Source organism: Poeciliopsis prolifica, unplaced genomic scaffold (assembly GCF_027474105.1).
Source record: "Poeciliopsis prolifica strain line A6 unplaced genomic scaffold, Auburn_PproV2 SCAFFOLD026, whole genome shotgun sequence".
Classification (NCBI taxonomy): domain Eukaryota; kingdom Metazoa; phylum Chordata; class Actinopteri; order Cyprinodontiformes; family Poeciliidae; genus Poeciliopsis; species Poeciliopsis prolifica.
In genome coordinates this window covers 3,731,906-3,998,131 of record NW_026562401.1, presented here as the reverse complement: position 1 = coordinate 3,998,131, position 266,226 = coordinate 3,731,906, and the positions used below count along the sequence as shown (strand labels likewise).

Genomic DNA, 266,226 nt, shown 5'->3' with positions numbered 1-266,226 from the left:
ATCCAGTCTGACTGGGAGTGAATGCAGAGAACAAAAGAAAATACCTCAAAACGTGTGTAAAGATTGTAGAGACATTTAGAGGAAGACTTTATGTAACTGCTCTTAAAGGTATTTCCACAAAGTATTAAGAATGTGCAAATACTTAAAGCTCTTAGTTAAATGTTTGCTTTTTAAAAATATATGTATATTTATAAGGCATTTCTGCCACATTATCACTTTCTTTTATGGTATATTTTGTTTAGCTTTATTTTTTTTTTAGAAAAACAAAATGTAGAAAAAAAATGAATGGTGGTAAACAATTTCGGCGCCGTAAAACATTTCTGTTGGCTTTGAAAGCACCTTAAACCTTGACCTTTCTATTCCATTTAAGATCAAATAATAAACTATATTTTACACAATATGTACAAGAACGTAATCACATTTCATGATGAAGCAATTAAAAACAATCACAACCAGGAGCACATTTATAGTAGTTGACTTTTATTAATAAAGAATAGGGTCTGTAAAGGCCTTACAATGGCAGATGCAAAACAATAAAAGTGTAACAAATATGACAATTTTTTTGCAAATAAAAATCTGGTTTTCAAGAGCTCTGGTCTGTAAGCAGAAAACAAAGCTGCCATGATTAACACCTGCAGTGGGAATGAGTTTCAGCATTTGAAAAACTGCATGAGCTCGGAGACAGTCACGTCTGATGAAGCTAATGTGCGGTAAGGTTCAGGCACTTCAGATAAAAGGCAAGCCCAATTCAATCAATTCAGTGCGAGAGGCATGCATGCTCTGCTGTTTCCTCATCTCTCACATCCCGTCCTTTTACTTACGAACACCCATCCTTCCTCCATCTCTTCCCTCAGCTTCTCAGATTGCACTTCTGGATCTCTGCTTGATGTTGTCTACATTCCTCATCCAGCTGGTAAATCAAGGATTGTTTGACAAATGGCTTGTTTAGATCCCATTTGTGGGATTCATTATTATAGAGAGATATTTAAAAAATTCTCTAGAGGAGGAAAACAGGACGTCATCAGGAGCTTTAACATTTAATGACACACTCTTGTTGACTGTTAAATGGAGCAGATGACTTGTCCTGTCATCTACTTTTCAGGGAGTAAACAATGCCAACTTGGGAATCCTTAATAGTTATACAATGTATTTGCATGACACATTTATAGAAAACAAAATGTCAGAATGTCAAGAATTTCCTAGTTATCTCTGGGACTTCAATGACAAATTTAAGACATTTTTCCTCCTCACGTTGGAATGATTACAACCCACATTTTAAAACAAGAACAGGAGACCTCATATATATATATGAATGTAAACTTTTCCCATGATTCTTGTTCTTAGAAATTATGAAATTTTTGGGGTGTTTTTTTTCCACCCCGTCCCCCAAAAAATGAATGATTTCAATAAATCGCTGAAAGTCAAATGTACAGCCATTTATAAGCATTATTTATATATTTATGTAAAATCTGACCAAAAACTAAACCAATAACTAAAGACATTTCTATTCTAATCATCTGCTCCAACATTTAAAATACCTAAACATATTTGACTGGAATTTGGGCACTTGGACCTTAACATAAAATGGTAGAAAATCATTTTAAAAAGTCTTTGATCTGAAATGTTTTAATTTTCAGGAAATATAAACTCCTGAAAGCTGCTACAGCATGTGCTCAGATGAATAAATGATAATATTACAACAGTGCCAGTGCAGGAATTATAATGAGTGTGGAAATAAGCTACCAAGAATTAGATTGGACACATGGAACATGTTGAGTTCAGGCATTTGGACACTTTCAGCATGTTTTTGAGGCAACAATCACAAAAACAAAATGTCTCGGAATAATAAATTAATCTGGGCACGCTAAAATTCTTGTGGACTAAACAACAGTTTGGATATAAAAACAGACAAACTCTCAGCACTTGAACGTATTGGACCAGTTTTGGCCAGCAGATGGAGACAGAAAGCCTTTGCATTTTTCCACGGTGCTCTTAAACGTCTGTGGCATATATATGTCACTTCTAGAGAATGGCACACTTTGAGGGCGGTTTCTCTGTACTGCTGGTGATTTTCACCTCTTTTCCCGCTGAACCCTGTTCACCAACGACAAAAGGGGCAAAATGTCACAAACACGTTCTCTTACTTATTCTTAGGAAATACATTTATAAACAACAACAAGAAAGAACGGACATACCGGCTTCTTGGTGGATTTATGCAGTATGTCTCGTGCCAAAGCTAGAAAAGACTGCATCGCAGACGAATTGGATCACAGAAGCAGAGAAAATAAGATTGAACCTTTGTAGCACATTAACAGCATTTACACAGAACAAGCCCAAAGGTTCAGTGAGGTGTCCAGTTATGGTGGATTCATTGTGGCTCACCTCTTCCACATTAATGCTGGACTTTGCACTGGTCTCGAAGAACCTGATGCCGTGACTCTTTGCCAGCTGTCAACATTGGAGTAAAGAATATGACTCACAACCTGAAACATCCTGGTTCTTATCTAAAGCAACTTTAAAGCCGTTAGACAAGCTTGGTCAACAGTTCTTTACGTACATCGTGCTTGACATGTTTAGTCTGGTCCAATTTTTTTTTTTTTTTGTACAAAATACTGAAAATGTATCATCTTATGCGTGTTGCTTTGAGTCACATACAATCCCAACAACAAACAAATGCTTTAAGAGTTGAAATACACATACAAACCAACTGACAAACATCAAAATTTATGTAGTAGACATTCATTATATAGTGACATCAGTTTCTTCACCTGCTCTCCCGTCTCTTTGGACACTTTCCGTTTTGGCTCAATGTCGCATTTATTTCCTATAAGCATCTGACTGACCCCAGCAGATGCATTCTGTGAAACAGGGGATGCGGTTATCGGATTAGAAGAGGTCAGCTGAAAATAAACAATTAATCACAACAACATGGCAATAAAAAAATTAAAAAAAAAGCGAGAATGATGTGATTTAACATCAGATTATCTGCTGCAGAGTAAACTCAGAGCATGCTCAGTTCTCCTGTTAAATGCCAGCTGTAAAGTTATTCTTTTTATGAAATACAAATGTATCATTTTAATCCAAACAAGCAACAGCGTTGGTTGTTGTAACCAATACCTTTTATTGCAACTTCATAAATCAGCATGACTTGTTCCCTAACTGTTTGGACAATCTTTTGTTTGGCTCCAGTATTAAATTTTGTGGTGAGGGTGGAGGAAAGAGTCTCTTCTGATAGTACAGTACGCACAGTGCATTGTTGTGTAAGTAAATGCCACTCAGACCTATAAATCTTCTTGAGGTTTACAAAGCAAGACTTTTGATTTTGATTTTCTTGAATTTTAATTAAGAAGACTTTGCGTCGTCTTCTCAGTTTAAGTCAACCCCCGTCCCAGTTACAGTCACCTTTTCACTTATTTTGAAAAAAACTATTAACTTTCAAGTGCACTGTGATAACTGCTCAGAGAAGCTACTTTAAGTTGACTATTGTGACAAGATTTGAAGCTTCAGGCCAAAATTTGCAAACAAGTATCTGGTTTACCAAACAAATTAAAGAGATAGTTCAGTTTTTTTTTTTTTTTTTTGGAAGATTGTTTTTGTTTTTGTGTTTTAAGCAGTGAACATTTTGTCTGGAATAACTCTCCTTCAAATTTCACAGAGTGTGAAAAAAATTCTAAGTTATAAAAATATATTTGCCAGGCATTGTAGCTTACACTGAAATGTTTATCACACATATGTACTGTATAGTATGTAGTTCGTCTGGCTGGATATTGTTCAATATATGCTTGGTTTTTGTGCACGCTTTAAATAAGATGGTCATTGTTACCGCCTACAGATCCACCATTTCTTCTATGTAAAGAGTCTTTAGTGTAAATTTGGAGGCAGCAAAAAAAGACTAAAACATTATTTTAGAATAAACTGCTATACAATTTTTGGAACTAGACTTTAACATGCAAAAGTTTGGTTTATTTTGGCCTCACTGTTATATTAAGTCAGACTATGTTTTAAGTATCATCTTTAACTGTAACTTTCTACTTGCAACATGCTGATGAATTCCCACTCTAAATTTTGTAATGAAAAATACAGGAATTATTACCCTAAATTTATAGTAACAGAGTTTTTCTGTGCAGAAATTAAAACGTTGTTTTCAATGAAGCTGGTTTGTGGTGAATTTACTTCCTTATTCTTTACTGCAATTTGGCCATGAATTAGAAACTTACATGCCATAAAAAAGAAGTTAATAATGCACAGTGTACTTTTCTCTGTAGTTTTAAAGGTTTTGAAAGTCTGTTTTCCTGTAATAATAAATTTGTTGGAATCAGAATAATTTCTGATAATAAAAAGTTATGAAGGAGCAACAGTTACAACATCTAGTCTCATGGAAATGGAAACAGCCTCACTTCCTTGATGCTCTTCATCCAGTTTTGGATGTTTTCAAAGGATTTCTCATCAGTGATGTCGTAAACCAAGATGATGCCCTGGCAGAAGAGTGACATTTCAAGTGTTTAACCACAACATACAAAATGAGCACAAAGAGAAGACGTGCAGCACGTTATCAAGCTGCAGCTTCTATAGGTGTGCGGTCCTCACCATGGCTCCCCTGTAGTAGGCAGTAGTGATGGTCTTGAACCTCTCCTGTCCTGCTGTGTCCCTGCACCAATTAATCGAAGCATTTCAAGTCAGAAACATACATGTGCAGGACTCATAAAAATATATATTTTTTAAAAAGTTGCATTCAAAGTGAGTCGTACATCTTAACAATGTATATTTTTATTGACTTCAACACATCGCAAAACAAATAAACACCTGAGTGACACCTCTTACCAGACCTGTAGTTTCACTTTCTTTCCATCCACTTCAATTGTTTTTACTTTAAAGTCAATGCCTGGGGGATAAAGGAAAAGAGGACAGGAAAAGGCAAAATGAGCAATATACCCCTGATAGCGAGTCAAACATGCACACACTGCACACAATATTGGTCATTTCCACCGTGTGCACTCCCATCCACAAGCAAGCATGAATTGTTCTTTTCCTTTGAGGATGGACAAGCTGACAGACAGCAGGGAGGGGGCTGTCCAGCACTAAACTCTGCATGCCAGAAATCCAGCAGCTCTTTCGGGAATGCAGCGATGGTAAAAGAGATAGGAATGAGGGTGGGTGGACCTTCAGAGACAGCAGTGAGATCAGAAAAGGGAGAGATAGAGGGGAAAAAGGAGGCTGCTCATTAAGTAAGAACATGAAAAAAAAGTAGTTCCACAGAATAAACACTGGAATTCATTTTAGGTTTCTATATAAAAGTAATATTTAACTAACTAGTTCCATTAAAGGACATCATAAGTTTCATTAAAGCTATCAGAAAGTTCTTTATCCTTTTAAATTAAAGTTAAATGAAAATATCTGGTCGGTTCCATGAAGGTTACATCAGAGTTAAGTTCCCTAGAAGTTTAATGAAAATGCCTAATGAGCACCATTAAATTTCCATATAAAAAACCCCCAACAACATGACAAGTCCTTTTAAAGTTTAGGTTGGTTCTATGACAGTTCTGTGAAGTACCTGGTAAAATCCATGAAGGATTTTACCAGGTATTTGTTAAGTTCATTGTCAGTACCTGGTAAGGTCTATGGATATTCAACAAAGTTCCTGCTAAGGAAGGTTTGTTCCAACTTACCAAGTCATGAAAGTGACTTGGTAAGTTGTCAATGCTCACTTAACTCTATATGATGATTCAATGCAAGTACCTGATGAGTTCATTGAAAGTCCTATTAAGGTTTCAGGTATGTTTCATACAACCACCAAGTAGGTTTCACTACAGTTCAATAAAACCAACTGGTAAGTTCTGTGAAAATTCAATGACAGTACCTAGCAAGTTTCATGGATGTTACAGATTACATGGTAAACTACTTGTGTTCCAGATTCCAGAAAAAGTACTGGGTATGTTCCATGAGGGTACCGAGCAAGTTCTATGCAATACAGCTCAAGGAAAGTTCAATTAAAGTGCCAAATAACAGACAGAACCTGCAGAGTTGAAAGAAGTTTTATGAATGCAGCTGGTATATTTCAAGGTTCCAGGAAGGTTCCATTGAACCCTGAGCAAGTTCTGGAAAGTAACACATGCAGGTCCTGAAAAGTGAGCTCTAAGCTCAGATATGGGATGCAACATGGAGTGGTATAAAAAAAAAAGGAAGAAAAAAAAAAACTGAAGAAAAGAAGAAGAAAATATGAGAAAGAAAATAGAGACTAGTTGAGACATGAAAAGTAGTCTGAGAAACCCGTTTGCACAGTGTTCGGAATCAAACAACGGATCATGAAATGTCAGCAAACATTTATTCAGCTCATAACTCAAGTTTCAGAGCGCTGGCGCAGATAGGCTGCAGTTAAGTAAACATTATTCTCACGTACCGATGGTGGAGATGTATGTGGAGTTGAAATTGTCCTCAGCAAAACGGATGATGAGGCACGTTTTACCCACTCCGCTGTCCCCGATCAACAGCAGTTTAAAGAGGAAATCGTATTTTTTCGCCATGTCTGAAGCCCAGATAGAAGGAAGAAAAGGAGGAGGAGGTTTAAGGAGTCTCTAAAAAAAAGTTTAAAAACGTCCTTTTTTGTTGTTGTTCTTTGAGTTTTGCCAATCGTTTTTCCCCTCCCAGCCTGTTCACCGGTAAATTCCGATCCCCCCCTCAGTGCCTCGGTGCTTAGTTTGGACCGGGCGACGCAACAAACTCCATCCAAAGTTTACAACGCAGGTTTAAGCTCGAACCTTCATCGCCTGCGCTCTCAAAACTCCATTCTTCTGCACTAAAAGTATCAAAAATCCTGCCGTTTACAAACACACTGGAAACTCTGCGTGGTTTTCAGGCTGTTGGGGGGGAGAAGAAAACTCGGCCCAAATTCCACTTTGGCTGGGAGAATTACGTAGAGTGGGAGTGATTTATGGGAGTGACCAACTTTCACTGGCCGGACGGTAGATGGCGCCACTTGAATAGAACTTCTGTTTGTTCCTGGAATAACAAGGCAGATAATGACAACGTTACAAGTTTCACACTGCGAGGTTTTCCAGTCAAAGATAAACCATTAGAAACATGAAATTGTTTCGCAAAAAAAAATATTTTTTTAACATTGCGAGGAATGGTGATAAAATATGTCCAATTGTCCACTGACAACATTTGTACCGTGTCCTAATTTTTTTCATGAGAGTTTGCTGCTCGGGTCTGACAGCAAAACTTCAATGTAGGACTCACAAATGATTTAGGCTATTACATGGACAGCAGCAGGTTAACATGTTGAGAAAGTTTCAAGAAAGACTTTTCCCAGAGAGAGTCATAGAGAATGTATGACAACAAAAATAAATGAACTAATACAAAAAGGAAAAACAAACTTAAAAGGCTTGTAGGCAGAAACATCATATCCAAGTACTTAATCCTATTTTCCTGAAGACAAGAAAATACTTATTCTGCAGAAAGACATTTTTCCAGGGCTCATAAAACTTGTTCTATACAGTCTTTATATTCACTGGAATTAAACATCTGAAGTCCTCAATAACACAGCGCCCCCTGCAGGTAACAAGAACCGACTCGCTTTCTGCTGAAACCTTGTTGTGAATTATATTTATTTTACTAAATGAAATAAATCAAGAATGATAAAGAATAATAATTTTTTCTTTTCTACTTAATACTATAAATTGCTTATTGTTTAATTTTTTTCTGTCGCTTCTTTTTCGGGAAAATCTTACTAGATAGTAAAAAAAAAAAAAAAAAAAAAAAAAAAACTTTCGTAACATAGACTATTATTAACATTAATGTTCCCAATTTTCTATACCTGTTTGACGTAATAAATAAATAAATAAATAAAATGTTAGGTTGACTGTAATCATGTTCTCTTTTTCCTCCCATCAGCCAGCAGCTTCCGGTACGTGACCAACGTGAGTTTTTCTCTTTTCCTCTCAGCAGAGAGAAACACGCAGACATGCCCGTAAGTAAAAAATACGGTTTGTAAAGTTATTTTCACGATACAAAGAGCCGTCTTACCGTGTAGGAAGACGGCGCTGGGGTTGACATTTGTGCTTTTTCGTGATTTGGTTGGTTGTTTCGTGTTGCTTTAATGTAAATGTGGAAACGTGAAGCGAGGCAATATGGCGAGAACACGTGTCGGAGGGAGAAACAACACGATGGGTTAAAACACGTCTAAAACTCTAATCCAATGCGTTTTAACTCAAATTTAGGCAGAAAAGGGTTAAACTGGTTCTGTGGTTTAATACGAAAGCCCCATCATGGTTTGTTTGGTCACATATATATATTTAAAAAAAACATGTTTTTACATTTTAGAAATAAAAACTGAGATAGCTATAGGTTTATTTTTATTCAAAGTTATTTACTGCTGTAACCTTTATTTATTTCTGCTTTACTTCTCTCATGGTTCCTTAAAGTGAAACCTATATTCTGGTCACAGTCTTTGCCTTTGTGTAATCATGTTATGAAAGCTATTTCCTGTACTTTTCAACTTGTTATCAAATCATTTAAGAAATATCAGGATTGCTGTTGCTTTGTAAGTAATTTCTGGTGTGAATTTTTAACAATTTCTCCTGTCTTTTTCCCAGCTTGCAAAAGATTTGTTGCACCCCACTCCTGAGGAGGAAAAGAGGAGACACAAGAAGAAACGGCTTGTGCAGAGTCCCAACTCCTACTTCATGGATGTCAAATGTCCAGGTGTGCATCAATCTGTTGTCTAAAATAAATGTATTTAATAATACAAATACATTTTGCCTTTATGTGTTGCCCTTTCTCTGAACCTGTAGTGATCGGGGTGTCAAAAAAGGCAGAAAGTGACTTTTGCGGTTGTTTACGAACGAGATTTCACTTGACTCGTTTGCACAAACAGCTGCATGGACACTAGTAGTCAGCCATTACCTTCTTTCTGTTATGTGTTTCTTAGTGGTTTTACTTTTCGTGCATTTTGCAGGTTGCTACAAGATCACCACAGTATTCAGCCACGCTCAGACGGTAGTGCTTTGTGTCGGCTGCTCCACAGTTCTTTGCCAGCCGACGGGAGGAAAAGCTCGCCTGACAGAAGGTAGAGAAACCACCAGAAGCTCTGCTTCTGGGAAATCCCCTTCATGTTACAGTCAACTTATTTGAGACTCACAGAAAATGACAGTTTTAAGTGTAGCAAGGTATTTATTTCAGTTTGATCGAATCACTTGCACTTGTTTATTTAACTTGTCACAGGTTGTTTCTGAAATCCTTGAGTGCTGTGTGTTCACAACAAAGCAGATTTTGTTCTCGCATGTGCTTCATGCGAATATTACTCTTGAGTTCACTCTCAGTGATGAGCGGTATTGATCATAAACTTGACTCTGGTTGCAATATTTATTATAATGGCGATGAAAGTATTTTTTTAAGTCGTGACGTTTCCAGTAAGGAAGTTTTACTCGTTTTCGTAACTCACATTTCACTCCATTAACTTTAAATGCTGTGATTTAACACCGTGATCTCATGTCTCGGGTTGCTTAAAATCAACCTTTTGACTTCCAAGTTAAGAATTTACTTGAATAATACGCTATGTGTATTAAGTAATGTGTATAATCCGAAGCTCAAACAGTTATTTCTCTAATCACGTAACCCATGAGAGGATTTAAAAAGCAAACACTAACAGCATCTGCTACACAGACTCATCCCTCATCTTGCTTCTTTGCCTTTCTTTTGTTTGCCTGAGATGCAAAGTAAAATTGTGACATTTTCCAATGAATAAGTTATCTCTAACCCGTCCGCTGTGTTCAGTTGGATTTATACATAGTTAGTGAACTCCTGTTATGAATGAAGAGACTCTTGAGGGCAATTGGCTGCACTGGATTTGTATGAATGGGCAAAACAGTAAAAGTAGGAAAATACCAGGGATTTATGTCTCACTTTTTAGATTTTTATTAGAAAAATTAAGATTATCCGCCTCCATTTTTCAGGATGTGTTGTGGTTAACTTTTCCACCTTTGCCTTTGTGTTGCCCTTTCATGATGTTCTCCGTGAACAGGGTGTCTAACGAGGCAAACAGTAACTGTTGGTGCTTGGTGTGAGGAATTTATCACTATTGATCCATTTCTGCACAATCAACTGCAAGCACAAACAAATTACTCCTGTTTTCATTCTGCTGTAGCTTTGAGCTCACCACTGGATAGTTTAATTTGTGAGGGGGAAAAAAGAGCGGATTAACTGCTGCGTGACTCTTGAGCCAGCAGAAGAAGTTTATTTAGTGAATGAGCCGAGCCGAAGGTCGAGGTTTGTTTTTATTGACGCTCTCTCCCGCGCTATCATGCGTTCTGCTGCCCTGGTAACTAACAGCCTCTTTCTGATCTGCATGGGTGCAGCCTCAACCTTTGACAGCAGAGTCATACTTGTTTTGCAGTTTTTCAGTCCATGAAAAGCAGATCATTACAGCCAGTACCTGTTACAACTCACTTTGACTGGGTTTTATATATATTTTTTGCACACTTCTTTTGTCCTTATGTAACTATGGCTCTTTGTTTCAAACTGAAATGGATTATTTGACTAATTTCCTCCCCTTTCCGTTTCATCCAGGATGCTCTTTCAGGAGAAAACAGCACTAGTGTTACCAAACCTGGTTGCACTGGTGAGAAGGAGAACTTGATGGACGTCAGGTTGACGCTGCTAAAGATGCAACGTGGGAAAAAGGAAAGGAGACAACGGGAATAAATCATGTTAAACCGTTTGTGTAAAAGAAGTAATGGGCCCAGCTGGAATCCCTCAAACACCTAATATCTTCTAATTGTTCTCTCTAAATAAACCTGGGATTCATAAGTTGAAATAATTTCACGTTTGTCATCCAGTTTACTGCTTTTCATCCTTTGACGGGTCTTGATCCCACTGTCAGCTTACATGATGAGAGATGCTGTTAATTTGTAGTTCTGGGTCTGAATTTATCGCTTTAAGCCACACATTCATGGGAAATTGATCTTAATGATACTGGGCTACCTAACAAAATGGATTCCCGCAGATCTTGTTCGAAAACACTAAAGCTGTTTTGAAGAAGTGGAGAGTCTGCAGATGACGCAACAGATTATCTTTGCTGCAGTTTTATGTAAAGGCCTCGAGAAATACCGGCATTAATATCTCAATGCTGCCATCACTCTTGAGGGGTTGATAATGGGGAAAGCCTTGCTTTGTGAAATGCAGCGCCCCGAGGTGATATGTTAAATAAAACCGAGGAATGTAGTTGTACTTTTGAGCCTTCAACTTCCTGTGGAAATTAAGGGAATTGAGTTCAGCAGGAATGTGAATATTTGAAGCACCTTTCTGTTAAGGTTTGGGGGGAATTATTCAATGATAAGTTCATTGTTGCCTATGCTTATTTGTTTGTGTTTTGTGGACACAACTTGTTAATAAAATCATGGGAAAGGTGACTGGTGTTCTTTATTGAGTGAATAACAGGATTTGTATCCAATACATTTGTCAACATCCTCTCATCTTTTGCCTGATTGCCCATCTAACAAATTGCTATAAAGTACATTTAATAGTCAGAAGGACTAGATAAGTACAGGTGCATCAGCTATTCAAAAAGCTAATTTATTTCAGTAATTCAATTAAAAAGAGGAAACTACAGTATGCAGATTTATTATACTTTGTGGCATTTCAAGCATGTCGTTATTTGTGGATTTTAACTCATATAAGATCAAAAATAAGGATTTTTAAACAGATTTTACCTCCACAATCACTGAAATGCTTTCTTTGTGGATACCCGTGAGACGCTGTGAGGTCTGAGCACACCGTCATCACATTACAGGAGGCCTGATCTGGTCTTCGCTGACACCAGGCGGCCTGCAGGCATGGCAGCGTCTCCTGGACATGGGAGAACAGCTGTGAAAGGAGAGGAAGCTGACCCCAGACAGTATCAGATGGAGAGTGCAGCTGAAGCAGCTGGCCCAACCTTCCTGAGAAGAGACTCAACATCTGTATCCAGCTGCCGGCGATAAAAGGCAGAGGGGACAAAATAATGAGATCTTCTCAAAGCACAGATTAAAAGAAGATGGTGATGGTGCTGAGTACATATGTCTGTCACCAGAGGGCGATAAACTGTAGCGATTGCATGAAGCGCAGAAGACAAATAGGCCAAATAAACATAGAATTGCTTTGGTTTGTTCTCATTAAGTTTGAAATGAATGTCCTTTTTTTTTTTGCATTATTGTTGAATAAAATATTTATTGATATTACAATTTAACCCTGAATGTAATTTTTTGTTGGTGACATTTATAAATGTTGTATTCTGTTTTCTGGTCGTTCAGCAGAGCAAGCTGGTGGTGATAATCTGAAGTCAAGTGTGCCAGGCTCTGTGTGCGTTGGAAGCCAAGGAGAAAATGGGATGAAAGGATCAATAGTGAAGGGCAGAGAAATCTGAAAAAGCAAGGATTGAGGTTTTTTTCTTTTCCAGTGCTGAGGCAAGCTGCACGCATTCTTCTCCTTGAATCAAATCTAGCAAAATGGAAAAGGTTAAAATTAAAATTTGTCATGAAAGAGAGCTATTGAGAGAGAAAAATCAAGAAGCAGAAACGACAAGGCCGTCCAAAATGCTGTAGAGCATAGGTTCTTTGAGTGCAGCTAGAATTGATCAAGGTTAGAGCTAAATAGCTCCCCTCCCACTGAGTCCAACTGGGCAAACTCCCACGCTGAGTGGGGGGTAAACCCTGTATAGAACCACAGTGGGCAGTGATTTCATCTGAGTGCACAGTTTGAGCCTCCTCTCACCGAGGACAGAGTCATTATACATTATAAATAACTGTGGTAAATGCTGGTGGGGAGAGTCTGCTTGACCCCCATCAGGTCTCCGTCAGATCACAGAAGAGACACCTGTCAGCTTTGACACTGGTCATATTTTTTTTAATCAAAATATTTAGGGAGTAATAATTGTGGTGGTGCAAATTTACAAAAATATTTAAAGTGTTTCTTCTAACATATTTTTTTACTCAAATTAAAGGCTGGAGTTTTCTACTTTTTAGTGTGATGGTGTAAATTTATTTGAAAGCTTTTTACGCATCCTCACAATATATTTGGAGGTTGCTGCAAAAATGATTTAGATGCTTGAAACAACACATTTTTGTAGTAGTGAAAACAAAATATTGGTGTTTAAAATTCAAATGAGCAGCTTAAATTTAATATAGAGTGAAAACACTTTTATTTACCACCTGATCTTTTTTTTTTGTTTTGTTCAAGAAAAGATGGATAATCAATTTGACTGTCTACCAAATATATTCTCGATTCATTCTAATTCTTTGCTTACATTTTTTAAAAACAGCATGAGATTTACAAAATGTATTTTCTTTCGATCATTCATAGCATCTACAAGGTGAAAAGATCCTTTTAACTGTAACTATAAAAAAGAAAATATAAATCTCCCACTGTCACACAGTCTTCAACATAGAGATTGAAGACAGTCAGAAAGAAAACAGATGGACAATTATAAAAAAGAGAAGACAAGCATGATGAAACATATGCGTAACAATAAGGCTGCGGAAGGTTCGACTTGTCACAGAGCCCTGGGAGGAGGAGTATGTTCTGCTGAATATAATCTTACAAAGTAGCTGTCCCTTTTGCGCCAACATCACACAGTTGATAAATTAATAAACATAAGCTTAACAAGTCACATACACGCACCCTTTTGGTGGACTGAGGGTCACTGTGATGGATGCTTTCCATGAACGGCAGTGAGCATTAAAAGTCAGGTGGCCCGGTGAACATAATCAGTCATGTCAGTTTGCCAGAGCCTGAAATTAATCATTCCTGCCTGTGGCCATTTCCTGCATTAATTATTCTGACTATGTGGATTAAATAGCATGGATGCTGTTAATGTCGCTGGACACAGAATAGCAGATGTAGCGCTTCACACCATGCGAACCTTTTCTAATTTTTAGGCAAAACTTCAGTTCTTCTCAGAATAAGCTTGCAATGTGCTCTGGACCAACATAAAGGAATGACTGGTAGTACGTTTTGAGGTGAGGCTGCGTGCACTGACAAGAAAAGCATAGTCAATGGATAGCTGGATTAACAATAAATAGTTTCCAAAACAACATTTTTTATGTGCTGACTTTTGTCTTAACAGGGCATTACTTTACTAATTTAAACTGTTTCATTGTAACTCAGACAGCATGTTTAGAGTCATTGTCCTGCTGGAAGCTGGACCTCCACCCCAGCTTCAAATGTTTTGTAACTCTTATTAGATTTCCTTTCAACATTACCCAGAGTTTAACTCCATGCAACATTCTATCAACTATCACCAGCATCCCTGTTAGTGCTGAAGAAAAGCATCTCAACAGCAAGACGCAGCCATCGCAGTACTTCAAAATAGGGATAGCATGCTCTAGGTACGGTTTATATACATCAAATATGTTATGTTCTGTAACACAGTTGTTACATCTGTGACTAAAAGCTAGAATTTGGTCTGACCTGGTTAGAGAACCCTCTTCCATAGGTGCGCTGTGACCCTACAGGGCTGGCGAAGAACAAGAAAAGGGACTTCTTTTGTTTCTTTCAGTTGATTTCTTCTTGAAAGTCTGTATTTATATCTACATTTGTGGAAAGCAAGGCGATTAGTATAACCAATAAATTCTTCCACCTGAGATATGAATCTCCCCTGGTCTCTCGGAGTTACTGCTGGCCTCTTGGCTGCTGCTTCTTCTAAGTACTGTCCTTGCTCAGTGGGTTCTGGTAGATGACTATATCTTTATAGTTTTACATCTGTGTCATACTCAGTTGTACATTTCCTCAGGAAATGTTCAAAGGTTTAGATATTATTTCTGATCATGCTGTAAATACTCTACAGCACTCTTCCTGACCTGTCTATTATGAGGATGTTTGTCCAGTAATGTTCTGTAATAAACCTCTGAGGCTTTCACTGAACAGAAGGCTTTTTATAGATTCATTTATTTCTGATTAAATTACACCTACCTCCCATTAGGTAGCTTATTCAAACAGTATGAGTTTGCACTACAAAATCACACTTGAATAAGAGAAAATTCAAGATTTTCTCATATTTTAACATTTGCAAGCCTCACTTTTCAGATGTTATTCAATTACTTTACAGTTACCTGCTGTTGATCTATTGTCATGGAAGAAATTCTGGATGAGAAGAAATAAGACATTTATTAAAACCTTGCAAGGTGAGAACAGAAATACAGAGCCAAAGGAGTGTGTCAAGTCTGCGCTGACAAACACTGGACATGGCTTCCTTCTATAAGTTCTGGTCAGAGAAGAGAGACTTGATTGGATCAAGTGAATCCCTGATTGTTAGCCCAACACAGATGGGCTAACATTTGTCATTTGTCTATTGTTAAGGAAATGGAGTTGTTCTTTAATGCTAAAGAGGGCAGATGAGTTCTAGGTTGGGGAAGTTACACTTAGATAGTCTCCAGGATCTGTTATATGACACTGCAGAGGTCTGGAGAGCAGCTTGACCAATCTCACAATAAGAGGAGGAGCACATTATAAAATTTTCCATTACACTATTACCAGAAAACATTCCTGATTGAGGTTGTGAAAAAGGAGTATGAATCCCTGTGCAAAGCATTGTGGTAAACCAAATGAGAAGGAGAAAGCTGATCAGACTGACTTGAATAAAAACAGCCTGTTCTTTCTCCTGACTCTCCTGACTCCTGACTCAGCGTTTGAGCATCTTATTAATTGCAGGCAAGCTTGTCCTGGTGATTTGGTTTTGGCAAAGAGGAACTTCTGAGATAAAAAAAAAGCCATATTTATCAGAAGTGTATAAAAATAGCTGTTTTGGACAGAAAGATAATCATAAAAATATATAGTCATCTTTATGAGAAGGTCACAGTGTTTCTTGGTTATCGAAGAGGACAGACATAACTTAATGATCGATCAGATCCAGACAGTTGAAATAGCGAGAGGTCAGGACAACCTCAGCCAAAACTGCATTACAGAATGTGGAGAAGAGATTGGGTGCTGTCATCCAGGACAAGTTTCCACCTGTTCTCACACACACACACACAAAAAAATTAAATCTGAAACCTGTTTCTTAAGTTGTGAATCAGATTTTGCAATGTGAATAAATGCAGACAGAATGACAACAAATAGCTTGTTCATTGCAGCAGACTTTATTGCACTGACACAAACTGTTTCCTCCGTTTCTTCATTTGTTTTCTATTTCACTAAAGCATCACCCACCCTCTTGCTCCAATAAAGTCCCATATCAGGTCAGGCAGGTCTGGGCTCTTTCCCTGAAGGCATACAGGTGGAAGGCATGGGACACAGACAAAAAAAATACACAACAGCAGGCAATTTACAGTCTCTGGTGCATCTGACCTACATTTCAGTGGAGAGCGAGGCACCACCACAGGAGAAGCAGCTCGTTATGCATGTGAACACCACAAAAACACCTTATCAGCCCAGCAGTGTTGTTAGACGCTGCCTAACAAATAACAGAAGGTCTTTAATCAAAAGAAGATGCTCTAAATGCAAGTGTATGTTTTCTTGTCTTTGAAATAGAACAATGGGGGTTTGCAAGGTAATTAAAACCAGTGAGGTGTCTATTTTGCTTGTTTTTGCTGAATTCAACTGTCACTATGATGATATGCTAATTAGAAATAAATGTGTTAGGACGTAACTCAGCATCCCTTTTCAGTCAGCGTCCAAATCCTTTTGTAAGGAAGGTAAAAGGAGAGAAAAAATGGGCAGAGGGAGGAGAAGATGGAAGAGAAGAGTTCAAGTGAATACAAAATCGTAATTTAATCCTATTTGTGTGTGTGTGTGTGTGTGTGTGTAGTTGCCTGGTTGTGCATTCACCTGAGCATCTATGAATGGGTGCAAGCGCATGATAAGCAGAGGGAGCTATAGCTCTGGAACCGGTTAGGTATGAAAAAAAAGAGAGCAGAGGAGATAAAAAATATTTGGACCTACAGGTGTGGACAGAAGTTTGCATCAGAGGAAATAGGAATAAGAAGTAAGCAAGGAAATAGTCTGCTGGACATGCAGGGAGTTAACATGAAGTTTAACCTTTCTCTTCAACTGGCCAGAATATTTTTCTGCAACAGACCTGAACCTACTGTCTGCAGTGAACTTAAAGTGGCTACAGGTGCATCTCAATAAATTACAGAATTATCAACTAGTTATTTAAAATCAAACTTTCATTTGCAATGGGACACTTATATAATATTTACATGTAATAGATAGATCTATTAGAAACTTATTGCACATTGAATGGCTAGTCCAAATATTTATTTCTTTTATTAAATTAATCTGGCATATACAGCTAATTACCCTGAAAATAAAAAAATGACTCAGCATCTGTTAAAAAGACTATGGACTTGGCAGTTGCCTTCTCAACATGAATGATAACCTTGACATTTGTTTTTCAGCTTTAAACAATTAGCAGCTAGATTATTGCATGTAATAAATGATTATAAAATACGAGCTTCTCTTTGTGAGCGATTAACCTTTCAATAATATTCAAATCTTTTAAGATGCCTCTGTGCAATGCTTGAAAATCAAATGTAAAAACATCATTAATAACAGATGGAAATCGCTTTTGCAACATGGTTAAGCCACTAAGTAAGTTGGCTCATTGGTTGATCCATTTGTCTTGTTATTAAAAATCTGCTATAAAAAAATCAGGAAGAAGGACATCTTCAGAGGAAAAGATAAAAATGCAAGAAAGTGGTTATACCAAAAGGAAGAGGAAAATAAACTTAATGCAGAAATGAAACTATGTCCTGACTTCAAGTTCGATATCCAGAGGAGTTCCTGGTAGCCCATTGATGTCATTTATGTCAGTGGAAGTCTCGTCCGGGGAGGAAGAGAACCTCGGGTCCCCGGAGGTATCATTAAGAATCTCCCTTTATCTTGATTCAAGCTAAAAGCATGAAAAATAGGTTAATGTACAACCTCTACTTGTTCTAACGTAGCCCGTAGGGAGTGTGGGTTGCTATGGAGGCCATTATGTATGGTTTGCTTCGAGGTGACCATGATGAGGATGCTTTTTACTGTAAAATGTGGTCACAAACATGTAATTATTAAATTTAAGATGGAGACTGATTGCATTCAGCTTAATGTAGAAGTTGTTAAATAGCATTTTAACAGTGCTGTGTTTATAAATGCATTATTTGCTCAAATTTTTATAAAATGCACAAAAAGAGATTAATAGATGTTCAATATCTCTTTATTCTGTCTGAATGTTGTCAAGCCTTCTGTTGCATTCTTGGTAAAACTAAAGAGACTTTCATGGAGTTCTGCAGGGTTGCATGATTGGACCAATACTTTTTACATAATTTATCCTTATTTTGAGTAATAACATTAGCGTTAAAATACTCCTTGTATTGACACACACTTCACAGTGTAAGTGTGAGTAAACGTGCGTGTAAGTAATTTAAAATGTGAGAAACAAACATTTATTTATGCCAAAATATTAGACACCCACTAAAGCAGTGGCCAAGAAATTAATTTAAGATGAAGAACATTTACTGAAATGTATCACACTCGCAAGTGTTACAGAAAAAATAATCTATAGGAGTTTAGTTCTTCAAGATTTAGTCCCGTGACAAATGCACCCATATTTCTCATATTAAATCCCCATTGATGTCCCCATGTTAAATCCACTTATATGTCCCATATTAAGAAATAGAGACAGAGAAATACAAGAAGGGGAAAATGCACAAGATACTTTTTTAAGAGAATAATAAATAATCTAAGTTTTATTTCTAAACTTGAGTCAGACAATGGAAACATTGTATCAAACACAGATGAAAAGAAAAAAGAGATCGAAAAGTTTTATGTTGAATTATTTACAGAAAAAAACAGTAAATGAAGAAAATATAGAAGAAACCTTGAATTTCCTTGAAAAGAGTACAAAAGAAACAAGTTTTTTAGAGCAGGATTTTACCCTTTAAGAGGTTTTACAGTCACTGAGGAGTTTTAAAAGAGGAAAATCTCCAGGCTTGGGTTCAAAAATACACAAAGAAAAACAAAAGGTCAATTTTATGGACCATGGAAAATAGCAAAAAAAAAAATAAAAAATACGACTGCAGTTTCAGGTAGCACAGGAAGAACTAAAAATACTGGGTGTAAAATTTGCCAAGAATGGGGGAGGAGAGGAAAAACGGACAGAGAAAATCAGGAGAGTAAATCAACGAGGTTTCAGGTCTAATCTGTACATTAAACTGAGACTTTGACTAGACTTTTAAAAGCCTGAAAGTAGATCTGTTTCAATCTGCAAATGCATATTCACCTACGTCCCCATTACATAAATTACTAATGCAGTCAGATCACTAATGGATCCATAGTGGGAAAAGTTAATTAAAAAAAGGCTCAAAGTGTTTTGCCACAACCTTCTTTTGTCTTTTTTATGGCTCATCTATTTGAGTTTTAAGTGTCGACGTTCAGTGGGAACATTTAGCAAAGTGTGAGGCACTGACTTGTTTTATGATGTAAAGCTCTTCAAGATCTTACAAATGCTCGACATTAAAGTGGAGAGGTTAGGAAAAGTACAGAAGGGGTGGAAGTGTTGAGAAGACTGCAGCTGAGGCATGAAAACAATTAGTCCTAATGATGTAATTATTGACAGGCTTGTTGAAGGAAGAAGACAGTTTTTGGAGGACAATGAACTTCTATACTTTTCTAATGGGGGATGATAGGTTCCCCAATGGTAGGTTGTTAGATATTTCATCTATATCATCTATACATTAGTGTGCAGGAATATCCATACAACCCTTTTCATTATTTTTGCACTATTTACTGCAAATTTCTGTGTATTTTATCTAGAATTTAATGTGAGAGAGTAAAATAGTTGGCGCTAGTTCTGAGGTGTGAGGAAAAATAAGACATTTTTTAACAAGCAAACAAAAAATGTGAGGCATAAATTTGCCTTCAGTTCTTTCTTCGCTGTTCTTTTGACTATAGTCCTTTTGAGATGCGTCTCTGTCAGCATCTAGAGACTAAATTTATTGCCTATTTTCAATGCAAAAAAGTGGAAGATCTTTAAGATTGGAAGAAGAGCATCTATTCAAGTCTTTCCTCATCTTCCCAATTTAATTTACATTTGGTTTTTGACTGGGCCATCCTACGACATGAATATGTTTCAATCTAAATCCCATTGTAACTGTGGGTGTTTATAGAGAGTTGTAGTTCTGCTGAAAGGTGCAACCGTAGACATGTTTTCTGTCAGAGTCCCAGATTTTTGGTTCCTTTTGTTTTCCCATTGATATTGACCAGCTTCTCTATCCTATCGCATGATGCCGCCACCACCATATGACGCATGATGTGTTCAATGCAATGAGCAGAGCTACCTGCTCGGTTTACAACTTTGCTTTAAATGTCTGCACATCTTTATGTGTTTGGTCTTCGTTAGACTTTCACAGAACAGCTGGATTTACACAGAGAACAAACTACAGGCAAGTTCAGAGTGTTGTAACGGAACGTGTGCATACAGCGCTTTACAGATTCTCCATAGAAATAAAAAAAAAAAAAAATTTAATCATTTACTTTATATGGGCAGATATACGTTGTAAGAGAAATTCTTCAATCTGCTAGATAATGTGTGTTGTGATGTTTCACGGGTTGAATGAACGTCAGCTTCTTTCCTTACTATTACTATTACTGTGGCAATATTGCCACAGCAACCTCACAGTTTAGCTCACAACGAAGACTCCACACTTGTAGCTTTTATCATAGACTCATCTGTACCTACAGAACTGTAAATGGGAGCATGTGGTCTCTGCGAGTTCAGCATAAACACAGATTGTCCGTGCTTTAACGAGGGAGGATATGATTGGGTCTGTGCTGTCAAACTGCTCAGATGTACAGTAACGGCGTCTGCATCAGCTCGGTGCTGTGAACTCCAAAACAGGGGCTGCAAGCGTGATCCGGTCTCCCGCTGACAGAATCTGGTGACATTTGGGATGATTGTTAAAGTGATGAGATTACAGCTGACAGCTAAGCTACATGATCACAGGCCAGTACAGACAACTGAAAATGGCAGCCTACCTTAAGCACCAGCAGGTCGGGCTTCTTCTCCACTTGCATGTCATGAACACACACACACTCACACACACACACACACACGCATAAAAACCCATTAGTCATCCTCACCAATGAAGGAGGCAAGTTGGTGTTAGGTCTCTGCTTTTAGTTCTAATGAGACAGGCGGTCTCCTCTGACCAGACAGAAGAACAGTGGGACACCGACAGTTCAGTAAGAAAAAAGGCCTGCAAATAAATCTCACCACTGAGTGCAGATGACTTATGTACTTTTCATAAGAGTTCACAGCACTTTTAAGTTCTCCTTCCGAAGTCTATTCTATGCTCATCAGCTTTATGATCTATTATTCACCAAACAATTTAACGGTAACCATAAATTACCAATTAGATTTAAACCAGCAGTTTAAAATCTGGTTTAAATCTAATTTAAATTGCACTTGAGCATTTTTTTTTAAGCTATGAAGTTACAAAAGCAGTATAGTCGCATGTGAAAAGTGGAGGAAAACATTAGTACTTTTGGAGACTGCTTTGAGCGCCTTGCAGTTTGCCTTCAAGGGGAACTTGCTTGGACAGAGACATAGGCGTATTAGCAGCTGTTTTGAACGTACTCTACTTAAATACTATATGTACATTGCTGATGTCAGATGGTTGAGAGGTTTTTAAATCCCTTATCGGACCAGTAAACCACTGCAGTCTTCTGTCTGAAGGCCATGTGAGATTTTAACTATTTTCAGTGGGCAGGAGAAATGATGTCCCAAAATGAGTTAAAAAATGTTTTTTTCTGCTATTATATCATACTTAGAAAATATTTTCTAAATATGTTAGTTGTTAAAACTGATTTTAAGGCGTCATTTGAACCCCCCCACCGCATTAAGTTGGTGATTCTTACAATTAGCCAAACCGAGGTCACAAAATTCAGATGCCTAATGATTAACTTTCTTGAATATTTTACCATTTTCTTTTTACACTTACTCATTAAAAAGAGTTTATATCTGTTTGAAACATATTTGCTTCAGTTCTGCACACAAAACTCTGCATCTTCTTAAATTGTAATTGTTGGGAAAACTACCATACAAGCTCAGTGTTGGGATTTAAATTTTCCGGAAGCTTTGCTCTGTGTAGTTTTCCCACAAGGTCAGGGAATGCTGTGAATTCTGCCATGTTGTCAACTCTGGCTGACTTGACAAGTGTTTATTTTACACTTCACCTCCAATATTACCACCTGTTCTTGATGGCCATTAATTTGACAGCTGAACTCTGTGAAATTTCACAGTTTGACACCAAGAAAAGAGAAAAAGGCTAATCGACTTCTTACCAGAAACGAGAGGAAAGGATTCAGAATCAGTTTAAATAGTAAGTATTTCTATCAACTACTTACTAGAAGTAGTCAGCAAGTTGATGGTATGCAATATATAATATATGTTTGTGTGTTTTTCTTTGAAAAAAAAAAATCTTGATTCCTGGATGAGATTATTCAGAAGCGATGTTTGGTGTTGGTAAACCAGGCCAGCCAAGCCAAATGCAAAATGCTCTATATGAAGTATATGCATTCAAGTATTTATTCAAAGATTTCACTTTATTTGCCTATTTAGTGTTTTGCAAAAGTATTCTGAGAAAAAGATAAAGATATTGGAACAATCACACATTTTTCTTTTGAAAGCCCTTTGAATGGGAGTCAGCCACATCTTGTCTAGACATTGTAATCACTGTAGCAACATTATCTTTGTCAGCCTCAATGTCTGACGTTCATGTTCAGAGTGACTTGAGATGATTTTAAATGGATTGTGCTTTTATCCAAAGAGCTCCACACACCGACTTTTATACCGACTGACAGCACATTTGTAGCAATAAGCCACTTGAAATCCATCGTCTTACTCAGCATGTTGATCGAAGAGCAAACTTTGTTATTAGTGTCCAACTTGCTGAGCCACAGCAGCCAAGAATGCAAAGGTTAAGCAAGCACTTCATGCAGAAAATTGATCATAGCCATTATTGCTTTTTTCCTGTATTACTAAAGTTGAAAATGTGTGCTTTTAACACTGTTAATGTTTTTTGGTGTCACTTTCTTGGGCATTTCTTGCTCTTGCTTTCAGTATTTTTTGATGACATTTTTTCCAGACATATTATCATCTTTCTGGCTGGAATATGAGGAAAAACATCTCACAGTTTCCATTACATCTATAACCGGTACTCCCCTTGGCACAGTAATCTGCAGAGAGTAAAAGTGTTTACTGAAAAATGGAGAGAGGTCGACAGACCTCCTCTATGGACATTACCTTGGCCCTAAAATTATAGGACTCGATCATAAAAATTCACAAAGACCAATAGAAGATGATGAAAACCCCCCACAGATAGGAGGCCCCGCCAGCAAACAGCACAGATGACAAACACATCACATCAGGGAAGATACGTTGGATTGGCCCTCAGCAGAAAAACGCCTCGGGCCTTTTGGCTTTCACTGCTTGGTCCCTCTGTTTTATCTCTGGGCAAAAAACTCAACAGGCCAGGTTTATACGAAGCGGCATTTATGAAAAAGTAATCAGTTTCATCTGTCGAGGAGATATAGGCCCCTCGCGGCAAACTGAGCTTATTTCATATTGTATGATATCAGGTTGATGTGTGATCACCGATTAAGCAAGTAGTCAAAAGTAGGATAATATTAATGCCAACAATTACAAGTCATACAGAGCTTTTTTGAAAAGGGGGTTTTGCCTCCATCTGTAAACAAAGTGAGGCTTAGAAATGAGAGGTAGAAAGACGCCTACATAACGATGTTTATCGATGTCTGGCTGTGGTTGAAAGGTGGTTGGGATTGATCGGATGGCCCACCAAGCCTGAATGTTAACATGTGTTTCAGCAAAATTTGGATAGGATGGATTGGCTGGAAATGTTCCATTTTCAGTGTTTCATGGGCAAAATAAAGACTGGTGACAGGACGGCGCTTTATGTGATCCGATTTCAACACATACAGAACGGAGGAGAAAACGTTCCCTCTTTCAAACCAGGATTGTTTATTATTTAATTTTTTTTAATATACTTACAATTTAAGAAATCTGTAGTTTGTCCAATATTTGGGTATTTTTCAGCCATATGTCCAAAATTGGTCATATAGAAAATGAATTATTTTTTTGTAGATTTGTTGTACTGAAGTAAATTATGTTGGAAAATACAAAGATCTTTAAACTGTGTATGTTTATTCAAGTGTTTTGGAGTGCAATTGTGAGTATGCACCACACTGGATCAAAATAAATGTACACACTGATTGTAGCAGAATACCTAGCAGGAAGAAGTGTTTCCAGAAATAAATCACTTAGACCACTCTTCCGGTATCCATCTTTGTAATGCTTAGATTTTAAGTTTTGCTGACAAGCATTCTCCTTCCTTTATGTACAGTAGATGCCCTAATACACAACCTCTGTAGATGCTGAACAAGCTTTGCACTGATGGCAAAGCGACTCCACAGCCCAAGTCTCAGGACAAAAAAAAACTCTTCCTGGAGTCTCCTGGTGTTAGGTTTTTGACAAAAAAAAAACTCCTTTCTTGGCAGAAAAACATTGAACATGTGAGTACATTTTGATGCAGACTCTTTGGATTGCACACTATTAATTTACAGTTATTTCACATTTCCTGTACTGGAAAAGTGCAAAGCAGTCCTGCAGCAGAACTCAATGGGCCGCCTGGACTGCAATTCATTTTTGACAGTTATGCTGCATTTGTTTGGAGATACAATCTCCAATGCAAGCACAACATGCTACGCTTCCTCCTACCTGAGCTGTGTTGTTGTTCTGCAAAGAAAATATTTGGCAGGTTATCTGATTTGATTTCTTTACCAACACATTCATCCTGCATCATGTTATTTCATGTTTGCCATTGTTGCACAAATAGAGTTGCAACAAGATTAGCTTCATCTTTATCATAAAACTTTTTTAGCAGATGTGCAAGTAAAAGAAAAATAAAAACTTAGAAACTATAATTTAAATACAATAGGGAATTATTTTGAGAAATGAAACAAGTGTTATAAAATGTCTTGCTTTATGTTAGGTTTTACATGAATTACTGTTGAATGATTTTTACAAAATTGATTAATCTTATATTCTTGACAGACAAAACTAAACCTATAAATGCCAAAACATCACTAACACACACCTAATTATAATGAGAAAAGCCAACTCTTCTGATCTGATAGAACTACTATTTCCATAATGTACTAATGAATGTGGAGAACTATAGGCACCAGAGATCACCTCATTATTACTCTACTCAGCCTGCAGCAAAACATGGTAATGACTGGCTCCTTGTGAGCGTATGGTTTCTTTCTGAGACATAAGCTGATATAAAGGAAGATGGCTGTAGAAACACACAGAGTAGACCAGAATGAAAGTCCTTTGCAGGCAGATGAAGGTCTGGATTTTCACAACAAAACATACAGATATAGTTGCAAAAATACACACACAAATAAATGGGAAGAACTATGTTGTAGTCCAAGTATTGTATCTCTGGGTCATTGTAAAGTGCTTCTCACCTTTCCTGGTTCACACTATGGCTATTTCAGCCAAATTTAATAGGAAACAATCCAAATAAAGTCAATAAATGTAAGACTCTGTTTCCAAAAACTGTTCCAAGTTTGTCATTAAGGAGAACATTTTTTATAAAATAATTTATTTAAGTGTTTACGATTTATGATATATCACTGTATTATGAGCCTGGTGGGCCACTAGACTTTACATGTACCCCCACTAGGCTTAGCATTGCTTATTTAATCTTTTTTTTTTTTTATGTTTGAATTTTTTAAGACTTTATAGTTGGTGTTAAGATATTAATTCTCGTTTTCCAATAACACATAATTATCAAGTGATATTTTCAGAATGTCTGTCAACTTTTAACACTTTTTAATTCATCAACATGGTGGGTTGCTGGATGAATGACTGCTGAGCGTCCCAACCAGGCTTAGCAGGTTTTCTGGGGGAAACCTTGGAGGCAATCGTGATGGTTATTCCTAAACACTGAGTTTGTTGTCTGTAAGATACCGTAGCTAATTTGGTGGCCTGGTAAAGGTCACTGTTGACTTTGTTTCCCAAATGTCCTGGTTAATGCCTTTCCTCAGGTTGACATCCGGTTTGTGAATTGCACTAGTCCATCAGCAGAAAAATACCTTAACAACATCACACTAACACCCACATACTTCACAGCTGAGGTGGTGTTCTCAGGCTTTCCCCATTTTAATGAAATGTAACAATAGCCATTATGACCAAGTCAGTGTCGGATCAAAGGGAAGGTCTCCAAAAAAGTAAGCCTTTGTCCCTCAGTGCATTTGCAAATGATTATCTGAAGGTTTTTTTCTCCATTTTCTTTTGAGGGGTAGGTGGATAATGTCTTCTTCATCTCTTTCTTTCAGCTCACGGATAATAACACTTTCTTCTCAGCTTCAACCAACAACTTCAGAAGGTATTTTGGTTTTACTCTGGAAGGACATTTCACATCAAAACATGTTCATTTCAGGATCACAGAACATGCGATCTTCTTCCTGAACAATGTAATGGCTGGATGTCCCATACTTTTTATACTGGAATATAATTGTTTAAACCGATTAAATTAATTAAAAAATGTTGTCTTTTTGTGAAATGTATGAAATTATGTCGATAAAGATGTACTTGTGAAGCATGTGATGAACGAAAACCTAACTTTTTGATGTTTTTTTCTTTTTAGAATATCACGCTAAAGTGTATGCTGCTAACCGTCTAGATTTATGCTTAGTACTGTAGACCCACCTGCCTTACATTGCATGTCTCTTTACATATCAAAAAATAAATACATTAAAAGCATGGAATAATAAAAATAAGACACCTCTCAAAAGCAATATAGATAAAAAGTGTTATGCATGACATACCACAACCAAAAAACTCATGAGCTGTAATGTTATAGATATATACTTTATTAATTCTCTCTGATAAAATAAAATTACAAAATAATTTCAACCTCAAACGGCACTTTCCTTGTTCATAATTATTTAATGCATTAATGGTACATTTATTATAATTGTCATGACGAATGAGAAGAATACTATGATTTTATAATGTAAGATATCAGCTGTAACTGTATTTAATCATAATGGTAGAAAAGACTAAGCAATAGAAAGCTAGTATTCGTTAAGAGCATACTGTACAATACTCCAAGCGCATGTAATTCAGTATTCCGGCCACAGCATGTCGCTATAAGATAGTTTTCAGTGTTATCTCCAAAAGCAAAGGTAGGCTTGTCTCTTCTTCCCATCTTACCAGCATAATTCCTCTCTCAGATATAAATTTCACCAACAGATGTTCCTTCATGGCCATTGATCCTTTGTAAGGTTTATTTGTGATCCCTTATGTTCATCCACAGTCCTCCTCCCTCAAGAGAAGTCCACTTCAACAAGTCCATTTTCATTTTTTTCACAGTTATTCCCTCAGAAATAGAGTCAGGATTTCTGCCTGTTCCTGCTATCTTTTGTCCCAAGTGACAGCAGCTTTCCCTGCCTCTTTGAAGTCCATTTAAGAGAGAGCACTTTGGTTGTTAAGGTGTGTGTATGTGTGAACATTTATATATAGATATGTGTAGATATCTATATAAATATATGCGTGTGTGTGTGTGTGTGTGTGTGTGTGTGTGCGTTTGCAATATAAGTGGCAATTTAAATGACAAAGCAAGCGAACAAAGATGTATTTCCGAGTGTTTTGTCTTTTAACAGAATACATTCATAATAACAGTGAGCTGTTTTGGTACCGGAAAAAAGAACGGACAATCATGGACAGAGCCATTCACGGAAATTACTATAAAGATGCCAAGTTAGAATTATATAGATAAATCAGTTTTGCATTGGTAAAAGTGAGCACAATTATCAATGTAAAGGCAACATTTAGATAACTCTAGGTATGTTTTTTTCTGGATGATAAAAATAAAGAAAATAAACAGAATGCACTCCAGTGTCACATTTGGTTGGGAACTTAAAATAATAATTCCTGGTGGCGTAAGAACTGGAAGCTAAATTATTCAAATGAGATCTGGCACCAATATTCAGTTAGCTAAGTAAATAAATAAACTACACTTAAAATAACTGGTTTAAATTCTGATTCGATAAAGATTTGGTTCCTTCTTCCAACAACAATCAGAAAAATTAATGCACTTGTTAAAACTCATCATTAATCTTCTCTTTTCTGTGGCTTGTCTACAAAAAACAATCGTGTTACAAATGTTCACTCAGTCACTATCTTGTGTTCACTATTGAGACGACAAAGCGACGGACTGCGAGGAAAATTTTGACAATTGTCAAATGTGCTGGTACATGGCACCATTTGTAACCATCAGGTACAAAACAACCAAAACCGCAAAGATATGAAATGGCAGAGGGGGCAAAATGGACAGCACTCAATTTTTAGTCTTCTGGTTAACGTTTTAGAAACTCTGAGTAGAAACTGTCTTTGGCAAACTGTGAGTAACAAAGTGGTTCTAATGGGGCTTAAGGTGACAACAGAGGAACCTTTACCAACAGAGCAGGCTGGTGGAGGGGAAAAATGTTAATATTGTGTTAGAAAAACCTTTGAACTACCACAGCACCATGGCAGACTTTACATATAGTGCACCACATAGCAAATGAGTGAACAGTCTCATTTTAGGGCAGCAAGCCCACAATTACTCCTAAACATTAAGTGTCTCGCTCACCATGCACTCCAGTGAATGCGGTGATAAAGCCCTGTTGTAGTTATTTTATCTCATTTTACCATCTGCCACTGTCTCAAGCATCACAAATAGACTCCATGATGACTAACGTCTCTATCCGTTTACTTCAGCCTCGCCTGTAAATTCGTGCGGCTCAGTGACCGGTTACAATTCTCCCAGCCAAGCGGTTGAAAGTCACAACTATGCGTGTAGTAAGTCTAACCTGCTGCGCGCTCTCAGACCCACAGAAGATGAATCGGTTTCCATTCACAATTTTCTCTCTTTTGCTGTGTCTACATTGCTTGGCAGTGATCTATGGAGATAAACAGTGCATCGAGTGCTTGGCAGTATAGGCTTTAGTATTATCATGGGCTAGAAGTGCAGTATGAGACATTGTGTAAGTCTGTCTGTGCTGTGTTTCCTTGTATTGTGTGTATGTGTGCGGTGCATTCTGCTATTTTTTTTTTAATATTATGGTTGTATTGATCGAACCTTCTGTTAAAGGGATGCTTGTTAACACATGATAAGCGTTCAGATAGAAAATACATCATAAAGATAAAAAGTCATGGTCATTATTCCTGATGAAGGGAGTGAGAAATTCGGAGAAGAGAAATAAAAAAGGCAGAGAAGGAGATAGAGAGAATAAAAGGCCCTTTGCCGTAATTGGAGTGGATTCCATTTAGAAGTTCATATAATTATTCTTGGTTATTTCTTCCCTTCTGCCCTCCCTCTCCTCCCCTCCTCCTCATTCTCTTTACCTCCATTTCTCACCCTCGTGACATCCTCCCTCCCCCTCACACCTTTAAGAGTCTCCATTTTTCTTTCCCTTCCATCGTCAAGAAAAGTCCTGAACACGTCTCATTTCTCAAACTGGCCCTCCGTCTTAGTCCCATTACTGTTCCTCTTCATCCTGTTATCTTGGAGCAAAAATATTCAGAGGATCTCCAAAAATGTATCTCCTCTGCCTTCATTTTTCTCCCTTAGTCTGATGTGAGAGGACTATCAGAGCCTCCCCGTCTTTCCTCCTCTGTGCTTTGCGTCCACATTTGTCCCCGTCTGCTCCTCAGAGCGGTATTCAGCAGCTTGAGCTGCAAGTATTGGGATTGGGACTAGCCTCCAGGCTCCCCTCTGGGCTCACAGGTGGGGGCGACAGCGGGGTCTCCAAGGATAAACTAGAAATCTGTGCTAAGGTTGACGGAGGAGCTGCAACCTGAACTGGGGAGGCAGGAACCGTTGCGGCGGTCAGTGAGGCAGTTGGAGACAGGGGAACCACAGCGCAGCCACTTCCTGTTCCTCCCACTCTGCCGTCCCGTGCGTCCCTCTCTCGGAGCAGGTGGACCAGGGCGGCATGCTGGGCGCTGAGGGTTGCAGAGAGGTGTGCAGGCAGGGCGTTGAAGCCCGCTGTGAGCTGCTCCACCCGCTGCTCTAGGGACAGCATCTGTCGCTCCAAGTCCTCGCTGCGGTCGTTGAGCTCTGACATGAGCTCGTACATGACACTCTGCATCTGCAGGAGGAGAGGTGAAGAAGTGTTTTTCTTTGAGCTGCTCTGAACAGGTTTTGAATTTACTGTGGGGTTTGCCAGTAAATTCAAAGTGGAAAGCCTCTTAAATTACTATTACTAGGTTATAAAGACTTTTAAAATTATGAATAGGCATGTTTCACACACTGATCAAGGTTCACTGCTTGGCTGACAAGATAAAGACCTCCAATTTCCAATTCCAGCCAAATTCATTCCAGAAATAATCAAATCAATATGATATGACCCAATCATACATACAGATTCAAAAATTAATTACATATATTCCAGTTTGATCCTAGTTATAATTTAATGCTAGTTGCCATGCTCTGCAGAAGGTTTACAAAGTCTTAAGATTTTGCAGCAATCTCTTGTCACGAGCAAACCTGTGCCAACAGTGGTCCAATGTAACCAAAATGATATCTTGAAGAATTAATATAAAGAAATAGACTCAAAAGTTCAGATGAAAATGGAGCAATTGCAGTAAAGCTATTGCACTTTACAGCTAAAATAATAAAATATTATACTATAGAATAAGTTTTCTCCAAATTTCTCAAATAATCTCAAAACGTCAAAGCAGAATGACAAAATTAATTTAGATTGTGTATGAAAAGCAATATGATTCTCATGACAATTGAACAATTCTGCAGTATTTTTTCTGATGTGACCCTTTATCACTCCGTTTAGATCTCGTTCTCTTCTTACAAACGGATGCAATGCACCTTGCCATTTAGTGAAGTGATCCCAATTTAATACTCGGACGGCCCATTCTGGCTCTTTTCCGCAGACAAAATGTTGGTACAAAGATGTTTATCGCTCTCTCCCTGGATTTTCTCCCTGTACTGGTGTCTTCATTTCAGAAAAAAAGATCTGAACACTTTCTCTTCACTTGAGTTAAGCAGTGGGGATGATGAGGAAGATGCAAAAGAAAATGAATCCAAGGGGGAGTAGAAGATGGAATGATGAAGAGGCTGGGTGTTATAACATTGTGTGTGGAGTTAGAAGAGAGATAGATAATAAAAGGAAGGCTGCACAGTGTCCCTGCCGTGCTTCTCCTGGTCTCTGTAACCATGGTAAAGACGTAAGTGGCCAATTGAGATGGAGTCATTGAGATGGCGTAATTGCAAAATATTTGGTGCTAAAGGCACTGCTTCTTGGAAAGACACACGCGCACACATTCTCAATCTTTGTCTGCCTCTTATTCAAGTCTGAATCTCCGTCGCTCTGCTCCGAGTTTCTCTCTCTTTCACAAACACACGCATACATGTTCGCTCACATTCTCAAACACCCACACAGTTAACAGAAAAAAAAAACACACACACAAGCTCTCCCCTCCCTCTCATTTCCTCCTCACCCTCTCGCTCAGTCATCCCTGTTTTAACACTTTGCTGTGGTTGCCAGGAGATGAAAAGCCACAGAAACAGGCGGGTCAGCATGGAAACAGAGGAATGCCGTGGTATTTTCTCCGGGGACCGAAGGATAGCTACGCGTGACGTATCACCCTGCTCAAGGCTTAGGTCGTTTCCAGCATCACAGATTTGATAAGTTGCGGTTTAAAAACCAGTAAAATATTCCAGCATGGTGTTCATGAGGCTTACACTTCTTTTATTGTTGAGAGCAGTCTGTCAACTATATGTGATGCCTGAAGGGGGAGGAGATCCCAAAGAACTGTTCCCTCATTAAAGAAAGAGGATATTAGCAGCAAAAAAAAAGACATACAGTCAGCGGTTGACTAGCAGCTCTTCTCACATCTCGGTACTTGAACAAGTCGTAGCTGTTTCTGAATTCAAGGTATCCCACATTTTAAAACATGTATTCCTGATGTTTCTCTGGTCTGTGTTGTTACAAGCTGCCAGTCAGCTGTGCAGGGTGCCAGAAGAAGAGGAACTCCCTCCATAAGCCGGCAGCAAGAAAAACAATGACTGTTTTAAGGTAGCATTTTAAAAAGGACAACAAAAAAAAGCCTTTGATATAAGCTATGAGACTAACTGAACTAATCTGCTTCCAAGTCAAGCAGATGACCCATCGAGTTAACAGAGCGACTTTAAACTTCATGTCAGTCACTGAAACTAAAACAGGCTGCTAACTATATTTCTAAAGGTCACACCAGGCATGATAGACAACTTTTACAATGGAGAACGGGAGCAACTTCATTAATATAACTACCAGAATAGTTAATCATTGGTCTCTGTAACCATTATGGATACATTTGCATAACACACTGACAGCACGTAATTTTATTGATTAGGGTTTGTATGCTTATAACAAGTACCTGTGCTTGATTTACTAAATATGTATTATGTAAAATCAATAAAATGGTCAAAGCTGTTGGAGTAAGTTGAGATCACTAGTTCATTCCTTGCTCACACTCTGATACTAATCCAAGACATTCACCACATTTTATTTTGACATTAGCAAAGAAAAAAAGAATTGAACAAATTCTCAGCATAAATACGACTTCCCTTCACATTTTCCCTTCACTTTCTCTCTGTTTCACTGTCTACTCTCTGGCTGCCAGCTATAGATTGCTTTATAGCAGAACTGACAGGTATAGTCTCAAATTACCCAGAATGCATGACAACTGGCCCTCCCAATGTGACACGCCTTCCTTATTTCTTATTGGCTTGTGCGTCAGTGGTAATCAGCTCATAATACCTGATCTCATGCAGATTCAACTCTAAATTTTTCAATGTTAGATTCACTGACAGATCAGACTTGTTCTCCTCCTGTCCCTGTAGATTCATGTTTTTACGCTTTACGTGCTAACAGATTTGTGCGGCAACTCGACTTTGCCCAGCTGGGAATCCGAGGCAAAATCCGACAAAACAAATTGTTGTATATTGAAGTGACTGCAGGGGACTGTAGTAATATTTTTCCACAAGGTTCCAGTACTGCTAGAATGCTAAATGTCGTGTACAGTTTGTGCATCTCACCTTGGAGAGGTCTACTAGTGTGTTGGCCTGATCACTGAGTTTCCTCTGCTCCATTTTGACGCTGCGTAATCTGCAAACAGACGTACACACAGATAAAGCTCACAAACAGAGGTGAAACCCAGTAAATACACAGTGGTCAGCCCACAGAGATAATCCCTCTGGATCCACACAACAGCTCTCCGAAGCCACGGTCACCTTGCTTGGATTGGGTTCATTTTTACCTGCAGTGCCTCTCTGAAAAATTTGAATGTATAAACACAGCAAGTGCAGGCTAAAAAAATGTAGCTGTCTGCATGAGCTAACAGCAGTCATAAAAGAGAGTAGGACCAGGGTTAATATGAAGGAAAGCTAGTGGGAATAAAGCCTTCAGGGAAATAAGCTGCAGGGGATGAAAATTAAATAAATCATCTTACCTCAGTCCAATTATAATCAGAACCTGTTTAACTCTCAAAACACAGCACAATAATTAGTGGTTCAATCTGTGTTTTCATCAAGCCCTGTGGCAGCCTCCATTATAATGCAGTGAAGAGTGATTTTATGAGACTGTTTCCCAGTTACACTGTCAGGTTCTAACCTGGAAAAATCACTTACTTTAATGTGTTCACCCAAAAACAATTGCCCTGGTTCATCACTCGTTGACTTCCCATCCCCTTTTCAGCTCTTGCATGTCAGGATTATCTTGTACGTTACAATTAAGAGTCTTATAACTTGTCTCTGGCTTTTGATGGCAACTCACAATATTTTTAACCATTAGAGAAGCAAACAAAAAAATGATTTGAATTTAATTAGAGAACAGAACCGGTTGTGCTGTATGTTCATGTTTCATCAGCCCCTACTGTTGAGATGATAAAATGAACAGAGAGCCTCTAATGGTACAGAACACACTGATTGTGTTTGCCTGGACTGAACTTGCCCTTTAGCAGATAATGAATATTTGTATGTTTGCGTGCGTGCGTGCGTGTGTGTGTGTGTGTGCAGAGATTAGTGCATCTCATCTGATCATCAAACTGTATTCAAGCTGTGGGCAGATAGAAAGTGCGGCTGATTCAGCCACAGTGGTGTGCATGTTTGTTTGCACCCTTTGCATGGATGCAGGGGAAAACGAAGTGTCGTCTCACTGATGTATGGCCTGCAGGAACTTCCGCTGGTGTTTGCGGACCCTGGAGTGGTCGATCTTCTTCATCAGCTTGGTGTGCTTGTAGATGAGCCAAGTCTCCCTCAGCACATTAGCTGCTGCGTTCTTTATCTGTCTCCAGACAATAAACACACATATGTAGACATTTATTAGCAACAGGCAGCCCTTGGCAACTGCAGGAGGCAACAGGTTCATCATCTCTATGCAAAGAAAAGAAGAAGCACTAAGCCATCTTTTTGTCTTCTCAAAGGCTGCCCCCATTCTCTGGCAGGCTTGCCGATGCTTTTTTATGTGCGCTTTCATAACTCTGTCCTTCGGGAGATTGGCAATGAGAGCCAACAGGAGTCTTTCCTTCACACTCCTCTACTGGCTTCCAAAGCCTACAGTGCCTTGCAATATTATTCATACCCCTTTAGGTTTTAACATGTTACAAACACAAACTTTAATTTGTTTTATTCATACTACAGATGTTTGGGTTGAGAGTCTGTTTAGCACTTTGATGAGGCAATTTTAAGGTTGTAACGTTCTTGAAACACATCAGCTAATAGATAATGTGTCTGTGAGGTATTTGTTGACTCACATTGGTATCCATCAAGTTAACATAGTGCAAAATAGAACAACATGTTGGACTTTGGCTAAATATGTTCAACCGAAGCTGGAGTAAAACATTTCCTTAAAGTTTGGTATCTCACAGAACCGTCATTACAAACTGAGTTCATATGTCTAAATTCATCTAACATGATTCAGGATTTCCCCGAATTTTGCTTCATCCACCTTCTTGCCAACTCAGAAACGGTTCTATTTGTAAAAAATAAAAGGTATAATTGTCAACCCACTTCACAGTTATGCACTACTTTATGTCTATGATATATACATTTCAAATAAAATGCATGGACATTTGTACCATTAAGATAACACAATGTGTTAAAAGCCAATGCATGTGTGTATCACATTTAATAAAATAAAAAAAAGACTGAATTATGCTAGCTGGGTTAAAAAAAATCACCTCTGTATCATTGGTGTTTATTTAAACCAGGGATCTTCCTTTTAATTATGACAACAACCGTAGAAAACAATCACAGCTGAAGTAGCTGCTCTTAAACTAGCTGTCAAAGACATTCCTCATCAGAGGAGAAGAGGAACATTGGTCTGATATAATGATGCTGTTGCATGGAAGGCTAATGAAAGACGACAATTTTTCTCAGTTGTTCAGGATTTGGTAAAACGGCGATTCAAAATGTCAGTCCAAGGCCTAAGGTTTGCCCTGCGATCAATAATATTTAACATGAATATCTGATTCATCTGTCGCTATAGGTTGCTACATAATTACAAGACAAGGGTCTGACATCCAGAGGATAAAAAACAAGGGAGCGGGAGAATACAATAGTGAGGAGAGACGACACAAAGAAAATGTAAGCGTGTAAATTGAATGAGAGACTTCAAAGAGATGGAGAAGACTGAACAAAGAACAATTATACCCCCGCCTGAAGAGAACAAAAGAACCCCGCAGCCTGGCTAATCAGCACCCATCCACTGTAAGGAGAGGCCCCTTGCAGACACCCACTACATGTTCACACAGCGTCGGCTGCAGATGAGGAGGGTGGAAGGCCATCGCCTTGTGAAAGTGTTTACACTGATACAGAGGAAGTTGAGCCAAGACACACAAACTCCAACATATCCGATGTTTGAGTGTCAGAACATTTCCGGTTCAAAATGTACTTTTCTTTGCTCAAGTTCAATTCAATATTTTGAATATTCAAGTCCAAATCATTTTTGAAGTTTATGAAGTTTTATTATCTGTGGGTTTCACAACTTGCAAAACAACTAAGTGCTACTTTTTAAAATTTATTTATTTATTTACAAACTTAGATTAACACTGTTTAAAATGGCAGCAGAATTTTTCAGTCCTGGACCGTAAGCTGCGTGGTGGCTCAGTTGGAAACACTCCTGCCTTGCAACAAAAAGGTCCCGAGTTCCAGTCTCAGCTTGGAGACTTGCTGCTTGAAGTTTGCACGTTTTCCCTGTGCATACATGAGTTCTCTCAAGGTACTTTGTCTTCCTCCCTTATTTCAATAACATGATTGTTAGGTTAATTGGTCTTTCTAAATTGTCAATCATGGCTTTGGTGGCAATCTATATAAGACCCAGCGCATGAATCTCAGGTCCAACCTAAAACCTATCTAGAGCAGAAGTAAACAACCTTTGCCTCCAGAGTGGCTCTTCAAAAAACTTTTTTCAAAATCAATAAAGAACTGTGCAGTGTATTTAAATATAAGAGTAACATAAACAACTTCTGCAGTTTGTTAATTTGCAAATAGAAGATCTGTGTAGATAGTGGAAAGAAAGAATAATTATAAACCAGAAATTGCAATGCTATTTATAAAAACGATAACTTTCTCAAATCACATTTGAATGCAGCAGATTTATATCTAAATCTTTAGCCAGGTCACTAAATAGCACAATTAGCACTGCTTTCATCTGTAAACCTTTTGGCAGTCGGATATGTCAAGTCATATTCATAAACTGATCAATCAGGGCAGCAGGATTACATTATGATGAATCATGACATGCCCCTCGTGCAAATAACATTGACTGATTGCTGCAGACTGTTTGTAGTTTCCAGATTTCCTGCAACCACAATTACTGTCCACCCCCACCACTGCAGTCTTCATTTTCTCTCTCCTGGGGGAAATGAATGTGGGCAAAGATGGCAGCTCCATTTGCAAGAATAAAAGACTCGACGTGAACCGCTAAGAACACTCTGCAAGAAACCAAACGACGGCAGCGACAGCCGTTCCTTCACCATATGGACTGTATTTGGGAAACCGTGTTGGGGCCATACGGTCGTATTGGGTCAAAGATGCATTCTGGCTGCCCCCCTACATGGCTCACCTTATGGCAGGTACATGCGAAATCTGTTGATTCAAAGGGTTTCCCACACTGCAGCATGCTAGGATGACATATTGTTGCGTGTAATCAGTATAAATAGAAATACTGAAAAGATGTCATTATATACTGTAGTATAATTAGCAATATTATATGAAGAACTGTAAGAGCTAAAATTAATCACAGTAATTGTATTTGCTGTTCTTTCTTGTTATGTGTTAAGACATCATTTGTATTGAATACAATTAAATTAATAATATATTTAGTTATACTAATTTAAATGTTCCAACAATGTATCAAATATACGATAAAAGTAATTAAAATCCATGTAATTATTTGAGTATTTATATTATTATTTCAAATTTTTTGCACTAAATTCTAACATGAAATAACGTAATTTATTAGTATTGCTTACAGAAAGACCCTTTTCTCACTAAACTTTAAAAGATAAAGTTATTGTATGCTGTTTATTTATTTAGTGCATGTATATACAATTTTCTTAAAGACATCTTGATGTGGAAAATTGTACACCGTTATTTACTTATAATAATAATAATTAACTTATGTTGGAATGAAATTAAATTATATTTCTTTACAACATAGTTTCTATTTAAATAAAAACAGTATGAATAAGAAGTATCTGTCAACTTTAAAACATTTAAAAAGTCACTCTTAACCTCTAATGACCCTCAAATGCAAGTGAATAGATAAACAGTGCAACTACCACTGAAAGCCCCCATCCATGTGCCACAGCGACACGTGGCTTTACCTGCTGTGACCTTCCCCTCAAAGACATGGCGACAAAGGGAAGAGACAGCTCTCACAGACCTTTAGGCAACCTAATCAGATTATATCTTCACAAACTCAAAAGACACAAACATCCGAATACATGAGCTAAAAAGCAGAATGATTCACTAATTTCACTAAAATATGAACGATATAATACATTCATGCAGTGCTTCTATAAAATGAAAGTAAAAATTTGGAGCATAATGCACCCATGGTGTGTCACCATGCGTCTGTTTCTCCAGTGATCCATCTGGTTTAAAAGGGAATTAAAAGGCTTTTGAAAAGCAAGTTATTTTTACAGTGCAGAGTGGAAGCTAGCTTTGGAGAAGTCTTCAAATGCATCACCTCCTCTCTGGCCAAGGCCCAGAGTGCTCTGTGAAAAAATCTCAGAGAGGGGCAAAGCTCTGGACTCACCACAGGGAAGTGCAAAAGTGCTCTGAGTTTTCAAAATTCACATTTTTCAAAATTAATCACATAACTTAATTAAAATATTTGACTTTTGAGCTTGTATGTAAATATTACTAAAATGTTTTGCAAAGTTGCAATAATTTCTACAGTATTATCTACGGTATGTTTCAGTTTAAATATCCATCAAGCCTGTTGTGGAGGTGAAACTTAAACAAATATTAGTAGGGGTGTATGCTATTACTGTACTCCAGATGTAAATTCAATCATTTTGACTTGAAATTTGTGCATCTAGTCCATGCTTTTAACATTTGCAGGGCAATCAAATGACTAGTATTCAGATTTTTCTGATTATTTGCAAAAAGGTTTTTTTTGGTGTGTGTGTGTGTTTTGCACAATGTACAAAAATGTCTAAAATGTCTAACATACCAAGGCAAAATGCTACTTGTCATGCTACTGACTGGCATTTGCAAAGCTGTCAATCTATTCACATATTTTAAGATTGTGGCTCCTAATCCCCATGAACAATAGGGTTCCACTGTAGATTTACAGGTTTCACTGGAACTGTAAGTAGTCAGTTTCATCTAAAACATTTTTGTTCTGTCAAAAGGAAAAGATCACATTTTGCCTCTTCCGCAAAATCTGCAGAGTGTGTCCACCTTTTTTAACATTCGGATTGAATGTCGAGACATTCCTAGGAATAAAACAACCTGTTAAATTTTAAGACATAAATCCACCTCAAGATGAGAGCTCTACTTTTATGTGCACCTTGAATGCGCCACATGAAAAAAGCTGAACTCTTCAAACATGAGCACTTCTCACCTCACAGACAGCAGGGCTGCATTAACTGTTGTTTAATTAACATTATTTTAATCCTATCAAAAGGAGAGCCTTTGCTTCACTGAGTGCTGAATGCAAATTAATGCTGCGCACTGAACTGATAAGGTTATTATATCTTTCCTTCATCATCAGCAACACACCGAAAAAGATGTTCAGATTGCACCGTCGCTTCTTGATGCCTGGGTCTAAAAATCTGATCCTACAGATAAAAGAGCAGAACTCAAATCATTTTGAAGTGCCACGTCGGGTGAGATCAACAAACACACGCTTCATCTAAAAAGAACATGTTTGTAAAGCAGATGTCTAAGAAAAAGTTGCCTTCCTGCCAAAGGTGACAGGCTAGAGACTATTTCAGGCTGCGCTACAGAGCCACACCCAGGACTCATTACACAGCGACCCCTCGTTCAGATCAGCTGAGCTCTTCCCTCTTTGGCATTTAACTGACATTCTTGTTAATCCTTCAAAGGGAACGAGACTTTCACTGAGGTAGAAAGTCAGTGTGTGCGACATTCAGCCATTTTTGTGTGTCGGAACATGTACAATTATGGCCGGTTGTAGAATCTATTGTTACATTATTCATTACAAAGCTCTGACTGATTGTGTTCTCGGCGATAATATGACAGACAAAAGCGCCTGTTGCATAAATCCACCAGAACGCAATAGCTTTGTTCGCTGGTCTGTAAGCGGTAAAGGGCAGGAGATAATTACAGGTGCGTATGTAAGTTGAACCTTTGACAGAAATATCAAGAAGGAGCACGCTGCCTGCATGACATCTCCCTTACTCAATTGGCAGCTTCACAAATATTGAGATGATCTACAGCAAGAATATTATCTTTATAAACCAACAGCACCATAGTGCCTGAGAGACCAGTATAAAGCGATTACTTTGAGAACTTTGGCATTTTGGGTCATTTCTTTTGTCTTAATGTTGGAAGCTCAACACAAGGTCCACCACAATGTGTGTGAAACTGCCAAGGGAAAGTTTTGATTCAATATGATAAACTAAATGCTTCTGCTGCTTGAACTTCAACTCTTAACTGCAGATTAAATCTTAGACCTGGACTTCAAAAGTTTTCCAAATCTAATAAATGAAAAAAAAAAAAAAAGAAATTCAGAAAATCCAGATGTTTGGGTGGAAACCCAGATATTTTTTGCCTCCTACTACTGGGGAATCCCCAGGCATTACTGGGATCCGTGGGTCGTGTAACTCCTCCATACAACAGTGTGATAACCAGACGCTGCCACAGGAGCAGTGTGCAATGGGATTGTTTGTTGTACACTGAGGCAATCAGAGACAAAGACATGAGATGAAACATTTAATTAATTACGCACCCCTATCATACATGAAGAAGAGTAAACGAAGGAATTATCAAGACGAAAGGGTTTAGCTGATGTAAAATAGCCCAGGATACTTTGTGTTATGCAACACTACCTCATTTTACCACATTTTATTTAAGGTTAATATCTGTCACAGTTACTGTCGTATTTCCTGGAGGATAGAGGGTTTATGGTTTGTTGAACTGTATCCTACAAATACTGTTACAGAAGTGAGTGAATATTAAGGTTTTTATTTTTGCAAATAATGACTTAGCACATTCACATAGAGTATTTGTCCCAGGAAGAGTGTATCTGAAGCCACCTAAAGTGATCACCGTTGAAAAGAAGAACGCCATTCTGCGTATTTGAAAGGTTCATTTTTACTGAAATTAAACTTGTTTCTGGCTTTTACATTGCTATAACAGTTTACATTAAGCAAACTGAGCTATCATCTTGTTAATGTTAATCTGTGTGGTTAAGAAGATTTAGCATACATAATATATCTAATTACAGTCTTAAATTGAATATTAAAACATTTTGACATACAGGGCACAGCAGACATTGTAACAACATGGCATTCTCCAGACAGTTTGGTCTTCTTTCAGAAGAGCAGTACGAAAGTGAACCAAGCCAAATAAAGATGTGAAATCTTTCACTATTCCACACCAATCAAGCTGAAACTCCGGGACTGGTTATTCCTCTCCTATGTTATCTCTTGGTCAACCTGTTCAGCTGGGAGACACCCTGAGTTTAAATAACCTGATAACCTAGCACGAAAAGAATAAACGCTTTCAGCTAAAGTGAGATAAACAGAGGGACAACAACAAGATGGAAAATCAGTTTCTGAAGATAACACAACACATCAATCAAAGACACAAGGTGCACAAGATTTACTGTCTCTCCTTTCAAACATAAGGTCTTCTATTTCTGCCTTATCAGTCAGAACCATGAACTCCGTCAAGTGTTTCCAAGATTAATGGTGGCTAAATGAGTCCTTATTTACTTTTGAATAATCAGTGACATTTTAAGATGAAAGTGCAATGTCTCGTCACACAGAGAAATATTCAATATATATAAGAGAACATTCAAAGCATAAAGGTTTATACTGGGACAGATCAAACAAGGACAGTTTGATCCAGATAGTTGCACAATAAGGAGACTGTCGACGCCTGAAGTTGGAAAGGACCACACGTGAAAAGTGACTAACATGACTGTGTTGATATTATTGCAAAGCACTTAATTTCTAAATGTTTTCCAACAACCACAAAAAAAAAAAAAAAAACACTAATGAGTTTTTTATGGAGGGATACATCCTGCTAGGTCGAGTGAAAAGACCAACAAGTAACACAAGGAGCTTTGCATAGGAGGGGATATGTTTTATTTTCCCTTCACAGTTTAATACCTCTGGCTGTATAAACATTGACAGGCAGATGGTTCAGCCAATCACCTGACAAATATTGCCAAAAGACTGCCCTATTCCAAACAGTCTGCAGACAGATGGTTCTGCACAACAAACCATCTGGCCGAGCAGATATAGACAATTCCAACATGCTGGTTTTTACTGCTTTAACTCCAATAAGTGCAGATGAGTCTAATGCTTGCTAAAAACTTCAGCAATTTGAATTACATTTAAACCAAAGAGAGAGAAAATCACGGGCAGCTTCAGAGTTACTGAGAACCAGCTTAAAAGATCAAACATTAGAGGGCAAAATTCAAGATTGAGATATCTCCTAGAAGTTTTGGATTAAAGGATAGAAAGACACAAAACAGTAAAGAATAAGCATTTACGTTTTCACGAAGCAATCATAGTAGTTTCTTTCACGTGGATTTTGTCAATATAATCTTTAAGGGTTGTTTTATTGTGTTACACCTTGTAAATTTTTGAAATTCTGTCCTTTGCATTTCTATGAAACGTTCAACATAATTTTAGTTATTTGAGTTCAGGACCCTTGACTTTATTAACATCTATTCTTGATTTCATAGATCCCAGTTATGTGGCTTCGGAAACCAGTACCTGCTAAGCTCAAATTAACTGGGCTCAACTCAAGTCTACACAGTTTGGTCATTTTCCATTACAAGTGAGTACATCATGGTATGGCGGCTGAAAAGGCTGTAGCAAAATTTATATGTGACAACACAAGACAATAGAGGACTTGTAACAGAGTGGCTCTCGGGACTCAACCAGTGTTGGCACCTGTGGAAAAGCATTGGCTGGCACTCTCCTGAACTTGCATTTTCAGCTTGAGATACTTAATAAGGGACTCAAATAGTTTCAGAATCTAATGGAGAATCCTAAAAGCTGAACTGAAAGCTGAGTCAGTACTAGTCGATCTCTGTCCCCAGAAAATAAGTGACATGCAGCAAAATCTCATAAAATCCTTTGGAATAACCTCAGAAATCCCAGAGAAATGTTTATCACTTTGTAAGGTTACAAGAAAGTCTTTATGGAAACTGTAAAGAAAAGGAGAATGACTCAGGACTTTTGTATATGTAAACATTGACAGAAAACCAATCATGTGCATCATAATTAAATGTCAAATGTCTTGTGAAAACAGATTTGGATGAACTGAAGGGAGACGGCAGGAGGGCGAGGTGAAAGTCAATAGCTCTGAAGCCTGTTTGTTTCTTTGTTGATATGTTATTCATGTTCAAATTATTGATCACTCAACCCCGTTCAGACACCCAGATAACCCTGCTGCCATAATGTACCCTACATATTTGATATGGGAGCTATTTTTAAAACTTGGGTCTTTCAGCTGTATGAAAAATTGAAAAGGACTGGAGGAAGGAGGGAGTGAGAGATGAAGGGAAGGAGGCGAGGAGGGGGCAAGAAAAGGAGAGGGTGTAGGGTGGCAGAAAGAGAAAGGGAGAGAAAGGGATTTACTGTAAGAGAGACAAATGTCAAAGGAAAGGGGAGGTGGAGGGATGGCCATGTGGGAGGAAAAGGAACGGTGATGGAAAGAAAAAGGGAGGCAGTAACAGAGGGAGCAGAGCAGGCTGAGCTGGATAGATGACCTTTTATCGCTCAAATAACACGGCTCTCCGTCACAACAATGCAGGTTGATGGTGTGATGTGGTACTTTAGGCAGGTGAAAGATGCAACAGTTTTACCAGATATTAAAATTCAGTTAAATCCTGCAACACCAAATCCACAGGAAAACCGAAATGTGTGCTTTTCTTATGCAAGCACGAACTGGGTTTTTATGAAATAAACTACAAAGTAGTGCAAACATGCCAAGTGCAAAAAAAAAAAGAAAAAATTGTTTCATTTTTCATTGGTACACAACTAATGGACTGGACTTCATGTTGCTGTTTGTTCACTGATGTTCTCTAACAAACCTCTGAGGCTTGGATTGATACTAAGATCCAATTAATCATAGATGAAATTTACTTGCCTATTTATCCCTTAATCCCTGTATTTTGGTCACAATGGTGCATTAAAAGTATTTGTGTTTTTCTGTCAAGATTATAAACTGAACGTTGATTGTTAAATTAGGCATTTAGAATGCTGTTATTTTGTAAAATAAAGCGTAGCTGGGCATAGCTCCACCAACTAGATGGAGTCAGTCCTTTCAATACGATATTTGAAATGTGTTGAATATGCATCAATAGGCATTCGTGGAAAACAAATGTGACCTTGCCTGTGAGGTGACAACACTGGACCAGTTATGAATGGTGAGGTTGGAAGAAAACAGTTTACACTGGGGATCATTTAGGATTCAAAAGTAAAAAGGGTTAACTAGATATGCAAAGACTAGAGTTTCATTTGCAAAAAGAAAAATGCAAACTATGAGTTATGGTTCATTCAGAGCACCAGTATGCACTCTATTAGCTAGTCTATCATCAAAAACGCAGAGAAAATATCTTTTTATTTACAGTACAGAAACATCTGAAAAACTTGCAGGGTTTGAATACTTTTGCAAGGCATTGTTTGTGTTCTCTGCAATAGCCCACTGCCAAGTAAAGCCAAGCATATACACACCCTCTTGGTGAGCTGTGTATCCATCATGAAGTTGTGCACGTGTTTCTCAGCCTTGGTCAGCTCCAGCTTCCTGGCTACCACAGCGACCACCAGAGCTGTGCATCCCGCACCCTGAGAGAGACAGAGGGAGAGAGAGAAGAGAGGAACAGAAAACAAACACTCAGTCAGGGTACAGACGCATTAATATGAGAGATTTCTGGATGGGGAGCTACCCCAGACAATTGGAGGTTTGCAAGGGCAAATACAAGGAGCTGAATGACAGAAGGAGAAGTGAATAGGGGGAGAGGAGAGGATTAGGAATAACAGCTCTGCTCCAAATCCACATTTCTTCACGGTGAGAAGCAAGCCAAATCTATTTTCACTTCCACTCCATCTGGTGTAAGATGCTTTCTATATATTCCCTACATATGCAGCTGAAAAATGTACCTCCTTTTGGACAAAAAAACAAACAAAAAAACCCCTAAAAAAATCAAGAATCGACACCACCTACTTTCATTTAATTATATGCTGTCAATTTGAATTACATGGTGTCAGTCTTCTCCTCTCACTGGAGTCTTGGAGGCCTTCAGGACGTGTGAAAGTGTAAAACACAAACCAGTTTGTCTGTATTCCAACTCAACCCATGTGGGACACACGACAAAATTCATTTGGGAGAGAGTGACAGCAGCCTCTCAACCAGAAAGACATGCTTGAGAGGAAAAGAGAAGGAACACAGAGGAAAGGCAGACTTAATTAACTTTCAGATTAGACGCTGTTTTGAATGGGGCTGCCGAGTGCTCACAGGTTCCTCTGAAGGGGGCACACACACAGAGAGGAAAGAAAGGGAGAAAGGAAGAAGAGATATGGTGAAGCAAGGAATCATGGAGGGAGGGATGAATGAGGAGACGAGGGTGTGTGCATGTAAAATAGCAGGGGAGGAAAATGGAGAAGAAGGCAGTGTTAATGAGGTCACATATCTCTTGATAGGCAATGAATTAAGATTAAGAGTGGTTAATGAAAGTGTACAAGTGTCTTCCTTCCTGCTTGTTAGTGTGTGCATCTCAGAGGGGATGTGGGGGGCAGAGGTGGAGAATAAGGGAGATGTAGAAGAAGACAAACACAAGTTTAGAGAGCGAGTTGAGATAGGGTGCAGCATTCCTGAAACGTGTAGGAAGGACAGAGCCAAGAATTCGTGCACACTCTTAAAAGACAAGAAAGGTTTGCCAAAAATAAGTTTGGCTTCAGTGAGATGTAACGCACAAGCCGGCATTAGTGCCCACGTCTATGCTCTCATCCACTCTATTTGCGCTCATACAACAGCTATGAATAAAATATGATGAGAGCCAAAGGAAAACCCTTAGAGCATTCATACATGTGCTCAATGAATGAGCGTCACAGTACGTGCAAATACCGCGCTGTTTGCACGGGGGTCCGTCCTGGTCAGGATCAGTAGGGAAGCGACTGGTTCACCAGGGCAGCCCAGTTGTGTGTATGTGAATGAACTTGTTATTGGGAGTGTGTGCATGCTCTTCTGTGTGTATATGGGAGTTTATTTATGTATGCGCCCGCATACATTTGATTCCAGCAGGGTTCCCTCTGCAATCTCCGCAGAGTGACACGACTGATGATGGCTGTGCTGCTGTGATTTGTTTTATACGCCTGTCAGGGTGTTTCCCTTTGCTTCCTCCAGTACGGCACAGCAATCAGAAAGAGGGGAAGCTCCATCTGTGCTTGTACAGTCAAAGCAAAAAGGGTCTTCATGAATGTTGAGGAGTCTTGCGATAAAATGGGTAGAAACTCAAGCTGCACAGTATGTCGAGTCACAAGTGTCATCGCAATATTAATGTTTATAATATCGCAACAACAAAAGATTGCTTAGAAGGAATATTTGATGTTGTATTTTGTTGCCACACATTCAAATTGTGTTTACCAGTAATAAATTCGAATAGAGACCTTCACTAACCCCAGCGCTGATAACTGATGTGCATTTTTAGTGAATAAGAGTTCAGAAATAGTGGCAGGGAAATCACAATGACAGAAAAGTGTCAGAAAATGGTTTAGTATTGATATTGCCTTTGCAATTTTCAAAATTAGTATCCAAATCAGGTTCTTTAAAATCATGCATCCCAAGTGCACACTACTATTAAACAGCTTGTAGCAAAGTTATAGTCATGTCTTCATGACTATAATGATGCAACCATCAGAGACGCCTCACGTCATTGATGGTTGCAGGAATTTGTTTTTGGCAGCTCTCTTAAGCTTCCACCAAGGGATTTTCCTTCATAGTTGGCCCAGTGCAAAACCCTAATTCCTTGTATTCCTCCATTGTGTTGTGCTGTAGATCCTTCATCTATCTGTTGACGACCCAGATTAAGTCAAACTTGAGCAGCGGAACAAAAAGCCTCACATTCAACACTATAATACCTTGGTGTTATCATGGTTGTCTTAGCAACTCCTAGGTGCCTGGATCATTATCCCTCCATTACCATATTTAAGAGTTTTAAATATATGGTTTTTAATATATTGTTTTTCATTAAATATAGCAGTAATGGCCAGAGAAACTATCTCAGTCTCATCTCTTCAAAGAACATGGTTCGTCTTGATGGTCCTAAAGATAATTCAGCTCCAACTTTCCAAACCCATTTTTTTTCTCACCATATTCTTCTTAGAAAGAGGATCCTTTCTACTAGCAACCCTTCCAAGCCAGAACTGGTAAATATCTTTCTAATAAGACTATTATGAACTTTAACTCTTAAAATACTTTTAGAAATGACCTTTAAGAACTGTGAGGCCCAAAATTGTTTGTTGAAATATCCCCAGTTTTTTTTCTGTCTTTATTCCCACTGACCTGATTTTGAAACTATTTCCAGTTGCTTTTTTGCTTAAACAATAAAGTAGTATGTAAATAAACTTGACTTTCCTCGTAACAAACCTGTATGCTCCAAAGACGGAAACCGCTATACATCATCCCTTTATAAAGGGATGATCTATACCATCGATGACATATAGGTCAAATGCACTTGCACCACATAGCATCCATGCCTTCTACATACACATCTATTGTTTTTGAATTGCAAAAAAATCCCATTCATTTAACTGCTCAGATTCACAAGGGAGAACATGTCTGCTTTTGTTTTTATTCCCACTAAACTACAACTTTAAATCCCATTGCAACTATGTGAGTAGTCAAAGCTTCCTCAGTTCATGTCCTATGTAATCTGGGTATCGTTGGGCATCTTTATGAATTGTTTGGAAAAAGGTGGGAAATCTAGAATGGGACATGACAGCACACAGCAGTGGTTGTTGTGATTTAAAGTCATCAGGCTACAGAAAGATTGTTTAGTAAATTCACACCACGCATAGAGAAACAAACCAAAAGAGAAGCTTGACATTTAAAGAGCCTGTCTATTATAGATTTGTAATGCAATATCAAAATATCACTACTAGACTGTTTTTGAGTTGAACTATTTCAGTATTTCTCTTTGCTGTTCATGCTTTCCAGTGTGTCATCAACTGTCGAGCCTTCTTTGAGGGATTATCTCGTGCAATTTGTATGCACTCTACTTAGTCCGAAACAGACAAACAGGTTTAAGCAAAAACACAACTGGAAATAGTTTCAAAACCAGGTCAGTGGGAATAAAAACAGAAAAAAAACTGGGGATATTTCAACTATTTTGAATGCAAAATGCATGCACTTAGAGGATGAAAGAGCACAAAGCCGTTTGAAAAGTAGTTATTCTCTTAAACCTGACAAAGAAGAGTTTATACAAAAATAAAGCTGCAACTGAGGCCAAGAAAACAGACTGCATTTAAAAAAGGCATAACTCCAGGGTATAAAAATTGGAGTCAATGCAGGAATACAGAGTGTCAGACGTGGGAATAAATACGTTTACATGCTCAAGTCCATAAAAATGCTAAAACTTTGTACATAATTCACTTATGATCTTAATTATTTCAGTAAATAAATTGCTCCTTATATACCGTCATTGCAAATTTTGTGGAAATCCAGATAATTCAGTAGTTTGTGAATTTGGACAGGGCTCTGTGGAAATCAACTTTTTGTAATTTAGGAATGACACTTAAGTCAGAGTAAGTCTGTCACACCCTGATAATTTAGAGAACATCACAATTTTAAATCTGTGGTTTGGGTCCCAGCTCCTCGTTGGCTGGTATCCTGAAATCGCTACAAATGCTTACGATAAAATACACTTGAATCAAATGCCTGAAGGCTGCCTCAGCATGGAATCAGAGTCACAACAATTATACAGAGTTCTACAATTAATGACATAACTTTTTGATTCATGTGTGTTGAAGTAGAGACCTATGCAAAAGTTGCAGGACACTGGATTTGGAGGCCTGGAGTTTAACACCTATGATCTTTATGGTGTAAGTGCTCAGTGACTAATTTAATTGTCACCCTTTATGTAGAAGGAGCATAAATAGGTCTAGATCTTAGGGTTGATCAATATAGATATATATAATAATAGGTTAAGGTCAGGGCCAGAAAAAAGGTACCAGAGAGTCTAAATATAGCAAGTCACTTAACTCAAACATTGTAACAAAAAAAACACCTTCAAAATGTTTGGTGGACCAAACATTGTGTTTACTTGGTAGTGGTTTTGATTCTACAGGCCTTGATCTGGCTTGTAAAGTTTAACCAATAAAGGTGGTTAACCACAGTTAGTGTAGTGTAATTAATTTTCCTATCAGGTTCGGGCTAACTTGACATTTTGCAAAAGGGCATTTCGCATTTACACAGATTATCTTTGGATCATTTAAAAATTTGCTTGATGATTTGTGACTAAAACAATAAAAAACAGATTGTGGGCAAATCTGCAAATCATGCAGTCAGTTGTCAATGTGATCCTGCATTCTCATAATTTGATTCATTGAGGAAAGAGTCCCTGGTTGTATTTTAATTTAAGACAAATATCTCACATTGTTCACAGCATTTTAAAGCTTTTTACCCTCCCACCATCCACCCGGTGACAACAAACACACAACCGCCCACATGTGCTCACTAACACCTGGAACACCCCCAGATAGCCTCGATACGATGGTATAGTCCTTCATGTGTTGTCATAGTAACATCAGTGAAAATTTCTCTCGTTCAAACTCATTACATTAACTCTCAACCACACATCCACGCATGCAGGCATAGGCAAACAATAATAAAACATATCCTCTTTATGCTGCGTTTTTCTCCCCGACTGAAACTCCACTGGATGTTTTCCTGTGAAGCAACATAACCATCTGATGTTCAACAAAAATAAAACACTCTGACCGCTCTGAGGAGCACTTGTTTACGTGTGTGTGTTTGTCAGAAAAATGTGTGTGTGGGCACCACGCTGAGAGTGCATGTCAAGTTCTCTGACAGTGTGTGTGTGTGTGTGTGTGTATGTGGAGGGGGTATTCAGTCCAGTCTGTAGCAGTGGGCTTGGGACTATCTGTATCCACCCCTCTGTTTTATGTCTGTCTCTTTCTATGTGTGTGTTGTGGTGAGAGTTTCACTCTATCTTAAACATCTATTGGATGATTCACCCAACAAAAGGGGTCCGTGTGTGTCTATCTTGCGTGAAACGGTGTGTTTGCTCACACATTTAATGGACTGCAAAGTGAGGAAGGTAGGTGAGTTGGCAAACACACAGAGAGGTTGGATACGGTGAGGATAAAAGAATACACATGCTGTTTTTGGGAGAACACTGAATCATCTATCTGAATATTTTCAAAGAGCAGTGTACACACAGCTCAAGGAAGTTTCTAAGTGTTATTTTTTGTGAACGAGTCATTTCAAGCATTTTTGAGCTGTGCTCTTGTTTTCATTGAGCAGTCATTAAACCGTGTCTTGGGGAACTTCTGAAGTGGCTTAAATACTGTTACTCAATTTTCAGTGCCCTCATACTAAACACGCACATTATGTTAAAATAAGGTTGAAAATGGATTATAAAAATTCCTGCAGTGATGGTAATAGAAGGAAAATGTCATAATATCGAGCCATATCCCATTTTTCTTGAGTTAGTGGAGTGTAAAAATGAGAGGTTGTTGTGGTTCTGACTTTTTGTGCTGTTATGCACTCCTGTCCCCACCATGCAGTAATGTCACCAACCTTGCCTCTGCTCTCATTACATTATTAATAGAGGTGCCGCTAGGATATTTAAAAAAAAGAAAAAACAAAGAGGCTGTAAAAGTGAGGTGAAGTGTAACAGCTTGGTGACCTTAGACAGGAGCTCACAGTGGGAATTATGAGACGAGCTACAGAGAAAGAAAGCGAGAATAAAAGGGCTTCTTTATCACTGTGGATAACTTTATTAAAGATAAGTTAAGTAAGAGTCATGTCAAACTGAACTCCTAGGATATTTATTAGCATGTCATTTAGCACTGGACAAAATATCAAACTGCAATCATCTCATTTTAACATTTAGTTTAAAATTTAACTAAATATTTACCGAGATAGTTTTTTACACTCAGAACTGTTTGCAAAAAGCCTGAATGAAAATGAGACTGTTTGACAAATAGGAAATATGACAAAGAGAGAGAATCAAACAAGAAAATGAGAATGAAAATAAGTTGGAGAAAGACAGATCACCTCACTGGCAGTGTAGAAGTTGTCTGCTTAAAAACTACTGCTAGCAGATGGACGATAAAAATAAACATGTGGCCTTGGAGAAGAAGAGACAGAACAAAAGAAGAGAAGAAAAAAGAGAAAAAAACAAAAGGATTTGATGAAATGTAAGGGGCAGAGAGTGGCAAAGAAAGAAAATGAAGGAATGATGGAGGTAGTGAGAAAGTGAGAGTGGGAGGACATGGCACATTGAAAGGTAGGACCTTCATTATGCAATGAGGACAGAAACACGAATAACACACAAAAACACACACAAACCGCTAATGTGCTCTTGTTTGGACGCCTACGCGACCAAAACACACAGAAGCACAGATGCAGCTAATTCAGAGAGGATTGCCCAAATCACACAAGGCAGCATTTCTCTCGCAAATGACAGCATGTTCTCCAATCTGCTGACCTTTGAACATGGTGAGGACAGCGCCTTGGGGAGACTGTGAGGGACACAGGAGGAGGAGGGACAGAAAATACACTGACCATGATGCCTGTGAGCAGACAGACTCCTTTGCCACAGTAGGTGTGAGGAACCATGTCTCCGTAGCCGATGGAAAGGAAAGTGATAGAGATAAGCCACATCGCCCCCAGGAAGTTACTGGTCACATCCTGAGCATCGTGATACCTGAAGAAAAATAAAACCCAGTTTATATCAGATAGTTAGTGGTATAAGACGAATAGTGGATACGACACCTTCTAAAAATATAAACATCTCCTGAACATTTTCAGATTTTGTATTATTACACTGACAAACACCAATGTTTTATTGAGGTTTTAAGTGTTAAGTGCTTCTCAGTTCCAGTCCTGCAGAAGGTCCAGCTCCACCTCAGTGTCAAACCTTTTGGGGACTCTAACAGGTTTTTCTTTCAGTGTTGTCCAATACTTTGCTCCATTTATCATCCCATCAACTCACATGCAGTTGGCATGTGAGGATGGATTCTTCAGGGTGTTGTGCAGTGTTAATGTTTCACTAAATGCATATTGCTGTAAGAGGCTGTCGATCAGTAAAACAATGGATCTCCATTCATTTCATGTGGAACTTGTGCGATGCAGCGACCGTCTCTTGTCCTCATCCAGCTAAGCATCTGTTGCTGTCTGCTGTCGCTGAAAACTTTCACCTTTCGCTGTTTGTTTCTCGTCATGTAGGTAGTTTGATTAGTTTGCGTTATGTAATATCAACGCGTTAAATTTTCAGATTGACCACATGAATAAAAGATGACAGCACTAATCGATATTAGGACAGTTATAGTGGTACTTTTTACAGATTCTTCAAACTGAGTTGTGAATTTTGTCAGCTCCTCTAGAGCTACCATTGCCTTTTTAGTTGTTTAGATGGATGGCTGTGTCTTGGCACATTTGTTGTTTTGACAAACTCATGCTTCATGAAATGTTCACCGCTAAAGGCAGTTATAACCTATCGCTTTTCTCAGCTTCTCTGCAACTTTTCAGCATTTCAGATTTTTATTCCTTAAGTTTTGAAAACCTGGTCCGTCACAATAAGGTACAGTGAATTTTGTAGTTGCGAAGTGATGAAACGTGGAAAAACGTTTAAGGTGAGCAACCACTTTTGCAAAACACTGCAGTAATAGTAAAACATAACAGGCTTACTGACTCAGTCTGTAAATGTGGGCGTCAAAACTAAAACACGTGTCCTGCAATTTTTCCCAGCACCGAATAAAACGCATTACTGCAACTCCATCATTCTAGTTCCCATAGTTACCAAACCCAGTACAGATCAGAAAAATAATCTCCTCTTTCAAAAACCTATTCAACAGAAAAATAATTAAAAAAAAAACAACTTAACCTTGAAAATTTGTCTTTCACACTAAGACACCGAGCAAGAAAGTTTTTAATGGACACATTCTTTACTTTGAAAATAAACTTTATTTCTGAATGCAATTTGCAGGGAGTGGAGAGGAAATGTCAATTAAAGATGAATGTGAAACTTGGCCGCCCAGCAGCCAGTCAATGATGTTTTTAATCAAGCTTATTAACCAAGTGACATTTCCCGTTATCTCTGAGATTATCTCCAAAAGCATCAGGACTCATCAAAGCAGTCAGTCACATTTGGCATTATACGCATTAGAAACATTACACAACTGATGAAATTAAATTATCCTTCAAATGTAACGAGTCATGCGATTACCACTTTACAACACCTCTCAGCTACAACTGAGTAGCTTGTCGGTGTTTTTTCCTGCATCAGTAGCCAGCATGGCTGTAGATTTGTTGGTGCATTAAGTAAAGTTATTCTCTTTTAGAATGCATATTAAAAAACATCATTTATTTCTTGAAAATTTATTTGTATAAATTTTCAAGAAATAAATTGGTGGATGAGAACAGCCGGTCGTGTTAGGTTTGTTTTCAGTGTGAAAGTGATTGGAGAGATCTAAACATGAAATTGGCAGAAAGCCTAACATCTGAACCATTTTAGGATAATCGTCTGCAAAATGCAACTTCTGGCTGCAATATTAATAAGAATCAGACTTTGGCTAGTCTTTCAGAAGAAAATAATAAGCCACACCCTTCCTTATTTATCTATCCTAGTTAAATATTTGCAAATATTAAACACTTTGTATGAATAAATACACCATAAAGTACAACAAAGAATGAAGTTGTGAAGTTCCTACATCTTCACCATTTAGCTGAAAAATAGTTGAATTTGAATCTTGAAGAATTATAACTACACAGACATTCCTCATATATACATTTTCCAAATGCAATTGGTTATTTAAATTTCCTAATATTATCACATAATTACTAAAACCAGAAATACACTCAGATGCATTAAGTCCCATGCTGACCTCTCACACACTCGTACAGTCCAGGCAGCGATGATCCACAGAGAGATGCTGAAGACCAGCAGCACCGTCCCAGGGCAGATGGTCATGAGGGTTTTCATTACAAACCTTGTGTTAAAATGGACCTGAAATAAGAACACAAACTGAGCACAATGGAGCTGATAAAGGACAGTACATTGAATCTAAAACAATCTTCTTGTAAACCTCTAAATCCCCATTCAGACTGGAAATTTTCCTAATTAGTCTTTACAGTAGCGGTTGACAGAAGTGGGACTCTGAGATACTGACACTAATAGGAGCAGAGAGCAGGTCCTGACCTCCGCTTTGGGTCAAGCTTTACTGTGTCTCTGAGTAATTGGCCCGTTTCTGAGTAGCTGTTAAACGTGACTCATTTGTCAATAAGAGGCAGACGGGGAGCTCCTGGCAGATGGATCATTTGATGTTTGGGCCCTGGAAGGATAAAGCGAACGATAAATGAGTTGTCATTTCAGAGCAGCACTTCAGTGGCAACTTGACCTCCTCTCCTTGTCACTGTGAGCGAGACGGCCAGAGGAATGTCGTCATATTTATGGCAGCAAACATTTAAATTACTCGACTGAAGTCCAGTTCGTCTCTATTGCTGTCCTTCTTTTACACCTAATTCACAGATTACAACAGTGTGTCACAGCTTAACATCCTGATATTATTCTCCTGTTTATTGTTAAATGGAAGAATAAACGTACCTCATTCCCTCTATTTTTTAATAACCAGTTCCACCTCAGTAAATATCAAGTTTCCAAACAACAGCATAGCAACATTTTCAAACAGCAGCACAACTGAAGATATTAAATTATAGCATAATAGGAGAAAGAACCAAGACAGGAAGGGAAAAAAGACAAATGAAAAGGTAGGAGAGATGAATGGATGCAACATTGAGTGAATAGAAGAAGGAGTAAAGTTCAGGAAATGCAGAACTTTATAAATAAAAACTGGACTTAAGGTTGGAGGATTTCCATTCATCCTGATCTTAAAAACCAACATGGCTGGCTTGCATTTAAAACTTAGCCAACTTAACACAGAAAACACACAGCTCACAAATTGTATCTCATAAAATGCTTCATTCAGCACCTTAATGCAAATTATACTCGCATGCTTAAATGTACAAAATGGAGAGAAAGACATTGTTGTTAGGTTGTTTTGCAAATGGTAGACTCAGTGTTTCCCAGAGGGATTTGGTCTTGGCCATTGCTGTCTTATAATAACAGCAAATCCTCTGAAGAGCAACTTACTGCTTTAATCAATCTTAATTTCTATGTCTTTTTTATCTGCCTCTCTCCATCTTTCTGTCTCTCTCTTTATCTCATATTTTATTTGTCCCTGTCTCGCTCCAGTTTTATCTGCTGTCTCTCTCTCTCTCTAACTATCATGTACGTATTTCCTTACCAAGCTCAGCCTCACACAGCTGGAGGGAGTGTTTCCCCTATGATAGTCAGGCCAGGTCAAAACCATTTGCTCAGTGATGGCTGAGTTTTTGCTGCATATCAGGTGAAGGACATGAAACACTTTGCCTATTTTGGTACTTGTACCTTCACTTTACGTACCAGGAAAAGAGTTACTTCTGCAGGAGAATGAATGCAGCCATCAAAATGACATTTTGTGCAGATATCCTTCCCTTCATTGCAGGTTTTTGCAACATGTCTTCCTGCCTGTGGCAGGTAATGCGCGTTTACCCAACTGCTAGAGCATGTGACTCAATGCCAGTGACACAGAGTATGAATGCACGTTTTGTAAAGTTTGCCATTTCGTGCCATTTCGTGAGAGAGAACTGAAACTAGAGGCGCAAACATGTAGGGACAAAAACAGCTCATGACGAGATCTGGTGTTATTTAGATAGGGTACTTACTTTGATCACAATTACTATGTGATGTGATCTTCTTAGGGGGATCACAACACCTGCATTACTCTTTAGATAATGGTCAGCTGTAGCTTAAGCTTGGTAACTTGGTAAGTTACAGGAGCATCATTAGGTACGGTATCATGTCACTCCCAGATCCAGTTTTTTAGCTTGGAAATACCGGGAACATCATTTATTGTCACTGAATTTATCCCCGACTGGGAGTTCTTGAAATTTTCTCTACTCCACATTTCCTACTGAGTTCCTCTGTCCTACTGACTGAGTTGTTTATTTATATTTACCATACAAATCAGGCTTAGCTTGATAAAACCATCAAATTACTATTACGGTACCAGTAAAGGCAGCCCAGCAGTTTGAGAACCATGGGTCTGCTAAGTTGTTCTTCAATCCTCATTTCCTAACTTCATTCTTCTCCTGTTTTTTACGACCCTTTTGAGCCATGTGCAATATGTTGTTCCCACTAGGCACTCTCATCTCATACTGTATTATGAAAGCAAATCTCTAAGCACAACAACAAACCAGGAGAGTAAGCTGATGAAAAGAAGATCTGATTTGGAGCAGAGAACGAAAGAAGGAACTCTTATATTGAGAGACGGAAGTTCTTGACATCTGTAGCTTAGGATTTTCACCACTTCAGTCCAGTTAAATCTTGAAGAATATCACTCTCTTGAAGCCATACACTGAGCACCTGCAAGCAATAAAGTTTTCTGACCTTATTTAGGGCACCTATACTCCTAGAGGAGGCGTCAGTGAAGAGCTTGCTGTGCAGAAGCATGACTCTGGCGATGAGGTAGAGGCGCAGGAACATGGGCACGCTCAGAACCATGTCCAGGTCTGCCTCAGCCTGTGAAGGCGCATACGAGAAGGCCAGCCGCGCCCGCCACTGGAACTTAAAGTCCCCAGGCACAGGATGCACAGCAGACACCAGCAGCTCCAGGGCTATTAGCAGAACCCTCTCCATGGTCATGGCGATGCGCCAGTCGTCTGCCCCGTTGTCTATGACGAACAGCTGTGGGGGACAGTCAAGAGGCAAGTCAGTGAAAAGAATGAGATGTCTTTTAATAGCTCTATGGGACAAAAAAACTTCATGATCTTTTGGCAGAGTCCCCTCAACACTACAGCAGACTGATTTGATGACTGTAGATACCAGCAGCAAATCAAAGTAAATGTCTTTCCTGCGATGTAAAACAAAATCCATTTAATCAGCAGTTCAGCCCCCTTGCAGTCCTCTGGCTCGTTTTCATATAACCTGCAAGGCTCGTCTTTCTAAAATTAAACCAGAGAGTCGTGGAGTACCGGCTCTAATGCAAAATAGGATTGTAATTACTGAATTACTGCTATTTCGTTGTTTTACACAGAAAGGGCATTGTTTTATGACTCCATGTAACTCTGCAGGCTACGAGTGAAAATAAAGGGTAAAAGGGGGTCAAGGAGGCCAAACATCCACTTTTGGAAAAAACCTGAAGTCAGAGGAAGTCTATCACCTTGTGTTAAAATGAAAAAAGTTCCAAATCTTTTCTGTATGCTCCATATATGGCCAATGCACTGTATTGTATGATGTTTAAAGACTTAAAAAATATTGAAAACTGTGAGTGAAGAACTGAGGACTGCTTGCTGAATATACAGGCAATTGAAGAAAAGATGGTAAATTAAATTTGCACATATTTGCTACCCATTTGTCAACCCATTTGTTGCACTCTGTGAACAAAGTGCAACTGAAGTGCACTTTGTTCATTTCTTCTGATAAATATTAGAAGAAATAACCTTCTTCTCATGGTTGGGGATGACACAAGGCTGATGTATAGCTGTGAATTTATGTTTTTTCAGGTTTTCACCTGAAAAATGACAAAAACCTGGACATTGTCATCAATCAATGAATGCTCACAAGACGTCCAGGATAGAACGAGAAAGGTGGACATGTTTCAGGAAAAGAGAATGTTTGATCACCCAAACTTGTTTCCCGGTCTTCATCCGAAATATACACATAGGAATTCAAACACACTAAAGAGTTTTCTTAAAGCAAATTTTCAATGTTACTGGAATATTAATTCATCTGCCAGAACACCAGAAACAATGAGTGAAGAGGAAATGAAGAATTATTTTGGACCTGAGTATCCTTCTTCTGGATCATTTCATTTCTGCAGAAGATGTTGGTTAGAGCCATTGATCTTGCTGGCCTGATCGATCCTCTCAATCAATTTCTTCTGATGCTTAACTGAGAGGTTAACGTACAACGATGTTATATAAAGAAATAATAAAGCTTCTACTGACTTCCAGCTCACACAAACATTTTAAAGCACAGATGCAATGTGGAAAGAGGAATATAGGAGGATGACTCCTATATTCCCCCATTTCCCTCTCAAAAGTCACATTTGGTTCAAACACAATGTTGCACTATTTTAACAGGATAAAATTTATGCACAAGGACCAAGAGGAAAACGGCTGGTCAAGCTGAAGCCTGTTTTCCTTCAGGGTGCCGAGGAGCTCATCAAATGTTTCTTGCTAAAGTGTGATTGGTCCATCCAGCTGACACTCCATCTGGTTGTAGAGAGCGCCTGGAAGTGTTCAGGAGTCTGTGTTCATCTGCCTGCAAGATGTTAACATGCTCTGGGTCACATGACTCAGCTGGATTTTAATGTCAGGGCTTTTATTGACATTAACATTTGGTAATTATGTGACAGGATGTCTAAAAAACATAGATGGACATAAGAGATTTCTTTACAAGTTAAAGTGTGAGTTAGTCCAAGTAACACATTAAACCTCAACACTGGACATCCTTCCCCTCGTCTTTTAGAAACCCAGATTCTTGTCAAACTGAGCCCCACAAAACTTTTTATTTTTACTAGTTTTATTTATTTATTCATTTTACTGGAGCTTTTCAATGTAATTTTGTTCCATAGATACATTACAAACATGCTGTTGAATGACAATAACGCCTGTATGTGACAAAGTCTGTGTAATTGCTTTATTCTTGCAAAGTGTCTGGGGTTTATTAAAAGCTCAGACAAATAAAAATGTGCTATTGTTGTTGTTAAAACTGCAGAGCAGAGCAACAACACAGATATGTTTAAAAAGCTTATTTTCTCTCATTCATTGTTTTTTGTTTTTTATGTATTGCTTGTGTGTTGAGAGGCATCGACTGTTTAAAAAACACCAACAATGAACGTTTGAGGGAAAAGTAGAATAAAACTTTGGATTTCAAATGTTATTTTATTCATCTGTATTTTTTTTCTATTCATTGTGAAACTGATTTTTTTTTTTATCCCAGAAGACTGTACCGTCAAATTGTCCCACTCTTCATTTGTCATGCATATAAACATATGAACATGCAATATATTTTTGTTAGGTGATGGATAGTAGAAGTGGAGAGTTTTGTATAACAATATTTCATCCATGGGACCTCTGAAATAAAAAAAAATGTGCTGCATGGGGATGAATTGTATCATAAGCAGATGACAAGTCTATAATTGTCGGTGTTTTAAATGGTTAGCAAACTTTGCGGAGTTATTTGTATGACAGTAACACCTCACCAGCAGAAGAACAAATTACTTAAAACACAACACATTAAGCATTTCAAAATCACTGGAGTACATTTACTTTAAATCCAATGTAGAATAAGCCAATTGCCAAGTACTCAGTTATAATCTTTCCTTTAGCCAAGTAAATCTCCTGGCTCTTTTATTTGACAAATAAATTTGTGTCAAGGGAACACGGTGGCTCGCAGCCAGCAGGAAAGCTTTACCCTGCTACTTTTCTTGGAAAACAGATATTAGCTTTATTTTTTTCCAGTGTGGGTGAATATCAAGCTTTACTTCTGTAGATGACCCAGATTTTGTGCACATATGTTTCTACCTTCCCTGTAAATTAAAGGCTAATATAGTTGTCTCATTTGCTAAATGAACACAGTCGCATGTTTAACACACACTTACATCACACGCTCACCCATTACGTTTACCACAACTTTCATTTAGACTTTCCCTGCAGGAATAGCTTCAGATAGTATTTCTTGTTCACTGTCGTCCTCCAGAGTGAAATCAAATTTCCGGCTTCACTACAAGCGTTCCTTTAATTGCGGTTTTCCCTCCATGTTTGTGGATATTTCGTGTTCGTAATTGCTGTGGTTACTCTTGATATTGTCACCAAAGCTGCTGTTATAAGGAGGTGGTAAGAGCAGGTTTTCAGCGAGGGGGCCCTCCTTCCAGGAGGAGCTGACAGGATCCGGGGCGAGGAGAGGGAGCGGCGGGAGAGGGGCTGATGAGCAGAGTGCAGTGGAAGTAGATGAGTGAGGAGGAGAGGAAATAGAGAGATAAAGATAGGTACAAGGGGATATCAGGGAAAGGGGGACATTTTGGTTTGCTTCTGCACTTAGAGGCAAATGAATCACAAAAATTCAAACTCGTTGGACTGAGTCCTATTTCATCCTTTCCAAACACTCCATGCCAGGGGGTAGGCATATCACAACCTTTTGTAATTTAATGGCGGGGGGCGGAGAATGAGAAAACTGTCTCCAAAGTGGAATATTTCAAACAAAGCTATTTTTAGGAATAGACTTGAAACTAATGTCTTCCGGTTGTGCTTGCAACTGCTTTGAAAAAAGTCGTATCAGATGCTGAGAAAAAAATAAAAACAAAACATATAAACAGTAAAAGCATGGTGGTGGCAGCATCATGCTGGAGAATAACTATTCCTCAAATGGAATCACAGTGTTTGTGAAGGGGGATGAGATTACAAGAAGCTCAATTTACCAGTTACTTGTGACCCAGAACCTTTATGTGCCAGCTAGAAAAATTATGATAAAGAGGATTTTATTTTTCAAGAATCAAAGTCAGTCAAGCATAACCAATAACAGAACACATTAATGGCGTCAGCCACGCTCCATACTGGAGTAATTTCTGTAGATATGTTTGTCTTTTATCTGATCTGCACAAAATACACTGACGTAAATGTTCAACATTTCAGATCGATCGAAATGTTATAATCGTAAACCACAATGTTTCAGAGATTATTGTTGTGGATGGAAGGGGTGCAGAGCAAGTCGGAGAAGGAAAACAGAAAGCTGGAGCGCCGTGAGAGAAACAATAAACTCCCCGACTGTAAATCAGCTGAGTTTACCAGCTGCCGTCCAGCCCGGAGAAACTGCCTGGGCTCAAACAATTGCACTTTACCTCATGATTCATCTCAGGGGCTTTGAGGGCCCACAAACATTTATTTAGGAAAACAAAACAAGTCCAACAGCAGGTCAAGCAAAGCAGCAAGCAGACGTGACGCCTCATGTGTCCAAGCTGACTGATCGGTGTCATGATGAGGCTGAAGCTCCTTTAAATCGTCTGTGGATACGAACGCTTGCAGAATTCATGATCTTGCAAAACCTCAAGTGTTTTGTTCAGTGTTCCCTGTGTGCACACACATGTAGCACAGCCTTAAGCAGGAGTCGGTGTGTCAGCCGTCATTTGAACCAAGGGTCAAATGCTGGCTGTATTCCTTAATGATGGCAGAGAGCGTGCATTTGCATGTTTTTGTTTGTGTGTGCTCTACTCTGTGTGCCCGAGTGAGTGTGAGACGTGTGTTATAATGTGTGTGTGTGTGTGTGCAAACCCAACCTCGTCATGGTGACTGTTGCCAAGGCGACAACATCAAAGAGCAGCCAAGCTTAATTAGGATCCCCAGTGAGAAAGAGGGAGTCAAAAAGAGAGAGAAGCGCAAGAAAAGGTGCGGAAAGCGGAGCGAAAACGGAGAAGTAAGAACAAACGCTGAGGTGTGTGTTTGTGAATGAAGAGGGGACACAACTGGCAGGTTGTCTAATACTTATGGTGGAGATTCGCAAATGAATTTGTACTGTCACATTCGAAGATAAAATACTTCAACTTTTACAGGTAAATTTTTCCTTATGTTAAAACAGTTTGTCATAAGGCATTGACTGGATTGCAATGCTGACAGTATGACAGTCTGGAAAGTATTAAAACTTAAGACGCAGACAAAAAAAAAACATCTGAACTTCTTGTTTTTATCTTTTCATCAAGATATCCACATCAATAAAACTGTAATTACTATCCTTGCTGAATTGTTATTACATCTCCCTAAAAGGTGTGGCACATGTGTATTCACCTTGCTTGAGTCGATACTTCATGGAACTGCTCTGCATTTTACCACAATTAAAGCTGTGAACATCAATTTTCAAGTCTTGTCACAGATTCCCAAATGGATTTAAGTCTGAGGTGTGTATGGCTATTGTCGCGGGCTTGTGTGTTTTGCAGCCTCTCACATGTTTTCTTCCACCACTGACCTTCATTGAACTCCGTCCATCTTTCAATGAACTCTGACCAGCCTCCCTGTCTCCGGTGAGAAAAAAGCCTCGCCACAGCATGATGCCTTCACTACCAGATTCAACAGTGAAGTTTTTAATGACACAGTTTTCCACCAGTAGTTCATTTTGCAAGTTTCTGCCAAAAAGTTGATGAAAGCTGACTGGACGCACCTTCTTCCTCATGTGCGCTGTTACAATTCCTCTCTTCGTCTTACTCCTCTACAATGGCCAGGTTTTAGGAGACATTAAATGTACTTGCGCCAGATACAAATGTCTGAATTATTATTTCCGTAGATACTTTTGTTTGATTTCCTTTCAGTTCATAGTGAAACAAAGTGCAAGAAACTGATGCACCCAAAGGTTACACAATGAGGGTGAAGTTTCCAAGAACAAAAACCGTTACAAAGCAGGTGTGGTTAGAACTGTATCTCTATAGGCTCAGCTGTGTTTCTTTTACTGAGGTAGTTTTTTTTCCTTTGTTCTTCTTATACTTGTGTGTTGTGAGAGCAGGATGTGGTGAAGAGTATAAAACACTGTGGGTAACTTGTGTTGGGCTCTGGTCTGACTAGTTCAGTGGCAGAGCCTTCAAAATAAAGCCTTTAAAAGACAAAGATTGATCTTCTCCCTTTTGATAATCAATTTCCACCACATTTGTTTATTTCAAATATATCCCCATTCATGCACCATGTTACATATTTACATGATCATTCCTTTTAAAATAAATAGGCAGAAGTATGAGCTTATTACCCCTCACACTTTTGAGATGTTCTTTGGTAAAAAAAAAAATTGAAAACCATGTTTTATTGGTTTTGTCCAGTTATAACTATGTGTTGTTTTGTGTTGGTCTATCCCATAAGATCCCAGTGAAGTACATTGACGTTTGTGGTTGTGAAATGCAAATGTTAAAAGTAGATTACAAAAATCTTTGCTGTGCTTAAAGTATTATTTATAAAATGTTTTTCTTGTTAATTTTTTTTTTGATCCAGAAATAAAGGGCATGAGAATATCAAGGTTGAAATGTCAGCAACAATACCAGATTTGTTTATTAGCTAAAAACAGAGGCGGAAGACTGAAAAGAAATACTTGAAAAACACTTAATCTATATTTAGTTTCAGATCCACAACACATTTGTTTACACTGACACTAGCAATTTATGATAAGAAGTTTAAAGCCACTGTAATATTAAAAGGGAAAGCTTAAGTTGTTTTGAAACCAGAATATTACACATAGATATTGATATGTCATATAAAAAAATAAGTTTCTGCGCAAACTGGCTATGAATTAAATTCATTTGCATATAAATTTGCAGCTTTTTTTGTCTTCCACAATATGACATTTCTCTGAATCAGAAGTAAAGCGAGCCTCCTTCCAGCACCGCTAGAGGAAATAAGTGCTTCTCCCTTCCCTTTTCCCTGCGTCCTCCCCTCCTGTCCTGTCCTGCCGTAGAGTCACGCGGTTGGTCCTTTCCGGGCGAAATCGCCACGAGGAAGGGATAAATAATTAAATTCCATTAGGAGAGTAATCTGTCACTGGGAGTGAGTGAGTGCCACTGCCCCTACATGGAGAGGGCAGAGGCAGGGGATGACGGAGGACTGCGTAGCAAAATTAGTCTCCAAATGGTTGCAAATGGTTATTAGTCTTCATCATCTGCTGATGAAAAATAGGATTTTTTTTTGCATATGAGCAGGAACTAGAGGAAAATGCTGGGCACATCTTTAAAAAACTGCATAAATCTAAACATACAACATTCATGAACCGCACAGATTAAACGCGTATTATGTAAACATATTTAAAAATTGTCACAGAAATGATGATTGTTAACCCCTAAAGTGCATACACAGAACATCCAATGACACAGACTCTTCTCAAAGTCCCACTAAAGCAGGATCTTTGCCAATCAAAGGCTTTTCTACCAACTCTCACTCTCACCTTCTCATTAATTTTCTGCAACCTGTCCAAGCAGTCAGCGTGGCAAGGCATCGCGAGGACAACACAAGGGCAACAACAATCCACACATTCAGTCCTGAGGAAAAAAAGTGTCACTAATTAACCTAAAGTAGATGTTTTTTAAACTTTCAAAGAAAGTTGCCGCAGCTGGGAAAATCCGCCTTCAAGATCGGGACCAGTGAACTTCCAGCTGTGGGCTAATCACCACTAAACTGGAGGGAAGCTTGGCTACCCATTTAAAGCATGGTGAGCATGCTTTGCAGCATAAATATGTTTATTAAGAAGGTTTCTTCCTGTAACACCGCTTTTTAAATCATGTTATGTTACGTTTATCTCCTTTGTCAGAACAAGTTAATAAATAAATAAATCCAAAAATCAGTTCCACAGCATACATGCAGCTTTCACAAATTACTTGGGTATTTAAAGCTTTTGGAAAGATAAAAAGCCAATGTACTTAACAAAACCACTAAAAACTGAGTTTATTTGGCAATAAACAGTGAATATACAACTTTAACGCCAATAAGGTACAGCTCATTCTGCCCTGTTTCTTTGAGTTAAAATGTTATTAAAAATTTATAAGCGACTAAAGCTGCAATAATTGAAAGCAGTAAGAAGCACAGAATGAATGCTGACTGCTTTATTTTACTAGAAAGACTGCATTGTTAAGAGGGCTAATTTTTCATTTTATGCAAAAGTAGAGGAAAGTAAAAAAAGGGTTATTTTTTTAAGCTCTCAAAGATACATTATGTCTGCATAGTGGTGGAGTCGGCAGCAATGTTCTCTTGCAGAAAGAAGGTCGTGGAGTTTGAACCCTGCCTGTTCTCCCTGTTCATTTTCAATTGGTCTCTCTAAATTGTCTTTTGGTACAAGTGTGTGTACATGATTGTTTGTCCTGTGTATCTTTGTGTTGTCCTCTGATGGACAGTTGAACGCCCACCCCGGCTCTCATCCAATGACCACTGGAGATCGGCACTGACCGCACGAGGATAATTGGGTGTGGAAGATATTTAGCTGGATGGTCTGAATTCTTTAAAAGTTAAATGTTGATACAGGACCTCTAAATACATCTGGATAAAAATGCAGTGAATGACTTGACAGAAAATATTTTTTAAGTAGTTTGCATTTTTTCCTTGATTGATTTCTAGTCGCCTAAGTGTTCTAATGGTTGTACTTTTATTTATGCAATTTTACAAGGAGTTTCAGTCGATGAGGATGGACTGAGGTTGGATAACAGTTAAATCAACTTGGAAATAAAGAACAAACCCACAGGGGAAGAGAACAGAGATTGTGAAAAGAAGATGTGTCCACTTAATTTTAACAGGCTGTGACATCACAGGGCAGAAGTTTAGGGACAGGAAACAAAACGGGAAGTGGGTGAGACAGAAAGAGGACACAGTAAGGAAAAAAAGAGACGTCAGCTAGAGAAAAGCGGACAAAATAAAAATGGAGAAAAAATGTGTGAAAATGATCGGCATTAAAAATAAGCTGAGGTGTCTACAGAGGTGAAGGTGTGAAGTCTGACAGGCCACTCTCCACCCACGGCATTTCCCCGTCTGCTCCTGCTGCCTGCGAGAGGAATCTGTGACCTCTCAGTCTTTCCCTCTCAACAAACCAGCCAGCCATGCACTTCCTCAGAGAGCCTTCATGTTTCTCATTCCAGATGCCTCAAATCATGAAGCCAGACTGAATGTTCTACCTCTGCAAAGCCAGCAACAAAGAATATTTTGCATACGATGACATGTGTACATGCACATATGCGTCCAAGCACCTTACGAAACGGTGTGCGTGTGCAAGAAAAATAAATATCAAATCTCCACTTCCCACAGGAGGCAGTGGGGCTAACGCATGCTAAAGGAAATACTTACTAAAGGAGACAGTGTCGAAGCATGAAAAGCTAGCACACACACCTTTACCCACACAGAGGGAACTCCAGGGAATGTCTGGGTCCTGTAGCATCGAAAGCCCAGAAAGAGGAAGGCAAAATAAGTGGGGCGAACCGAACACCCACACGCGGTCTCGACACACAAACCCAGATTCCCGCACGGTGATACATATGAATATTCAAGGAGAATAACACACTTTTCCCTCGCTGTATTTGCAGTTGTGAGGGAACACCCCGGTGGCTGTTTCCACGCAAGCAGGAGTACAGGAAGCGGGGACGTGAAGTGAAAAGGAAGTGTTAGAAAGTGTGACGGATGAGGAAAAGATCACAAGTCAGGCGTGTGCATGTGCTATGCAGGCTTGTTTTCAGGCAGGTCTAAAAACAGCAAGTGGAAGGGAGTGAAGAGAGTTTTCCACCAGTGGTGTCTGGAGACAAGGAATTCCTTTCATTCAGAGCAGATATGAAAGATGCTGTAATCCCAAAAATGTCCTGGGGTAAATAAGACACACGTGGCTTTTGATAAATTAGCATTTCATGGAAATAAGCAGATGAATTGCTTCTTTCAAGATTCTGTTATGTTCTGCTGTTACATTTTGTCATCTATCATTCACAGACCAAACTAAGCATGCATGCATGATACAAAATCTGCAGACTACGATATTGTTAAGTGACCGTCTAAGTACAGGCGTCTTCCTCAATGAGAAAAGACATCTCTCTTGCAAGACAACAGCTCACTTTGTTTTCTAATGCCATCTTGCCTTCCTCTGAGTGTCCATGAGTGCCAAGCTGCTGTCTTCTTGATCAATGGAATGCCTCTGAAACTCTCCAAAAGTAACCGAATAACACGAGTCAGTAATGCTTAAAGTGCACTAATGGACTGGAGAAACATCCCTTTCTTGCACACTCTCTTTAAAAGTTTCTATTTGATTAATTTCAACATCAATTCAATTTTTGCCTTTCAAGTGCAGATTTCTTTCAAGTGCATGAACTACAATGAATCATTTTCCATCAGAGCAGGATTTTTTTTTCTGTTGTTGCTGAGTTTGTTTCCACCTGTGAAGAAAACAAGAGAGGTTGAGGTTGAGATGGTGGATTAGGGATTCATGCGAAACGCAGCAGTAGAACTTCTTGGGCACGTACAAAACACTTTTAGCAATAATTAAACATTTTGGTTCTGAAAATACTTGCAAAAAGCTTTTTCAAACAATGATGATCATTTATTAAATACAGAAAAGTGACTAATTTGATCTCTTTGAAAAAAATGACCAATCTTAGACGATTCACTAACTCTGATTAGTCAGAATTTTTAGGAAGCTGAGTTCAGTTTTACAAACCACATCCCAGTCTGATTATTGCAAGAACTGTTGAGACAAGACTTAATTTAACATCTTTGACAACATTAAGTAGACTAGAAGATCTCAAAAAGCAACAAATCACATTCTGAAATAAACTGAAAACAATTATCAACAAATGGAGAAAACATGGAGCAGTAATGAACGTCCTCAGGACTGGCTGACATACCAAAACGACTCCAGAACAGCATCAATGAGTGATCCAGCAGGTAAGAAAAACACAGAAGAGCATCTGAAGCACTGCCTCAATTACCTCAGCGTAGCTTATTGTTCAGGAATCAACAAAGAAGAAAACTGGGCAAAACTGACATCAATGGAAAAGACCACTGCTGACCAAAAAGAACAAAAAAGCCGGAGTGATGATCACCAAGTAGCTCCAGTAAAATCCCTGTTTGGATATATTTTTGGGGATAAAATGGGAGAGATTATAAGATTTTTTTTCTTCTTTCTGTTGCCTTTCATTTTATGTATATGCATATTTTCTCTATTATACATCAGTGTTTTGTTTTTAATGAAAATGAATACAGAAAAAAAGAGAAAATACGATGTTAGCTGTGTGATGGTCTGGGGCTGTGATGCTGCTTCAGCACCTGAAGGACTTGTTGTACTAGAAGGCAAAGTTTCAGACATCCTTCTAACCTTATGCTAAAGCGGGTCAATGATATAAAACACTACATGTCCAAACTTTAATCTTCTTTACAGCTTTTCATGCAAACTTATGTGATTCATGCTCAAAATATTTTCCATGTTGCTAAATAAAAACAATTCTGCAAAGAAGAGCAACATTGTTCTTCTTTTGTTTGCTTTTGTTTTAAATGCATTTTCTTTGTACACAACTTTGTTCATTCGTTTATTACACTTCGCCCAATAAAGACCAACTCACAGTTTTCTACGGAAAAGTAAGAGTTATTACCAATTATTGCAAATGTTTGATAGCAGCTGCTGCTATCGAGGTTGGCACCACCAGATAGTAGGTTTCATAGAGTGACAGTGAATTGTTTTTATTCCTGAATCAATGATCTTATAATTTGAAAGCTGCATTTTGAATTTACTCTGTTTGATATTAAAATCCGTTTGATGATTTGAAATGAGAGAAGAAAAAAATACAGAAACAGGACATCTGTTGAAGAACAAACGATTTTTCACAGCAAAACACTTCTCTGGTTTTTCTTTTTCTCTTAAATCAAGCCTTTGAACACTGGCTGGATTAAGGCCTTAAAATTATCTCTCTGATTAGCCACTTGAATCACAACTGATTCATGACGTTTCACTATTCCGTCTGCTGCCACCCTAATGCGTTTTGTCCTGATTTACCATTGACTGGACCCATATATTTTCCTTCTCAGTCTCCATTAAGCCTAAACAATGGCAGTCCATTGGTCTTGTAGTTAACTCACTCTAATGGAAAGCGGTTGTTCAGATAAGGCCGTGAATCACAACACCCAGACGATAAGTTAATGCTGGTTCCAACCATCACCACATGAATTCCAATAAATACACAAACGCAGACAATTACTGAACCCAAACGAGTCACAAGTGCTTCAGTGGCGCCTCCCAACAATATGAATGCGCTGCGTTGCACAAGCAATCATCAAACTTTTTCTTTCAGTACAAAGCAGTTTGCTAAAACAGTGACTGAGAAACTCTGCAGAGCTTGAATGTTTCAAAACACAGGCAATCCAAAAATGATTTCAGCATTTCAAAGTGAAACATTCAAGGCTTTAAATCACAAAGTAAGGCTGGATCTTTGATCTTATTCATAATACAAACTTCACAGACAAAAGCAAAAATAGGTTCGGGAAATTAAGAGGAAGGACTTTAATCTCAGCAATGACTAAGATAAATATGTATAATTATTTCCTACACAAGGCAGAAATTACCCCTAAACATTCTTAAGAAGCACAAGTATAAGCTGATTGCAGTAGATATTTGTCTGAACATTTTTAGGCAGCAGGAACAAGTGAGATTTGATGGCTGCTAACAGTCCAATTTTGTGCATTCGTGTATATATTAACAGCAGAGCAATAGCCACAAATAACCCCCTGAATAAGCATTTCAGAACGTGTAAACGTCTGCAAGAAGACAGTATTCAGATAAGCCAGTAAAGGAAAAGAAAAAAAAGATCTATATTTAAGTTTGTAGTTATATACATGATTTATTTATGATTTTATACCATTATGTCCTCAACAGCTTACGAAAATCTATCTTTTTCACTCTCTACTAGCCCTCTCTGAGATCAGTATAATCTGTTGAAGTTCTGCTCAAGTTCTAATTTCTGAATTTTGACTTTGTTCTGATCTAAATTATACCTCTACTTCTCTTAATGTTCGGCTTTGGATATAGAATGTAGGAACCTTAAACAGCAGCAAGTCTTGCTTATAGAGATCAGCATTTTATTTGAAATGCTAGGCTGTAAACAAAAATAGCTTACAAATTCAGACAAATCTTGTTAGGTCGATGATAAAAAGGACACAGAAAAAATAAAGCACTTTTCTCCTATACTATATTTGTAACCCTGTTCTACTGTTCCTTATTTGTGTCTCAATTCAACAATATAGAACAAAATAAGGCCATGTGAAAATAATGCTACCGCTTCCTCTTACTATAAAGAGGAGAATTCAGAACTTGATCACTGCATAAGCAAGGCAACAATAGCTATTTCTGGACTTAAACAAGTTTGCAAAGTGAGCACTACTGCTCAAACAGAATGACTACATTATCAAGACAGCTTCCTCATTTGATAGATCTGAAACTAAAGATAAAACTGATGCCATTAAATGTTGTTCTGTGATGGTCAGATGATCCCGTATAAAACAATAAACAAAAATGTTTGCTGTCGTAAAACGAAAATCCAAATTGTAAAGGTGGCTGAGCAAAAAAGCCCAGGAAAACAACCAGATTTGTTGAGTAATAAGAAAGAAGTCAGGTCATAAGTTCTGTCATAACAAGTTTAGGTTTTCCATCTTTGTGTTGATTGAACATTGTTGGACATCCTGGGAAGTGCAAGGCAGCTTGATTCTGGTGCACATGTAGATAGATTAACAGGTTAATCTGTTTACATTTCTAACAAGATTAAAATTCACAGACATTAATGAGGAAGCATCCTTTTTCTTTTGTGATGTTAAAAAGACAAATAAAGCCATCATAGTCAGTGAAGATAACCATTAACTGCTCACATTAGGCTTACAACTTAAGAGTTTGGTTTGCTCCCCACCAGATTACACAAGAGCTTAAAATGTTAAAACCTACAGCCTGACAAGGAGGCAATTAAGTAAGCAAAAGATACAGATTGACTCAAAGAGAAAACAGACACAATCAAACTACTTTCATGGTCTTTTACTTCTTCATGACACAGGAGTAAAAAAGAGAGTGAGAGAAATTCATATGAGTGTTAAAGTGCAACAGGGGCAAAGAAGAGGAGCAAGTGAGAAGCTGAATGCCGCGTAACGAGGGAGTCGAGCAGTCTAGAGAAAATGATGTGGGATTCTACAACAAAATTGAATTGAAGTCTGTTGGAGGAAAAGAGAGAAGAAATCTAATCTGATAATGTCGGCGGAGCAGCAGGCAAAAGAAAGAGGGAAGAAAGACGGAGAAGCATACTTCTGGTGGTAAACAAACCGTACTGAGATAAAAGAGGTGAGAAGAGGGAAACCAGAGAGGACTTTAGAGGTAGAATGAACCGGAGTGAGAGAGGAAATGTAAATGCCAGCTAAACTCGATAACATCATTCAGATCCCAGCAACTGCTAAATGAATGTCTCATAAAAATACATACATGCGGTTTGTGTGTAATATCCTGCAACTTGGGGGTCAAAATGTTCAATGGAGTCTGTCCGATCTCTGCATGAGATATTTACTGAATGATGCCTTTCATTTTGTATGACAATGTTTCTCACAATGTGCTTCATTTTGTGCTTGATGAATCCAACAGTAACCCATGCAACACACACATGCTGTTCAGCCATGAAGGTAAACAAGGGTGGAGTCAGGAGGGCAGGTTCACAAATGTCATAAAAAATGCATTGGTCTGAATTAGTCTTCTGGGATGAATATAGTTTCAAATTAGCAAAGAAGTAATGAATAAATCTCAGGGACACCCCACTCTGTCACCGTCAGGAAGCAGCTGCAGCATGTAATTACGTAGCTTTTCTATAGCTGTGATTATGAGAGGGTTGAGGGAACAAACAATATGTTGAAGTAATATGCATTATGATTTTGATATGGTGTAGCTTTCAATTACAGTGAGCAAAAGCAGTGGATTAAAATTGTTACACCTCATTGCACCCTGATCGCCATTAAAGACCTTATAAACTAAAGAAAATGCTTGTAAAGTAGAAGCTTATTTGTGTTCACAATGCATGTACAACAGATATATATATATTTTTTAATGTTTTGTAGATTGAGGGTAGGTTTTCCCCCATAAATGTATTTATTTTTTCTCTCCACTCATTTCCTATAAATGCATCAGCGGGTGAAAGACAGTGCATCAAACCACAGGAGATCAAGCCAGTTCATCACAAGGTCAATACAAACCAAAAACACCAGAGAGCGCAACAGAGACAACCAAATCACCATTTTAGACCTTCTACTAACCACTAGCTTTTCAATTAATTTTTTGAAAAATTAGAACACAAAATGTGTAAAAATTGATTAAGTCGCAAAAAATATGATCTATTCATAAAAAGCACAATTTTGTGGCAAAGTAAATGTTTCAAATTTCTAATGTCTAAATGAATCCAAAATAAATTCAAGATTGCATTATAGCAGATAGACCTTTGTTAGAAAATAAAAGCCGTTATTCAGATACAGACACCGAAAACACACTGAATGCAAATATTTCAGGATAGTATATAAAGGAAATAATACAATGTTGCTTTTTATTCTTTAATGGACTACATTTTTTAAATCTGCATCATCAACCATACACTTATGATATTATTAAAACATATCATTCATTGAAACCCAGCTGTTTTAGTGATAAAATCTTCCTAATACCAGAATTAAAAAAGAAAGGAAAAAAAAAAGCAGTCAAAGCTAAAACTGTAAACAAGAATTACCCTGTCGAGCTGACATCTGCTGTTCTGTAGAAATCTGCACATACTATCACCTTCCTCACTCAAATGATTATCCAAAGTGATTTTAGGCTCAATTCCAACATCACCTCCCCCAACTTGCAGGGATTCCCACCATTACGCTGGCAGCGTCCTCCCAAAGTCCTGCCTTTATTTAATCAAAAGGAATTACTTATCAAATAGATTAACAAAAGACCATTTTATATCTCTCTTGCCAGCTCAACATGCTCCCAATCTCCTGCCGGTATTAGCATCCCCATCACGTGCAGCAACCACAGCGGGCGTGGATGGATAATGGACGTTTTGTGTTAAAGTGACTTCGAACTTCGTGAGCAGAAATGAGATATATTTCTAATTAATGAATTTCAGGCAGTTATTTTGTGTCAGCAGCTGTCAACACCAGGATGGTTGTCAGTTCATTAGTTTTTGACAGTAGATAACAATGATTGCGTTTTGTTTTTTTTTTACCTCCAGATTCATCACAAACATTTTAACTGGTGAGTTGAGTTAAAATGTTCAAATCAAATTTCAACATGTAGACCTTATTTCTAGATTTCTAGATTAGGTCAAAGGTCAGGAGCAACTGGTTACAGACGAATCCTTTTTCATTAAATTTGTTTGCAACTTAGAAGCACAAGAAACTGCATTTTTTTTTTTTTGCCTGCAATGTTGTGTTTTCTTCCCTGAGGGGCTTTAACGTTGACAACACCGGATGATAAGTGCTTTAATTTTACAAAACACTTTAATCCAAACTTGATGAACTTAATTACTTTTTCTGCCTCAAGAAATAAGGAGTCGTTCACAAGAGTAAGGAAAGTAAATAATCTGAATTTGAGGTGTAACATGAGGCTGTCGCATGCACATACAGACACCTGGGAATTTATAAAACAGCAACTTATTGTGGGACTTCTATTATCAATAAGTTGTTTTAACTTACAACATGTGTTTAATTATCTTCCTAATTACACTTTATGTTATTCCAAATTCACTTTTTCAGAGTTTTTTTTTACCAGAGTAACAAGTGCTACAAAGTTAAAACATTTTAGAATAAAGTATGTAATAATATGGATTGATATATAATACTAATATACTTCAAATTAACTTAAGGTCTTTGATATGTAGCGCTAATTCATTCACCTCGATCATTCTCAGCCATATGTATTTTGTCTTTTCCTGTGGCCATTTTGTGCCTGTAAGCCAACCATTTTGCACGTTTTTACTAAAACCAGATCTAACATATACCAAGTGCAACATACACATTTCTCATGGCCAAAAGATACTTAACCTTACGGCAGATTTGAGGCCACAAGTAAAGAAAGAGAGTTAGAACCACACAGACAGGAGTAGGAAATATGTGAATTGCAATCAATGTCATATTTTCCAATTATACCATCATTGGAATATTTTGTAATATTGTGCAGCCCTTGGTAACACTATGGTATATCAATTTGTTTTCCTTGTAAGAGTGTTTGTTTCAATTATTTTCTGATTTGCCAAGGCAAATGTAAGTTTACTTACTGTGTTTTTATGTGACTTGTTGATAATGTGGGATGTTTTCTTTGCAGATTGAATTAATCATGTGAAGTAAAAACAAAGAGAGCTATTTTCCTTCATCATCAAATATGCATTTGCTCGGCACATTATTAATTACTTTTATAACAGTGGACCAGGCTGTGGTGGTTTCTCCCACACTTCTCTTGGTTGAACCTCAGCTGAGTGTGCCCTAAAAATTAGGACTGAATAAAGTTAATTCTGGATCAAGATCAAGAATAATTGTCCAAAACTTTTTTAGGGACGTCTACAAGCGAGAAGAAATAAAGGGGAAATAATCAGAGCACTGAAATATTATGTAGTTCTAAAGATTAGCAAGGCACCATGGTCTTCCTGTGGGGAATAATAACCACTCGGCGAACCCTCACTGGATCCCACAAGGCTCCCACATTAGTCAATAAATTGTCTATGTGCATCAGCTGGAAATGGTTTCAGATGAGAACCCCAGCTAAATGACTGCGGTAGCATTGTATCAGTGAAATGACAAACACCACAATGAATATAATGAAGCATGAAAGCATTTCTGATTGATTCTTTCAGCCTTACAAGAGGTGAAGGCTGTGTGTGATGTGTGTGTTTTATTAGTTTCTGTGTGTTAAATTGTGCTCTCTGTGGATACGTTGAATGGCACATTTATTATTGGCTCTAAATGTATTTAACGTACAGTGTGTATCTATTGGCTGCAAGGCCATGGAGTCAGCTTTGTCGATCCCACCAAGACTCTCATTAATGTCATTAATTGAGTGGCGTCGACTCGCACCTGGGTACTCGGGTCTATCTCTGCAACCTGAGGGAAAACAGCATGATGTGAACAATATGGACACAGCTCAGATGAGCCTCAGATGGGCTTTGTATTTAAAATATTGTTTTTTACAAAACAAAATAACCAGCTGCAGCACTGAAAAATTAGTAATGAACAGCTAATAAATCCCTAATAAAGAGAATTTCTTTTAACAATCCAAGGAAATGCCAAGTCTTATTTTGCAACCGCAAGTAAAGTTCCTCATCTTTGGCCTCAGTCTAAGAGAGGTTTCCAGTCTTTTATTCCAAATCCAATTCAATTTTCAGTTTTTACAAGTACAAGACAAGTTTCCAGTTTTTTTTTTATTATTATTATTATTATTATTGTTGTTATTATTATTATTATTATTATTATTATTATTATTATTATTATTATTATTATTATTATTATCTCAAGCTCAGTTGGAGGGATAAGATTCTGGTCTGCTGTTCATATGTCAAGACTAAAAGACTTTTATCCTTTTTTTTATCTTTTTATTCGATTTTTACACCAAAATACAAAATATGCAAAAGACTTTTATCCTAACTCAAATCCACTTCTCTAGCATTTTTCCTCAAATCCAAGTTGCTTCCCTCGACTGCGGGTCAAGTTTGAAGTATTTTGCACAAAATCCATGTTAGGTTTGAGGTATTTTGCCCAAGGTACAATTCAGCTTATTTTATCTCTAGTCCAATTTAATTCTGAGGAATTTCATTTGGAGTCCAAATCAGGGATCCTGTCTTATATACTGAGATCAAGAAAAAGCTCCAGTCTTCGCTTTCAAGTCCAAATCAAGGTTCTAGTTTTTGATCCCAAATCCAAATAAAGTTTTCTGTCTTTCATATCAACTTCAATGTAAGTCTTAAATCTTTCATCTCAAGCCCAAATCATGTCTAATGGTTTCATCCTGGTGAGCTTTCGCTTGTTGGATGCATGTCATCTAGTCCGCCTGTAGCACTGCACTGCTGTAAGCTATACATTTAAATAGCAGACTTCTGTAAACTGCATTTTGCATATTCAGAAGATGGATCCTTTACCTCATCAGTAAAACAAATCCAGATAATGCTACGTTCATAACTGTACAAGCCAGTTTGAAGTCAACCAAGTATCGCAGTGATGCATCAAAATTAAGCAGCATGTGATCATAAACTGCTCTTTGTGTAGACTTTTCATATCCCACTTTGCAGTAATGTGCTAAATCTATGGGCACAAACACTGGCTTGGGTAGAAAGAAAAAATGTTTGCAAAAATATATAATTGGACACTGAGACAAATATTGCCTGAAAGGCCTGGAAATTTTTGCACTTGCTTTAAATTTGGACAATATTTATTGAGTAAAATTAAATTTACTCTGAAAATAAAATGTGTTAGGTTTTGCAGTCCAGGTAGCTCTGATGCTGAAAGGAATTTGCAGGAAGCACAGGGGAAGAAATAAAATGAGCTTTTTGTCAACCCAGTGTTGCCCAATATGTTATCCATTTTCATTTTCTTTCTTTGCTTTTTTTTATCTACCATGAATTACATAGCTGGGATTTATTTCATGCATTTTAGTTGCACATTCCCTTCCAAAACAACAACAAATGTCTCTTCAAGCACTGAAGCAAAAGGAGAAAATGATACATATTCCTTTATGTTTTTTAAAAGGTTTTTTTTCAGCTTTCAGAGGTAGAAAAATAATTAGTTTCATTATAATTTCTTCAGTGCTACTTGCTAATGGAACAGAGTTACTTAAAGCAGACTCCCTCACAAGGTGATTATTACACTTGCACTGCCACACTGTTAATGCATGCAGCACAGTCGACTCCTAAGTTAAAGTAAAGTTACTTACATTTGGAGTCAGTTTAATTTATAGCTGGACAGAATAATAGAGAAGGTCTGATTGTGCTTAAGCAAAAGCTTCTCTAAGCTCTTTCATGAGGTTCTTGCAAAGACTGAAAGAGAGTAACAACCACTTCTGAAATATTGTCACTGATTTTTAACAACTGTGAAACCTGATCTGTGTTTATTTGACTGGTTTAATCTATGCTCATAAATAAGTATCATCTTCATAGCAAAAGAAATGTAAGCTGTCACTGAGTGACCATTTCCACAGATTTAATCTATTTCAGGAGTCAATTAGTTATACTGCTATATTTGTATGCTGATTGGAGACATCTGAGAATGCAATCATCGTCGCTTTTTATTGACTCTATTAAACTGGAGTGAAATTAGAGTTTAATTGAAACTATATGTCATTGTTTCCCAATCCTAGTGCTGAGGGTACACCACATCAAGAGGAAAATGCTGCAGTAGTAGTTAGTCAAGAGGTTTTGCAACAATTGGTTAATTGTGCAATAATTTAAAGTGGCTATTGTTAAGCAAGGGAGTCTTCAAAACCTGGAGAACTGGCTGCCTTATGGACTGGCATTGGGAAACACAACTGCATGTGAATTTAAGTCTGTAGTGAATTTAAATAGAAATATCCCACTTAACTGATCTGTGATCTTCTCACTAAACAATAAAAAAGCTTCAGTAAAATAAAATTTTATAGTTTTAATTATAAAATTAAAACTAATACCCCCATTATATTGTGTGTATCTGCCATATGTCTCAGTAGTGAATGAGGATAAGCTGCCTTCTTACACATTTATGAATGTATAATGAGATAATCAGCAAAGGTAAATGAACATGATTTTTTTTAGCATTACTTAACCTCATGCAACGCTATGAAAATGTGAGCTCCACACTGTTGATCTCAATGCCCATGCACTATTCAGAACAAGGCTGCACTAAAAGCAGAACACATTCATTCTCTTACTTTAAGACATTTTTAAACAGAACGGCACGCCTGGCCGACAGTTCAACAACAGCTTTAGAAGATCATCAACCAACGACATATTTCTTGATAACTGTTAGGGAGTTATACTTTGATACATAAATTTAGATTCATCACATCCCTCAAAATACTATCAACAAATCATTTTATGTGTTATATCTTTGCAGAAAAGCATAAAACAAGTAAAATAGGAATTGGCGCATCAGAAATCAAAGGAAATCAGAAAATGCCTCAGACAGGAAAAGTGAAACTGAATAAAAACTAAAATGTCTTATCAGAGTAACCAGGACTTTGTCACAGCTGATTGAAAGAGGAAGTAAACAGCTTTACTGTAGAGTTCTACAATAAGATATTTGTTGTAATTTTATGTAATGTTAATACATTTGTATAAATTAATCAAATCTGCTAGTTTGGTACATGGCAAAGATCATCATTTTGGTTTGATTTCTTTTCAGCTGAGCATTGTTTAGAGCTCATCAACAGATGTCATAATTATAATCACTGCAATCTCCCCAGGCTTATTAAAAACGGCATCTGGTTTTCACGTTCTGTACATCTGCACATGGACATACAGTTGACCTACCTGAACCTCACGTGCGTGGTAGGCTATGATGAGGCCCAGCAGGATGACTGTGGAAAGGCTGATCAAACACTTCAGGGCCAGAGAATACATGGAGCTCTGCAGACAGACAAAATACCGCAACATTAACATCATTAAGGACATAAAAACAAATGGACACTGGAGAAGGAATTTGTTCTGGTAGAAAAAAAAAAAACGGAAAACTTAAAAAAAAACAACTCAAATTAACATTCAGCCTCATGTAATCATTCATATATTAAAACAGGAAGCTGAAGTAAAGTGGAACTGTAGTGTTTGACCCATCAATATCTGTCTGGAGTCAAGCTTTAAATCCTCTGCTTGTCTGGTTTGATAGTGCTTATAATCAATGCTGTGGGGAACTTCCAATCAATACACCTCATAGCACTTCAGTGGTTTCTTCTAGGCCCACCAACCGCTCACTGAGAGCAAAGTAAAACTTAATGTGGATATCACACCGATGCACACAGAAACCCTCACTGGAGTATTTGTGCAACACACAGCAAAAGAAAGAAAAACATCATAGACTTATATGCTGAGAATGAATGAATTAATTAATGAAGCCAAATCCTACAATGCTAATAACAAATTCAGTTTTGAATTAATTAGATGCTACAAGATGCCCAATGAATAACCTGTAGTTGTTGGTTTACTGACTATATTTACAGAGAACAAGAAAAATTCCAATGTAACAGCAAAGATCAGTTCAGCAAATTTACTTATAAAACTCACTATAAACTCTGTGAGTTACTATTTAAACATTTTTTTAAAAAACCCTGATTCTTCAGATTTTAACCATTCAAATACATATGTAAGTAAAAATAGGGATCTGGTGGAGCTGATTTAGTCTGGCCACTGCACTTCCCCTCGGTTACTCCTTCCTCCTCTCATCCATTTTCGTCATGCACCATGAGATCTACAGAAAGGCATGAGGGATTACCATTCGGAGCGCTGCTCTCTGTCATTGGACTCACATTTCATCAACAGCTCAAAATAATTTTTTCTATTCGTTTGCTGTGATAGGTTACATAAACATTTTTATTTCTGAGATGTGGCATACTTATGACAGATAGACAAAAAAAATGTTGCACTTTTATCTGTTTATGGTTTTAAGTTTTACCTACTACAGACATGTTTACTGGCTGGACTGGTTTCAAATTTGACGTGCATAACTAATGGTGCATTTTGTCTTTAAATGAGATAGTCCAGGTCTGCATGGCAGTGCTGATGTCTTACCTCCGCTGCTCAAATTTCAACCTGGGTTTTGAATGCTCTCCAGGTGCTGGTAGAGGGTTTCTCTGGATACTCCAGCGTCTTTCCACAGTCAAAAAATGTTTCAGCTGTTAAGTGTCTCTAGGTTGCACTTAGGTGTGAGTGTATGTGAGCTGTTTGACCTGTACGTGTTTTTGTGTTGCCCTGTGATCGACTAGAAATCTGTACAGGGTGTGTCCCGCCTCTTGCCCAATGATGGCTGGAGAGAGACAAGCAAACCTCCCAACACCTATTTTTTATCTGATTGGATATAGATTTAAACTACATTGTAATTGTTGTTAATTATTGCTACAGACATGCCACAAATATACATATTTTATAAATGGTAAATTTAGACCTGCCTTGTGTGTATTCATCAAATTACAATATGCATTCTGATAAGGTTTGTTTTTTAGCTTTAAAGTACTTTGAAAAAATCATAACTTTTAATATGTTATTAAAAATACTTTCCATTAATCCTACATTTCTGTATCAATGTTTCTAATTGGTCTGATGTAATATTCTAATCTTGAAAGTGTTTTCATTACCTTTAAGTGAAAAATCCTCATAATGAACAGAAATAAAGCCTTTGAAACATCAGTCTGTGGGTAATGAAAGGATTTAATGTTTCACTTTGAGATTTAAGTTACTGAAATAAATTAACGTTTAAGTAATATTCTAATTTATTGAATATTACTGAATGTGACTCTAAAGTAATTAAGTTGGAGCTTCTCTATTCATTTAAAACCTGGCTAGGAGACAGAATTTAATTTAAAAGTCCATTTTTGATGTTAAAAAGCTTTATTTGTTGTGTCTGATACAAACAAAAATGGCTTTAAGAAGAAACCCAACCCATTTTTTGTTGTGATTCTGATCCCACTTGGAAATGTTACTAAGTTTTATATTACTATATTGTGCAAAGTAACAACATTTAATGGGTGCAATCCAGAAATGTATTTAAAGCACATGCCAACAGATGCCAATGATTTTTAAGGTCCAAATGTTAATATTTAAGAATACTTCAACAAAGTGATTTTATTTGGTGTCATAAATATGAATACCTTTTTTAGTTAGAAGGTCACTCTTCGATTTAGCTCACATTAGTGATACGGCAGTTAAGATTAATTTCTTGGCCGCTATTCTTAGCTGCATATTAATATGCATGTGGTGCTCGGGTCAACAGGACAGGCGCCTGAGAATATCACGCTACACTCACACAGACACTTCAGATTCATCTCTGGGTCTGATCTTTTAGTTGAATTATTGGCATTAATAAAACCCTTCAAAATACTTTTAACTTTAGATCTTTTTTTTTTTCAACAGAGGAAAATTCATTTTCACAGCACAGCACTGTTTAAATAAACACACTATAATTGGAAGGTAAAGATAAATAATCTAAGCCCAGAAACAGTTTTCTTAAGTTCTTTCTTCTCATTTGGTCTAAGTAGTTTTGAATAATTCCTCATTCTCATGAATGCCTTTTCCACTAGTTTGGTGGAACATTTGGAGAAACGTGGTCATGCTTAGGAGGGCTTCGAACTCTTCCAGAAAAGCCTGTAGTTTTAGTCTCTACTTCTGGTTACAATAAGATGAAATAGCTGTTTTTGTAATAGTAAAGAAGAGGGCGATATCTGCAGTGTTGTCAGAGTATTTTAGGGAGGAAGTGGTTGGTGAAGAAGTGAAACAGTCAGTAAGTAGTGCACAGAAAAGAGTTTAGCACACACCTGTGTGGTGCTCCACAGTTGGTTGTGAGTGCAGATGAGTTGGGCTACATTTACGTTCAGAGGAAGCAAAGATGAAAATCAAGAATAAATTGTAGTCGCTAAAGTGCCACGTATGAAGGTGTAGGGTACTTTTAGGGAGATGAAACCGTTAGATCTTTACTGGGTCGTTCAGATTGCCTTGAAAAAGTCAAATATGGGTGATGCAAATGAGCATATGGGGTGCATTTGAACATTTCCATAGTTATGCTATGACAAAGCTTTCAGAAATTGTTTAAAAATTAATGGATATTGTAAGAGAAACTAGAGAAAACATTCAGTTGCAAATTTTCAATCATCACAGCATAAACTCACTAAGGATCCGGATACCCTGGGTGTTTAATTGCTCATGGAAGATTGATACGAGGCCACATACGTTCTCCTATTATCGTTTTAGGCAAAAGCTGAAGGGATGCAGTTACGCGGCGCCAACAGGTAGGTTTGGATTCAATAGTAGTTAAATAAAAACCCACCTGGATTGAACATGATTGCACGTCATGCAGTCATGTTCCAGTCCATGAATTCAATGTAACAGTAACGGGTTACACTGAAATCAGGGCCTTAGTTTCTTTAAGACCGCAACAATGGCAACTGTTTTCCAGACGGTTGATGTTGTGGCAGCTCAAAGAGTGCAGGAGAGCTGTGAGTTCCTGAGACTTTTAGTGTTTATGGCATAACTGCTATTAGCCGCTGTAAAATTAATAATACAAACCATCTTAGATGACAGATAAAATGTATTAGTGTGCCACTATTTTTGATCAACGCTCTGCTTTTTAACAAAAAGAAATTGCATAAATAAGCTTGTTAATGATATTGAAGTTGTCAAAATGTTTCAAATGGTTCTGCTGATGAACCTTGTAGCAGTCAATATTGCAGTTTCTTCAGCCCATACCTGCTAAAATGATTCATTTGTCCACATCAGCTCAAGGACTAGGTTTAGAATTGCAAAACGAAACATGTGCAGGCACAAACAACCTCCAAAGTGTATTCATCATTACCTTGAACAAGGTCAGGTTGAGTGCTGCAGCCAGATAACCCCGTGAAGATGAGATCCACGCCACCTTAAGACTGCTACTCTTCAGATCAGATATGTCTGCGGGTTTTTGAGGGGAATGCTGCTAAGCATTCATCACGGAACGCTCCTCACAGCATTTTGAATTCATAACAATATACTCTGCGTCAGCGTTGTGGAAAATAGGAGTGTGTTGCTGTATTTATTCTGAGTCTCTCTGGACTCTTCTTGGCCTTAATAGCATTAATTCAACATCAAACAAACACTTAAACATACAAAGAGTCATGTTTGCTAATCCTCACCGCGACTGCTTTGAATTTATTTTCTCCCATAATTATTCAAAACAAAGAACGCACTCCACAAAATATTACACAATTTTCATTATTCATATGATTCAAAAAAAGCTAACAAAAACAACTTGACACCTCACATTTGTTGCTATTAGAGTGTGGTTCTGGGCTAGCGAACAACGCTGCAAAAGCCCCGTCTTGTTTGTCCTGCATCAATCTCCCTCTCCGCTGCTAAAATCTCATTTGTACTCTCCGAAGCAAACTAGGTGCAAGGGAAGCCAACGCTGTTGTGCTAATGAGAAAAATGCAGCTTTTCAGCTTTGGCTCCCAGCAGCAGCATGTCTGTTCAAACATGGTCACACTGGCTGAGCTGAAGTGTAGCTGACTTGGAGTTCACGTCATTTCTCTCCCTTGTCTCATTCTTCAACCACCTGTCGTCTACGTGCTGTTCCCTCTTTCATTTATTTTCAAATCTGCCCATTATATTGTCACTAATGTCAAGCTTCTGTTCTTTTATGCCACAATGACAGTAAATGCTTAATTCCATCAAACAAGACAACGCTCCTTTGCATTTAAGAGGCACCTTGCAAAAGTACTCATATCTAATGAGCGTTTTCAGATTTTGTTGTTACAACAAGAAACTAAAATGTCTTTTAGTTGTATCTTAAGGTTTGTTGTCATGCAGAAAGGTGAACCTCATCTCTTGTATCAAGTCTCAGGCGTCCTGTTGACAGACCAGTTTGTTGTGTTCTCATCTCCATGATGCTGTTCATTTATCTTCTCTTTCCAACCTCTCAGGCATTCACAGAAAAGTTGTATTTATATTGAGATTCAATTACACTCAAGTAGACTTTACTTACTATAGGGCCTTGATGGGTTGTGACACAGGAGTAGCGCAGTAAAAGTAGTGAAAGTGCACATAACATTTCCAAATATGCTTGAAAGCATACAGTTTTTTCCACTTCACAATTATTCATCACTTGATTGAGCTGGCATATAAAACCCAGAAATGTTTGTGCTTGCGAAGTGAAAAAAAAGAAAACACAAGCGATATTAACACTTGTAACGCTCTGTAACCAATTATATGGTCGAGCAGAGTAAATGAATGTCAGTGCGAATCTGTTTGCGTGATTGAATTGAATTGACTTTTTGTTTAAGAGCCTTGAGATGATATTTGTTTTGAAATGTCTCTATATAAATAAGCTGAATCGAATGTTGACAGTTCTAGACAACACGCATGCTTTTACGCACAATGAAATCTAGTTATCCACCTTTCATATCTGAGAATTACTAATTTATTATTTTTTTTCTGCATCTGCTAGCACTGTCACATTTCTGTACCCAGTAAATGTTTTATACCATTTGAAATGCGTTTATTTGTGGTCTCGCTGAGAGAACAGGGGATTAGGTTAGCATAAAGAGGAGAACCAGCTGTTCTGCTGTGTGCAAAGTTCAAAAGCTTGTCATCTACCAGCGGCTCCAAAAGCCACTAATTAATGACAGGTTGTGGTTTCACAGACAGATTTAATGCCAGAATTTTTTCAAGGGAGCTTTCCATTACATTTTTTTCTTCTTCAAATGTATACCTTGTGACAGGATATTACCAAGTCTAAAATAGCAATGGTGCTATTTCAAAACCTATTTCTAGTATGGTCACAGTTTAAAGCTGCATTATGGTAGTTAGTGCTAACTGTAAAAACCTGGTAGTCAAGAGATTTACAGAGAAGTGGTTTCTGTCAGACTGCATAGAGGCTAGAGTAAAAGCCTAAATAGGCCAGGTTGTCATATGACAACATGTAACCAACAGTCGTGCATGCTTACACCTGCTTACAGCCAATTCAGAAACGCCAATCAGTCTGACATGCATGTCTTTGGGTTGTGGGAGGTAACTAGTGCACCTGGAGAAAACCCACGCAGGACTAAAGAGAACATGCAAACCCCACATGAAAAGGAAAAATGGCCCCAGCTGGTTGCCGAGCTTAAACCAAGACCTACTTGCTGCCTCGACATTCATACTGATTGGACAAATCACCCTGTTTCTGCCTGCTATTACTCAAGTTTGAAACCACAAGGCTGCACCACATTTTGATGAAAAAGAAAACCAAGAATGAAAGCTTTAAATTCAATCATAGATATGAAGCCTAGCCTCTTTTTCATAAAGCAAAAATGTGTAAATAGTTGGTTAGTAATGGCATTACATGTATTTTCACATACTGCGTCTGCTGACCTAGTTTGTTCACGGGGTGGCAGAATATGGTGCACTGACCCAGCTGTACTGAGACATTTTACCCTGGATCTCTAGAGGTGAAACGTTTTCATAATTTATTTCCTTTTGTCAATAAAACTGCAAGTAAAATGTCATTAAACGGGAAAGGCTTGACAATATATAATGGTGTAAGTACAAATTTTATTTAGTTAATTCTAACTTATTATGTTTTCAATCAAGCAAGATTAAAACTGTGTATATCTTAACACTTTTCTAATTGATAGTTAACTATTTTGTATGTTTTCTTTTGTATTTTGACCATTTATCTTTGGTTCTAAGCTCCAGGTCTGTGAAGACTCTTTGCCATCACCTTAATCTTTACCTCATGACTGTATATTCACATAACAGCATAAAAACATCAACCTGTATCAACCTTGTTGTTTTAATTTTTTAATCAGTACTATGACTGTAGAGATATGCAAGTTTAGGTAAGTTTAGATTGACTCAGATCAACACACATCTGACTTAATTGAATAATGTGTACTCTTGTTTTATTCCATTTTGAGGAGTGGCTAAGAGAAATTGGCCTCTGTGTGTCATGTTCCATTTACACTCAAAGGGACACACAAAGTCATCAATTACTCATTGAAAGTTCCCAAAATGTCTGAGAAAATTATCAATAATAAAATGTTTTCCTGTTATTTAGTTTGTTTATTTTTTTATTGCCTTTTATTGATGCCAAAATGTTTATTTTTTTATTATGGGATTTTTAAAAATTCCTAAAATAGTGATTTATATTGAAACTTTATAAACATATTTTCATAAATGGTAAAGCAAACTGTGTCGCCGACAGGAATCTCAAAATCAATATTACATCCAAAAGGAAATGTCTTATTTATAAAATGAAAAAAGAGGCTTAATTTCACTTTCTTTGCTTAGAGTAAAAGTCTTGACACTCCAAGCTCATAATCACGCTCTCTCTATGAAAGTCCCGAATACAGCTAAATCATTGCTAATTCTTTGACTCGCATGTGCTGGAGTGTCTGTGGTGAATAAACGATGAGACTGATGAAATGTTGTTCATCAAGATAATGGACCACTACTCCCTTTAATCTTGCAAATTGCAATTGTAACCTTTCTGGTTGCACACAGATTAAGCAAAGATGCTATGTGTTAGTTAGCTTCAGCAGTTCTTGTGATTACGATTTCCTGCTTGGTGTAAGAGGGTACAGTCTTGTCCTGATTCTAATCTAACTGTAGGGATGTAAGATAAAATGATCAAAATACAGATATAAATATAAATCTCAAACTAAACATACATTCATTGTTTTCCAATTTGTTTCGATTTTGCATTAGCTCCTGCTAACGGTGCTAACTGATAAAGTAAACAGCCAATCACAAGCAGGGCACGTTTGTTTCAACAGACATTTTGAATATAACAGCACACAAACGTTTTTAAGGTGGTTTGCCTTTATCCAAGCTCAGATTTTCTGTTGAACTAACACTGACTTCCTTGTTTCCATTTCAGGAATTTTCCCCCAAAGTGGTTTTGTATGTGCAGCAGTAACTTGGGTGATGAGACTGAACCACACAGGAACTTTAACAGAGCACAAGAATAATTAATAAGCAAAACACAGAGTGAGATCGTCATACATTTCATTCATGCATGCATCCACAATCAGAATATTGCAACAATCAAATGTAGAAAAGGTTGACTTCACAAGTACCAACTTAACTTCCAATGAAAGCTGTTTGTTAATTCTGTACATAGGAAAGATTTCAAAAGTGAAGTGAAAAGAAAAGAAGATGCAGAACTACAGAGTCATCGTGGAATTAAAAGAGATGTGTTTGAAACACTACTTTGCGAACGATTTATGCATAAAACAAACTATTGGGTAATCTTCTGGGATTACATTTTGGAGTTACAATCAGTCCATGTTAAAGCTTATATTGCAACTTCCCAGCTTGTATCTATACAACAACATGCAACTTAAAACTTACAAGCTATTTATTTACTTGTTCATAAACCTTAGTCAAGTAAAATATAGAAACAAAAGAATTTGGAAAAATCTGTTTTACAATAAATAAAAAACAAATTTTTTTTTTTTTACTTTAATGTACTGATATTATGTGTTTGAAGTTTTGTTTTAAACCATACTGATTGTGCTTCTTGAAAATCAACTGAGAATCCTAAATACTACAAAGCAGATAAAGACTGTTGTAAGGGTTTAGCTCGTCCAGCAATTATCACAAAAAACATTTTCATCTTATTATCTCATAGCTCTAGAACAAAGATTGGTAAAACATGAGGTTCTACTCTGAATAAAAACATATTTTCTTCTTAAGTTTTGGAGTGATTGTGAACATGCAGATTAATAAGCTGTTTGAGGAGGAACAAAGAAAGCCTTCAACAAAAATCTTTAATATATTTACCAGGCACAATAACAAATGTAACAGACCAAATAAATATATATATATATTTTTTAAAGATGAAATACTTTGAATCTGATTCAGACGCAGGCAAGAGATGGGACAGAAGAATGTTTACCACTGTGTTGCATCACCTTGAATCTCACCTCATCTTTAGGGGCACACTTCTTTAACACGTGCTGTACAGTTTTGGCTGATTTAAAAAACAAAACTGGGATGATGCTTCGGTTTCTTGGATGTCCTGATCTCGCTTGGCATTAATAGATACACCAACTGTGTTTTCTGAGCTTGTGCATTTATTTCCATAAGTGAGTTTGTCTGTTGTTGCTCTGCAAAATGCAATGATGCCAGAAGAGTTGGAGATCACAGCCATTCAATGAAGGCTTCAAATCCTGTGCCTTTTGAATATTAAACTCTTTCAAATTCTTATTATTTATGACATTAAATTCAAAGTTTCGGCACATTTTCACATCAAGATTGAATATTTTTCTAGACTCAAATATCTGCAGTTCTTACTCATTTAAAATGTACTAAAAAAAAGAAAATACAGCCTTTACAGTTTGTATCAATTGCATTGGTATACATCTCTGGTGAGAATTAAAATTTTCATCACTATTACGTAGATCAACCTCCACAACATTCAGTCCTTTGTGAATGTCAGTAGCAGATTGTCTTCCCTTCCACAAACATTACAGATAATTTTCGACATGCATCCATTGCTTCCATTTATTTTTCTGCTGTTTCATGACATTATAATTTGCTTATGTAGTGCCAGTCAAAGTGAAATGTACTTATGAATGCTGCATAGTCATTCCTAATTGAACTAAAAGTTTTATTGATTAAGTCATGGTATAGAAACATGTGGAACTAGTTGTCAAATCTGTCATTATTATTCTTTCCTGAAGATGTCTCCTAGATTGAACAATTTCTCTCAGGTGAAGTTTTCACATGCGTGATTGTTAACAGTAGTGGAAACAGTGTATGGTACGGTCGTGTGATTTTCAGGTGTCTCCAAAATCTGACGGCTTTTAATTGGAAAAAAAAAGTGAACTGTCACAATGAAAATATAACAAAGCCATTTGGTTATCTTCTTCATAAACAGTGGTATCAGGACACGTTTATTAACATGACTACATTTTTTTTTTTCAGAATAAAATATCCATTTTGATCAAATGACACGCTTTGCATTTTATCAGGTGTAGTTTGACCGAATTGTTTCGAGAAATAAATTGGTTGTTCTGTAGATGTTGATGGATTGATGGTAATAGAAAACATTTGCATTTCCAGAGGAAAGCATGGAAAGACAAACATTGTTCCATACTCCATACTCCATTTCATTCCACACCTGCAGAAATTGTTCGGACTGTTCCTGATTGGGTAGGAACCCAGTAAATTATTATTATTGTTATTATTTTTTACACTGTCCAATCTTATTCCAGTGTCCCTTTCACTGCCAACATTTAAATAACAAAAATATTTAAAATAACAATTAAAATTCTGTTGTGCTCTTTTAAAATGTCCTTCAATTTGATAGGTACTCTCTAGTTTTTGAAGAGATTTTATGCATCCGCCCAACATTTAAAAACATCATAGTACATATTCCCAAGCATGTGCATTTGTTGTTGTAACCATGTGGATTTTCTTTTTTCTTACCCCAGTTGTGCGTAAGTGTGCGATTAGCGTGCATTGATCACTGACTTGGTGGACAGCATGCAGAGATAATGAGCTTTTTCAGCTTCTTTAGTTTGGCTGGAAGGCAGCCACGCATCCGCCTACACCGACACAACCACACACACACACGCACACGCACAGGTAGGATCTGAAGGGCTTTCCCCAGCCGTCCACATAACAGCACTGACACAAATGCAAAAGGCAATGCACTGCACATGTTGGTTACAACACATGACTAGCAGAGATAAGTCGCCTGGTACACATGTTTATAATGAATATCAATGACCATGTGTGTGCATGCTAATGACTTAGCCTTGGGATTCTCTCCTGTCAGAGTGATGCCTTCTTGCAATCAGTCTCCAGGGAAACAGGCAGTGGGCAGAAAAGCGATTGCACCTCACCAGAATAAATGCTCACACACACAGACAGACACACACACACACAGACCACATACACACACTTGACTTCACTTTGGAATAAGCTATTACACCCATACACACTCAATTAAATCCAGACAAAGAGCAATGTGAGCGCTCACACATCAGCAGGTGCATTCGTAGGTTTTACTTTTGACAGAGCTGAATGCAAAATAACACGAAGACAAACACACTTCACACATGTGTATACACACTGTGACATGAGTGTTTATGTTATTGCCGGATGATGCAAGTTCTAGCACACCCATGTGTACCAACAGGCTCACACATACAGACGGAGGAAGCTTTGTTATGTTGGAAGAAATGGCGATATTTATACCTGCTGGTGGTGAGACTTGAGGGATCTGAAGTTCCTAAGAAGCAAGCGAGGAGGGGAGCGGAGACGGAGGAGAGGTAAAAGGACAGAGAAGTGCTGAGATGGCTGATAGCCCCTTTAAAGAATATGATGGCGGTTCAATTCCCCGATCATCATCATCATGTAACGCCTGAAAGCAGCACACAGCCTCAGTAAGTGGTCAAGCAGAGAAAGGTCCAGGGAGGTCCACCAGTAAATGCCTGCCAGAAATGTCACAGATAGAACAGCGAAGGCGCTGATGGAGGGATGGCGTACGAGCAGAAGAGGGGCATGTGAAGGAGATGTAAGACGACTGAGATGGCAATGACCCCCTTGGGGAAATGGAGACATATTTAAGAAATACCAGAGGGAGGGAACATAAACACTCACTTTAAGAGACATGAAAAAGGAGAGGGAGAGAAGAGAGAACGGGGAAGAGCACCGCCGTAAATGAATAAGACAACTGCACTGTTTTAGTTTTAAACTAATTTATGACTGGATAACTTTTTTCCTGTCAAACAGTTTTTATCAAATGAGTTGCCATTCAGAAACACAGAGGAAAACACAGATAACAGCAATTATACCATCAGTTTTAATGCAGAGTGTCCAAAGTCAGTCCTCATGTTTCGGTATTTCCCTGCTTCAACACACCGAATGAACGACTCGAATGAATGAGCCATTAATGTGCTTACAGCACCTGAATCAAATAAATTGGCCATTAGCAGGTTGATAACATGCTGGGGATCTGCTGGTTTGGAGCCGGTACACATCTAAAATCTGCAGGACATCAGTCTCTGAAGACTGCAGCTAAACACTCCTGATGTATAATAGAGCTGAAGCTCCGAGAACTGAAGGGTAAAAATGTATCCTCCATGTACTGAATGTGTCTTTTTCTTCCTCATCGTCTTCTCTTTAAGACTAGATTTTAACCCAATCGTCCTCCTTGTGTTGCTCCAGGTCACCTTTTCATTGTATGTATCTTCTTCATCTGTCATTTGCTTAACTATTACACTTTTTTGTCCCTCTTTATGGTCCATTTTCATACCAACTAACATCCTCATCCTTCTTTGCACCCACTGTTAACTTCACTGGTCATCCTAATTTCTCTTAACAATCCTTTTTCATCCAAATCATCAATCTGTATGACACCATCTCAACCCTCTAAATGACCGTTCATTCCATTACTGTCCCACACATCCTCCTCATCCCTCCTTATGTCTCATGTCTCTGTGTCCATTTTATTCTCTTCATCCCTTCAGTCCTTCATCTTCCTCTACTGCCTCATTCTCAATCAAATTTAATGCCACACCCTCATCATCAATCTGCACATTCCTTCTTCTATCATTTCATGCTCATCGTCCTTTTTTTGCCCTCCTAATCTTCTCATCCCTCTTTGTGAGGCCTGTTAATTGTACTTATTGTCCTCGTTTCTCTTTATGACACCTTCTAATCCCACTTTTTCTCCTCAACTCTTTTTACAACCGCTTTTCTTGGCACTCATCAATCCTCATGTCTGCTCTTCAACCATCTCATCGGCTTCATCCCTATTTAGTGAAGCTGTTTTATGATTCATATTCCCATATTCTCTCCTTTGCTCCTCATCACCCTCTGTATGACCCTCTCCATCCACTCATCTCTCTCTTTATAACTTATTTTCATCCCTTCTTTCTCCTTATCCCCTTTTGAGACCCCTCACCATCCCTATTCTCCTCATCTACCTTTAAAACAACTTTACACCTTGCTCATCCCTGTTTATCACCACTTTTCTTTCTCCTGGATGAAGATCAACCTTTTGCTTCGTCTATCGCCTCGTCCTCCCTCCGCTTTGATTAAACCAGTGAACTCCCATCGTTGTGCCGTGTCGCTTTCTGGTGATCTGAAATCGGTAGACGGAGCTGTGCTCGTCGCTTGCAGCAGCTCCTGTATCTGTTTATTAAAGAGTCTCTTCCCTGTTTGTACTAAATATTTTAGCTGTGTCTCCAGTGAGAGAATGAAAGACATTTGCATTTAGAAACATATCATAATGTAGCAGCTACATTAAATATTAAAAACTACTCAGTGTTATCACTGAGACAGAGACAGGACAAGTCAGGTTATAAAGGCAGAGGATATTATGTACTTTATTTCATACAAGCGCAGTCACACACAACACTTAGTTGCTGTTTACTGACTCTCAGTAAATGCTCTGGCGGGTTCCTGAGCATAACAGCGAGTTTTTTTCATATTAAACTCTGAAGTCTTCGCCTTCATTAACAAAAACTCAGTATTTTATCTCATTCAATATAGACACATTCCCTTAACTATATCTGGACCTTGACCTTTTGAGTTGTTAAATTTATTGCCAACATGCACTATCAGGTAGCCAAGCAACAAAAGAAGAAACATTTAACCGGAAAATAAGTTGCCGTAGGTGTATAAATCATCATTACATTGATTTTCATTTTGTTTGGTTTTGTTCTCAGGGCGCACAATAATTTAATGCTTTCTTGGCTTGGTCAAGTAGAAGAAAATCTGCTATAGCTGGGCGTGATGCAATTATTCATTCATGTCAGCTGCCGATGGCTTGTCCTCTTCCTCAGAAGCAGAAATAGCCAATCAGTCACTTCGAGGGAAACATGTACTGCTTCATACCAGCTGTTTGCATATCATGTTACGTTCATGAGACATTAAACTTATTCTCCAAATAAAAAATATTATTTTTTGAAAAAAAAAATTCCCCTCAAAAACACAGTGTACCGAATGCAACAGTTTGTGATGCGTGTGCTGAGCAACATCAAGTACAGCTCATACTCCCACTTGTTAGCCCGTCCTGTGCGTCACACGTGTGCAAAGTGAGTGCGCTGACGATGTGACAGGTGTGGTTGACAACAGCTGTGCATTCTCTCAGAATAGCCCGCGTTGCATCGCAGGCCTGGAACGGGGTGTGGAGCCGGTCGGCTGAACTGACACCGGCAGGCAACCGGTCCAAAGTCTGCGAGATTCTTGGTTGCTCTCACACAGATTCCCTCATATTCTTAAAATCAATAATGGATGCCCTACGTGAAAAAATGTCCTCACATAGCTGTTAAATACCCACAGAAATGTGCAGGAGAGGTAGCAGGAGATGCAAACGCAAAAGAGCCTGGAACTCTTAACATGTACAGTGCAGAAGAGAACTTATAGAGAGAATATAAAAGGCTTTGCGCTGCTCTTTCATCTTTCAGGCTTTGTAAGTGAAAAGTCACCATTTTGCCTGACAGCAAGTTCAATTATTCATGCTGCCTGCCGTACATGAGAACAATTTTTTAACCTGCGACCAGGACTCATCGAGCGGATCTCACATCTCAGTGCTCAGGCTTGAAGACAACCGAAAGGAACGGAAAGGCAATGAAAGACAGAGGCCACAAAGCAACAAGTTGGACGCTGTGACTTCAGATTGTGCTGATGGAGTAGGAAAGGCTGGTGATGCACTCACTTGCAACATTCGCAGTCACGAAGAAGGTGTCTTCCAAAGTTAACCTCGCTCGCTTTATCCATCCAAATATTCGCTCTGCAAAATGCAGCCCACCCCACTCGGGTCCAGTCTTATTCTTCGTCTCTATTTTAGGGAGCTAAATCGAGCAGCTGGACCTCCTGAAGAGAGCTCTGAGAGATATGTACACACTGGCTGGAGACTGCACACAGACCCTGTTATCAGAATATGCTGTATGTACAGGTGCAACTCAGCGCATCAAACTATCATCCACAAGTTATTATTCAATAACTCAATTATAAAGTTGCATCTGGTACATTAGATAGTAGTATTTTTAATTATTATTATTATTAGTAGTAGTAGTAGTAATGGCTTACAGCCAAAAGCAACAACAAAACAGTTTCATTAAGCCTGAATATCACGTAAGATCAACAACAAAAACAATTTTCAAAAAAGCTATGAAATGGCAAACAATTATGGGGGAAAACTACAGAGTGTAGTCAAGCAAATAGACATTGACATTCTTCAGCAGGAGGGTAAGCCACCAGACTTCATTGTAAAGAAGCTGGATGTTTACAGAGTGCTGTATGCGAGCATGTTTTCATAAAGTTAAGTTAAAAATGTGGTTACAAAAAATCTAAGTCTAACAAAATTAAAATTAGAGCACTAATTTGTCTTCTGCCAACAAACTGATTTCCAGCTGGATTTTTGCCTGAACTAACATTGGTACCAATACATGCTGACCATAGTGATATTGTGCTGGATAACAAAGTATTAAGAGGAAAATGAGAAAAAAATGGGCTTCCTGAGAACCTCAGCAGAGCCACAGCCTCAAGCGTTGTGTTCATAAAATGTACAATACATGATAAGCTGATATTTTTTGTGTTAAAAATGCTCAATGATTGTTGTAGAGATTAAAATTCGCAGAAGTAAAAGGTTTACACATATCACTGTGTAAAATAAACATGTGGAACATATGAATTTCACTTGGTAATTAAATAGTGAATGAAAATAAGATTTCTAGTTCACTGAGATGGACCTGAAGGGGTTTTTGTGATGAAACCAGGTACTAGTGATTGGACTTTTCCACACCACCTAAAGAAGTCAATATGAAACACAACATGCAGCACAAATACAATCAAATAAAATCAGCAACAATTGTGAGTTCATGCTCCTGGGGGTGGACAGTCCTTGTGTGGGTGAGTGATTTTCAGAAATCAATAGAAGAAATCATTCAAAGCTTCCACCCTCAGACGAGTTTCAGCTGAACGAACGTCTCTCTACCTTTCTCTGGGCTCCCTTCCCATTCGTCTCTCTTTCCCATCTCGCTTTCATCCACATGATTGCCATCCATTTTTCACCACAACAACCGGTGGGCCTCTGTCCTTCTCAGATATCTAAGTGAGTGTTTGAGCTGTTTGATGGTCCTCCAGTTTCTGCTGGACTGAAACCAAATCAAACTAAAACTAATTGCCAGAACACATTTAGATGTCTGGGTGCTATCCTGGAGAAAGCTTTCCTGAAAAGTTTGAGGTTTTTTTTTTTTTTTAATCCTGCTTTCCTTGAACTCCACTCCTAACAAGAGTGATTATAGATTATTCATTAAGGTGACGGAGCTGGCATTACCCTGCTCAAACACATGGGATCTCCATTCATTTGTTTTGATAGACAATACTGCCAGTTTAAGATGGGCCGCATTGATTGTAGCTTAAGAACCTAAATCAGGCTTTTCATTATCGCCTTTCCTTTCTTCCATCCTTCCACAGACTTTCATTCTCACTCAGCCGCTTCTCTCTTCCGATCACACTCCCCCAGCTTGACGCCCACTGCGAGAGCAGGGAAGCAGAGGAGTGAGAAAAGTGAAGCGAAGAAGAGGAAGAAAAAAAAGAATAATGAAAGAAACACAGGAATAAAAGGAAGCCCGGATAAAGAAACGGACAGGGATTTCAAAATAAAACAGAGGGGACAGATGGAGGAAGAGGACATGAAAGTGCCGGCCATCTCCTCTGAGAGCGATGACTGCCGGACGAGAAGCGAGGAGGAAAAAGACAAAGAGGAGTTGAAAGACAAATTCAGACCCATACATTTTCATGAATAGGAAGACACTGCTTTTGCAAAGGTGTTTTTAATACAGCAGTTGGAAGAAGAAAAGAAAGAAAGTTGGCAGCACAGAGCAGGCAGATCCCATCCCAGAGTGACCTGTACGATAAACTGGAGGCCACACACATTGAGAAAGGGATGCAAAGCATCTAACCGGCTACCTGTAAATCAGAGTGCCACCAAATCTTTTACATGATCAATGATCCTACTGTGACAAGATGTGGAAGTAATGTTTCCGCCTCATTAGATAAAGAGAACCAGCCCTCTGTAATGTGTCAGACCAAAAAAGAAGGATGGGATGAGGGCAGGGATAGCAGGAAGGTGACCACAAGACACTGGGAGGCTAACTAACACACATACACACCCAATATAAACACACAAAAACAGCCAGGGGCCAGTTCAGCTTATTACACTGGCCATTACACAGACAAATGAGATCCTGGCCTCCTACTGATAATCTGCCCTGCATGTCCTTTGTGTCGTTGCATCACATCACCCGGAAGCAGCTACTGTCAAGCTCAGTCGTTACAGTGCACAACGTTTCTCCAACACGTGTGTACAGAGCTGGTCTGACTGTGTGAAGAGTTACAAGAAGCTACAAAGTGGTAAATATGGCTGCTCACTAGGGTGTGTTAAATTGGCATTTTTCTTGTCAAACTGAAGTGTGTCCAGCAAAGTCATTGTGATCTTGTGACTTTGACTGGTCAGGTTAAGTCTAAGCTAATATTCTGGGCTCTGGATGTCGAGGTAAAAGCTTTAAATTGGACACCCCCTGCCTATCAAACACAAAAATGAAAGTCATTTGTATTTGGTTGATTTTTTTTGTGTGTAATAATGATTTTGACAATGAATCTTATGGTGTTGGAAAGCTTGTTGACTGCTTACAACTGTAAGTCGAGTTGAGAATAAGGACTGCACTCATGCAACCATTGCAATTCCACATCATCACAAACTGCGAACTAATGCATCATCCAAAATAACAACATTTCCCACAACACAGCAGCGTTTATCAAACACAACATCCACAATTTGGAAGAGGAGAAGACGGAACAACCTGTTGCAATCTTGACCTCAACACCACTGAATGTTTGTGGGAGCATTCTGTCTTTATGCCAGAGTGACAGATAAAGCCACAGTGGCAAACTTGCAGCAAATGCTGCTCAAGGAATGGAATGCCATTCCACAACAGTGTGTGACCGCGCTGTTGACGACCATGAGGAGGGACAAGCCACTACTTAGAATTGGTAAACGAATAAACTGCAAATGCATACTTTTTTCTTTACATTTCAATCACGCAAAGCAATAAACAACACCAAGAATGAGCTGTTTCACATTAGCGGAGAGGACAATCAACCAGACTCAACTCAGCTGCTCCACCCACAAGATTTCCTGAATTTTGTTTTGATTTTATTTTTGAGGCTCCTGGTTTGAAGGAAGAAGGAAAGCAGTTCTTGTTGACCCAGTGAGCTACTGAAGAACCCTTATAGAGTTGAAACAATCTACACTCATTACAGATTTGTGAAACCTTTGCTCCATTTGTGAAGACAGAAACTTGGGCATGCTGAATTTCTTTTAAAATGTGGCTAAAAGCCTCATATTGTCAGCTAAATGTGTCTTTATAACTTGGTTGTTAACCTTTATGGTGACTTTCTCTACAAGCTCCAGCTCAGTTCACCCATTTGCCAATTCACACCTCTAGTTATACAAAGACTTAATAATTATTATTTGTCTCATTTTACTTTCATTTTATGCTTCTGAAACAACTATAATGATTAAACGGTACCATATTACTTCAGTTCATTTGTTTAGCTGTTTAAGTTTCTTAGATGCATTGCGGACACAATTTATTATGTCAACTCTCAAATGCCCTATAAAACATGTCTTGTACTCCACTTTAAATGGCAGATAGGAAATTTTTCCACAGAAAAGTTGAATATGAAATAACCAAAGCTCAAAATGTTCAAAGAATTGAAATGACAAGATTACGACACAATACTTACAATATAAAAGGAAAATAGATTTAAAAAAAAAACAATACACAAGAAAATATACAAGAAAAGTTAACATAAGAGATTTTTAATAGACCTTGGCAAATGCAACTACAAACATGATGTGGTGGTTCAGTGGTATATTTCCAGTGTTGATTCAGACATTAGAGAATATTTCAAAAGTTTTGCATCATGCTTCCAGAAAGCAAAATATGTAGGAAGGAACTTAGAAGGAAACCACATTTTTATCATATCAGCTGTTCATAAAGAATCTGGGCTTCTGCAGGTTTTATGTATTTTATTCTTCACCACTTCATGTTTTTGCAGTTTTGTACCAGATTCTTTATTTTTTATTTTTTTCAGATACAAAAAGGAGCCATCTGCCACAAAATATTAATTCAGTTGGGAACAATTTGTCAAATTGGCAAAGCAGTGAATTAACACGGAGCTGGTTTCAGCAGATACCAGGAAGGCTGAATGTCTACTGCATCTTAGATCTCTGTCTGTTGAGAAACAAGCTGGGTTTGGGCATTTCTGTGACCTTTAAGAAATGTAAAGAGTTTGAGGGTAGGGTCTACATCCTCTAAGGAAAACATATGTTGGACTTTTCCCCCTACAACATTCTTAACTCGAACCTCTTCTTAATCTTTGTTTGGCGTTTCCAACACCTGAGAGTCAAGTGGGAGCCAAATCGTTATAAATATCTCATTTGTTATTTCTCTGATCCTCCCTTTGTTTCATTCTTTGTTGTTATGAATTAGTGTAGTCTACTGAGACAATTTAAATAAATGAATATATTATCATTCGTCCAATAAGCAGGTCTTCATTCTTTATCCATTCGGATGCTGATCTCTCATCTGAACCCTGGGCTGAAAAATGGAAACTCAGCTAAACAAAACTTTTATAGCGTCATTTATTAACCAACTGGATACATTAAAAGAGTCACAGTGGTACAAGACTGAGTCAGAAATTAAAATTATGGACTCAGTGTAAATTCAGGTGATTTCAAAAGAAACTGTTGCACGGTAAGTAATGGTCATCATTTCTTATTCTCATGCTAATCCAAGATTCAGCGAAATGTTTTCAGGGTTTTGTATTTTTAAATTTGATTGTTAAAAAACTAAACTGAGAGGAATTTAGCTTTGCTAAGCAGGGAACTGGGGCTGGAATAGATCCGGATTTACGGGACTTGAGCCAGGGTTCATCTCTGTGGAAAAACAAAGAACTGGTGCTAAGTAAGCACTGGAACCAGTTTGATGGGGAAGGCCCCATAGAGGCTGATGTTTATGCTCAACAATGCTAATCATGCTAATTGCACTAAGTGTTGACAAAAAAATGCTGCAGATCGTTTACAATAATAAATCAGTCATGAAACCCTGATTTCACGCACTGTTTTTCTACACACACACACAGTGTGACATTGTCTCTGCTCCTAATATTAACGATGAACGAGCTGTTAGGGGAGAAAGACTAGAAAAGAAGGTTATAATGCTCTTATAATAGTCTTCAAACATAAATTGTAATTGGCTAAAACTAGTATCAGTGCATTTTTGTAAGATATAATTTTAAAAGCAAATATTAGAGGAGCTTTTTATCTTATCATGCTGGTTGACACTATATTTATGCAAAAGACAATTTTACAGCGAGAGCGTATAATTATTTCGTGTATCAATACTTCCTTTTTGTCTTCAAAACATATGACAAAAAATTTCTGTTGTGTCTCAAAATTTGTGTTGAGGAGCACAATTTTGTTAGCATTGTGGACAATATTTGGCTTGAAAATGTTGAAGGTACTATTTTCAGTCCAAAGTCTACTTTCTGATGTCATGACACTTATCCACAGACATTCAACAATCTCTAATCATTTCTTTTTTACAATAAATTAAAAACATAACAGTACACAAAAAATTATGCTCACTTATCAGTCATCTCATGAGACAATTTTTTCTGATTTTCAATTTCTCAGTGATTATGTTCGCTCACTTATTTGAAGGAAAGAATACCAATCATACCAGCCCACAAAATGAACCTTTTTGATATCACCTTCTAATATTTTGCTGCTACATAATGTGTTGTAACGCTTTTCATATAAATTTCCTCATGTAATCAGCTGTAACCTGACTGACATTTCGTCATCAGGTGAGGATAAATCACACTCACCTTGTTGTACACTCCCCACGACAGCTCGGTCTCGATCACCATGACCACGATGCCAAACATCCCGAAGATGAGGGCGTAGTCGCTCAGCCTCTTCCTCTTCTCGAAAAGCGCCCTGCGATGCCCCAACTTATAGCCGATGTTTTGGTTCTTCCGTTTTGGGGCCTTGGAGGTGCTGCCTCTGGCCCCACTGCCCGTTGCCCCGACCCCTCCCTGCCTGCTGCCCCGCTCAGACTGTCCCCGCCTACTCTCCACCAATGCGTGGTTCTGGTGGTAGATGGACATTTGGTTGGACGTGGAGTCAGTGATGTCATACCCTCGTCTGGGGTACGGCGAGTCTTCTTTGGACGAGATCACAATCTCTGGGGGGCTCTGGATAGGGGGTTGGTGAGTAGATGACTGGGTTTCTGAGTAAGTGGGAGGGGCGTCTCGCTGTCTGTCATGTCCGCCAGTCGCCGTTGCCCCGGCAACAGCCGAAACGCCACCCTCTTTGGTTTCACTGCTGCTGTCCGATTCGATGAGGTTTCTCCTGGAGGCGCTGAGGCGGCTCAGGGGCTTCATGACCCCACCTGTGTACTTGCAGGAACTCATGGCAATTTCCGTGAAGGGGTTACTGTCCCTGCGGTGGACAAGTGGACTGGCCTGTCTGTGCTTGCTGCCCCTGTCCCTCTCCCTGTCACGCTCTCTGTCCCTATCCCGCTCCATGGAGGGCGAGTGGGAGGAGTAAAAGAGGGCATTATAGACTGGGGAGTTGTCTCCACTCAGGCTGTGCTGGGAACCCACGCAGGACGAAAGTGGGGTACTGGTGGGGTGCAGGGCATTGGGAAGAGCCGGAGGCAGAGGCTGGGCTCCAGAGGAGGACAGAGGTAACTTAGAGAGGGGCGCCGGAGGCAAGTTGGGTGTGGCAGAGGACGGCGATGAGGTGCTGCCATTCAGGCGATCGATACTTGAAGCTCCTGTGTGGTTGGAGTGGTTCGATCCTGGCTGGTTGCCAGCCGTGGAGGGATGGGATATGCTGCCCAGAGGAAGGAGGAAGCGCTGGTCCTCATCCTCGCTCCCTCCTAGCAGAGCCATGCTCAGAGAAGGGGGAGGCTCCATTGTCAGAGCTGTGGCCAAGCACCTGACTACAGCTTAACACACAAGGGGGGAAAGAAACACAAACAGAGGATGATCACTCACTTTTTTTCTTCATGCAACACAACAGAACAGGACAGAGATCAAAATGAATGAGGAGCAAGTTTCCAAATGTTGGGTGTGTGTGCCAAAAAAGGGCCAACAGAGTGCAGCGAGGCTGTCATAATTTGGAGGAAATGTTATTCCTTTAGTCACATTTGAGTCAGCTGCCCAGCCAGTCACTCTCTCAACCCTCAGTCCCTCTGATTCCTGGTGTCTCCTTGTTCTCTCACATCCCACAGCTCGCCCAGAAATCTCTTCCATAAAATGTCATCGAGGTTTACGCTGATGTTGTCAGTCAGGAGAGGGGGGTAAAATCCTCTGGCTTTACCCCCATGAAAATCAGATCAAGCTTAGAGACTCTGAGGATAACAATTTCACATCTGTCAATTTGCAGGGGAAGCGTGGCTGCAAGGAAAGGCTCTGTTAACCATAAGTTGGCTGCGATCAGCTGCCGGCGACTGATCAAAATGCAATAACCTACTTTCAGTATGATATAACCAGATACCTTCACCACCCCTCCCCACCTACCTCCGACCTCTTCTCCCTCGATCCTTGCCCCCCAGGTTAGGCGCGTTCAATCACTGGCTGGTTGAAAAAAAGGACCACCACACTTTTTCTTTCTCATGTTGTCAGATCCATCCCCCCCTCGGTCCTTTTTTCCGCTTCGTCTCCTCTCAGTCCCTCCACAGGTCCTCGTCTCACCAAAAGAAAGACACAATTTGCGCGTCGCTTCTTCGCAGAATGAATGAACGTGTCCTCCTCGTTCTCCTCCTCCTCCTCCTCACTTTGAATGTTCAGCTTGTTTCCCCCAAAACGATCATCGCGTGTGACTCGACGGTGTCCATTTCTATCCCGCTTCAGGGAGAAGATGATGAGGAGGAATAATCCACTGGTGACTGGATCAAAATCGGGCCAACCTGTGGCTGCGCGTTAACAAAATGTGCAAAAAAAAAAAAAAAAAAAAAAAGGAGAGAAGCAGAAAAAAGGGGGGGAGAAACTCGCCTGGGTGTGATTTAACAATCCAAAGATGAGCAGTAAAGTCTGTGATTAAATACGTGACAACAGCGACTATAACACTCAACCCCCAGCTCCCCGTCTCTCCGTCTCTGTCTCTCACTCTCTCCTCCAACTTCTCTGCGTCCTTTCTCCGCCTCCAGAGCCGCCGCTCCTTCCTCATTGGCCGCTGAAGCGAGCGCAGAAAACAGGTGGCAGGAAATGCGCGCGATGTGGCCGTTTAATTTACTGTACCCTGGTTAATTCTGGGTAATTATTGCTTTCATTGTAACCTCAGAAAACATTATCCATATGGCGAGGTGGCATGTGTGTCTTTGATTTCATTTCTGATCATTAATCTTATAGAAAGACACGTAATAAAATTCTGTGATTTCATGCCGGTTTAAATCAGTCAACATTAGAACTCAACATCTCTGCCAGTGGGAGGTGGCCCCACTTCTTCTTGGTGACCTCCTGCTGCCCCATGAAGTGGAGACTCTGACATGCCCAGCTCCAGGAGAGAGCCCCAAAAAATCCAGATGAGATTTTGGAGCCCTTTGACTTTGTCCCGTAAGAGGCCATAGTTCACAAAGGGGGGAGTTTTAAGCGCTGGTTTCTGTGTGGGAGATGGTACTTTCCTCAAACAGAGACATGACTCGGGTAATTGTAACTATTATTGCTCTACTCTGTTTATGAGTGACGATACTTGGAGCAAGTGATAAACAGACTCAAGATTTTGTTGCAGTAAAGTAGGAGATGAGCCAGAAAGCACGGTAGGAGTTACTCTACATTACAACCTTTATTTATGATCACAAGATGAATCATGACTGAAAGAGCAAGATCCCTGATGCAAAGAGGTAAAGTTGTCTTCCTCTGTTGTCTTATTGGACTCCAGCACAGACCCACAAATCCACAAGCCACAGCATAAATATTTTCCTTCTGGCATAGGCTTAATTTTGGATCCCCTGAAAAGAAACAGGAAAACAGATGTTGGAATATACCTCCTGGAACTCACTTCCCAATAACAGCTAATGGATGGAAGAAAGACAGAGAAAACAGAAGAACAAAAAAAAAACTGGCTCTTGGAAAGTCATAAATGTATGTATTCATGGTCGCTTATAAATGTCCTAATTAATAGTGTTATATCTTTGATTTCCATCCTTGTTTTTTTATTATCTGTGTTTTAACATCAACCTGCCAAAGAGACGAGAAATAGAAATTAATCTCTTGGCTCTAGTCTTGTGTATTTAATATCCATTGTCCCATTTGAAAAAAAATAAACTTGAAATTAAACTTCTAAGAGATGCTTGTAAGAAAAACTAATTAAATTGTTCTATCCTTTCCAACTCTGCTAAGTTTTAATTACTCCAGACATGATTGCCAGACTTAATAAGTAAGTCAGGAAAATATGCTTGTATTTGAAAATTATTTAGTGCTATTTATTCAAGAGACAATTGGAAGGAGAAACATTCAGTTTTGATTAAATCACTATTAAGTCTTGAGTAAACAAAAAGTACCAGTTTCAGATTTGCAACTCCCAAACTTAAAGCTTATACCACCGTTGGAGTGGATTTATCTGGAAGCGGGAACTAAAAGTAGATTCTATTTAAGGTCGCATGCAAACTTGGTCTCTGCCTTGACAAACAGTGTATTATTTTCTAGTGTAGTTTCTTCAATACGAGACGTTCCCGGCGTCAGTTTCCTGTTGGGGTCTGTAACATGGAGTTCTCATCTTCTCTGTCGTTCCAGTTGCTCTTCATCATCCAAAAGCAATAATATTAGGATGATTGGTGAGTCTACCTTGATATAAGTCGTGATTATCTCTGTGCACATGTTGACCAGGGTTTACCCCGCTGCTCTCCCACTGGCTGTTGGAGATAGGCACAACTCCCGGCGCCACCCTTAACAGGATTAGGCAGTTATAGAAAATGGATGAATGCATTTAATTCCCTTCATTAATCTCCCATTTGTATTATTATTATTAATATGACCTAAAGGCACAATCTATCTTATAGCATTACTGATTTAATATAATCCTGCATAATTACACTACATTATCCAACCTAATTTGTTTCATTTCACATTATATATTTTTTTCTACATGCCTTATGCACTTTAATCGGATAAAGGTGGAGGGGGAAAAGATTAGACCGTTTCAATATAACAGGTTGACCTACCGTGCTACAACCTTATTATGCAACTTGACACACACCAATAAAGATAATAACATTTGAAGATGAAGTGAGGAATCCCACCAAATTGCAACGCCTTGCTTTTAGAGGCAATACCAATGTTGAATCCAGTCAACATTGGTTTCTTGGTATCTGTTGTGTTTTTTTCATAGTGTTTCCTTTTTCTCTGAATCTGAAGTTGGATAACTTCATTTATTTCTTCCTCATGACTTCAAATAAGCATGGTAATCTGATGCATCTGCTCAGGGCACACTCGTGACGGGTCAGCGATGGAGAGAGGCTGGTTCAACAAGCTGGAAATTGTTGGAATCAAGGCCCAAGGAAAGGTCAGAGATCACAAGTGCAAGCCCTCAGATCAAAGCTACTTGTTTATTTAGCCTGCTAAGTGCAAACGATGTAAGGCTTGTGTTATGTAAGGTGATTCATATCTACTTTTTCCTTGGTTTTTAGGAAGCGATGAATGGATGTGCTGTATATCTGGTGTAGGCAACCTCAATTGAATGTAGGAGAAAAAAATTACAAAATAAATTTCCCTTAAATTATATCAGCTTGCACATATTTGGAGGGGAAGCATTCAGTGGATAGATGAACCAGCTGTGGTTGAAAATGTTATTATAGATGTCATGCAATTTGCTGACATATTCCTCCAATCATCATGTTTTAAGACAAAAACATCATCATGTAAAAGAAAAACATCTCTGGTATAATTCAGTGATCTGGCACCAGGGTTGCTCAGGTGAGCAAAAGCAACCCAGACAGAGTTTGACAACACAATGAAGCGCAGTAAATGGAAAAAGGTGTGCCAGAAGCCCAGGGGGAGATTAGAACTGACAGAAAATAGAAGTGGTGTCAGGGCGCACTGTATACTTTTTACAAGTCTTAATATTGTCAAGGTTAGTGGTCAGCAGCAGAGGATGGAGAGTCTGAAGCGGGAGGGTGGCGTGATGATGAGGAGAAATGATCGGCATTCTGGATGAAAAGGCTGGCGAACAGCGCTGCCCTGCTGTGAGAAATATGAATGGGAGGAATAAGTGAAGAATAAAGTGAATAATAAAATCGAAAACAGGAATAAGAAAGAAGGCTGGCAGTTGCTATGCCTACTACTCTGTAGTACACAAACAAGCTCTTGTTCCGGCTGATCTATCTGTCTTTCTAATCTCCCTCTGAGTTTAAAGCCACAGCAGAACTACAGGAAATGACACTGTATAAATCACATCAGACTTCTTTATGAACCAATGGCAGGTTGGTGCAGGTTGGTGGGGGAGGAAATGGAGAAAGAGCACCAAGTAGGATAAAAGTTGTTTTAAAAAGAAAAAAAAGGAATTAATTAAAAAGGCTCAAGAGAAGAAGTGTGATAAAATACAGGAAGGTCTTCTGACAAACGTGAACTAACAAAAACTTTCAATCGCAAAAGCAGTGAATCAAGTCATTTTTCTATTTCTATTCAATATAGCAACCATTACATTAAAAATAAAAACACACCTGGGAAGGGAAGAAATTTAGAAAAAACAAAGTTTTGTAAAACCTACCTGCAACAATACATATGAATGTTCATGACACCCCACAAGGAAATAGACACTGACACCGGATAGAGAGAATAAGCACGAAGGAGTGAGTAGCGTGGTGATCAGCCAGTTTCAGCAAACCCCAGAATGAGCAGTCAATTATCTGGGAAAAATAAAGACATCTTGCTCACTATTCTAGCATCCATTAAACAAGACTAATCTTGGTCTGATTTGAATCAGAAAAAAATATTTTATTTGATTTAATGAGAGACAGTGAAAACCAGAAAGGCTAATGTCTTTCTATGCTGTGTGAAAATCTTTGGTTTCATCTCTGCCACAGAATCACGGTGTGTATTATTTTCAGCCTGTCCTAGTTTATTACATGGTTATGGATGACTCTGGGTCGGGAGATGCATGTTCTGTTCATGTATGATTTTATTGCGAAAACATTATTTTTTTTTTGTCTTTTGAAAAATACAGCTCTGGAACAAATTAAGAGACGCCACTCCACTGAACCCCATTGAAAACCTCCTGGTTATTCCACCAAATATTGATCTCTGAACTATTCCTGAGTTGAAACATCAGTATTGTTGTTATTTGAGGTCTGAAAACACTGCATTTTTACGTTATTTTGACCATTTCTCATTTTCTGCAAATAAATACTACAGTTTTGCTTGTAATTTCGGAGAGTCGTTGTCAGTAGTTCATAGAGTAAAAGAACGATGTTGATTTCATTCAAATATTTACCTATAACAAGTAAAATCAGAGAAAATGGTCATTTTAAGTGGTCTCTTAATTTTTTCCAGTGTTGTTTGTATATTTGATTAAAAACAAGTAAAAAAAATCATAATCACTGCATTTCATCTTCTGATATTTTTATTCTTTCCTTTGTTTTACTCTTGTTTTTTCCTTTTCCTTTCACTGCATGGTTTTATGATGTGATCTCATTTACCACTTACATCCAATGGATGCTCAGGTTTTACATCCACAAAGATCATTGATGAAGAATGAAGATAAGGGATGAAAGGGATGAAAGTTGAAGGTAGATGTCAGAGGAGAAGGACAGAAGGGGGCGGAGGAGCTAGGAGTGAGAGAGTAGATAAGGGATGAGGGATGAAGGAGGTATGATGACAGGCTGAAGGAGTTAAAAGAGGAAATAAGGGAGGAGTGATGAGGAGATCAGGGATGAAAGTAGAAGATAAAACAGAGAAGAAAGAGGTACGGATGAGGAATAAAAGACGCAAAAGGAGGAACGAAATGGTCAAGAATGTAGAGGAGGTGGGGACAAGAAGAAATCGATAAGTAAGAGGGTCTGAACAGCTGAGGGTGGGGTCTGAAGATTATGACAAATTATAAACTGACTGCTGGACCATTAGAGGTGTGACTGAGGCGTGGCCCTGCTCCCAAAACCAAACCAAACACATTAACTCCATCTCTTCACTGTCAGCAAAGTCAAATAACTTTTAAGCAGCATCTTTCTTATTAGCGTACACACTGAGGTTAAGCGTGAAAGCCTGACTTAACAATAAGTAAAGCTGATAGCGAGCATTAAAGGTGGTCTGATGCTGAGTGAAGCCGGTGAGGGAAACTCACTCTGTGGTATTTGCTCTTAAGGCCTCGGGGTATCGGTGTAAAACAGCAGCTTCCATTAGCTTAAAGAGCAAGTTAGAAAGGTGAATGTAAAATATGATCTGTCTTAGCCAATACGAACTCTACAGAGGCTCTCCGGGAGGCAAATAGAAAAATCCAGCCGTAGCCAAAAGTCACTGAAACAACACATGCGTTTTCTAAGAGGATCTGGCAGAGAAACGTTGTTCTCCGGGTGTAAATTCACAGGAGATAACTCGAGAACTGAGAACAGGTGAGACAGCAGCGAGGTAACAGACGGGGAGCTCGGGAGACGTGGGTGTGTGACAGGAAGCACAATGAAACAGGGCAATCTAAACACACCAGACATATTCCGGCTCTTTTCATGAAAGAAAACATAAATAGACGCTGGCTACATTTAATTATACCCCTTTCTAAAACGCTTTGTTCCACGTTCCTTCTCTCCATGGAAAAGTTGAATTGGGAGAAGATACAGATGTTCTGGTTGACGTGAATATAAAGCTGTTGCAGAATCGCTATTTAAAATGATGTTTTGTGGTTGAAGCCTTCCAGACGCATCAGGTTTTATCCCAGAGAAACAGCAGTCAATTAATTACACGTCTTAAACTAATGGCGAGCATAATGATCTAACACAGTGTCATATTTTTCTTCAATAAATATGGTGAAAATCGAATCATATCCGTAAGGAAAAAAGTTAAATATGCTTATATAGATATTCTGAAATACAGTATAATGTGAATGCTAATGAGGAATCTTATAATGAAAATATACAAAAGATACTACACAGTATGACACAATTAAATGGACGTTTTAAGCAATAAGACTTTGATGATGAAATCTAGACTTAATTTAAACTTTCACAATATATAAAATATTTGTTCCAAAAATAGATTACACAACACTGAAAACAGTAGAAACATTTTACGTCATTTCTCATTTTTAATAGTAAATTGACACAAGTTTTTGGTCTTGATTGATTGGCATTTCTTCAGGTATGAAAGTTTGTCTCTTTGATTTGGAAGAATTTATACCTCAATGATTCAATTAAATCACAAACTGAATTGAAATCATCAGGACTTGGAGATGAATGGGGAAATAAATTAAAATGTGGAAAAAAAATTCAAGAAAAAACATTCTTAGGCCTTGTACCTGAAAAAACAAAATACTAGCAAAGACCTTTTTATTAGAAATTCTCAAAACTGCCTGTTATGTCCAAATGGTGCAAACTCTTTGGACTCAGAAAGCTGTATTTGTCACAAATACAACAAAAAACACTCACTGAAGTGTAATTTTCAGGGAAAATTAAATGCAGCATTGATGGAGAGCAGAAAATATAGACAAAGTGTTTTTCTTTCTATCTGTGTTCCTGGTACCTCAGCTGAACACAGGACCATTTAAAGCCATGCCCGGAGCTTTTTCATTTGATTGTGCCGAATGTGAGGCCATTCAAAATGAGCTTACAAAGATTATGGCGCTGATGTTTGGGGTTGATATTCTACAATAAAGAAGGTGTTTTTCCTATTTCTGTGACATACAAACCCTTTCAGAGCCAATAATTAAGCACAATATTTTTAAGAAATAATGTAGTGTGATATTTTAAGAATAAGCAATATGAAAAGTCGTGTAGATTAAGAAACATAAAACAGTGTTGGAAATTTGTTTTATTGACAGAACAACTTGCAATGTAGCTCATTTTCCAGGTCAATTGTTTTCTTTAAAGTTGAATAAATCGAAGCCCCCGAGTCTGTGGTTGTATTTATTATGCCCTAAATTAATGTTTTTGTAAGCAATATAAGGCTTTATGAAGTATGAGGTGCACGTATGCCACCTTTTTAAGATTTTGAGAAAAGAAACATAGAATATGAATTTATTTTTACCTACTCAATGAATGTACCTAGATTTAAGTATTATAAAATTACACTGTTGCAATAAAAGATCAGTTTATTTCGGTGCAAATAAGCATGTACCCAGTTCATGTACTAGTACCACTGAACTTCCAAACTCTTAAATGTTAGTTTTAGACATTTCGCAACACATTTTCAATTAGGAAGGGAATTTCATACACTTAAAATTTGAAAAATGTTTTATCTCAGTATGAGTTTCCCTCATTTCCTGAGGAGGAAAAAATGAAACAGGCAGATTTTTCTCTTTCACCAAACAATTACCGTTTAGTGACTGCATTTATGAAAAATGTCAGAGAAGTGATGAGTAAGTGCATTGTTAAGCTCTCTGGCTCTTCTTAATAGACCACTGGCCAGGCCTCACTCTATCAGACATGCCCTAATTGTTGCCCTACACTGCTCCCTTTGTATCCTAATGGCTCAGACTGTACGCGGGGCTGGGAAGCTATAGAGTCTGAGGCCGACTGCTGCACATGCAGATGGATTTCTGCATGGCGAACAGCACTCCATCTGCCTGAGAGGACTAATCAAATCCGGAGAGCGGGGAGCTGCAGGGGGCGAAAGGTACATGGGAGGAAGAGGAGGTGAGGAGGAGAGGAGGGGGAGTAAATGGTGGAGCTTGCAGAAAGCTGTGGGTAATGCGTCTGCTCTCCCATTTAAGCGGTGAGCAATCAGTGCAGAATATCTCGCCTCCAAACAACTGTGCCCTTTTAATGAAAAGAGCGACACACTTTTTTGGCACTCGAGCCCACACACACACACACACACACACACACACACACACACACACACACACACACACCACACACACACACACACACACACACACACACACACACACACACACACACCCACACACACACACACACACACACACACACGCATGTTCATACTCATACAAGCTTATTGACTCAGGTTTATTGGACTCTGCGTGTGTCTGAAATGGTATCAAACACAGAACCTAATAATAATCACAGTTTTACAGGCTCTTGTATCTGATGTATTGTCGTTTTTGCTGTCAAGTTGCTAATATTTGGTGCTGGACGTGTTCAGATGAAGACCAGAGTCAGCAGTGCTGTGGCTGTGCTGATGGACTGGATGTGAGTTTTGTCAGCTGTCTGAAAATAAACACCTGTCAGCAGACTAGTGGTTTCCTCTCATACAAACTGTTCCTGACAATCCAACACGAGGGGAAGACTGGTGGCCCCTCGTGTGATAAACGGGCGACTTTTTGGGCTGCAAGTTAGGGCAGTCAGTGATTAGCTAGGATTTTCCCATAGAGACTTATCAGTGGGCCAAGGAAAGGATGGAATTCTTATTCCCAATCACACAAGCTTTCCTGATGATGACGTTTTTCAAGAACAACCACTTAAGCCATGAGCTCATTATCCAAGCAAGAATTCCTGCACTTGTATTTTATAAAATCTGGGTCTGGCTTGATGCTCTTAGATGAAGAAAGCTGAAGCACCTTATCTGCTGCCTGTCCAGGTTTTTCAATACTTCCAGATGCTTTCAACGCATCTTTTGAAAAATGCATCTCTGCAAAGGCAGCAGTTACACTCGTAGTAGGAGTGAAAAAAGTCTGAGGCAATTTCCCTGCTATTATGATTGCGGATAAATTACAGAAAGTGTGCAGCTGAGAGGAAAAATTTTGGAAGTTTTTTTCCTCAGAAAGGCATGTTATTACCCAGGAGGTGTGCAAAATAACTGGAATACTAACAATTAGGTAGAAAGACGATTCAAATGACAGCAAAAGCAATCACAATGAAAATAGCATAAATATTATATAACATAACTTCTACTGTTTCTGTGACTTAACCCTATAATCCCACATTTTTCCTAACTTCTGGAAGCTCTAGAACTGTTTTTTTTTTACTTTTGGCAGCTTATTGGAGTTTTAAAATAAAATAATAATGTGTCTACTCTAAGCAATAACAATTTCATGCATTTAGTGTGAAAGGTCTCATGACCAGACCTCTTTACTTCCTGCCTGTGCCTCTCTTTGTGTGCACACTATGTTGGATATGACTCTTCATCTAAGATCCCACTGTGTCAGAGGGTGGCACAAGTGCCCAAGAAAGAGAAAAAATCTCAAAACAGATTTTCTATTCCCATATTTAGTCAGTCAAAATGTAGTGCCTCCATCTATGTGCTGCACAAAAGCAAAGTAAAAAAAAACATACAGAAAACTTAGCTCTACACTTGATGAAGTTCTTATCTGATTCAAGATTCCAAATCATAGCTAAACTAACACTTCACTTCTCAATTATTCAAAAGATATCAGGAATTAAAACCACATCAGTGGAAATAAATTTCTTCAACAACAAACTTGGAGATTTATCAAGTCCAGTTTTAGTTTGTGCCCAAGTAGTGAAAGTAAGTCCTAAATAAGAAGCATGAGCTCAGCTCCACTCAGAAGGTTAGATTGGCCTGTGATTAAATTACTTCAGAGCTTATTCCTCACCCGAGTTCTACTAAGAAATAAATTTTACATTTGCCAATTTAACAGAAAATCACTCATTTATTTTCTATGCTTATCTCCAGCAGTCAACAGGCAAGAGGTGGTCCTGCACTCCAAAGGGTCCTTCAGAGGAATTTAAAGAGGCCACTTAACCTAACCTGCAGGTCTTTGAGCATTTGGTAACCAGAGTATTTAGAGAGAACCCACAAGATGTGCAGGGAGAACGCGCAGACTCCACGCAAAAAGGAGCCAGCTGGGACCTGCACTCAGGATGTTTCTGCAGCAAGGCGGCTGTACAGCCACACAAACAGCCAGGAGGCCAGAAATGATTTCATAGCAGCTTTGACGTCATTATCCTTTAATACATTGTTATGCATAGTGGTTTGTGCATATTTTGCAAGGACTTTAGTATTAAACAGAGGTGCAACATCTTGCGACACAAAATATCACAAAAAACCTAAATATATTTTATTACATTTAAGGGTGTCTCACAAAGTGTCATCTAGCTGCTAATCATCATGAACCAAAAATATTAAAGTGAGTGCTTCAAGCTCCCATTTCCATTTTTGGGATTTATTTTGGCGTCAGACAGGAACATCCTCATTTTTTAGAGGTCTAATGCCACGCTCCACTCAGATGTACACTAACTGGCCAATCTTTTAGTTTTGTTTTGTGTTTTCTTTTAACTCCTAATTCCTGTCCTAAATATTAATGTTTCTTAATTTCAGAGCTCTCCACTATTTCTTGATCCCTTACTTTTTTTAAAATCTGCACGTCAGGGATGTTGTCACAAATCATTTGGATTTCACCTCTCACCTGATTTGTAACACTAAACAACAGCAAATGCACATGTTTTTTACCTCCAGATTTATTGCTGTTGACGCTGCTGAACGATGGCTACAGTTGTTATAATGAAGAGAACAAGGTCGCATGGCAGATTTGTGGCATCTTTAATTGTGCTGCTGGCGGGGACTCAAGGCTGTTTGACAAAAGGAACGCTGCACCAAGTCACCCGTGATTGAAAAGGCAAATGACTAAGATGAAATTACACAACATTTACTTACATTGAGGATGCACTGAGTCATAAAGCTGTCTTATGAGCTGTAATATGAAATTCAGCAGAAATTTTAATGAGCACAGGGATGAAAATTATATTTATAATAATTGAATTTTTAGCATAAAACACACTGTTGATATAACAAACTGGAAGTAAGTTTTATTGAAAGTTCATTTATATCAAGAGTTAAAAATATATTATTACATCCTGAGAATTTTTAAAAAGAGTTTCTGTTCATTTAGATGATTGTGTCATCAAAATGAACCGAAATAAAAACTAGAAACATAGCACAAAACAAGTTTTTCTTTTTGTAATTGAATTATTGAAAAAATGTATAACTTGAATGATATTCCGGTTTATTCACATGTGCTTGTATCTCAGCCTGCAGTTGCTCAGTAGCTTGCTAGATTTGAACAACTTGCACCTCCGGCTCACCCACAGGAGGGATGTGATGAAGGTCCCATATTACAAGACTGGGACTGGTGATTAAACGTCTGAAAACTTCTGAAGGCTTTATAGTGATAACCATATAGTGATCGGGTGATCTGTATCTGACCTTACAGCTTAACGTCACCATGTTTTAAATCTTTAAAGCAACTCAGAAGACAATTGTAACGTGTCAGCTGAAAGAAGTTATGCAAGCTTGGTGCTTCTGTGCCTCAGAGATGACTGCAGCCTCCCTGAGTCAGCTGTGTCTTATCTCCAAGTCAAATACCACAGCCTGTGTGTCATTTTGTGATGTTGTTTCTCAAAGAAAATATTTCATTATGCTGTAAAAACTGAGTCCAAACTACTCTGAGAATTGTGTCCTGACCAAATTAACATTTTATGTTGTTCTAAAAGTAGACTAAGACTTTTGCACTTCACATTATAGAAACACTAGCTGCTGTTCTGCCATACATCTTACACGTGAATATGATTTAGAACATTTAGAACATCCTGTTCTGCCCAATTGTTATAGACCAAGAAGCACAGATGGAGATAAAAGTGAAGAGTAGGTTGCTGACTGCAATTAAATGTCTGCTCTTGCACTTTAATAAAATCTATCTCTATCAGTGAGGGAGGATTTTCCTCATTACCAAACTGTTCTCTTAGGCTTCCTGACATCAGGCTCCACAGAAGCCACTTATTTGGTTCTTCTTGATGAAGAACCAAATATGTATTCCCAATTAACAAAACACTGTGTCTCTCGCACATCACCTGCTCCAGTTGATTTGATGGATCTCCGGATAGCCGTTCGGTCTCACAGACAGCAAAAACAGAAAGTACAATTGATGAAGCGGTCCTAAGTTGCTCGAGCTCAAACTTTAGAACATGTATCAGGCTCCTCATTAGCAGAGTGAGATCACTCATTGCTACAGCAGCAATGAGTGAATTCAATTTGTCAATTTGTCTGCAATTATATAAATAAATGGAATGGGCTGGTCTCTCTCCCCTTAATTTTCCAAGGTTGTTGGTGTTTGTGGTCTCCAGCCAGAAAAGCAGGGAATCACAGTTTGTGCTTTATGAATAAAACCCTTCAAAGGTGCTACATTTTGCTAGATTTAAATATGTTCTTTGGTTGCACATATTTTACTTCTTCATGGGTGCAGAAATGGCTTCCTATGTTGACATCGTTCATATAACATATTAAAATTATATTAATTGATTTTAGATACAAACCTGAGTTCAATACATTGTAATTTCACATGATGCAAAAAGTTGCCACACTTTTGAATTAAAGATAATGTATCAACAGGACATTTCCCTTAGATTACACATCTATGCTGAGATGGTTTATGTTGCATCACTTTTGTACTACAGCAAAAAAAAAAAAAAAAAACCTCACATGTTCCAGATGTGATTACATTAAGTGACAAAATATATCTGTAACAAAGGAAAACATTTTAAATGTAGAGTTTTTGCCATATGTTTCATGTTATATAAAGCATCTATGTGAACTAAAAGGTTTTCTATTACTACATAGCATAGTAGCCAATTGAAACATATGTGACATTTTCCCCACATATTTAATGTGAAGTCATAATTACAACCTGTCATAAGAAAAGTTTTCCTGCATATGATTGATTCCAGACTTGATTTCCACATGGAAAAATCTTCCACGTGTGGAAGCAATGTTTGGGAATTACTTGTGAAAAATGACAAAGAAGCAGAAAAACAGCAGATTGTGAGTGTAATTCCTGATATCAAAGTTTCAAGACAAGTAACTAACTTTGTGAGAGCTGAAGGGGAAAAGAGACTCGTATTGTTAAAGAGCTTTGAGTGACTCGAAAAGTGACATATATCCATTTACAATTTCACTTGCAACTCTCACACTTTATCCCATCAAAGTATCCCTAACCACATGCTTTCCATGTGGAGGACAAGTGTTTTAGGTATCTGGCATTCAAATTTAACATGTAATATTTCACGTCTCATCACAGTGGATTTTGCTCACTCGTGCGGTGTTCTGATGAGAGAAATGAAAGCTGGTGATGCAACTAGTAAACGATTGCTAAGAAACTAACGATGCCTTTAGTAGTTTTTGTTTCACTTTGCCATACATTTATGGTTTATAAATTAAGAATGATAGTCTAACGTTATCTGCCAATATTTCAACACTCTGATGCTCCACACATTTACACCTTTGATTGTCAGTCTTATCTTTTTAATCTGGGTTGTTAAACTCTCCTTCTCCACACTCAGCCTGAGACTATTCCCTGCTTCCCAACTCTCATTTATTTCCATTGGAGAGCATCGATTGGCTTATTTAAGCCCTTCGCTCTGGACTAATATTTCACCTCTCATCGCTTCACTCAACTCATCCATCCTTTTCCTCATCGTTCTTCACTCCCTCTCCCTTCATCATCAGCCCCACCCTTCAAACAATTGACTGCAGAGACAGTATGAGTCCAACTTGATGGGTTGAGTCCCTGATTGGAACGGGCCCTTGGCACAGCATGGATCATCTGAACAGCACAAACATGCATTTATGAGTATTTGACAGCTTTTACTGAGCCAAACTCAGACGAGCCTTTGTGAATGATTGGGTGTAGATTTAAAATGTCTTTTCACGCCAGTTGACAGGACTACATTTATCAGCTCTGGTCTTTGGCAAAAATTGACTAAGTGCTTTCAAACTCGATTGGATTTGCTTCCGCAACAAGCAAATGGAAAGAAAACGTTCCTAAAGAAATCATTATCAAATTTAACTGAGATGCAACAAAAAGCATCCGTGGGAAGAAGATGGAGGAACTTTTGTAATAGGATAACGATTCCAACATAGTAAACGTCTTCACATGACACATAAATTAAAAACCACTGAACACACACATTCAATTATCTACCAAAGCGGTTGCTACATAGCAAATATTAAACAACTCATCATAAACACTCCCACAATGTTCGGAGCAGTGGCTCATGGGAGTTTTAAATTGGTGGAAACCCACTGTCTTGCTTTGAACAAGTGGAGATCCGTTTTCAGCCTTATTTAGTTATTTTTCATTATTTCCATCCCCATCCGTAGCATTAGCCACTTTTGAAATGCTACATTTTTTACTTCCTGAAGCCACTAGCCTCTGCTGCCTAAAAGTAATCACACTGCTTGAAATTTTTCAAACAACAAACAATGCCTGTTTTTTAACATTTGTAACAAATGAATATCAGAAAAGTTATGCATTTGAATTCAGACCCTTGACTCTATTAAGAAAACAGTGCAACCAATTGCCTTGAGATGTTTGGAGAGTGGAAATCCCCAGAAGTCCCTCATTAGTGTATAATATGGATATTCCATTATGTTGGTACTTTACATAACGTTCCCTTTCACTCCAAACCTGTTATGCACTTTTTTGTCAAATGGGTCTTGGTTCTTCTGCTACATTCTTATCAGTACATAACAGATTAAACTTTTCTAAAATACACAAAAAATAAATATATAAATAAATACTCACACACTTTTCTTGAACTCCTGGAGAAACTTTGGGTGAGCCAGAGTTGGTTCTCAGGGCTTTCATGCTTAAGCGAATAATTCTTAAGAGTGCTGTGAAAAAAAAAACACTTGCCCACTTACAGATTTCTTCTTTTATTCCAAATCAAACAAATTTTAATACCAGGCAAAAAATTGCTCAAGTATATGGAAGAAGAATTTTTTGAGATTATTTCACTCATCCAGCCAACCTGGATTTTGAAGTGTTGGATGGTGAAACATCTTCAAGAAACAAAACACAGTCACCTTCTACTTAAGCACTGGTAGAAGTGCTTAAGTAGCACTTCTACCAGTGTAGAAGCATGACAGTCCTTTAGGACTGTCATGCTTTAGGAATTTTGGCACTGTTTTTGGAAAAAACTGAAAGCGTCTTAAATTTAAATCCAGACTTTGACAAGGCCGCACTGAAACCTTTTAGTTTCCTTTAGAAGTCAGTCAGATGTGGAGCTGCTGCTGGGCTTTCAATCACTGTCTGGCTGCATAAGTCAAGTATTCTTGAGGTTAAGCTTCCCCACTCCCTGGATAGCAAAGAACAATGAAACTAAGATCTGAAAGCTGCTTTTTGTGTCTGCTCTGACATCGAAATCTGATTATTCAAAATGTCTGCCTTCAAATAAGTCTTCTAAACCAGTCCAACAGCTTCATGCACTTTAGACATTTCAACAGTTTACATGTCAAAATAAATGAGACTGCCATTTTTATTATCTAACAATGTCCATTGTTCAAAAGATATAATTCACTTGAATCTAAAAAAAAAAAAAAATCATGAAAATAAAATGTAAAAAGCCATTTTATTTTATTTTTAGAAAATATATACATTAAAAACACAAATACATACACACACAGACATACCGTGTGAACAACCATCAAACTCCAGGCATCTATTGCTGCATACAGTGGGATCCAGAGGTCTGAGTCCAATACAAGGACCTACACCATCTGACATCAAATTTCCTTTTTATTCTTGAAATGATCTTATTTTACATAAATAGCATTGCTACATTGTGTTTAATTCACAGGGTATAGTCCATCAGTTACAGCTGAAATATAAGAACCAAATTAAATGTTGCAAAAAAAAAAAAAAAAAGGTGCTCTCTGTTCCAAGACAGCAACTTAAAACTTAAGATAATTAAAAATATAGAGAAGAATCTAATAGTTCTGTAGAGGCAGCAGACCAACACTAAACAGCCTGAAGTATCACTTAGTGCTTGCATAGCTCTTCCTTCCTGGAAAAAAGAAAAACCTCCTAGGCATATATGCATAGGAGTATTAGTTAAAGCAAATACCAAATAATCAGAGTAACACATTAAACAAGATTCTGACACCAGACTCAGGCTTTTGAAACCCACTGCATGTCTGTGTACTCATGTATTTGTGTACAGCTCATGTATATATTGCATCAGCAGTTTTATTTAAGAAAACAGCGCCCCTTACAGACCGCCACGTTTCCCGACTTTGCAGTTCTCCTGAGTCCGAGATCTAACCGCTTCCCATGCAGAAGCTAAAAGCAACATTTGAGGCTTTCAAAAACATTACGAGAACAATAATTACAGATTTAGGAAAAAAATAAAAAGACTTAAACCACATGAGCCATAGAAACAGTGATACTTGTACTTGTTTCAGACTGAGACATGGTAATTTCTCTGCAAATGTTTGAAGGAAAGGACACACGAGACCAATCAAAGGTTTTTACCTAAACGGAGGAAATTAAAACCATGAAGTCAAGATGTCAAAGGATGTGCAGGGAACTAACAAGCTGGTAGATATCATATCAGCGGAAAAAAAAAAAAAATACAGGAGCTTCAACCACAATCTTACAGTGTCTGATAAAACTTGATCCTATGTACAGTTAAAGTTTGGGGACTGTGCTATAAGTATAAAACGATAATTTCTCTCCTTTAAACCAAATTAAGCCGATACATTGTTCAAATCAAATATAAATAAAATAATAAAACACCAGCAACTCAGCCTTAAAGGGAGATTGATGTAAATATATATTTACAAAGAACAATCTTTGTTTCTGCTGGTCAGAGCCAATGCAATGTGTTCAGGTTTAAACAGCAACTGAAAAGATGAAAACACCAAGACGACCCTGCTGTCAGTTTGCGGCGGCTTCTTAGGCCTTTAAAATGAAGAAAAACACTTAACTATAAAATTATCTTTAGAAGTCAAACACTTGACTTTAAAAGTAGGGAATTACATCCTGCAAACCACTATTTTATATTCCCAACACAAAATTATACTTTACCTTCATCTCCATAGTCACTGACTGTCCCATGAATGATCAGTAATGAAGGGAAATCAGTTTTAAAGTAAATCTTCAACTTAATTAGCGTAGCGTGTGCAGCAGGTTGAGACATCAGTACTAAATTGGCACCTGATCTCAACAGAACCACAACTGGGAATGCACCGATAAATTGACTCTTGGACTAAAACCAGTTGAGTCGGGCCTTCCTACTCACACTCTTCTGTGGGCACACCATTACTGAGTGGAAAACACCTACCAACAGTAATGTATTTAAAATAATAAAAATAAAAGATGCAAGGAGCTATTTGAAAGAAATCATTGAGAGGGAGACTTTCAACATGTTCAAAGTTGCTGTTTTATTGTTTAGGTCTCTCACCCTTTCTCAACTGAACATAACCTGGAAACAGCTGGCTTTTGGAAACCTTAAATATGTGGTAAGGACCCACGTTTTCTTGGAAATCTATACGAGAAATATTATTTTTGTTAAGCCAGTCACACTTTGTCTTTTGTGGCAAAATCTACTTGGGAAAGATTCTACTGTATTTGTCTTGATTAACTTTGTTTTTATCTTATGTCGCTATAAAACAGGGTTTTGTCAGGAAAGCCCTGCTTCATAGTGAGTTCTCTCCCTGATTGGTGTGATGTCCCAATAATCATTAACAACCCCTTAAGAGGTTTTTTTTCTTACATCAGATGTTACCAGTCGTAAAACACGTCTGTATCAGTAGGTCAAAGCATTATAAAACTTGCACATCTTAAACTGACACATTCTCATTGCAGATGAGTTGAGAGGATCACTTTTTCCTTAAACCTTTCCCAAAAGCTGCTTCTAAGCAACATTTTTGCCAAACTTCAGCCAGAGCAAATCACTAACTTTAATTTAACTGTCCGTAGAACTTCGGAGACGTGGTCATTTGGACCAAACAGGTGCGCCGGATTGCACTTACCCAGAGTGAACTTTTCTGAGTTTTTTTTTGTTTGGTATCAGGAACTGATGGTCTAACGGGACAACCCCCCACATCCCTCTGCCACCATCACATTTGCCGCGTTCCTCCTGAGCAACGCGCCAAGATCGCGGGGTGGGGGGTTTATGCAAGACCACTATGCTGTTTTCTTTGTTTCTTTTTATACCTTAATTGCAATTATATTCACTACTATAATGCAGAGTGACACTAGGCCAGATTTACTTTGTTTCTTTTGTTGCAAATGATGATAATAAAACAATTTATTAAGCAGAAATAATCTTGGTCCAGATTGTTTTGCAGTTTCCACTTAAAGCAGCAGAAAGCATATTTTACAAACCAGCTCCAACAATACAAAAAGAAAACATAATATGGTCTGCACTCCAACAACAGAACAATTAACATTACAGGTCTGGAACATAATGCAAAGAACTGCACACAAACTGCAGAAGTTGAGCCGTGCAGCGCTGACAGAGATGGAGACTGACTGCAGAAAGTTCCTCTTGCATGTAGTGTTTACAGTGGTCTGTACAGCCCCTGGACCTCTACCCAGCTCCATCCTGACAACTGTGACCTCATTCATACTTCAGGCTTTGCCCTTGACTCGTCCCGTCCCTTCCCATCAATCTCACTGCAGCCTTCAACCATGTTCCGTCAGAAGACACAGTTCTGGCCAGTGGCTTTGTGCTGTTTGATTGTACTTTTACTTTATTATGTCTCCATTCCCCGCCCCCTCTCCCTAATCTACCCTTTCTTTCCATTTCCCCACAGATGAATTAGATTTCTGAAGTTAAGCCCCCTGCATGGATCTACGCCTCCGCCTGCTTGTACTCCACTAGCCCTCCGTTTTTACTGTTCCCAACTCCCAGAGGGAGGCTCCCACCATTGTTTCTGTTTCCCTCTGACACCTCAAAGCTCTTCTCCTCCAGCGGCTTGCCAATCCAGGCTCCGTAGCCGTGGATGCAGAGAGCTTCAAAGAACTGCTGCTTGGCAAGCTGGAAGGGTATGGCCGACGTCTTGGCCTGAGCGTAGGAGGGCAGAGAGAGGAGGTCTGTGCGGCCGCACCTCTGGCACAGAGAGCGAAACAGGCAGAACAGGTTGGACTTGGACACGCGGGACATGGCCTGTTTGTTCCTGAAGGGAGAAACATTTGAGGATTCTTTAGCTTTGTACTGATGAAAAACAAAACAAAAAAAAACAACAACAACAAAAAAAAAAAAAACAGACATGGTGGTTGTGGAAAACACAATTTTTTTTTTTTACAGAAACTACACAATGCTTTCTTACTAGGAGGACTGAAGCTAAGAAAGCCGTACAGGCAGATGACATAAATACCAAAGTAAATAAAAATGTCGCACTGTGCAACTGATTAAAAGGAGTTATTATTTTTAAATGTATGAATCCAGGGTACCTTCTAACAAACTATTGCTCTCTAATAATCATGTAAACAGGAAATGATGAATTTTTGGATGAACTTAAAAAAAAACAAAGTATTGGTTTGCATAAGCAACATTATGTATGAGAAATAAATAAAAATGCATTCCAGCAAAGAACTGCTGGATTCTAATCCCAATAATGTCACACGATGGTGATGGTATCATAATTTGTCTAATTTTTACTGTAAGTGGGCAATGTCGCACAAATATCCATAAAAATCTTAATAATACCAGTGACTTTTACGTGTAAATAAAGAGAACATGTTTGGGACAACAGTATAAGAACACATAATTATTTGTACCATAACAACTATTTAAAGTACAGCGGGGAGGAGCAATGATTATATTATTTCATAGATTATAGACAGTAATCTGTGTTAGCGTCTTATTAGTCATCCCACACTATTTAGTACAATCTTTAAATGAGGTTTGCAAAATCCTAAAACAGACTGGGAATGTAGGATCCCAACTCCACTCCTGAACGATTCTGTTTTCATGATGCTCTGATTGTAAGCTGTGAAACATTTCGCTTTTAGCCAAAGAAGAAAGAACAAGGGAGGCTACGGTACAGTGAAGCCTCAGGTGTGTACTGCAATCGGGAGAGGTAACCGTGTGACACATACCCGTCTAGCTTCCCTTTGGTCCCATCCAGCACCTCCACATTGTGCTGGTCTGGAAAGCTCCAGTTCACACTGGACTCCTTGGTCTTGCCTGTGTGCCTGGTGGAGTCATACACACTCACTCTTCCCACCTTTAATTCAACAGTGAGATAAAAGAGGTCTGGATGTAAATATTTAAAGCAAGTCAGGAATTTCTAATACAAATTCTTAGCCTATTTTGTCGGGATCCACTTCCTTCACTTCCAATAATGATATCTGAGGTTTGGTATCTCTGCTGATATGAGTCCAATACAGAAAAGTAGTGCAGAATTAACTTAATATGCTTCTTTTTTTCCAAAACACAGACATACTTGCTTTGAACTACAACTTTATTTGATAACTCCAAATCAGTATAGCTTAATAAAATACAATTATAGTGGAGTATGTTCATACTCCACTTTTCATTGGTAGTATAAATATGTAACAAAGAGGACCGTTCCTCTAAGCCACTGGCAGTCTGTAGGGAGAAAAAGGAGCTAAAGATCAGTTTGAGAATAGGTGCAACGTTACCAAGTCTCTGAAACAATTGAGACACAATCTAGATGCCAACTGGTTGACTGGGAGTCATAACAGAGAAAACGGTTTTCCATTATACCATCACAAACATAAGAGGAATGGTCAGAAATCCCTCAACGTGCATCTGCCAGCCTTATGAAATGTTACAGGAGAGGATGAAATTTTCTGCTATTGTCAAAAAGCAAAGTAAACTAACACAGAATTTTAAAAAATCCTTCAGAGTTGAACTTTAACTGACCTGAGACATATCCATTGTTTCCAGTTCAGTCTCATATTTGACATTCTGAATACACAGCGTGTTTTTCCTGACCTTTTTGAGAGGCAAGTCAAAATCTGTTTTCATTTCATTCTTAAATCCCATCAAGCTGCACTTCCTTTGGATTATCATATTCGTTTACAATATTTTATGTTTACAACAGAAAAAAATGCTCATAAAGCATTTAATCTTCTTTCTAAAGACTAAGTGTGCTTTATGAAGAGTCGTCTTTCTTTTGAGAAAGAAGTCTGAGTGTATAAATAGATTTTAATTTCTAAAAATGTAATTATATTTATTTTTCGTCACACTGGAAAGAGCACTCTACATATAATTCAGGCTTTAAAAGACAAAATCTTCTTCCCATCTTATTTTGTGGGATCCACAGAATAAAACTATTTTGTATAACTATTAACAGTGAACACTGATGAACAATGTTCATTCAAACATGTAAAAAAAAGAAATGTTTCAATGCATGTTTCCCTCAACTATTGAATAAATGCACTAAATAAATAAAAAAATATTTTTCTTTCTCTCTAGGATTATACCACACCAATAAAATATTCATTTATTTTGCTTTAAAATATTCAGGGGTGCCAATAAATGAGAGGTGATAGTTAATTGTTAATAGTGTTGCCCATTAGATCTTAATTGATATGTATGACAGGCTCAGCAAACAGAAGGATACAAGGATGAGTTTAACTGCCAGCTACTAGATTTTGGACTTTTTTCCTGGCAGCACAACAGGAATCCTTCTGCTTTTTGTTAATTGATGGATGAGTCCCATTTACATTCGACGAACAATAAAAAACAGCTGTGAAGGCACAAATAGGAGTGCTGGCAGCTTAATGAATTAATTTGGCGAGAATGACCTCCATGTTTCTGATTTATGTCTGTGTCTTGACTTTGAGAACAACTTGGATACTCACCTCAGGATGGTTCAGGGTGAAGGGAGGAGGGAGATTCTGAGAGAAGGCTTCGCTGTCCCTGGCCAGCCGGCAGCAGACCGCACGTGTCAGGTGACCATGGCTGTACAGATAGCCTGTCATGATCGAAGACATAAATCTGTCAGAGTGGGAGTAATCTGATTTACTGTTAAATCTTATGAGATGGTGACAATCGCTGTCCAGCAGCTTGATTTACCCAGGGTGATGGACTTTAAGTAGATAGGGTGCAAGAAATGAGAGAGCAGTGCCCCCTGCAGGCCCAGCACGTTCCAGCGCAGAATCTTATCACTGCAGCTCATGGTCCGCAGCCTTTCACCATGCTGGATGCCGTCCCAGGTGGGGACAATGGCACTCGACTCCACCGGGATGGTCCCCTCACCTGCAAAGAGCAAGAGAGAAGCTGTATCTCCTCCAAACAAACCAGAAGCAAGACTTCGATATGAATAAAATGTCATACAGTAGATATAAAAGGGCTATAGCTGCCTGTTAAAACAGCATGTTTTTGTGATGTAAAATATGAGACCTGGATACATTATTCCACCTTTAATTTTTTTTACAAATAACTTGTACAGCTGAAGTAGCCAAATACAAACTGAAATCGTCTAGGGGTAAAACAAAAAGCAAAAAGCTCAGCTTACGTGACAGCATACATTTAAACACTCCCCGTATTCAGAATTATCCAAAATAAACTTCAGCTGTTCTTGAAGGTTTTCCTGATATTTACTTTGTTGGTTCTCTGAGAAAATGCTGTGATCTAGAAAGAGCCTCTGTGAAAAACATGCAACTGTATCCCACAACAATATAGAAGACTTCTTTGAAACAAAAACAGCTGAACAAAGCTAAATTCTGCAGACATATGATCTGATGAAACAAAGATAAAACATTTTGGCCATGATTCTAAAAAAAAAAATGTGTGACACAAAAACCACACTGTTCATCTGAAAAATAGCACACAAGCACAAGTGAATCACGGTAGGGAAAGAATCGTGCTTCATGGCCAATTTTCTCGGAGCCTGCAGTAAAGGTGAAACGAATCATGAAAAGTTTCAAAAACGAACTGAAGGTGCAAACCTTCAGTATTGTGCTTGAAAGCTGAAAATAGACTTCATTCTTCATCAGAAAATCTAATTTAAAAAATGGCTACATCAGAATAACATTGAATATTTGGAACGGACCAGTCCAAGGTGGTCTTATTGCAAGTGAAACCTGTAGAGTAATGAATATTGCAAAACCCAGACATACCACACCAATAGAGGTCTACCCAAACAGGGAGCATTCAGGAATTATTTCTATTGGACTCATTTTAACACCACAAAAACCTGGTAAGTTAACTAGAGCAGACTTTTTCTGTCCACTGCAGCTTCCCACGTAGGCCGTTTGATTTTACATTTTTGTCTCACCATTCTCCACTTTAGTACGAAGCTTGCCCTGCTTTGCGTTCTCAAAAAGCGGCTTGTGGCCCTCGATTTCATCTCCTGCCTCACTACATGACTTGTCGAACAGCGCTCCGTCCCCACAAGGTGCCGTGCTGTGGAAGAAAGGACAGAAAAAACATAAATCAAAGTAAGAGGCATTCAGAATGAAACGCAAATGTGCCAGACTAAAAGGCTTTGGAAGACTTCCCAACCTGATGTAGAGGTGAAAGGTAATGTCAGGTTTGATCTTGAGTTTGTTCTCCTCTGCGGGCTCAAAAATGCTGTCGTCTGCTCCATCATAGTGCTTGAGCAGCTCGCTGTACAGAAACCTGAGAAGAAAGGAGATGGCGGGTTACATCTCAAAATAAAGTCACGCAGGCTGGTTCTGGGAGAGGAGAGCGTATTTTTAGAAATGAGGGAGAAACATCAATGAAGAAGCGTGGTATCAATTTCTACCGAATAAATCCTCTCCTGGAGATGATTTCAGCATGGCAGTCATTTACTGTTTCCCCTTTGAGGCTCAGCTCCTCTCCTTTGACACAACGATTTCCTGATAGACAAAAACAAAAAAACACGTATTCAGTGTCAACCAACACAACAACCAAACGCCTCTCAGTTCTTCTGTGACAGTTCTGCTTTATTTGTTACACTACATTTCTCTAAGCAAGAAGAAACATACAAAACAATGCAGGGGCAACACTTTGTTTACATCCAACCCAATGATTGTTATGGGTCAGGGATTTACCAGTTCCAAGGCTGACAACAGTTCCCAGTCCCTCCCCTCTTCTCATGACGATGGTGGCCAGAATCTTGCGTCCCAGAAGGCTGTGCTGGATGCGGGTGGTCAGGGCGTTGAAACGCTGGTGGCTCAACATGGCTATCTGGTCGTGCAAAGTGCTGCCACTTACTGGCAGCTGGAAGGACAGAAAGAAATTCAGCTATTTAAACTGCAGGTTTTTCTACATACATTTCATTTCTTGTGTATTGAAGACACGCATGCACACACACAGCCCATTAACCTACTTCAGACCAATTATTTTCAGGTTATTTACACATCTTTGCTTCTCCTGTGCATATACCTGTGAATGCGATTCATACAGTTAGTGCAAACAAAGAGAATGAGATCAGGTAGGCTTAAAAAAAGTAGATGCAGCCTTTACTTGAATGGGCCAGATCAGAACATCTATTTACAGTATGTCAACAGGCCTTACATCACTTTGGTAACCTGCTGGAGGTAAAGGTCTGCCGTTTGGTTACTTCTAGTGGTTCCACGTGAAGATGTAACCGCATTCATATGGTACAGTTGTCCAATTAACAGTGATTTATTTTTGCAGATTGTGTGATTTCTGAATGTAACTAAGCAGCACATTATTCATCATTAATGAAGGAAAACAAGATTGATCCTCGCCAAACTTAAAGAGTCACAGTCGTGTTGAGCTACCCATTCTCCAGTGATGACTAATCCTTGGCATCCTTTTGTTATCTGTGTTGTTGGTATGTGCACTAGCACATACGACGAAGAAATAACTGCAGAACCAGATTTGAAATAAGCATTCTGAGTCATCAAAACTATTAGTCTCAACTTGCACGTTCAACCCTAATTAAGCTATCGTGTTTGTTTCTGAAATAACACTGGTGAAAGTCCCTGATGGTGTTCTCAGGGCCTCAGAGATAATGGACGTGTCTGAACTTGTCCTGTTGGATCATCTCAGCACTGCTTTTCATAAAATCAGTCAAAGCATTCAGCTTCAAAGGCTCAAACATGTAGCTGTATCATGGGTGGGAGTGTATTGCCTGGGAGATTCCCGTGTGTTTACAATAACAAGCTTCAGTGTACAGTGAACCCTCGCTATAACGTGGTTCACATTTCACTGCTTCGCCGATTTTTTTGTGCAGCTTTTTTTCACAGTGCATTTTGTTCTGATTGGCTGAACAGTCTCTGTGCTTCTGACGTGCCAATAACATTACTGTATTTAAATATCCATAATACAGCTTGGCAAATTTTGGCTAATATTTTTGCCTGGAAGAAGAAAGAGCAACAACTACCGATAACATGTTCTTATCTCGAAAAAAACACACCTGCACCACAGGCTTCAGAAGAAAAAAACACTGCAGAGCGGAGTCAGGCCGCAGCGTCACAGTCAGAGGTTCAGTGAAATACGCAAGTCACAATTTGTCCTACTTTGTTTTGTATTGATGATTAATGTTATTACTTTACTGTAGTTATTTGTTAGAAAGCTTTACATTTGTAAAAAAAAATGCTTGGGCCTAAAAAGAGGTTTTGTTCTTTGGTTTCAATGTAGAGTATTTAATTATGCTGTATAATACTTGTAAAAAAATAAAGGTAACTACTTTGCGGATTTCGCCTGTTTTAGGTTCTTTTTGGAATGCAACTACTCAGGAAAACGAGGGTTCACTGTAAACCTCTGGAGTAGCACACGGTCCAGTGTTTGGGTCAATTCTCTTTAAATATGCAAAATTATCAAGCCTGTATAAAGTTTAAACTCATCCACATTTATCCATTAAGTGTACTTTTATATCAGATGACAACACTGCACATTTTCATTCTCATAATAACTTCCAAGTTAGACAATTATAAACTATCCATTCAAGAATAAATTAAAAGTTTATCAAGTTTTTCCTCACCCAGGTATTGCGGGTTAATATATTTAATTTTGAAAGAAAGAAATCAAGTTCTGCACAACTTGTTTTTGTTTCTACAATCCAATAAATGATGCTTTAATCCCATGTTGACTCAATAGCAACTCCTACGAAGCTGAAGAATAATTTTTACTTTTGGGTTAAATAATTTATGTGTCTTAATTGTAGATACCTCAGTAGGGATAAGCTCTCCAGTGCGTGCTGCCCTCTCAGCTTCTCCAATCAAAACCCGCAGTGCCGCATCTGCTGCTTCCTGCTTTCCCTGTTTCTTGTTGGAGGCACAAACTGGAGGAAACCATCGGCCGCCCAGCTTCGCCTGATAGGTAAACCTGAGCAGGGAGTAGAGGCAATAAGGAGAATATTTCAAAGTCCTATAAAGAAATACTTATACCTAAACCGAGATCTAGCAAACAAAAAAAAAAAAAAAAACCTTCATTCTCTGATTGAATGGTTTTTAAAGCTTTTAAAAATTGAAAACAAAAAAGTTTGCTCTTACTTAGGATCATGTGGGGGTCCAGACTGGCTCACCAGGCGGATCTCAGCAGCAAAGCCCCGAGCTCGGGCATATTCCAACAGACCTGACACGGCGTTGTTGTTCAGGTGATTGATGAGGTCTCCGACCCCTGCCTCATGGGCAGCTTGCAACTCACTCGCTGTTAGAGGAGGCAAAGAAGGACAGGTCGCTCTGAAAGCACCTCCATCTCCTTCAAAGGACGGGCCAAGGGGCAACTGAGGCTGGAAGAAACCAGAGAGATATGAGGGGCGAGGCAGAGATGTGAAAGAGTCAGCTAGGGGAACAGATTTCATCATATCCTTAATAAATATAGTTTATCACAGTGTTTGGTGCCTTATAAAGCAACTATACCAGTTTTTTATTGTAGCATCTAGAAATTTTAGTGTATTTGACTGTGATTTTATGCAACAGACTCAGAGGAAGCAGTACATAAATGCGAAGTGGAAGGAAATGACACATGAATTTAAAGATCTAAGAAGTGTGGTGTGCATTTATTTTAAGTATATAATGTAGAAGCCACTACTTGTGCCTCCAGGCATTTTAGAGGCAGAGGGAGTAGCAAACAAGAGTCTCTACCCAAACTCCTGTTTGCATAGAGACATATGCATACCTCATATATCTCTATGGGGTATGCATATCTGCAGAATTAAGTTTTGTATCATTATTTCTTTTAAATACCATATGGAAAGTGTCCTATGAAAGATTCTCAGCTTTCCAAAGCAGCTCTGGTTGAATGTTTAGAGATGTTGTCCTGCACAAAGGTGAACTTCAAAACCAGTTTATGGCAACATGTAACTGGTTTTCAAAGGGAATGACGAGATTTATTTTTCCACCACATTTTTTTTTTTTTTACATTTGGCATGAGGCGAAATGTAAACATGAATTTCCAATTGATTTCCTCTTATTACTTCTATAACTCTTCTTGGGTGCTTCTACAAAAGTGCCCCTGTCGGTTTGCAGTTGTTTAATTCCCTTTTTTTATTTTTTGGGGACATACAAAACTTGGAAACTGTTTCATAAACTCACCCTGATTTTAACTTTTCTACAGCTTTATGAGAATAATAATAATAATATGAGCTCCTTAACGTTCTGTATTTGTTACCTTGCTGACTTGCAGTTTTCCGTCAGCCATTAACTCTTTAACTGCCTCCTCTGCTGCCAGCTGACGTGCTGCCTTCTTACTTGGAGCTGAGGCCTCAGCAAACGTCATGTCTCCAACTTTCACTCTGAACATGAACCTGGAAATAGTGCAGAAAGGGTTAAAATGGGGTAATCAAGAACATACAAAACTGTTGTTTGCATCAAAGACTTAAACAAGTGAGTTAGACTCATGGTACCTTTATAGCTTATGATACCTTAGTTTTGTTTTGGGGTTTTTTTTAGAAAGAAAAGGCAGCAAAGAGAGAATGAAATGTGTCATTAAGCTTAAAGGGATGGATTGAACAGAAAAGACAAGATAGATAAAGATGGCATTGTCTTCATCAGATGACTAACGTATTCAGAACAGATTTAACACATAGCTGCTTTTATGAGGCTGAAATGTGTGACTGCAAAAGAAGTTAACCTCCGGACTCGGCAGGAAGATCTACTCCAAATAGAAATGAAGGAGCCAGAACCTTGGGTCATGTGGTGGGCCTGCCTGCCCAGTGTTGATGAATTCGATGGAGTTTCCACTGCGCTGGCTGTACTCCATTAGGACAGACACTGGATTCTTCCCACCAGGCAGAGACCGGGATAGCGGCTGTCGAGGTCCTTCCCCTGGTACTTCGACACTGTTCGACCCGAAGGTTCCCGACATATTTTCAACAGAACCCTGGTGAAGAGACAGGGAAAAAGAACTTCAGACACAACATTTTAAGGACAGCTTTGAAAATATTTAGTGTCCAGAACCCATAGATTTATATACAAGAAATTATTTTAACAAAGTCAAAAATATCTCACGCTTGTTTCTGGAAGTATATCCAACATTTGGTCAACACCGGCAGCATTTCCCTCCTCCAGCGGACCTGGTCCTCCCTGACTCTCTCCGATAAGGATGCGCAGCGCGGCGGCTGCAGCATCCTTCTTAGCGACCTTCTTACTGGAAGCTTCTGCAATGGGAAACAGCTTCCCATTCAACATCACCTGCATGCGAAATCTAACCAGAGCAGAAAACAGAAAATCACAAACACGTTAGACACTCAACCTATCGACATGCAGCGTTACAACCCATACAGCATTTAAATGCTTTTCCAGACTGAAATGTTAATATGTTTTCCAAGATGTTTTCTCAAACTTATGAGATCAAAATGATCACCTTAATCTGCTTACAGAGTAGTCTTATCTATAGCTTCCATAGATCCAAAAACAAGTTGCTGATGTTGGCTTCTGGATTTTTAAACATGGTATAAAATCATTTCACAGTTCTGTTTGTTTGTGGAGTAACTTAAACAAGCTTTGTTTCAAAATCACAACTCTTTTATCTACCGAAATGGACTGGGATATCATGATAGAGGCTAGTTTAAAAGTGCACAATTTTTCTGACCGAAAAGTATAATCGTTTTTCTTTATTTTTCACTCAAAACATGAAGAAAAGGGTTTTTCGTGCAAAAACCCTGAATATATGATTAACTGGCTGCTATGATGAATAACAGTTGAGTTATTTTCATTCTTGGCTGCACTTCTTGGAGGCAGGCTTTCTCTCCAAAGATTTTAAGAGCTACTTCAAAGCAATAAAATAAACATAGGTGCAAACACAAAACTAAAATGATGGATCTCACATTGCTCCTGGCGATAACGAGCATCAATCCAGACTTTATTTTTCCAACTCTACCTCAGGCATATCCAATTAACAAATTATTCTTGTGGAAGGCAATGTGATGACTTAAAAGGTCGACTGACTGACCTTGGGTCATGAGAGGGTCCTGACTGGTCGAGGAGCTGGAACTCGCAGTTTTGGCCCAAATACTGGGCATACTCCATGAGGCCACTGACGGGGTTCTTCAGCCTCACTTCCTGTAATTTGGCCCACAGATTTGGAGGAGGTGGTGCAGCCACCGACACAGCGACGGTTCCCACAGCTCCGCCCTGCTGGTCTGCCATTTTCTTTGCATCGGTTTCTCGCCGGATTGCGTTGAGGTACTCTGGGATTTCATCAGAGGCCCACAGTTGCTCACCAGGAGCTTTGTCCTCACTCAACAATACAGGTAGCTATTGAAATGAGGAACGGAGGGTTAGGTTTTAGTTCAGAAATTTTGTAAAAAAGAACTAAAATCTATTACTAGGCAAAATTAAACAGCTATGACATAATTTGAAACTTGTGTTAAAAGGGAGAGGCAATGTTTTGCTTTGGCCTCTGACTAATTTTCCACAGGATCAACTTATCAACATTTGTTTCAAATGAAAACTCCACAAGAGACCTTAACCTTTCAACAGAACCTCATAATAGAAAGTCTGGAATATTCCTTGAAAGCAAAAACATAATATTAAAAACGATAAATCTTGTAGTACCTCAGTACTTTGACTTTGCTCTGGCAGCAAATCTTCCAGCAGTGGTAAAGGCTCAAGTCCTGGTATAGGAGGTAAGGTCGATAGGAAATCGGCACTTGCAGTATCCTCCTCTTGACAGATTTCCATTCCCATATGACTCCCAAAAACGGAGGCACTCTTTGCAATTTTTAAGCTCCTTTCCATCCTCTCTTTCCGGTGTGCAGAAAGCATCCATTTTGGAGGAGTAACGTCACTATCCCTTTTGACTTCACCTTGCTTCTCCAAAGCATAGAGGGTGGGGTTGATCTGCTTGGCAGTTTTAAGTCCCAGATTTTTGGCTATGACAAGAGCAGTTGCCTCTCCTACATCCAGAAGAAATTGTAAAATCTGCTCTTTACAGTTTGCCATGACGGGACAATTAGCCTCCTGATGGATGGAGCTGGTTGTGTTTGGACGATCTTTTTCGTTCTGACTTTCTGCTGCTGACTGGGCTTTTTCACAGTCAGAAGTCTCTGAAGATGAGCTGTAAGAAGAATTTGATTCTGTATCAGAGTTCTCTTCTTTGACCTGCCCCTTGTTTTCCTTTTCCGGGTCAACCTCTGTTTCAGCTGTTTGTGGATGTTCTGGACCAAAACACAGATAGGAAGCTGGACTTTTGCTGTCAGAGACGTAATCTCCTTCCGCCCTGTACAAACTCCACAGTGGAGGTAGGACTTCTTGCTTATAAGCTCTTTGTGACCGCTCCAAAGAGTAGAGAGCCTTGTTTACTGTCTTTTTGGGTAAATGAATTTTTTTAGCTAATACTTTAGCAGAGATCCTCTCACCTGACTTCAAACCAGCCAAAGTTCTGTGCACCTGCTCCTGTATGTCTGGCGTAAAGGTGATGTGAACTCTTTCTAACCTCGACTCTATTGAGCTGCTGGGGACCTGGTATCTGTCAAACCTCTCTCTACCTCGGCTAGACTGAGCTTGTTGAAAAGACAGATTCTGAAAACGGTCACAGAGAGACTCTCTCTGGGGCCAACATTGTCTGTTGGATGACTGATTACAATTGGTTTTGCCTTGAAACTGGTTTTGAGTTTGTAATCGAGGGCCCAGGGCCCCTCCAGTTGCTCTTGGACCTGAAGAGTATCGAAAAATCTGGTTAGGGCCGTAGCCCCCTCGACCTCTAGGACTGCTGCCTGGGTTTGAATATCTAATATAGCCTGATGGTGACTGGCATGTAGAACTAGATGACCTGTTGAATGGTGCGCCGCCGCCTCGTTGGCTGGATCTGAACTGCGGCGCCTCGGTGCTCTGCCCTCTGAGAAATTCTGCTTGTTTACAAAGGAAGGAATTTGGAGCTGGGCTGCTGCCCTGACTTTGGTTATGTTTGTAGTCAGAACCAGCAACCAATCTAGAGTGGCTTGGTATAAAGGGAGCTGATGGGAGCAGAGGAGGTGGCGGCTGAAGGGCCCCTCCAGGATAGTTGTAGTAATTTTGGTTTTGGATCAGGTCTGGGTTGTCTCCATGAAAAAATTGGGTCTGAACTGATCTGTGGTAGTTCTCCTTGGCCTGTGGGTGGGAAGGTGGGCGTCTGTTGAAATGTTCTTTGTAAGGCCCTCCTCTACCTCTGCTCATAGCGCAGGGGTTGAGCTAAAAAGGGAGGCCGGGGCAGTTCTCTGTTCAGCTTAAGGATCACGCCAAGCACTTAGATTCCAACAGAAAGACAGAAGATGGAGCCTTGGCTCAGGATGGTGACACTGTGGAAGTGACAAACAAAGTCAAAAGAGACATAATAAGTAGACAGGTTAAAAGAAACAGTCACATCAGTGAACAACCTTTCAGCCTGCTTAAGTGTCCTTGGACAAGTTGGACAACCTATACTCCAAGGACACCACTGCTGTCCTGAAATGCAGCACACAACAGAGTGGATAATCTGAGAAGGTTTAAACATAGACAGTCGAAAAGTGTATGCAGAGATTAATCTGTGCTGCATTTATTTTCATATTATAACACACTAAGTCAATAAAGAGACCGCAGAGGGATATGTCATCGTTCTGTGTCATGCTGAAACGTAATCCCGAGGTAAAAGTGAATGGTCTAATCATTCAAAACTGCCTGGAGCAGTTCTTTATTATTTCTAGTATTATAAACTAATGCTGTGGCTTGAAATCTCTCTAATGGAGAGTCAAAGAAACATAACCGATAATCCAGCAACTTCTCAATTTCTGTACAGACATTTCATTTCTCTGCCTCGAAACAAACACCGGGGATTATGATCTGAATTTCAAATTACATGGTTTGGATTTTTATAAATATAGATTCTGGGTCCAGTGTCATACCCAACAACACTCAATGATGTCTGCATCAGCCAGCGACAACAAGAGGACACCCAATACTGAGTCAGGTTTCATCGCTTGTGGTGTGGTCAGCACCGAGCCGAGCAGGCCCATAATAATGGAGCACAATGCAGTATTGGTTCATCAGAGTAACAAGCAGCGACAAGGGGTGGGGGGGCAGCAGCCTGGAAGCCAAACATGGGCTGGAGCTGACTCACTTTGATCCTGATGCAAGGCAACATGTGACAGCCAAAAATACAACTATGTATTTTTCAGACAGAACATGTCTCTATGCTTACAGCCAGGCCAAATTTGTGAACAAAGCGTGCTGAATAAACATCTGCATACTCTGTGCAGCATGGTTGTAGAAGCAGAGCAGTCTATGACCAAGGCCTCCCGCTACTAGTACATGTGATTATGAGTCTCACCTTCAGACGATCAGAGGAAGAAGGTTAAAAAGACAGTTTGGCCACGTGGAGGCTTGCTGATTTAGAAGTCTTCCAATGCGCAAGTTATTTCAATTTTTTGACAAAAAAAATAATAATAATAATAATTACAATACTAAGGTTACAGATAAGGAAAAATAAGCGCAGAACAATCAAATCTCGCCTCTGGACAGCTTAAGAAGAGAGAAACACGCTGGATCATCTCAGTTAGATCAGTAAAGTCCGCAGCCTCCCAAAGCCTTATAAAAACTGCATGGATGACGGTAATGTTGCACCATGCGCTCCTGAGCTGCGACACACAGAACATGAGGAGCAATTGGAAAAAGAAAGAAAGAGGGGCCAACGTGGGAGAAAGTTAAGTTTCGTTTTCTTTTCTTGGTTAAAGTTAGGTTTCTATTGCGGGTCATGTGACTACGCCGGTTTTCCCCCCTACGGATATAAACACTGGAGGGTTTCAAATAAAATTAAGCAAGGGAAAAAAGATCGGCTCTGATCATCAGGAAGCGTATTCTAAATTGCATGTCTCACATTCCGACTTTCATGCCAAGGCGTTTCGCTCCACCCGGCTCTTTTGATGTCCCGAAAGGTCGTGCGGAAAACAACAGAACTTCAACTCCAAGCGCACATCGGAACTCGCTCCTTTTATTGTGAAAATCCAGGTTTTGGTTCGGTCCGGAGAGGTCAGTGACACAGAAAGCTCCGGCTCCATTTCTAACTGCACATCTAATTGTATTACACGTTTTATATCATTACAATAAAATGTGTATTATCTGCTTATTTATCCTTGTAGATGGATTTTGTCGTGAGGTTTTACACTTTAAAAAATGAACGCATCACATCTCTGTTTATTTCGGTTCTGATCCATGTTTGGATCGATCATGTTTGGAGCAGCTGGCCTGATCAAACTTGTCTGTCCATTTGTGAACAAATCATTTCTTGTCTATGTATCTAAACCACTGCATGTCAGGTTAGCTTATGTTGTAGAGAAGTACATATGTATTCAAGTTAGTTGTCAAATACCTGCATGTAACATTTAATTCATGTTAAATTCAAAAACCTTCTCTTTCTTTCCTGGTTCAGTGACATGAAACATGACTGATTGTGACTCCTGATCAAACCAACCAAAAGCTCTGAGCAACAAACTGATGATAGACATTATTAACCAAATTTATTTGCAATCAATCATGAGTAAAAAATAAAACAAAACAACAAAACCCCCCAGAAATATAATCCTCGGCTGTCAAAACCCCCTATATGAATAGACAGTTGGTCTGCAGATATTGTATCACCAAACTATGAGATGATCAAAATAGAAAAGAGTTTAAATGACTGGCACATGCCATGAAAACACTAAATAAAAGTGAGATATCCAGGTATCAGGAATTGTCCAAAGCTGAGACAGATTATGGTGTCTTAAGATATTAGAGGAAGCAGAAATGCAATTCAGATTGCTTTATTTATAATAAAAAATCTGGAGATGTAGTCAAAGACGTTTCAGCTTGTAGCCTACTAAAGCTAACAAGCCAAAGTAAGTTCTGACTGCAAATAAACTGCTTTCTTATTGCTTCAAGAGGTTCTGGAGTCTTTACCTAAACCAGTGTTTCTTAATTTCAGGCCTCAGGAACCACTGCCCTTCATTTTTAAGACATGTCTCTGCTCCAGAGCAACTTATTCAAATGATTGCATAACCTTGTCTGCATGTCATCAAAAGCTGCACAAGTCTATTAATGAAGTACTTATTCAAGTCAGATGTGACTGACTTGAATAAGAGAAACACATAGAACGCAGGGCAGCAAGGCCTAAAAACGATTTTTAATAGATGACTGAGCTCACACACTCTGGACACAGATCAAGCAACGTGGGTGTGTCAAAGACAGTCTTTACACTTAAATACCTTTAAAGCAGGTGCTAGGTTGTTTTAGTCTTGAGCATTTATGACTGTAATTATCAAGAAACATAATTCATTGGGATATTGCACACCAACTTAACTACAATGAATTGAAATGCAATGGTTTTGAACTAAATTGTTAGTTTTAGAATAAGTAAACAAAAGAAGAGAATGCGGGATCATTTACCTGGGAACGATGTAACTTGGTGTAAATAAACACAAATAACTTTTTGCACATGGAACCTGTAAAATATCTGTATAAACTAACTTACAATGGACTTGAGCCGATTTACTAGCTGCTGACAATTTGATCCAAATGCACTGAGAGAGTATTCATGTTGACTTTATTCATGTTGACTTTATTTGTAGTTTGCATGACTTTAAAAATGAATCAAATTTAAACCTGAAATAAAAAAAGAAAAACTAACAATATACACATTATATAACACTAATATTCCCTTTGATGTTTTCGTGTTGTACTAGACGCTTTGAAGCACTAAGTGTGCATAAAGTTTTCAGTTTAATACTTGAAGGTCACACGCACCGACGTTTAAAACTACTGCGACACAATGAACTGTCTGAATAAGAAAGATTAATAGGTTTTAAATCATGGCAAAAGCTCGCAGCTGCTAAATGAACATCGGTCCTTCTCAAAGCTAACGCTAGCCATCCTGCTAGCTCCAAATTCTGCACCATTTCCGTCCCACCGCCTGCTGCCTGTTCTCTCTAAAATGTTTGGAAACCCCCCAAAGAACGAACTACTTCTCAACAAGTCATTTGCAAACACAAACCAGCTTTAAACAATTACCTGAGCTCGCCTCACTCTTCCCACTGCGGCTTGTTGTTTCTGTGAACTCCGTGACAAAAACAATCCAACAAGCGATGCGCGGAGATGCGATGCTCTGCTTTGCAACTGGAGCGAACGGTAACACCGTCGCATGTGAGTGACGTAACTGTGCGGAGCAAGGTTCCAATAATTTTCTGATGCGTCCTCAGCAGGCATCTGATTCTCTCGTGATGCTCCGAGGAATATTAGAAGAATGTGTAGAAATAATAATAATAATAATAATAATAATAATAATAATAATTAATAATAATAATAATAATGATGATAAATCTGCCTTAAGATTGATTGTTTGAGCTGTCTTAAATTTAAACTTGCAGGAAGCACTCTTTGTAAAAAAAAAAAAAAAAAAAAAAAAATATATTATATATATATAAAAAAAAAATTCCCTTCTCACCCACCGCAGGTGGTTCTTATCCTCTGAGCTCGGGTCCTCTACCAGAGGCCTGGGAGCTTGAGGGTTCTGCGCAGTATCTTGGCTGTGCCAAGGACTGCACATTTCTGGACTGAGATGTCTGATGTTGTTCCTGGGATCTGTTGTAGCCACTGCTCCAGTTTGGGGGTTACTGCCCCGAGGGCCCCGATGACCACAGGTACCACTGTGGTCTTCACCTTCCAGGCTCTCTCCAGTTCTTCCCTGAGGCCCTGGTATTTCTCCAGTTTCTCGTGCTCCTTTTTCCTGATGTTGCAATCACTTGGTATTGCTACATCTACCACAACGGCTTTCCTCTGATGTTTTCCACTACGACAATGTCTGGTTGGTTCGCCATTACCATTTTGTCTGTCTGGATCTGGAAGTCCCACAGGATCTTAGCTCTGGCGTTCTCCACCACCTTTGGGGGGTTTTCCCACTTTGATCTCGGGGTTTCCAGTCCATATTCTGCACAGATGTTTCTGTACACTATGCCTGCCACTTGGTTATGTCGCTCCATGTACGCTTTCCCTGCCAGTATCTTGCACCCTGCTGTGATGTGCTGGACTGTCTCAGGGCCTCCTTGCACAACCTACACCTTGGTCTTGTCTGGTGTGGTAGATCTGGGCCTCTATTGCTCTTGTGTTTAGGGCCTGTTCCTGGCGGCCAGGATGAGGGCCTCTGTGCTGTCCTTGAGTCCAGCTTTTTCCAGCCATTGGTAGGATTTACTGATATCAGCCACTTGGGTTATTTGCTGGTGGTACATCCCATGTAGGGGCTTGTCCTCCCATGATGTATCTCTGGCACCTCAAACTCCGTTCCCTGTTGTCTGAGACATTCACTGAGCACATTGTCTGTTGAGGCTTTGTCCCTGATGTATTTATGGATCTTAGTTGTTTCGTCCTGGACAGTGGTTTCTCACACTCACTAGTCCTCGCCTCCTTCCTTGCGGCTCGTGTACAGTCTCAGGGTGCTGGATTGGGATGGAACCCTCCATGCATTGTTAGTAGCTTTCTGGTCTTAATATCTGTGGCTTTTATCTCCTCCTTTGGCCAGCTAATTATCCAGCAGGGTATCTGATTACTGGCAAGGCATAGCTGTTTATCGCACGGATTTTGTTTCTTGCCATTGAGCTGGCTTCTCAGGACTTGCCTTATTCGTTGGAGGTATTTAGCTGTGGCTCCTTTCCTTGTGACCTCATCGAGGTTGCCATTTGCTTGTGGTATACCTAGGTACTTGTAACTGTCCTCTATGTCTGCTATTGTTCCTTCTGGGAGTGAGACCCCTTCTGTGTGGATGACCTTCCCCCTCTTTGTGACCAGCCGACCACATTTCTCTAGTCCGAATGACATCCCAATGTCAGTGCTGTAGATCCTGGTGGTGTGGATCAGTGAGTCGATGTCTCGCTCACACTTGGCGTACAGCTTGATGTCATCCATGTAGAGTAGGTGACTGATATTGGCCCCATTTTTGAGTCTGTATCCGTAGCAGTCTTGTTGATAACTTGGCTGAGGGGTTCAGGCCTATGCAGAACAGTAGCGGGACAGAGCATCTCCTTGGTATATGCCACATTTGATGGACACTTGTGCAAGTGGTTTGCAGTTGGCTTCAAGGGTGGTTTTCCACAGCCTCATCGAGTTTGCAATGAAGGCTCTCAGTCCTGTTGATGTTATACATCTAAGCATTCAATGATCCAAGTATGCGGCATTGAGTCATAGGCTTTCTTGTAATCAATCCAAGCCATGCACAGGTTGGTGTGTCGGGTTTTGCAGTCTCGGGCAACTGTGCGGTCTACGAGGAGTTGGTGTTTGGCTCCTCTGCTATTTACACCGATACCCTTCTGTGCCGTGCTCATGTGTTTATCCATGTGTTTGCTTATCTTGGCCGCTATGATGCCTGACATGAGCTTCCAGGTTGTGAGAGGCAGGTTATTGGTCGGTAGTTGGGTGGGACTGGACCCTTTGATGGATCCTTCTGGATTAGGATTGTCCGCCCTTCAGTTAACCATTCAGGGTGAGTCCCACTTTGTAGCAGCTGGTTCATTTGGGCTGCCATTCGCTCATGGAGCAGTGAGTTTCTTTAGCCAGTAGGCATGGATCATGTCAGGCCCTGGTGCTGTCCAGTTTTTCATACCTGAGACTCTTTCTTGAACATCTGTCACAGTGATGGTTACCGGGCTTGCTCAGGGAGGTTGCTGTGGTCCTCTCGTAGAGAGATCAGCCACTGTGCATTGCTGTTGTGGGACGCCTCCTTTCCCATATGCCTTTCCAGTATTGTTCCGTCTCCAGCCTGGTGGTCTGCTCTGTTGTTATGTTACCCTGCCATTGAGAGACACCTTAGCTGGTTGAGTGGAGAAGAGCCGGTTAATCCTTCTGGATTCATTCTCCCTTGTGTATCTCTTTAGGCGGCTGGACAAGGCTTGGAGCCTCTGTTTGGCAGTCTCGAGTGCTTCAGGTATGGGCATCTGCCTGTACTTTCTGGGTACTGGTCTTTTCATTGCACCCTTGTGGAGCTCTGACAGTTGGCTCACTTCCCTCCTTGTTACCTTGATTTTAGCCTCTAACCGTCTTTTCCATGGTGGGTATCGGGTCTCATGGTTGCTCTTATAGCCAAGTATCTCAAGGATCACTGATGCTGAGTTGTAGATCAGCTCATTGGTTTCTGTTATGGTGTTGGTAGGGATCGTTCTCAATGCTGCATTCACATTCTCAATGAGACTTTCTGATGGTACTTCACTCAGCCGTTGTAATTGGCGCCGGGGAGGCCTGGTTGTCATTCGGGTCATGATTCTCTCTCTCAGGTCAGCAGCTGTCTCGTTCAGCTCTGTTTCGCTCATTGGGGCCGTGTATCCCCTCACTGGGTGGGGACTTGTAGTTTAAGTCCCCACAGTCCTGACATCCGGGTTCCTCCCTTTTGCCGTAGCATTTGTGTTGTATCTCGTCAATCTCAAGTTGTGATAGCAGTTGCCGTTTGCGGATGTTGGAAACACTGACTACTAGTTGTTTGCGCTTAGTGTTGACTGGGGATGTCGAAGTAACCATTCCTTCCCCAGTCTTTGCATGTAACCCCTCTGACTAGGTTACTTGAGTAGTAGCATTCCAACAGATCCACATTTTCATCTCTCGCCATTTCCGTCTTGTTCCAGTAGCCCATTTGTCATCAAGGTGCTCTGGTTCCCCAACACCTGACGCAGACCTTGTTTGGCCGGGCGACGTCTGAGCGGCATGTTATGCAACTTAGTATCTCTCATGGTATGAGGTAGGCAGTAGCTTGAAGGGTCTTGCCTAAGGACCCAGACTGGATTCGAACCCTGCCCTCTCGGGTGATATACTGATGCCTTATGTATTGAGCTATCCAGTCAGCTGTATATATATATATATATAATATATATATATATATATAATATATATATATTATATATATATATATATATATTATATATATATATATATATATATATATATATATATGTATATATATATATATATGTATATATATATATATATATATATATATATATATATAACTTGAACCACTAAATGCTTCGGGAGTAAAAGTGAGAGTGCCATAGATAAAATTCTTTGGAATTACATATGAATTGATAACATCAACCACAATGCTTAATATTTACATGCACACATAAAACATGCAGTGAATCCTTTTGTTTGTTATAATGCAACATCCAAAGTGAAAAGCCACAGACACAACAGGGACATATTTTGTATGCAGCAAAAGAAGTCTGTTGTCCGAGTGAGAAGACTGCTTTTGATGGTTTATTAATCCACTGAGGTAACCCAGAATAACAATACGTTCTCACTTTTTTCTGGTACTGCTGCTCCGGGTTGAATTTAAGCGCAGCCTGGTGTATGCCTGTACTTCACCTGCTTTCGTACTTTTTAAATGTTGAATTATATATTTTTATAATAGATACATACAAAATCAGCATAGAAAGTGTATTCATACTTTTGAAAACCATCTTTTTCACATATTAATATCAGTGTGAAATTTATACTGATTTCTGCATTCCAATAAAATAATTGACCAGTTCAAGAGACATGTACTAACACAATCTATAAGAAGTGGAAAAAAATGAGAGAAAATTATGTTTTTATCAAACTTACATCATTACTGCCAAATACAACATGAATATTACAATTATTTGAAGTACTGTCAGTTACTTAGAAATCCTTACAACAACATACATCTGTCTAATTTCCTGATGGACCCCAACCTTCTCCAAAATCCAGAGAGAGATAGATTTTGTGGAGGCACATTTGGGGAACTGTCATGAGGGGTTCGTTTTTTTTAGCTTGACGCAGGCAATCTTAACTTTTGTTTAAAAGCTCCTTTCATGGATTATGCATTGCAATTAAAAATTGTAGGTGCGTCATGAAATTTAAAGTGCTATTGTTGATCAGTCAGAGCATTTACAGAGAAGATCAAAGATTCCGTGGAAAAGATGAACTTCAAATATTTTAGACTGCACTTACCGCCTTGTCCAGTTGGGGTCAGTGTTGTTTTCTGAATGTAGTAATGTCAATTTACTCTTTTTCAAAAATGATTTTAATTACCACTCACTACTTGCAGTTATTGATTCCTGCAGTAAATTTAAAGCAATGGAACAAACTCAAAATACCATATATCTAAATGTATTTAAGAAGCCTTTAAGTGAAAACAGAAATTCATTATCTGATGGCAAATAAACTGATCTGGATGGTTACTTTAAAAAGTTAAGCAGTCTAGGAGATAGTCAACAAAGAGCTTCAAGATTGAGGATTGCTGCAGATACAGTAACTGCCATGAAGTCTGCAGAAATGAAAGCTCATAGAAGCACAAAGGACGAGTTTGACCACAGGCTAAGGTTTGCCCATCTTTGAATCTGATCGACTCCCACACAGCATCTCCCTCTTTACTGGAGTGTTCATTTCACTGCATGTCTCACCCACTCTGTGTCTGCTGCTCCCTCTTCCTTTTCTCCTCATTTTTTCTTCCTCTGCCACTGCTGACAGTACTACTAATCTCTGCCTATTTTCAGCGGGCTTTCTTTCCCTCACAGATGCCCGTTTTTACACGAGTTTACCATTTATTTCCCTCCATCTCTATTTCTCCTCTGCAAGTCTTTCTGCGCTCACATTGAGGAATGCAGCATGAGGCAAGCGGTGGCTTTTTGGCTGTTGATACTTGCGACTCTGCTCCGAGGTGAGTGACTTCGACGGGTGCTTTTGAGCGGGACTGTGCTTGAACAAGAGTGAGTGGGGCTTTTGAATGTAAATTTTGTATGTTTCTGTATTTGCACGTGAAAAAGTGTATTCTCTGTAAGTTACAAACAAAGCGGGTCTTTATGTGCAGAAAAGAAAATTAATTTCCTTTTATGATGAACCAGCTACACTATCAGATGTTATCATCTCCACTGCAGTTTATAAGATAACACCCTGAGTTATATATATATATATATTCTTTAAAATCGGTGGATATAAATGCTGTTAACAGTTCATATGCTGTGTAAATATATTTTATATTGATTTACCATTATCTTAAAATATTGTTGTAGGTACAACAATTTTATGACATCGGTATTTACTGCAACGATTTTTGTCCCAAGGTTTTACTGTCACATTGTGCTGTCAGCCCATACTTTAGTGGGAAAGATTCTAGTATTATTTTTTCTTAAATTGCACTCACATTTTCAACCATTTTTGCATAGTGATTTTACAGCTTTACTGCCTTTTTTCCCCACTTCTCAGTGCCATTAGAGTCTTTTGAACTTCTCCATGTTTCCCAAAGCCTCAGTGAGGCTAATTAGTGTCATGTATAAAATGCATCTTTACAGATAAAAAGAGAGGCTCAAAAATAATAATAATAAAAAAGAAATGCACTCAAGCTGCTTTGCTGTCACACTTGAAGCCATCTATGATCAACAAGACATTGATGTTTGCATTTGCTGGAAGCTGGAACGAAGACAACATCTTCCTCAATCCTCAAAATTTTAATCAATCTGATTAAAATTTTTGTGTCAATTACATCAGGATAAGACAACAAACACTTTTCGGGGCGACCAACAGCCCTTAAGTCACTTGTTTAGTAGTCCATATGTGTTTAACTTAATCTCGTTGTCAATCCAGTTGATATGCAAAGGACTCATCCTCTTCATTGATGTTTGTGAACATCAATGAAGAGGATGGTGCATCATGAAGATTAAGGAACATAGAAAACAAGTCAGGGATGAAGGTGTGGAAAAACCGACAGCAGTGTTGGACTACAAAATAATTCACAAGCTTAAAACATTTAACAGAGCAATGCTGATTTCATAATCTGAAATTCAAAACTGAACAGCACAATTGCCAACTTTCCAAAATTTGAGTTGATTCTTGCTTATATTGAGAGGTTGAAAGAGAACATTAACCAGAGAAGCAGCTAGAAAGGCCCACATTGACTCTGCAGGAGCTGCAGAGATCCACAGTTCAGGCGGGATGGATCTGTTGACTGTTGTTGAAAATTTCCCAAATTAATTCCCCTTTCCTTTTTTCTGTTTTCACGTCTTACCTATTTTGAACAAAACAGCAGGAAAACATGACTTACTAAGTATAACTAAATATGCTGACTGAATTCAATAGTAATGAATGAACCATTACTTATTTAAGAGGAATTGTTTGCAGTGCCAGTAATTGTGACAGCAATGACAAATATTTCAGTCAAATTTGTTTCCAGTTGAATAAAATTGAAGGTTAAATTATAATTTTTCTAATTTACAGTGTGAGGTTAACCACCGCAAAAAAGATCAATACATTTTAAGGCGTTTGCGCATCATTACAAGGTGTGGTGATAAATGTGAAATGCACTGCGGATGTGAAAGGTAAAAGAAATGGTAATGATGGTGGTAAATTACCTAAGGAGGAACATTATGAACACAGAGAGACTATTAACCTGCGTAAAGGCATTCAATCTGTAAAGTCGGAGTCATATTCAAGGTTCTGTTAGTGAATATAGATTTGACACCCCACAGCGAGAGAATTAATCATACACCGTTTCCAGGAGCCCTCCCACTGTGAAGTCTGGCTACAGAACAGACATTGTACAACTATTCCTTGCTCTCTGCGGTTGTTTTTAGCATATTTAGGGCACCTCTTACGCCCACCTTTAACACATCTCCCCACATCAACTGGGATTACACAGCAGAGTATGAATCGAGAGTGATTTTAGGCTCTTAGCGTAGTTTTGTGGCAAAGAAAGAGCGCTTCCTAAGCCCTCATTGTTGTGAGTGCTGTGTGTGTCTGTCTGGGGTGTTTCAGTGTTTAATGGCCTCACTATTTCCTGAATAAAATGAAGCTGACGTTTTTATGGCAGAGGGAAGACTCCGACTGGGTGCTTGTGATCAATCAAAGACGTAATTGATTAAGAAGAGCGGGACTATTTCTGTCTTCCTACTCGTATTTTTTTCCCCCTGCCTGGGGCACACGCTCACATTTCTATCCTCTAACTTCCTTTTCCAATGATTCTGTAGTGTTGTTTTTTTCCCCCTTCCTTCCTTTATTTTTCTAAATCCATCACTATAATTGCAGTACTTGCCTTCTTTTGTCAATTTTCCTTTATTTTGTGATCTGACAGACATTTTTCTCCCCTCTACTGCCCCCACCCAGGGTCAGTGCAGGGTCCACACCAGCGTTATCTTCTCAAAGAACTGCTGAGGGACTACAACCCTATGGAGAGACCAGTGGCCAACGACTCCCAGGCCCTCACTGTTCACTTCTCCGTCACGCTAATACAGGTCATGGATGTGGTACGCCTCAGTAGTCCTAATTATTATTATTATTATTAACTCAGAAAATACTGTTAACCAAGAAAATTTTAGAATAAAAGTCTGAGCTGTTTATATAGTTACCAAAACATTTTATTTAATTTTATGTTAGACCTTTCAGGTGTTTGATCTATTATTTAAAGGGTTTGCGGGTTTTTGTTTTAGTAGTATTCCATCCATTTGTAAACCACACAGCCTATCCTTTACCTGAAAAACCTTCACACAAACAACTCCAGTGAGACTGCTGGATAAATGTGCCCATAAAAGATATTACCTTTAATTAAAACCTGATTAAGTTTTTCAAATACTTGGACTTCTTCCAAGAATTTGGTGGCAAAGCATGCACTCTTCTTGAATGAAAGATTGAAGCTTCTTGAACTTTAATGCTCTTCTTGTGGATCATGCCATGGCATCTTACTAGGGTATTAGCCCAGACTTTGAGTAGGCCACTTGAAAATCTTTATTTGATATAACTGATCATTGTCTTGCTGGATAACCCAAGTGCTCTTCAGCTTGGGGAGGTTTTCCATCGTGATCTTCTGCCAGAAATGTTCTCTGAGTGAATTGTTGATCCGAGAGGACAGACAGAACTACTAGTGAAAATAAACCCCAAAACGTGGTGAAGAACAGTGTTTCCATTATATAACCAATTCCATTATACAATGTTTAAATTACATAATGAAATGATTAAACTTTTATGTTAACAATAAGACCCACTTAGTTAATAAATCTGCTTCCAAGGGAGGAGACACAGTCAAGACAATGGCAGTACAGATCATAATTATGCAATTAAAAAAACATACATATATATATATATATATATATAATATATATTATATATATATATATATATATATATATATATATATATATATATATATATATATATATATATATATATATATATATATATATATATATAAACTCAGATCTCTTTGTTTGATATTAAAATTTGTTTCAGAACATGAAAAAAAGAGCAAAAATATCCAAATCAGATGAAAAATAAGTCTGTAAAGGTGTGAAGACTTTTAGCATCTCTGTAGCTGTAACGAGGTCACACTTTGTTGAGCCTGGAGGATTTCTCTCCTCATGGTTGGAGAACATTTCAAGTGCCTCTGGAATTTTCTGCACAAGCTGCCATGTGCCTCAGGGCAAGCAACTGCTTTTCACTGGCCACCTTTTGATGAAAGACTGATTGGTGAAGTGTTGCTTTGATTATTGCCCTTATGTAAAGTGCTCCCACCTTGCAGAGCTCTCTTTTGTAGTGGGAATTAGCTTGTGAGCTATGTGTCAATGCAAAAGCTTTTTTTCTATAATCCTTGATTTCTAAGTAAGGCAGCTGTTGGGAAGAATATTTGGAGAAGATTATAGACTTCTTCCAAATACACAATACAGAAAGAAATTGTTTGAACGCCTTAATGATGAAGATATTCTTAGCTTGCTGCCTCAAATTGTGACTTGGATGCAGTCATGCCTCACAAGTCATGGTTTAACCCTAACTGTACAGCACATCAAAGCTCAGCTGGAGGCTTCAGAACAAAGGTTCTAAGACTTTCACAAGCTGGACTTTTCACACATCCATGTCATGAATCTCAAACATTAGGTTAAGGAAAATTGCAGAACCTTAAATACTCATGCTGAAATTGTCTTATTCACTTAGCTGTAACAGAAAGTTATTGTGACTGTGTCTCTGGATGAATGAGCATGAGAGATTCTTTGTTGTTTTGAATGTTTTCTTTTAATTCTTCGCTTTTTAAAATGCAAAGAATAAAGAAGAGCATGTAAATTACCAACACTACTGTATCCTGAAACTAAATGCAAAGTATAGGAAAAACCAACAAACGCAAGTCTTAAAAACGTAGAACAGTTATTTTTTGCAAAGTCCTTTATTATCTTATTTGCTTTGTGTCATGCAAGGATGAGAAGAATCAGATCCTCACCACAAATGCCTGGCTGCAGATGGTGAGTATAATAGATAACATTAATAATGTGGTATTGATCTGTGTTGCAGAAAGCTTTTTTGCAGGCTGCTGCCCATTGCAGTAGTATTCTCAGTGTCATCCCGGATGCTGCTTGGCTTTCATTATCATGATAATGGGTTGCTCACAAGGATGACAGCTTCTTTCTCCTTCCCTAAACATGGCCTTATGCGAGCTCAATGAATTTCTTTTTACTTTAGTCTTATAGCTCAAAAACCTAATGTGCACCATGAGACTTTATAAGCATGAGGTTAAATGAAGACGATGCCCCAGTAGAGTGTGAGCTGACAAGAAACATGTTTCCCTCAGGAAAAAAGAAAACGGTAAAGGCGATGCAGTATGTACATAATTTAGCACTTGTTTATATCATTTCATGCTTGTGCCTCACAGCAGTGGTATGACCACTATCTCCAGTGGAACCAGTCAGAGTATCCGGGAGTCAAGAACCTCCGTTTTACCCCTGACCAGGTCTGGACCCCTGACATATTGCTCTACAACAGGTGTGGGACTCATGCATTCTAAAAAAAACCCATTTAAGGCTCCTGCAGCTTCTAAATATATGGAAATGTATTTTATTGTCATGCAAATTAGAAAAACATAATACTGAGCATGTTTTTTTTTCCCCCCAATACTTGATGCCTTAGTCTTTCACTTTAAAGAAAAACATCTAAACAAAACGAGAGATGTTTGGGGTTTGAATGGGATTTTTTCATAACAAACAGATTAAAGTATGGACGTTAATTTAGCCACTCCGTTATCATCATTATTTGAAAACCCTGTCCTCATCTGATATTAAAATGATCTTGAAGTTCCTCTTGAAATGATGTCATTTATAGATGGAAGGATTTAAAAATTGAAAATGAGAGGATTAATTGTACATACAGAGTCTGGTCTCTGGTGAGGAAGAAAATAGGAGCACCTTCAACAATATCACGCATAGTAAAAATAGCCAAGATCACTGACTTTTTTTCCAAACAAACTGGATAGGGGTTATCAGAGAGATAACACAGAAAGGATTAATAAGAATTAATCAATTATTCATTGGAGAAACTCTTTAGTCATTTAGGCAGTTAAAAGATAAATATGGATTACGCTCAAAAGATTTCTAAAAGTACTTACAATTAAGGGATTACCTTTAATCACAAAGAATGGCCTACCTTGAAACAAAATACATCACCCTTAGAAATATTTCTGATAAACTATGTAGAGGACCATAATAAGAGGAAGATTATATCTAATCAATATAAATTTACAAATGCATTTCGCTGACAATTCTTTAGCTATAAAGCAAAAGTGGAAAATAGAAATGAATATTATTATTGAAGAGGAGGAGTGGGAGGAGATTTGTGAAAAAGGTTTTAAGATCGCCCACAGTCCAGGTTGGAAATTCAAAATGAGATTCTTCAAAACACCTTTCAGTATTTCAATGACAGAAGTGCTGTAAATTTTGCTGGAGGGGCCGTTAGTCAGATTGGGGATGACGCTCACATTTTTTTGGGACTGCCCGGTACTGATCTGGCAGGGGATTCAGACAGAAATCAAAAAAATATTTAAGTTCACGTTACCACTGAACCCACTGCATTATATATCGGGTTTGACCCCAGGAGAAGATATTTGGAAAAATGAAGCCCAGTTATTACAGATTCTGCTACTAGTAGCAAGAAAAATGATAACTCTGTCCTGGCTCAAGCGTTCACCTCCCACCCTTCAACAATGGCAAGAAAGACTAAAAAATGTGTATATAATAGGAATGATAACAGCAAAACTTCATGTAAAAATTGACATTTTTCTGAGTGTATGGACCCCAACTATTTCCCACTTTGGACATATGTTGGAGTCATAACATTCTTAAGGAAAGAATCTTTAAAAAAAAATGTATCTTAAAGTTAGAATTTTTTTTCACATTGGACTTTTCACATTTGTAATTTTTCTTACATTTTTAAGAATTTCTAATATTCAAAATGTCACAAATATAACCAAGTCTAATTATTTGACTCTGAGAAAGTTTGCAATTCAACCCAAAGATCTGCTGCTGCTTAAACCTTCCTCACTTTACTGTCTTTTTTCAGTGCTCATGATAAGTTCGATGCCACATTTAAGACCAACGTGCTGGTTAACTCGAGTGGCTTCTGTGAGTATCTGCCTCCAGGTAGGTCTGCATAGCTGGAACCTCCGAATTTAACTTGTTTACTCAATCACAAAATATACTCATCTGGCAGAAAATTGATTTAGAACAATGTCTGCTGCGTTCAAATATTTTTAATTTTCCCCTTCTTCCACATGACTGCCAGGAGAGTTAATTATTAATCACATCCTCTCTGTGTCACATATAGGGGGGTGAATGTTACTCTGCTGTAAATAATTTTTTTTTTTCTTGTCTCTGAATTTTAAGGGATATTTGTCAGCACATGTAATGTGGATGTGAGATGGTTTCCATTTGACATCCAGCGCTGTGAGCTGAAGTTCGGCTCTTGGACTTTTGATGGCTGGCTGCTGGACATCCAGATGAGGGAGGCAGATGTGTCGGGGTACATGCCCAATGGAGAGTGGGACCTTATGGGTATGAATGCATAGAAACTGGGCTGGAATATAATGCATCTGGAAATATTTACAGACTAATTAAACCTGTCAGAATTCAGAGCATCGTTCCTCAGATTTTTATTAATTACAAAAGGCAGCATTTTAAATCCTGCTGTGTGCACGGCATTTCAATTGAAAATGTATATTTAGCTATTTTGTGATAAATTCTGCTCCTGCGCCACATTTTTTCTCATGCCTCCCCTGTAACTGCACAAAACACAGAAGATTTTATTAGTTGCATCAGTCACGTTCTGCTGCAGAACAATAAAATGTTGTGCCGCATCTTTTTATTTCCCCCGTCTTTTCAGAGGTCCCCGGAGGTCGTAATGAGGTTTTCTATGACTGCTGTGCAGAGCCGTACCCAGATGTGACGTTTGTGGTAACGCTAAGAAGGAGAACCCTCTTCTATGCTCTCAACCTGCTCATCCCATGCGTGCTCCTGTCCTCCATGACCCTGCTGGTCTTCCTGCTCCCCGCCAACTCGGGGGAGAAGATCAGCCTTGGTGAGAAACCACAACTGGAAAGAGGTGGTGGGATGAAATGAAAAGGACACACTGAGACCGTGGATTTAATGTCTAATCTTTTCATGTCTACCTGTGCGTACAGTGCCTTATTAATATATTTATATCCACGAGCTTTATCACAGTAAACCCATAAACTTTATATATTTTACTGGGATTTTATGCGAACAACATAAAGTAATGTAAAATGGTGAAGGTAAAAAATTACTTCTTTTTTCCAAATTTTAATGACTAAGAAATTCAAAAGTCTGGTGTGCATTTATATATAATTCCCTTTACTCCAAAATAAATATTCACTCAGAAGTTAAGATAAAACTGAAAGCAAAATATAGTTTTGTTTCTAGATAATTCTGCTGTAGTATAGAATAACTTCAGACCTACAAAGACATGATCATCGAGCTAGAGTAGCAGGTTGAGCAGAAGGGGGCATGTTGAACTTTTGAAAAAACACAACACACTACTTTGTGTTGGCTTAAGAATAAAAAACCCAAATAAATTACTCATGATTTTGATTGAGTAATCTAATGTGAAAGAATGCAAGGAACATGAATACCTTTGAGCTATTTTAAATTGTTTTTCCTCTAATCTCGGTACTATATTAAAGAGGAATGAACCAAATGGAAGGAAAGTGGGGACAATGACAGAAAGGTTAAAAAGATGAACTAAGTACAACTTTTGGAGTGTCAGGAAGATGGATAATAGAGGTAGATGATCAAATACATCATAAATATTTCACTGTGGCACTTTCCTGTACCTCCATACTTAAAAGACGGTATTTTTTCTCACTGTGACTCCCGGGTGTGCTGTGTCTGCCTTCAGGCATCACCGTTCTGCTTTCTCTAACTGTCTTCATGCTGATGGTTGCAGAGATAATGCCCGCCACTTCCGACTCCGTGCCACTGATCGGTTAGTTGTTTTTGCTTACATGCATACCGGCGCATCACATCTGGATGTTGTTGTCTTTTGTGGTTACTAACGTGTGTGCTTCAGGTCAGTACTTTGCCAGCACCATGGTGATTGTTGGTATGTCGGTGGTAGCCACAGTCATTGTCCTCCAGTTTCATCACCACAGTCTGAACAGTGGACAAATGCCACGCTGGGTGAGTTTTTCACAACATTAGCTCATTAGATGGATGTCTCCAATAACATGGAGGAAATTTCAAGTCAAAAGTTTGAATATTTTTGCAAGGCTTTTGCTTGTTTAGTTGTCACTGCAGAAATAAGACAGTGCACTACATCTGCAAAGTCTGCTAAATCATCAGAAGGACTATTTCCAGTAAACTCTGAGTTTAATTTGCCTTATTCTATAAGAGCAGTTTTCTCATAAAGGCTTTTTGCTCTTTCATTGACCTCAATGGTTCCTGTTAACTGCAATTTCTTAATTACATTAAAAACTCTGAAAATGGCCACTTGAAAACACTTATTATCCTGCTGTGATGGACATCAATTATGTTATTTTACTGTGCCAGCCTGGGAAATGGGTTATAAGGAACCCATAAATGCTGACTGATAAATATTGCTGATGTTGTATTTTGCAGGTTTTAAAATCACGAGCCCTTCTTTGATGGAAATAGTGGACAAATCATATCCAATTACTTAGGTGCCCAACTTTATTTACACAGCTTCTTTCTGTTTTGTAATTTGCAATGGACAAATATAAAAATTCAAAATGTTTCTTATTCAACGAGAGACATAAGCAGCTTTTATATGAATCCCTTTCTAATGACCTAAGGCAACATTAGAAAGGGGTCCAGAAAAAGGAAATATGTTATTTATTTGTCAGTTGTGCATGCAGAAGTTTTCTTTTGCTTTTGTACATAACCCACTATGGAGGGAGCTAGCATTTCTGTATGCTGACTAGGAGTCTCTTGGTTGCAGTGGAAAACAGGAAGGATTTTGCAGAACTGTGCTACAATTTTTCACTCATCCAATTTTTGCATCTTAATTAGTTTTGGGGCAGCAAAAGGATCCACCAAACTAGAGACCATGCAAATTTAAGCCAATTGCAGTTGCTTCAATTTGTGATTGTGCTTGTCAATCGTATATATGTATTTTGATTGTGTCGTGGTGTCATTGACCTTCAGGTGCACTTGGTTCTGCTGCAGTGGGTTCCTTGGTTTCTGCGCATGAAGCGACCAGGAGAGGGAGCAGAACCCACTTTATCCAACAGCCAAGCAGACTCTCACAGCAAGACTCTATCCTCTCCGACGACCACCACCACCACGATCCCCATCCCTATCCCAGCTCCTTCCATCCTGCCACAAAGTCTCGGTGCCCTGCAGGTGAGCTTGGCACAGCTCAGCCACCCTCTGTCCCATCAACTTCCTCAACGCCCCCAGGTTAATATCCAGCCTAACCCTGGTTCCAATCCACCACCTCAGCCCAATGGTCATCTGCCTTACATGGGCTTTCAGACCTTACAGACCACCGCTGAACTAGAACCTGTTCAGAGGTGCCGGACTACCAGCCATGGGCGGGTCAACAGAGGATCCAGTGGAGGAGGAGAAGGAGATGAAGGGGCAGCAGTAGGAGGAGGTGCGGTGGGAACGATTGGAGATATACCGATACATCAGCACCTCCAGTCTTCAAAGTTTGTGAGCCCCCCACTGGAAACTCTAGTATCTCCAGACCCTGAGCATACAGGCGCAGCCACAGGACCCTGTGGCTTAGACCCTGGGGGTGGGAGATCCGCTGCCCTCCAGAGCCACAGTGGGATGATTCGATCTGTTGCTGTGGACAACCAGCTACAGGCTCTTCTAACAGAGGTGCAGTTCTTAGTGGAACGCGTTCGCGAGCAGGACCGTCAGCTGAGTTTAGCAGAGCAGTGGCAGTTCGCTGCTGCCGTCATCGACCGCCTGTGCCTGGTCGGATTCAGTGTTTTCAACATCATCTGCACAATTGCTATCCTCATGGCTGCTCCTAACTTTGGGATAGCGCTATCAAAAGACTTCCTCTGAGAAATAAAGAAGCAAGTCTGATAAAGAGGGTGGTGCAATGAGACGCTGATGGAAGCACAATTTTGATTTTAAAAGCGGGAAAGGACTATTCTCAGTGACTCAGAAACTTTAAAGTTAATTTTCTTATGGAACATATATAGAACTCATTATGCAGCTATATGTGAAAATAATCTGACTTCAATTAAACTTGTATAAAGACTAGCATTCGTAAGATGATGCCCAGTTGAGAGCAGTACAGAGTTACATTTATTTTTGTGTGTCTTCATTTCAACTATAAATTGTGACATTCTGAAATTATGCAATTGGTTTGCCTGCTTCCACTGGGCTTTGCACTGTCTGAAGGTTTTGGTTTAATCTCTATGTTGAGGCCTGCCAACAGCAGCCGTCAGATCTTACTCATTAAGCTAACTAGCTGAACATGGCAATCAGCCACCCATCAGTTAAAGCCAATGCTACATGTGCTAATGAACAGCAAAGCTTTGATCCATCAGGGTGGAAAACCTGAATAACCTGTGTCAAACTGTCGAGATTGAGGAACGTTTCCTTGCATCTGGGAAAATGAAGAAATAAACATATATCCACTGCCTTAATGACTCTTAAGATAATGTTCCAAAAAAGGTGTTGAACTCGTCCATATTTTGTTGCCACTCTCTGATATCGCTGTCCTAGAGTCACAGACCACATACAGAGAAGCTTATAAACACTTGGAATCATGTAGATGTAGCTTTTCTATGAAAATAACAAGTAAAGCCCTCAGCTGCAGTGGTATCTATACATGCTCACTGTACACAATATATATATATATGGTTCTGTTTTTGGGATTACCTGACTGGTAAAGTATCTGTCCCTATTTAATATTATCTGACTTTCTTATTAATAATGTAATAAAAAAAATTAAATTTTTTATTCTTGTAAGTATCTTTTAGTACCATAGGCTGAAAAATAGTCCCACACTATGATTTCATCACCTACCAACTTTAGTGTTGCTGTGGTGTTTTTGAGGGCTAATGTGGAGTGCCATACCTCCCCCAAATTAGGTATATCAGATTTTATCTGACCAGACTATAATTTTCCAGTATTTCAATGACTTATCCAAATATTCTACAGCAAACAAAAATGCTTCAGAATGCTTTTTCTTCGACAGTGGAGTCTTGCACTGAGTGGACATAGAGGGCTATACAGTTATGTGATTTACTTATCTCTGAAGTTCTCAGACGTATGTTTTGATTGCTAGTTGTTTGCTCTGCAACTAAGGTGAAGGGACTAAGAGAGAGCTATTCTTTCAACAAAGCATGACTTTGTTTAATACCTGGGTGACGATGACCTACGAAGCACTCAGTTAAAAATACAAAAGTTTAGATTCAGTAGTTCTGATATAAGCAGGGCTTTCTTCTAAATACTGACATACTTCAGCTTGTTTCTTGACATTCAGTGGTTTCTGCTGTTCATTTTACTTCATGTTTCTAACACCCTGTTTCACTCAATTTTTTTCATAGTCTAATTTATGGCAGTTTTTGTTTTTAGCTATTTGCAGGTGTAGGTAACGCCACTTGTTAATGACATATGGCGAGAACATATCTATAATGAAAAACACTAATGTGTTTCCACATAAGCTAAAAATTTGAATGACTGACCCATGGGTGCATCCATAAATGGCCAGTGAAGCTATTACAGCATTTGAATCTTGGTCAAAAATTTGGTGTCTGAATGCCAAGAATGGATTGTGATGTTGGCTGGCTAGAAAAATGCTCTCTTGCACTATTTTTCACAACCTTTTACATAAAAATGAAAGGTGTAAGCAGACATGGGCAAACATCTTTTCATAAGCTGTGCTTCTAATACCACAAAGTATAATGATCGTCTACATTTTTTTCTATACAAAGAAGTGAAAAATGAGACTACTCTCAGCACTCTGGGTGTGCAATTATAATCTGCTGAAAGCAGGTCCTCTAGTCTAAAGGGGTCTTAGACTAGACTTAGACTAGAGGACCCCTAATTAAATTATTAATTCAAAGTTCATATTTGAATTACTACGTAATACATTAAGATTTATAACCTAGATTTGGCCTTGACTCAATTATAAAAAAAAACAAAAAAAAAACTTTACTGTGGAGTTTATATGTTTAAAGCTTCACAGTGTACATATAAAGTTTTATCAAAACAAATAAAAGTGCTTAAAATTACCATATTGATTTATTGCTGGAACGTGTTTTGGTGCTTTCTTTACTTAAAAACTGATCTAAAGGAAGGGGGAATATGACCAATTTAAGTTTGTCTTGTTGCTTTCAGTTTGTGAATGATCAAAGCAGTACTTCTAACAAATGGGCAACATTTACCAAATACAGTCCAGCCACAGCTCTGTATGTACTGAAATATCATCCAGTCAAGATGCCCACAAACTTTTTGAGTTTGGCTCCATGTTCTGTAAATAATTTTTCAGGATGCGCATCAGATTGTATAAATCCCTGAAGTTATTAATGTTATCAATAAACCCGATCATCGACCGCCCCCAGGTTAACGTGATGCAAAAATTATTCATTTTTGCATCACGTTAGCTGGTTTCAGTGTAAGAGTTTAATTTCTGTGGAGCAAAAAGCAAACAGGTAGTTCATCTAAAATGCTCAGTAAGATGATGTTTATTCTATTTATTAGTGTGATTCAGCACCTGCCACTATTACTGGCATGCCGGGAAAAGATATGTGCAAAGGCCTCAAAGTAAAATAGTGTCATAAAGACTTGGTGAAGCAAATCTTTGCTGCATTGATGTCAGAAGACTTTTATTCTCCACAAAGTGTGTGTCAAACTTCGGTTGTCTCCCAGTCTTATTTTTTACAGTTTTGGATGTTTATAGATTTGATATTGTGGATCTGCAGATAGTAAAGCAAACAGGTACTTGTAACATCATACATCTTAAACAGGAAGTGACCAATGGCCTGTCGAACTTCCCTATCAACTTAATAAAGTTAACAGGAAGTGTGTAACAAACAAAGCCATGGCATCAATTGTAATTATTATATTATCAGTGGTATAAATGTGTGTGGCACTGTCAAGTCAAGTTTATTAGTATAACACCCTTTAGTAACCAGACATTTCAAAGTGCTTTTCACCTGAAAAACATAATTAACACATTATAAAACAACATAATCTGTTATATTTTTGTCAAATACCATCATCAAAATAATCAACGAAATCAAATATGTTGATCAATCGCTGTGGTGGGTGGTAATTTGCTGACCCAAATGTAATATAAAGATTTTAAATATTTCACTCAATGGTAGAAAATTCATGAAATGGAATATTTTATTAATAGAAATAGAATGTTCTATAAATATTTTATTCGTACAATATGTGAATTTCACTTTCTGAAAAGGGAAAATTTATTTTATTTTTTTTTGTACATTTTTTTGGGTATTTTTATTTTTGAGATGTACCTGTAGAGCATATTTAAGTGGCAGAATGGCTCAGAGAAAAGCTTGGCCACAAATCAATTTAAGCTGTCCATTCCATTCGACAGCTTGAGCAGTTTTGGCACAGGGGCATGTGTGTATTTAAAAAACTGGTTGACATTTCTTCCAGTTCACACTTAAGCACCTCTTGGTGCTGGTCTATCGCAGAAGATTGCTATGAAATGCATTGAAGTTTGCAGTTTTAAGGCGATAACCTGTGAAAAAGTTTGGAAAAGATTATTATTTTGGTAAATGCTTAGACATGGTGCAGAAGTATTCAAATACAGACTGAGATGTGAATATTTCAAAGTACTGTCTCCTCAGTTTCTATTTCTAACTTGGCTTCCTCGTGAGCCAAATTTTGAAAGAGGATGCAGCATTGGGAAAGCGGTAGTGAGGGAGAGGAACATGAGCCTGAGAGGAAAGGAAGGATAGAGGAAATGAAGCGCAGCAATAAAGGAAAGGCAGGAGGCAAAAGAGCTTTGCAGAGATGGACAGAGATGATGCAGAATGAAAGGAGGGAACGAGGTGTCTTCATAGGTTGGTTGATAGAAAGAGACGAGGGAGCAAAAAAATGTGCTGAGGGAGCAGGTTGGGACCAATAAAGTTTTTAACTGATTGGTCATTAATGAGAGAGAGAGGAGTGGAGAGGTTGAAAGGAAAAGAAGAGACTCCGCCTTTCCTTTCCCCCCAGTCTCCTCGTAGATGCTGCAGCTGCTAAACTGCGCTTAGACCAGCATTTAAGGGTGACTGGACATATATTCAGAACTGATAGAGGCTGTCTTTAACAAGATTTATGCAATGGATACTGGCAAAAATTCCAGTTTTAAAATGATTGACCATGAAATGATGCAAACACTTTATGATAATAGAATTTGGCTAATTGATGTCTTGGCAGAGCCATATTCATACCTTTGACTTTGATGCCATTAATTTGACTTTAAACCTCTTCATTTCAAGCATGCTGTGTAAGAGACACCCCGGGGGAAGTCAGTGGCCTACTGAACTCCTTTTGTCTGCATACGACGAGTGCGGCTGCTGAGAATTGCACCACAGCAGAGGTAATAAATTTTCAGAGGCTCTCCTCCTCCACAGACTCAGTCATCCACCTGCTCTGTGCCGACAGCTCATGCGGAGCTCTTTGTTCAGAGGAGAAGTGAGCCGAGTCGTGCAACACAGTCCAACAAGCAGGAGGGCGGGATGCAGAACATCTGTCTTTGGTGTCAGTGGCCCACTGCGATCTGTGGCTGCAGATGTCGCACTCATTTGCACAAATAAAAAGCAGAAACTAAATCCCAGAGATGGGAGTGTGGGGACCCGCTGCAGGCTCAATGCGGTAATCACTAAAACTCCTGAAGCCCTCTCCAGATTTCATGCACACAACCTGTTAACACACTGCTGTTGCTGCGGTACAGTTCAGTCAGTTCTGGTGCTGCTGCTGATGTTCGTGTGGAGAAAATAAACACAGGGAGAACATTTAAAAATATACAACAAATGGTCCAAAGTGCAAACTGCACATTTAAAAACACCTTATTTTCTTCATTCCATACAAAATCATTTTGACCACTGTGCATCTGTTTAGCTGTGTCTTTATTCTCGACTGAACCATTTCTTAAAGAAAGCACCTTTTGCTCAGTCTTTGTGTTTAGTTTTGTGTCTTTCCTAGATATAACTTTAGGGTTGGACTATAAATCGCATATAATGTGAGCGATATCAATAGATAACCTATAATAGGTTTTAGCTGATCAACCTCCTACAGCAAGCTAATGAACACAGGTGGCATCAACTAGATCACTAACCTACCAACCTGTTGAGTAACTTGTGCAGCAGCAGGTTTATGTTTCGCCACCATGCCTGCAAACCGCTTAAAAATAAACAGCAGTGGTGTGGAAACTGTAAATGAAACAGGAAAGATCACGCAAACAGCGTGGCAGTATTCTGGATATTTAAAACAAAATACAAATCAATAATTATCAATAGACAATTATCAATAGTCTGGTTTGAAACACATTATGATAAGTTGTTCAGCCATATTGCCCAGCCCTACTTTAGCTATTGCTAACTTGTTTTCTCTTTCTATATAAAATACTCCTGGCTCTGTGCTTTTCTGTTTAACTTTGTCCCATTTAACACCATTGAACTTCTGGCTCGCTGTCTTTTTGTTTCGTTGAGTCCTATTCTTGAATAGTGTCATCAAAGGAACTTATCATTACTTTTGAGGACTTGCTGGTGGTAGTTTAGAAAGTAGCTTCTTTTTAATTGTTTTTATAACCTGCAAAAGGCGTCAGATAGTACAGATGAGGGTAGAGTTCTTCTCCAGGTTCAAGTTCCGTCTTTGTCAAAATTCTAATTAACGAGTTACAATGCTAATGATCCAAGCCAGAAATGTTGGTCCCCAGACTTTTGGTGAGGAACTGCATTTGTCATCTCCTGTTAGGTCTTGAATAATTGATAGGAACGTCTCTTGCTTGGTTAGAACAGACCGTTTTGGTTAAGGTCTTCTCAGGCTCCACTTGTTTGGAAGTAGCACTATGTAAATACACAGAATTAAAACATAATTGAATTTAAGCAATGTTGGATACTCCAACAAGCAATATTAAAATGAGGCACTACAGTAATAATTTATCAGTTTTGTAGTTTAGCCACTTGTCAGTTTGGTTTTTCCTTCCATCTATTAGAGCAAGACACATTCAATTATCAGTTTCCCACTACAGTGAACACGCAGGCTATCACAGTCAAAAGAAGAACCTCCTCGCAGAACTGAAAGAATTATGGCCTCTGAACACAATTCTCAACATCTAGAGTTATTAAATCTTATATAAACCGTTTTATTCATCACGCAAAGCAGTCAAATTTTAGGAATCCAAGTTGGGAGCGAACTCAAATCACTTACATGACACCTCACGGTACAGGACCCACGTATCTGAAATGTTCGCTGATCAATGTTCAGATCTTCAGGGATAATATCCCACACCAACAACAGTCAATAGCTATTAATTACCGGGTGCAGACACTTGATGCAGATCGATGTGGAACAACCATTTTGCGGCCTGCTGGGTAATTGTCTCCCAGATCTCATTAAAAGTCGTCAGGATCGGGAGAAATTAAGGAGGGGCAGTGTGATGAAAGGAAAAGAGAAAACAGATGTGGGCGCACAAAGTAGAGCAGAGAATCTGCATAAAATCAACTAACTGCACGCCAGGCAAAAATTGTGCATAACTTTGGGATTTTGGCAGTGTTTCTTTTCTGGGTCCAACCTACTGGTTTTCTCTTGAGCTTCAGCGCAAAAAAAAAAAAAAAGAATGACATTTGCATCAATAAATCAGTTTATTTAAAAGAATATGTTACAATTTGTTTCAATAACTGATGCCTCTTTTTAAATTTTACATTTCAGCATGTCAAAAGTTTTGCAGGTTGATCTCCATACCTAATCATCTCAATTTAACATTGCTGTAGTAAAATAAATAAAGTAACATTGTTTTGTATACAGAACAACAGAGAGGAGGATGTAGAGAGCACACCTGAAGGTGTCAGACAATTGACTATGTCCGACTTGGTTCAGTGAACAGACAGGAAGCCAACGAAATGTTTTCGGCCTCCAGGGCTGCACATTCAATCTTTCAATTGGAGGAGGCGCACTCTAAATTAAAGCCCCTGTACGAACCCACAGAGGTCTGCTTAAACTCATTAATCACCCAGGATGGCTTCTGTGAACAGTACTATCACTTTAACAAACAAACTTAAGAAAAGCCACTGATGTGGATTGTACAAATGCTTATAGATGACCAAAACAATTCTTATGTCCTGATTAGCTGAAGAAGCCGGGTTTGGGCAGATCATCAACTGTTTATTAGCATTTAACCTTATTTAGTGGATTGAGAATTAGTTTCAACGACATAATTATGAACGACAGAGCGGAAATGGCAATACAAATGTAACCCCGATTGGTGATCAGTGACCAGGGGCGCCATATAGGGGGGGAAAGTTAGAATATAATAAAGTCAAGTTTTCAAAAAAAGAAACAAAAAATAGAGAAATAGAGAGAAAAAAAGACAAGAGTGTAAATTTATAACCCAGTTTTTCTCCAGAAGAGGTGGGTATACTGTGTGAGATTATCAATCATTTAGCATAATTAGCTCAGCTTCAGACTATTGTTTGAATTCTATGAATGAAGGAAAGAAATTACCAACATATCTATACATGTAACGTGTCCCTGTGCCTCTTACCACACTTGACAACAGATGAGTCAGTCAGTCAGCAGCTCTAACCCACGTCCCTCCTAACCTGTCCTCCCCTAAGAGAAATTAAAGCTGCAGTGTGACTTTTATTTTTAAAAAAATTGTTTTTACATATTTGTCAAAACTGTCATTATGACAGTATCGTATAGAAATAATAAGTGAAAAAATGATTTCATTTGCTTTCTCCCAGTGCTTTCTAGAAACAACCAATCAGAGGCAGGAGAGCTTTAGTGCTGTCAATCACAATCTCAATCACAATCTCATGTGGCTGCTCATCCTTCCTCCCCTTGCTCAGTGCTATACTGTAGCTAGCAATAATGATAAGAACCATTGGCACATTTAGTACTGCGTGAATGAGGATGATTGACAGCACTAAGACCCTCCTCCTGGTTCTGATTGTTGCATTACTTTAGCCAGTAATAGTGGTCCAGGGAGCAGGTGGAGGAGATTAATCTTTTCACAGATTATGTGTCTCGTAACAAATTGTCACAACATGACAGCTTTAACAAATATGGAATTTTTTTTTTCTTTATTAAAGTTCTATACTGCAGCTTGAATAAAATGCAACAGCATAGCATTTTTGATAAGTCTGGCTTGCTTTCTGTATATATTTTGCATGTTGCCTATAACTGTTGCTTATGGGGAGAGACTTTTCAGTAATCTAAAACTAATAGAAAAAAATTTAGCAACCTGCTTGCAAACTGTATGCAGATTGTTGGATGTAAAATTCATAAGCAGCAAGTATTGTGCTAGTGTCAGTATTGAACCAAAGAAAGCAATACAGTTGCAAGCCTTTAAAATTGTGATGCTTTTGATGGGTCAGATTGACTTAAAAAATTGTAACAGCAGCTGTGCAGGAGGGCTGGGGAGGCAATTCAATTTTTTGTCATGGGGTCCAAGATTCCTGTCGGCGCCCCTGTTAGTGACCTCTGTATTATTAATATGATCCTCTTAATGATTAATCTAATCGTATACAGCAACAAAGATGCATTAACCAGGCTTTTACTGGTCACTATAAATCTGACCCACCGTTTTTGATTTTTTAAATTATTATTTTAAAGGCTATAACGCATAAAATAGAAAACAATATGTGCTGCAGGTTATTTGGTAGAGGTAGTAGTTTTGAAGCCAACATGAGGGAATAAGACAAAATTATCCCTATTCATTTATTGCAGCATACAGGTCTAAGCTTTTGGACAATGTATTCATAGACTCCTAATGGTGGGATTCATATTTTCAGTATTTAACCTCCCAATCACTGATCAGAGTAGATCTGATCCCAATCTTGGGTCAACTGATTCATCTTTCTTCAGTGATATGCAAAAATTAAATCCATTAATCATATCTTCAGTTCAGTTCAGTTCGATCAGTCAGGCTTTCTTGTAGTTCTCTAACGTCTCTTTAATCAATAATTTCCCAGACTTTCTGAAGCTCATTCAATGTTTTTCTTTGGATTTCGGCTACTTTTTGTCATTTACAGTTTAGCTCTTGTACCCAATCATTGTGCAAAAAGGACGAACAAAGTAAAGTGGACAAACAAATGTCTTGGAAAAACAAAGCTCGAGAAAAGACAAACACGTACTACATCACAAAGTAATGTTTTTTTTTGTTTGTTTTTTTAAAAGCCCAGAAAAAAAAATATCAAAAGATGTTACACAGAACATGAAAGATGCATCCTCTGTCCGTCAATCATTTAGTGAATTAAAAAAACCAAATACTCTCAATAAAGGAGTTTTCCAAACATATCTATGAAAAAAAAAAATCAATAGCTCACCTTTTATTACCTGGTCGATCACTAAGGTAGTATTTGTTCATGAAACATCTATGACTAGGACTATGATTAGAGATGCATTGATCAGAATCTTTTGGCTGATCACCAGTTTTTGTAAAGATTTGAGTTGCAGGCATTCTGGATGATTAAGCACTTGTAATAATACTTAAGAACAGTGTACAAAATGTCTCTTTAGTATTCCTACCATGAATTGTTATTAAGTATTTACATAAGAAGTAAAGAGTTAGGGTTAGAGCAGTCAGTATAACTCAGGCTTTATAGTTTTTAATCATGGACAAAATGACTATGGAATTGATATTTTCTACAGTTTTAAGCATCTCATATCAGCAGTTAGCATGTGTAGCATTACTAAAGCAGAAGTCTTCCTGTTTATTCCTTACAAAATGTTGATCTGGGAAGTTTCCAAAAGACAGCAAGCATTTCCAAATCCAATGTGTAACATTTAAGACAGAGGTAGACATCAAAGCAGAGTATCTTCATTATACTACTTTCGGCCTTCCTGTTATCTGTTTAAACTCTTTCACTTTCTTGCAGCCTGTAAAATGTAAACATTTCTCAACATATAAAACATATAGCTGATTTGGTAATTTTTTTTATTTGGAGATAATTTTCGCACTTAAAGAACCTGGTAGCGGCTGGATGTGTTTAATTAAAAAAAAGCTTTGATTTTTTTAGCTTTTAAAAGTCACCTGAGCAATCACACTGAAAGCCACAAGACACATGTCACATGCTCCGTTCGATGCATCTTAATTTAAAATGTTTACATAATTCCAACAGCTGTCTAAGGTAGAGTTAAAAGACAGAGACAATCAGTGTGAAGATTTCTGGTTGCACATACTTATTTTTGGAAAAATCTGATATTTTGCTAAAAAGTATTGCTAAAAATACAAGTATATTTACTATCCTTGTATTTCTTTTTCCACAGAGTAAATTACAAAAATTACATTCCACAGATTTTGAGAGTGCTTCAGAACCCAGTATATGTTTCAATCTCTTATCTTTGGTATTCAGTTAATTCAGTCACAGAAGGAGGGACAATACTTTACGTACTGTGAAATCAGTTGAAGTTTTATCTGAATTATTCTGAGGTGGAAATTAAGTTGCTTAACTGACTAATAAATATCTGAATGATTGGACACAGGACTGAAAACTTATAAAAAGCAGCCAACATTCAAAGAAAATTTCTTAGGGAGCACCAAAGAATTACACCATCTCTAAAAGACAAACAAAATCTGACTCATTGGAAGTACAATGCAAAGAAATAAGCAATGATGAAAGACTTGCACAAAACTAGTGCCAAATGACTGGGAACTTTTCAAATAAGATGAACATGTCAGAAAGATTTTTAGTTGTAATTAAAGTCAATAAAATGAGATTAAAATGCAACAAACACAAACCGACATTAGACTGGGGAGACAAAACTTAATAGTGAGCAAATACTATCAGCTTTTTATAGAGTTAAAAAAAAAATACATTCCAGTTTAGTTTTCAAATTGTTATCTGTACTGGAGAATCACATTATTAGCTTTTACTTGATATTAAAAATCATATTCCCATTATTAGATTTCAACAATAAGATCAGTTGCAAGAAAGCCTTAATTGATGGAGCCTATTTGCCTTATTGTACAAAGATGAAAAGATTTCCTTCTGATAAGAGACTGTCGCATAACTAAGCCTGAATTCTGCTTTGAATGGTTGGATGACCAATTCGGCAAAGTACCGTCCACAGAGTTCAACACTGTGGTGTGGAAAAGCCGCTTGAATTTCAAGCCTAATATAAATCCTGTGGGAGCGCCCAGAGACAAAGTCATCACTGTGAACCAGAGGGCAGGAAAGAGCAGAAGGACCCCTGCTGCTTGTTCTAGGTAATGCACTCTGAATATATTTTTCTACAGTACCATACCCCTAAAACATATTGGCATGGATGGTTCTCCTAATACTGTAGGTACAGGTTCATCTACATAAAATAGTCTCCTCAGGACGCAACATGTATTTCAGTAATTCACTTGAAAGAATGAAGACTCATTACTTGAAGAGTTATATCTCTCAAGCATTTATTTTAGTTAATTTTGATGATTATGGCTTAGAACTACCAAAAAAACCTTAAAATTCTGTTTCTCAAAACATTTTATTATGCCATAAGACAAATGAACAGGGAGTTTTTAAACACAGAAATGTTATTTAATGTGTTACACTGATATTTCTGAAGAAGCTGAATCACAATCCAAGCATATTAGGAATATTGTGCGGAGTGAAACAGGCGCACAAGCAACAGAAAAGAAACAAACCGACTTCATCTGCTGCTTCATAAGCTAACACACATGTCAAGATAACATCTTCCTTCCACTCAATGATCCTATATGCTCGCACTGCGTTGAAAGTATTAAATCCAACTCTCAGAACAGCCAACGTCATCTATGACTCTGCAGGCCATGATTTAAAATGTCTGATGCAAAAAACTTTCTGAAAAACAGAATTTAGAGTCTTCCAGCCACAGTCATTAGAATTAACAGAAAAATATTTGTTCGATTGAAATACTTTCAGAAAATAACTATTTCAAGATGTTCTACTTTATTGAGAAGAACCTGCACACAAAGGTTTAAGTAATGGCTTTAACACCATTACTTGGGGAATCAGTTTATAATTCAGTCAGTCAAAATATTACATCCAGCCTAGGCTTATTCCAGTATTGAACTCGTGTGTAATGTCTGAGGTTTCAATCTGCACAGCTTGAAGCTGTATGAATAGTTTGATAAAGTGCAACAGTCGTGTAAATCCAAGTTCCAGCTCCATGTGCATCCACAAACAAAACTAACAAATGCATTTATTTTACCTGCTATGTTCAGGCTTTTTGATTTTTTTCTAGAGGCAAATTCAGAGCAAAAATGTGTGAAAATTGTCAACATGTAACCTGATTTAACTGTAAGTTACATCCCAGGATCTTTGACTGTTCTCCACCAGATGTGGATATCATGCACCCACAACGGAAAATAGCAAATTATTCTCGTCTTTGCTCCTTTCTCTGAATACTTGCAGTTGTCCTTGTTTTCACTTCAATAGTTTTTCTTCAGCTCAAAAAAAAAACAAAAAAAAAGTTTAAATTATCCTGCTTACAATCCACTTCTGACCAGGAAGAACACCTTGCATGAATCCTTCACTTTAGATCTGCCAAAGCTTTAGTTTAACACATGGTCATAAAGTTCTGGCTCGTGAGACATGTCGTTTCTTTCTTTTTCTTTTTTTTTAATGCTTGTGTTTTCATGTTTTTCAGCAGATGGTTGTTGGTTAACATGTAGGGAGCAGCAACCTGTGCTGTCGTTAATGGAGTGTAAATGATGACCATGTAAGTTCGTGGCTGAGTGAGACTGCGTCAGGGTAAACACTCAGCTTAGTCGGTGATAATGTTCTCTGCCTACGTGCCCCCATCTCTTCTGTGCCTCAACAGCTGGAAAATATTCTGCAACACAAACATGGGTCAGGACCGAGTCTTGCCAGCTTGTACAACACAAAAATGCTTTTGCTGATTCAAAGCCTTACCTTTCCGCACATACCATCTTTACTGCAGTTCTTGTTGTCCTTGTCTGTGGCCTCCTCTTCCACCTGGAAGCACATGGGAGAAATATGAGTGAAGGACCGTAGAGCAAAGTCTGTATCCGAGGTAGTTACAAGTGGGCTGTGGTTACCTCTTTCCTCCACTTCAGTTCACAGAAGACTCTCTCGAAGCACTCATGCATGTAGTTAAACTGAACATCAACCATGTTGAAAGCAAACACAGAGAGAAACAGATTTAAGTGGAGACGGCTTCAAAAATTGCTTATGTTCTTGGAATTTTCTGACATAGATCAACACAAAGTGTTACCTGATTGCACGGTAGAAAGACATTCAGTTTTCAAACTTTTCAAAGAGTGTAGTACAGATTTGCATTCAGTTATGAAACCACATTTATTTGCAATCATTATTGAAAGTCTTTTGCAGTATGTCTGTTTATTTTGAACATTTACCTACTGAAACTTGGGACAATTCCTCTTTGCCAAATAGTGCAAGTTACGTCTGATCGGATATAATGTCTCTGTGAAAAGCAACTAGTAAGCCTTGCAGCAGGCTTAATTATATATAGGTTTGAACTTTGACTGGGCCATTCCAACACATGAATACTAATTTATAGCATTAAACTGCAGATCGGGTTTTATGTTTAGGGTCATTTTTCTGCAGGAAGGTGAAGTTCAGAGTCTTCCATTGGATTTTCTTCCAGGATTTCCACGTACTTAGCTCAATCTGTCAACTCCGTCCAGCCTTCATCATTTGAAAAATGCATCTCAGCAACAAGGACATTTAAAAAACAAGCTTTCTAAAACTTACATAAGGAGTAAAAATCTTCACCCAGCGTGGCTTCTTCTCTCCCCGTGCATATTCAAAACAGAAAGCCATGCCCTCTTCGTCTGTGTCCCATCTCTGCATCTCCCCCCATTCGAAAGCAATCACCTGGTTCTGTAGTGACAAGGAGTCTTTATTTTGCTTGCCTTCAACACATGAAAAATACGTACACAGAAATAAAGAAACGTGAACTAAGAAGCAGCTGCTCTTACCTCAAGAGTACCTTCTTCTGTACGGGCGTGCAGCTTAAAGTTGTGTATACTGATGGCTGTGATCACATGGCCTTTACGTCGGGAGTCACAGGAACAATGAGGGAATATGATCTCATTGTAGCCCTCACAGCTCCGTAACAAACTCAAGTACTGAGAAGAAAATACACAGCACACAGAAGTAGTGAGATGGATAACATTTACAGACCTCGTTAAGTACAAATGCCTGCAGGTGATTTTTATTTTTAAATTTCAGTGGAGACACAACAATGTTTTTAATCTGTTAAACTTTTAGATGGGATGACAATAACCATATTTTTCCTGCAGAAAAACTAGTAGAGATTGAAGAGATTTAAACTCCACTCCACCCAGTCTTGCCAGATCATAAAACAGAACTACTGAAGACCCATATATTTGCAGCAGAAGTCTTCTGATGCAGTTTCACCTCTGCAGAGCGTGACAGGCAATCAGGAGAACAATGAAGAGAAACTGAGAAGTAAAACATTTTCTCGTTGTTTCACAACAGTTACATTCTCAAGCACAAATCAGAGAGTTCACACCTCAGCAAAATCCTGCGGGGAAATGCCAGTTTCAGTGTGAAAACGGTTGAAGTTAATTCTCCTCCTCCAACTTTGGGCTCACTGCTGTCTCGGCCCTGCAGATCTGACTCGCACCTGCTAAATCTCTGCAAGCACTGGGCCATGAACAACCACACAGCTGAAGAACTTTTTAAATTCCTTAAATTACTGCTTTTTTTTGCTCCCAGTTACAGTCAGGCAACAAGACATTTTTAACACATTTTCAGCAGGATGTTTTGTAGAAAGTGCAGATAGATAGGGTGTCCTGAGTTTTTTGAAGTTGCTCTTCACACATGTCTGTCAGGATATTTTCAGCATAAGATGAGCTCTCACTTCTGGAGATGTGAATAAGAAAGTCCCAGAGTGCCCGTCTCCAGAGTACAAGAGGCAGAATGAACCTAGTTATGCCGAGCTGTTGTCAATACCGCCTGCTTCTGAAGATATTCAGGGAGTGAAATACAACATTGAGTAAGAAGAGAATCCAAAAAAAATAAAAAATTATTAATAAAAACAGCGAAGGGTGCAGTTTGAGCTAATGCAACCTTTATTATGTGAACATGGTTTTAATGTCGCTCACAGCACAGACTTTTCATTAGCCACTTTTTGACATCACAGCATTTGGTACAGACGACCTCAACAAGTAACTTGTTTCTTATCAGATGAGAAACAACTTACCTACATAATCCATATTTCTCAATGTAGAGAGACTGAACATTGAACAGTGATCAATGATTATATTAAGATGTTTTGTGTGGTACTAACCATGGACATCTTCTTCTGCTCTGCCAGTTTTTGGAGCTGATAAGACTTCTGCTCAACTTTGATGAAGCCTTTCTTCACATCATCAGCTGCCTACAAAGGGTCACACACATGGTAATATTAACATAAAAAAAATAAAAAACAGAAAAAACACACCTTATGCAAATATGAACCGACCTGGTGAAAGAAGTAGCTGACAGCAAGTTGGTTGTCATTGAGCAAGATCTCTTCTTCTGTGGTGAAGAGCCACTTTCGCAAAGTGAGGCAGGTTCCTGGGATGGCTGAGGTATAGTTCTGTACATAAAGTTTGTGGGGGAACTCGTTGGGCGCCAGTTTACGCACTGAAGAATAAGGTCCGATGAAAGAAAGAGGGAAAAACAAAACCTGTTACTACAATGCAACCAAACCTGATTTTTATTAAATCAATACCTCCTAATTCCAATTTCCTAAAGGAAAGCCAAAAACATAAGGGCAATGGAGCCGCTAAATTATTTTGTCATTCACTAAACTGTAACAAGGTTTCTCTGGGAAAATTTGACTCTTGAATATTTGAGAATCAAGGTAAAAGTCCATAAACAAGCTCTGACTCTACCGTTCCATAAAACTCCACAATATGTGGTAAACTTTCACACTGATTTCAGCCACCTTCAATCTGTGAAAACACACCACTTACGTTTTGAGTTTGCGCCACATAAATGGCAGAGAACTCAACTGAAGGTATACTAAAAAATAGATAGAAATAGATTTTTTAGTAGCAACATTTCATGGTTGATCATGTTTTTCAATGCATGCCTCATTTAGCACTGAAACATGCATAGTTTCATGTTTTTATTGTGCAAGTACTTTTAACTGACGTTTTGCTGAAATGTGCTATACAAATCAACTGGATTTGACGTACACCACTGTTTGACATAAAAAAAGATTGCATACTGTGTGCCCGACAGCAACAAGTCTGAACTTTGTGATCTATATATTACATTAAACGAAACACTACAGATTTCTTTGCTGAAATAGACATCACATAACCATGCTGAGTACATTTTTAAAGCTGCAGAAATACACATCTACTGTCTAGTACAATCTGAAATCTGACTCATTTTAAAGCAGTTGTGGAAGTGAAAACAGCCAGAGTGACTCCTTTCAAGGAGGGAGTTTTTCTCCTTTAAAATAAGCAGAAGTGGAAAAACTGTCATCGACATTTTAATTAAAAGTCAACATGCCAGTGTCAGGAAAGAAAGGCACGACTGCAGTTTGTTTGAGTCCTTACTCACCAAAGGTATGGTTGATGACCTCAAACAGAGCAAAGTAGCTAGCAGTTATACTGTCCATGCCAAGCTTCATGACTACGGCCTGGAAAAGGAAGAGCAGATGGAAAGGAGTGTAACAAGGAACAGGAACACATGGATGAACACATGTGTGTGTTTACCTGATAAACCTGGTCTGTAGTGGAGTTTTTACGAACTCTAACAGTGAGGGTAGTATTATCTGGCATGGCTATTCTCAACTCCACGTCTGAAACACCGTTATAGTTCTAGGTTGCAAGAAGGAGACAGAGACTGTCACAAATGGGAGCAGTGAATATTTGTTGGAACGTGAGTTTTAACTTGCTTTATTCTTTTTACCTCATCCGATTCAGACAAGAACTCCTGCATGATGTCGCTTTCTCCAATTACCCGTACCGAACAGACTGCAGATAAGAGGCACAGACGTCAAGAGTTAGGTTTTGTGTGAAAGTAAAGCATAATAGCACATTTTGATAAACACAGTGTCTCTGCTCAGCTTTCCCACACATCATGTTCTCAGGCTTGTTGTAGGAGGACAAAAAAAAAGTTAGATTTGCCCGCAGGACTTTTGGCGCTGGCAGATGAGCAACCAAGTAAGTAGTCATTATAAATATATGTGACTCTGCCCGACATGAAAGAAAATTTACAACCACAAGATATTAAACTCCCAACTGCTTTACAGCTGTGTGGAGGTGAGAAGAAAACTTTTCTGGATGCAGAAAACACTGCAGAACTTGATCTGTCCTTCACCTTTTTCGAGGTATTCCTCCAGGCCTCGGCGCCGTGCATCTAGCTGCTGCTCAGAGAGTGAAAAAGGCCACTTCCCAGGAAGTTTGGGGAACGTAAAGTTGGCAAATTCCCTCTTAAGGTTTTGGTGCAAAATCACAAACTCCCGATAACGCTTGGAGCACAGCTGCCTACCCGCCATATGCACATTATATACCTGGAAAGACAGGGAACCAAAAAGAGGACATGTTAACTTTCTAAAACATAAATTATTGAAACTTTAGTTATTGAGAACTGATTATATTTTTTAAAGTTTGAGTTCATTTCTTTATCTGTAATTCCTTTATTCTAGTTAACAATTTAAGTTTAATCAATCATTAGAATGCGTGCAGTTCCTTGCAAAGGTGGACATGACCCTTTAACTTTTTCTCCTTTTGCTGTACAGGGCACACACTGCACAGCTTGGAGGAGTGCAAATATGAGTTTAATCACAAGCAGTGCCAGGAACAAACACGTTAACTTTTGGAGCAGCATGACCGTGATCTCACAGACCTGCCAGGAGAACGTCTCTCTGAAGAACAGGCAGCAACGAAGAAGACAGATCTAATTTTGTTTTCATTATGTTTGGGCCGGTAATTAAATCCGATAAGACAAAATGAAATATCTTGGTTTGAGTCCATCAAAGTCATCTAGGTTGAAAGTCAAATCCAGGTGGTGACCTTTTTTGGGGCAGGCAGTGTTCTTTGGGGATTTTATGTGTTAAAGAGAAACCATTAATAAAATGTTGGAAATTGTGGCCTGTATACATATTCCCCCTATTGATACTTTGCAGAACCACCATTTGTCTCCCAGTTTTGTACATTTAGAGATGGATAGTTTTGCTTATTCTTCTTAATAAAATACTTCCAATGTAGACCGACTAATTCACAAGCATAAATAAACATCAGTTTTCAACTCTTATGATAAATTAACTGGATTATGACCTTGTTTTGTGCCATTTTCATTAATGACTATATTTTAACGTAAATGATTCCCTATATCTCTAGCTGCATGTTGAGATTTTCCACTTCTCCATGAAGGCCAGATGAGACCGAAAGGCATTAATTTGTTTGCGAGGCTCTGCACCTACCACAAACTTTTCACTATTGAGTTCAGTGTGTTTGTAGCTCGGAATGGAGATCGGGACGGCCTGCTTGTCAGAGTAGTCGTAACAGGACAGGGCCGACACGTCGTCACCAGGATCCAGGCAGTCAGCTTCCTGCGGAGGGACGGACAGAACTGCCAGCACCAGTTCCTTCTCGCCAGCCCGGATCAGGTCAACCACCTGCTTGTGTGTGGCTCCCTCTACATTTACACCATTGCTGTAGGGAGAAGAAAGGCATGTTGTCTTTGGGGAACTGGTGCTGTTGTGAGTGCTGCATCTTCCTAAAGATCTGAAGAGACATGCAAAATCCAGCTCAAACTAGAAGTTTCAGTTTCTCACTATTTGGAGCCAACGCACATCGCAAGCAGCAAGTGAACCACAAAATGAGTCCAGAATTAATAGTAAAATGAATGATAATAAAGTAAACAGAAGAAAGTTTCTCATTTTGATATAAAAACATTGTTATTCTCTTCAGTAAGTCTTTGTTGTTTGCATTTAGCCCTCAAGTAGTAACTGCCTGTATCTGCTGAGTACAGCTGAACAAAAGCAACATTGGGTGTGCACTCTTTAGCAGTAATGTGTAAGAGGAGAAGCAATTCTAATGACAGAGCTGCAGCAACTTCTCCTATAGTTAGGTTAGCTGAGAGCAGCCAAAGTGTCTCCTCTACAATGTCTCAGCATCACCTGCAGCTATTTCTGACACTTTTAAAACCGAGTCCAGATTTTAAAGACAGCCTGACAGTGAAAACGTCCTGAGTAACATTCACTGTATTTATTCAGCACTTTAAAAAATATCTTTGTGCAAAAGGTTGAGGTCATCTGAGTCATAACTTGCATAAATTAGCAAAACATACGTTCTGAGCACTTTTTCAAAGTTTACAGAAGCAACTACTGCTCCTGTAAAACTGCTGAGCAAAATATTATCTCATGTATTACTTATTTAACCTGGGTTTCTACAAATTTCAGCATGCTAAATGTAAGACTTTAAAATATAATTAAAATTTAAACATGAGACCAATGAAATTACAAAAAAGGAACTAAATATCTAACACCAACTCAGCCCTATGTTGTTCTCTTAAAAAATGTTATTGTAAACTTTATGACAGTGTTTGTGGTTACTGGCTGGCATGAGGAAGTCAAATATAACTTTGGAAACTTAAACTGGTGGGTTTTCTTTAGTTCCTGCATGTGATTCCTGTAAAACATTGGTTACTGCAGTTCAATGCTTATTTGTAAGGCATTGAACCCAAATTTATACCAGCAAGTCAGACTCAAAAGTAGACATCAAGGAATAAACTACTTTAACCTCTAAATGTTTCCCTCCATCGTGGAGTTTGCAGGTTTCTCACTGCATGATGACACTACCTGGGATATAATCATAAACCACAGAAAAATTTGCCTTCAAGAACAAAAGGTTGACAGAAGAAATTAATATGTAGAATTATTAAAATTTTCCACATTTAAGTCTACGGCCTAAAACTGAGATAATTAAATGTAACACTATTTCATTATAAGTTGTTGCTTAACAACTCCATCTGCATGAAATCAAGTTATTTCAAGTTAAAAACTATACTTCACATATTACATAAGATCAATAATAGTTTTAATTGGTGATATTGGAATTGGCTGTTTTATTATTTTATTGTCTGATTGATTATCAGCAGATTAATTTTTTTTTTCTTTATTTAAATTAGACAAAAATTAAAACTATTTTTTTTATTTCTTAGCACATAAACCAGTAATGTTTACTTTGATGTACTTTATCAGAGTTTAAGAAAACTAAGATAAAGGTTTTTTTCAACAACTTTTTTTCAATGTCATAATTGGCACGTGACACAGCAGAGAAAACTGGAAATCAATTTGTGAATCACGTGACTAGTGCAGCTCTAATTATTTAGGCAGTGATAAATAAAACTTTATGAGGATGTGATACATTTAATATAGTACTTTTAATAAAAAATATTCCCAGAGATCTTTAAATGTTTTACCTCATCGTCATGATAACTGCTGATGTTCTGAAAGCAGGAAAAACCATAAAATTCCTAATTTTTAGATAATATGCGACTGATAGGATCACAACTGCCAGGCTTGCTGTTCTCTATGATAGGACTTTGACAGGGGAGAGGACATTTTTAAGAAAGTTGTAGATTAGGAGAAAAGTATAAATACTTGACTGTAAACTGTCAGAAAACTGACTGACAGCTACACACAGAAATATAGTCAAGTAATGCTCCTCTAACAGCCCGAAGACACATAGAAAGCTCTGACTTTATAAGCTAGATAAGATAAAACATGTGTGGGAATGAGTAAGCAGAAGATTAACAGGCCTGAACCATATGCAAACACCTTCAAGGTGTGCTGGGAGCAGTCTCCAACAACACAAAAATGCAGACTGAGCATTTTGGCATCGCTTTCTTTACTGCAGCTCTATGATGATATAGTAAGCATCAGTGTGGCCTTTGCACTCACACTGTCAGCACTTTTGATAGTGATGGAACAAGCTGTAAAACACACTTTATGTGTGTCTCACCTTCCTTTGTTTTGATCTAATGAGTAAATATGTTATTTATTCATTTGAGTAGCGAAATGCATGATTATAACCAATCAAAAAGTAACAGGATCACAAAAAGAGTACAAAGAATACAATTGAAGCTGTGAGTGCAGCTTACAGTGTTTTGCCTGCAAAGTAAATCCATTAACAATTGCAGTCATAAACACTAAAAACAATCATAGAGCAATATTTTTTTTAAAATAAATATCAGTTATCTTGTAAAAGAAAAAAATCTTTAAAATATATAATTCTATACAAAATGTGCACATAACAGCATAAAGAGTAACAATAATTTCCTGATTATCTGCAAGCAAGCTTGGCGCACACACCGTTTTGACAGGGAGGTTATACACTGCACAGGAGCAAACTTTAAATCAAGGAGTGGAAGCTATATAAGCTTGAGGGTACAGTGAGGGAGAATAATCAATGAGAAGCAATCAAAGGCTGATGTTGACCTAAGTAACAGCCACACAGATGAGTTAGAAGGGTATGCCAGGATGTCTAATGGCAAATCAGACCGCATGTCTGCACACAGCAATAATGGGGTCAACCAACTGCCAGGTTACCGCAGGCCACCCTTTCACAAAGCAGCGTGCAAAAACAAGAAAGAAATAACCAATCAGACTGAGCATTTTTGAGAGGCAAGCCTATCACAGCTGAAGGGAGAGCATCTTGTCTCTGCATCTCCTTACACCATACACAGAAACTCTGAAGAGACTTAGCTGATGCTGTGATGTGTGCTCTTCTCCATAGCAACAGAGTCTAACATCAGCATGCAGACATGCCATTGAGGATGTCTGCGTGCTACTTTTTCTATCCAAAAAGTAGCAGAAGCCTCACTGCACTAAACTTAAAAACAGGAACAAGTGGTCAATGGAGCCAATACTGCAACGGTGCTGGTACTTAATATTGTTAGAATCTTTTGAATTAACTGGGAGTTGCTTTGCATTTCCCAGTTAAAGGGATTATTCAAGGAATATCTGTCTGACATCAGTGTGAGAGGAATTTCTAATGATTTCTGACGCACACAAAGACTCCTTTCATTGGGATAACTCTGCATTCAAGATCAGCCAGGTTAGTGGTGATCCCCTGCCAAAGGGCAAGGAAAAGGGCTTAAATAGAGAGCGTGGTTTGCCCTAATTACAATGCAAGGCAATTACAGTTCAAAACATTTTTTCACTTACGTAGAAACATTTTTCCACTTACACTTCCAGGATCCGATCCCCCTTTGAGATACCGGCTCTGTCTGCAGCTCCCCCGGGGAGGACAGCGCTCACATGCTGCAGAGGAGCGTAAAGCTCCCCGTTGATGCTCCGCAGCTGCCCGCCTTCGCTTACTTGCCCCCGAACGTTGAAGCCGTAGCCCGAGTCAGACTTCACTATCCGCACCAGCCTGGGGCCTGAAGTAACGGTGGTTGGCGTCTGCCAGCTGCCGCCGGTGTCTGGCGTAACGCTGCCGCTACCGGAGCCGTTACGGGAGGAAGGGCGAGGCAACGGAGGGACCGAGGAGCAAACTCCTTGTCCCTTTACGTCCGCCATCTTTCTACACAGTTTGTATCATTCAGTCCAATTCCCCGAACGTTAAATTTCCTACAAACATTAGCGGTAGTAGCCCGGCTAATCAGCTTGGCTAGCTAAATGACTGGTACACGCCGGAAAAAGGCGAGTAATGCCGATGATTGCCGAAACCAAAGACTGGGGAGCGTTCCATTTCTAACTCCTGTTTATCCCTGAGCTCGACAAAACAATTTGTTTCCTGAACTCGTTTGAACCTTAGATTAAATTATAATGCTAATTAGAATTTAAGAAATATTTGAAGAATATTTCCTAAATTCTCTTTTTTTGTTTGTCATACCATCTTGAGAGTTTGTGGTACAAAATTTGTACTCAGATCGCAGATAAAGAAATCCTCTACATAAAAAATGTAATAAATAAATAAGTAATGAAATAAAGTAAATAAAGAAAGAAATGAACAATAACATAATTTACGTGATATTACTTGCTCATGCAGCTATAAAGCACCTCATAGCTGCATGAGCTATGCACAACCTGCTTAACCTCATGCAGCTATGAGGTGAAGCTGCATTTAGTGCAACTTTAGTTCAGCAGTTTGATGGCTGAAGGGAAGAAACTGTTCCTCAGCCTGGTGGTTTTGCTCTGGATGCTCCTCAGCCTCCTGAGGGGAGCGGCTCAAACAGTCTGTGTGCAGGATGGGTGGAGTCCGTCATGAGGTGGAGGGCCCTCCTCCTGCATTGTGCTGTGTCGAGGTCCGAGGTGATGGAAAGGATGCTCCCTGTACATAGTCCTCTGTGCAGCCTTAACCAACTTCTGCAGAGCCATCCTCTCAGCAGTGCAGCTGTTGTGCCACACGGTGGTGCCGTGTGACACAGCACAGCGATAAAAGCTCCTCAGGACCGAGTTCCTGCAGCTTCCTGAGGAAGTAGAGATGCTGGTGGGCTTCCCAGGAGGTGTTGATATTCCAGGTGAGGTCACTGGATATATGCACACCCAGGTACCTGTAGCTGGAGACCACCTCGACAGATGCTCCTCCGATGTACAGGGGCTGAAGAGGATCTTCCCCCTTTGGAAATCCAACATCATCTCCTTGGTGCACCAGTGCACCAGTTGTTTCACCTCCTTTCTATATTTGGACTCATCACTGTTCATGATGCCTCCCACTACTGCTGTGTTGTCGGCAAACTTCACAATATGACAGCTGGGGTGTCCTGCCAAGCAGTCATATGTCAGCAGAGTGAAGAGGAGGGGGCTCAGTGAGCAGCCAATGCTGGAGGAGGAGACAGTGTTGTGGATCCTTACAGTCTGAGCCCTGTTGGTCAGAAAGTCCAGGATCCAGTTCCCTAGTGTGGAACTCAGTCCAAGAGAGGAGAGCTTCTGTACCAGGGTCTGTGGGATGATGGTGTTGAAGGCTGAGGAGAAATACAGGAAGTGCAGATGGATGTAAGAGTTCCTGCTCTCCAGGTGGGTGAGGGCTGTGTTGATCACAGATGAAATGGCATCAGCAGTGGAGTGGTTCTTCCTGTACGTGTACTGTTGGGGGTCCACAGTGACGTCGATGGAGTCCTTGATGTGATTCATGACTAGCCTCTCAAAGCACTTCATGATGACTGGTGTTAAGGCTATAGTCATTCAGGTAGTCATTCAGGCTTGTCACTGTGGAGCACTTGGTAACAGGAATGACAGTGGCGGTCTTTAATCAGGTGGGCACAGATGACAGTGACAGTGAGGTGTTGAAGATGTCTGCCAACACCTCAGACAGCTGATGTACACAGTCCCTTAGTACTCACCCTGGAATGTTTTCGGGGCCTGCAGCCTTATAGGGGTTGATTTCCTGGAGGGTCTTCTTCACATTGTGGTGACACAGAGAGATGTGTCACCAGGTGGAGGTATTACTCTGGTGCTGAGGGAGGTGTTATGATCCTCAAAGCAGGCGCAGAACTTATCGAGTGCATCTGGCACTGAGGGGTCCCTTGGACATTGTGCAGCTCTGATGTTGTGGTTGCTGATGCACTCGATGCCCTTCTACATGCACCAGAATGGCACTTCGTTGGTGGTCACTTTGTTGTTGGTGAAGGTGACCTTGAATTTTATGGGCATATGTGGCTTTGGCAGCAGTTCTTTCCTCGCTTCTCGGAGTGCTGATGTCTCACCTGTCCTGAATGCAGTATCCCTCGCTTTCAGCAGAGCTCTCACCTCAGCATTCAGCCAGGGTTTCTGGTTCAGGTAACAGGTTACTGTCTTGGTGGTGGTGACATCATCAGCACACTTGGAGATGAAAAGCCAAAAACAGAGGAGGTGTATTCCTCCTGGTCCACCTCTCCCTCATATGTTGCTGCCTCTCTGAAGAACTGCCAATCTGTGAAACAGATTGCATCTCTGTGCAGCCTTTGTGCTCAATCTCTGTCTTCTTTGCTGGCTTTATGCATCTCACCAGCGGACGATGATATGGTGGCGCGAGCAAGAAGCCAAATGACATAAATACATGGAGTCTACCCTTGCCTATATTTTTAGATAAACGAATACATTTTATGCAGAATCTTTTAAATTGCATAGCAAAACGGCAGCTCTAAAGTATCAAACTGAATTTTGATGGATTTTGAGAAATTAGTCAAACATTTTTTTAATTACAGAAATTAACTCCTGGTTATTATTTCCAAGCCCGTTATTTGGTAAATGAGTTTTAACATTCTCTATTTTACCCCTGTATTTATCTTTTCATATCCATGGAGAAGTATAATTTCATTTCACCATAAAAATTTTTTTGGTTATGTGTTTAGTTTGATGTATACAACTTTTTTCTTTTTTTTTTTAACCATATTTGTTGTATACTTGCTTTCACTGAGTTACATTTTTAAGAAAGTTTTTAACTTCAATGTTTCAAAAAATTTGTTTAATTAGATTAATACATTTCTACCCAAAAATAATATCATGCTGCAATACAAACTATAAGCAGGAAGTGTTTCCTCTGTTTGCTCAGTTGTATTATTTAGTACAGAAAAGATTTTATGTACTGAAAAATGTTCACCAGGTGGCAGTATTGAAGAAGCTGCATGGAAAATCTGAGCATCTTAAACGCTTAAGTTCCCAACTCACATCTGCAAATACTTTTAAAAACTGTCCTCATTTGATAAAGGTTTACAAAAAACAATAAATTAAATAAAAATAAAAGCTTGTAGTCCTACCATTCCATTTTTTAAGTTTATGTCCAGGCAGTCTCATAAAAAAAAACACCCTCTCCCCAAACAAAGTTCATTCAGCAAGAATATTTGTATTTTTGTATTATGAAACTAAACTAGAATACTTTCCTTAGATACAATATCTCTGATTCTTATGTGTAGAATTATCCAAGTAACCAGTCTTGGCTTTTTACAGTGTTGAGCATTTTCCTCTGCTAGCCCACAAATCTCCATTTACTTTCAGGCAATCCAATTGAGATGTGACTAGTTTAAAATTCTGAGTTATGTGAGATTCAGACTTAAAATCTGAAGAAAACATTTGTGGCAAATCATAGGATACATATTAGCCGGCCAAAGCAATATTTTTCTCTTCAGCGCCTTCACCTTTTAACAGTTCTGTCATGTGGTTCCCACCCAGTTCTGCCATCCTGGGCAAAGAGCCACATTGCCCAGTTATCTTGAGAGATTTATAGTTTCTTGCAACATTTCCAAAAATTCTTGATTTCATATGTAGCCAGTTCAGAGCCCAATTCTCTGAAGTCAGAACACAGTTGTGTTCCAGAGGTTTAGAAAAGGCAGTCATATGCAGCCATTTCCTCTTGTCCCAGGCATATAAACAGAAACTTGCTAGTAAAGGGTTGAACTTGTTTTATAAGCATGAGGTATTTCAGGCAGAAATGTTTGGTTTTATAATTTCTACTTGGTTCAAAAATGGACAAGACATTTTAGGTGTGAAAAAAGGCTTTATTTTCCGTGTTTTAACACATTTGACATCATATTCACTCAGATTTGCTCAAGCTCTTTTTTTTTTCCTTTTCCCGACCAGAGACAGTGTGATTGGACAAGTAGATTTCAGAATTTTATGATTCAAATAACAGAACAGCAAGGGTGGATACAAAAATGATGTATTCTTTGAAATCAACTACACCATCACCATCATCATCCAGCGCCTTGAAAAACTCTGCAGTGTCCGCTTCTTTACCCTGTGGAAAAAAAGGCTGATTTTAGAGAAACCTGAAGAATTCACAGCATTTCCTGAAAAGCAATGTGTGCTTTACTTACTCCCAATTCAGGAATCTCAGTTTTTAGCATGACTGTGAGTTCCTTCTTGGATAGGGTGCCCTTGTCACCATCTGATCCAGCATACTTGTCGAAAGTCTTCTTAAGAATTCCAATTGCGGCGAATATCCCTCCAGACATGGTGACTGAAACGAAGGAGACATTGCTTAGGTGTTTGAAGTACGTTTTTATATTGTAGAAATAGAAACAGCATATTATAGGCCAGTTTGCACTAAACATGGTCCTAAAGGCACATGTTTAAGAAGTTTCCCTTGAATACATCTAATCTAGCACAAGCCTGGTAGTCAATTGAAATGTGTGCTGCAGCACAAGAACACCTAAAAACATACTGGACACTGTGCCTTGCACACCAGGGTAGAACAGCGCTCTAAGGGCGTTGGCTGTTATAAAAAAAAACACACACCCACAAAAGCTGTATGAGTCAGAGCAAGAAAAGAATTACACTGGAGTACACAACTCCCTTGTTTAGTGTGCCATGCTTCCTTCCTGCAGGGGCAGTATTGACTAAGCCACACAACTGTTGGTTTTAATCTGGGCACAAACTCATTAGTGGAATAGCAAACTTCAAACTCTCCCCAGCAATAAATAAATAGAAATAAAAATAAAAAAGTAATAAGCTTTGTTGCATTTATAACCCTCGTTTCAAGATGGCATCGCAAACAGTCCTTACACCATATGAACTTCTCTCGTTGCCTGGTTGTTTTACAAGCAAACTGTGCAGCTCTCTGTTAATACATCACCTTAAAGGACTTGAGCTGCACTAAACTCACTTATAGAATTCATTAAGTTATACAAGCGTTTTGGAGACACACACAGGAAAGGCATACAAATTTGCGTAAGACTTAAAATCCCCAGATGCAACTTGCAATATGAACGAGGTCTAAGACGCAATCATTCCTCTTACCGGTTCGTGCGAAGGAGTTGTGCTTGAGGAAGAAAAAAAGAGACGGGTGTGAGATCACGACATGGACACAGCCCTTTTTAAACAAAGCCCGACACACCCATCTTCAAAGTACCAACCCCCGTGATATATGCTGTTGCTTTTTTTCTTCTTCTTCGTCTCGTTGTGTGCAAAGACACGAGGCCTATTTTTTTTTTTTTTTTTTTGTACCAGTAAGATCAGTTCAGAGAATATTTTAGTCACTTCAGGGAAAGTAATGGCCCTGAATGTAGTGACACGTTGTTGTTAGGAAACCCGGTGCTTCATTGGTGGAGTAGGAGGTGATGTGAACATCAACAGAGCCTCAGGTGGAGCCAAGCAGGGTGATGACAGTCAGGCGCGAGAGGGGTTTAATTGGCTCCTTAAAAAGAAGGGGGAAAAGAAAAGAAAGATAAGAAAATAAGTGCATGAAACAAGAGTGGGCTTCAGATTTTCTGCGGATGATCGGGAGCACGCAGGCAGAGCGCGCAGCTCACGCAGCTCACCACACCCTCAGTCTATTGGACTTTGGAGACTCTGGCGGTGGCAGCTGACTGAAACTGCCATACACATCCAACAGAAGGGTTATAATCATCAGCACACTCTGTGGAAGCTCTCTGCACCTGTTTTATAGTTGTTGTAAAGTGTGTTCACGTGTGAAGAATAATGAATGCAGCGTAAATGTACACTAAAAACTTGGGAGATCAATTTGGTGTCCCTAATCAAACAAATTCCTAAACATCAGTGCTTTTTTATGTGGAAAAAATATATATTTTATTTTATTCATACACAGATTTCTTGCTATATTGTTCTGCCAGTGTTCGAGTTTCTTATGTGCCATTTGTGCAGCTCCAAGTACAATCTTATTGTAATGATCTGTCAGTGCACTACGCTAGTAGTCGTCTTTATGGAACCGCTGGTATGCAAGTCTTTCATCATTTTTTATGTGTTGTTATTTGTCATGTCTTCTTTTTTATGTCGATTGATGATTGATTTATTCGTCAATTATTCTTAAATGCATTTCTCTTGGTCTTTTCTATCACTCTGATAGTTACAAGCTGGTGAATCGGTATTACATGCAGCACCATTCATTTCATTGCATGTAATGCTCAAAATACCACTACATTTGCCACATGCAATTTGCAACAACTATTTGTTGCAAATTGGCACTGAAATAAAAATGAGTGCTTCAAAATAACAAAATTACCTTTAATCCGTGGAGGGTTGGTCAGCCTACCACATGACAGTAGCTCATTGTGTATAAGTAGGGCAGATGACTTGCTGAAGTTCAAATCTTGTATCAGAATGGAGAAGGAGAGGATGGAAGCTGTGCAAATTGTACCAAGATTAAGTTTGTGTGATGGAGTTCATTGTATTTTAAGAATAGCGTGTCTCATGATGGATCTCTCTGCATTTTCCAACTAGACAGGAGACAAGAACAAAGCAGTCAGTCAAAGCATTTTAATCTGCAATATTTAGTAATCACGAACCAAAGACTAAAGAAACAATGTATTCTTTCACAACAAAAACATCATATTCCCCATCAAAAGAGGAATGCTGTCTTCAAACAGTGGGTGAAAAGTGTATTTTAGTTTTTATTAAAGAAGAGATACCAAACATACATTTATTAGGTTGTATGTTTGGTGCATACTTGTGTAGGCGAGTGATTTCCTTCTTGAGTTTTCTCAAATCCCTCATCTTGATTACGTTCAAAAAGGCAACGCAAGAAGTAAAATTGTTGTCAACAGACAAGACACGGTGTCTGAAAATGAGGAGTGGTTACATTTCAGTCACTATCCTTGATCTTGGAGGCATAGTTTTCTGGCCTTCATAAAAGGCACATGGGTGTTGGCTGTTGCTCTCTATTCTGGCCTCAAGCCCAAATAGGCTTTAAAAAAAATATGTACACCTACTTCAAGACTGAGTCACAACAGTCAATATTTTTACTGACCTCCAAGCCATCTTGTTTGTTTAGCAAGCTATCTATCTCCAAGGCCAAATATGACTTAGCCGTCCTTGCGACAGCTGGTTTTAATCAGGAGACAGAATGGAGAAGGATGGTACACTAGACCAGGAACTTGTTTTACTGTTGCAGGCATGTACCATTATTATCATTAAGAGAATGTGGTTTGAGCAGGAGGAGAGTAAGGGGAAACATTCAAATACCAAGGATGCTTAAAGCAGAATGAAGATTCTTGCCTTGTGCAATGACTGAGTCTGAGTCCTGAAACACAAGTAATCAGATTTGTTGTGGAAAACTACTTGAACGAAGCTGTTTAATACAGGACAGGACCAGCATTCAAGAATCAACGCTGTTTTGTGCCAAAAATTCCTCCAAGACGATATGCAAGGCTGATCCACAATTACTGGAAACTATTCAGCTGCGGTTAATCTTGCCCATGGGTGGAACATCAAATGCAGTGAACAACATTTCCACAGAGATGACTCACACACATGTGCAACTATTATTTATCAATATCTAATTGAACAAGTTTACTTTTTATGTGTTGTTAAATAAGCAAGCTCCCCTTTTTTCTGCTTTTGGATTTGTGCAAATAAATGTAAGATGCAACAGAAAAAATATTTGTGGTTTTCTGCAACAAGCTTGAACATGCAACGGCCCTCAAAGGCATTCAGAGATAATTGTACAATGTTGACAATTCACTTTATTATATGGTGCTCTGCACAACTCTGTCCAGACTTGGTGAATAAAAACTGCTTTAACAGAAGCCTAACCCACAGAAAAAAACACACGAGAATCCAAGATTTTGATTCTAGCAGTGCTAAAGGAAGTCTAGAAGATTAACATGGAGTGGGGAAACTGTACTAAAACTTTTTTACTCCTATGCACGTTATGTTTTATTGGTAGATAGAATGGTTATAGAATGTGGATCCTGATAGATTTTGATTGAGCATTTTTCCTGCTTTTAGCCTTCTTTCAATGAATTTAGGCCAGTTTCCCTCTCATACCCAGAGCGTCGAACTGCCACAATATCTCATTTTTGCAATGCACTTTAAAACAAACAATTTTTTGCCTTCCATAAAAGCCAGATTTTTTAAATGCTGCCAACAGATTCTCCACCTGAAACCTTCAAAGTTGGCTCTTAATTTATGGTCTCCTTATCTAAACTGTCAATTTAGTCAGACAGCCACAGCAACATAGGTAGAGTTTAGGCATGCTACTTCTTTTCTTTGGATGATGGATTAAATTGAGCTCTATAAAATCTTATAATACAGTCTGACTTATTAAAATTACATTTTTGATTCCCTTACTCCCTCCTGTCAATCTCTTCTATAAGATCCTTTGATCACAAAATCAATTTTTTAAAACCATGTTTCCTGAACATAAATAATTTCTGGTTGTTCTTTAAGACTATCAATATAACCTTGATGTTCCTGTCTGTTAGCAATTAAACTTATTGCATTCCATTGCAATATTAACATGAACTACTTTCACCCAATTTGTCTGGTGTCACATCCCCCTCCAACTTTTTCTTTGACCCCATGACCCTGCATTAAACCCCAAAAACTTTTCAGCTCCTCTCATTTTAATCTTTTCAGTTTTATGCTTGGCTTGGTCAGTGCAGTTGATGACATATGCTATGAATAATATTGTTTTTTCTACTGATATTGTAATAATTTCTTCTGACTACTTTGCTTTGTTGTGGAATTTGACTCTGTTTGTTCAACCTAGCTTATGGTTTTATTCATTTTAATCTGTATGATTTCTTTAGCCCTCTTCCTTACTTCACAACTTTTTCCTTGTACTTCTTTACAGTCTTTTAACTTGTGATCTTCACAACATTTTGGACATCTGTGCTTCCTTTTACAAACTACTGCTATGTGTCCATACCTTTGACATTTGAAACAACGAAGTGTTGGAAGGAAATAAGGTCTGACCTGAAAACTGAGATGATCAATTTTGATGTTTTGTGGCAACTTTTTTTCTTCAAATTCAGTGGGGATTGACAAACTTTCTTCTTTTTCTACCTTTACTGACATTCTCTTTAAGTTATTCACTTTTGCACCTTCAATACTTCTCTTAATTTCATCAAGATCATCTAGGGATCGCATAAATCACTCCCTCTAATTTTTTATTTTCTTCTCCAACAAAGTTATTTTTTCAGATATTTTCCACATTTAAAGCTTTGTTCTTTTGTTCTTCATTTTTATAAACTACAAATAGGTTTTCATTTCTCAAAATCTTTACCATTTCAACATCTCCAATTTTCTATTTTATTTCTCTTGACACTGATATGTTTCTATGCGTTTTGTTTTTCCTGCACCGCTCTGAAAAAACTTCCATTCTCGTGACCCACCAAAGACAAACCTCTGAGGTCTTCACTGAACAGCTGTGTATATACTGATATTAAAGTACACACAGGTGGACTTCATTTAATAATTAGGTGACTTCTTTTTGAAAGGGTTCTGAATTCAAAAGTGCCATATACTTTTCAAATTTTTATTTGGAAAAATAATTTGAGGACTTGTCTTTTAGTTTGTGTTGACCCAGTGGACAATATCTCAGGTAAAACACTGAACTTTGAAGTTTTAATTTGACAGAACATTAAAAAGTTGGATAAGTACGCCATATTTGAACAGACATTATATTAGTCATCACTGGTATTGAACAAAAGACTTGTGGGAGAATGAGTGCTCAACAAACAAAAACTGGTGTCATAGGTGACAGACGAGTAAAACACAATTTTTCAATTGACCAAACCAATAAAAGAAAACATGTTTTTATGTATTTGTTGAAACTGTTCTCATGACTTTATGGTATGAGATCTGAGAAGAAAAAAAATCAAGCTGCTTATCCTTATCTTCCTCCCGGAGGTACAATTGCCGGTCAAAAATAACCATGAGTGACTAACAGCGCGAACCCTCCTCCTGGCTCTGATTAGTTGTTTCTGACTAAGTGGTGTATTTCTGAAGTTAATCCTGGGAGCACTGGGAAGAAGTTTATAGATTATTTGTCTTATATGGTCATGACATAATGACAACTTTAACAAATATGTAAAAAAAAAAAAAAAAAAAAAGAAACCTGTTGTTCGACAGCCCTAAGAACAGACTCCACTTGGAGTCTGTTTACCTCTGGTAGCAAATGCTTCAGCTGGTTTTATCCATTTACATAGATTTAAATTTACAAAACAAATACTGGCCAAAACATTTGCAAAGTAAAAGAACTGTATGCGGCAAGACTGAGGAATAGCTCCTACTTAACTGAAGAGGCATAATTTTGTTGTTGCCTACAATGTAATTATAGTTTGCAGGCAAGTAATTACAGCAATATCCACACTTCCTCTGATGCTCAGTAATTTAAAAGTGAGGTTTAATTTTTGGCGTCAAGCAGCAAAAAGTTAGATGATGATAATGCCTAGTGAAGTAGCCCTAAATGTATTCATATCTCAGTCAATAGGGGTAAAAGCTTCAATTTCCTCACACCAATGCCTTTTTTAAAAATATATAATATATAGTTTGGCGTGGAGTTTCGAATGAAATTTGAAAAAGTGCAAATGATTCACTGGGATGTGCATTTTTAGACTTAAAATAGTAAAACTTTTACAACTGTGAGCATTGCGAGTTGTTTTCCGAGGGAACACAAAATAATTTTTTTTCCCCCATGTTCCCTCAGGGCTCCATACTACAGGGCTGTGCAGTTACTTCTACTGCCTGGAACAGGCAGCCTGTTGATTAGTTTGAACGCTGCTGCCACTTAGTGACTGGAGGATTGTTTATCAGTTAAACATGCTTCTCGCGCCCCCCTGACACTTTGTCACGCGCCCTCCTATTTGAGAAGTGCTGGGCGAGGGAGAGCGAGCAGAAAGAGGAGGAAGAAGGAAGAAGACTTGAAACTCAACACATACAATTCTCCTTTTTATATCTTATCAGTCACACACATGGTGCTTTCTACCCAACTCTCTCCTGTGTGGAGTTTCTCTCAGTTCCTCCCATCTCTGGTTGGTACCTCTGTCCCTAAATCAAACCTGGTTCAAAGAAGTTTCGGTAGAGAGGAGAAGAAAAACATCTCCTCTGACACCTCTGTTATCAGATCCATAAGAAAAGCACCTGCTCACAAGCCTTCATTATCAGTCCATTCTTCCAGTAAATAAGCCAAAGTTATATTTTCCAAGACAGTACACTTTGGTTTAAAATATAAAATACCAAAGTATTATCAACCTGAATTGAATAACTTTGCATTAAACCACAAAAAGGTTGCTCATAATATGTATGAGGAATATACTGAGAAGCTAAACATGAACTTATATTTTCATTTTTATTTTGGGAGAACAAATATAAATGGAAGGAGTCATGGGCTGTGGGGTGTGGTTCTGTGAACAAAAACTAGTCATTTTGCCATTTTACCATTTCGTACAGGTTTAACCATTTAATGCCAAACTGGCCAAAATCTTTCAGATACAAAATGGTGCCACCTGCCACTGAACGGTTCTATTTTGTCTGTCAGTGAAGGTGCACTGCACCTCTATGAACTCATTTTCAATTCTTGTTCAACATGTGCTCTCATCTTTTTATGTTCAGAATTACAAAAAAGTAAATACATGTTTGCCTTTCACTGGATCCCAAATATCACTGATGTCAATGCAAGATCAAGAGAGCCTGAAATGTGCATGTAAAGCAATAAGCAGCGATTTGTGCACTAGAGTGTAGCCCAGTGCACTTTCTGCGTACCACTATTTAAACACTGTATGTGTTTTTATGTCATAAAACAAGGTTTTTGTTTACTTGGTGCACGTTTCTCTGAGACAGCACAGAGACAAACAGAATAGGGAAATTCCTTTTGCCAGGGAGAAGCTTTAAGGTGGGGCCAGTTGTAAAGAAAACCCTGGGTGAGTCACTGGGATCCAGTGACTCACACAGTCACACATTGCTGTGCTTATGCAAAGCTTAACTCTGTAAATGACATCTGTGGCATAGAAGCAAAATGTGGGTAATTCTCTGCAAGCATGTTGTTTAAAATTATTTGTTCGTTTTTTAATAAAACCAAGAATGTTGCTAATTAAGAAAATCAAAAGCTAAACTCCCAAACTGCTGGCATGATGGCAATGAAACAGACCTGAACAAATGCACAGAGAAACAAAACACAGGAAGCTGAATCGGTTTGCAGTAAGCAGAGTGAACTGATTCGATTACTCATGGATTTTCACACGCTGAAAATCGGTGGTAAACTCCAACTACTTGTTGCGACCGAGATTGTAAGAAATTTATTTTCCGATTTGTCTGTAAAGCTATGCAAAACATGAGCTACAGCAGCTCGCTGTGTTCCAACAAACTGTATGAGTCTCTGCTCCACCTGCATGCATACATCTGCCACGCATATCGCCCCATTTGCTATGATTCAGCCACTATTCAGCAGCAGCTTGTGGAGAAAGACTGTTGTGTTCTATGCATCGTGGCAGTTATTTTAAGGATGTTTATTGATCCGCAGAAAAACAATGCAAATCATTGACAGATTGTCATCTGTCAATGAAATTCCCCTTCCGAATTTGAAAATTGGACGGGCTTTGTTGATAGCACTTAGCATTTGTGAACAACAGGTAGGCAGAAGTGAATGTAATGCGCAACATAAATAACCACATTATTGGAACACGGTGAACTAAGCAGTAAATCATAACACAAAGAAGCTTTTCGGCAGATAATTTGCCTCAGAGAAGTTAAATAATTGAGGTAGTTCAGTCATTCAAGGAAAAGCCTTAGAATCACATTTAAATGTTCTGCTAAGGTGGAGTCACAAAGATGGTTTGATTGTCTGCCAGCAAAAACAGCTCAAATATAATCGGACTAAACCACATATTGTGAGCCTGTGAAGTGTAGGAGCAATGACAAAGGGAGATCCTGATGAATTTGTGTGCCATCAAAAAAAAAGGACACTGGAAGATTTAGCACATAAAAGCCCAAAATTCTCTATCAAAAATAAAAATGTGCAGGAGTAAAATCAAACACTGTTTTCAATAACAACAATGGGTATTATAACCATATTGCTATGGTTATCACTGTTGCTTGTGTATCTTTTGCTATTTTTCCTTCCACTTAATTTTCCAACAAAATGCTGGGACCTAGCCTTCTCTGAGAAGTCAAATCTTTAGCAATCCCATTTTGAGTCTTACGTTTCAGTGGCTGTCTATTAGTCGAATGTTAGGTCAGCAGACTTTGAGATTTCTGTAATAAAAATCCACATTTGTTTGAATTTATGGAGTATTCTAAAATACAAAAGTATTAGGGTTAAGGTTAGGGTTTTGAATAACAGAAAAAACAAAACAAAACAACAAACATTATTACAAATATATTCCATCTAACTATTGTCTGAAGCTTCTTATCATTGCAGGGACACAGGAAGTCTGGGACTTATTCCCAGCAGTTACTGGGAGAGAAAGTGAGTATCGGGTCACAGATCCATCACAGAGATGAACTGGACAAACAGACATGTCCACACATACTCAGACTGAAGAGCCATTTGGAATAACCTATAAATCCAACAGCATTTTTTTCTGGACCGTGATAGGAAGCCTGGTGCAAACCTGCATTCAAACTACAGGTAAACTCCATACACAAAGAAAAAGCAGTGGTTCTCCCAGTTGAGCCTCTCTTCAGCCCATCAAACTACTTGTCTTTTCAGAGATATTTTTATTTATTGAGACTCGCCTGGTTGTTGTTTTTTTTTTCCTTTTCTTCTTTCAGGTTTTTGTTTTAAAAAATGTTTGTGTTCCCAGTTAATTGATTATTTTTGCTTTCTGCTTTCTGCTTCCTATTATCTGCCTTGCTCACATGAAAATTCCTCCTCCCCTGACAAGAAACAGCAAATTCGAAACAAGACACAAACAGCTCCATAACAACAAGACAGAAATGCATTCATTTACAAATGCCAGTGGGAAACATAGTTTTGTCATTTGATTAACTGCTTATAACTGTCAGCAACTTTATGTTAAGCAGTCTGTTTCTGCAATTGCCAGAAACAAAAGAAACATAAGAAACAAATTTATGTTTATCCCAAGAAATAAAAACTTCTACTGGATAATGTTCATTTTGTTGTGTATGAAAAACCTTGTGCCTAGTGGTGCCTCCATGTTTACCAGAGTTGCTTACCGAAGGCAGCAAGCACATTTACCATAGTCATATCTTCACCTCAAAATAGTCTAGAATGCCAAGCAAGCATGTAGAGACAGGGGAGAGGAATGGCTCAACCTGCAGAACCTGCAACCAATGATTGCCACATGCCCAAACTGGCTGGAAATCAGGAGGACAGAAAGAAAACAAAACATTGATGCCGTTGACATAGAATATTTCCCAAGAAAAATTCACACAAAAACAACCTCTTGTGTGGCAATGACTTTGGATTTACGTTTAGATGTGCTGTAAATGGGATGAGAGGAGACGTTTGTCACTTTGAAGGTGGTATGGTTGTTGCATTCTACTGTCAAGTAAAGTTTATTTGTGTAGCGCATTTCAGCACAAAGGCAGCTCAAAGTGCTTTTATAACAATATACAATTACCAATTCTGAAACAAGCAGCAAACATTACGATTAAACAAGTGTCATCAAGTAAATACACAAATATGTCGATCAATGTTCCACTTACTTCTCATAAAAGTCAAGTCTAGTGGGATTTTAATGCACAACAGTCTCTCAGGTTTATGAAAATATTTCTCTAAGATAAAAATATTCAGTGAGTTATTAATCCCAGAAGTCAGAGGAGAATAGGCGGACATTTGGTGAAAATGTTGCTTGATCAAACAAATCTCATTGGGTGATATTTGGCAAAAACAACATGAGAGCATGGATCCACCAAATACTGTAATGTTTTGTCGCTTTTGTGCTGTCTTTAAATATAGTTTTTTAACAAAACAAATATGGTAAGCCTGATCTTAAAAGTAGACAGGAAGTTTGTTTCACAAACAAAATGTAGCAGTTGGGTGTGCTGCGGAGGAACTTGATACCCAAAATCTCTTCATCTTTCTGGCAAATTCTTAGCAGTAAATCAAAACTTTTGACTCATGCTTTTATTATTTGTTTCCTTCCAGCTAAACTGTAAAACAAGTGTACAGTTTTACAGTTGATGCAGTTATTCTCATTAACAAACAAACCAAAAACAAAAGCACTTTCAATTAAGCATAACTGAAAAAAGAAGAGCACTCCCACGATAGTGGCAGAAGAGGGCCTACCCGAGGCCTGCTGTTCCTCTGCTGGTTGCTAAAGGAACAGACACTCACCCTTGACAGAAACTCTGTTTTTAAAATTAATTTCAAGTCTATTTGAATTTCTTTGGTATTGCTGAAATTTTCTACTCTAATTTTTCCGCCTGAGAGACAAATTGAGAGAGTACATCGAGCACATCCAAAATGAATCTCTGTTTGATGTTGCTGCTTACTATTATTAAGCTAGAGTTGGCACTGCAGCAAAGCTATCTGCTGCAGGAAGTTACAAGGATAAGACAACTGCATCAGACTGAGACTTATGGTAAAGCGTAATGATTATTGGTTTTTGCCATGTGGAAAAACCCTACATTTATATAATGTAGGGTTTATGTTTTCTGCTTACCATATACCACTCACTAACAGGTGCCATGACAATAAGATAATTATTCATTTTATAATGCCACGCCTTGGTAATATAGTAGAATAGAGTGTAAGTTATTAAAATTAGATGGTTTTGTCTGGTGAATTCAGTTTTCAAAGGTGAAAATGAATGAACAAGTCATTGTTTCCTCTTCTGATTCCTTTTTCTTTACATGTGCTCAAGCTTTTATAAATGTTTTCAGTGGAGCTTTTCCACGGGACAAAATTGGTCTAATAAAAGCCAGTGACTTATTTTATTACATGACTTCACTTGCTCCGGAGCAAGTGAAGTCACATTACAGAGAAGCTGACCTGATTGAAATTATTATAATCTACTGTTTTTGATTTTTGGTTTTAACTACATGACAATTATTCATATGGATACATTTATTTTTCACTTGGCATTAGGTGAGATTAATGGCTCTGGTTGCATTTCATTTTGAATAAGATGTCTGTGTTGTAGTTTTTCTTTTCCATTTAAATTTGAACACTATATATATTATTTGTGATGAATACTTCTTACATTTATTTTTTATTATGTAAACGATCTTTTGGTTGCCCAAACACACTGCAGTAAGCACATGACTATTCTTTAAAAAGGTTGTTGACTTGGGGTTAACCTGCCAAACTTGCCAGACCTGTATTCATACAATGGGTTTCCGTGGAACCACAAACGGCTGTTCAAACGTTAAATGCCTTTTGATTTCATTTTAAAACCTGCAAAGAAATGCCTCCCAGTTTGTGGAGCTCAAAACCTGTTTCTGGATTCCCTGGTTTCTTTCTCTTGAAGAAGAATAGAATGTATTAATCTTTCACTCGCAATTTGCTCTTGCTTCAGGGGATGGTGGTTGAAATTGCACACCTGATGGGAGAGCAATCATTAATCCAGGTGTAGCTTATCTGTACAGCTTCTGCATTTTCTTTAAGCTCAAGCAATTAAATGCAAACTTTGCAGCAAAAGTTGCATTGTATTTCCACAAATGAATGGACTGAGTTGTCGTTTTATGTATTCCTTGGATTAAATACCTAAATAAAATGAAATAGGTTGGAAATGTACAAAAGTTGGCAATGATTTAAGAAACAATAAGTATATGCTTGAAATCAGTTTTTTAAATCAGCTTTTGTTTTTTCTTGTAATTTTATCATGAGATTTAGTTGTAGACATGTCTCACATTTCTGACACCACAAGTAGATCGTTTATAGTATTTGCAGAGGTTTAGTGTAGCAGAAGCTTGAAGACACTATTCTACTAAATACTGTCCTATATTATTCTGATAAGTACCCAGATTGTATAGGTTACATTTTGTACTTATTTATAAAGGATCTTAAACATGTTTCACTATGTTATACATTAAATACAAATTTCAACTAAATAGATACAAACTTTACAAGAATTAAATGAATCTTTTACACATGAGTGAACAAAGAAAGAGGGAGAAAGAGTAAATGTGTTGCTATATTTGCTTTCAGATCTTACCCACTTAAATGCAGCTCACACCCACAACAACACTGTGGTTGTAAAATCCCCACTCGCACTCTGCTGTTTACCAGCTTGGTGTAAAAATGTGGCCTTTCAGAGGCAGGAAGCATACAGACCTTGTGGGATTTATAAACTGACCAATATTAATTCCTTTATCATGATCAATTTAGACTAAATTTAGACTAAAACTCTTATTCTACAATAAGATGTCTACTCTTGGGGCCTTATTGTGTAAGTCTCTTACTTTTAAAGAACGCAATGCATTTAATGCAGCTTAGGGTTGTGCATTGGAGTAGCCATTTTGAACCTGTGTTCTTCATACAGTTTGCAGGAAACTTCAAGTTTTCCTGCAACAAATGTTGATTTTTAACTAATAACAATTTTAGATAACCAACAAAAGACATCAGTAGTACCTGGACATGTTTTATTATATCACTACCAACTGTTAAAGCTGTGAAACCAGTATTTTTGTTAGATTAGTTTTTAATTGCATTAAAATGGTAGTTCCATTGCCTAAACTACTGCGTAGAATGGCAAAACCAGCTACGCATAGAACACTGTCTCCACCTGGCAGGCAGGATGGAAAATGCAGTTACCAACCAGGGAAAATCCTTTCTATAGATGATGGTAGTGGACTTCTCATGTTCTGTGCAAGTCTACATAAAATACCCAAAATGCAGATACATAGTTTTACATGATGTTTCAAAAGTGTAAAAAATATGTAAAAACAAAAACAAAAATAGCAAGATTAACAATTACAATAACATTAAAAATAGTCTTTACAGGATTATAACAGAAAATTCTGCACATTTATCAGAAATAGAAATGTATTAAAGACCCAAAGATGCAGCTGAGCATGATGACTTGTTTTAATGTAAATAATGTGCATTAATATTTCACATTAAAAGGACAACAGACTCTTTCAAACACAGTGTATCACTGTAGTGTGGAAAACAGATAAGCAATAGCAGCAGAAATGTTACTTAAAAGTAAGTAAGACTAGTTTGGATGAATGTGTGAATATCATCAGGGGTATAAAGATCTACATTTATTTGGGAGCAGTGATGGTTATAAAGTCTTATCGTCACTGTGAGGAAATCTCTCCTTTAATGTTCCTTTGTGCATCAAGGAACTTGTACAGTATATCTATCTATATGTAGCAGTCTGTCAGTGATGGAGTTCTCTAGCTGAGCAACAGCTTCATGCATGAAGTAGGAGACACTGTCCAATCTCAGCCAGAGTTCTTCTGTCTTCCTCATGAGTTAGCCTTCCTCAGGAAGGCTAACTAACATGAGGAAGGCTAACTAACTTAGCCTTCCTCATGAGCTTAGATAACTATAAAGTAGGAGACATATTATGAAGCTGGACTAGATTTGGAACCAACTGGAACGGACACCAAAAGACAGTGATGTCTGGACAACACCTTTGCTCTGCAAAGTATCCATACCAATTCAAAGGTACAACCTGTATCTTATTGGTTTCTTTTATGAAAGACAAACACAACATAGCCTTTGATTGAAAAGTAGAAATAAAAACATACAAAGTTTTAATCTTATTTTTATTCACAGAATTCATTTGGTGTATTAAGCAATTATAATCATCTCATGAGCCATCTAATTAGTCAGCATCTATCTATCTATCTATCTATCTATCTATCTATCTATCTATCTATCTATCTATCTATCTATCTATCTATCTATCTATCTATCTATCTATCTATCTATCTATCTATCTATCTATCTATCTATCTATCTATCTATCTATCTATCTATCTATCTATCTATCTATCTATCTATCTATCTATCTATCTATCTATCTATCTATCTATCTATCTATCTATCTATCTATCTATCTATCTATCTATCTATCTATCTATCTATCTATCTATCTATCTATCTATCTATCTATCTATCTATCTATCTATCTATCTATCTATCTATCTATCTATCTATCTATCTATCTATCTATCTATCTATCTATCTATCTATCTATCTATCTGTCTATCTGTCTGTCTGTCTGTAGTTGCTAATTACCTACAACAAAACATGTATAAACATATGAAAACAGTCTTTGATCATCTTCACTCCTAATAACCTGCAGCACAAATACCTGCTCAACCGTTCAGGTTTTACCTTTCATTTGTTTTCCTCTATTCAAACGGATGATAAAAGTTTTTAGTCTTTGAAAAGACTGAACCCAAGATTCCTTGCTCAAACGTTCACTCGCAACTTTGAAAAACACATTGAACCGGTTCCAAAACAAGCATTATGTCAAGGCATTTTTCTGGACAAAGTCTTTCCAGAGATTTGAAAGAAATAAGAGCAGATCCAGCATAGGCCTGTGAGGAGGGACAGACAGTGATGTGTGCACAACAAAGTTATGTCAAGGTGTCCTGTTCAATGCTGGATGAGCTTCTCTTTAAACACGACAGAGTCAGACTTCATAGCTATAATTTATTTTCACACATTATGCATTTTACTTTGGAAACCAGTACACAAGGAAAGTTGTTTTTTTTTTTCAGCAGCTTGAAGAGTCAGCAGTACCACTTTTGAAGAAAACATCACATCTACACAACATTTTTCTCTTATTTGGTTGGACTTTTTAGTTTCTTCAGCCTTCTCCCTCCTCCCCCTCCTGGCCTTTCCCCTTGCCTCGCTTCCCTCCCTTTCCTATCTTCTTTTGGTAGTAGCATTTAGCGAGGTCGCTCACACACCGACAGAACTCGCGGAAGTTCACCTCTCCATCGTGGTTTTTGTCCAACATCTCCATTGCTTCCTCAATGTCACCTGCGCTGATTTTATCCTGGAGAACATGCAAAAGTAATGGTGTTAACAGCTGCAGGAACAATAAAAACAACGATGTGCACAAATGGTTGCACATATTTTCTTAATTAAGCTGCTTCACCTTTAAGTCGGGACTCTGGATTTCCTGTTCTAAGAGCTTTTTGAGCTCCTCCTTATTCAGCTGACGTTTCTTGCCACCATCATCAGCATACTCCATAAAAATGTCCACAATGTTTGTGATGACCTGATCCAGGCGGGCCATGGTTGAGACTGGACAAAAACAAACACTTAAGGTTGCAAGAAATGTAAGGAAAAGAGTGAAATAACTTTAATCATATTCTAGGAATGTTTGATCAGACATGCAAGCATGGGAATAATAATAGATACTTAAATGCTACAAGATTTTAACTTTTATAATCAGCATTAAATAATTTTCATGCTTTTGTTTTGTTGTTTTCTTTTCTTCTTCATAAAGCTTACTCTGAGTACTCACCTGTTTGTCCACCAGGTGAAGAGTGTGTTTGTCAGCAGCTTGGTCCCAACCTAGACTGCCGCAGGCTTGAAAGGAAAGACGTTCTGTTAAACAGTGGATCCGCTGTGTGTGACTCACACAAACACATGAATGGAAAGAGCCATACACACACCATGAGTGATTCATGCATATGAAATGTGCCTCACTCCACCCATGCCAGCCTCACAAGCTGGGTCTTTTATGTGTATAGCACACCCTAGCAGAAGCAGGCAAATATTTATGTCTGTGTACCAAAATAACTTACAAGCTTTTTTATTCCTTTTCGGCAGATCATTTTGAGTATATTGCTCATAAACTGCTGCATGAGTTCTGCTACAAACTGAGTTGATCAGTTAAGGCTGGAAAACTCCACTTTTAATGAAAACCAGCTCAGTGTAATCTTGAAGAAAGGAATGGAAGCTTGTTGTTGGGAGTTTATGTCAAACACAGAACCTATTTGTGTGCATGCATGTGATGAGTACATTTCTATCTTATTTAGACAGGAGATTTACAAATAAATCAGGGTTGTGTTTTATTTCAGGTTTGCTGCGTCCAAGAAATTGTAGTTCTGACTGTGTTTCTTTGTGCATTGGTCTCTGGTGGTTTTTATTCATTTCCTCGTGATCATTTTCACAAGAATTGGATTGTTGTAATAAGTGGCACATCCAGACCTCAAAAAAGGATCTGAAACTTAAGGTAGGCTGATTGTGCAAGGTTATTTTTTTACAGTGATTAAGAAGAGTATGCATATCCTTGTAATTTTTCTACTGTTTATTATTACAAAAATTATGAAAACAATGTGCAATTTTTTATGGAATGCGTTATCCTCTGCATACACATAGTTAAATTTGAGAAAAGCAAAGCTGTATCCATTTTGACTATTTTTTTTTAAATCCAGCTGATTGGAAGCATACAATAAAGAAAAGGAGAATGGTTTAATACCTTTTTCACCAAACTGTAACTCAGAAGTACTAATAAAAGAAATCAAGTTTTCTGTTACTGTGGTACAAAATCGACCATACATGAGCGTCTTGACTATATGCCCTTGTGCATGTATGAATCTGATCTCTTTACTTTATTCTGCTTGGTGTGACTCATTCTTGTTTTTCCACTCCTCTGTTCCAAGGCAGTGGGCTGGAAGCACTTTTCACTTCAATTTAACCCCCACCAAGTTCCCTCTCTGGATCAGTTCACTCTTTAACCAGGCCGTATTACCTTCACCTATTGTGGACTGATCACATTTCCTATGCAGGAGAGGAAAGGAAACTAAGCCTTCATATCACATGTTGCTGAAGACAAAAACATTAAACTTTAGCACCATCTTGTCCAGGAGATGCCTTACAGTTTCACTGCTGGAGAGGGACTCCTGCACCTCCTCAGGCTTAAATCCACAAGCTGAACATCTAAGAGCTTTTGTGTTTATGCGATTCAGAATCTAGGACTTAACAGGGTAGTAATTTATTTATTTATTTATTTCATTTTTAATTTTTTCAAAAAGTGATGCTATTGTTATGCTAGCACAAATGCATCATGTTTGACTACATACTCATTTCTCCTCAGTGATCCACAGGTTAAAGCTCATTTCTCTGTTGATGAGTTCTGGCTGCAGCCAAAAGAGCAGGTCTATTTTAAATGAGCTAAAGCCTGATTTCATTGGTTTGGGCTTTAGTTTGGGTTGAAGTCATGCAATGGAGAGAATCGCTTTTTTTGTTCAGTGCTCGCTTTATTTAACAGCATTGGCAACGTATCAGACTTCTCTGCTGTTTTAAAAGCCCCTGAACCAAATGCAAGCGATGCAGGAGAGCTGGAACATAAACCTATTTTTATATGTGGATTACTCAGTTATTACCAGGAAAGGCATCGGGTTTATATCGAGAGCTGGACCCAGGGTGCATAGGGTCCTGAAACAAATTCAATTCAGGACCTCACTTCCTGCTCAGCCTACAACCCTCCTATCATAACACAACCTCTGACATCACTGTTCAAGATTGATTATTGCAACAGGATTCTATAGATAAATATTATTGAGTGTTGCTAAATAATTACTTCATAATTGGCTTTAAAAAATGTATGGAGGCAAAACTTAAATGAAACTGTAATAAACTCATGAAATGAATGAGAAAAAAATATCCACTTCGATTCAGATGAGCCAAATGTAAATTTGGCTCATCTGATAATTAGTGATCAAAACTCCAATTCAATAAATGCTAAAATCATATTGAATTAAATGTATTTAAGTATTTAATATCCCCTGTTATGAATCTACCTAAAACCCACCAACTTTTTAATACATATTTTATTTGTAGTTTTAAAAATGACAATACTGTTGTCTGGCAAACTAAATACGATTTTAATTTGCAGGAGTTTTCCTAGTTGATCTTGAAATACATTAAAACTGTTTATGTGAATATTTAACAAGATATTATTAAAGCATAATGTGTTTACTTGTATCTAAAATCTTTTTGTTTCATAAAGCTAGTTTTACTTGGGTATGAGTTTAAAGCCCCTCAGCCTCCAGTTTCTGTTTTGCTATTTTATTGAGGTCAGGGGGTTTGGTGTCTCAGTGACCCTAAGAACAATACAGCAGGAGCATCAGCTTCAAATGCGACTCCCAGGCTGGAAAGATGTTGGGGAAGAGGCCTGATAAAACGCAATCAACTTTTGTGTTGTTAGACATAGTTTACCAATCCCAGGAAGACCTCCCATGAATAAAACACTACTCAACAATAACAATAGCAATACATATGCCAGAGCAATACATAATGTGTAGGCCTATGCATGTTCTTCTTGCCCCCATGGAACTTGCTGGAGGGATAATTTTGTTTGAAGATTACACAATCAGTTGTAAACCCACTCCCACAGAGGGTGAGTCAGCAGGAAACACCTCAGGGAAAATCATCATCCTGCCTGTACATGAATTACATCCATGTCTGAAACTGAACAACATAGAAGCATTACATGACAGCAAATCGCACACTAATTTGATTCAAATTCAAGTATACTTTTTTGATCCAGAGGGACATAAAATATAATAATAACTTCCTGTTATAATTTTGTCTGCCCTCAGGACTACCATACCTAACTCTTACATGTTTCAAACTGTTGCTTCTTTGGTATTTCCTGGAGAACATTGGTCTGTAAAGTGAAGTTTCAGGAGCAAAAACAGACATCAAAGGTGTAGAGGTTGTTACCAGGACAAAATGGTAAGTGAAAAAAGGTTCTCCAGTCACATTCAGACCTAAACCGTAACACCAAAACAAAAATTAGAAGCAGGCACTAAAGCACAAATATTTCTGAAGTCCCTCCATGTAAAGACTGAAGAGCAACTTACATAATAAAGTGAAAGGCATTTTAATGTAACTTCTCACTTGAAGCTTAGAGGTTGATAAAGATAATTGTAAATCAAAATTTGAGATGATGCAAATCTGATAGACTCTTTTTTGGCAGGTAAAGACTTCAGCAACACTTGAAGTGCTAGAAAACACCTTATTAGTCGACCACATGTTTCAGCTTGTTGCCTTCACCAGGGATCTGTTAGATATGTCACAATTTAAAAAGAAATAAAAGCAATAAAGTGAGCACAGTCTGTCCTTGAAGTGAAATTGAAGTTGCTTAAGTTGGTGCACAAAAAAAATTGCCTCAACAACTTTTAGGAATTACCTGCCATCTAGTGGAGAAAATTAGGTACAAAACATCGTGCTAGCAAGGATTAATGCTTTTATTAACTAACATCTGAATTGTTTAGTTTCCACAAAGCCTGTTTGAAGGCTCACATAGTAGAGTCAGACGTTTTCCAACTTCTTAGAAAATAAATTAATATTAAGTTTTGCAAACAGAAGCTAATTTTATTGTATCATAACAAAAGCAGGAGCAGAAAAGCTCTAGATAAATGCAGCAGAAGTGGCTAAAAAAACTTATTACTATTATTATAAAAAGAAAAACTAATATATTAGTGTATACTTTATCTTTCCTTCTGCTGATAAACTTTTTAGATTTGCTGATTTCATTTTTCTGCAGGACTTGGCACCTGCCCATACTGCAAAGGCTGACTTAAAGATCTTGGTGTTCCTATTTTTGGTTGTCCAGCAAACCTCCCTGACCTGAACGCCATGGAGAACCTACAGAGGATTGTCAAGAGGAATCTGACAGACACCAGACCCAACATTGCAGATGACCTGAAGGCAGCTGTCAATGTCAAAGCAGCCTGGGCTTCCGTCACACCTCTGCAAAACCACAGCCTTATGCTCTCTGTTTCCCTGCCGAATGAAACCAACCAATGATTGATTGCATAGGAATGAACCTTCTTTTCAGAAGACTGACATGTCGATTGAAAATATATATTTTTAATGATTTCATGTAACATTCACATTATTTTTGAAACACTGAATTTTGGGGTTTTGCAATTGGCATTCAAAAAGCCTAATCATGAACATTACAAAAAAAAAAAAAAAAAAAGGGTTTGAAATATTTCACTTTATTTGTAATGAGCTTATCAAAATAAAAGTTTCACCTTCTAAAATGAGTGGCAGGAAACATTTAACTTTTTGATACATTTTTGAGCTGCACTCAAGATTAAGCATTTCATCTCTGTGCTTTTTACCTTCATTTTGAAAATCCCACCCTCATCACTGTATGGTTCTATTGACATAAAAACATTTCTTTATTTTTACAGCTTCGTTGTCTAAGTTTTCTTTTGCATGTTTGGACACACCTGTGGATAAGCGCCAGGTTGTTTAAACCTTTGACCAAACATTTTCTTTGAACATGCAAGTTATTTGAGACATGCACAAACTTGCCAAAGAAATATTTTTCTTATGTGTTAATATAATCTTTATTTATGTTACTTCTTAAATTGAAAACATAGCACATAGTACAATACATCTTCATATTTCCTTCTGTACTTTTTTGGGGGAAGGGGGGTTTTCATTTTCGTTGTTATGAATTTGACTGATTCATGCCAATGAAATCAGTCAAATTCAAAAGCAAAGGTTTATTTGCCTTTTTTTTCAATTGAATGTACTTTTGTGTGTTACAATTTCCTTTGCTCAGACTATGTTAACAAGCACAAAATTAACTGTTCTGTTGAAATAAGGAAAGTTGTTATAAAGCTGACACCCAATCAGATTGGGTGTCATTCTTTGCAGATTTTCTGCAAAGAATGAACAGGGTTTCCTGTTCAGCAAATCTAACAATTTCTTTAAAAGGTATTTTTACTCGCACAATCAAACAAATCAAAAGCCATTGCCCCTGAAAGACTGATTAGTTCACGTTTTTTTTTAATTTAACCTTTATTCTATCAGGATAAAAACGCCTGCTGAGATTAAAAATCTATTTTTCAAGGGAGTCCTGACCAAGACGCAGCAACAAACATAACAGAAATTTATACCATTTCATCAGGTGTCTGTTTCCTTCTCCAAGTCTTGTGGCACCATCTTCTGGCCAAAATAAAAAATATTTAAACTACAAGATATTCATCAGGGTTTCCATTCCGTAATGCCTGTAAAATGTAGAAACTGTAATCCAGGTTTTGGTTTAAAGCTTCCTGACTTATCTCTTTCAGGCTGTACTGAGCAAATAATCATCTGCAAAGAAAACTTTGACAACTTTTTGCTTTCGTGGTTCTCAAACTGGGGTAAAAATTCACCTGGTGGTATTTGGGCTGCGTTTTTAAATTATATCAGTTATCTACAAGGTGAATACAAATGGATAAATTGTAATGTTGAGTTTGTTAGAACAATTAGACAATGTGGAAAACTTAACGAATATTTGACCAAAATGTAAAAGCTGCTGGCTACATAGGATGTTTAGTTTACATTCCCACCTTCTGAGAATTACATCATCCACCTTCACCAGGGTGCAACTTGGTCAGTGACGATGAACTGTTAAATCAATAGCAACAGAAGTATTGGCTTCCCTTTTCAACAACAAAAATAAAAATGGCAATATAATTAATGATTGAAAAATAATGCAAAACAAACTAACAATGTATTTTTTGCATTTTATGCTAACACTGTAGCAGATTGACTAAAAGGGGATGAACAGTATAACTTTCAGAAATGCATATGCTAGTTAAGCCATTTTGTTTTAATCTGACCATCAAATCTATGAATGCAAAAATCTGTAGCGTCTAGTAGATGAGAAACCAGCCTCTTTTCTGAGTTCTGACTTAAAGGATACTCTCTATAAAGTTAACCAACTTTGAAAAATATATGATCAAACAGAATCCTTTAGCCAAATGCACAGCTTAAATAAATACAAACATTTTTCCCATTTTTGTTTTTTTTATTTTAACACACAGCACATGAATGAAAATGTTTGCAAATGTTTGTGGAATGGTTCTATCAGCATTGTAAAACTTGAAAATGTAATATTTTCAGAGGAGTTTCTTTGAGAACCACTGCTGACATGTGCTGAACAATGTTCATTCAGTTTAAAATTAATGATTTTTTTTTCTTTATAGCCATCTGGGTTAATCAAATTCAGTCTATTCAGTCTAATTAAGTTCCGTTTATTGTTTAAGTCAGTAAAAAGGTTTTCTGTCTGAGGAAATCCAGCAGATTGCATCACGTCATTGACTTTGCACCAATTCCTCCCACTGGACAAGCATGTAGCAACAACTGACAGCCGACTAAATTGAGTCATGTGTTTTTGCAATAACGCATGATTGAGAATGCATGTAGCGACAGTGGAGAAAACAAATCCCCTGTAATTGGACAGAAAAAAAAACCTCTCCTCCTCTTCATGGTTCAATTGGAGAATTGAGAAAACAGAGCAGACACTTACCCAGTATTTTCTGTTAAAGAAAAGAAATTCTTTCTTTTTCAGTATTGTGATAACATATTCTGGATCTACACACCAATCTTCCATCTTCCTGTGTTCTGACACAAACCCAGAAAAAGCTCCATGGTTTATATGTTCCTTGTTAAAATTCGAAGATGCAAGGTTTTTATTGGCCTACTCGAACTTAAACCTACTGAGCCCTCAATAAGTAAATTCCTCAGCTTAATAAAGAGCTGCCTCAGCTAAAGATTGAAGAAAGATTTATGTGTAAGATGAGTATCAGATGTGAACTTGTCAAAGCTCCAAGTTCTTTCAAAAGTGTTTTTCAGCTCTGGGAGAACTTCTCCATCCTAAAACGATAGCATGTTCCATTGCATAAAGCTACAGCAAGATGCAGGCAAAAAAAACCAAAGTGAATACAGTAATCAAGAAAACTGTAAATATTTTTCAAAAGTTACTTTTTAATGTGTCATTCAACTCAAAATATACTCTCAATCTTAAACAATTCATTGGTCTTTTGTCAGCCCTTCACTTCTTGCCCTTCTTTTCGTGGTGCAAAGCGTAATGCTTTTCACAGGCGATTGTCAGTCCAGCGACGAAGGGAACAAATTCCTCAAAAATCCGTCGTCCTTGTTCTGGTCCAAATCCTTGATGATGGATGACACTGTGTCGGGTTTTTCTGGGTCTGAAACAAGAGTCAAGCAGAAAAGCAAGAAGTTACATGCAGCCACTGATTCATCATATTAACAGGGCTTGGCCTTCATGACAGACAAAAGAGCCTTACTGTTAAGAAGTTGGGCAACTCATTCTCAATCAGCTTTTTCAGCTCCTTCTTGCTCAGGGTTGTTTTATTCCCACCTTCCTTGGCGTAACGGTGAAACACGGTGATCAGGGACTCCATGGATTTCTCCAACTCAGTCATGGCTGCAGCACAGAGATCTGAAAGGAGGGGAAAAAGGAGTGGAGTCAAGTTTCAGCTTTCTGAACTTATCTGCAGTTCTGTGTCAAAGACATCATTTCAAGCTTGAAAACACATTAATCAAACCCATTCTAGTGACTTTAAACTCTATTTAGCATGTCTTTAATGCAGAGTGAGCATCTATTTAATTTGGCTATAAAAGCGAAGTTGCAAACAGCTTCTGGTGCTTTCCCTAAAATCAACACACTTCAGAGAGGATGTGGGTGTTGGTTCAACTGGCACTCAAACCAAATTCTTCCAGACCGATATCATTTCTGGCACATACAGTTAAGCGTTCTTCCATTCGTTCCCCTTCTTCATTTTATTTCTTTAACCCTCCTGTTGTCCTCGGCTTATGTCGACCGAGGACAAGCCCTTAAAAAATATGTTTTTCAATTGCAGCTGCATACAGAAACTTTAATCTAACAGTCCTGCATCAGAACTATGGTGTGCACAACTCAGGGGGAAGTTTAGGCTCAAGCAATCCAAATGTGAACTTTACAAAAGAAATAAAAATAACCAAACCCAGGCCTCAGGTCAGACTGACCGGAAGACTAAGGAAATCACAGCTGGACAGGCAAACAGTATGGAATGGCATCATTGATCTCCGTAAAACTGATATCTTTTCAAATTTCCCCCCTCCTGTTGCCCTCGGGTTGACATGACCCGAGGACAAGCCCTTATAAAACATTTTTTTAATTGCAACTGCATACAGAAACTTGAAATCTAACAGTCCTGAATCAGACCTACAGTGTTCACAACTCAGATGGAATTTTCTGCTGCAGCAATTCAAATGTGAACTTGACGAAAAAAAATAAGAACAACCTCCTCTTGTCTTCGGGTCAAAATGACCCGAAGACAAGAGGAGGGTTAAGATTATTTAATAGAAAATTAAAGTGAAAACTAGACAAACAACAAAAGCACTAAACTGAGACTATTACTACTGTTAAGTCTCTACATAAAAGTCTGAAGCTACTGGAAGAAAAAGCTACTGACATTTTTATGTTTAAATAATCGTCAAAGCCTTACCAGATCAGGATGGAGCAGAAACGTTGCAGTGCAGGGTGCTTGAGGTTTGTGAGTTTATACAGGGAGTTACAGTCAATCCAGGAAACGCCTAACATGATGAGGGAGAGGGAGGGCATACCGGAGGCAGGGAATGGAAAAATTGTAGGAAGCACCATCCCTGTTCATGTTTTTCCACCCAAATGCAACAGCAGGAATGAAATCTTTAAGGCAACTCTGATATTTTAATGTAATGTGTATACAGAAAAGAAGATTTTCTCTCTTTATAGAACCTCTGGAACATTTTCAACAGTAGAAAAGGCCACAGAAATGTGTTTGTCATGCCTGAAGGGAAACAACTTGTACTCTCTGACCTGCATTGAATTATTCTTTCCCCTTTGAATTTCTTGAAAGATTGGACCATTATCCTCTGTGTGCTTTCTTTGGTTTTCATGTGATAGTGTGGCATGCATTTATCTTTTTCACCTTCATTCTGATTCAATAAAATAAAATCCAGTGAAACAAATAAGTCCTTGGTTCTTATTTTGTTGTGCCTGAGGTAGCAAAATATAACTAGTTTTTAAAAGTAATTTTTTGTGGCTGTAATTGAGATACAAACACAAGTAACACTTATTTTAAGGTTTGCTCACTGGTTTTCATGTTAATATTTCAAACTAATCAAGTGAAAAGCTGGTGTTTTTTCATGTTGTTATTGAGAAACCTCACATTCCTGTATCAACCCTGCTGACTAGATCAACACATTCCAAACTGAAAAAAAAATGTCTGAGCAAGAAAGTATTCAAAGACAGAAGATCTCTGACAGTAGGAAGGGCAAGAAATAAGCGCAGAGTGGTCATACATGCAGAAAAGTCTGCAGATTAAGACCAGTCTCCTGCTACAGATCCTCTGTACGTCCCACCCAGCTCCACCCATACACCACAAACCCCGTGACAGAAGAACAACACTTTCATCGTTTTTCACAATGTTTAATTACAAAATATGACAAAATAGCAGCTTGAGGTGCTGAGAAGTGAACAGAAAACCTGACGGGCTGTGCTAATCTCTTCATAGCCGCCAGCACCTGGAAAAAGCAGATGACTGGAATGTAGAGAGACGCTTTAAGATTTACTCTCAGGCCTTTCGTCTGACCTAGGGGCACTTTCAATATGTGTGAGAAAAACTGGGGAATTCCAAGAGAACCTGCAGAGAATTATTTTTTGAATTATTTTTCCTGATTTAAAACTGCAAAAGTAAACATCAGCACCAGATTTTAATTGGCTTCTTTATTCAGGTTCATTAGTTCTTCCTTTTGCTCTTGCTGGCAGACTTGGCCGGTGTAATAACGGGAACGGCTGCTTGGTAGAGGGCTGCTGATATCTTGTTGATGTAATACAAGGCAAACAGGGAGAATATCAAGCTAAAAATAGAAAAATGGCACAAGATTAGGTGGCAACTGGTAAAAACGTAATATAAAGAAGCAAAACAATTGAGCAGAAAGCCACTCACCAGGTGGTGACACAGACCCGATGCACTAAACCAGAGGCGAACAGTGAGAGAAACAGGCACAGCAGAACTGAAAGCAGAAAAAAAGAGAAGCGAATTTGAATATAAATATCAAAATGCATCTGTTCTTATAGTTTGCTGTGAATACAGATAAAGAAAATTTAAACTTAACTCTTATTCAAATGAAGCTGAAACATGGCAAAGCCATAAATCACAATACGAAGAAAAAACATTATGGTTATGAGTCAAGCTTTAATTCTTTCATCACTTACTCTCTGGGAAAATCTTGGCTTGGAACCCCTTCCCAAACATCAGGTTTTCTAGATTGTTGAATGCCTGGAAATGAAGTTAAGCTGCAAAGCCCCAAGGAATTAGTGCATTCATATGCTCCAAAAAACAAGAAGGAAGTAACAGAACCACTTTAAAAATCAGAAATTCACAAAAAGACGCATTTACAACTTGCTTTCATCCTAAGGATACAGTGAGAGAGCAGATGAAAAGGACGGAGCCCAGGAACCCTCCCAGGATGGTGAGCCACTCTGTGGATCCCAGCTGTTTACTGAACATCTGCATCCCAGCAAAGACCAGCACTGAGAGCAGACTGGAGAGCACCAGAGAAGTGCCTGTGTTCACCGCTATCAAAGAAACACAACAGATTAGGAGATAATAGAACTCAAATTCAAACCTTATGCATAAAATATGTTAAGTACAGGAGGGGATGAACCAAAATGTGGAACTTAGGTTTTGATATTATTGTGTGTCGTATCTCAGAGGACGAAGAACATCTGTTGACTGCAACACCTTTTATTGTGCACGTTCTTCATTTAATTACTTCTTTCGTGGAAAGTATAGAGAAGTAACCACAAAAAAAGTTACATCGATATATATTTTTCTTGATAAAATAAAATAAAGACTAAGAATTTGGCTATGTCAGTTGTAAAAATATACATACACCTTTGCTTTGCAACTAATCAACAAGAAATATGTAATCATTTCCCCCTGTAATTATTACTGGGGAACATGATTACAGAGTGGAAACACTGTTGTAATTATATAGATAAACTTCAATGGAGTAACGTATCATTAAATTATGCAATGAAAAGAAACAATGGTAATTTATTAAGGCTTCATTCAGCAACAAATAGAGAAGTTCTCATGAAATATCGGGGATAGATTAGTCTCAATTAAAGCACAGTATATGATCATTTATTTTGATGTATGACTTTATCCTCCTTCAGTTATTGACAAAAAACATAAAAGATGAAACAAACAGCATGTAGCACAGGTTAAAATGAGATTATTACAACTTTGTCAATGCAACTTTGTAATGCAAAGTTGTAATTACAACTTTGTTAATTACAACTTCTACAAACTAGGAAATGTAATGAGCGAAAGAAAAATACAATGAACCTACAATTAGTATTAAAACAAGAAACAGTAAGGGGTACATGAACTGATAATAGTCAATGAAAAATGACAAATTTGCTACTTTTGTTACCTTGTTGTGAAGGCAATATCAGGGATCACAAAAGATTTAGATTCAGTGTGAAAAAACAGAAAATTCAAGGTAAGCCAGCAAAATCTGCTATTTGTATCTACTTTGAGTTGTAATATATAGGAATCCTACATATTTTGATACCAAAGTATATATTTTTTTGCATCGGATCTCTATGTCTCGTTTTAGGTGTTTTTTTTAGTGTAAATACAAAAGTTCATTAGTAATGTATGGTGGGAGTATCTGTAGTGACCAGACTTTGAATAAGGCAGACATAAATCGACATACAGTGGCTGGATGGATTGATTTAGACTGCATGGTATGTAAAGCCTGGAAATACAAACATTAATACTGAGCTTTCATTTTTAATCCTTATTCAGACACACAAAATATCTAATGAAATCACAACTTCTGCAGTCTGGAACTAAGCATAGTATATGTTTAGATCACACTATGACTGAACATCTAATCTAAGTTTATGAATAGAAAAATAGCTGCTAATTAGAAAGCTAAATGACGATTTGTATATTTTCGTTCAGACGCTCTTGCCAAGTACATAAAAAAACAGTTGTCACAATAAAAATCAAATATATCGTTTCATTACATCGTCTGAGTTTAATTTCGCTGCTCGTTCTTACGCCACGTCAGTGTTCGCACACAAACGTCTCCGACGTAGCAGCTAGCGGCTAGCATTTGAGCAAAGCTGTATGATTTTACCACAACTCTGTATATAGAAAGCAGCAGCACAAACACACTTTACTTCTTATGCAGAAACGTTGATTAATTAAAATAAAAACTGGGGGTTGCTCTATGGGCCGGTTTGGTTAGCATAAAATATTAGCATTAGCTAGCTTTACTGTTGCAGCACCCACTATTTACAAACCTTTGAAAGACTGCACATCTACGAAACTATGTTGTCGATTAATATCAAATTAAAATACATACCCATGGCTACTAGTTAATTATGAATTCTTGAGATGAAAGAGGAGGGGAGATTTATTCTCGCAAAGCCAGATAATTCAACCGGCACTAGGACTGAAATAATCCGGAATATTAAACAGGACGGACCTGTGGGCGTGGTTAAAGGGTTTTTGGCATAATGCAGTATATCAACAGCACAAAACTGACGCTTGATTTTTCATTACTTTTGATGCATTATAAAACATGGTATTTTTAAAGACTTATTTCTTCACAAGCCAATTTAAAGTCATAAATAAAAAAGAAAGGTGCATCAATACATCGTTTACCTTTCCATGGGTTTGAGAACGAAAATATTTGAACATTAAATTATCCAGTTAGGTTACTTTTTTTTTTTCGAAAAAAAAAAAAGAAAGTTATGAGATTACGCATTCCCTGCAAGAAACATCATTTCAATGCATCAGAGAGCAGCCTAACTTATTGAAGTCTTAGGCCAGGGGTCACCAACCTTTTTGAGACTGAGAGCTACTTCATGGGTACAGAGCAACACGAAGGGCACTTGTTTGATAGTCTTTATAAGTGTATATGATAATACTGCCTGATCATATTAATGTCAGGACCACTCACAATCGTTATCAGTAATAATTTGCCATGGCAGCTATGGTTAATTGCTATTATGTGATTAGAAGTTTTTAGCTCACAGAGTTTTAAGTTTGATTCCCTTTTGGAGTTTTTCTCTGTGATTCTAAACTGGCCACAAGTGACTGAAATAAACAAAAGCAAACTGATGGATTGTTGCAGCTGTACTGAGTAGGCTACCTTGAAATTTTCTTTAAAAAAAAAAGAAAAGAAGAGTTATTGTTTTATTATCTAACCATCTGTTCTATTAGCAAAATGGTGGAAAATAAAATATATTTTGTGTCAAAACATATTATAGGCCTACACACACAGCTGTCAGTCTGATGCGTGAGGTGGGGAACCCCAAAGCCCAAGCCTTATTGGTCAGTTTGCTTTTATTTATTTCACGGCTTTGCGTTTTTCTGCAAGCTAAAAATGAACGAGTTGGGTTTGAACCTCCTGTTGTTCTACGTTCAGCCTGAGCTTCTGACAGTCTGCGCGGTTCTGGCGGGTTGCCGGTTTATTCGCTTTTTTTATGGTTTCGCGAACCGAATAGCTGACGGGTCCCACTGGCTGACACCAGCAGATGTGGAAAAAATAAAGGTCCGACACAAAACTATCACTGCACCTCACCTGCAAGAGCACAAGCACCTCTCTAATGCGCAAAAATCAGCACAAACCTAAACCAAGAGCAGCGGACTTTTTTTCCCAGATAATCCTAAATAATAAAGACATGGAAGCGAAGCCAGAAAAGCCTGGAAATCAGCCGGGAATGGGTTTTGGTCTCTGAGCCCTCGGGCGGCACAGCGTTGGAAACGGATTAGCCGAAAACACAGGATGAGCTCAGGAACCGTGCTCAGAGCGCTCTGAGTGAAATCACTGCTGCGTCCTAAAGTTAAATCTGATGTTGCAACTTTTACGGAAAATCACAGCGTAGGATCAAGTTAGACCAACGTGGTCCATTTATTTTATCACACCTTTATAGTAATCGGTGACTTAAAGCTAAAAAAAAAAAAACAAAAAAAACAAAGAATAGGCCTAATAAGACTGCTGCACTAATACCGATTTCTGATTTTTCTTTGTGTCTTGCTCAATTCAGTTTGACTCTCTGTTTAAGTAACATTAAAATTTATAGAATATGATTGGAAATAATCCATCCATCCATGTTCTTACGGCCTAGTATGGGGTCAGGAAGTGTGCTGGTACCTATCTCCAGCGGTCAACAAATCAGAGGCTGGGCCACCCTGGACAGGTCACAAGTCCATTGCAGGGAAACAGACACACGCACACACTCATTAAGGATAATTTAGAGAACCCACTTAACAGTCATACTTTTGGACTCTGTGGGAGGAAGCCGGAGTACCCGGAGAGAACCCACCATGCACAGGGAGATGATGCAAACTCCATGCAGAAAGACCCCGGCCGAGAATTGAACCCAGTACCATCAAACTGCAAGGCAACAGTGGTACCAACTATGCATCCCTTTTTAAGTAACATTTAAATGATCAAATATGACTGAAAATAATTGTTAAGGTAATTATCGGAGGCTTTTTGGGGTTGGGACCGACGGAGGCACGAAGAGAGGACTCGATACCAGGACCGACAGAGGAACAGAGAGGCGGAGGCACAGGGGGGCGTCATGGAGCCGAGATCGACAGCCGAGATTGACATCTTCAAGAGGCATTTCATTTGATAAAATACCTCTTGAAGATGTTGGCACCAGAAGAAAGTTTTGAGAAAAAACTGCCCCTCTTCTTCTGGTGCTTTTCAATGCGGGTTAAAAGAGACGACACAATTGTGTCGTCGACGATCTCGTGCTCCATAAAGCCCAGAGCCCATCCGGCAGAACATCCAAAGGTTTCTCTGAGGTCCCTGAAAACCTTTTTCACAAGCCCAGGGACCCAGTCCGCCTGGATTTCCACCGGATGGCTCTCGATGTCAGCGCAGATATGATGAACTATGCGCTCCTGTACCTCCATCAGGGAATCAAGACACCTCCGTGTCTTTGACTCCCTGATGCCCAGACACAGCAACGACTTTACAAAAAGTCGCACTGTGTCCTGTCTCTGTTCCTCTAGGGACGCCCTCAGTCCTTCGGCGCGTCTCCTTGCTGTCATCAGTTCATGGACTAAACTGATGACAGCTCGCGCCAAAGAACTGAGACCTAAGCCCGGCCTCAGAATCGACAAGGGGTCTTCATCATCCATGGAGACATAGATGTTATGTGCTTCAGGAAGAGGACGTTAAGCACCTGAGCACAGTCTCCCTGGACGACTTCGTCGACTCCCATCGCCCGGGCAAAGGCCTGAGAGACCTGATCTCCGAACATGACTTTTATATCGCCATACTCGTAGTTCAGGTTCTCAGAAACGTCCCTGACAAAACCGGAGAAAACATTTATTAAATAACTTAAAAGGTATCTCGTCCTCTCTTCGATACCTTTATCCAGGTCCAGAAATTGTTGATCCAGCCAGTCGTCTTCATGTGTCTGATCGATGTATTCACTGATAGCAGATATGGCGTGTCCATCCACTAACAATTGCACGTCTCTCCTCAATAACTCCATGTTTCTTCTGAACTGAACTTGATGCCTACTCTTCTTGAAATACCGTGGAACCTGGCAGAATGTTACCAAGCGGAGTTATTTATACCCCGTGTTACACAACAAAGCAGTATGTGACATCACAGCCTGTTCATGTTATTATGATGTCACAGACAACTTTCCTTTAAATTCTTAATGACGTTTTTATACTTATTTGTCTGTAACTCAATCTAAATTCTTGCTCAGATATAAAAATAAAAAAAACTCGAAACTTAAATGGGTTGTCTGCTGGTCAATAAACACATTCAGCTGAACCTGGATTTTAATTTTGCAATCAGAGATGCAAGATGATCCCTGTTTACGCATAAAAGCAGGAAGGTTCCTGCATGTTTCATCTGGATTTTCTTAACTAGATCTAAAAGTATGCTGGTTTTTATGCATCCAACTTATGCTGATCGAGGCGAAAATTGCAAATTTCTATTACTGGCAACGACAATAATTGATGCTCCATTAAACGTTTGCATTTAACTCACTCACAGAATATGTATGAAATTGCTGAAATGCAAATCCTAAATGCTTCCAAAGTGAAACTTTTTTCTACCATCACAAAAACATGATGTAAAATAAGTTGGCGAAAAAATCGACGATCATTCCTCAGATGTCAAGTATGTAAGGAGTAAGATGACTTTGTGCATCCTGGCACCTGGTGAATTTCAAAGGACTGGCTGGTTAAACAGAGTGTAATAATGCAATTATCATTCCAAGTTTATATGAGGCAATAAGCTACATGGGGGATTCATCGGATCCCTGATCTGGTTCTGATTTGTGCGTCTTTCTAAAGACAAAAATCATCTCATATGACGATGGCGTGAGTGAAGGTCTGCACGCTTCTGCTTCTCCTGCATTATTAGCATATATGATTAAAAACCAAAGCTCCAACACTGCAGATAAAAGCTCATCATCACGTGATTAATTAGAGCACTGCTTGATGGGATTAAGGCTGAATCTCATTTCACTCCTTCAGCCTCAACCTTAAAGGAGAAACGGGAGTTTGGTTCGTCTCTGAGGAGTAAATAAAGATTTATAGGGAATGGTTTCCTTCCAGGATGCAAACGTGGAAGTGAAGAAGATTTAACGTCCATAAGTGAAAACGACTCCAGCAGCGTCTACTTTGAAACGTCCCAGCAGATCTAGTCGCTGTTAATTATTGGTGATCAGATGAAAAATAGCAAATATGCATTTTGAAAAAATTAATATAACTTTCATTTCTTCTCAACAAGCTCATAAAGTGAAAACATACTGTAGCAAGAACAAAATAATTTACACACCAGACCTAAACACTTATCTGATCATTAAACTCAAAATCCTTTTATAAACACATCACATCTTTGTGCTTGTAAAATATTGGACTCCAGTTACGGATCAAAGTTAAAAATGATCAGGCTGATTGATTGGTGCATCTCTAGTTATGCAATATTACTCCCAGTGATGGATATATGTACTTAGTCATGTTTTATCACACTTTATTTCCTTTAAACATGTTAGTACTACACATGAAACCTGTCATTTTATAAACTATGTAAAATGTAAAAACTCTTTAAATACTTTAAAGTAAATCACAATTGTTCTGCATTACAAAGCATGAAAAAATACCATCTGCCTCTGTAACAGTTTATAGGATATTATTAGTCATCTTATTAGTGGTGCCCCAGTCTGATTCATATTTTAACCGCTCATGAATACAAATCAAACCCTTTCTGAAAAATAAAACCACGGTTTTATAAAACTGGAATTATTTTCAAGGCTCTCTGCTCAGTGTAAAGTAAAATAATTTTTAGAAGAGTTTGAAATGATGATCTAATCCAGGGGTCACCAACCTTTTTGAGACTGGGAGCTACTTCACAGGTACAGAGCAACAAGGGCACTTGTTTGATAGTCTTTATAAGTGTGTATATATATATATATATATGATATATATATACTGCCTGATCATATTAATGTCAGGACACTCACAATCGTTATCAGTAATAATTTACCATGGCAGCTATGGTTAATTGCTATTATGTGATTAGAAGTTTTTAGCTCACTGAGTTTTAAGTTTGATTCCCTTTTGGAGTTTTTCTCTGTGATTCTAAACTGGCCACAAGTGACTGAAATAAACAAAAGCAAACTGATGGATTGTTGCAGTAACACCTGCAGCTGTACTGAGTACCTTGAAATTTTCCTTTAAATAAAAAAGAAGAGTTATAGTTTTATTATCTAACCATCTGTTCTATTAGCAAAATGGTGGAAAATAAAATATATTTTGTGTCAAAACATATTATAGGCCTACACACACAGCTGTCAGTCTGATGCGTGAGGTGGGGAACCCCAAAGCCCAAGTCTTATTTGTCAGTTTGCTTTTATTTATTTCACGGCTTTGCGTTTTTCTGCAAGCTAAAAATTAACGAGTTAGGTTTGAACCTCCTGTTGTTTACAATTTTATTCAAAATATACAAAATATGTACAAAAACAGCTCCTGTAATGTAACCTACTACAGTTTGCTAAGAGCAGTGATTTTAACATGAGTTAAATTCATTTTTGTCAAACCATTATTCTTTATATCAATTATATATCATCTGCCAACTGCAACTGTTCTTACACCGAAACTTGTCTATTCCCACACTAATGTTACTTTTTCAATGTCACAAACACATTTTTATAAGGGTTTCTTCTTCAGTCCAACGACTGCTACAAACAGAAGGATCTCCACGAAGGCCGGTACGACACTGCAAACAAAGACAGGCAATGTAAGGCAAGTCCACTGGAGAGCCACCGGAGTTTCAGTCGTTCAAAATTAGACTCAAAACTGAACCTTTTGTTAACTACAACTCAAAGCCACACCAACCTGCAGCAGGCAAAGATCACCCAATAAGTCCAGCATTCCCACTTTTCAAACACAAAGAAGGACAAGGACACAGATGCACAGCAATGGGCAGCCAGTGCTTGGGGGAAACGTGTCAGGGAAAAACTCTCCTTCAAACATACATCTGACACACTAACCTGCAAATGGCAAGGATCCACCAGTAGATGTCACAATTCCACTGCTCAAATTGAAAGAAAAGCAGAGCCACTGAGGCACTGGCATGGACTCCTGTTGCTATTGTAGACAAACGTTAAACAGAAGCAAGATGATAGTCATGGATTTTAACTTGTTCATAAAATAACTGAAAATCTTTAAAGCTGTATTTGTTGTGCTTTATTTCTAAGGAGATTTTTTTATTGTATCCCTGCTAGTTCTACATTAACCCTACAGAAAATTTTCTAAAGTCACTGATAATCACAAACTGTGGCAGGCTGAAGGTTGTTGAGAAATTAGAGCAACTAACAAAGAGACTTTAATCCAAAACATATTACTTATGAGTATGAGTTTTACAACTACAATAAAGGTAAAAGTCGCGCCAACTATCAAAGTAAAGGATACAAAGAAGACTTTGGCTGGAGTTAAACATGGACACTCCGGAAAAGAAACCAGTCAGCTCTATTGCAAACAGACCGAGGGTGATTCCCAGGCCCACCAACAACCTGAAAAAAAGGAATATATTAAAAGCTGTGTATTTAAATGTGTAAAATTTGTTTGACTTTTACTTACTTTTTGTCTTCACTGTCATACTGCTCTTGGGTAAAATCCAAAGGTAAACAAGCTTTCACATTATTTTCCTGCAAGGAAGACGTTAAAATAAAAGTATGTCGAATTGACAAATTGCTGAATTGTGCTTTAGTAATAAACTTGCCTTGTCTAAAAACTAAATAAACATTTCTAAAAAAGTAGTTAATACAATGGGAGGATTAAGTTAATGTGCCTCTATATTTCAAACATCCTTCATACCCTGTTTTGAAATCAGACATAAAAGACATTTAGTGTTTCATTCTCTACAGCTTAATTCTGCATTTTTGTTTATATCTTAAATAAAAAACAACAACAACAACAAAAGGTTTTTTACTAACCCTTGACCAAAAGATGGTGATAACGATGACAAGGTGAGCTATGAGGGTGAGAAACCGGGCAGGGACAAGACTGCTGACAGCCGACATACTAGCACTGTTGGCTTCAAGTTGTACGGAGTAAAGACGAACAGCGAAGCAATAAATACTTACTGGCGCCCGAAAGCCGAAGCTAAAGTTACTAAAAACTGTGGAATGCCGTAAAGCTACATTAGCACATTGCTAAAATGAGTTGCTAACATTTAATAAGTAAGTAAATTATTAGTTTAACTCTTGTGGTTACACAAACAATAGCTATATTTGGTTTACATCTCGGAGATATGAAGTTCTGGTTACAATATCCTTCGTTTTCGAAAGGAGCTCACTTAATTCTTTCGGGTGTTTGCTACGCCGACGCTAACAACCGTTGCTACAACAACAACTTCATGTGTACGCTCGGTATTACTGACCGGACTTAAAACACACATTTAAACGTTCCGGTGTTCTGCGAAAATCTATCCCCCCTTGGAAATCTATCCCCTAACCTCCCTAAACTCGATTTCTCGGTCAGATGACTCACATAATCTTGTCAAAACTGTAACTTTCAGGTTAATTGACACCTGCGGTTCAAAACAAAAACGCCCAAACTCTTAAATAAATAAACTAAGTCTTGTGTGGGGCTCTTTTTACACAGGTTTCTGGCAAATTCAGGTTCAATGTAAAATTTGACACATATAACTGGAAAAAATATATTTTAATTAAAAAAATTTGATAGTGAATGCCAGTAATAATATGTTCGAACAATTATGTTAAATACCTTCAAATATTTCTCTATTATTCTGAGATTTAAGCTGACATAGTTCTTGTCTTTTAAAATGAGAGAAACAAAAAGCTTTTTGGATGCCATTGGACAGGGATTAATCAATCATTTCCAGATTTAGGTCGCTCAATCATAAAATCACACACAACTGTTCTTGAGGATTTGAAAACATTTGCTCTTTAATTGCCAAAGCTACCTGAAAGGAACCACATATTTCAGCTGTTTGAAATGATCTGCTGCGCATCCGTAACATGGGAGCAAATTAATTCACTTCTGAACAAATCCTGTATCTTTGGAAACATTTACTATTTATTTTCAGTGTAGCATTGGAGGGAAAAAAATGATATTTTGAACAAATAAATAAATAAATAAAATAATAATAAAACAGGAATATTTTAATGTTCTTTATTGAATAATATTGAATAATTATTGTGTCAAACTGTTGCAGTTTGACACAGATTATTTGACACTGCAATTTAAACTTTTATGGCTACATTTAACAATATTGATTACTGAACAAGAACAGCCATTAGTATCATTCTAAACAAAGAATATATTTCTAATGTTATTATTCAGATTTCTCTGCATTATCTATATTATTTATTTTCTTTTAATTTGTGCCTCCACTTCTGTTATAGGCTATGATAGTTGAAGCCAGAGAGCCCTTTTATGCTTCCAGCCCCCCATGCGTTTTTCCTTTTTTTCCCCATTAGTCAGGCCAAGTCCCTCCTCTCTCTCTCTCTCTCTCTCTCTCTCTCTCTCTCTCCTCTCTCTCTCTCTCTCTCTCTCTCTCTTCTCTCTCTCTCTCTCTCTTTCACCCCCCCCCCCCCCCCCCCTTCCCCCCCCCCACACACACACACAAACACACACACACACACCAGGGACTCGGCGAGGAAAGCACAACATTGTGGCGGTGACGCTCCGTTAAAGGCCTGGACTGTGCGTCACCGGCGGAGTAGCCAGGACAACCTGTCGGTGTTTTTTCCTGGAAAACGGGTTTATTATTTTTTAATTTTATTATTATTTTTATTTTTTATTTTTTACCGCAGAGACGCTTCATTCCGAAGCAGCATGGCAGAAGCGGAGTTAGAAACCTTCACCTCAATCATGGACGCGCTCGTTCGCATCAGTGTGAGTGTGACGCTAATTTTGTTAGCAATAGTAGCTACCTGTGCAGTTTAATTACATTTTACACAGGGCCTTAATACCCTTTCGACCTGCACTTTCAGTTTACCTCTCGAACAATTGGCAGGACTGAAAGGCTGCTGCATTAACGGAATGTGGGGCATTTCTCTTTTTGACATATTTTTTATTGCTTTTGTATCAGCAACCAAACGTAAAATCGCTGGTGTTTTGTCAGAAACGTGGTAGCACTGGCAGAACGTACGGAAAATCCAAACCCAGCTGGCGATTGGGTTGGTGTTTGATGGTTATAATGTGCTGAATATGTTGGCAAGTAGCATGAAAGGCTCTGGGCCGCACGCAGCGAGAAGGAAGAGATGATGCGCGTTGTCATAGGAACGGGAAGCTGCGCTTTGCAGCTGCAGTAGCAGGAAAAAGGGACCAGTACCAGAGAACCCAAATTAACCAGGCTTTCCATTTCTAAGCAATCTGTACCTTCGCTTACCAAACAATTAACAGATATTTTAAGCCAATTTGCGGCTGGAGGATTAATTTGCATGGGATCATTTCCATAAATGTGGAATATTTTGCTCTGCTCCAGAGCCAGCCCGAGGAAAACGTGAAGTGAAATTTATGACCTCAGGCCAGCAGGGAACATCCCTGGCAAAATGGACTTCTGACAAACATTTCAAGACTGCCAATTTGCATATAATGAGTTTAATTTGATTGAGAAGGTTGAAGATTTCAAGCCAATTTGAAATTTTAAGCATTCAGGAGCTGACTATCTGTAGTCACGAAGAGAAACATCCTCATAATTTTAAAATTAGTAGTCATATTTTAGTGTCCGTTCATTTATTTCTCCTGCTTACTGTCGATGGAAATATTCAACGTCAAGAACTTGACACTTTGGTCCCTTTAAGTTTTTTGAAAAATTGGTGACCTGAAGAATTGCTAGATGGCTTTATTTTTTTCTTCAAGAATATCCAAGCACCATAGACTGACAAAATACACTTATTTGCTTATTTTTTGCTTTGTTTATTCTAAACAATGCATAAAATAAAGCACCGTCTCCTTTCCCCATTAAGGAGCAAGAATATTGGGGCAGTTGTATTCAATCTGTCTGCCATTTACTGCTACAGTTGTTTAGATCTTCATAAGGATGGAGAAAGAAAATAGTGAACTATTCCACATTGCATTGTGTAAATGTCATCCTTCCTTTGTTATTATCTGTCCTCCTTTCTGTTTTGATTTCTTTCTTTCTTCATTGTGTCTTTCTATCATGCATTTCTCCCTTGTGTCATTCATTCTTGGTTCCTTTCTTCTCCATCATTCATTCTTCCCTTCTTTCCTAGTCTTGTTCTCCTGCTGCATCCATCATTCTTTATTTATTTGTGTCTTAATTTTCCTCTATTCTATTCATCCTTTCTCACGTCTCACCACATGTTGTTCACAGTTTATTTGTGGCTCGACTCAGCCGTTTCTAAACCAGAACCTTTTCTCAGTGAACCTTTCCCATGCTATTCTCTTTCCTCCCCTTCCCTCTCCAGTCCAACATGAAGAGCATGGAGCAGGAGTTGCATTGCCCAGTGTGCGACGAGATGGTGAAGCAGCCCATTCTGCTCCCGTGCCAGCACAGCGTGTGTCTGCTGTGTGCAGCGGAGATGCTGGTGCAGAGAGGTTATCCTCCCCCGGATCTCCCTGCGGAGCCCATCTCACCAGCCTCCACGCCCAACTCTCGCTCTCCACGGCAAGCACGCCGACCCGTACCCAGGACCCCTGACCACCTGGAGCGGGTCTTCAGAACAGGTACAGGAGACCATTTCTTAATGTCTGTGTTTGTGTAGAGGATCTTACAGAGTTTAGAAGGAAGCTTGGCTCATGTAAGCAAGCGATATTAGCATCTGAGTGAGGGGAGAGTGAAATGTTATGTAAAAATGCATAGATGATGATGCATTAGGATGTTTTGGTTGTTGTTCCATTGAACATTATATATTCAACTCATGATTTATTCATTCAGTTTAGAGAAAAGAACATGGAGACTGCAATAAAGGATTTCCACTGTGAAAATGATCTATTCCTAGAATTCTGCAAGCTTGTTACTTGTCAGCCTTATAGCCATTCTCCCTTTCGCGTTTCCTCTCTGGATGTCTGTCTTTTTCTTTCATCTCCTGTATACCTGTTTTCCCCCTCCCAGTATGTGGGACATACCCAGGGAGAAGGCGGAGGGAAGCAGCCCCTCCCCCCATGCTGTTCCCCTGTCCTTCCTGTCAGCAGGACGTGGAGCTCGGGGACAGAGGACTCACTGACTGCTTCCGTAATCTCACTCTGGAGCGCATCGTCGAGAGGTTTGCATGCACAAAAGCTTCAAAAACATAACCTTGGAAAAGAATTCATCCCTCTTTCACCTCGTCACATCTTATCACATTGGAGCTGCACATTTCAATGCATCTTTGGGGTTCGATTTGGTGATTGTAAGACAATGGAAAAATGTGAAAGGCAAATCATTTGCAGTTTTTAAATAGATATCACTAATATTCTCCAGAATTTCTATGAAAGAGTATGCAGACTTTTGTGGTAGCAAGGTGAAAAAACATATGTGTATTTTTGGAAAGCACTAAAGGTTGTTGTTTTAACTTTAAACAACATTCATAAGCAACAAGGTAGGTCAATGAGCAACCATCTGAGGCAATACTGCTGTACAAACGAGACAGGAAATCATTTGCTGGAAGGAGTTTAAATAATGAATTGCTCCTTTAGTCCTGATCAAAGGCTAAGTCAAAGAGCACTTTGCAGTGAAAGCTTAAAAACTGCAGTGCTCTGTGGGACAACAGACCATAAAACTTGCAGTTATGCCATTACTTGTAAACTTTTAGGGATAACTGTGAAGTAAAATGTTTTTTCTAATACCCATTTTATTTAATCAGGGTCATCAGCTTTTAGTTAGTTTGAATGAGAATGTCATGGAGGTCAGCTGATTCGTGGGCTGCCGTTGAAGACTGCAGCTGCTCACGCCTCATCAAGCCACAAACTGCGATGCTGCATGTTTTACTGCATTAACGTGGCGAGTGCTGTCGATGAATCTAGGTCAGCTAGTTAAAATAGTGATTTGCCAAACTAAAAAGAAAGCAGGACACTCTCACATGAGATCAGTCTTTCTCCAGTTGTGCTGATTTTTTTTCCTGAATTTTGTCATGACCTCATTGTTTGTGTTTAGGTACAGACACACAATAAGTCTGGGCAGCGTAGCGATTATGTGTGGCTTCTGTAAGCCTCCCCAGTCTCTGGAGGCCACTAAAGGATGTGCCGACTGCAAGTCAAACTTCTGCAATGAATGTTTCAAACTCTACCATCCCTGGGGAACTCCAAGAGCTCAGCATGAACACATTCTACCCACTAACAACTTCAGACCAAAGGTTCATCTCTCTCTTTTTTTTTTCTTCAGTCCAGTTTGCAGTGGCTGCATTTCTCATGTCTGATGCTTTTAAACCCATTTTTGGATTCTAGGTTTTAACATGCACAGAGCATGAGCAGGAGAGGCTGCAGTGGTACTGCCGTAACTGCCAGCGGTTGCTGTGCCAGCTGTGTAAACTCCGTCGGGTTCATCATGGACACAAAGTTTTACCCATAGCACAAGCTTATCAGGCCCTCAAGGTGAGTCTTTAACCTTGTTTAAGTTTTTGTGTGTGTGTGTGTGTTACCATCTTGCCACTATCACAAGGTTTATTTTGGTTTTACAGGACAAGATTAGCAAGGAAGTCAACTTCATCCTGGCCAATCAGGAGACGATTCAGAGTCAGATCGCTCAGCTGGAGGCTGCCATCAAACAGATGGAGGTCTCAGTTTAACTCACCACTGAAATTCCTTCAGAAATGTTCTTGCTTTTTAAAACCAACAACTACTCAACATTAAGCCATTGTTTACACCTCCCAAAACTGTCTCTATTTTAAATTTGCTTAAGGTTATTTTCTGGCAGACTGCAAGTTATTTTCTTGCACTCTGCCAGAAAATAACTGAACAATGGGCCCTCATAAGATCTTTTTACGTGCTAATGATCTAAAATATATGATTAAATCATGAATCATAAATAAAATCAGTCCTCCATGGCTCCTGAGGACAAAATTCATATAAAAAATCGTAATCCAAAGTAAAGAGAACATAAGAGAGTACAGAGGAGCCTTAACAGTCGAGAGAGGCTGGTCGACGAGAACTCTCTCTATCTGCTCCCATATTGAATAATGCGATAGCAGAAGAGAAAGCTAAAATGCAAATAGAAGTTCTACAAATTATTAATAACGCCAATAAGCATGGAAGTTTCTGTATGTTTAGAAACAGCAAGCATAATGAGGAGCAAAGGTTTCTGTGATCTCGGTTAATCCTGTCTACTTATGGTACTTTTCCTGTGCTTCTCTGCAGGCTAACAGCAGTGTGGCTCTGCACCAGCTGACTCACTGCATCCGAGAGCTTGGAACAGCCGTCGCCGAGCGTCAGGGGACTCTCGCCATTGCCTTGGAGGAATCCCGGAGCAGAAGACAGGAGGCTCTGAACGTCCAGGTCTTTGAGAAACAGGGACTGATGGAGCAGGCAGGTCTGATGGCATTCACCCACGAGCTGCTCAAAGACACAGACGCTCCCTGCTTTGTGCAAGCCGCAAGAGTAACACACAGCAGGTTAGCGCACGTTTATTTAGGTGAACCAGGAGCTCAGTAGAAGTTATTTGTTTGTTAATGTGACTATCTCTTTTTGTTTCTTTTCTGTTTTGTCTCCTAAGGTTGATTAAAGCCATAGAAAACCTGCAGTGTTTCTCTCTTGCTGTTGACACCTCCTTTAGACGCTTTCACCTTGATGCATCCAAAGAGGTCAAGCTCATCAACAGCTTGCAATTCATCCAAGGTGGGCTCCCATCTATTTTGCCCCTAAAATTCTATTAAAAAGGTGAAAAAGAACAACATGATCTTAGTCTCTTTTCTCTCCTCAACAGCCCCTCAGGCTCCAGTCATCGACACTCAGAAAACATTAGCTTATGACCAGCTATTTTTATGCTGGCGCCTGCCTCAGGACTCGGCCCCGGCGTGGCACTTTTCTGTGGAATACCAGAGACGAGCAGGTGCCACGTGGGGCGGCATCAGCTCCCCGAACTCTTCGACACCGTGGCTGCGTCTGAATGAGGTGAAGGGGACCAGCGCCGTGGTAGACCGGGTGCAGATGGACAGCGTGTACGTTCTTAGAGTGAGGGGCTGCAACAAGGCTGGGTTTGGAGACTACAGTGAAGAGGTTTACCTCCACACGCCACCTGCACCAGGTCAGATGTGTACACAGGATCTGGTATTTGTTTCCCAATGAGAACATCTGCTAAGATGCTTGTTGGTTTTCTTTGTTTCTGATTTTAGCAGGTTCCAAACTTAAATCCTGATAAGTGCAGTTGCATATGTCATTCATTTTTTTTACTTTCTATTCAAAAATGAGTAAAAATCCGGGTTTAGAAAAATGTTGATGTTATATTAGACTTTGTGCAACATCCGTGTGGATTAGAGGCTGATGTATTTTGATTCCCACAAAAATGTTTTAGACTGTTGCCATGCTTCACTTACCTGACTAATCCTTGATATTTTCTTTTCTCTCATTCCTTCATTTCTTCCATTCCTACTTTTTTAGTTTCTGCACAAAGACTTCCTTTTTTGCTCTGCATTCCAGTGTCATCCCCGTCATAACATCTCTGCTTCTGTCTCTCATGCTGCAGGTCTGTCGTGATGCACTTTCAAATATCTGTTAGTGCTTAAGAGATTTTCTCTCTTAATATATTCATCACTTCGTGAAACATTTACTCCTTCATTTTATATTTTGAAACATTATGCACAGAGTCAGTGTTTGCTTTATTTCTGTTGTTGTCTAGCAAAGTTTTCCAAATCAAATATGTGCTCTTCTCCTGATCTTTTTTTCCAGTTACTTGTAACTAATACTTCTCATAGTTTGTCTGAAGTCCTGTAATTTCTTACTTGTTTATCTTACTTTTCTCCTTTTTTTCACCTTTTTCCTGGTTCACCTCTTTTTTTTCTGTCCGTCCAGTTTTGAGTTTCTCCTTGGACTCTCGTTGGGGTTTACATGCTGACCGTTTGGCGCTAGGTAAAGGCCAGACCTATGCCCGGAGTGTGCCTGGCCTCTCCCTTCTCCAAGCTGCTGACCGCGCTCTCACCTCTTGTCACTTAACCTCTGACCTCCTTGTGGCCGACTTGGCCGTCACTCATGGCAGACACTACTGGGCGTGCTCTGTGGAGCCTGGGTCCTACTTGGTGAAGGTGAAAAAGATGTCTCGAGAGTGATTTCATGTTAAATGTGTAAGTGTATCATATTTTGTCAGACTTCTTGTGATATCTTTCTTCTCTCATTTTCAGGTAGGTGTTGGACAGGAGGCTAAACTACAAGAGTGGTTCCATCTCCCTCAGGACATGGCGAGCCCACGGTAAACGTTTCATTTTTACCAGATCCACATCGCTGTCTCAGAAATGCAGTCACTTAACTCATGCATGATAATCAGATTAAAATCTGTCAAATTAAATGCATCACTTTAAAGTTGAACGAAATCCTGCAGTTTTAATACTCTTCTTTCATATTGAAATCTGAAAAATATGCTGTGTATTTGTACTTAGCCTCAGTGAGTCAAAAAAATAATGTGGAGCCACCTTTTGGGCTACGCAACTACCAGCTTTGGCCATTCTCCTGTGCTAAAGTGCTGGAGGTCAGTCAGATCCAGAGGTTACCCAGAAGTTGTACTCAAATAAGAAAAACACTACTTTAGAATATTTCTATGCAAGTAAAACTATAAAGCAGCTGTGCAAGAAATTTCTTAAGGAAGAGTAAAAAAAGTATTTGGTAAATTGCTACTTAAGTACTGAGTAACTGATAACAACATCTGACTTAATATTTTACAATAACGTCATCATTGTGCTTTAGCTCATTCTATCTTTTCCATCCTGACCAAGATCCTGTCGCTGTGTTACTTAGTCTTCATAATGATATCTGTTCACTATAGTTCTCTTACAACTCTCTCAGGTCTTCATAGAACATGTGAAATGTATCTAGACACATTTGGACTAATTTTTTGTAAGCTGATCATCTCTGATTGTAATTGATTAAGAATAAATTAAACTTCATTCACAGATATTAAAAAAAAACAACTATTGTTTTACAAATCAAAACAATTGATTTTCTTCTGCTTCACAAATATGCTCTACTTTCTGTTGTTCTATCACATAAAATCTCAGTCAGATTTGTTGCATTGTAGATGCCAAATCAGATGAATAATTTCCAGACTAAAATGAAGCATTTATTTATTTAAGTTCTCATGCCCACTAGATGGCAGCACATAGACATAGACAGAAGTTCCTTTGTCTACCCACCCTTCCATAAAAATGTGAGTAATTGAGTGTGAAAAAGTATAAAACTTTGACATTAAATGTATAGGAACTCTGGAGGAGTAGACAACCAAAATTCCTGCTTCCTCTTCTACTTTTAGCAGTTCTCAGAACCAAACAAAGGTCTCAGTTAGAGTAACATAATGTGTGATGGTGCCATTTTTCATGTTTTCCTTTTTAGGCGGAGGATGTGTATGTACGCATTCTAAAAAGAGAATAACTACATTGAATTGTATTTTAAAAGGACTAAAAAAGTGATACTGTAGCAAAGTTTGATCAGTCTCCCAATTCTTCTTACTTCTTTCTCGCCCATCCTGATGGTGATCTCCCCTCTACCAGTTGTGATCCAGACAGTGGCCATGACAGCGATGCAGAAGACGGCCAGGACTCCCCTCCCTTCTGCTTCCTCACCGTGGGCATGGGTAAGATCCTACTCCCCAAAGAACATGTTCCCTCTCACAGCCAGAGCGAGAGCCACAGCCAGGCAGCATTGCACTCTCAAAGCAGCAACTATAGCAACAAGCCTCACTCCCACACTGCTCCCCTACCTCCACGACTTGGAGTCTGTCTGGACTGTGACAAAGGCCAGGTTGCCTTTTATGATGCCCACTCCCTGCGTATGCTGTGGGAGGGGCACGTGGATTGCTCTGCTCCAGTTTGTCCAGCTTTTTGTTTCATAGGCGGAGGAGCGCTACAGCTGCAAGACCTTGTCGCCAACCGGAGCATCGAGGAGCCTCCGCCACGCAGGGTAACCATTGAAACACGAGTAAAAAAGTTCAAGTAGATAAACAGTGCTTGGTGCAAGTCATTAAAATCCAGTTCGTCCAACCTGTAGAGCTAAAAATAATTTATTCTATCTGGTCAAATATGGTTATGTCCAGTAAGCTAACATACAGTCATCATGAGCATGAATGTCAGAAGCTCCTGCTCTAAAACTGACACCTTCAATTTCGACTGAAATTTTCAAAGAACAGTTCAACACTGTTATTTTTTTTTTAGCAGGGCTGGTGTTAGAATGGATAACAGTGTTCTATACATGGTATAATAGAGCTTCAGCGTTGTCTTCTTATTCTTGCCTGCAAAAAAAAAATTAACTAAATCAATAAAGCAGCAAACGGGATGACATTCATGCCCTTCACGATATCTGTTAACTTACCTTGTAACTTCTATCCCTGCAAATATATGAAAAATGGTATTTCAGTGCAATTTTTGAAGTAGACAATAAATATTTGATGTTCTCTTACCTTTAGACTTAAAAAACACAATTTATCTCTTTTGCTTCTTATTTCCTAAACGAAAAAAAACTAAATCTAATGGACATTGTGGTTGAAGTGGTGTTAGACTATGCATAAATCTGTTAACAGGGTGAGTCAAACTCCTTTATCATACTTTAAAACTCTCACACAGAAAAATACAGCTTGCTCTCTGTTTTTTCGTCCCAGACTCAATGGACAGCAAAAGTTGCATGTACGTGTAACTTCGCTTCCTTATGCAGATATTTGACTGTCACCTTGTGAAGACACCTGATATGCTGTATGTCTAATTTTCTACCTTCGTTTTTTTACGCAGCTTAAGAAATGTCAATGTGAATTCACCAGGATTAGATAAATGTGAATATTAGGAGTTGCCTTTGCCGGAAGCACACATGTCAATATCTGAAAAAAAACACCCTTTTTCTCTCCGTTTTTGCATTTCAAAAGATCTTGAGAAGCTGCACTATAATGCTCAAGGCTGCCTTTGTGTTTTCAAATTTCCACAGAAATCAAAATGAAGGATGCTCTGAATGAGTGATGTTCTCTTTATTCTGCTTGACTTTTAAACATATGAAAATACTTTGGATTTTTGATTTTTCACAAACTTGTTAATTGTTCAGCTTGGAACTATGAGTCATTTGCACATACATAATAAAGATTACATATTTAAAGTATAATAACGAGGGGCTTAACCAGCTGAAGACTTCAGTTGTTTAACTTTCATCAAATAAAATGTATTTGTTTTCTCTGTATTACATTACTTATTTGATTACAAAAATAATCTAAAGGTGTGTTTGGTCAATGAGCAAGCAAGTCTCTTTTGCAGCAATATTTTAATTCTATTTTCAAACTGACTGGCTCAGACTGTATTTTAATGATCAATATGGGTGTAAGATGGATGCATGTGAGCTCTGGCTTTAACTTTGATATTCTTCATGAATCCCGTCTCCTGCAGCTGAAAGAGATACTATTACAATAAAATTATGTACACAGATTGGAGCGGATTATGTGCTTATCGTACAGATGTATTGCACATCTCTCACTTTGAACAGTGTGTTGTTCTGGTTTTGAAGGTTTTATATCTGGTGTGGTCACTTTGTGGTGCAATTTCAGCTCTCTTCATTTTGGGCATTTTTTAAAATTAATTTTAGGTGTCTTTCTCTACACATACTTTTTTCTTTGTTTAGATTTACGTTGCTGATATTTTTGTCTCAATCAACTATTTTAATTTGGAAATTTTTTTTGTTACAATATTTTGTAAGTCTTGTAAAAACTCTATAGCTCTTTGTCAGTGTGGTCCTTTAACATCTTGTCAGTCTACATCATCCTCTTAAAGGTCAGAGTTCTGCAACTTTTAGATTTGTCCCTTTTCTTATGGGCTACTCACTGCTATTATTAGCCATGTGTGCTGAAGTAGAGAGACATCTAAGATTTGCAGGTCACCGTCCGTCGAGAGCTGGAGTTTAAGACTGGAGTGTCAAATTGTTGTATTTTGTCTCATTGTTTGATGTATATTTCTGTCTCCTGTGTTTCTCTTGGATCCTCATGAATCTGTCCTCACGTGTCCTTCTGTTTTGAATGGATTACCTATTGTTGTACGCCAGCACAGCACTCGAATGGCTTTAGATTGTAGCATTCAGAATTTTAAAATTGCCTGTCTGGCAGATTGCTTCCATGTTGTTATGAGAAAAACAATAAAAGACTGAAAACTGCAACACAATGTCAATATTTTCAAGCCATAGCCCTCAATAAATTACTGATCTTCTTAGCCTCTGTGCTTTGTGCACAGATGTAAGTCATAAATCCTTTTCTGAGAAATATCCATAATATAATCTGTGTTCACTTAAGTTCTGTCCTCAGTCCCCTCTTGCTTATCAAACATTTTATATAGAGAAGATAAAAACTTTATTGTTCATAGAAATTTGGTTTACATATTAAGTCATATGCCTCCCTTTAACATCATCACAAATATTAAAAATATGTGATCTGCAAGAATGTGTTTATTTTCTGTAAAGACACATTGTCTTTTCTCATTGTTTCACATTTAAACAGATAAAACTACCTGGTTTCAGCCAATTATGGTTACCCATTTTGTACACAATGCCGTAATTAGAGAAAAATACTTTTTTTTTTCTACTTACATGAGGTTTACACATTTTCACACCATCTGGTAGAATTGCTGTTTAAACTTTGTGATTTGAGTTGAAACTTACTTCAACTAAATTCTTTTATTTGCTGAAAACTTGCTCAGTTTTGATGCAATTGATGCAGCTAAGTCGAGTTGTAGGCCACTTTGCTCACCCACAGTTTTTTCAGGTTTTACCACATATTTTAAGATCAGAGCTTCCTGATTGGCACTATTTACTTTTTGTCCAAAAGCTACTTTGTAACTAATTTGGTTGTACTCTTTGGGACATTGTGACCAGTTTTGTGAAGTGCACACGTTTCTTCTGCAGCACAGCATCCTGACAACATGGTGGCCACCTGTTTTTCACAATCCCACATTGTGGGAAAATCACAATGTTTGAGCTTCTGCCAAAAAGGTCATCCACAGGTGTGCCCCCAGTTTGATTGCAAGTTTTGAAATTACCTATAAAAAGCTTAGAAATCAAAGTGTTTGAACATACATTCCCAATATCCTTTATTCTGAATATGAATAAAGAATAGAAATATTTTTGGCTTATCCCAATTGACTCAAAAAAGGAACATTTTAATCCAAATTAATGTAAATATTTGGTTTTATGAGTCTCCTTCCCCATGTTCTGTGAGGTAAATATAATTTTTCACTGCTACCTAAAATGACATTCAACTCTACCTTACCGTCCTTTTCTCCCACGCACTCCTCCTCCTCAATGTTTAATTAGGATTAAGTGTTGAATCCTCCTAAGCTTCCCCATTTAAAATGGGGATAAAAGTGAGGTTCTCCTCCCAGGTTCAAAGGAAACTCTTTCCAAAGCCGAAAGCTTCTTTATTAATATTGACATTTCCAGTGTTTCCTCCTCCTGTCATTTCAGGAGTCTGGGAATCCTGCTGACTAGCACACAGCTCAGATAAATCAAGTAACCCAGCCTGCTTAATGTCACCTACATAACATAACTCTCCTGCTGGCCATATCTGTTTACCACATTACTTCAATCTTTCAACAACTTAACTGGTTTCCCTTTACACACTGCATTCACCCAAAAATCATGCTACTTGCTTTTAATCCCATTAACAATGTTTCTCATATCTGTTGAAATCCTCCTGCACCAACAAGTCCTCATATCCTCCCAGGTACCTCTCTTCCTTTCTCCACATGAGAAAAGGAAATCAAGCCTTTTCTTGACCTCTACAAGAGGTTATGGCTTCAGTTTATTTTAATCTCCTTGACCAGACCAGTCCATAAAAACCCCTCATACCTAGAAAGGGTCGTACTGCAGCTTTGACCTTTTTTGGTGACCTACTGGTATTCAGGAGAACAATATGAATCAAAGCCCAGCTTGCCTTTCCTCTTATTAATTTTCCTAATTAATTAACTTGCGGTTTTCACCACCTGCATCATACCTACCCAAAAACCCGATGTTGCAACATGTTTTGCTCAATCTAGCTGAAGGGTGAACTGTTCCCTTCTGTATAAAATCATCCTATGGTGACTGACGGTAAACAAAACACGGTTAATAAAACAAACTTTTGTTTATATGTGATGGAAAATAAAAGTTGTCTCCAAGAGAAAGCCTTGCAGGCTGCGTGTGAGGACAAGCTTCCCCTTTATCACACGAGCACACCTGATGCTGTTGGAACAGATAAAAGGGCCACTGAGTTCAAATTTAATCTGCTTGTTTTGCACAGTAGCAGGAAACTCATCAAGACACCTGAAACCTCCAGCAGAAGGGAGAGATTTGGTAAGACAGCTCTGTGGTTTTGCTTTACAGCATTGAATGAGGCGGTTAGAGCCAGTAGAACTTGTCGTGAGGACAATTGTTCAACCTGACTGTCTTCACCCAGACAAAGTAACACAAAGGCATGATCACATTGAACAGCACCAACATTATTCACAGTCACGAAAGGTTTTACAAACACAGACCAAAGAATGAAATTCAAGGGCATGCAGCGTGGAAATAAGTGTGGCCAGTAGGGGGAAGCATTGTTTCTGATTTGTGGACAACAAATCAGAAACAATGCTGATGTGGTCCATCCAGGCTCACCTGGTCTGGTTACAAATCTGTGTTGACAGGTCTAAGCTACGACTTAAAACAACTCTTGAACTTGATATAGCATGTGTTTTTAATTACTTCAAGATAGAAAAATATAAAAACTTCTACTTTATGTTGATTTTTGTGTAACTTCCCCAAACAAAAATAACCAAAGAGATGAAAACTCAACATCTTTACTGTGTTGACAGTGTGATCTACATTTATTAGCGTAACTCTAGAAAAACTCAACTTTTTACTTTTATGAAATAGAAGAAAATTTTTATGAAATAGAAGAAAAATCCTAAATAGAAAATAAATGTTTGTTTTTTAAAAAATAACATAAGACACACCTATTGGTACCTCGATTTTTGCTTTCTGCTAGATCAGAAAGCAAAGTATTGCTTTCTGATCTAGCAACACTTATTTTCCTCCTATCGCATTTCACAAGGCTCAAACATTAGATAACTGTTTGGAAACTGGGATGACCTAAGGAAGGCTGATTCTGCGTTTGCTGAACTATTTCTGTGTCTGTATAATTATGAAAGATCCATGATTATCTATTTTCTCTTTTTCTGTCCTAGATTTCAAAACCTCTACATTGCTGGTCTAACAAGATTTGCAAGGTCTTTGGAAAAGGCCCACAGCATCATAAATCCTCCACTGTGTTTAACAGTTAAATGTTTGCCCTCTACTAGTTTTGTTTGTCAAAACTGGTAGAGAGGGCAGTTCTTCAACAGCATCATTCTTCAACTCTTGCTTAATTACTGCTTTATTTGTAAATATAAACATTATTTTAATAATAATTATTTCCTGGCAGTCATTTTCTGATTTTTGAAGATTAGTGCTCATACCCATAATGAATTGATATATATATTATTTTATCTTTCATTTGTTATAGTGGGTGGAAATTGGACCTTTGTGTCACATTGCATAGGCACCACAGAAAATAAAACAGTAATACATTACTAAATGTAAAAGTTATTAAAAGCACCTAGGCGATTACACAAAAACTCTGGTTCATAAATTGTTCGGTTAAGTGTAGAGAAGCTGATTTAATTTCTTTTATTTTTTTTACTTTAATAAATCTGATGAAATTACAGGGTTCTGTTTTTTTACTTATTTTTTTGGTCTTGAATCCTCCAACAGCAACAGCAGTAAAATCAGATTAATTAATGACCGTTTGCGTAAGTTCTCACACGTGACTGTTTAACAGGAATATCCAGCTAAGGAAATTCACACTTCAGTGATTCACACTTATGACGACTCTACTGATCAGAATATGAGGGAAACAAAAAAGAAGTTTCCAGGATATAGAAATATCCTGGAAAAAGCAAGTGTTGCAATTTTTGAAGGAATTAGATGACTCAAAGTTCCATCAATAATATTTATTTATCCAAGACAGCCTGTAAATGTTTCATGGGCCGTTCAATCTCTGATGTACTATAAAATGTATAAAAGAAACTAAACGCCCTCCAAACAGCTGTTCACTCCCGCCTGCCCTCAGCATCTTTACAGCTATAAATATTTTATTTTTTTGCACACGCACATGGACACCCACGCACACACACAATGACTACACACACACACCCTTTACTAACCCACCAGTTCCTCTACAAGCTCCAACAGGTGTGAACTCTTTGCAAAACATGGGAAGTTGGTGGAACTGTTGGACAGAACGCATCTGCCTCAAAAACCTCCAGACCTACTTTTTCTTTTAATCATTCCTATGAATCTTATACATGCACTTTAATTCCACCTGCTCTCATAAAAAAAAAAAAAACATGTTCAAAGCCACACACACATGCATACACACACGCACATCGGTCAAAGACAAGTGTTTGTTGTGGATGGATGCCAAACAGGAAGACGAGCTCAGACAAGACGAACGTCCCCGGGGTGGTGTGGGTATTTACTTATCGGTTGTGTGTCGTTTTTAGACTGAAGAATACATTAACTTGATAAAGCCATTAAATGTTGGCTTGCCACTTCAATACACACTTGTAGTTTTGTCTGCTAAAAAAAAGCAAAAAAACTTAAGATCTTTATAAACACTAAGATTTCTGTAGCTTGATTTCCGTACTATTAATCTACAGTCATGAAATGGTGCTTTTCAAACATGTGACTGTTTTTATTGGGTTCCCTGCTGTCAAGCCCATGTGTGTGATTCTCACATATGGATGGCTGGTAAAACAGAAGTATACCTGACAGTTGATGAATACCTAAAGTGCAATGTGTATATTCATCTCTGCCAGCAGAGTTTTGCTCCATAGACTCTTCTGACAGCTTAATGACTGGCTGTCCACGTATCACTCCACTCGCTGCTTCAGCTGCAGAAGCAAGACAGGGGAGGAGGAGGAAGAAGGAGACGGAGGCAAAACAATCTGGAAGACTGACATCTCTCAGCGAACCGCAGTCAGGCCCTGCAGATAGACTGGGGCTTCTACCTGTAATCTTTTTTTCCCCAACTTTGGCAGTAGTTGGTTGTAGAGCAAAGGTCTTCTAACGGCAGCTGGCAAAAGTGAAGGACCTGAAGAGTCAATTTTTTTCTATGTGACTGCATGTGTGCAGGGCAGAAAAAGAAAGGTGGCTTTGTTTGCGACCTCTGATGCATGCACTAAGTTCTTGAAGCGGACCCGACATTGCACAATCTGCAAACTCCGAGGACAAAACGATTATCATAAAATCAAAAGGTTACTTAAATGTTTTGCCATAAATGTACATAAAGCAGCAACTGCATATAAAACAAGAAGTGTGTGCAGATACATGGGCACTAATAAAAATAAATAAAAAAAAGTGAGAGGGAGATTGAACATTGATGGAACTATTTTTGATCTGTGTTCTGTTTGAGAGAGTAGTCTGATTATATCAAAAGAGCCTGGAGTGATTTTCTGCTTTTATTGGTAAGAAGAAACATTTTTGCTCCTACATCTAAGACTTTGAGTTGTTGAGTGTGGTAGTTCATATTATCACTGTTGATCTGAAAGTTAAAAACATGAAGGTTACAGCTCCTCACATTTTGTTACTTATCAAATTCTTAAAAAGTTACCGATCAGACTTGTTTGTGGTTGTAATGTCACAAAATCTGAAAATAAAAATAAAAAAATTAGAGTTAAAACTAAGTTTCTTAAGGCACTGCAGCTACTATGAACGATGAACGATTGATCAGTTTAGGTAGAAACAATATGCATGGTGTTTCATCAGATAAAAACAGTGGCTCTCAAACTTTTTACATTCAGCACCATGCTAGGAAATAAGTTCTCAAATGTAATAAGAGATATTAAAAATAACAGTAAAAAAAGAACAAAAATCTTTTTTCTTTTCTTACGAGAAAACTCTTTGGTATCTGTTTCTCCGCTGCTCCAACACTTCAGCTGAACCTATTGAAAAGTTTCTTACTGTTTTGCATTTTTGTTGTTTGCCAGTCCTGCAGAGACTTTACCGAGATTGCGCAAAAAGCCACTATTGTTCCCTCTTCATGGTGTTCTGGTTCAGTCTCCGTAGTGGTTTTCTTTCAACCTTTTACAGCCAAGACCACAATGTGCTTGACACATCATTTATTCTGTCTCTGTGCTTCAACTTGACAGGGTTCCAGGGTGAGCTGGATCATCTTCATACCTGTTTTGTTGCATCATTGAAGCTTCACTACGTTTACTTACAAAAAACAATTACTCCCACTGCTAAATTAATAATAACATGATCAACAACAATAATTATTTAACCATAATTCAAAACAAATAGCAATAGGTATTTTCTAAATGTAGTGAGATTACAGATGAACTTGTTATTCTGCTTTATAATAGTTCTTCATGCCATTCGGCACTTTTTAGAATAACAAAAGTATAACAAGTTTATGTTATTCGGATAATTTGTCAAGTTTTCTAACCAAGTAGACAACCTGCAGCTTTCTCCTTCACGGATTTTCAGCTTATAGCTTGACAGCTAAACAGTTTGTTTTTGCAACTAGACTTAAAGTGTCTGTCTTGCATGACAAAGCAAAGGGATGTTTGTTGCATAATGACCAGTATCGTGCAGCAACAGGTGATGGAGGGGGAAGCTTTGCTTTGAGTCAGTGATTGTTCAAATGTGTCATTTCTCATTTGCAAATTTGTGAGTCCTCTGTCTCCAAGTTAGAACTTTACTCAAAATCCTGCTGCAAATGTTCTGTTTTCTATAATATACAAATTGTTCGTAAGAAACACAGATTTAAAAAGTGTAAAGAATACATTACTTTTTTTTCTACAATAAAACGATTGAAAAAATCTGAATCTGTTAAGAATGACAAAATAAATTGAGAAAACCATGCAATGTTTCCAAATGCATGTTGTATGTGTTTTATGTGATTAGCTTTCAACAAACCTTTCAACTTTTGAAAATCTGACTTTTCCTTAAAAGTATATTTTGATAAGTATCTACCTTCCAAAAATTGAGAAAAAAACTAAAACAAATGAGATTCAATTTAGCAATGTTATTCTTCAGAAAACCATATTAGACAAAAAAGAAAACAATAACACAAAACATGAAAACAAAAATATTTAGAAAAAAGATAAAATGTCCAAAGCTTTCCACAAAATGACAGCTACAAAGCAAAGAAAAATTACCAAACTTTTGTGATTCAGAAATTACATTGTAAAAGCAAATAAACCATAATCTAAAAACAATAAAGCATTTGATGAAGCCCATCAGCACAAAGTGAAACACAAAGACGTTGCAAAGTATTTTTGAAACAACAGAACACAAGTTGCATTTGAAAGTTACACTACTACTGCAAAATAAAATCTAAAATTAACATTAAAACGTTTTTTTTTTTAATTGAACTTTTTTTAGCTGTGTTTTGAACCTCTGCACTACATCAGATGAGAGATTACAAGACTTGCAAAAAGACAGAACACAGTTAAGTGTGATAAGGAAGAAGCAGGAACAATAACTGACCATGGGAACGATAAAGACAAACAAGTTGAGGGTCGAGGACGACAAGGGCTGCAGGGGAGGATCTGGAGGAAAACTGGGGGGGGAGAGAGATCGCTCGTTCCTTTTTATCCCTTGTTCACTTGAAAACAGCAGCTGGGACAGGTGTGCTTTTACTGATATGCACACGCTGCTGACTGCTTCTCTGCGAGCTTTCTGTGAGTGTGTTTTATATGCTGAGTTTGCACACTGTCTTGAAAGTGCACTGCGTGTCAGCTGAGGCTCTGCTGTGTGTAATTACGGTGGAAACAAAACCCATAGATCAGAGTTTGCCTATAGGGATATAAATAGGCACGTGAATGCACACTTGGTGTTAGTGAAGGGAGCCTGCGGGAGTTTCTCTGAGACACAACATACAGAACCGATAAAGGCTGTGTGATACATTTAAAGGGATCTGTGCAGCTAGATGGACTGTATGCGTGTATGTGTGTGTGTGTGTGTGTGTCTGTGTGTGTTGTTTAAGGAGCATCAGGAAACAGAGGGATCCTGTTTGGGAGTTCTCATTGTTCAGCTACTTGTCCACCCCCCTCAAGTCCCAACACACACGCACACGCCCACGCACACACATCTGGTGTTATAAATTAGCTGTGGAGCAAAGACGTGCACTGACCAGCATAAAGACTGAACTTTGATTTCCTGCCTGACACTTTGCATGCTGTGTCTTCACAACAAAGCCATGGCGTCTGATGAGGGGCGTGTCTGCTCAGTCTATCTGACTCCGTGGCATTGTCTCTCTGACATAAGTGATCTTTATCTCTCCACGCCAGAGAAAGAAGAACAATCAAGACTCCTTTATCTTCTCCAGGGCTCATCATTTACTGATTTTTATGCCGCTACACCCCCTTTCCTTTTCCTCCTAAATGACTAATTCCTGCTCACAAACATCCCCAGTTAAGCTCTGACTCACCCGTCTGCACCATCATGTCCCACCTTGTTGTCCCCCTGGCTAAGTGTTTGTTGTTTCCAGTCTTACTCATTTTGACTCCAAGTCGATTTGGAAAAGAAAATGCTGAATCAGAAACCTGAAATCCAAACTTCATAACTGATGTGGATAAGGATCTTCTAGATGTAAGATTTGAAACTGTTTGCCTGTTATGGGTACATTTGCTTTGTAAATGACTTGAAAAGATTTGATGAATTCTGATAAAGTAGCAAGTCAGATGATGACACCATGCATTCAAAAAGGGTTTCAGGAGCTGCTTTACACATCCTTCAAATTACCCAACTGTAGATCTAAAACGCAAAGCCGATTGAAAGATTTTTAAGTAGTGAAAACTAAATGTTTTCTCTTTATAGTCACTATATCCTTACAATGTTGGATCAGTTAATTCAGGTTAGCAGACATTTATTAATGCAATTTTCTCAAGGTCCTGAATATTATTTCAGTTAAAGGAGTTCATGTTTGGCTCAGTAACTGGAAGGTGCTTCTGCCTCATGCCAGCAGCACAGACTATCATCCCTCCACTGCAGTGCTTGATTATTAATACCAGATGCTCGTCTGAGCATTATGGCCAACACGTCTGCAGTGTTCATTAGTATTACCAAGACTCGTTGTTCCAGACGTATTGTTTTCCTGTCAGATGCAACTGCTCTTCCCAGTCATGTCCTGTCATGTTCTTACTATGGAAAAGAAGTTTTAGAACCCATCAAACAAGCCTAACTCGCCCCGTATCTTTGCAAGTTTCTTCACACCCTCTCAGTGACAGCAAATATTATAATTTCACAATTCACAAAGAGAATTTTGAAATTCTGCATCCCTATGATACATTTTCAACTCCAGTTTGTTGGACTTTGAATTTACTTTGACTTTATCCAGATTGACTGACAGCAACAGGTGTTTCCAGTAGATGGTGTCTGATGTTTTTCTTTGTTGTTATTGAACACACCCGGTGTTTCAGACAAGCAAAGTTCCAACACTTTTGCTTTCATGGACGTGTTCATGCTTGCCTACGAGTGTATTTCATCAGCACAAGGGTGCTATTCGCCAGAAAAACTCCTGTTGAAGCAGTAAAAAAATACATTTAGGCTACAACCAGATCATGGAATATTTGTTGGTTGTAAGTTTTACAAACTGTAACAATCAGAACAAGTGTGCAGGGTCAAGAGGAAGAACCTTAATGTCCAAATATCTGTAAGTATGTGGGAGTTTTTCATTTAAGAGTATCAGTGAAACTGCCTCATGCCAGCAGCACAAACTATTGTTGTCCCTGAATTGTCCATAGCAACTAGTTGGTTAGGGTTCAGTCACGTAATCACAATTTCATATATTTTATGAAACTTGCACAATTATTTTATTTACTTATTTTCTTTTTAAATGTGTCTATTGTTCTCAGCTAGCACATATTGTAAGCAAATTATCTGAACTTGTGGGGACAAATCTACGTAATGCTGTCCTTGACATGTTCAGTTTCTGATGTGGAGACAGATGATGAGAGATTGAAAAGCTGAATTTCATTGGACACCATCAAGATTCAAGGCAGACAAGTTGATGAAATGAAATGTTGAGACGCGGTTATTAAGTAGAGTAAATTTATATTGCCCTTTGCTATGGTACTACAAGCGCTATACACTAAAGTTTTTATCTAATGCACAGATTGGTCGGCAACTTGGTGCTAAGTGCCAGGAGGAAGTTGGAATCAAACCTACAATCTTGAAACTGCAAGACAGCTACTCTACCATTGAGCCACAGAGTTGCCCTACTTACCATTAAGTCAACCGTTTAACAATACAGTTTAGTATTAAAACTTGGCATAATAAAGACTACGTTAAATGTCTGTCTTGCAGCATTTACAAATGAAAGTCAGGAGGTAGTGACCCCCAAAAATGAGCTAAGGCTAAACATCTCAGCTGGGTTCTCACTATTGTCCCAGCCTTTACTGTTTTGCACCTGTTTCTTTTTGTTTTAACTGTAGTTTATTTCTCCTGTACCTCCACTCAGATTACACACAACACTCATTTCCAGCACAAGGCTATGTAATCTCTATGTGTTTCTGTCTGAGGCTGGATCTTTGAGCTCAGGAAGAGAGTCCAGCGTAATGCTTACACACACACACGGGATGAGAACCTCTGGCGTGGCCTTTCCCACCACTGCCCTCTCTGTATCAACACACTCACACAAACAAGCCTCCCTGCACTACTGCACAATCAAAGGGCCTTTGTCTCCATTGTACAACCGCTCCAATAACACACATGCTTCTCTCCACACATGTGCGCGGACGCTCATTACTGCAAACAAAACAAATCTTAATTAAAAAGTCAAGTGTAACTTTCTCATTTGGGTTTTTTTTTTAAATATAGCAACCTTTGTAAGGGATTAGCTACATGTAGACAGTGCTTTGCAAAAGTATTTCTCCACCATCAAATGAGTATGACACACTTAAGTTATTTCATTTGGATTTTTTCTGATAAACCAAAGAGTACATATTTGAGACACTGATGGAAAATGCTTGATCGTTTGTTCATGTGTGGCATGCATTTGTATTCAGCCATCAGGAGTCGGTACTTGTAGAACCACAATTCACTAGAATTTAATTTGCACTTAAGTAATATCACTTTGGGTGCACTTTTCTTGATTTTCATAGTAAAAAAAAAATATATATATATATATATACATATATATATATATAAATACGAATACTTGTATAAAGTGCTGTAATTGATTATCAGGCTTGACAGTAAAGCTATCAGAAAACAACAAAAAAAAATTTAGTCTTCAGAAAGAAAACAAGAACACTTAAAGTCTGTAATTTGTGTCATATTTATTAAATTCCATATACAAATGATAAAAATAGACGAAAAAAAAAAATAAGTAAACCGTTTGACCTTGAAAGTGAGTTTAATAAACCCTTCCCATATATAAAAAAGGCGTAAGTCCAAATATTTAGAAAAGGTTCCTGGACAAATATCAATACCACAGGCAGGACTTAGTCTATATACAAGGCTACATAAAAAGGCACAAGTATCCACTCTGAAGAGACAAGAGCTCTTCAAGTTGTGCAGAAAAATATGTAATGATATAATCCAAAAATATTTCTTATGCGAGTACAAAGGGACAAAAATATTTATATTTATGTAAACATATATATAAATAGACAAGTAGTCGAGAAAGTAGAACTCTTTTAAATCTTTGGCTATAATGCTGAGTTCAGTCCATTAAATTGTTTCTCAACATCACAAAGAAAAAAATATATATATATCAGTAACACTTAGCAATAAGCTCAACCATATAGGACGATAGAGAAAAGACAAGGGTCACATTTTAAAATATAGCGGCAGAAAAATTTAGCTTCTTGTAAAACATCCATATTATTTATGTTGTCACCACTTCACATCACATATGCATGAGAAGATATGGAAGAGCTTCTCTTCCATAAACTGAAAGGCTTGAATTGTCTTTTCGCTTTTATTCACAAACTTTTCTCTTCATATATGCAAAGGCTTATAGGAAGGTGAACCTTGACTAGTCGAGGCAAATTTCCTGAACAGGTAAAATCTGATCAAGCTGGTGAAGATGCCGGGTGTGTTTGGAACCTGGAAACAACAAAAGGAAAAACGTGACGCAACATCACTTACTTTTGGCTTGAAAGTAGGATGGACTCTGAATATCTTGAGTTTACCATAATATAGTAGTCATTTAGCTGCAGGCCATAAAGAACCCAGGCAGTTGAAGTGAAGAAGGTGGCTACAGTCAGAGGGAAGGACAGGACCTGCACGTCACCACTGCGGATTATTGCTACCTGGAAATGGAAACAAAAGAGGCAAAATTGTTTTCAACCAAATTGTATATCTATGCCAGTGAAAATTGGTCATATGGTCTTTTCTATTATCACCATATTAAGACCTTCATTCTAAAACTGCTTTGTCACAAGACTTGGAGGTACTGCTGATTGGTAAAAGGATGCAATGTAGTCATGCAGTCTGGTTGTTTAGAAGATTACATTTCCAAAAATATAGATGACAGACAAATTTATAGGAAGGTGGTTCTGAGTTTGAATCTAATATGATTCACTTGCATACATGATAACATCCATGTTGATGTTATTTTGTAAGGATGCAAATTGTTTGTACTCATTTTTCTTTCCATTTTATTGTTTAGGCTTAGAGAACCTGAACATAATTTTATAACTTGTCCGTATGATTACATTATTTTCATAAATTAAGTCAGATTAAACTCAAGTACTTGAGTTTTTTTTTGGCATGACTACATTTGACTTTTTGAGTAAAAATATAGTGAGGTAGTTCTACTTTTGAGGACAATATTTGGCTATTCTGTGGTTGCAGTTTTGGGGGTTTTATACTCTCCTGTGCCATTTCAAATTGATGACAAAATACTTTTCTGGCTTTTTATTCATAGTCCGCTAAAAGATCACAACAGCTGCTACAATGTTTCATCCTTTTGCCTTCAGGTCTGCACAAATTCCTGTTGGAAAGGATTTGACAGCATGTCAAACATTCCTACAATTGTGGTTCATGTCAACATTTTTAAAAAAAAAGACAGCTGTCTACAGTTTCGAGTGATTTCTTTCTTAAAAAAACATTTTAAAGTGCAAGAGTGTTTTGGTAACTGTTTGATTTTTCTCTCTTATGTGCATCTTCAAGAAACCTGCAGGGCTGTAACAAATATCCTCCTTTTCTTTTACTTCTTATTATTCCTTTCAAAGTCTTTTGAATGAATCAAAGAAATGACTAAAACTAGTTGAATTGTCTGCTTACAATAAACCCTAATCCTTGTCTATTTGTGTAATTTTATCTACATTTAAAGCCTCAGTAGCCAATTTACAGGGTGGGTTACATCATAACTCACAATTACAAAGGCGAAACAAAAGTTTGCTTGTGAAATTTCCTGTCTGTTTGATGTTTTTGTGTTGTCTTGTAATCTTAGGATTAGTGGTTTAGATTGAAAGAAAAGTTTGGTGTCAGTATTTTCAGTGCAGAGTGTCAGGAAAAAACAGAACGTAACTAAATGGACAAAGCACCAGAACAGAGGAGAATCGGCACAACAGGAAAACAGAGAGGAATGAAAGGCAGGAAACTGACTGGGGGTCATTTCAGAGCCCGACGCAGATGGATGGAAGGAAACAAACAGGATGGAGGACAGAACTAGAAGACCATGAGAAGTGACAAAAGGAAGAAGAAAAAGAGCAAGATATGTATTTTTTCAAATCTGCAGGGTCTGATTTGAGTTCAAGGACATGAACTGAGCTGCAATTGGCTGGTGTTCATTGAGGAGTTGAACAATTGATTGGGACAAAAGGTTTCACAGGTTTATGGAGTCAATTTTCTTTATAGAAAATACACAGCCAAAAACACCATTTTTTGTTATGGCTCTTTTTAAATTTTTTGCTCTTTTTAAGGCTTAGTTATGGCTCTTTTTACTTTACCTTTAAATTTAGAATTAGAAAAACATTCAAATCAGCAGTGATTAACATTGTTTAAGCATTAAGTAGGTGCTAATGTTACAAAAGATACCAACATTTACACCCTGACTATTTTCTTCTCTTTATGCTTTTTAGATATTAAATACATAGATGCAGACATTGAAAATGTGCCTTACCAGGTCTGTGAGCGGAGACAGGTACATGCTGACGGTGACGACGCTGCAGGTGAGACCGAGCTGATTGAGTCGAGCTTTTCCCTCCGTTAGAATGGTAGTGAAGTATAACCATCCACAGACCAACACTGCTGCTGCCGCCAGAGTCTGAAGCACCACAAGTCGCTGGAACAAACACAAAGTCAGAATAATGTCATATAAAAGGATTTCTAAATACTCCATATCCGCAATACAGTATTACGTAGATTTCTGTAAATAGAATACCAATTGAAAGTTTTAAATCTAAAACTATTCTTTGGATTCATTAAACACAAAATGATAGATTTTATGATCACGCATTTTGGTAACTTACTGTAATGAAAACCCAAATTCAGTTTCTCAGAAAATTAGAAGAAAAAATTTGTATTTCACAATAATTAAATTATTCATGATGCAGATATGTTGACCTACTGACAAACATGAACATGCAGTTTAAAGTTTATACACTGACTGCTTAGTTATGGCTCTTTTTACATGAATTACTGCATCAATTCAGCATAACATTGAGGCGATCAGTCTGTGGTTTAAGTGTCATGGAAGCCCAACTTGATTTAATAGCTTGTCTGATTTTCTTTTTCTTGTTGCTGACAATATCTCATAGATTCTCTTCGGGGTTTGGGTCTGACAATTCTGCCAATGAACCACAATAATCCTATGGTCACTCGAAGTGCGTCAACATTGAACTTTACATTAACTCTCTCAACCTTTTGCATGGACTTTGATTCAAAATACTTATAGTTGCAGTTATCCCTGTCATCTGTGGGCCTTTTTAAGCTCCACTTTACCTTCCACTCAACTTTCCAGCAATATGCTTTGACACTACCAGCTTCTTCTGTATCAATGTGTTGTGGTTTATCCTTCATGTGGAAGACGTGAATTACAGTCTTCTGCACAACCATCATTTTGAGATGGCCGTATTGACCTGCAGTACATCTGGTTGGTTGCTGTGTTTGTGTAGACCAAATAGTATGGGAAATCTTAGTTTTAATCGATTTTAAAATACAATGGAGCATTTTATTTCTCGTTATTTGAAGCTAAACTTGGCTAATGTTCATCTGTGGTTGATTTCACACCATGTCTTGAATTACCTTCTGTTTAGTGTAGAGGAGGTACATGACAATGTAGAGGATTTGGAGAAGGGCTCCGATGATATTCACTACGACAATGGTGGGATCCCGCTTCAGAGTGCCGTAAAACAGCCAGCCCAAGTTACTGTGGAAACAGGAGCAGCGTTAGTAGAGCCGAACTGAACTGATCGGTGCAGATGATGGAGGAAGGCTAAAAAACAAAACAAAACAACAACAAAAAAAAAACACCAAAGTTACTTCAGACATGTGGTGAGGAAGGGGAGAAACTGGATGTTATCTGCACTTTTGGATTCTCGCATTTTCTTCAGGTCGGTCCTAGAAGCACAAATATAAAGTAAACGCATAAGAAATACACGTAATAATATAGTGCATTTATTTGTCAAACAAACAACTACAACAAAAAAGGTTTAAAGTTTGTTTATCTAAATTTAGAGCAGCACAAGTAGCAGCTGAATGTTCTTTGGTGGGTTTGACAGCATTACTGAAGAAAACTTACAGTCCTGTCGAGAACATCCCGACTGTGAACACGATGCAGGCCCATGACAGGAGCTGAATCAGATCCATAGAGTGGAGATCAGATATCTACTGCACCTGTCGCCTGTGTTACACGCTCTGTCGGTGATTTCAACCAAAACTCATCAAACTACAGAAGAAACAGTATCGGCTGCAGAGACGCCAGGATTCTCAAATTGGATTTCCGTATTTGTAATCACTGTGCTCGGTGTTTCTGGCTTCTGATTGGCCGAGCGGCTGAAAGGAGGGGTGGAACTGACCAATTGGATGTTGAAACGATGGCAAACGTCACAGGAAATGTCACGCCGCTGATAAAGTTCCTGCTGTGGTACTCTTTTATTTTCTACAGAAGATGCTCCCAGGATGTTGATGGGAAAAATTTTTTTGTAATGAAGATGGGGAAAATAAAGAAGCTGAGGTGAAAAAAAAAAAAAAAAAAGTTCCTGCTCGAGCAGGAGAGGACCGTCATAGTTAAACTTTTAATTCAACAGTAAATACAAGATAATTGCTGCACTTTGGAGCATAAAATCCAGAATTTATTTATTTTTTTTAAATTTCAAAGTGTTCAGATACAGTTTCATATCAAAATGAAAATAAGTCGAAACAACTATTTATTCTCTGCTTACACAGTATTATTTAATTCATGTAAATGAAATAAATAAGCAAATAAACATCATAGGAGAGAAGAAGTAAATGATGCTGAACTTACAAATATATCACAGTTGAAAGTGAGGAATAGGGAAAACCTTCCTCAGACCGAAACGCAGAGACTGTGTGTGGTATTAGAAGTGTCTAACCGAAGTTTTTTTCTTCTTCTGATATTTCACATTTTTTCTCTGTTAGAAAATGCATTTTTATTCACATGTTGTTTATCCATCCATCCATCCATTTTCTAACACCCTTGTCCCCAGTGGGGTCCGGAGGGTACGCCCTGGACAGGTCGTCAGTCTGTGTCGCAGGCATGTTGTTTACTTGATATTAAATAACACATTCTTATAAAGACTTAGATTAGACATCTACATGTGAACTTTGGACTGAATATGTAATGATATGCCCTAACTTTCAAAAGACTGTACATTTTAAAGCATATTTTAAAATCATCAAATTTGACTTGTGTGCGGCAAAATCTTGAATACAAATCTTTAAGGGTACATTTTTCCTTTTCCCAGTGCAGTACAAGATTCAGAAAATGTATCAGCCTTACTGGACTGCATTCGTAAGGACAACGTTGTCATTTTTCTGAGCCATACAAGAGATTTAACTCAAATTGACCTACTGTAAACCTACAACAAATGTCAAGGACTTTTAATTATTTGGGTCTATAAGAATCACCAACAATTAATTTAGAGTCTTCTTCAAATCTTTCACAGTATTTTTACAAATAACAAACAATAAAATGTTTTACTTTAGTTGCACAGTATTTATAGCTAATTTGTTACTACGACTACATGACAGCCAATCATGTATCTAACAAAGTCTTAGTCTCCTTTCAATTCAATGAAATAATGGTTAAGTATCCCAAAATTGCAAATAGAAACTATTTGTTGTTTATTTTATGAAGTTATTCTAAACTAATAGGAACAGACTAGCTGGTTCCCTAGAAGATCCTTGCAGATGTCATCATCATGTTGCAGCCCATTTGACCTTAATTAGTGTCACAAGTGCCTCAAGCTTATCATTTGTAATTTGGCTTAATTAAACGTGTTACTTTGTAGTTTGATATTATTAGGTCCATCAAGGATCAGAGAAAGCCAGGGCAAGAGAGCTCTTTGGGGAGCTCAGAGGAAATATTGAAGATGTAAAGACAACATGAGCTTCTCCAAGCAGCATTAGCCTGGTTTGTTCTTGTGACCAGAATCATGTCAAACTGAAAGGTTCATGAAACTGCAGCCAAACTTCAGGGATGTGGATGGAGGAGGAAACGCAAGCTGAGGTTGATCAGACGAATAATGCAGAAGAGAAGAAACCAAAACCGGCTTCTATACCATTCACTGTATTTTGAACCAAAACAGGGCTCCGTTTCATTCATGACAAAAAATATCAAACATATTGAAAAAAAATTGCTAAAATATGTTTTAACAAACTCCAGAGATTCTCAGAAATATTTGTTTTCATCTGATTAAAATAATAACAAAACTGGAGCCTCTTGGTCAGGAAACTTAACAAACCTACTGTGGAATAAGAATGGGATACAGATCTTGGTTTGATGCTGGTTTGCTGCATCCAACACACGAAACCTTGGATCTATACAGAACAATGAAATCTTGAGGCCATCAAGTCTAACTGGAGAGAAATATGCTGCCTGAATCTCAACATTAGTTTCAGGTCATAGATCCTCCAACAGCATAATTACTCCAAACAACTAGTCAGTCTAGCCTAAATAACTAGACTTACTGGGAAAGGAACATACTGGACTATCCTCAAAAATATATGTTCAAGTTAACCTTGAACAAATATGGAAAGAACTAAAGGTTGCTGTGTTGAGCCATCATCCTTTAAACCTGCCACAACTTTAGCAGATTGCTCTGGAAGAGTTGGAAAATGTCGAAATGCCAGTGTACAAGTCAGTCAATGAAGGCAGCAAAAGGAGCTGTGACTAAATATAAGGTTTCAGCCGAATCAATAAGAGCTATGAGAACTGTAGAAAACAAACAGCATCATGAAGACCAAGAAAAAACATCCCACAGAGAATGGGATCCGACCAAGAATGGAAACTGGCCAATAATTTATTGTCCACCTAAACTGAGAGATGGGGCAAAGACCCCATTGATATGACAAGCAACCAAGGAACCACAGTAACCTTGGAGGAGCTGCAGAGATCCACAATTTGATGCAGTGACGAAATCTGTTTTCTGTACTGAGCATGAAGTTGACCTCTGTCCTGTGTTAACCCCTCTGAACACACTTTTCTTGCAATTACACAATATTTTTTAAGGCTGTGTGATCATCAGGCAGTGGATGTAGGCCATGACGTGATCATAGGAAACCTAACAGTTCTGTTTTATGCCCTGACTTTGAGTATGTATGCTGCGTGGTTTTACAAGGAGTAGTGACTTTTGACAGTTTTCAGCGATCCTTGAGGTTAGCAGGCCTGAGCTTTTGTGCGCCTCTTTCTAACATCCAGCTGCGTAGGAGGATGTTCGGCTTTACCTCAAACGAAGGTGTGTGAAGAAGCTAAAATGAGGAAAAGAGAGAAAAAGACCGAGGGCAAGGACACAAACGTGACACCTTTACACTTGGTTGTCAGTTAGCTTACGGGCCCCATTTCTCCTGGACTCCTCGGTTCCTTTTCAAGCGACCTCTGGGCTCTAGTGTTTAGTTTTGAGATTGTGAAATCTACGTAAGGTCTTACTGTACACTGGAGATGAAAGGAGAGGGGATGAGAAAACTGGGGTTTGGAAAGAGTAGAGGGTGGAAACTTGGAGAGGCTTCATCAGGCAAAAGACGGACAGCTTCGCCAAAATATTATGTCATCCATCAAAATCTTTGTAGTCTCCTCGGGGTTTAAAGATCCGAGGTGGGTTGTTGCAATCAGACATTTCACAACAATGATAAAAACCAGACAGATTTTAGTCACCGTTGCATGTTCATTTTTTTTTTTATTATTATTTCACAAAAGATTTTTCACGTCTTAAAACAGTTTTTCATAACTTTCTTTATGTACAATTTTACATATAAACATCAACAAAAACAAGTTAAGTGTGTTTTTAACAGAAAAACAAACTTATTCTGGGAAGACCCTTCACGTTGAGGTTTGATGAGCAGATTTAAACACTAACCAGTGTACCAGGTAAGGTCAAGATTGGATGAATGAACAAATGAGATGAAGTAGTGATGAAGCTCAGCTCCTAAAACCAGTCAGACAACTTTTCAAATAATTTTTGTTCCCTTTATTAGATTATCAGCCATTTGAAAAATTCAGATAATTTTTGACAGTCTTAAATAAACAAAACAAATTTAGAAATCATTTTGTGTTTGTTAATGATTAAATTTTTGTATGTTGTAGTAATTTAGCAACCAGGTCTTCGAAGGTAGATTTTGGTGAACTAAAATCTCTTTGGATTGTAAAGGTTGCAATATCTTTATATGGGAAATACTAATAAAGATATTTCCCATGTAAAAACAAAATATGATTTTCAAATTAAAATAATGTGTATTTCTTTCTTTTTGACCTTCTGAGAACTATTTTCTTTGATAAATATGGAAACGTGGAATATTTAGATTACTGAAGCTGAATGAGGAGCTGAGTGCTACACATTACACATATACTACATTATTGTTACCACTTTGATAGCTGCTGACAACAATATCACAAACAAATAAAAATAAAAAAAAATCAATGGATTTCTCTACATGTAGAGGAGGAAAAAACAACAGTCGGGTAAGAAAATGCACAGCTGTACCAATGGTATGAACATCTGAAAACACATGATCACAAAGGTTGATGTGGTTTTAAACTCATATTTTGATCATTCTGCTTGTAGCTTTTGTTCATGATGACTGAAAAGTGTGTGCATCTTAAATAGTCAAAATCGAGAATTTTCATCCTCAAGACTAAAGGAAAAAAGTTAAAGATGGAAAAAAAAATCTTGCAGGTCTTTTTCTTCTTTGAAGCGATCTACGCTCCACATTCACGCAAACAAACACATCAAACACACACTGAACAACTCATACTGTCCATGCTTGTATAAAAAAAAAAACAACTCACATATAGATATGTATAAAAAAATTTCAGTGTTTATATCCCAACATCCTGCATCGGGTTGAAAATGTCCGTTTTTGGATTAATGGTGGGCCTCAGTGCAGCGCCATGGCTAATAAGACGGGGCTCATGGTGAAAAAGAACGACACAGACACCAGCTGTGCTGCAGAGCTGCCGATGCTCCTCTGGACGTTTGGCTCCATGACAGCGGGGTCATCTGAGAGGAGGGAGAGAGCACAGGATTTCATCAGTCAGGAATGGTAAACACACCCAGTTTGAGCTGATCTGAGGCCCAACTCCAGTTTGAGCTGTTTAGTTTAAAATCAGTCCTCACCTGCTGGGAGTCGGTTGGAAGGGTTGTGAACTCCTCCAGCAACAATAAATGTAATTTTTTCCTCCTCCTTTTCGCTCTCCTCTGCCTTGGATCTGTCTCTATGAGACTTTGCAGAGCCTTTATGTCCGACGACGTCGACTCTCAGCCTCAGACAGTCGCTGCCGTGGTGATGCATTGGCTTGGCTGGAGATTTCAAGAAAGAACAAGGGACGTCTTTAGTCAAATAAAAGTCTAAGATCACAGCAAATGTGAAATTGTCTTTTTTTTTTTTTTTTCCTGCGAGACTTACAGATGTAGTAGTAGCTCTCCCCCGCCCTGAACTCTTTTCCCAGTGTGAAGGGCGTGAAGCGCTGGAACTTCTCTGAAAATTTTTCTGGAGCATGGGGAGCGAAGGGTCGGGAGCATTCCCAGCGGAGCTGATCAAACGAGTGAGGCTTGCACACGTCATAGTCCTCCTTCTCCACCATGTACAGCACATAGCGTTCTGCTAAATGCGATGACACTTCCTCGTGAGTGTAGTGGGGGCAGATGATGTCCAGGTAGTCATTGATGCGCACCTCCACCGTGTAGTCATCCCACAGGAAGCTTTAGAGAGAAGGGGGGAGAAGAGGTTAGTGACAAATGCCCCAGTTTTTCTCATATCATGTGTTCTCTAACATGTGCAGCAATTGACAACGGTCTCACACAAATACCACGTGTCAACAGATTGGCTAAATATGCAGGACACAATGTGAGGAGGTTTTTGTTTCGGTGAGCGTGTGCAAACTGATTTCAGCAACAGAATTAGAAGGAGCCCGATCAGGCTTGACTTGTTTATGTTGTTTTTAGACTAGAAGACACACCCAGACCATTACAAACGTCAAACACAAGACCCACTGCACACCTCTCCATTGTGTTTTCCTCTCACATGGAGTTTCCCTTTTTAACTGCCATCAAGTAAACGGAAAATAATGATAATTTCACGTCATCAACCAAATAATATTTCTCTGTACTCAACCCAAGTGTGGGTCAGTTCCAGGCATTAAGGTGCAACAAGGTTAAAAACTTCTGAAATATTCTAATTTACTCTTCCTGTCTTTTTAATGAGATTAAAGACGATGTTTCAGAGATTTCTGTAGGTGTATGGAGCTTCCATACACATAAAAATACAGCATACCAGCCACCCCAGTCATGAAATGTATTGGTCCTTGATGCAGCCATCCCGAGTCTCTGTTTAAACACTTTCTAGACCTCAATGTAATTTGCTCTCATATTCTACTGTCTCTGTGTTTTGTTTTCACCCTCTGCTTCATTTTATTGGTTCTTTCAAGCCTCTTTGCTGGCATCCTATGCTTCCCGTGTCCTGATAAAGTATGGACACATCAGCATAAACCCTTTTTATCCCCACAAGCGCATCTGAGATTGTTTAGTGAGAACCGAAAAGCTGCTGTTAAGCGTTTATTTTCTGCTAATCATTAGGGGCCTCTGGTTTTGGAGCAGAATTAATGGGGTTAGAGGAGAAGGGGCAATTTATATGTAAAATTGAATTAACTAGTCTTGCCTCTACAAACACAAAGCAGATGAGGCCATCTACTTGACATGTTATTCCTTCTGTAAGATCTGCCAGAAAAAGGAGGCGACGAAAGATTTTTATTTGCACACAACTCCCATTACATCCTCAGAGGACTAAAGACTCTGTGTACAGAGAATGGAACATGTTAAGTGTTTCCTGTAATACTAACTCTTTGGATTACAAGTAAACGTTGTAAAAAAAGAAATATTACAGTGATTTAAGGAAACCTTTCTGCACACATTCTGCATGTGAACGTCTCAGTGAATAACTGAAAGTAGAAGCGCTTCGGGGACCTCTGTACTTTATGAAAAGCTATAAAAGTGCAGGCCATTTCACAATTTATACTACTACTTTTTATCAAACAGTTATTACACTGACAGGAAATACTTCACTATTGCTGCTGGTGCATTTCTTTTGTGTGTGAATAATTGTAAGCACATAGTAGCCTTGCGTTGATGTCTGAAGCACTAAAATGACCAAAATCTACGTGCGGTATTTTCTAATGTATATCAGAAATTGTTTTAATAAATGCCTGATTTCAAAACAAAGACTAATTAAATGTTTCTGAAATAGTGTCTGAATGAACAACTGAGTCATTTTGAGACTCGAGCGCTTTTAAGACGCAAGGAGTCTACTTTAAGTTCGTATAAGTTTTGAACTTTCCATACTGAACGAACCCTTTGAAAAGTCGCATCTGGATGCTTGTGTAGCATGTTGTAACACGTAAAAAGTGACAAGAAAACAGCTCCTGTGTGTCTGCCTCTGTTTATGTCTGCAGTAATGCTGTCATCAAAGCCTGAGACCTTCTGGCTTTGATCCCACCCCTCCTCCTTTTAGCGTCCTGTTGTTGTGACTCCTGTCAGGACTCTCCCCCCCAGCCCAGTCAGACACACAGGCTCCATGTTAGGGCCCCCTAACCCCACCTTCCTTCCTTCTCCTCCATAAGCCTCTAATGCATTGGTTAGCTCTAATATACCTGTCAAAACACGTTTTGTTAGCAGAGCACAGTGCTGCACTTGTTATCCAGGGCTAATAGGCTGATTACTACCTTCTGCTTATAATCAGCATTTTTCCCCCTAAGTAAAGGTTTTAGTTGTGTAAATTCTTTTGCACAGGTGTGTAAATATGCATTTGTGCATGGATGCCATAGCGAATGCTTCTGCAGAAACAACAGACACATCTGTAGCAGCGAAATTGGCCAGATAAAAGGAGATCTCCTCTCGCTTCCCTCCGCTGTTTTCTCATGCCCAAGCCATAATGACAGGACTGAAGCAAACAAGGCGTTTGGAGGTCTCAAGTGGTTCCTTCTGAAGTGAAGAATAGCTTAAAATTGTATGGGATACACCTTATTTTTCCTCCCCACACCACCTCCTTGTTAGCGGTATGGCCTGGCTCTGCATTAAAACACGGTCTTGTCAAAAGCCAACTGAACAAAAAGATTCTGTCGCTAATTTCATTCACGGCTTGGGCTTTTAAGAAAACTCTCCTTTATCCTTCTCTTCACCTCCTTCTTTTCCCTTCCTCCAATGGTCTGGCTAATTAAAAGCTGTTAGGGGTCTGGGACCAATGTGTTATGGGCAAAAACAGGGGAGGAGGAATGAATGGGGTGTAATTATACCCTCTGCCTCCCCGAAGACAGACTGCCTGAAGGCTACAGGGCCCCTTCAACCTCTCTGCCTAAACCTCCGAGGAGCTTTCACTGCCCTGACTAATGTGGAGTTGTCTAATGTGTGCATCCGTATGGCTGAGAGGCCTTTTGGCTGTATCATCTCGGTTGGCCAATGCAAATGTCACCACAAGATGAAAACCCTTCCAATTCCGTCAACCTCCTTTTACGTGTTCGCTCATCTTCCCGCATCCGCGCTCACCTCCGACTGGGATTTCTCAGGAGCGTGAGAGACGCAATAAACCTGATAGCTCAGTCCTTTGAGCGATTCAGAGCCAGGTGTGCGTGAGTTGTTCAAAACCTACTTCACACACCGCTTCCTCTTCCTACGCGCTGGGGTTTTGAGTGTGTGCTCTCCTTTGAGATTCTCTGAAGACCCTTATCCAGGGCGTCTGGTGCCCCAGGCTCCTGAACACATCTGCTCGTTGAGGCCTTGCATAGTCCCTTGTGTGTTCATGTCTTACATGAGATGGAGGTGTGGGTAAACAGAGGAGGTTGAAGGTTGTTGTCTTTGTTCCCCTCTGCAGGTCATTTCTCACAGCAGAGCTACTCCAGTTTTTGCGTCAGCAACTAAGAGGTGTGCATTATAAGAGTCTCCTGGTCACTTTAGCGTATCACCAGTTGGTGAATCCCTTTCCTACCCATGTGTCATCATTTCTTCCTTCTGTGCCATTTTGTACCTATATACTTCAACATTTATTAGTCCAGGCAGTTCAGTATTTTGATTATTTATGGATATGTATCTTATGTACTTTCATCAAAGTACATAAGCAAATGATTTCCTGAAAGTTGAGTGTTTGCTTTGTTTCCATTTCTTTTGATTCTGATCAGTGACTAGGACAGTTCACTCTTCTGAAATATGACAAATTATGACCGCTGACCAACCAAATGGCATTTGACCAAACCAAAACAATAACCTGCTTGTAGATATCCTTTATTCAAGTTAAATAACCACAATTTCCATGCAACACACAGAGTAAAACACACAAAAAAATCACTAAATTGTCAGTTGCCAAGGTGGGAATAAACCCTCCCGTTCACACATTTCATATGTCTAAATTAGGTATGAAATGTATGAATTACATATTAGTTATGAACTGGCTCAGAAACTGGTAAAGGGGATAAAATGACCAGCACCCTTTGTCAGGTTACAGGGTTATAAAAGAGTAAACAGCTGCAATGGTTGTTGCAAAAGGTGGCTTTTTCAACACTGGTCTCTTTGATGCTTTGAAGTCTTGCCATTGTCATTGCAATACTCTTCTGTTTTTGTCTTCTTCCTGTCATTACTGCTTTCCTCTTCTCTTTTCCCACCCCTACCTCCATTTGCACCCCTGAAGAGCCCCCATTGGTTTTGGGCAAACCACTTACACAGGAGCGTCTGTCTTTTGCCGCCTCTCTGGCGAGAGTTTCAAACTGCTGGTCAGGGTCGAGGGGTTAGAGTTCAGAGTCGCAACTGCTCACAGACGCTACCATCCAAGTCAGCATTGGTGATATATGCCTCACACACACAAAACATTCAAGGAGAAAGCCAGCAACCCCCCTCCTGCTATCCTTCTTGCATCTGCTGTGCAGGTAATCAGTAGAAAGTGTGCACACTCTGGAATGTCACAACCAGGCAGGGGGGTTACGGCTCAGATGGTTTCTCACAAAGCGTACTCATCAAATTTCTTATACTGCTTTATCACACTTTCACTGTGAAGTCTGAACTTAATACGCTATTAATTTGCTGCGGTATGACAGATTCACACCTCCTTTCACACGAGCTGTCAGGAGGCCTAATGGGTTTTTAGTCTCTCGTAGCGGGCTGCCACATAATAGCCAATCTAAAAAGTCTTTCTATATTAGCTTCCGTCGTAATCTAACAGGAATTCTTCCTCTGCAATCCACCACTGCAGCTATTTGCTACTACTTTTTATTACACTTTTAGAGTTCAACGTTGCAGTTTATAATTGAGTTGGTGTCTTATTTATGCATAAAGATACTTATGCAAGTTGAGAACCTTAGCCCATGTCAACAATAGTGCTTCTCTTCCCTCCCTTCATCCATCACTGTCCACTCTCTCCTCCCTCAGTCTCCTTTTCTCTTTTATTATTCCACATCCAGCCCACCCCCGCGCTTTCTCCTGCTTTGTCCTGTCTCTTAAGGCTGACATAATAAACTGGAGCTCTTCATCCAGGCTAATTTCTCAACACTAACCCCTTTCTTCACCTCAGCCTATCCCCAGGCTGCTACCTCTCCCCCTGTTTCATTCCCCTTCACTGTGACACCCAAAATCTATTTACATTTTTTTCATAGTTTTAATACATGTTTCATAAAGGAAAAGCTTCTGCAGTGTAACACTTGTGGAAATAATTACCTGCTTCTTTCCAAATAACCAACAAATGCAAATCGGATTAAAATAGAGTGCGGATATAAAACTGCGATGTTTTCAGAGTTACTAAGTGTTCATAACTTAAGACCACATAATTTCAAAAGTGCTGTGGGAGTGGGGGGTTGCAAAAATATAATCTGTTCATTAAATATATTTTTTTTATTCAAAAAGATTCAATAAGGACTTATTGTAATTATAGAGCAAGTGTCCCAATGTTCACAGCTCTGCCTTCAGGGGGCGAAAGTGAGCTTCCAGTAGACACCAGTCTGCTATACTCTGCTCTACATGCATGAAATGCTATGAATGACCCGGGCGCGCACACACACACATATATATAATCTTGTTCACTCGTAATGTGACAACATTATGTGTAAAGTGGCCTCTCCAGTGTTAGCAGGGAAGGACTCTGTCCTGCTATGGTGGAAAACTACTGGGGCCAAAACAGAGGAAGGTCTGTGAGAAAGAGGGGAAACTGATGGGAGAAGTGGGAGGCGGGGTGGGGAGGTCTGGGTCTGCGGGGGAAGTCTGGACTATAGATAAGGAAGTAAGAGAACGAAATGGAGACAAATAACAGAGGTGCCTGGATACCTTAATGACGAAACACTATCTCCACGGACAAAATAAAGACACAATTAGTTTCTATTTACTACCATCCCAAGCTGGCTCTGTATATAAAGCAACAGGACAGTTATACCAGCTGGGCTGTGATGCTGATAAAGGGCCCGGATTATGAATGGAAGAGCAGTGTGTATCTGATTGTGCTTCTGCACGATGAATATCATCAGGGAGATTATTGTGATAGTGACAGAACATAGCTTACATCACCACATCTTACATTATATAGTGGCTGAATGATAAAAAAAAATGTGTTTCTAGGTCAGGTGGTCAGATTAGAAACTATAATCTGACTGTTTGATGATGTACTGGTATGGGTATGCATTCTTATTCTGGGGAGGTAGGAAGAAGACAGTACATGGCTCTAGACTTGGTGGTGGACATGTAATAAAGATTAAAAAAGTGAAGAGAAGAAATGGAAAGAGCATATGCAAAATATGTGGTAATGCTAGCTGCACTAGCCCTGCTAAGCAATGATTTAGCAGATTCTAAAAGGGTTTTCAATGTGTTTTCTGTAAATTTGTCTGTAACAGCAACAGCTCTCACATACAGCAGATAATCTATAACTTCTAAACAGAAATCAGATTAGGCTCTAATTTGTTTTGGGGTTACAAAAATCAAAGATTGGAAATTGGTTCTTCTAATCGATGCATCGGGTTGGGGTGACATCAACCACCTTTACCTCTTGGAACATATAGTCCAGTCTGCTTCATCAGCATCAAGGCTGAGATAAGCAGAATATTAGATTACACCAAACTCCTGATAATTTATATCTGGAACACCCAGTCCACTGAAGATGGATGATGATGGTGTTCTAACGTTGATAAGATAACATATACTATTAATAAGAAAAAGAGACAAAGAACTGCAAGGCCTGGGGTCAAAATGGGAGGAAACCCAGCTGTTGGAGGGCTGGGGAGAGGCACAGAAAGGTACAGAGGGAGAAAAAAAACACTTGCACGCACAGCTGACAGAGTTGAGTATAGTAACAGTAGGCTGGAATGGTGTCTGTGGCTAATATTAACATCCCAGTGCTCCCCTTTTTAGCCCCACACCCCCCAGCGAACTGTGCGTGTGTGTGAGTCACACACTTCGTCAAGTCTCGACGAGGCTGCCTACGGTAAAAAGGCCACTCCTTTCTCGCTCTCTGACGTTCAGGTGGAGTCATGTGCTGTCAGTCCAAAACAAAAATACGCCTGCTGCCAGTTAAAACCACTTAAGGGCCAACGTGAGTTCAACCTCTCCTCTAAAAGCACTAATAAGCGCTGGTACAAGCCGAGACTCGTAGCGGGAAAACAGGACTTCACCTGTCACGTAAGAAAAGTAGCATGCAAACACAGTTGCGTATCAAATCAGTGCGAGGGATTAGGCCACAATTGCTTAGGCTTGCTGACAAGATGGCAAATTATTCATGTCTCTATAGTACCCAACATGAATGAGCAGACTGCTGCCATCTGGTCACTGTCCTCCTCCTGTAAGATAAATCTGTGCAGCCTCACAATTAGGCCAAGGATCAATTAGCATCAGTTATCTGTGGAGCGTACAGATGGATCAATTCAGTCTGATTAACAGGAGACTGACGGATCACATGGGAATGGTTCAGGGCAGGTGGGATGCAATAGAAAAAGAAATTGTGAAAAGAATACATTTGGAAGGAAATAAAATAAGACCAAAAATTGTCTTGATTTTCTAACATTTGGGGTACATTAATAGAGGGTATGACACTAAAAGTTGATTCTCTATTTAGTTCATCTGTGTCAGTCTATGTTTAGACATGCAGAAGAAGGGATTAGTCTTTTTCTATCATCTTTTGCCCCCTCATTTAGTTACGCAACCCCCATTTGACAGCAGAAATAGTCCAGGGTTGGATTAGAGACAGCGCAAAAGATCTGACTTTCCATTTGATCGGGCCATTCTCTCGTTCTCCTACCCCTCCATCTGGCTGCCCCGTCTTATTTAAACTCAATCCAATGAGCTCCAATATCCCTTCCAGGTCCAACCTTAGATCGTAGGAACCCACAAACAGAATTTCACATTGGGACCCACCTCTAGCAAAAGTCATAGCCACCTCAGCGTCGCCAACCTTGCTTTTATCAATTGGTTTCCTAAGTTTCAAATTGGTTTCCACAGTAATAATTTGAAGATTTTTTTTATATAGAAAACAGCAGGGTGTCCAGTGGTCATTTTAAGTAATGTTTGCCAAATATTTTTTGAGTATTAACAGTTTTGAGTACATTTTCCAACTTCCTAAAGTTCCAGTTGAAATGAAAGAAGAATCCACTGAACAACATTCATTAGTTTAGAGCTGTTAAAGTATCTTTAAATTACAACAGCTAACGTACCATTAATGATGACAGTTTTTGCTATCTGTACAATCAGTGAAATATTCACTGTCTATTCTGAATTTAAGACCCTTATTAGGTTTCCAAGGCCAGCAGGAGGCATCTAAGTGATCACAAGGTTTGTCAATAAGGCTGGTCTTGGTCTCTGTTTTATCAGACCCTGATTACACATTTTTCCTCAGGTCTTATGTGAACCAGAGTTTTCCCCACCTGTTCAGTCTGTCTGAGGTGACTTAGATGTGTCATATTGTTGAATCACTACAAATGATACAAGCACTGCACACTGCATACCTTCAGATCTCCAATTAAATTATCACACCCATTGTTTTTCCCTTTTTAACCACCCTTGTTTTCATTGATGAAGGGCAGTTACAGAGTAACTAATGTTTTCAAGACAAGACCGGCTGTCCGTAATGGTTTTGCCCTTTATGCTTCTCGATGATGGGTTTTAATCGATCCCTCTGAGCAGAAGATAAAAAAATAAAAAAACTCGGGGACCGTCCTTCAGCTCGATTACAAAATAATACTCAGTGAGATGACTCGCCCCCCCACGCTAAAAGCTCAATAAATCGCGCTGAGGTACGTCAAGCCTGATCGATCCCACTGAGTGGCCGGATAGCATTACATTTCTGACCTCAAAACAAAATCATCAGCACTATATGTGACTCACAGTCTCTGCAGGACAGAAACCCTCACCGATGGAAAAACACACTTTTTCTTGCTTGTCTTGCATTAGGCAATTAACTGCCACTTACTAATAGACACGCCTGTATCATGACACACACACACACGCACACACAGGTGCAGAGCATCCAGACAACATGGGCCAAGTTCATACTCGCAAGTCTATTTTTTACTATTAGAGTATGTCTGAGTCTATGTGTTGCAGTTAAATATAGTGGTGAATGTGTCCATCTGTCGAGGCATCGACTCTCTGATCTAATGTAAATATTTAAAACTGCTATTCACACAAACTCACCTATAAAGCAGATTTTCTCTTTGCTTTTCCAGTTTGTTGTAAACTACTCTCATGATACTAAGTTTTGATGCACACGTCCCTCTGATGATGTCAAATGGGTCAAAAGGTTACAACTCAGGTTTTTGTTTTTGAGTACTTCTATTCATATTTTTTCTGTTTTCTCTCTATCTTCATTAACATTTCATCAAATTTCTTGTTCAGAGTTGTTCACTTATATTGTGCGTGGCTGCGACTAAATGTTTGACAGTTAAAGAGCAGAATGAAATGTTACTGCTTCAGAATCTCAAGTTCTGTCAAAACTTTCTCCCATAAAATCTTATCCGTCCAGAATTTCTGTGAAGCTATTAGTCCCAATGTGCATAAAAGAGGTTTTATTTCAATTAAAATATATACACAAAAAGCTTTGCGTTTTGTAAAATCATGCATACTTCAGTATCCAGATGTGTTTTTGTCAATTGTTTTTCCTGGAGTAAAATATACCACTTAGCAGCATCTTTAAAGTTAATATAAAGAGTATCCAAACAATAACCTGTATTATGAAAGTAACAATTCAAACCAGTTTTCTGTGATTTCACAGAAACAGGAAAGTTTCAATGAACTGAAACAGTGACTGATCAGATTTAGAAGTTGCTGTTGTCCGCGCTGCAGGAATAGAAAGTGTGACCCGGGTCAGAGCACTTACTTTGGGTTTGAGCTGTTCCAGTAGACGCTGTGCCGCTCCGCGGAGGCAAACCACGCACCGATGGTCAGCGCTAAACACATCAGACACACCACATCCATGGCTTCTGTTCTCTTCTCCTCAGCCGGCTTATTGGAAAAAAAATACTTAGATTTTTATTTTTTAAAGAAAACGTCCTCAGTGAACGATTCGTAGATCTGTCGCTCCTTGGCAAGAATAAATCACGAAGGTGACGCTTGAACTCTAAAGCTGTTGTCTGTCTCTTACGAGCGCAACTTGTCTGTTTTGTCTCATCTTGACTCCGCCCACTTATTCAGTAGCCAATAGGATACAGTTTCATTCCCCCCCACCTTAACCAATCCCTCCACTTCGCCTGCAGCTGACACTTTTTTCCAGGAACAAAGTCAGATACAGACCTGCTCTAAGGCTCTAAGGCAAAACAAGTGATCTTTTTTTCTTTTCAAAGACCAAAAAGAAATCTGTTTGTACATATCAGCATCAAGTTCGAAAAGGACAATATTTGTTTTGTTTGAAGTAGGTCCATATCAGTCTTAATAATTAAGATATAAAACTTGCTTTTTTAGCTCATAGTATAATGGTGTTTAATGGTGTTTAATACACCATTATACCAGTTAGATTAAATGATCTAACTGGAGATTTTCTTGTTCAGTTAAGCTGAAGAGAAAAATACATAAACATGACCAGTAATAACATTAAATAGTTTGTGTAAAATATTTCCAGAATAGGAAGCTTAATCAAGATTTTAATTTTCTTTTTGGTGTTTTATTTTTTTTCTGTTCAGGGCGCAATGCTAGCAACTACAAAAATGAAAAGGTAACGGCAAAAAGTTTAACCAGAAATGTTTTCCCAGGTTAAACAAAAGCCTCTTAAGTCAGCTTTAAATAGTTCACTTAATTCTTAATGCATTCTTTTGTATATGTTCATTGCTGTATTTTCCAAATTGTCCTTTGTGAATACAAGCTCTTTTTGAGCCCCACACCAGCAGGGTGCCCTGAGCAGTTAAAAGCTGATCCTACATCTGCTAGTCATGCAGATGTGTTCAGATAATAAACTTAAGCTTTCCTTTGGTGCATCTTAAAGCGGTTATTCAGGATCCCCAAAGAGAGGCTCTGTGTGAAGATTATGAGCAGTTAATATCTGACCGGGAGTAAACAAGTCTCTAGCATCGTGCCAGAAACTATGATGAGGGTTTATATCCATATGAAACCTCAGTTCTTTGGCTGGAGCTGTTTATCCTCTCCAACAGAAGCTGCTTGAAATGATAGATTTTGCTCCTATTACTAATATTAAAATACCCAGTGCAAACATGACAGTGATTTGGATGTAATAAAAACAGTATCTGTAAAAAGCCCAAAGATATTTTTGGGATTGGTGCCACACAGTTGTTTGGTCTAGCCACTCAGGAAAGGAGTTAGCATCACTGGATCTATACTGGAGCTGCTCAACCCATCAGATTGATGTAATTGCAAAATAAATGTCATAATATTGTAGTCGTCATATCGCATGATTAGATGCAATAGTTCAAGCATATATGTATGTATAAATTGCACATAGATAATATCTCTGGACAGTTGGACAAACTGTTGTTACCCTTGATGGCCAATATTGTCATAAATTTGGATGGACAAAATATTTAAGATCACTGAAATGGGTGGAAAAACAGTGATAAATTGAAACAAATGTCATCGTCAAAGTCTTAAACAAGAAAAAGTAAGTTCTCTTCTGCAGGAAGTAGGCAGTAAGGAGAACTTTATCTTCTATACTGATAATAGCTGTCTTTAACCTTTCAACAGAACCTCACGACAAAAATTTAGAACTATATCTTTAAAATCTTGCATTAAAGTTATGAAACCCTTGGAACAAACTGCACAACATGTGACAATTTTTTTATGACAAATGTCTCCGGTCTGTGTTATAGCATGACAAAGAAGGATCTTGGCATCTTGTTGGCCTCAGGCAGGGATCAGAGCTGGCCAGGGACCTCTGTCAAAAGACTTAGAGGGTTTTCTTCAAACACACAGACAGTGAAATATGTCGTAGAAGGGCTTATTAAAAGAGGGGAAATATCAATCAAAACAAGGTAGAGTGAAACTTTTGAAAAGAAGTTACTGAGAGATCAGTGAAACCCAAGAGGTGGAAAAAGGAAGGCGTTGAGCCACACCAAACCATAATAATTACTAAACAGGGATGGTGAGAGAAAGGGCTTGTAAACTGTTCAAACAAGTTTGTGAAACAATCTGTGTAAACATTATTCTGATTTCTAATACTGCCTCCAGAGGTTCATTATGATTGTCAGTGTGACTGCATTGCTAAACGGTAGTAAATCTGGTTTTGTGATGCGATGCTGCACTTCCTCTAATTGCATCGACAGGTGTTTTTTTTTTTTTTTGCATCGGTGTGTCAAATTTACGCCCCACTTCTTCTCAAGAGGAGAAAACAATTGAGGCATGGATGATTGATCAGATAAGAACAGTGATCAGTTTTGTGTGCATAATTGCTTGGGTTGGATCATCTGGTGTGGAATGGGAATTAGGACAGACTCCTGGCATGGTAAGTGCTAGACTGAGCGTTCTTGACAATTAGGCAACTGTGCAATTATGCAATGATCGTGACCATGCGAAATGACGGACAAAGAAAGAACAGAGAGACGGAACAGGAGGCTGAGAGAGAGCGCAGCATGACAGGACTGGAAAACTTCCTGAAAAAGAAAACAGAAAATCCAGTAAGAAAAAAAGGGTTTGCAACAGAGACAGATTTGAATGTTAAGTTATATGACATGTTAGGGGTTTGCACAGAATCTGAGATGAATCTTGTCTTTATTGTTTCTACACAAGTGAGCGTTTGTAACAAGTGAATAACTAGCAAACTATTTTTGGATGGAGGGGGTGTCAGCCAGTGAGTGTATGCATTTGAAGAATCCCTGTGTATCCATGGCATGTATGCACTTTGACCTTGCACCTGTAACATTGTGACCTTAGCACACTGTGTGTGTGTCCATATGTTTGTTTGTGCGTGTGAACCACTTACACCTAAACCTGCTTAGCAGTAGGGTTTTAACTTCTTGGCTTCTGTGACTTGTTGATGCTTTTGGCCTGCTGAGGCATTTTGCATAGCTTAGATTCATGTGAGTTTAAGAATGCTGGAACATTATTTAGGGGGATCTCCTCCAGTCCAGACATAAGAACATTAAAATGGAATGGATCTCTGGTGTCAGGTGATAAACCTTGGCTCACTGTCATCACTTCAGTCTGTCTTGTTGGAAGTGAACAAGGCAGAGATCAAGGCTCTGTGCTGGCAGGTCAAGTTCTTACACAACAAACTTGTTAAAACATTACACATTACACTGCTAGACTCTGTCCTTTCACTTCTCGCTTAGCACAAATACGCACAATCCTTTTGAGGGTTTTAATTAAAATGTCCAGAAATGTACCATCTGACCCCCTGCCTTTAAATATTGACCAGGCCTGAACTGATGCAGGAGTAGGTAAACATTATGAGCTGTTTCCTCATTAACTTGTTTGTTTCCAGAATACTGTGAAAGTGTGGTTGTCCCCTTACAGATTTCTGTTCTTTTATGTCACAAGAACATCAGACAAATAAAGATATTAGACAAAGATAAAATTAATAAATGCAATGAGAAATCCAAAATATATTTGAAAAAGATGATCATATGAGCTTTATCTTGATATCTGAGATGTTGGACTTGGAGCTCTCCCATGAATGTCACTTTTTGACACTTACTTATTCCTTTGACACCTTTTCCAGACTCATGGGTCTCAGTGAATAGGCTTCTAATTTCTTCCTAAATTTCTTAGGTCTGGGACATAACTTGTTCCTTTTCAAGACTTACTTGTCTACTTCTTGTCAGATCTGGCTGTAATCAGTCCTGCGTGTATCTAGATAACCTGAAGTAGAAAATTGTTAATTAATTATATAGCAAGAGAGTAGTATTCTTTGTATACAGTATCCTCATGATTTCATTGCGTCTTTTCACTTTATGAATTAAGAACTTTGCATTCACTTAGGTTATCTCGGTTTGATATTAAAATTTGTTTGATAAGATGAAACAATAAAAAGCCTGAATAATTCTGTAAGAGAGAAAATATTAATGAAATATGTAATTGGATTTAGCATGGAAACCTACCAAACTTCTTTTTATAACAGCAGAATATTCAGAATGGTCTTAAAGTGTTGGTGGTGCTGGATGGCTCATCCCATAGATGATGCCTTCATGAAAACCAGACAACATGCACTCATGCATACATAATCATCCTCACATGTAGACATCGTTGTGCACACATGTACCCACCAGCCATGCATGCCCACACTCAAGCACATGCATACTCCCACGCTCATCCTTTGGAACCCTTGGAAGAAGGCTCTCACACTTCGCCCCCATTGAGAACATGTCAGTCCATCTGGGATCATTAACGCTATGTTAATGAATATAAGGCTGGGGCCCGGAGCATGTGAGGAAATGACAGGGAAAGATAAGGCTGGAAGGAGTCGGATAAAGAGGATAGAAGCTGAGAGGATGGGGGAGGATAACGGATTCTCTCCTAACAAAATGCACTGTTTGAGAGACTTCTAGGGCCAAAAGAACAGGCACGAGAAAGAGGAGATGGTGCAAGCAACAGGGCTCCAAAATGTGAGGAAGGAAACAGTCAGCACTTACAAGGCAGGGAGATGCAAAAATAAAACAACAGAAAGCAGAGTCACGACGAGATGTACTTGGTATGTTCTCACCAGGGGCAGATGAGAGCTTTATGGAAATAGCTGAACAGATGAACAGAAGAAAGGGAAGGAAGGAAAGACAGCAGAGACAGCAGATGAGCTGAGAGAACAAACAGGGGTACAGACAAGGAGATACAGTATAAAAAACGATGGCAGCTGAATGGGTTCTGTGGTTAAATATTTCACCAGGGTCTGTTTGTGCCTGTGTGGGTGTGTGGGCATGTGTGTGTGCGTGTGTGTGTGTTTAAAGGAGGACAGAGAGAGCTAACAAGTGGAGTGTGCCTGTTGACTGGGAGAGTTAATGATTCCTGTGGTCTGAATAGTGAGACAGTAGTAATCCTGGAAAAAGGGAGGTCGCTCATTTACCTCCTGCTGACACAGCATCTATGGTTTGTGTGTCGACGGAGTTTGTTTTGATTGCTTTATGTGCTGCATGGCTGAAAACGGAACAGCTTCCTTGGCAACTCTCCAGAAGATGCTCAAAGCAGAACCGCAACGTTATAACGAGTTTATCACAGCAAGAATGAATATTTTCCCCACCACTAGCAGCTGAACTCAGTGAAGCAAGAAGTGTGCCAACAAGGGGGGTCAGTGAAGGACCACCTGTATGCAGATGAATGGGCTTGACTCGAGGAGCCAGAAGACACAGGAAAAGTGTGCCAATGTGCACCAGAGGGACAAGGTTGGGGGTTAAAGAGGACAGAGGGCAGCGGGGTGACAAGCCGTCCAAATGGAGGTGAAACAATACAGAGTGTTGACAAGCTTAAACTAACAGTAATGACAGAGTTTGGACAACAAAAGGCCGCTTTTTGAAATGCAATCTGTTATCAGGTAGAGTCAACAAGAAGCCTATTACGGTGATTTCCCACCACTTCTCCCCCTTAATACATAGAATACGATCTTCTGGAGGAGTTGGCAGAGAAATTTTAGATTGTGAAATGTAGAAACAATGATCCTGAGGCATCAGCAAAAACAATTACATTTCAGAATATGAGAAAAATAAATAAATACAATCACTTGTAAAACTGTGCTCTTCATGTCGTGTTTCAGCAATATGTTGTTTTGTTTTACCTCCATAAATATAGTTATCCATCAGCAGATCATTTTGTTTTTTGGTTTTGTTTGGGGACAAAAATCTCATACACCTAATAAAACGTGTCTTGTTCAGATTTTGCTCCAACACATCAATCAAAAGAAAAACGGTAAACTTCAGTAAATAATTTACAATTAGAATATAATCAAGAAGTCAATGAATTACACAAGAGGTTGTAGCAGTTTGATATTTAACCACTTTGATGAAGATATTTGTTTTTCTGTCCACATAATTCTACAAAGCAAATTAATATGTAAGAATTAAGTACTAAAGTGAAAATAGAAATATCCTGCCATAAAATAAATAAAGAAATTGTATTTGCCATTTTGCAAAGGTCCCATCAATTAATTGATTGAAATGGTGCATGTGATAAAGGGTGCAAGGAGAAATCCCCCTACACCAGAACCCAAATGTGATTCTTGTGGGGACAGTCTTTTATAGACCTGGAAATCAATTTAGAAAGTGAAGCTTACTAATTACTGATATATTGTCTAGTCAAGCATTTGTGTGTTTTTTGTGTGCAGCTCTGGGGAAAGAACGGTTGCCATGTTGGTCTTTTAAACCAGGGTCTTTTAAGTAACACAAGTGGATGATAAAGTCTGCCTATAAGACTTTAGCTCAAACACACATTTGCTTTTCTATTACATTCTGTACTCTGCTTTGACAGCGTTTAGCAACAGAAGGGTTTTCTTGACAAATTTAACGCCTACAAATGCACAAATGAAGTAATGGAGCAATAATGCAATAGAGTAAGGTCTACATATTCTTAAAAATTGTTAATAATGTCTATAAACCCGCAATGCACCGGCTGACTTTCCATGAACTATTGAAAAGCTGTGGAGTAAAATAATTGAATTCGTGATTTTTTTCTTTCCCTTTTTCAACTCCTCCATCTGTAGACAATAAACTATCCTTGGCTCGAGTGACCATTCACTTCTCTTCTTTTTACTAGAGCGTTTGGGTTAACCTGCTGGTGATTCATATCTGACAGCTATCTATTGCATACTGCATTTATAATTGTGTTTTGTAGGGGGAAAAAAGCCAGAAAGGTTTCTCTCTAAAACAGCTACGTGTTTAAAAAGTAAAAAAAAAAGTAAAATAAGGTATCTCCCATGCTAAAGGTTATTTTGAGCCATTTTGAGACTAATAAACTGCAGAGATGATTCAATTGACTAAGCATTATTTCAAGACTACTAGACGATCATGTGCTTTCAACTTCCATTGATAGATGCAAATTCATATGTTCCTCTAGCAGGTACAATATGTTACCATATACTTTATAGAAGATGAAAACTAGATTTTCTTTTTCACAAATCAAAAGAGCACAATCTGAACTGTCACATTGCCTTCTACAGTCAGGAGGTGGACTCAGAAATGTCCTCATCTGATCTCATAGTTAAGGTCTGTCCTCACAAATATACAGCAGCTTAAGCAGACCACACACAAGCAAACATACACGCCC

At 38.5% G+C, this 266,226-nt stretch overlaps 12 protein-coding genes and 1 non-coding gene across 17 annotated transcripts; 4 read left to right on the top strand and 9 right to left on the bottom strand.

The window, feature by feature from the left end:
• Positions 1-459: 459 nt before the first annotated feature.
• rab13 (RAB13, member RAS oncogene family) lies at positions 460-6,898 on the bottom strand. The gene is made up of 8 exons (XM_055048044.1): positions 6,398-6,898; positions 4,822-4,882; positions 4,588-4,648; positions 4,398-4,475; positions 2,769-2,858; positions 2,383-2,448; positions 2,196-2,246; positions 460-2,094 (listed from the first exon to the last, which is right to left on the bottom strand). The coding sequence occupies exons 1-8, from the start codon at positions 6,519-6,521 to the stop codon at positions 2,023-2,025; spliced, it is 603 nt and encodes a 200-aa protein (XP_054904019.1). The 5' UTR covers positions 6,522-6,898; the 3' UTR covers positions 460-2,022.
• Positions 6,899-7,873: 975 nt separating this feature from the next.
• On the top strand, positions 7,874-11,405 carry rps27.2 (ribosomal protein S27, isoform 2). Its single transcript, XM_055048193.1, has 4 exons — positions 7,874-7,966; positions 8,592-8,700; positions 8,954-9,064; positions 10,564-11,405. The coding sequence occupies exons 1-4, from the start codon at positions 7,961-7,963 to the stop codon at positions 10,590-10,592; spliced, it is 255 nt and encodes an 84-aa protein (XP_054904168.1). The 5' UTR covers positions 7,874-7,960; the 3' UTR covers positions 10,593-11,405.
• Positions 8,755-8,886, top strand: LOC129371577 (small nucleolar RNA SNORA13). Its single transcript, XR_008607166.1, has one exon. It is a non-coding gene; the product is annotated as a small nucleolar RNA SNORA13 (small nucleolar RNA).
• A 15,487-nt stretch (positions 11,406-26,892) lies between the features above and the next one.
• On the bottom strand, positions 26,893-101,413 carry kcnn3 (potassium intermediate/small conductance calcium-activated channel, subfamily N, member 3). The gene is made up of 10 exons (XM_055047899.1): positions 100,853-101,413; positions 99,152-100,278; positions 78,047-78,142; positions 56,473-56,769; positions 53,870-53,991; positions 51,549-51,690; positions 44,474-44,584; positions 34,238-34,365; positions 33,120-33,189; positions 26,893-30,174 (listed from the first exon to the last, which is right to left on the bottom strand). The coding sequence occupies exons 2-10, from the start codon at positions 100,244-100,246 to the stop codon at positions 29,746-29,748; spliced, it is 2,490 nt and encodes an 829-aa protein (XP_054903874.1). The 5' UTR covers positions 100,247-100,278; positions 100,853-101,413; the 3' UTR covers positions 26,893-29,745.
• Positions 101,414-116,777: 15,364 nt separating this feature from the next.
• On the bottom strand, positions 116,778-136,652 carry adar (adenosine deaminase RNA specific). Of its 2 annotated transcripts, none has more exons than XM_055047844.1 (16): positions 136,548-136,652; positions 131,106-132,826; positions 130,501-130,805; positions 129,558-129,753; positions 129,233-129,429; positions 128,719-128,854; positions 127,599-127,837; positions 127,275-127,431; positions 125,187-125,355; positions 124,898-124,991; positions 124,654-124,770; positions 124,427-124,554; positions 123,223-123,405; positions 123,009-123,121; positions 121,275-121,402; positions 116,778-120,349 (listed from the first exon to the last, which is right to left on the bottom strand). In XM_055047844.1, the coding sequence occupies exons 2-16, from the start codon at positions 132,702-132,704 to the stop codon at positions 120,025-120,027; spliced, it is 4,086 nt and encodes a 1,361-aa protein (XP_054903819.1). In that variant the 5' UTR covers positions 132,705-132,826; positions 136,548-136,652; the 3' UTR covers positions 116,778-120,024. The 2 variants fall into 2 exon arrangements, with proteins under 2 accessions (XP_054903819.1, XP_054903820.1); XM_055047845.1 differs by lacking the exon at positions 136,548-136,652 and adding an exon at positions 133,834-133,924.
• A 5,273-nt stretch (positions 136,653-141,925) lies between these two features.
• Positions 141,926-153,417, top strand: LOC129371561 (neuronal acetylcholine receptor subunit alpha-7-like). The gene is made up of 10 exons (XM_055048198.1): positions 141,926-142,194; positions 144,633-144,772; positions 146,708-146,752; positions 147,160-147,269; positions 148,839-148,918; positions 149,162-149,329; positions 149,658-149,852; positions 150,690-150,776; positions 150,861-150,970; positions 151,955-153,417. The coding sequence occupies exons 1-10, from the start codon at positions 142,143-142,145 to the stop codon at positions 152,825-152,827; spliced, it is 1,860 nt and encodes a 619-aa protein (XP_054904173.1). The 5' UTR covers positions 141,926-142,142; the 3' UTR covers positions 152,828-153,417.
• Positions 153,418-160,765: 7,348 nt separating this feature from the next.
• On the bottom strand, positions 160,766-175,574 carry snx27b (sorting nexin 27b). Of its 2 annotated transcripts, none has more exons than XM_055048016.1 (13): positions 175,134-175,574; positions 171,362-171,593; positions 170,257-170,449; positions 169,846-169,910; positions 169,650-169,754; positions 169,495-169,573; positions 168,401-168,564; positions 168,227-168,316; positions 166,890-167,039; positions 166,663-166,791; positions 165,987-166,046; positions 165,841-165,903; positions 160,766-165,760 (listed from the first exon to the last, which is right to left on the bottom strand). In XM_055048016.1, the coding sequence occupies exons 1-13, from the start codon at positions 175,463-175,465 to the stop codon at positions 165,716-165,718; spliced, it is 1,707 nt and encodes a 568-aa protein (XP_054903991.1). In that variant the 5' UTR covers positions 175,466-175,574; the 3' UTR covers positions 160,766-165,715. The 2 variants fall into 2 exon arrangements, with proteins under 2 accessions (XP_054903991.1, XP_054903989.1); XM_055048014.1 differs by having other exon boundaries at positions 165,855-165,903.
• A 19,534-nt stretch (positions 175,575-195,108) lies between these two features.
• Positions 195,109-204,862, bottom strand: s100w (S100 calcium binding protein W). Its single transcript, XM_055048097.1, is given in 7 exon segments — positions 195,109-195,471; positions 195,574-195,739; positions 203,276-203,363; positions 203,366-203,413; positions 203,416-203,428; positions 203,528-203,682; positions 204,731-204,862. Coding segments are annotated over 6 exon segments (645 nt in total). The 5' UTR covers positions 203,666-203,682; positions 204,731-204,862; the 3' UTR covers positions 195,109-195,279.
• Positions 204,863-205,676: 814 nt separating this feature from the next.
• krtcap2 (keratinocyte associated protein 2) lies at positions 205,677-208,748 on the bottom strand. Its single transcript, XM_055047828.1, has 5 exons — positions 208,650-208,748; positions 206,690-206,844; positions 206,482-206,545; positions 206,213-206,279; positions 205,677-206,123 (listed from the first exon to the last, which is right to left on the bottom strand). The coding sequence occupies exons 1-5, from the start codon at positions 208,651-208,653 to the stop codon at positions 206,003-206,005; spliced, it is 411 nt and encodes a 136-aa protein (XP_054903803.1). The 5' UTR covers positions 208,654-208,748; the 3' UTR covers positions 205,677-206,002.
• Positions 208,749-214,246: 5,498 nt separating this feature from the next.
• Positions 214,247-216,188, bottom strand: LOC129371288 (transmembrane protein 107-like). Of its 2 annotated transcripts, none has more exons than XM_055047827.1 (5): positions 215,770-216,188; positions 215,414-215,481; positions 215,246-215,346; positions 214,825-214,921; positions 214,247-214,550 (listed from the first exon to the last, which is right to left on the bottom strand). In XM_055047827.1, the coding sequence occupies exons 1-5, from the start codon at positions 215,854-215,856 to the stop codon at positions 214,481-214,483; spliced, it is 423 nt and encodes a 140-aa protein (XP_054903802.1). In that variant the 5' UTR covers positions 215,857-216,188; the 3' UTR covers positions 214,247-214,480. The 2 variants fall into 2 exon arrangements, with proteins under 2 accessions (XP_054903802.1, XP_054903801.1); XM_055047826.1 differs by lacking the exon at positions 214,825-214,921 and adding an exon at positions 214,670-214,766.
• Positions 216,189-217,461: 1,273 nt separating this feature from the next.
• Positions 217,462-226,167, top strand: trim46a (tripartite motif containing 46a). 2 transcript variants are annotated; one of them, XM_055048082.1, is made up of 13 exons: positions 217,486-217,536; positions 217,615-217,696; positions 219,235-219,493; positions 219,882-220,032; positions 220,902-221,100; positions 221,192-221,338; positions 221,425-221,520; positions 222,101-222,354; positions 222,456-222,577; positions 222,666-222,986; positions 223,751-223,980; positions 224,077-224,144; positions 225,436-226,167. In XM_055048082.1, exons 2-13 carry the CDS (start codon positions 217,637-217,639, stop codon positions 225,878-225,880), a joined length of 2,352 nt encoding a protein of 783 aa, XP_054904057.1. In that variant the 5' UTR covers positions 217,486-217,536; positions 217,615-217,636; the 3' UTR covers positions 225,881-226,167. The 2 variants fall into 2 exon arrangements, with proteins under 2 accessions (XP_054904058.1, XP_054904057.1); XM_055048083.1 differs by lacking the exons at positions 224,077-224,144; positions 225,436-226,167 and adding an exon at positions 223,340-223,424 and having other exon boundaries at positions 217,462-217,696; positions 223,751-223,832.
• Positions 226,168-239,219: 13,052 nt separating this feature from the next.
• Positions 239,220-243,851, bottom strand: slc50a1 (solute carrier family 50 member 1). Its single transcript, XM_055047881.1, has 6 exons — positions 243,660-243,851; positions 243,401-243,478; positions 243,164-243,287; positions 242,040-242,201; positions 240,103-240,222; positions 239,220-240,016 (listed from the first exon to the last, which is right to left on the bottom strand). The coding sequence occupies exons 1-6, from the start codon at positions 243,725-243,727 to the stop codon at positions 239,909-239,911; spliced, it is 660 nt and encodes a 219-aa protein (XP_054903856.1). The 5' UTR covers positions 243,728-243,851; the 3' UTR covers positions 239,220-239,908.
• A 3,404-nt stretch (positions 243,852-247,255) lies between these two features.
• efna1b (ephrin-A1b) lies at positions 247,256-259,159 on the bottom strand. The gene is made up of 4 exons (XM_055048021.1): positions 258,920-259,159; positions 249,002-249,297; positions 248,713-248,895; positions 247,256-248,595 (listed from the first exon to the last, which is right to left on the bottom strand). Exons 1-4 carry the CDS (start codon positions 259,015-259,017, stop codon positions 248,474-248,476), a joined length of 699 nt encoding a protein of 232 aa, XP_054903996.1. The 5' UTR covers positions 259,018-259,159; the 3' UTR covers positions 247,256-248,473.
• Between the last annotated feature and the right edge of the window lie 7,067 nt (positions 259,160-266,226).

Bases quoted from the DNA above. Each gene is read 5' to 3' on its own strand.
- trim46a (XM_055048082.1), top strand. From the start codon at position 217,637: ATGGCAGAAGCGGAGTTAGAAACCTTCACCTCAATCATGGACGCGCTC. The intron at 217,697-219,234 runs GTGAGTGTGACG...TTCCCTCTCCAG, and splicing joins ACGCGCTCGTTCGCATCAGT to TCCAACATGAAGAGCATGGA. The intron at 221,521-222,100 runs GTCTCAGTTTAA...GCTTCTCTGCAG, and splicing joins CTGCCATCAAACAGATGGAG to GCTAACAGCAGTGTGGCTCT.
- snx27b (XM_055048014.1), bottom strand. From the start codon at position 175,465: ATGGCGGACGTAAAGGGACAAGGAGTTTGCTCCTCGGTCCCTCCGTTG. The intron at 167,040-168,226 runs GTTAGTACCACA...TTTTCTTCTCAG, and splicing joins AGCAGAAGAAGATGTCCATG to TACTTGAGTTTGTTACGGAG. The intron at 166,047-166,662 runs GTAAGTTTTAGA...GTTGATGTTCAG, and splicing joins TGAAGATTTTTACTCCTTAT to TTTAACTACATGCATGAGTG.
- LOC129371561 (XM_055048198.1), top strand. From the start codon at position 142,143: ATGAGGCAAGCGGTGGCTTTTTGGCTGTTGATACTTGCGACTCTGCTC. The intron at 146,753-147,159 runs GTGAGTATAATA...TGTGCCTCACAG, and splicing joins CAAATGCCTGGCTGCAGATG to CAGTGGTATGACCACTATCT. The intron at 150,777-150,860 runs GTTAGTTGTTTT...TGTGTGCTTCAG, and splicing joins CGACTCCGTGCCACTGATCG to GTCAGTACTTTGCCAGCACC.
- rab13 (XM_055048044.1), bottom strand. From the start codon at position 6,521: ATGGCGAAAAAATACGATTTCCTCTTTAAACTGCTGTTGATCGGGGAC. The intron at 4,883-6,397 runs GTACGTGAGAAT...TTTATCCCCCAG, and splicing joins CACATACATCTCCACCATCG to GCATTGACTTTAAAGTAAAA. The intron at 4,649-4,821 runs GTAAGAGGTGTC...TAATTGGTGCAG, and splicing joins AAAGTGAAACTACAGGTCTG to GGACACAGCAGGACAGGAGA.
- efna1b (XM_055048021.1), bottom strand. From the start codon at position 259,017: ATGGATGTGGTGTGTCTGATGTGTTTAGCGCTGACCATCGGTGCGTGG. The intron at 249,298-258,919 runs GTAAGTGCTCTG...TTCTCTCTAAAG, and splicing joins TGGAACAGCTCAAACCCAAA to CTTCCTGTGGGATGACTACA. The intron at 248,896-249,001 runs GTAAGTCTCGCA...TGAAATCTCCAG, and splicing joins GGAGAGCTACTACTACATCT to CCAAGCCAATGCATCACCAC.
- kcnn3 (XM_055047899.1), bottom strand. From the start codon at position 100,246: ATGGAGCCTCCCCCTTCTCTGAGCATGGCTCTGCTAGGAGGGAGCGAG. The intron at 56,770-78,046 runs GTAGGTCAACTG...TGTCCCCCACAG, and splicing joins ACCACGCACGTGAGGTTCAG to CTGTTCGTCATAGACAACGG. The intron at 53,992-56,472 runs GTCAGAAAACTT...TTCTTATTTCAG, and splicing joins GTATAGGTGCCCTAAATAAG to GTCCATTTTAACACAAGGTT.
- slc50a1 (XM_055047881.1), bottom strand. From the start codon at position 243,727: ATGGATCTGATTCAGCTCCTGTCATGGGCCTGCATCGTGTTCACAGTC. The intron at 243,479-243,659 runs GTAAGTTTTCTT...TTGTGCTTCTAG, and splicing joins GGGATGTTCTCGACAGGACT to GACCGACCTGAAGAAAATGC. The intron at 240,017-240,102 runs GTAAACTCAAGA...TGTTGTTTCCAG, and splicing joins TAAATGACTACTATATTATG to GTTCCAAACACACCCGGCAT.
- rps27.2 (XM_055048193.1), top strand. The intron at 8,701-8,953 runs GTGTGCATCAAT...TGCATTTTGCAG, and splicing joins CATGGATGTCAAATGTCCAG to GTTGCTACAAGATCACCACA. The intron at 9,065-10,563 runs GTAGAGAAACCA...CGTTTCATCCAG, and splicing joins AAAAGCTCGCCTGACAGAAG to GATGCTCTTTCAGGAGAAAA.
- adar (XM_055047844.1), bottom strand. From the start codon at position 132,704: ATGAGCAGAGGTAGAGGAGGGCCTTACAAAGAACATTTCAACAGACGC. The intron at 130,806-131,105 runs GTACTACAAGAT...TCATTTCAATAG, and splicing joins AGCAAAGTCAAAGTACTGAG to CTACCTGTATTGTTGAGTGA. The intron at 127,432-127,598 runs GTAAGAGCAAAC...CTCCCTGCTCAG, and splicing joins GGACCCCCACATGATCCTAA to GTTTACCTATCAGGCGAAGC.
- krtcap2 (XM_055047828.1), bottom strand. The intron at 206,280-206,481 runs GTAAGTGATGAA...TTCTGCTTTCAG, and splicing joins AGCCAAGATTTTCCCAGAGA to TTCTGCTGTGCCTGTTTCTC. The intron at 206,124-206,212 runs GTGAGTGGCTTT...TTCTATTTTTAG, and splicing joins CGGGTCTGTGTCACCACCTG to CTTGATATTCTCCCTGTTTG.
- LOC129371288 (XM_055047827.1), bottom strand. From the start codon at position 215,856: ATGTCGGCTGTCAGCAGTCTTGTCCCTGCCCGGTTTCTCACCCTCATA. The intron at 215,482-215,769 runs GTTAGTAAAAAA...TCTTCCTTGCAG, and splicing joins TCACCATCTTTTGGTCAAGG to GAAAATAATGTGAAAGCTTG. The intron at 214,922-215,245 runs GTATCCTTTACT...TGTCTACAATAG, and splicing joins CTCCAGCCAAAGTCTTCTTT to CAACAGGAGTCCATGCCAGT.